This window comes from Xyrauchen texanus, chromosome 18 (genome assembly GCF_025860055.1).
Source record: "Xyrauchen texanus isolate HMW12.3.18 chromosome 18, RBS_HiC_50CHRs, whole genome shotgun sequence".
Lineage (NCBI taxonomy): Eukaryota > Metazoa > Chordata > Actinopteri > Cypriniformes > Catostomidae > Xyrauchen > Xyrauchen texanus.
In genome coordinates, this window is record NC_068293.1 from 34,275,476 (window position 1) to 34,563,833 (window position 288,358).

Below are 288,358 nucleotides of genomic sequence, written 5' to 3' on the forward strand. Positions count from 1 at the left end.
TTGCTGGTCCCATGCAAAATGTAAATATATCAAAAGCTCAATTTTTTAAAGGCATTTTAATTATGGGTCATGCTACTAATATCCGAGGTACTGCCATACCACTTTTACATGCAGTAAGTGTTATACAAAGTATACTTCAGCCTTTCACAAGCATCCCATGCTTATCTTTTCTTAAATAGGCTTACCACTTTGTTTGCAAAGATGCTCTAACTTCGCAATAATGTGGCTCGCACTTAGGGAGAGAAGTTCATTTGCAAGCTTTTCAATGCGAGGCTGGAGTTTGCTTGTTTTGATGCTGTTGGCAATTAGGCAGACGGGCAATGAAGCGTTACGTCAGTCTTGACTTCGAGCCTCCTCTGCACATTATTAGATTTGACTCATTGGAAAAGCATGACTGGAGGCACTCAAATCCAATTGGCCCTGGAGTTGAGGCCTGTGCTCACTTCCGCTCAGCGTGTGCTGCTGTAGCCCTCGCGCAGCAAAACACTTCCACATCAACAGCATGAAAGCTCCAGTTGTGTCGGCAGTAATCTCCTTCTATGATAAAAATGCACATCCAGTACATTAGTAGCACTGACTGTTGGGTCTGACCCTGCAACTCAGCCAATCATTTTGGGTAATACCTCTTTTCTGAACAAACAGCAACAAACCAGCAATACATATCCAATACTGAACAAAACAACCAACAAACAATGGTTCAAAGAATTAGCATCGATCTTTATCGACCATTTAAGAAACACAGCTCAAAACAAAAATTAAAGAAAATACTAACGGTAATCATGATCAATGGGGGGTGCTATATAGTTTGAGTTATGAATTACCAAAAGTGCTCTAGGCAAAACAAATCCACATACTAAAATATAAGGAAAGGAATGAACTGTGTGCAACAAAGATATTTAAATCAGCACATTAAAACTTTAGTGTACAAAGCACAGTACACAGGAAAAATATAGGATATTTCCCTTCTGGTTGAAGACACCAGTTGCAGCTATGTGAATTTCTTGAGATTTTCTCTGGATGTCTATGTCAGTGCTATCTGCTACAATGTTTGGTCAGTAATTCTCTATTATAATTGAAAAAGAACAAAATCCTCACACAGTAGCTGATGTATTATTGTAGTATAGTAATGATATTTCCCTCTAAACTGAGGAAAAGCCATTGGGGTGGTTACAGGATCCCTAAAATTACCAACTGCATCAGTTCTTCAACAAAGTAGTATCATTAGCAATCATCTTCATGTCTGCCCTGTTAATCAACAAGAAAGCTTTTTCTTCCGTTTATAACATCTGTGAAGTGTGGCTTTTAAAGGTTATCCACGTTTTTCCCTTCCCCATGCGATCAGTCTGCTGTGTGTGGAGCTTTGCAGGGCGAGTTATTCCACTTTGCTGTACTCTTCCATGTGACCCAGAACTTTCTTCCTCTGGCGCATCATGTGGAAGTAAAGCTGAGGGAATACTGAGAAACATGGACAAAGACACTTATTTACAAGAACAGAGCTGCTCATTCATTGGACAAGAATGAGCTTCAAGAACTTTTGCAGCTATACAATTTCAACTGAGGAACCTGATTATTTACCAATGCAATATATTTAAAGCATTTTAAGAAAATGTGAAACTTTTGAAGGAAAGCTTTGATAGTTTAGGAACGTACAGGGGATGTAGGAGATCATGATGAGGATGAGGAAGCTGTAGTAGTCAAAGGAGAAGTTGTACTTGTTAGGCAAGGTGATGGAGTAGAGCCCTGTTTTCTGCACATATGGCAGTGCAGCATAGATCGTCAGAAGTTCCCCCGTCACGCCCATGGGGTACAGCACAATAAAAAATGTGTACCTGTGAAGGTTTGCAAGATTGTAAGTGCTTATTTCATCTTTACAATTAGGAGTGGGGTGCATGAGTGGAAATGTTCCATACAGGGTTCTAAACAGTGTTGTTATAGTTAACGAAAACTACAATAAAAACTAACTAAAGCCATTTTCGTTAACTAAAAAAAAAAAAAAACTGAAATTATAAAAAAATAAAAAATTAAATGACATTAAAATACTTTTTCTTAACTCCAAAAAGTAACTAAAATAAAAATGATCTCTGATTCATTTCAGTCTTGGGCAACGTAGGACACTTTTGGAAATTTTACATTTCTCTGCACTTTTAATTATGATCCAAACACACATAACCTGTCATTAGACCTTTGAAGAAAGCTTAGGATGTCTTCTACCTTTGTCAAATGCAAAAATGAAGAAATTCTTAATACTGAGAAGTAGAACCTTTGAAGACAATCTTTTGACCAAATCCCAGAGGAACAATTATTCTCTAGAAAATATCTACAAAGTATTTATAATTATGTTTTTATATTTTGTAACACTTTTACATCATAAATTATTATCTAACATTTACAAACATTACACCTCAAATTTCTGTTATTTTCTTTACCATTGCTTTTTCCCACCGGTGGTCATGAAATGAGCTCTGCCACACACAAAAAAAAAGGTTTGCTCAATTTTAATTCTCTTATTATTTACTCACCTTCATGCCATCCCAGATGTGTTTAACTTTCTTCTGCTAAACACAAGCAAAGATATTATAGAAATATCTCAGCTCTGTAGGTCCATACAACACAAGTCAAAAGCGCTAAAAAGCACATAAATGTAAAGTAATCCTTAAGTGGTTTAATTCATGTCTTATGAAGAAAACTAATTAGTTTTGGGTGAGAACAGACCAAAATGTAACTCCTTTTTCACTATAAATCCTGCAAATGCAGTCGACTGGAAAGATCGCCAATGAGACTGCTAATGTCAAGATTTACAGTAAAAAAGGATGCAACCTTTATATGCTTCTTGGAGCTTCAAAGTTTTGTACCGCGATGACTTTCATTGTATGGAACTACAGAGCTGAGGTATTCTTCAAAAAATCTTACTTTGTGTTCAGCAGAAGAAAGAAAGTAAGTCAAGCACATCTGGGATGGCATGTGGGTGAGTAAATTATAAGATAATTTTCATTTTTGGGTGAACTATCCATCTAATTGTTTACTTCCCAAAGATTAGTTAAGAAAGGATTTATAATCATCTAAGGAAATTCATATGGATACAATGGGGATCAAGTTTAAATGTCCTTTGTCACTTCACCCATATTCCCCCTATGCTATAAAAGTTGCAACATTTACAATCCAAATTAAACACGATAATACAAATAGATAGAGGTAACAAGACTGCCCTGAGAAATTTAATGTTAGACATTTTTAAATGAGTAAAGCAGTAAATCCTTCTGCTTTGGCAGCCATGAAAAATATTAAAACTAAAATTGAAACTGAGAAAACAAAAACTAAACCTAATTTAAATAGACTGGTATAGAATAGAAATAAAAACTAAATTAAAAATCCAAAACTACAATAACACTGCCTTGAACATGTGTAGGTCAAATTATAAATGGATAAATAAATATTTTTGCATGATGAAATTTATATTTTTTTGGACCTGTGTCAATTAACGGAGTTCTCTATATATACATATACACACGCACGCACTCACTCACAGGTGGCTAAAAGCTTGGAATAATGTACAGATTTTGCACTTATGGAAAGATATCGGTACTTTTATTCACCAAAGTGGCATTCAACTGATCACAATGTATAGTCAGGACATTAATAATGTGAAAAATTACAATTATAATTTGAAAAATGTTCAGAACTTCTTAAACTACTTCAAAGAGTTCTCATCAAAAAACATCCAGTGGTTAAAACCATATTTTCAGAAGTGATATGATAGGTGTGGGTGAGAAACAGATCAATATTTAAAGTATGTAAGATTCAGAAACCCTTGTTAATGACACCTGTGGCCATTAAGTGAACTGCAGCCAACTACCTGTTGCTCCAATGCTGGAACAGGGCTAAAACAAAGTGTGGATATCGGTCTGACTGTGTGAGACTGTAGTTTGATGTAATCACTTTTCTTTGCATGATACATTGACTGCATTTATACGATAGCTTATGCAGGCATTAGCTAGCTAGCCAGCTGTTAGCTAAATTTGGTTGATGACAGTATCCGTTTATAAAATAGACTGTACATTATAAATATGTTGACACAATTCAGTATTGAAGTGATTCCATCACAACTATCATTTTAATATATCGATGAGCTATTGTTTTATAATAATAGAATGTATATTTTTTTGTATTTCCAAGTTACATTACACTAATGAATGGAGCTTTTTGCATTATCTTGAACATTGTCTAGCATTAATTTAATGTGTTATTGTAGTTAACCTTGCTGAATAAATACAGATTAATATTGATATTAACCTGACTTTTAGTATAAAGAGAAGATCTTTGAAATTATTTGAAAGTTACAAAGCAAGGTAGCTTGCAATTTGGCATCGTTAGCAGACAAGATCAGGTTAGCTAAAATTACACAGATCAATCCTTATGGCACTATATTTCACATGCTTTGCAGTTATGAAAGCTTACCTGTCCAATAAGAAGAATGCCAATTCAGGGTCAGTTTTGATCCCCAAAACCAAACGAAGGACCCTCCAGGAATCAAATACCCTGCCGATGTTTACTCTAGTTTTCGCTCGACCACGATCATGTTGCCGCTGAGCCAGACGGAATTCAGTAGATAAATGTTTTTTTGGCTTACTCGGGAGTTTGTTGTGTAGGAGTCTGTGTTTTGCTGGATTCCATCTCTAAGATAACATTGAATAGCTGTTGAATAGCGGAAGCGAAGCTACTGTCTGAGTCAAGGCTCTCGGGAGCGCGCATAAACATCACATCCTTTGGATTTTCCTGGCAAAAGCGGCCCGCTACCGTCGCATGAAAATAAGTCTACAGGTTTTAATATGCAAACTAGAAAGTCCAGGAAGGGCTTATTTTTTAAGTTGTGTTACAAGCCGTTCACACATTGGCAAAAAAAATTGCAAATATTACATATTGCACCATTAAGTCCTTTTTCCCCACAAGAAATTCTTCTCCTTACCCAGTAGGGGGTGATATGTGAATCACCAAAATCACAAGATGAAAGTTAAAGTGGAGATTGACTGAGCACCTATCATTTCACTTCTGAAGATATTGATTTAACCACTAGAGTCTTATAGATTACTTGTATGCTCACTTATATGATTTTTGTTTGGCACCCATTCTCTTGCATTGTATGGACCAACAGAGTGGAGTAATTCTTCTAAAAATCTTAATTTGAGTTCAACAGATGAAAGAAAGTCACACACATCTGGGATGGCATGAGGGTGAGTAAATGATGTGAGAATTCTCATTTTTGGGTGAACAAAATCTTTAAGGACATTTTGGTTACTCATTTAAAATAAACAATCTTGGAACAATGTTGGGTCACCATTTGATGTCCAATAAAAAAATCTGGTTAAAATCCGGGTCTTCAAAACTAGTTGTGAACCACTGACCTAAATCATGTTCAGCACATTTTTATACCAAAACAAGACAGTGGACAGACAATGAGACACTTTACCTTGCCCATTTGATGAGGTAAGGCAGATGGTTGAGCAGGCTGAATGTGTAAAAAGAGTAACGGATGATCTCTGTGATAGTCCAGGCCACCACGAATAGCAGGACACTGTCTTCACTTTGGACCTAAGACAAGAGGAACAATAAGTAATTTGGAAAATGTAAATAGAACTCCACACCATGCCGGTTTTGTAGAGGAAAATTTAGTTGAGAACCATGCAGTTATTTCTGCAACTCTTCCATAGCAATTCACTTAAGAAACACATCACACAAAGCTGGATTTCTGAGAATATCAGAAAAATTTCAAACCACATTCAGATCTGTCAAAGACTTCAACAATGTCTCTACACACATACACAGGCTTGAGAGGTTATATTAGCCATAGAAACATTCATTCAGGCATAAATGGACATTATACATATTAGTATTACTGTCCAGTTTTATTTCAAGCAGGTTTCTCATAGGATTAACTTACAGACTGACACTTTCAGCACAGACGTCTTTCTCTGGGATAGACGATGAAAACCTGATTCTTAGTTTCAAAGAACAGGTGAATGAAATGCATAGCATTGTTTCCGTCACACTAAAATTGTAATAATGTATGGGTTTTGCTCTTGTTGAGCATTTAGATACAATATTCAAAGTTTTGAATTAGCCACTAGATGGCGGTAGTTTGTACAAAGAGGTTGCCTGGTTGACTTTGCCTTCTGAGCCAATAACACAAACATGGAAATACTGATCAATATGGGGACAGAACACATAAATGATGAAAAAAAAAAAATTCATTATACATTTTATATTATACTCTGTTGTATTTAACCTTTCAGAGGACACCGGAGCAACTTACTTCTCTAACGCTGTGTGTGATTGCCCAGGTAAGGAACACCCGTGACATCACTTGGAACCCAGTTAAGACCACCGAGGAGGGAACAATTCCTTCACAAAATACAGAAAATTTTTTGCAATGCGGTCTCCACAAAGTAATGAGCTATAATAAGATTTCAAGTTATATTTATCATAATTAAGCCTTGAAGTCTTTGCATATGTATTAATGGGGCACAACAGATTTTCAGAGCCACAGTGAGTGTTATTATACATCATATTATAAAATAGCACACAGAGACGTAAAAAGGCTAACAGAAATGTATCATAATAATAATGTAATTTATATTATTATAACAAATTTAGCATTTATTCATTATAATAATTTCATTAAAACTGCAAGTTTACAACAACAATTACTTTAAGGCCAGGTATGATAGAGAGACTACTGTAGGAGCATGGTTTGTTTGCTCTGGGAAAGGTCACATAAGCTTTAATTCCCAGATAATGAGAAGTGGACTGTGAACTTTATCACATTATCACTGTCAGACTGGATGAGAAAGCAGAACCCTCACTGGCAACTGCACTGATTAGATAAAAGCCTCACTTGTAGACAATCTGATCTATGTCTATACTATATATTTATTGTATAGCTTTATGTTAGAGACTGTATTAGCAGCAGGGTGTACTTACCCACAGCACAATGCAATATCTGTCAAGAGAGCAAAGAAAAAAAATGATGGAGTTCACTCAGCCTCAGGGAATAATGTTTTGTTAATATACAAGGATTACACACAAAAACTCTGTAGGGAAAGTGTATTGCACATTTCAAATGAGTAGGGATGGGACGATATGTGTATCTCATGATTCAGTTCGATATATGATATGGGGTTTACGATTCGATATCTCAATTCGATATGATAATACTTAAATGACAAAGTATGACAAAAATATACAAAGTTTATTTAAACTTTCTTTTTAATGAGTTTCTCATATACCTTTCACTATAAGAAAAGATCACAAAGAAATAATCTTTAAAAAATTATGGGCTACATTCACCCACATTCAGGTGGTAGAGCGGGTTGTCCACTAATCGCAGGGTTGGCGGTTTGATTCCCAGCCCATAAGACTTCACATGCCAAAGTGTCCTTGGGCAAGACACTGAACCCCAAGTTCCTCCCAATGGCAGGCTAGCATCTTGCATGGCAGCTCTGCCGGCATTGGTGTGTGAATGAGACGCTGTGTAAAGCACTTTGAATACCGCTAATGTTAAAAAGGCATTATGTAATTGCAGACCATTTATCATTTAACATTCAGGATGATCAGGTGCAGAACAAGCAATATAACTGAACCTGTCTGGAAAAAGTAGTGAATGATATATATATGTGTATATATATATATATATATATATTTCTATATAATTTGATAATTATAAATCACATTTTATCTTTTTAAAAAGATAAAAATTCTACTTTCTATTTATTCTACTTTCTATTAATTCATATTATTTCTTGAAATTATACACACTACTCGGTCAAAAGTTTTGAAACACTCGTTGATTGATTTTTTTTTTTATTCACATTTTAGATTAATAGTAAAGTCATCAAAACTATGGAATAACATAAATGGAACTATGGAAATTAAGTTGTGACTATAATTCCAAAATAAATCAAAACGGTGTAATATTTTAGCATCTTCAAAGTCACCCTTTGCCTAGAATTTGCAGACATACTCAACCAACTTCTTGAGGATACTTTTTAAACAGTATCTTCAATACTATTCCCATCTATGTTATTGGCTGCTTTTCTTTATTATATGGTCCAAATCATCAATTAAATTTTTTTTTATTACATTTAAGTTTTATAATGAAATAAATGTATATGGTGGCACAATTATATTTTTGTCTACAAAACTAATTTCAAACATCTAAGCATACACCTTCAGATCAAAAGATTTTTAAGATCATGAGAAACATTTCAGTCAAGTGCTTCAAAACTTTTGACTGGTAGTGTATACAAAACTGGTATGAGCGTTCAATGTTTGAAATAATGTGTACAATTTACAAGTAATAACATTAAGTTTACATTCATTTGTATAACAAGCGATATAACGATACTGACACTTTAAGAGTTTAACACGCATCTCACAGAACTCGCGCAGCTGTTGCTGTTCATTCATTCATTAACGAGAGAGAAGTCACTGTGTTTCCTCGCATCTATGCTACTTGTGATTAAAATATCAACTTTTTTATCTGACTGTAAAGAACAGAAAAGATATTAAAAGACAAATAATTCAATGAAAGTGGAGTGCGGGATCTCATCTTTGTTGGACACACATTACACGAAATTTTATTCTCAAGCACATTTCAACAAAACAAGGTGATTTTCCATGTATTCCAGTACTTCCATTACAAAAAGCTAAATTTAAGCACTTTAATGACCTTGTGTGAACTCTGTAAAGTGTAGAAAAAAGCGCAGTAGGGATAAATCAAGTGGTAGAGAGATTATTCAGTTTGACAGGTCATTTCATTTATGATCACATAGACAAGAAACAATGTTTCAAATTTCTAAATATCGAGTGTTTCCTCAATATTGTTAATAATTTTTTTATATATCAATATTCAATTTATCGTCCCATCCCTTCAAATGAGTATTTCAAATCTCATTCATATTCTATATAGGGAAATGTATTTTTAGCAATAACATAAACCTGCTAACACAGACCAACCGGAAACAATTTTATGATGCACATTGCCATCAACCAAAACTTTTTATAATGCCACTTCAGAACTGTTAGGAAGAGGTCAGTAGTGACTTCAAAATCACACAGGCTTGTGTCCATGCATTATGAGTCTAAATAGATGGTATGGTTGCAAACTTCAGAATGTAATTAATTGAACAGTCTTTTATACTTAAGCAAAATACATTTAAAAAAGCTAAATTATTAATTATCAATGCATTCAAATTAATATAGCTCACCTCCAGGAGTGCACCAGTTTGAAAGAACTTCAGGGGCTTCTCTATCGAGTAATAAAGACCATGGTAACTACCTCTGGCAAGGTATGCTCGAACGAGACCAACAGCAATGACCAGCCATCTAAGAAAAGGTTAGAGTTAACCTGTAGTGCCACATTCCCTTGCTTTGAAGGAGGAAGGCATTTCAGCATTGCACACAAATGTGGAACTGCATGCAAATGTTTTACTACACAGTGGTTAACGGGGAGGATTGGCATGTAACAGTCTCATTCAAATACGGCATCCAGCACATTTATTGGTATATCCGTAGACTCAAGATCAAAACAATTAGCATTTAGTTCAAATTTTCACTCTAAATATTTATGACACTTCTTTATGGATTACGTTTCCTTGCTTGTAGTATTCTCTTAAATTTGCTTTAATAAATGTGAATGATACAAAATAAAATGCAGGACTGGTTGACAATTGGTTTGCCATTTAAAGCAATAATGCATACAGAACATTTTATCAATTTTTTAATATTGATCACATATTTTAAAGGATAGTTGACAAATCTGTCATCATTTACTCACTCTCATGTTGTTCCAAACACATATGACATTATTTCTGAAATGGAACACAAAAGCAGATGCTAGACAGAATGTTAGGGACTGGCAGCCTCAGTCAACATTCACTTAAACTGTATGGAACAAGACGAAATTACAGTAAATGGTGACTGATGTTTATATTCAGCCTAATATCTCCTTTTGTTTTCCATCCAGCCCTAGATATTTGAGGAATGACATTGGACAATATCCATCACACATTAAGACATGGAGCTTTTGATCCCTACAGTAAAAGCAAGAAGGGGTTTAACAATGTGAATTTTAAATTATCGACCACATTCAGAGTGAATATTCACAAGCCACAGACCAGCACTGGCTTAGCAAGGTCTCTGTCCCTGTTACTGACTGTATTACACATGTAATTATTTTGATTCATTTTGCTAGATAAAGTATAGTCCTCTGTGATATTATACGTTAATATGACAATTGATGATTTTCCAGCTTCACAGCAAATGCTGGAGTGAACGATCATATATTTCTTAACAGTTTCTTTAACCATACAATTTGTCTAATTGAGGTCAATATTAATTTATTGTATTCTATTTAGGCAGTATAATATAATTTTCACTTTCAGTATAATTAACGTTAATACATAATTATAAAAAGTTCAGTTTCAGGGAGATTTGTCATGTGCAGAGGTCTGCCGAACTGAAGAGAGCCCCGATTATAGACGAATGCTTATGAGAAGTGAACATTTTATGCTCCTTTTTTCTTTTATTTGACAAAAAATTAAATAAAAAGACAGTTAACAATAACATAGTAATTTGACACAATAGCCTAAATATAGATTAAATTGTATGTTAACACTACAATAAGGTTCCATTTGTTAACATGCATTATGTATTTTTATATAAACAATTAACAATATATATTTTTTATAGTATTTATTTATCTTTGTCAATATTAGTTAATAAAAATTGAATTGTTCATTGTTAGTTCATAGTTAACATATACAACTTTAGATTTTTAAAATCTATTAGTATGCTGAAATTAACATTAATTTAGATTAATAAATGCTGTAAAAGGATTGTTCATTCATGTCAACTAATGTTGTTAACTAATTTTAAACAAATAACCTTATTATAAAGTGTTACCAATTGTGCTATTGTATCATTACTTTTATTTATGAATATTGTGGAGTATTGTATAACAGATTATGAAAAAAACGAATACTGTAAAGAACTGTCTCAGTAGTGCTTTACTCGTGTAATCCAACGTTATTATCATAAACTAAAATGTAAACAACAACTAAAATGTAAAAAAACAAAATTTTCATAAACTGAAATAAAAAAAATAAATAATAAAAAAATACACCTAATTAGAAAAACAGAAACTAAACAAAATTATTGTGGCTCTGAAAACACTAAAATAAAATTTATAGTTTTTGATGCGATAGTGGGGTTAAAGATTTAAAAACGTATAACGTTAACATGAAGATGCCACTAGGCGGCGATAGCACTGGCAGATGGTCTATTGCCCTCATAACATCAGCAAAGACAGAACGGGAGGGAATCACTACATCATGTGCTGCGTTCCACTTGACTTCCCTAACTTCCACTCGCTAACTTCCCTAAGCACTTCCCCTTGGGGGAATCCCCGCCGCCATTTTGGAAGTCCGTTCCACTTCATTAATTGAGCGAGAGAAGTTTGTTGACAGACCCTCAACCCCTCGATTTTGACCAAGGGAACAAGTCAACTCTGATGTATGCTTCAGGCAGCTACATATCCCACAGTGCAGCTCGACTGTGATGTGACAACAGATTGCACTTCATAAACCCTGATTGGATGCATTTACACTTTAGGAGCACATTTTTTTCACAATTCTGATGGTTGATGTGGACATTAACTGAAGCTCCTGACCCGTATCTGCATGATTTTATGCACTGCAGCCACGCAATTGGCTGATTTGATAATCGAATGTATGATTGTTGGTGCCAGATGGGCTGGTTTGAGTATTTCTGTAACTGCTGATCTCCTGGGATTTTCACACACAACAGTCTCTAGAATTTACTCATAATGGTGCCAAAAACAAAAAACGAGTGAGCAGCAGTTCTGTGGATGGAAAAGCCTTGTTGATGAGAGAGGTCAACAGAGAATGGCCAGACTGGTTCGAACTGACAAAGTATATGGTAACTCAGATAACCGCTCCGTACAACGGAGGACCTGTCCCACATCATCGACATCAGGTGATATTTTCTGCTCTTGAATCGCGAGTGTTTGCTGTATTTCTCACTTGTAAATCACTGTACAATCGCTGGATATAAATACTTTGCACACAGAGGAAGCCTTACACAGTGCTCGTCTATTCTGCAAGCTTCAAATTGTATGCATTTACACTTTAGGAGCTCATTACTGAGACAATTTTTATACTTTTACTAAATAAAATTAGGGTCATAATCACTGTAGGTCAAATGCTGTTTAGAAAACTAATGCAGTCTGAAAATGACTATAAAATAATGGCAAACAGGTTTGGAACAACACAAATGTGATTAAATGATAGCAGATTTATAAATTATGGGTGAACTTTGGGTGCTTCTTGTAAAATATCATACACTCACAATTATTTTAGCCAACTTTTAAGATATCAGCATTTCAATTTTGTAAAAAAATTCCATCAAATTGTGCAATTTTATACAAAATTTAATTAATAAAACTTTTTTTTTTTTTTTTTGGTTGCTTAGTAAACGTTTACACAATTACATTTTATGAGACTGAAATGCGTAAATCTTAAAAGTAGGCTAAATTGTTTTTATGTCTGGGCTGTTTTCTGACTGCCAGAATTGCGTCATCAGAATGTTCCTGACTTGTGGAAAAAAGTTCAAAGTACTCCAGTAGACAATGCAAACGTTGGTTGGGTTAATGTTTTATTTTATTTTTTTAAAAGGTTAATGCCGATTTATTTTAGTGAATACGTTTGTTCAGGGAACCGGTTACAAATCAGTTCACCGTTTCATTTGTGGTGTTCCTTTTTAACGTTGCAAATATTTGTAGTAAAATACATTTTAGTAAAATACTTCCGTTACAATGTTTTTAAAAGTTAGATAAAGATTGCATCAGAATTTGTGATGTTTATGATTCCAACATCTCGAGCGTTTTACTCCCAAAATACTAATTTACAGACAAGTGATTTACAACCTAACCGTTTCGACCGAATCACTCAAAAGAACCGGTACAGAAAAACGATTTGCTTACGAATCAGATCTCAATCGTGCAAGTTATGGAGGTTGTGATATGAATGAGCGAGCTAGGGGAACTTAAAATAATTTGACCCATATTAAAGGTCTAATTTTAACACTGCTGCTTCCATATATAGGCTACAATCCATCTACAACTAACCTCTTATTATATAGACTAGCTATAAAATAAGATTGATTTGCAATGTAAAACCAAGGTTCGCTGTCACCCACCGCCCTGTAGTCAATGGCGTGTTTCTCGCTGACAGATTAACAAGCAAAGGAGTTAATAGGCTTTTGTTGTATTGCATCGTTGTGTACAATAATTTCAAAATTCAACAAGCAGTGTTAAACCATGTCGCGAGAAACTTAAAAGAAATGTGACAAGGATTCTGTCAAGCACTATGAACATGCTGTCTGAAATGCAACCATTCATTCCTGCTGTCACACGATTTGAACAGAGAGCACGGAAGCACGTTTCATTTTCATCATACCCTGCTGTCATAACCACGTTGTAGATGACCATATATGCGGTGGCCAGCGTTCCGGGTCCCTTTTTCTTCTTGTTACTCGAATCACCGTGCGTTGTTTTGCTGGTCCCCATGGCAGGTGCCGACATGTCCCAGCTATCATTAGAAAGACGGGATCATCCAAATGGTTCCACCTAACTAAAGGCGTGTGGCCTTGCTGACATGTATACTGGGTGCTTGTGGTTTGGGCGCCCCCTGGCAATGAAAAGATTCTAATTTAACATTTGTTTATTTTACATGTACAGTTTAGTCTCGCCTCGTTCACTGTCTTTACAACATGGAAATACTGTCTAGTGTGTAGCTGCTGATATAAAACAACAGGCATATAAATAATAACACAATACCAAAAACTGAACTGAAAATATTTGCGAAAACATTTGGGTTAAGGTTCGACATATATCAGACACAGATCTCCCGTCCGCTAGAAGGCAGTGCAGGACTAGACACGCACTTGACTTTGAGAGGTCTCAACACACATGCCTGTCTGAAAAAAAGCTTCTTCTTTTTTTACAAGCTAAAACAATTTTTTGTTTGAATTGTATTTTTAGTTTATAATTCGTTTATATATATGTAATTGATTCCCCTGGCATTCCGCCTTTTTGTTTATATTGTTTTCGTTAAGAAACGTTTATAGCAGAGCCCCTCTAGCTATAGAGCTTGCAAGGGAAGCAACAAAATTCGTAACGCGGTAGTCCCGACGTGCCGTGTGCCACTGGAAAAGAGACAGAGGCTGTTTTTAAATGGATGTCTATGCTTGAGGGTATGCTTAAGTGTGCTGAATAAATATATTTTCTGAGAAAACAGATCATCACTAAATGAATTGACAGCCTGTCTGCTAATCTTCAACATGTTTTACACTAAACAATACTTTTGTTATGAACTATGTGTGGAGTTTACAACGATAAGTGTTTTAAAAGAAAAGACAAGGGTAATTTTCGACAGGCAGGTGTCAGTTTACGGCTCTCCACTTACTTTCGTAACACGCTAGTTGGCGGTCATGTCTAGAAATTATCCCTCTTTCGCACATGCGCAGTCTGTTATGTATAGTCTAATTATGTGTAACTGCGTTCATCAGTTAACTATGTTTATCAGAAGAATGACATATAAAGTTAAATGGCTAGCAAAATAACAACAGCATGCTGATAAGCAACATACGCATTAAGTATTAAGATAGCAACATATGTGCCGCAGTAGGGCATAGATTTATCTTGAACTTTGAAGGGGTTGCAACGTGAAGCATTTACATGTTTACATTGATCATGGTATAAATATTGCTTGTTTTGCTTATTGGGGGGTTACCTCCCCCCATCCCCCCTGGAATCTATGCCCTGCCTGAGGAATCGAGAATGCGCGGTGAGCGCTCCGCAGTTTGCGCTCTTTACCAGTTGAATCCCATAGAACAATTTAAACAAATGTGTCCCCACTCAAGATATACATCCACTGAGGTGCGGATGCATTCTTTGTTAATAAAAATATAAAATGACTTATGGGCGGATTAGAATTCTAAACACGGGGCAGATTAGTTACCACTAGACCACCCAGTCAGATGTACTTTTCCATGTACTTACAATTTCTCATGACAGACAGCACAAATAGAGCTGAAGTTATCAAATATATTATGTGAAATATTTATTTTAGTGCTTGAACTGATCATCAAGAATTACTATTTATCAAAACAGGCCATACAAAAATATATTTTACTAGCGCTCATTGTTGCTGTGCGACTTCAAACGCTGTGTATAATCTGTAGAATTGTACAATCTCGCGAGGGATCCCTTCTAGACACGACCCTATTTGACCGTTGCACTCTCTGCTGTGGTGGTAAAAACACGGAGGTTCTTATCGGTGTAGAAGGTCTCTGTTTATAGCAATACAAATTGTATAATATTGATTTTTATAAAAATAAAACAAATGTTTTATTTTAAAAAATAAAATAGATTTTATTCATTAAACGTCAATATTATACATGCAATCAAGATATGTTCGTGAACTATACTAAGAATTTATTGAAATTATTTATATGTGTATGTCGTTTCCTGGTAAATCACATGTTTATATTACATTATGACGTGTGTTGTTCGGTTATCCCCCTGGCGGTTTTCTCAAAATAATGTCCTTGTTCGTTGAACAAAAAACAATTTATTAAATTCCGCATTAATTCAACTATTTATTTATTTATGGTTTAAACATGTATATATTATATATTTATATTTCTATAAATAACAGTTTCGACCAAGGAGTTTCGTCATAGAAAAAATATGCGACTTCCAGCAGGCATCGCGTTGGCGTACTAAGTTTACGGAAGAGAGCAACTGGTGGAACTGGTGTACGCAGTTTCATGGATAAGAGTGGGATAATTTATCGATCTACGTAGATAACACGCTTGATTAATAGATAGGGAAAGGTCACAAAATGCCTTTATTTGGCCAAAACCCATTCGACCAGGATGTGGGTAAGTTTAACAGTGTTGTTTTGATCGAAGTGATGTGTTGTTGACGGGGCCGATCTAGCACACATATTCACATGATCTTTAGGCATATTTCCTTATTCTCTGACTGATACTTATCTTTTAGTAGTAGGAAGTCTCTTATAGCACAGGATATAAATACTAAAGGTATTGTCAGATACAGGATGCTAACACTGTTTTGTTTGATTTTGTGTCCAAAACTCTCTCTGGGAACCTTTCGGATGAACACTGAATAAACCAGTACATTTTCCATGCCATCAGTCAAGAAGCTTTGAGCTGTTTGGGGGATAAAGGGCAAAGTTTAGTTTAAGTCTCAAAAAGTACAATTGTATTTCATTAAATAAAGTTCCAAGTTAATGTTACATTTGTTCAAGAACTTCCCAAGATATCATATGGATCAGATAACGCAATACAATTTAAGAGTTAGTCAGTGAAATGTCTGCCCAGTTGATCCTGTTGTGTCTTTAAAGGAGGGGACAAAATAACCTGTTTTAATGTTTGTTGTGCCTGTTTATATTCTCAGCAGAGACTTTGACTCTTGTCTTCCAGTCTTGCCCTTTGAAATGACTCTTTAATGACACCTTGTTTAGGGGTCTCATTTGAATACTCATTTCCACTTTCAGAGAAAGCAACCAATGAAACCAACACGACAGAGGACTGGGGCCTTATTATGGAAATCTGTGACCGGATCGGGACAACCCCAAATGGGTGAGCTGGAATTCTACATATTTCTGTTATATTTGTTAGAGCGTTTCATTTACATTTGAGTAGTACATTATTTTTAACATGTTTTCAGTGTGTTTATTTTAGGAACATTCTGTAAATGGTGCTTGCATGCATTATATTGTTACATTTTGCCTTATACACTCAATCATTTTTGCCATAACTGTTTTTTTATTTTAATCTCAAATAATAATATCATGGTTTTTTTCAGTAGGTTCTTCATTGGAAATTGTGCTTGCCAATATAAGTATCATGATTTCCCTCATGTGTTTCTTTCATACTTTTCTAACAGGGCAAAGGATTGTCTCAGGTCAATCATGAAGCGAGTCAACCACAAAGTCCCTCATGTTGCTATGCAAGCGTTAACGGTGAGCTATTCGATGCCCTAGTTTAGTAAAAAATTAAGATGCATCGATAAGTCTATTGATTTCAGATTGCATTCTGAAAGATCTCAGCGATCTCATACAGGATTTTTTTCAGCAGTATTTGTGTATAGCTAAAGTTATAGTTGGATATTTCTCCAGCACCAGCACCATACATTCAAAATAATGATAGCTTCCAATTAAGTTTTCCAGAACCTTCCCCCATTTATTATTGGTTGGACAAACAGGCGACCACACCCTCAAACTCACTCTATTATTTGTTAAACCAATTGCTATTTCAGGCCACTTAAACAAACGTCAAGGATCTCATAACTTTACAATGTTTATACTCTTGTGTAAGTCAAAATACAAGTGGATTGGCATTGGCGAAAGTATTTTAAAGTCAATGTAATTATATATTTCACCTGTAAACACAACTAATATTATCTTTTCTGATGAAGGTTTAATTCTTTGATGCTGATAGTTCTGAACAGCACATCAGCACACAGTGATAATGGAGTAGGATGGTTAAGCTTGTGCCTTTTAGTTTTCTCAAGTTTTTGGATTTTCATACCAAAAAAATTTAAAAGTACGTCATTGAAATGTCCTAAAAAAAAAACGATTGCACAATCCCTGTTCCTAAAGAACAGGATTTCCACAGTCACAGAAACGTTTTTGTTTTCCAGGCCTAGAAAAGTCATAGCAATAGGGATACATTTCTATAGGGATTATACAGTACATGTTTTTAGTTATGCACTGCTCTAAAATATTTAATCTGCTAGATATTGGTATTTTGTTTAATAAAACCATATTGACCGAAGTTACAGTATATTATGTTGAATTTGTTAGTAGGGCTGACACGATTATGAAATTTGGCTGACGATTAATTTTCAAACAAATAATTGCGATTATGATGATAACATGTCTTCCAAAATGAATGGTCATATAAATTGTCCTATTTTTTAAGATTTGCTTTTTTCTGCATGTGATCTTCATATACCTTAAGAAGTCATTTTTATTTAACTTGGGGGTGGGGGTGGGGTGGGGGATTTTTTTTTAAATATATATATACACACACACATACATACATGCATACATTAATAAATTAGGGATATATGATTTCCTTTTAAGGCTTTAGAAACTTATGAATGACAAACATTTCTAAATACTTAAAATATGTGTCTTTTTGGTCAATTTTGCATGTTGTTTTTTGAACTTGTATAGCATTTTCTATTATAATTTATTTTAAATAAAATATAATTGAGATATATATATCTCAATTATATTATGCAATAGTATAACATTTCTGTGCTAATTTCAGAATTTGCACATATTATTTTAATGCTCTGATTAAAACCTTATTCATTTCATCACCCCACAGAAATAGAGTAAGCGTGCACCTTCTCTTGTGTCACTTAGTGTTATTAATGCTGCGTTTATGAACCAGAAAGTGCTTGGAAGTGAATCCGGAGAGCTTTGTATTCACTATCACAGTTCATGCAGTTCAAAAGAAGATAATTCTTTTGAATCAGTTCTTTTTAACAAACCATCAAGCAGGTTCACAAATCGAACTGAATAATTAATTAGCAAAATATCTGAATCATAAGTGAATCAAATAGATTTTTAAAAAAACCCTTATCCAGTTTACACAAATACATTGATCAAAAAGTGTTGCAGCCTTGATAGAAAAGATTTGCTTAATGACTGCTGAAATATTACTATAATGTTCCCATTTAGTTACTAGGTGCCTGCGTCTCAAACAGTGGAAAAATCTTTCATCTAGAAATCTGTTCGCGAGAGTTTGCCAGTGAAGTTCAGGGTGTGTTGAACAAGGTAAGAAACTTTAACCCTCAATATGTATTGAGTCAAATCCTTTTTCCAGAATGCAAAGAACAAGCTTGTCTGTTGCCCTTTTTCCTCAGGCTCACCCAAAGGTTAGTGAGAAACTGAAGGCATTGATGGTGGATTGGGGCGAACACTTCCAGAAAGACCCACAACTTAGCCTTATCAGTGCCACCATCAAATCCTTCAAAGATGATGGAATGACCTTTCCTGCTCCAAACACCCAGGTATTGTAATAACATACTGTATAATGTTTGGAATTCACTGCAGGAGAATGTGCTGTTCTGTTGCTGTCCTAAAACACTGATGCAGATGAACAAATAGCAGACTGTGGTTTTTGGCCTAGATAAATGACCCTGTCACTTGGTTGAATTTTTGTATAATTCATCAGTTATTCAGCTCATATTTTCTGTGATGGAATGTCACAAATATGATGACAGATGTGTTGGTGCCTGTTTGTTGCATGTAGGTCATTGCAATCCAGGGCTGTTTATAATATAATACCATAATATACGACCTTAAGTACAGGTATATAATCATGTACATATTGCATGTTTTTACATATATATTGCCTAGTATACACCATCATTAATAATATATTTTGTATTGCATATTGCATCTGATGAGATCTGACCACATTTATAGTTTATCACTGTTGTTTACAGTTGGCCACTGTTTATCACATGAAATCTACTTATTTAGGTTAGAGGCCTATAAAGCAGTCAAGTGTGTCTGGAAGGCTGAAGCATGTGGTCAAACTTGAGAGCCTAGAAAGGAATGTCCTGTCACATATTTGCTGTATCACCCTCTTGGCCCCATAAGAAATCGATTCTTCTTTGGCTGGGTATTGATACAGATTTCACGATTGAATTCAATTCCGATTCACAAGCTCTAGGATCCTATTTTGATTAGATTCAATATCGATTCATATGGGTATATTTCAGTTATATGTCCCTTTTGCTTTCATATAAAATAAATGATCTCCCAGCTAATGTTGCTAATTATAAAGAGGACCTTTTAATTTGCTACATTAGGTTAATATTAATTTTAATATAAAAAATAAAGTATATTTTATTGCTTTTTCATAATTTTGGTCACATTTTGGCTTTTTAAAAAATTTACAAATACATTTATAATTTTTGTTACATATTTATTGTTAAATTGGGAATTGATACAGGTTTCCTGATTCAATTCGATTCCGAGCTCTCAATTAGATTTATTTGGGTTTATTTCAGTTATAAGTCACTTTTGCTTACATATAAAATCTAATGTTGTTAATTATACAGGGGACCTTTTAACTAGGTACATTAGGAAAATATACATTTTACTAATTATATTTTATTTATTTTTCATCATTTTGATCACATTTTGGCTTTTTTTTAATGAAAAATAAATGTATTCAAATAATAAATAAGATATTATATTTCATATATTATTTTTGTTACATATTTATTGTTAAATTGCATAATTTGTACTATTTGCAAGTATTTACATTGATTTGTTGAACACGTGCTAAAACCAGTACTGTCTCTTTAACAAAAAAAAACAGCATTTCTGTAAACGGCTCCTTTAAACGAGTGTATGTGAACTAAAGAGGAGTCGAATGGTCTTGGACACACATTATATGGAACAACTTTTTCTCTTAACTCGCTGTGAAACGATCTCTCTGTTTAACACTTCACGACTAAACTACACAATACTGGTGGGTGAAATGTAAACATTTACCAGCCAGTTGCCAAATTTATTCACTTTAGGCACATAGCGCAAAATGTGGTTGCAAATGCGAGTGATTTCCTCTCATTATAGTAGAGGGTTGCGCATTAAGGGAAAGATTGTCCTTAGGATTTAAGAATCGATATCGTTCAAATGAAGATCATGATTAATCAGAAAATATGTACCGTTTGACTACATGACAAGTGAATTTTAACTTGTAGCTGTAAACGAGTCCTACCTTAAACCAACTGTGTAAATTAGGTCAGAAAACATTGCTCCGTAACTCTAAGGTTGTCATAAATGGACTGTCATGTCTAAAACTCACTTATGTAAATGGTTCACCGAAAGTGAGTCAGTGGTTCACCTTATCTAATCTTGTGAATGTTTTTACTGCTGTTTCTCCTTTGACATTGCCATTCACACTGGTACAGAAGGCATTTTAGTCCTGTAGTTACATAGCTTTTGCTGTGCAATAAAAAGAAAAACATGTTTTTTTTTTAAGGTGGCAATTAATAAATTGCATTGAAGATATCGAGCCTAGGGCTGATCTTGTGTTCCCATTGATCTGTTTTGCTTTCAGAGCTCCACCACAAAGCCCAACGGCACTCCTGCCACTAGCAGACCAGCTGATGATGATGATCTGGCCAAAGGTAAGGAAGGATATTCACATTAAAATGCTTTTATAGTTTTGAATTCCATATGTTTTGGCTTCCGCACTACCTCTCCCATACAGCAATTCATCACTCTCTGCAGACTTAGGGATGCACCGATACCAATTTTTCTGAACCAATCCGATTCCAATACCTGATCTCTCGATACAGGATATCAGTCCACTTTTCAATCACACAGTACATTTTTGGAACCTAACTAATGTAAATATTATTGTAAATGATGATAATTATTATTATTTCAATTAATTATTAAATAATCAATTCAAATAAGTAAATAATAATTATTGTTTATTAAACAATAATAATACATTTCAGTTGTGATTTCTGAACTTTAAAACCCTTGGGCTTTTATTTTGACAGAGCACTACAGAAAGACTTTTAAGTGTTTGATTATAGGCTAGTTCACAGTGGTTTAATTCTCTGCTCTTTAAACATCTGGTGACACGCTCAGCTGGTACCATTATCAATGCATGTTATAAGCCACGGGTGTAAAGTAATTGAGTAAAATTCTTAAGTATTATTTTTGGGATTTGTACTTTACTCGAGTGCAGTTTCAACAGAAAACTTGTACTTTTACTTAATTTCATTTCCAACGAATTTCTTTTACTTTTTACTCGAAACTTGAAAAGTACTCATTTTTGCTAAACATTTTTGCTAAACATTTTCTTTCATCATACTGAACTGAAGCCACCTTTTCACTGCAACCGAAAAATGACAGATGATAGACTAGAGGTCAGTCAATACAAATTAAAAAATTATCATTCTTGTTGCAAATATATATATAAAAACAAAAGGCTTTTGTTATTAAATGTGTACATGTCATTTATTTCTCCCCATGCCTTCATATTTAAGTCATATCTGAATTTATACTCCCTATTTGCTGAATTATTATTGTTGCTTTGTTGCTAGGCAACTATATATTATAACAATAACTATAAAACCAGCAATGACAATGATGATAATAATAATAATAATTTTACTGAATTCATCCATCTGCTCAACAGAAAGGTTTAGTAGCAAACTTCCAAAAACAATTCACAAAATCAACAACATTAGACTAACAACTTTCTTCAAAGCTTATTTAGATTTATTATTATAATTTTTTTAATCTTTCTCTATGTCTTAAGGGGCTGGGGGTTCATGAGTTCCTTCTCCCATGCAATGAATATTGATAGACTGTGGCAATATTTTTGCAAAATAAAATGACGTGATTCATTACACATCTCAGGGCTGTTCCGAAAACAAATGAGGTTTTTAAGGTTAATGATATATCGAGATTTAAATGAACAAAACCTACCTCCCTACCCTTAACTTTAAACCTATGCCTAATCGATAGTGTCTTAAAAAGCAAATCTGAGATGAAAAACAATTTCTGAAGCAACCATGTTGCAACCATTTTGTGGTGCTTCTATGACACTTTTGGCAACTCACATGCTCTTCAGGATTCGTACCCTGGTCCTTTACATCACAACTGCAATGCTCTATCAGTTGAGCTACTGCACAATTTAAAATCTTAACAAGCTTTTAAATGTAGTTGGTTATTTAATGCAAATGTTAAAATGAGTCATGTCCTATAGTAAAATTGTTTATATGTCAAAAGATTGCATTGTGTGAAGAACAGAGCGAAAAGTAAGTGTTTATGATCTGACCAGTTTTACTTGTGATTTGAGTGAAAGGGGATAAATGTCATTGTTGTTTTAATTGCTGGTAAAATGACTCATGTCATGCACAAAGTAGATGTCCTAAACAACTTGCCTAAACTATATTTTGCTAATATGAAAGCTGTGGAGTGATTTAATGACTTAAACCTGTTTATGTAAACTTTTGACAAAAAAAAAACCATTTGCACAAGTAGTACACGTCCAAATACATATGGACTCACGGTAAGTGAATAAGACCCAGTGATATTTCTGTCTTGCTCTGTGCAGCCATTCAGCTGTCCTTACAGGAGCAGAAGCAACAGGTGGAGACACAACCCCTCACAATGATCGCTGATCCACCCTACAACACCAATGAAGTGAAAGAGTCCCGCAAGGTACGCGCCCTCTACGATTTTGAGGCGGCTGAAGATAATGAGCTCACCTTTAAGGCTGGAGAGCTTGTGCTGGTCCTGGATGACAGGTAAACTCCCCATTTAATATTATTATATTATAATTAGATTGTTTGGGGAAATGAATGTCAATTAATGAAATGTTTATTTTCAAAGGCAAAATTAGTTGTTAAACAAAATGGGTTTTTCTTTGGCCAAAGCAATACCTAGAGAGTAGGTATGTGCATGAATAGTCGGCATCGACATTCAGCTAACCGCTCAACACACCGCAATTTGAATACCAATATCCCTGTTCAGTTATCCTACACATGCAATAGAGGTCTTCAACCCCACCCGAACTTGATGAATTCTGACAAACTGTCTGGTTTGGGCCAGTTTTTCAAGTGTAGGGTGACTTAGGGGCTGTTCAAACATGCTTTTGTGCCTCTGCGCTGTTTTCTCTTTCAGCATCTCTCACAGGATCGCCACATTTTTAGACACCAATTAAAGTTAAAAAGAACTTTATTTTTTATAAATGTATCATGAAACACCTGTGTTGTTTCATTTGTTGTGCTGTGTTGTTTTCTGAAAAAGTAAGTGTTGCAAAGAGGACTTTATGTGACTGTTAAACATGATTCCATGTTGTTCTTTATCAAGGAAAGTTTCAGCATTTTGTAAACTGTAAGACAAGTGTTTTTCCTTTTGCTCTAATGTGCATATTTATGTACAATAAATAGATAAGTTCAATGCCATTGATTTTAAACCATTTATAAAATCAAAGCACCCCAAAGAGGCTATTTAACCACAGCAGTGGGACCCCACGCACATGACAATACTTGCGTTCACTGCCTCACGGAAATGTCAGCCCACCCAGGCAGGGCACATATACTACATGCAGTGACAATTTGATTATTATTAGTTTAATGTGAGATTTAATGTTGGGTTAACCTCCTCGTGGTTGCTGTAATGTGGTTCTCGCACTTGGTGAGGCACGTGGTGAGTTGTGAGTGGATGCCGTGGAGAATAGCATGAGTCTCCACACGCACTAGGTCTCCACGGTAATGCGCTCAACAAGCCACTTGATAAGATTCACCAATTTTCATCAATACTGCACGTATTGACTGTCTCAGATGTGGAGGCAACTGAGATCTGCCCTCCACCTTGATCGAGGCGAGTCACTCCGCCACCACGAGAGCTTAGAGCGCATTAGGAAATGGGCATGCCAAATTGGGGAGAAAAAAACAGTAATCGTGCACAAAACAAATAACAATATCTAGAATGCAGGGTGGCGATGTAAAAAAAGAAAACGCATATACATAAAATGTTTAGTCTAAATATTTGAAAATCTAAAAATGTCTGATGCAGAAAATCTGTCCATTGTTGTCATAGATTTAAAGGAATGTTTCAATGTCAATCGACAGCATTCGTAGCATAATGTTGATTACCACAAAAAATTATTTTATTATTTTTAATAATTATTGTGAGGCTCTTACAATGGAAGTGAATGGGGCCAGTTTTTGTCAGGTTTAAAGGCAGAAATATTAAGTTTATAATTTTATAAATTTGTTAAAACTTTTTTAGAATCTATAGCGTTTGGCTACGACTTTTTAAAATTGGATAAAACTTTACACAGAAAAGGTTTTTAAGCAATTTTATTACACTAAATCATGTTGACACATTGTTTAAGGTTATACGTTTGAAACTGTGAGTATTTTAAAATATACGGATTGGCCCCATTCACTTCCATTGGAAATGCCTCTCTGTAACTCAGATATTTGCTTTTTTTTTTTTATTATTATTTTTTTGTAATTATTATTAAAGGAGAGACAAGTCTAAATATTTTATTTTTTTGTAATCAACATTATGCTACAAATGCTGTCGACTGAGCTTCATTTGTATTAAACGTGGAATATTCCTTTAAGAAATTGCACTAGGTGAAATGACCACTTCTTTTAATTGGTCAGTTGAGTACATCGGGTGATGCTGATAATGTCAAATTATTTAACTGTTGTCTGATTAATCAGCTTGGCCAATGTACCAGGTCTGTTACTAATATATACACAAAAAATATTTGAAACTGATCATTTGCATATCTCATTGACAAATCTGGAATTTTGGAACTGACAAAAGTGTAAACCAACTCTTACATTTAATCGAACAACCGGTCAATGTTACCATATCAGCTGGTTGGTTGGACTGGCCATTATATTTATGTGTCACTGCTATATATAGTAGGCGATGTGTGAGACTAGTCTACTAAACAGTATCAGTTTTACAAAAGATGCACTTAATTTGCTATGTTTTGTTAATGTTATATTTTAATATAATTTATATTAAAAAAGAGGATATCTGGAGTAGATGAATACAAAGTTTAATTTCACCTCAGTCTGCCCATGCTTCCCTCTCTCATTTGCAGTGCATGCAGGAAAATGTCCTCTTTTTTTTTTAAATCTGTGCATGCTTGCAAGTTATTTTCCTTTTTTTAAGTGCAGGATAGTCGCCTCCACCTCCGAAAGTCCGTCTTTCACCGTACCATGTTGACGTTAATTTTGCTCATCAAAAATGTACTGTATGCTCCAAGTATCCAAAAAAATTTAGGCTAGGTATGCCAATTATTATTTATTTATTTTTTACCCTGCTGATCAAGATGGCTATTTTCAACGATGTTCCGACTGCTTAACTGGTTAAAATGTCTTTTATTCTGTGTGCATGTCACATTAAGAAATTACATTCGTTTTATTGTACATTTCTCACAGGCCTATTTTTTCTGTCCTAGCTTTTATGTTTTTACATCGTAAAAGTGGTGGTGGCGTAGTGGGCTAAAGCACATAACTGTTAATCAGAAGGTCACTGGTTCGATCCCCACAGCCAACACCATTGTGTCCTTGAGCAAGGCACTTAAATCCAGGTTGCTGTCTGGTTTGGGCCAGTTTTTCAAGTGTACTTAAGTGTACTTATACAGTGCACTTATTACAGGATTGTCCCTGTAATAAGTGCACTGTAAGTCGCTTTGGATAAAAGCGTCTGCCAAATTCAGGGTTTCTGCGGGTCTTAAAAATCTTAATTTGCACTTTTGCAAAATAAGGCCTTAAAAAGGTCTTAAATCAGAGCAACAAGTCTTTAATTCATAAGGTAATGGCATTAAATGTTGTATGAGAGAAGTCCTGTTTTGAAGAGGTGTGTCCCAGTGTCCCGACAATTCTCTAAACATTGTAATTATGTCCTGGTTTTAGCTGGTAGGCTCACTGAATTCTTTTCTGCTTTTGATGTACTCATTTTACTTTTCGCGATTGTCTTTGGTATCGTTTTTGAAGAGAAGAGAAGCTATTTCAAAGCGTTGCACGTTTATTTGATGCAAATTCTGCAAATCTGCTGAAATTTATCTGGATAGCATGGCAATGACGTCATACGCTTGGTGCACACTCTTTGCCATCCTGTCAGTCAGCACAAGTAGAAATACACCAATTTAAAAAAAAATTGTTTTCAACAACGAGCTGAAAGTAGCCGATCTATTTCTTCGTGCAGCACGTGAATATGTATTGCACTTATTACATAGTACAAGCACTTATATGTTCAGGAGGTTGTATTTTGAAATTTTGGTTACAGTGTAGTGAATTTTGTGTTAACTTGTCATGTCAGGTACACATTTTATTTCATAATTACACTTGAAATATGACATCATATGGATAGGATTGGCTAGTGGGATTTGTACTTTTTGTTTTTATAAGTTTCCACACCCCTTTCAGAATGTATACAAATAGTCTATAAGAGAATATTATTTTTATGTTGTACTGCCCTTCAAAAGCTACAATAACACAAAATGTACTCTTATTTACACAAATCATCCTGCTCAGAAGTTTGCACCCCTTAGTTCTTCTTATGTTGGCTTCTTGAGCATCAATAATTGTTTGCACCTTTTGTAATAGTTGTGTATTAGTCCCTCAATTGTCAACCTTTGCATCTCATATAGCCATTGTTGGGAAGAACTCAAATATGCAGAAGATGCTGCAAAACCAAATAGTTTTACAGTAGTTGGGATTTTTGTCTTAAGAAAAGTGGACATCTTTACTGCTCAGGACAAAGCAAGGATTCATGAACAATTATTGCACAAACAGTCATTGATCATCTAGAAAGCTGTACACCATATTAGAAACCAAGGGAATGTAAACTTCTTAACAGGATCATGTGTGCAAATTCAGTTACTATTTTGTCGTGTAGAATATATGTGAGGATGTGTTATGTCAAATAGCTTCGGGGCAGAACTAAATAAAATTAAAAAGCAGTTTTTATTGCATTTTGTTTTTATTTCACATTCTTTAAATGTTCTTTAGTTGGTCTTAAAAAGGTCTTAAGTTTTAAATTTAGCTTCATAAAACCTGCAGAAATCCTGTTTACTATTTAGGCTAATGCTCGTCATGTCAGCACATTTTAATTAGTTTTAATGTTAAGTAACTTCCATTAAGAACAGGCTATTAGGGTTGCTCTGTTGGTCCTGCACTGTTCATACAATTGTTTTCAATAAATATGCCTGTGTTCTCTAACGCTGATTTTTTGAATGCATTTCATATTCTGTATTTAATGTAAAATGATCGTAAAACCAGGTAAGCACGTCACAGATAAATGCCCCTTTTCAGTGGAATTTAGTGTTGTTGGAATAGATTAAGTATTTTAAATGGGTCACATAAACACAATATTTGTGTGTGTTTTCTGAGGGTTTCTTAGACTATTCAACTACTTGAACCAAAATGTACGTTTATCAGTGAAATTATTCATTCCGCACATTCCTAATATATAGAAGTATTATATAAATAAAATCCCCTGGTTTTAAATATTACTCATCGACGTTATTAAATCACATGTTTTCTCTGACTAAGTGATGTTGCTGTTATCCAACAGTGATCCAAACTGGTGGAAAGGAGAGAACCATCGAGGAGTTGGGCTTTTCCCATCAAACTTTGTCACCACCAACCTCAATGCTGAACCGGAGCCTGGTAATACACTTTCTAGCATGGCCTCTTCTACAGGAACAAAAAAAAATTCTACTGAAATTGCACATGCAGATCTCCTGAATTCTCTTTCTTGTAGAAATGTATGTGGAGAAGACAACAGTTCCTGAGGAACCCAGCGTTGAAGTCAAAGCTGAACCTGAGCCCGTCTATATAGATGAAGTGAGTGTCTGAAAGTAGTGTGGCAAACGGGCTCATAGAAAACATAAAACAAAGGCTTTTTTCTTTGTATCTCATGTGGATTGTTGTCTTGAATCTCTACAGGAGAAGATGGACAGAGCTCTGTACCTGCTTCAGAACACAGACCCTGCAGATGCTTCACCTGATGGCCCAGAATTGGTCACATTAGAAGGTACTGGGAAGACCCTTCTTTAGCTCAGGGTGCCATGTCTTCTCAGAACCGTGCGATTGCATTTATTTGACATGCAATCAGAAGGTTGTAGGTGCAAACCCTATAAGGAACAAGCCATCCCTCTTGGGTCCTTCATCAAGAAACTTAATGAAAATTAAAAGCTGTCATTTGCTCATACTCATGTTGTTCCAAACTTCCTGTGGAACACAAAAGGAGATGTTGGTCAGTGTTTTAGTCTCATTCACCATTCACTGCATACAATGAAAGTGAATGATGACTGAAAGAGTCATTCTGATTAACATCTCCATTTGTACTCTATGAAAGAAAGTCATACCGGTTTGGAACAACACAAGGGTGTGTAAATGACAGAATTTTCATTTTTTTTTTTTTGATAGAGCTATCCCTTAAACCCAGGATACTTAAGAGAAATTGTCTTTGAATAAGCCTAAAATTTTATAATTTTTTTTCCAGATGCTTGTGAAAAGATGAACCCAATGATTGACGAGAAACTGCAAGAGATTGACAGGTTTGTTGAAATCCTGTTGTGAAACATCACACTTACACAAAATCAAACTCCCTGCATTCTCAGTCTTTGTATTTCCTCCCACACTCTTGCAGGAAGCATTCAGAGTTATCAGAGTTGAATGTGAAGTTGTTGGAAGCTCTGGAGCTGTATAACCAGTTAATGAATGAGGCTCCAATGTACGCGCCATACTCTAAAATGCAGTCCCTCCAAGGCACTTACCCAGCAGCCCCTCCACCTCTCAATATGCAGGTTAGCCATTTACGTTCAATAAAGAACAAAGTGAAAGTACCATAAAAATGTCATAAGAAAATTTGCTTCTATGTGTTTTGCCTTGCAATGTTCTTGGCTGACTCATGCTCTGACAGGTGGGCCAGCATGGCAGCACTTAAGCACAATGCTTTCCATAATTATTTTTAGATGAGTTAATTTACTGTTTTTCTTACTTGCTCTCTCAGGGTTATCAGCAACCTGGAGCCTACATGTCCTCTGGTCTTCCACAGGGATATAGTCTAAGTGTGGACCAAGCTGGATCTCTCTCTTCCATGCCTCCTACAGTCAATTCAGCAGCCACCAGCCAGCAGCCTCCCTACATCAGGTAATCAAACACTCAAAGGTGTTAGTAACTCCCTAAGAAACTTTTACCAAACATCCCTTTTTGTTGATCGCTAATTTTGTGAAAGCTTGATCATTCTGAGAGTGGTTTTGTAAAACTAGAGCTCATGTATCTTGTAGAGCATGGAACCAAGGCTAAAGTCATGGGTTCAATTCCTAGACAACACGCATACTAAAAAACATTAATGCATTGAATGCACTATAAGTTGCTTTGAAAGGGTCTATTGCTTTTGCACTAGAGCTTTTGTTGCTGATTCGAGTCGCTTTGATGTTAGAGTTTGGCTTGTTTCTTTAGTATGAAAGCGGTTATGGTGTAATGCATTTCTCTTACAGTACCTGTCTGTCTCTGAATTAATGTTCTTCATAGAGCAGCCCACATTTCTCGCATCTCTTGCGATGTACCAGGATATAATGCCGTTCTTTGCGTAGGATATTTTTTGTTAAATCTAAAGGGACAAATACTTGAATAACACATGAAATTAGTGTCCTCTTTTGCTCCAGTGTTCATTATCTAGCTACAATTGTATACCGCTGCTGCTAGTACTAAAGATTTAGGTTGGGAACTGAGAACCGGTTCTTATTCAGAACTGGTTACATTTTTTTTTATTATTGGAACCGATTGATTTTCATTACTTTTGGTTCCGTTTACAGTTCTTTAACTCCCATTCTTTCGCTGATGTGGACGGAGCATGTACTGAAATACTCTGCTTAACACCGCTGCTAAATCAGCAGTACGAAACATACGTGCAACCAATGTAGTCCGATTCCCTAACGAATGATCTTATGAACAGATTCTTTGGAATCTACAGCATAAAACATCCTACGTGACCAGTGCAGTCCGATTCCTTATCGACTGACTCTTATGAATCAGTTCTTTTGCATCCAGACCTCTAAATGAACGAAGAATTGTTACTGTGTTACGAGGCTTGTGAGATTAAATCTGAATTATTACTGGATGGTTGTTGTCCTTAAAAAGTCCTCTATAAACACACATTTTGCAAGAATCTGTTCTGTTGAAACATGAAATGGTCATTTTGTAACAGGCTTCTAAGGGCAGTAAAACCAGTGAGAACTGTCTTTTTATTTACTAATATTTCTTATTCAAAAGTACTACAAGAATCATAATGGAACCTTTAAGGGCCGAAATTGTTACATTTCTTAAGATTCACATTCTTGCTCACTGTGGTACTCATACACATAATATAATACAGTAATATACACAATGAACATTATATCAAATATTATAAAAAAAGATCTGATGAAAATGTTTTGAACGCATCCACTAAAAACCTTTGAGTAAAAGGGGCGGCTGTGGCTCAGGTGGTAGAGCGGGTTGGCCACTAATCGCAGGGTTGGCGGTTCGATTCCTGGCCCACATGATTCCACATGCCGAAGTGTCCTTGGGCAAGACACTGAACTCCAAGTTGCTCCCAATTGCAGGCTAGCGTCTTGCGTGGTAGCTCTGCCATCATTGGTGTATGAGTGTGTGTGAATGGGTGAATGAGTCACAGTGTAAAGCGATTTGAATACCACTAAGGTTAAAAAAAGCACTATATACTGTAAGTGCAGACCATTTACCATTTTAAAATGTTGCCTAGTGGCATTAAAAGTAGGACATTCCAGTAAAATGTATTTTATATTCACTGGTGTCTTAAAAATATCACATGTTGGTGGCACTTCCCCTTTCAGAGTAATTCTGGAATGACCAATATGGCATCTTGTGTAAACAGTCTGTCATGTCTACACTCAAATAGAAAACTTGTGAAAGATCTTTCATTGGTCCAGTTCAGACTTAAAAGTACAATGTAAAAAGAGACCTGCATGAGGAAGGAGTAGATTCAAAGTCTTGTTTGCACCAAACAATCGAACCAAATGTAAAATCGAACTTAAAGGTGCATTTTCTATTTAGCTGAAAACTAGTTGAGTCGATGCATCATTTTAAATAATTTCCAAAAGTACTATGAATAACTGTTTAAAAGTGTAGCAATTAGCAAAAAAATCACTGAGTGCACCTTTTATGTAACTCTGGTTTGTTTTATCTGGCAGTGGCCATATGAATGCACAGTACATGAACCAAGCACCTGGAGGCACCGCCACTTATCCACCACAGATGGGTGTGGCTATGGACATGTCTGCCTATCAAAACACAAATCCTGGTCTGCCTCCAAACTCATATCAAATGACAACCCCAGCCCAACCTGTCCCTCAACAGCAACAAGCAGCCTTCTACCAGCAACCCCTTCTGTAAGGATGTGTGAAAGATCCAACTCTACAGATTCCAAATTCCAAACAGTGAAATGACATGGAGAGTGTTTTCCTCTCTCCTCTATATTGATGACAAGTAGTATGCAGAGGTTTTACATTTGCCGTCAATTGTTTTTGCAGGACAGAGATGTAATCCACTTGAAAGGAAGCAAGCACTTCTCTCCCAGTTATTAACCTGATGAAGTAGTTTTGAGGAATGTTTTGGATGCATCACACTAACCCATTACATAATTTTTGTCATCTAATAATCACCAGCATATTCTTTATATTTCTGATTCTGAAACTGATACAGATGGTAAAATGCAAAAAGAGAGAATTAATTTGTAATGGAACCTGGCATTACAGAGAGGAAATTATAATTCCATGGATCACCATATCTGCAATGAATTTATGTGCCAAGACTCGGAGCACTTGTAGAAATTCCTGCAATCAGAATGGCAGAACTATGGGACCGATTTAGGGGGGCAGCATTAAACTGCAGTTGAAGCCATTGCCATTGGCTAGAGACTCAAGTAATGTTCTTAAATTCCTTCACCGGCTTTGCTTTTGATTTCTATGAATCAAAAGTCATCACAGATGCAATTAATTTATGGTCCATCCATTTGTTTCACTGTATAATGATATTTGTAATATGCAAGTGCCGCTTGTGTGTGCATTGTTGGGAGTTTGCAGTTGTTCGACTTAATGTAAGCTACAATATCATTTTGATCTGGTCTATGATTGATTTCCTCAGCTGGAAATGATGAATTTGTAGTTGTTTACTTCTTATGTATGTGGGGAAAAAAGTAGTTTTATGACAACCTCTAACTAAAATTGATAATCCCTTTAAAATATAGACAAAATTTAACATTCTTGTAAAGGTGGAATTATGTAGTAAAGTATAGGCGAGAATTGTCTTTGTTATTTTCTTAAACTGCTTGATAAAAGATGTAGTAAATTTAGATGTTAAATATCTGGCTTTGTCTGTATTGCACCTTAACTTTATAAACATTTATTTACCACCAGATGCCTTGTTCTTTTGAGAGATGGAATAAAAGTAGAGACCAATTCTAAAGACTTAATTTCAGAAGATGCTATATGTTTGTAAACCTATATGTTATAAGAGATTTAGAGGGAAATCTGTACTGTACTGTCAAATTCCTTTTGTATTCCTTTTCACAGTGAACTCTTATAGTCTTCAGATAATAAAAACTACCTGTGTTTTAAGGTTGCTTTTCTGTATTGAAGACTGTCCAACATATTCGCAAAGAATGATCTCTTTGAAACTGGCATGAGCGGTGCATTCGCTAAAACTGATGTAATTGTTCTTGTAAAGATGCAGGTTATTATTAAGATATTATTAAAATCTTGTGCACTGAAATTGTACACTGGATCAACTTATTCTAGTTGTTCAGGGCATGGTTTGACACAATTTTTATTCAGTTACGCATAGCCTCACATGTGCATCCTCTCAGAATCTGATAAACAGGCAGCCACTGCTGTGAATGATACAGATTTTAATTGAGAGGTGTCCTTGGATGCAGCTAAATATGTCCTTTGCTAATTCTCCAGACTTTATCCTAAATTCTTATTAAATTGACTAAACATCATAGTATTATCATTAGAATTATAACTTAATTATATGGGTCACTTTGCATTATTGTTCATTTTACAGTGTAATTAGAAAGTATTGAGTGACAGAAAAGAGTTACTACAGATGCAAGTCATGGATTGGATAGTATAAAACTATTTTAACTTCCACTGTCAAACTCTAAACATCCAATTGAATTTCCAGAGGAATTTATAAACATGATATTTTTGTTGCTGTTGCTTTGATATCACATTTGCCTATTACATTTGCACAGATTTTGTAATAAAAGTGGCATTTAATAAAGATCATATAGAAACATAATATATTTCAAAAGTGTTGCCAACTAATAGGAGATATTGTATTTTTCCTTTGCATTTTATGGGTCAATATACAGTAAAAAGTGTAAATATAGTCTAGTGTATATATTTTTGTAGATGTTCTGTTCCCTCTTGCCACTTTGTAGTTGGGCTTATTTAAAGGAAAATAAAGGTTTTGATATTTTCAGTGGGCTTACTTTTGAAATATCATGCAAATGTGTGCACGTTCAACAAAACTGTGTCTGATTTGGTATACTTTAAAAGTTTGATGGTGAAGTCAAAAAACAGTTTCATGTTGCATATAACTTGTGATTAAGTTTCATTTTGATTAAATGGGGATAATCCATTTTTAGAGTGTCTCCCATTTATGTTGAGCTGTTTGTAAATACACTTTGCCTTTATTGTATAATGATTAATTTATTAAATAAATTTTCTATGTAAGTAACATGAACACATTGTGTGTTATATCGTACCGGTAATATCTGATGATGACCTCTGATCAGCGGTTTACGATGTTACACTAGTGGTGAGCACGCTCCACTGCATCCGCACGCGACAGCTGCACACACTGCATCATTACCAGCGCAGCTCAGCGCGAGCGCACACAACAGTACTCGCGTCTTCGGACAGTGGACTTCACCGCGAAGCTGGAGCAACCCGCTCAATATCTTCCGTCGAGCCAGTGGACCGGGACCGAAAGGCAACCACCACCCTGGACAGATGAACTTGCGGAAATGTCCCGGCACATCTACACCCGACACGGGATAGGCGAAGGTGTGCAGAAACAGATGTTTCAGGTAGGAATTCGATCGAACAGGTTTTATCGACGTTATTTTTTTTTTATTATTAGGCCTATTATGTAGTTATAAAATAGTTTATAAAAAACTTTAGTGGTTCTAACTCTTAAAAAGAAGGGGGCTTAGGTTGTGACTTTCTTTGCTTGATGCAGGGCAATAATTTGCCTCTTCTGAAACACAGTATTAATAACAAATAACAAGTATTTTACTATATTGTATCTGATGGCAATATGGTACTTTGATTCATAATATAGTGCTGAAAGATAATATATTCATACACCATGGTATTTATAAGCTGCTCACTTATGGTATTCCCATGGTACTTTTTGTTAGTGAAGTATAATGTAGGTTTTGCTCTCTGGATGTGTGTGTGTTGTTGTTTTTTTTTTAATGCTGTGCAGAATGTTCCCTTGTCCCTTTTTAGCATTTGTTTTTATTATTTCACACTAAGCAAGACTTATCATGGCTTATATGTGCTAATGTACTAATGATGCTAATGATCAATGGTTGTCAGTTTGATCCATTGGTCTTTAATTAGGCTGCTAAATAATTAATGTTCTCATTGATTTCCCTGTAAAGAATGCATGACCTGACCCAGTTTCTAAGAGTCAGTGCAGATGCCGATTTTTTTACTGTCCACTTTGTCGTTTTTTTATGGAGCAGATGTGATCTGCCAGCTTCCACTATATATTTTAAGTGCATGCTTTTCCCTTAAGGGTTTCTATGCAGTAAGACTGCATTGCGGTCAGCCAAACTGAAGGGCAGTTTTGCCTGCTCAACACATGGCCTTGTTTTCAATGTAGAGACGATGCAGAGTTCAACTTTTTTGTGATGATGTACAAAACAGTGAAGATTAATGTAAGTTCACATTGATGAATTGCTGAAGTGCTTTGACAGTGGGTTTGCCTCAATGTTTATCAAATATTACATTATAATAGCTTCTGTATCTGTTTGAACACCCATGCCAGAACTTTGTAAGGGTATCCGCTGAGACCTCTCTGACAGTGTTGTGGTGGCATACGTATGTGGGTGTATGCATGTATTTGAAGGTGCCCCTGTTCTGCTTAGAGGAGAGAAAGTGATTAATGTCTTGTTCACTTGCTGCAGGTGAACAGAGGCACCTACTCTCGGCGCAGTCGACTGAAGAGGTCTGATGGCAGCACAACATCGACAAGTTTCATCCTTCGCCAGGTAAGAGGGGAAAGCAAGAAGTGATCATTGTAAAGTTCCAAAATCTACAAACGGCATTGTCAATGGGTACTACGGCATATTTTCATTTTTCAAATGTTTATTAGTATTGTGAGTAAATATGGCAAACAAGTGCAAAATAAGTGTTTGTTTAAATTCAGCAATTTTGTGTACATCTAATTTAATGTCAGTAAATTGTATTTTTATATAGTATCTGCATTGTATTGACCAATCCTGAACTCTAGATATACTGCAGGTATCGGCCATAACACATTTCACATTGATCAATCAACCACCAGAAATGATTGTACTGTACTCTATTTCATATTTCATAGTTTTGCTATGAATTGTTTACTCTTTTGTTCGAGCTTTAGTTTCAGAGGGTATCTGTGAAGGACATCTTGAAGCATTTTTATCAGTAAATCAAATTCTTTGTGGATAATACAGTTTCCATTTCTCATATGCCTAATAATTATGTAAAGGTCTTACATGTATGTTACGGTTAACAAATACTTTTTATAGGGGCTAACAAGTTCTCATTTATCAATAATGCACACATTTCTAAATGCCAACGATGTGTTTTTGACAACAATGACTGAATGTTTTTGAACCTTGGAAGATTTTAAAGGAGACCTATTATGCCCCTTTTTACAAGATGTAATATAAGTCTCAGGTGTCAACCAGAATGTGTCTATGAAGTTTCAGCTCAAGATACCCCATGGATAATTTATTATACTATGTTATAAATGCCTCTTTTTGGGTGGAACCAAAAACATGTTGATTTCATGTGTGTTTCTTTAAATGCAAATGAGCTGCTGCTCCCTGCCCCTTTCTGGAAGAGGGCTGTGCCTTTACAGCTCCTGCTTTGGATACTACAGCAACAACAAATCAGAACCAATATGACTGACAGCATAAATACCAGAGTTCAGCCATATATGTATGAATATATATACAATGGTAACTTTAGCTGCATTAGCCGTGGAATCAGCTAACAAGCACATTCGGAAAGGCGATTTGCAAAACATTCACAAAATATAAAGTGCGATACTTACATCTTCAGGATATAAAGCTGGAACACGAACAGTTGGTACTGATCCAAGCTTGAGAATAAAATTTCTGGAAAATCCTGCTTTATATTGACACTCATTCACAAAGCAATCCGGTGTCAAATGATTTGCACAAACTTATACACATTTTTGTATGTTTTGGGGCACATTTCCTTCAAAAACAAAACTTGTCCACTGCGTCTTCAGTGGCTCTGATGCCGGGAGTGCATGAAGACACTTATGTTCACTTTTCCAGCCAACAATAGAACACTTATGAAGCTTATGAATCTGAGACATTTCACACACAGTTCTTCTCCCTGTATCTGCTCCAGCGTGGAAAACAATGGCGGACTGTGTGGCAATCACACAGGGGAGAATCTATGATAATAGGGTGGAGTCAGTCACCAGTCGTGGGCGAGGCCTGCTCAAACTTGACGTCACTTTAGAGCAGAAACGAAAACCATTAATTTTGAGACACTGATTTTGATTAATAGAAATATAAGAAAGAGGAGTGGGTGGACTTTTAACATTGTATGGTGGATGTGTACACACACTGCTGACTCACATTTATGTAAAAAAAAACATGTAAAAGTGAATTTTGCATATACAGTGCATCTAGAAAGTATTCACAGTGCTTCGCTTTTTCCACATTTTGTTATGTTACAGCCTAATTCCAAAATAGATTAAATTCATTATGTGAATAATTTCTGAATGCACTATAGGTCCCATTCAAACTCATAAGTTGTTAAATCTTTGCATAAATAATCATTTGAGTGGAAGCTGTTCATATGTTGAATCAAAGGTCATTGCTTGTGCAACATGTTTCAATTTGGCATCTTCATGCCTAATTCCTGCACTAGGCTTAACTTATTCAGTTCTCAGTAAATAGTTCAACATGAATTTTCAAAGAATTATACTACTGCACAGCTTTTGAATGGGTCATTTGGTTTCCAAGCAACAGATGAGTCCTCACTGTCATCAGATGAATATGAATTGCCTTAACAACTGTACATGTTCAGCATTTAGCTGAGGTGATATTAATTATTCATAAAATAAAAAAGGGTTTTAAATCTTTAAGCTCAAAATATTCTTTCAGTACATGATATCTGAAATGTCATCAAAAGTGCTGAATGTTCCCTATAATAGAAATATGGACTATGTAATCCTTGTTGTCAGATCTAATAGGCTTTTTAAGTTTGCAATGAAGAAGGACGTTTTTCAGAGGAAACCAATTACCTTAATGCCTTACAATGTGACATTATAGCTGTATTGCTGAGCATTGAATGCCATTCTCTACCGAGCTTCTATATTGCTAAACACTATGCCAATAGCCTTGTATATTAAACAGGGACTGTAAACGGTTCACGGAACAAAAACTGAAAATGAGCACATTTTTTGTAGAGCTTAAAAACAAAAACAAGCTAGTTTCTTTGCAGAACAGAACCAAAAAAACAGGATCGAAATCCCTTTCAATTGTTCCGGAGTGAAAACATTATTTTTAAATGCTGGTAACTAGTTAATAACTGGTTAATTTTGTTCTTTTCATGAAACCAAAGACCAAAGGGTTTATCACTGTAAATCTTCAGAACTACACCAGTTCCTTTTGTCCAAATAAATGTAGGCTTCTCTCTTTATTGTAGAATATAAGCAAGCGGTTTGATTCTGAAGGAAACGGCTAGTTAAAAAAACAATGAAATCAAATATTATAATAATAATTCAGACCGCAAAAAGTGATATTTATTCTGAACGTCCCCACATGCTGTGCAGGAGACTTGAGGTGGCCAAATGAATATTTGAAATATTTTTGAGAATATATTTTATATAAATAATACATTTATTGAAAAGTCATTACAGTACTAAGCTTGATATGCTTTCTGTCCAGAAAATTCTCCCACATGGGAAATAATATAATCGCTTATTTTTGTTTATTTTGGGTGAGGCAAGTCACTTATTTTGAGCTTGATTTTCCAAAACAGGTGCCTTGTTTCTATTGTCAGATCTTAAAACACTGCAACTAGTATATTACCCAACCTTAGCCCAGAGTACTGCCATTTTAAAAGAGCATTATTATCCAAAATTTTAATTAAGTTACCAGATGAGTTGCCATACAGCAACAGAGGCTAATGAGGAAATCAACATGATCAGTGTTCTTACCTCAATCCTTTGCACCATTATGTGACATGCTTCTTCAAAACATCAACTACTGGCCATGATGCTAAAGAAGCACTCATACATTATTTATCATTGTTATTTAATCTATTCTATCATTTGTAGTAAAAAGCGTTGGGAGTAATTTGATTACAAAGCAAGTAGTTTGTGTAATTTAATTACTTTTTAAGTACAAAAAGTAGTTTAACACATTGTATTTTAAATTATTGTAACCAGATTACAGTTTCTTACTTTTATTTAAGTTCATTACTTTTAGGTACATAATAGTATTAATTTTGAATACATTTAAAACATTAATTTTGACAATACGTACATCTGTTGTGTTTTCTGAAGGACGTGCGTCTTGCAATGAGTCATTGAAAGGGAGAAACGCGTAGTGTTGTGTGTATTACTTGTGTGCGACTTGTGTTGCTTGTGTACTTCAGCTCATTGGTAAATCCAGTCACCTAATGTTCGCAGTCCATATGCAGCAGTCTATCTCCAAATGGATTTAGAATCTAGGTCTCCCCTGAGTCTTGGGAATTCAGTATTTTGACTGACTTCCAGGACTCTATTTCTGGCTATAGAGGTGATTTCACAGACAAGACCTTCATTCAGGACACACTTCTGGGTCTGCTTATATAGATATGAATTGAAATGTGATCATAAGTAGAAGTTGGTTGTGTTCAATTTTCTCTCACTGCATAGCACACTCAAGCACCCTCTAAATCTCAGCTTTAGATAGTACATTTTGTTTTGCATAGCACATTTAGTGTTTTTTATGGTGTGAGGCTATAAATACTAATTCTGGAAAACAAAACTGCACATTTCCAAGACTGATTTGTATAGAGAGGCATTGAGAGGACATGTCTTGCTAAACCTCTAAGTGTCAGAGAATATGTCTTAGCACTCTGCTCAAATGAAGTGAGAAAATCCACGGGTGCTGAAAACCTGCTGAGATCAAGGTTAAAGACAAGACTTCAGGTATTAATCTTGTATATAAAAACGATGAACTGGCTTTGAATTTACAACTGTTTGAATCTGAGACTGAAATGTTTAAAAAGATGGAAAATAATTTGACCTAGCCATTAGAAGTATATTTATTATTCCATCATAACACATTTATAATTCCTGAGTGTCTGGAGCATATATAAATTATTAATCCCTCTGGTATAGGTCACATGGCTAAACTGTTTAGTTATTAATTTATTCCATTGCTTCCCCGCTGTATTTATTGACCATAGGTCCCAAAAATGCTCAGAAGAAATGCGCAATTTTAAAATGTCTCTTAATTCGATGAACAAATGTTAACATACATTTTTAAAGATTTCCCTTACTAAATGTTTGAGAAGGAAATAATGGGCTTGATGATCACCCTTGCAACAAAGAGGGTTCTTTGTAAAATTATTGCAACAGTTCAAATATCAAGTAATATCATTTATATCTATAATTGTAAGATTCTATCATGATGGGGTTTTCTTTTCATAGATGCAGATTTTATATTTTTAAGAAAATGTGTTCATTACCACAGTATATTTATTTTGAATAGTTTCGAATATTCACATTATTGTGGGTTGGGGTTGGCTCTTCTGACTTTGTTATGGGTTATGTGTTTTGGTTTGTTTGGGTTTGCCTTATAGACAATTGTATAATTTTATGTATAAGATTTGGTTAAATTATGAATTTATCTTGTCATTGAATCTAAAATACAAAACAATATTGCATATAATGATTTTAAAAAGGATATATTTTCATTTATTTTCTAAAGATGAACTCAGTATAGTATTTGATATCTTAGTGGGGCACGTTGCAGATGTGCATTCTAAACTGCAGGGGGCGGTGTTTGCCGGAGTTTTGATACTCAAGAGAGATGTGAATAATTAACTGCTACACTGTCAGTTCATTCCATGTAATTAAATGAAAAGATCTGATTAATCCTGGTTGTCATATTCTTTCAGTAGCTGGAATGAAGGGAAATATAAATCAATTACAGAATTAGGAATGCGTCACAGAGATACATGTCTCCATGGAAATATGTCTTATATAGTGTGTTATTTTATTTTGTTTGTCCAGACATGTACTTTATGGATGCAATTATGAATATGCTTTAAAGTCTTAAGGTTTTCTATTTATATATTAAGATGTTGTTGGGAAATATCTATGCATTTGGTAAAATACAAATAAATGATAATTTATTAAATAAGTTATTTATAAAATTTAGCCAAGTGATATATACCAGTGGGATAAATAATTGATATAATATCCCAATGCTATGAGGTTATGTCTGGTTATAGCTATGAATTTATATGCTTTTGTCCCATTGACCCCAAGATGGTGAAGGTATTTTATAGCCTGTCTGTGCTCATTGGGGCTGTAATGACACAAAGCAGTGGTACTGATACTCATGTCTGGTTCAATACCCTTATGCCAAGCTTCTGTTTTATGAATGGTGTTCATGTTTCATCATTCACATCTCCCATAAACTGATGGTTTGAGTGATTTAATGAGGGGATGAAGATTTAGAGCCCTGTATGTGTTGTTGTTGGTAGTTGTGCTTTGATGATAACAAAGGTGAAAAAAAAAAGCTTGTAGACTTACATTGATGCAAGGACCCCAGTCATATCAAAATACCAGGATGTCATAGAGACTTAAATGTTGGCTCTTTTGACTTTGGGTTTACCAGTGAGTAAGTACTTAGAACCATCCAGAACCAGGTTTGGGGGGTGTTACTTTTAAAAAGTATTCAATTACAGGTTACTGAGTACATTGTCAGGTTCCTGTCACTTTTGTCAGTTTTGTGGCTGGATCCTGACACCCATGTCTGTTCCTTTTTTTTATGTGAGCACATGATTTCTGTTTGTATTGCCGTCAGTTCTGTATTCAGTGCTAACCCTTTCAGATTGCCTGATTATTAGTTCCAGGGCCGTTTCTAGCTATAAGTTGTATAAGTGGCCGCTTAGGGCCCCCAAGCCACCAGGGGCCCCTGCAAAGCAAGGTAATTTTTTTATTTCTTTTTTATTTAATTATTATATATATATTTTTAAATATACCAAAAGCTGTGAGTAAGACTAAGACAGCTGTTATGGCTCGATTAGACAGCTTTAGAGAGCCCCCTTGTGGCCGAGAGGGAAAGGAGAATGTAACTGCAAGGAGAGAGTTGTAGCTTGATGTGACTTAAAGTGTTTGTTCGTCATCATGAAGCACACCTACAAGTCGGGAGCAGAAAAAAGTAACAGGAAGAGGAAAAGAAACACAGCCGGACCACTGGTAAAAATGTATGTAATGGAGTCACCTGGCTAGATGGTGTTTGCTCGTCATCATGGGTTAAATTGCATCAATTAGTTGTTTTGCAGTGTGTCCTGTTTTTCAAAGATTTTCAGACATTTCTACTAGCTATATAACTAAGGTGTAGACATTGGACATAGTGTAGTTAGCCAAGATTAGCTCACAGACTCGATGCTATCTTCTTTACACTTAGTTAGCTAGCTAGCTGATGGTAGTTGCTGCAGATGGTACAATAAATTATTCATTCAACCAAATTTGTCTTGTCTGAATCATTTTCTGGTGCCATATTAAAATATTTAGGGACATGAAAGGCAGCTGGTAATTCAGGTACACACAAATTCTTGAAACTAGCCATTTTGTATGTAATCATTATAAAAATCTGGTTTCTGTGTGTTGTGCCAATGTGGTATACATTGTTGCCACATCGCCTTGCTGACAAATGAGCACTGTAATAGTAATTAATTACTAATCTGTTTGTGAATAATTGTGCTAAAGAGAGGTGGGAAGTGGTTTGGAGGTGGGGGGTCGGAGTGAACAAAAATAGAAATGGTAAAGTAAAAGCACAGGGAAACCAGTGGTCAAGGAGTGGAATGCTGTCAGCGCCCTGCAGACCCCTTCTCCTCCTCCTCCTTTAACAGTCAACAGTAGAGAGCACTTGTCCTTTCTGACTGGAACTCCTCTTAGCCAATCAGAGCACAGCCTTGCTGCTTTGTCATCAGCATCTGATTGAGGAAGGCTCTGCTCTCATGCATTGTTTGTGGAAGCTGATAAAATACCAGGTGTCTGCAGCCTCTGGGGAGAGCCCCACTTCTTTATGATGTGATCAATCACGTTCCATTTTCATTCATACAATACGCTGGCTTCACGAGTCGAGAGGGCGGCTTCTGTCTGCTTTTCATTCCTGGTTTGGTGCTCTTTCTGTCGGCAAGGGGATTGTAAGAGAGCCTATCCCTGGAGCTTCCTTATCCCTCATTTGCATTTGATCATTAAGGAGATCTTTTGGGAATATCAAACCTCCATGTACGACAATTTGTACCAGCATGGATTCGAAGACTCGGAGGCGGTGAGTGGAGCTACGGTCTATATGTGTCGAGCCATTGTTGACTGGCTGCATCTTCATGGTCTTGTATATGGTGGTTAAATCCATGAATGCATGCACACTTAAATGCTCTGAGGAAGGCAGGGGGAATTCAGCTCGCAGATTGAATCTTTGTTCCACTGAGTGTTTTGGGGGAGGGGGAAGATCAGTGTGTGTATATGTGTGTGTACGTGTGTGTATGGTTCTGATTTCAGTGTCACCTCCACTCTTCCTCAAAACCACACTCTGTTCCAGTGATGCTTCCGGAAGAGGTGACCTGGGGAGAGCATCAGTCAGCAACCTGTTATTCTGTATCATTGAGCAGTCACTAATAATGCCACACTGCTCATTGTTCAGTCCCTTTTTGCTTGCTCACTATGTTGTTGTTTCTATTGGATATTGGATTTATTTACATACTGTATACCACATATTATCCCCATTCTGTGTTGTTTCATTACAGTGTTTATGGATGTTTTCCACTAATTGTTACCATAATTGTAAATTAAAAGCTGAATCTATTTTAATACACAATTTTGTCCTTTTTTTCCCAGTAAAAATATCTTGTCATTCTTAGATATATTTACTGAGGAAGCAAAATTGCATTAAATACTATGGCATTTTTTCAGGGAATATCTTGAATTACATTTATTTTCTTATCCCTTACTTTTTTAAGTATTTATCTTCAGTGAGGTTTATACTTTAAAAGGAAAACAATCATCTACCTGTGTGCCACCGTACACAAGCATCTTGGCAAAACCAAAGTTGTGAATTACTGCACAAGTTTTAAGTTGCAAAAAGTTTATGCTATTTAAAAAAAAATACACATAAAGACATAATTTTTTTTTAGAAATATATAAAAAATTATCAATATTGTATACACTCACATGAGATGAAGTCATTTCAGAAACCCAATAAAAGCTGTTTAACGTTATAAGGAAGGTCGCCCCCTCATGGACGCTGACATGTTGACAGCATATGACACTGTGTCATGCAACTGGCTCAGTTACCACTTCTAATAATGGCAATAATAATAATTAGACCATGCTTAAACATAAACGTACTTGGAAACAAAACAAGCCAAAGCAAACAATAAAACAACAAACACAATATACTTACTACAAACAATAATGGATCCCAAGTCAACAGTTTAGTCCAGAGTAATCCACCAGACAGTCTGAACAGAAAGGGTGCAAGTGGAAAGATAAAATGTCCAAACAAGAGGTTCATGCTGGAATCATAAAACAAACCGCTACTACCTGCTGCTCTCAGCGTGGATCATGGATAAACGTGTGAAATCAAGCAGCAAGCATGAGCACAAGGCAATGTTCAGCTGGCAGATAGCTCGAGAATCACTGCTGTATGGTCACACTCCAGCATTCAACAATGTTCGAAATTTGTTTGGTCTGAATACAATAATGTCCATTATAGGGATGTGTATTGTAAGACTAAAAAAAAATCACTAACTAAAACAAACAAAAAAGAAAAACAACGAATTAAAGCAGTATAAAACGGCAACACTTAGTAATTAAACTTCAAGTATCCAGGATCACAGGTGTCAGTATAGAGTCCAAAACCAGAGGTACTACTGGGACCGATGGGATGAGTAAGAGCCAGCTAAAATCCACAATATTGTTAGGATTAGGGTGGGGGCAGGGTTAGGGCATCTGCTGCCTGCAAGGAACAAAGAGAGGCTCCTTTGTACAGCGGGTGCTAAAATCTTACTGAATGCACCTTTAAAGCAGTATAAACCTTATGGTGTCATATGAATTGATGAGAACCTCAGATATTCTGAGAAAAGATCCAAAACCATTACATATCATAATGGAACATAAACATTCGATTGAGACAGTGGCCAGTTAATTTTTATTTCTCCATAAACCTTATGACAATAAATCTTAATGTTTTGGATGTATTGACCAACACCTCTTATGTCTATACATGTATTATTGTGTCTGTGGTTACATTCACACCACAGTTGATGCAAATCTGATTTGGATGTCAGTGATGCATATCTGAATTTATGCGATGTGACTAGTGTGAACTGCAAGTTTGATTTTTGGGGATTTTTATGCAAATCTACCTTGACATTTGTCATTTAATTTGATTTACTGGGACTCAGTGTAAATCATAAAATTATTAATGAATTGTTTTACAGAGAAAGGTGCAAATATATATTTGTATAAGATACACTGACGGCCAAGATTTGGAATAATGTACAGATTTTTATGTTTTGGAGGAAATTGGTACTTTAATTCACCAAAGTGGCATTCAGTTGATCACAAAGTATAGTCAGGACATTACTGATATAAAAAAAACAGCTCTGTCACTATTTGAAAAAAAGTCATTTTTATTGACGAAAAATATATTGTTCATAGTTATTTCTTGATATTTAATGCATTATCTAATTTGAATGAATGAAACCTTATTGTAAAAAGTGTAATGAAAATGTTTTCATCATGACAGGGTTGTTTTACTCATTCAGATTAGTTGAAGGGATAGTTCACCCAAAATTTCACTCACCCTTATGCCATCCCAGATGTGTATGACTGACTGTCTTCTGCAGAACACAGTCGAAGATTTCTAGAATAATAATTCAGCTCTGTTGGTCCATATGATGCAAGTGAATGGTGACCAGAACTCATAAGGTCCAAAAAGCACATTTACATTTATGCATTTGGCAGATGCTTTTATCCAAATCGACTTACAGTGCACTTATTACAGGGACAAACCCCCCAGAGCAACCTGGAGTTGAGTGCCTTGCTCAAGGACACAATGGTGGTGGCTGTGGGGATCGAACCAGCAACATTCTGATTAACAGTTAACAGTTATGTGCTTTAGCCCACTACACCACCACCACTCCATATAAAGGCAAAATAAAAAATAATCCATATGGTTCCAGTAGTGAAATCCATGACTCCAGAAGTGATTTTATAGGTGTGGTGAGAAACAAATCAATACTTAAGTTATTTTTTACAATATATCTTCAACTTTGACCAGCCCCGACCAGTAGGTGGCTGAATGTGAAAGTCACTTCCACACCAGAATGTGGAAGTAGAAGCATAGATTTGCAGTAAATAGGACTTAAATATTTATCTGTTTCTCTCCCACACTTATCATATTGCATTAGAAGATTAGATTCAACCAATTTAGTCGAATGGACTACTTTTATTTTGCCTTTGTCCATTTTGGACCTTCTGAGGTCTGGTCACCATTCACTTGCGTTGCGAGGACCTACAGTGTCACGGCTCTGATGAGTTTGTCGGTTTGTTTTGAATGTTTTGTCATTTTATCTCCCTCATGTCTCACAGGCACGGCCGGCATGCATGATCAGCATTTCCATGGGAAAACTGATTGTTCCCAGGGGAAAGCTGATCATGCCACTTATTGGCGTGCCGAGTAACACCTGTTCCCCCCAATTCACTCCATTCTAAAGCCTGCCGTGTTCTCAGTATCTTTTGCTAGATTGTTTTTTGATGTTGAGAACTAACTTCACTCTCTCTGCCTATTTGGTCCTGTCTTGTGTATCTGTTGGTTGCCTGCATGTTGGGTGTGTGGTTGCCTTCCAGTATTGCTGCGTGTCAGCTGGTCTTCCACGGAGGATACCTCATATCTGCCTGTATGTCGGGAGTAAAGTTCACTCATCTCTGCTGGGCATTGTTCTGCATCTCACTAAGCTTCAATGGAGGATTCAACTAATCTGTTCCTGACATCCTCAAAGCACACACTCTTCACAGATTGCCCCTTGCACGACTATGATGCGCACGCCATTGGAGATCGCTTCTCGCTGCTTCAGCCGGTGTCAGGATTTTCTACATTCCTCAACCCAGCGACTGCTCATTATTACTGTTAATAATTCCTTTGAACTTTTCCGCTGCTCTTGGTTCTTTTTGGCGCACTAGACACGTATGGACCCAGCGGAGGAATCCACTCTTCACTCCATCCTTTCTCAGCAGGGAATCTTGCTGGGATGTCAATAGGATCAAATCACTGCCTTGACCCGGGCTTTGGAGATGAAGGCTTTGCAGCTCACCGAGCTCACCTCCTTTGTTCAGCAGCTCCGCTTATCTCTTGATGCTGGCCCATCTCAGGAAGCGTCCTTACCAGCTCCGGCAGTCCCTCTGGCTCCTGGACGCTTTGAAGCCCAGCATTCCCCCTCCAGCCCCGTATTCAGGTGAGGCTGAATCCTGCAGCACATTCCCTGTGTTCCCTGTTCTTTACATTACAGCCTTCCACTTTCGCTTTGGATACAATGAAAGTGGCCTGTGTTTTTACGCTCTTAACAGAAGGGCTGGTGAATGGGGCACTGTCATGTGGGACAACAGACATCCCTGATGCGCTTCCTATCATACCTTTACCACGGAGGTCCGCTGAGTGTTTTGATCGCTCAGCTCAAAGTCGGGAGGTGGCAAGGTTTTTATCTGGACTGTCTCAAGGAGATCGACGAGTATCTGATTATGCAATTGAATTTCGTACCCTTGCTGCTTTTTGTGAGTGAAATGATCACACTATGTGGGATCGATTTCTGCATGGTCTTTCCAACTACATTCTGGATGATATTTATTCTTTGGATTTGCCTCCGTGCTTCAATGGTCCAGTTGGAAAGACCCATCACCACCCACACCCCAAGTGGTATGTCGCTGTCCATCATCACTCAAGCCACAAAGCTGGTCACCTTTGTCTCTGGGAATCGTACAGAGCAGTCACGGCTCTGGTGACTTTGTCGGTTTGTTTTGTATGTTTTGTAATTTTCTCTCCCTCATGTCTCACAGGCGCGGCTGGCAGGCATGATCGGCTTTTCCATGGAAACACTGATTGTTCCCGGTGGGAATGCTGATCATGCCACTGATTAGTGTCCTGAGCAACACATGTTCTCCCCTAATTCACTCCCTTCTTAAGCCCATCGTGTTCTCAGTAACTTTTGCTAGATTGTTGTTTGATGTTGAGAACTAACCTCACTCTCTCTGCCTATTTGGTCCTGTCTTGTGTATCTGTTGGTTGCCCACGTTCGGGTGTGTGGTTGCCTTCCAGTATTGCTGCGTGTCAGCTGGTCTTCCACGGAGGATACCTCATATCTGCCTGTGTGTCGGGAGTAAAGTTCACTCATCTCTGCTGGGTGTTGTTCTGAATCTCACTAAGCTTCAATGGAGGATTCAACGAATCTGTTCCTGACTTCCACAATGCACACACTCATCCTACGAACACACTCTTCACAGATTGCCCCTTGCGCGACTACGCCATTGGAGATCGCTTCCCTCTGCTACAGCTGGTGTCGGGATTTTCTACATTCCTCAACTCAGTGACTGCTCATTATTACTGTTAATATATACTTTGAACTGTTCCTCTGCTCTTGGGTCTGTTTGTCTCACTATCGTTCGTTACATACTGAGCTGAAAAATTCTTCTAAAAATCTTCATTTGTGTTCTGCAGAAGAAAGAAGGTCATTCACATCTATCTATCTATCTATCTATCTATCTATCTATCTATCTATCTATCTATCTATCTATCTATCTATCTATCTATCTATCTCATGTATATATATATATATATATATATATATATATATATATATATATATATATATATATATATACACACACTCACCTAAAGGATTATTAGGAACACCTGTTCAATTTCTCATTAATGCAATTATTTAATCAACCAATCACATGGCAGTTGCTTCAATGCATTTAGGGGTGTGGTCCTGGTCAAGACAATCTCCTGAACTCCAAACTGAATGTCAGAATGGGAAAGAAAGGTGATTTAAGCAATTTTGAGCGTGGCATGGTTGTTGGTGCCATACGGGCCGGTCTGAGTATTTCACAATCTGCTCAGTTACTGGGATTTTCACGCACAACCATTTCTAGGGTTTACGAAGAATGGTGTGAAAAGGGAAAAACATCCAGTATGCGGCAGTCCTGTGGGCGAAAATACCTTGTTGATGCTAGAGGTCAGAGGAGAATGGGTCGACTGATTCAAACTGATAGAAGAGCAACTTTGCCTGAAATAACCACTCGTTACAACCGAGGTATGCAGCAAAGCATTTGTGAAGCCACAACACGCACAACCTTGAGGCGGATGGGCTACAACAGCAGAAGACCCCACCGGGTACCACTCATCTCCACTACAAATAGGAAAAAGAGGCTACAATTTGCAAGAGCTCACCAAAATTGGACAGCTGAAGACTGGAAAAATGTTGCCTGGTCTAATGAGTCTCGATTTCTGTTGAGACATTCAGATGGTAGAGTCAGAATTTGGCATAAACAGAATGAGAACATGGATCCATCATGCCTTGTTACCACTGTGCAGGCTGGTGGTGGTAGTGTAATGGTGTGGGGTATGTTTTCTTGGCACACTTTAGGCCCCTTAGTGCCAATTGGGCATGGTTTAAATGCCACGGCCTACCTGAGCATTGTTTCTGACCATGTCCATCCCTTTATGGCCACCATGTACCCATCCTCTGATGGCTACTTCCAGCAGGATAATGCACCATGTCACAAAGCTCGAATCATTTCAAATTTTTTTCTTGAACATGACAATGAGTTCACTGTACTAAAATGGCCCCCACAGTCACCAGATCTCAACCCAATAGAGCATCATTGGGATGTGGTGGAACGGGAGCTTCGTGCCCTGGATGTGCATCCCATAAATCTCCATCAACTGCAAGATGCTATCCTATCAATATGGGCCAACATTTCTAAAGAATGCTTTCAGCACCTTGTTGAATCAATGCCACGTAGAATTAAGGCAGTTCTGAAGGCGAAAGGGGGGTCAAACACAGTATTAGTATGGTGTTCCTAATAATCCTTTAGGTGAGTGTATATATATATATACTATATGTCTTCTCTAAAGTGCCGAGAGGCTGTTTAATTCTTCATGTTTTGTGTGCAGGATAATTTAATACCCCTCAGCTAGTGTTTCCTCTGGAATTATATGGTGCAGCAGACAAATCATGGAAATGATGTCGTAAAAATGAAATAATGACAAAGCAGCTTAGATCTGGTTGCCTGTGATGATCTTAATATAGCCTTGTGGTCTAATTGTGTCGGCCTCTCTTTTCTCCTCTTCCCTTACAGCCTATGAATATTAAAGCTAATTGAGGGTTCAAATGTCTACTCTTCATTTCAGTGTGACATCCTGTTTCTCATATTTATAGACTTAATAATGTTCCACTGTTTTTAGCATAATTGTTCTTACAAACTATTTGCTCTTTCATATTTGGAACAACTTTCTAATAAATGTAACAGCACAAGTTCCAACTTGATCCAATGGTCATACTGCATCTAAGCTTTTTTATTATAGTTTTTACAGTAAATGTTCTAGAGAAGCAAACAGAAATGGATTTGTATGAATATGTACAAGAGTGTCAACCGCATCTAATATTGTTTTTGTTTTAGATGTTTTTGTTTTGTGCTAAAATACCATTTGATTGGATGCATGACCTTTGATATCAACTAAAAATAAACAGTATGGGAAGCATTTTCTCCTCCTTTTTTAAAAGTTGATTAGCCTTTTAATTTTACTATCTAAACTATGCACGATTATATGGTTAGTTCCATTTTGCTATTTAGCATTGTTTTTGCCCTGCTTTCCACAAATCAGACCTGCAATCCATTTTTGGGTTGCGACCCACCATTTGAGAACCACTGATTTAAAGATCAATTTAGCCAATAGCTTAACAGATATGAAAAGTACCTTTCAAGGCTTACAGAATGTGATGCAAAGCTTTCATCAACATCTCTTTTTATGGTTAAGTATTTGCTTTCATCAGATGTGACCCTAAATGGTATTGTCCTCATGCAGTGTTGTGGAGAGATTTATCAGCAATTACCACTAGCAAGCATTGGTCCTCAGCCCTCGTGATTTATCTGCGTGTTTTCGCACTGGAGGATACATTTTCACTGACCGATTAATCTGCTTTTGTTTTCAAAAATACACAGGACAAAGATTCACAAATGCTCTCAGACCCACTGGCATCACATAAAAATTTGCATGATGTGTAAAATCTCTAGAGATAAGCAGAACGTGTGGCTTGACAAACCCAAGCCCACAAACTTGACATGGTTACATAATGGTGTACGTTCTGAAGCAGAGTACATGAACATTGGCCTTTAGTTCTTGTTTGTTTGTTTGTGTTTGTGTGTGTGTTTGTTTGTTTGTTACAGTAGGTGAGCATTCAGTTAAAAATATAGGTAATATTTTAACCTTTAGACAAAACTTGTTGAACATTTAATTTAAAAATCAAAGGCATTAGTTCCTCCGTTTGCTGCTATAACAGCTTCCATTCTTCTGATAAAACTGTCCACTATGTTGGAACATGGCTGTGGAAATTTGCTCCCATTCAGACACAAGAGCCTCATTTAGGTCTGGCACTGATGTTGGGAAGTGGGACATGGCCCACAGCCAGTGTTCCAGTTAATCACAAAGGTGTTTGGTTGGGTTCAGGTCTGGGCTTTGTGCAGGCCAGTCAACATCTTCCACACCAGACTTAATAAATCATGTCTTTTTGGACCTCGCTTTGTTCATGGTGGCATTTTCATGTTAGAATAGAAATGGGTCCAGAACTGTTGCAACAAAGTTTTAAGAACACAATTTTCAAGGATGACATTGTGTGCAGAGGCATTACGCTTTGTTCTCACAGAAACTACTGGAACAGCCAAATGCTTTAATTAGAGAGTGGTATATACATACTTTTGGCCATAATGCGTACTTGATGCGCATTCTTGTGTTTCTGTGGCGGTAAAAACCCTTAGTACTTAAGGGTGATAGAGTTACCTTTAAAATTTTGTTTCATAAAACCGGATGTGTTACTTACTTGTTCAGCAATAATTTCTAAAAATTGTTGCTCCAACATGACAAAAGTTGACTGGAAAGAAAAAAAAGTCACAGTAGAAGTGGATGATTCACAATAATGTCCACTATAATGCTAAGAATGCAACACATACACTCACCTAAAGGATTATTAGGAACACCTGTTCAATTTCTCATTAATGCAATTTTCTAATCAACCAATCACATGGCAGTTGCTTCAATGCATTTAGGGGTGTGGTCCTGGTCAAGACAATCTCCTGAACTCCAAACTGAATGTCAGAATGGGAAAGAAAGGTAATTTAAGCAATTTTGAGCGTGGCATGGTTGTTGGTGCCAGACGGGCAGGTCTGAGTATTTCACAATCTGCTCAGTTACTGGGATTTTCACGCACAACCATTTCTAGGGTTTACAAAGAATGGTGTGAAAAGGGAAAAACATCCAGTATGCAGCAGTCCTGTGGGCGAAAATGCCTTGTTGATGCTAGAGGTCAGAGGAGAATGGGCCGACTGATTCAAGCTGATAGAAGAGCAACTTTGCCTGAAATAACCACTCGTTACAACCGAGGTATGCAGCAAAGCATTTGTGAAGCCACAACACGCACAACCTTGAGGCGGATGGGCTACAACAGCAGAAGACCCCACCGGGTACCACTCATCTCCACTACAAATAGGAAAAAGAGGCTACAATTTGCAAGAGCTCACCAAAATTGGACAGTTGCCTGTCCAGTGTTGCCTGGTCTGATGAGTCTCGATTTCTGTTGAGACATTCAGATGGTAGAGTCAGAATTTGGCATAAACAGAATGAGAACATGGATCCATCATGCCTTGTTACCACTGTGCAGGCTGGTGGTGGTGGTGTAATGGTGTGGGGGATGTTTTCTTGGCACACTTTAGGCCCCTTAGTGCCAATTGGGCATCGTTTAAATGCCACGGCCTACCTGAGCATTGTTTCTGACCATGTCCATCCCTTAATGGCCACCATGTACCCATCCTCTGATGGCTACTTCCAGCAGGATAATGCACCATGTCACAAAGCTCGAATCATTTCAAATTGGTTTCTTGAACATGACAATGAGTTCACTGTACTAAAATGGCCCCCACAGTCACCAGATCTCATCCCAATAGAGCATCTTTGGGATGTGGTGGAACGGGAGCTTCGTGCCCTGGATGTGCATCCCACAAATCTCCATCAACTGCAAGATGCTATCCTATCAATATGGGCCAACATTTCTAAAGAATGCTTTCAGCACCTTGTTGAATCAATGCCACGTAGAATTAAGGCAGTTCTGAAGGCGAAAGGGGGTCAAACACAGTATTAGTATGGTGTTCCTAATAATCCTTTAGGTGAGTGTACATCTGTTGTGTTATGAATTGTGGTCTGACACATTTCGGATCACAATGATGCACAAAATCGAGCTTGCGTAGCTAGAAGAATCTGTGTTCATGAACTTGCTTAGGCCCTAACTCTATCAAGATCCTAAATATATAAACATTATATAGGGGTAGTGAGGGAATACAATTACATTTCTGGATGTGTTTTTCTTATGAAAAATGCCATAATTTGTTTTATGGTTAATGCTAATCATAGTTTTACTTTTACCTTTGTTTACAATTATCTTATTGCAAATACAGTTAAAACTGTGGATAAAATGGAACGTTTCATCTGTGTCAAATCTTTTCAAATGCTCTCTGATTGTAAGGCTTTGCCTGTCTTCAAATGACTGTATTTTAATCAACAAGATCCTGATTAAAAGAAATCCATTTGGAAATACATTTTTAGTTGACGCACTAAAGTAGAAGATGTAAAATAACCATCACGATACAAATGTTTTTGTGAAACATCTAATGTGCATAAGAGTTTTGCACCTTGACTAGGGGAAAAATATTACATGATCTTGAAAAAATTTATTTTATGCAATACTTTTCAATAATTTGTACATAACTGGTTAAGTTAGGCTCATTCTGCAGGTTAATAGATTTCATCATGTGGTAATAAATAAACATCAACAAGATAATTTGAGTAAATGTAAATGTCTTGCCGCTAAGGCTGTGATGGCAGAGGTGCAGAAATAATTTCTGTGGGCATCCATGCTAAACCATGTGTTTGTGTGAGAAATTCGAATGTGCTCTGCACACTCTCTTGTGAAGGGGTTTTTCATCTCTTTCTCAAGTGTGCATTAGAAATTGCATTAAAAATGTCTCTCTTTTTTTATTTTAATCTTCAGCATTATTTGCAGTGACAGTAGGATAACAGTCAGAAAATGGCCAGGCCTGTGATTGATTAAATATGATAATTCACACAGTAAAAGTAAAACTTCATTTGATTGTCCAAGTCATTTTAGGTAGCTCTCATCTGTGGGATAGACTAGTGAAAATGTTATGTTGGTTTGATAATGTAAAAAGATTATGGGCCCTATTTCAAGAATGCTACAGTTCCTGGCAAATTTGCAGCAAATTGTCCATTGTTGACAAAGGTTTGTTGCAGGTTCACAACGAAAATAGAGCTTAGAGTGTGCACTCTTATAAAAATTTGATAAGACGTTGCCTAAAGTCTTTGTGTGTTGCACTGCACAAAGTGTGGAAACAAAAATAGAGGCTTAAATGGATAGTTTACCCAAAAATACAAATTCTGTAATTTACTCATCCTCATGTTATTTCAAACCCATATGACTTTCTATCTGCCATGGAATACAAAAGGATATGTTTGGCAGAATGTTAGCCTCATCATTCACTTTCAATTAATCTATTTTTGAGTAAAGAAAGAAATTCAGTAAATAAGTAAATGATAACAGAATTTGGAGTTGAAGTTGATACTTGAATATATGATTGAAATGTGCTGGCAGCCTGTAAAAGAGAAAATGTGCTATCATCTGTTGGGGAAATTTTCAAGTCCTGCACTCCACCATTTATCTCCATCCAACAGTTGGTATTGCTGAGTCGGCAGCATAGAGGAAGCAAACCAGCTGGCCACAGGATGTAATGTGTTCCTTATTGGAGTGATTGCCTGACTGCAAATTCTGTAAACACTTGTGTGTTAACTTGGCTTGCTCATCATACTATATTTGCAGTTCTATCCAATCTTAGAGGCTCACTAAAACTGATACCCATGGTGTCTGTAACAACATGAGAGTGATTAAATGACAACATTTTCATTTTTGGGCAAACTATCGATTCAAAGAAGAGATAACTTGTTCAGAGCATATATCTGATTTGATTGTGGAGTGCTATATGGATGCAGATGGTTACATCATTCAAAGAGAGGGACATTTTGTATTTCAAATGTATAGTAGAAGACAACCCAAGTAGGAACAAGACTGGTATATTGGATAATGAGAAGATGCAGTGAGGTTTGGTGAGGATGAATCACTGTGTCTTTGATGTCATCAGGAGCAGATGCAGAGCCTGTCACTTGACTCGCCTCATTGAACATCGCCTTATGTAACTCTGGTCACATGACCGTCCTAGGCATGGAGGTCTGTGATCTTTTGTGATGACCAAGAGTGAGGGCTTTATGAGGGAGTTATGATAGTCAAAGATTCAAGTCATAACACAAAACAATCAGTGTGATTTGAAAGCAGCAAAGCCTATAATTGGATAATTTTAGTCATCAAGTGGTCAGGTCTCTAGAGATGCTATGACTAAATTCGTCATTGATCTTGAATAAATTATCTTTCCTGCTGCAAAAGCCAGCATAGTTGGTCACCAGCATGCAGTTGGTTTTGGATGCTGGTATGCCAGTGTCCCATGCCTGGACCAACATGGAAATTCATCGGCTGATCTTCCCACAACAGTTGTTCTATCCTCATTTGCTAAGCAAGCCTACTTTAGACTTTGTTTACTTTACATTATTTTGCTATTTTTGGACCTTGCGCTCATTTTTATCTATTTTTGGATGTGCGTGCCTTTCTCAAATGTTTGGTATGTCTGTTTGTCTGACACCATTGCATGTCCATTAGTCAAATTCCTTTCTTCTGCCAATTGTTTTGCAATACAAGGGCCATCTCTTTGCAGCTTGGTGGTCATTGGTTTATAAGTGAGGGGGAGTTACTTTTCAGCTTTTGTGATAGTAATAACATCGGACTAGTTTAGCCAAGAGCAGGGCAACTAAGTAGTCCACCCCCACAAACACAAAGACAGAGAGGGAGTGCCAGAAAGTGAGACTGGCATCACCACTCAAACATTCTCAAGAGATGCTTTGTTTATTTTTCTTGATATCTGTAGGTTAAGCTCAGTTGGCAGCATATGTGGCTTGCAGTCGCTAACCTTCAGAAGTGTATTTTTACTTAATATATACAGTAGGAAATATCCATGTAAAATTAATATTTCCTACGGTAAATTCTTATTGGATGTGCAGCGTTCTAAACTGTCATAAAATGCTGATAACCTGCAACTATAAACAACCTAGGCGTATGCACTATATTACTTTGTGGAAGAATTTTTTTTCTCCCCGTTTTGTAACCAATTTGGAATGCCCAATTCCCAATGCGCTCTAGGTCCTCGTGGTGGCGTAGGGACTCGCCTAAATCTGGGTGGTAGAGGACGAATCTCAGTTGCCTCTGCGTCTGAGATGTCAATTCGCCCATCTTATCACATGGCTTGTTGAGCGTGAGACACAGTGCATGTGAAGGCTTCACGCTATTCTCTGCAGCATCCATGCACATCTCACCACGTGCCCCACCGAGAGCGAACCACATTATAGTGACCATGAGGAGGTTACCCTATGTGACTCTACCCACATGACCTGTCTGGAGTCATTCAGCACACCCTGGATTCGAGCTTGTGACTTCAGGGGTTGTAGTCAGCATCTTTATTCGCTGAGCTACCCAGGCCCCTTGCGGATTAATTAAATTTGAATATGAATAAGTGTAACTATTTATTGAACATGTTTTCAATTTTCAAATTGAAATTTTTCAGTTTTTTATCGTATTGCTAGTTTACTGTGGTGCAAAGCTTTGCCCCATTGACTTCAAAGAGATTGTTCACCCAAAAAAATTTATTCTGTCGTGTATTTTCCCTAATGTTGTTCCAATTCTGCATGACTTTTTCTCTTCAATGGAACACAAAAGTAGATGCTATGTAACATGGGGGCCTCGGTCACCATTTACTTTCAATGAATCTTTTTTTCCATGCAATGAATGTGAATGGTGACTATCTGTCAGCTGTCATTCTGCTTTGGTGTTCCATAAAAGAAAGAAAGTCATACAGGTTTGGAACAATATGAGGGTGAGTAAATAATAATCCTTGCCTAACCTCTTCGCTGGTGTTCGTGTTTCATGGCGTTGTAACACTCGATGGTGATCTTGCTGAGTTTTGATGACTATTAAATTCCACCATAAAAAGATGGCAAATTAGATTTTAAAAGTTCTGTCATAGCACATGTGCGTATGTGTGTGAGCGAGCAAGCGAGAGAGAGAGAGAGAGAGAGAGAGAGAGAGAGAGAGAGAGAGAGAGAGGGAGAGAGAGGCTGTGATGATGCACCGATCTGATCAACTCTGATTCAGGTTTTAGAAAATTACCATAAACATAATGAAATATTTTGATGTGCATTAAACTAAAGAGTCATATGTTGTATTTAATTAATCGCATGATTTCTGAGACCCCCTTAGACCCCCCCGTATTAAGTACTGTGACTATCCCGTTAAGTGCATTACTGGAAACACAATTTTTGTTTGTATTTACAAATGAATGAGGAATGAGTCAAAATGATTTGTAGTAATCGACAGCATGTTACATATGCTGTTGATGCAGCTTAACTTGTATTGAAAGGAACATTTCTTTAATTATTTGACTGTACAGTGCTTGCTGGTGTTGGAGTGGAGAAGGGATGTACAGGATCAGATGCTATCTGAATGTATTTCAGTGGTAAAGAGAATGCTAGGAAAGAGGATTATAGTGAATGTGTTCTTATGAGACAGAACTGCTGGGTTAATGAACTTTAAAGGAATTTGTTGGCTTTTAGCACAATTTTTTGATTAGGAGATCAAAGCACATGTTTACTCTTGCATTCAGCGTGTCTCTAACTCTGAATGAAGTGCCATTCTATTTTAGACAGACACCCCCATATCTCATCTCACATACATGGAGCTAATATCTAAGGTGTTTAACATCCATGATACATCGTAACAATTTGTCAGTATTTTCCTACCATTCAAGCAATTCTAAACAAAACTATAATATACTCTTTTATAGATTTTCTTTGTAATCATAACAATACTATATTTTTTATTTTCTAAAGGTCTGTTTTTTATGTGATGAAAAAAATATGTTGAGGTGATATGTAGTTAATAGGCTTTTATCTTTGCCTTCAGTTAAACAGCATAGCCAATAAAATAATTCATGCTTACCACATTCTCCTAGATAATGTGCACATGTGTCTATTTTAAGGCTTTTAGTGCTGTCAGGCTTTACACAAGAACATTGTTATTTTTTCAGGCCTTGAACATGAACTCGAACTTGAACTTGTGCTTGATGCATAACAGTGAACAATTAAATTCTGACTGTGTCAGTATTTAAGCAAGAGCATTTTTGTTTGGTGTAGCACACATCCACTATACATCACAGACCACACACATGCACTGATCCTGCATTTTTAATGTTGGGTAAAAACAAAAGTGGAATTTCTGGGATTGCATGTCTAATAACATTTGATAAAATCATTTTGGAAGTCTCTAAAAGTGAAGATGAAATCCAAATTCACACTATTTGCTTTTTTAATGAAAGATCCTTGTTATGTATGATTTATTGGTGCTATTAAAAATGTGAATGTTATTCCAAATTGGAAAAAGATGTTTGTCTCTGTAATATAATATCAAAATGCTTAAAATTATATTCGTCTTTGGCTGACATCAAGAAGTCCTCATATTTTTAACCCCTCCCATTAAACCACATGACTGATGGCTCCATTCTGGAATGTGATCTGCTCATGTGTCCTGATTCAATAAATTGCCGATAAAAGTCCCGCCCTACAATTTTTATGGTTGAATGTCCTGTTTTACTCTTAAACTCTTACTTTTTAAAGGCTGTTCTAATTCTCTGAAGTATGAATGGATCTCATGAATATTTTACCCCAAAATGTATATTTGTATTGTTAGCCGACCATTGTTTTTTTCTTCTTCACCATGCTGCTATGCAGATCAAATAGTTGTAGTCGATTTAAGACTTCACAAAATTTAATTAGTGCATTCCTTCTTTCCCATACTGCTCTCAGCCATTCCTCTCTTCGATCTTTTAACTTTAGCTGGGTGAAAATCCCAGTGAAATATAAATTAATATTGTCGTCATCGTAAGGGAAATGTGGTAAGCAGGGCATAAACAATGTACCAACATCTGATTATGGTATGAATTATTGGCAAACATTTTATATAATAAGACTTTTTAGGCATGCCATAATTCACTTACTTTAGGTTGTCTTTATAGAAATGACAGTATATAAACAAGAATTCCCGTTGTGTGTGCAGGGTTCGGCTGACTCCTACACTAGCAGGCCCTCTGACTCAGATGTCTCTCTTGATGAGGAGCAAGGAGGTCAGCAAGAGAAAGAGCAGCAGGCCACCATCCAGCTGGAAAGGGCAAAGGTCAGACAATCTTAACTAAATGTACCTATACTTAACTGACCAGTACCCAACTAAATTAAGTCTGTCTGTCTATCTATCTAAAGTAAATTCAATCCTTTTTAAATCTAATACACATTTTTGCCTCTTCTGTGTCATACAACTTTGTCCAAACCATTTCTAAATGATTTAGTTTCTAGAAAGGTTCACATTGATGTATCTCGTTACCCTCAAAGGTTCATATCTGTAGTAATTGTATACAGCACTGCTATATGGTTCATTCATGTGTATTTTCAATCAGTTTTAAATCTGTTTCAGGCCAAAGCGGTGGCTTTTGCCGTGAGGACAAATGTCACCTACTGTGGTGCTCTAGATGAGGATGTCCCTGTCGCTGGCACTGCCATTTCCTTTGATGCTAAAGACTTCCTTCACATAAAGGAGGTGAGGATGGTATAAGAATGCATTCATTTAATAACAGTCAATTTAGCCATCTTTATATATCAGAAGAGTTACTGACTTTAAACACAATCCTGTGTCTTCTGTGTTCTTTCACAGAAGTATAACAATGACTGGTGGATTGGACGACTGGTGAAGGAAGGTAGTGATATCGGCTTCATTCCCAGTCCTGTGAAACTGGAGAACATTCGCTTACAACAGGAGCAAAAAAGGAGCCGCTTCCATGGGTAAGTCTAAGAATAATCTAATATATAACCTTGCTGAAAATTAACCATCCTAAGATAGTTTGTTGGTCTTTGTTCAATTCAGCTTGACTAGCTGGTTTCCCAGTCTGGCCATGTTGGTCTTTAGTTGATCTATCTGGTTCCCCAACTATTTCCTGAGCAGTGGCAGCGATCAATGCATCAAGATAATCCAGCAATAAGTAATTTGTCCTTACTGAAAGCTAAAATGCTGCTTGGTGTGACAATCACAGCCAATCAAGACATGTTTGGACCTGTGTTGTGTCAGTGTGGCTGGAGCCCCCTAGTGCAAAACCCAATACATGCCGTGTCTCTCGTCGATTGTTGTGGTCATGCCTGGTTATGATGAAAAGATTCAAATGGACCTGTAATCGCTGGTGAAGATGTATAGAGTAAAGATTTATGAAGTAACTATTTGGCCAAATATATAAAATCTTTTCACTCTTTGAAACATATCCAATAGATGTATTCTGATATGTCTAAAGAAAAATAGTATTGAAAAATGAAATTGAGGTAGAAATCTGACATATCACTGCCATTACTGACAAGAAATTAGTGTCAAAAAGTAAATGAATAAAAACAGAGCTTCACATTCTCATGGTGGTTTCACATTTTTACCAACAAAATGAGTACTTCCTTTGGATTTTGGATTGTTCTTTTATTTTGAAAGACATTTGTATAACTTAAAATCAACATTATTTATCAAACAATAAATCAGAAGCTCAATGGTTCATGTAGTCATGTAGTTCTGGCACATTAGGTTAAATGGATTTGCCTTACTGTCCATAATGAAGCCCCCCCACACACACACACAGACACACAGACACTCACACACACACTCCCACTCCTGTACTATCTGACTAAGAAATAGAATGACAATTCTGAAATAATAATTGATGAAGCCTTTTTAAAATATAAAGGTGGAGGTGGAGGGATGCTGGTGAAGTCATCACCGGTGCGAGGGAAGCAGCCACCAATATATCCTTGGCATATGATTGTCAGGCCTAGATGAACAAGCTCCTCCCTTCCAAAACTTGCATTGGGAACTTTATTATATTGAAAGCCTTATAGTGCAATACATTTCCATAGTTTATTTTCAAATGCTACGTTTCAAAAGGTTTACAATTTTCTATACATCTATCATTGTTTGTATAAGCACCACCTTTCCATTTTGACACCATATTTATGTATGAGATGACATTTTGAAATTGGTGACATGTCCTTTCATACACTGAGCATTTGAATTGAATGTAGTTGTAGCGTTTTAGTCAATGAAATGACGCAAAATGATTTTGAAAGAGACATGCGGCATTCTCTCTTCACAACAGTGATCAGTAGTGTTGAGTCATGTAGTAGTCATACCTCACCACTTCAGCTGTTACTCTTAACTTGTCTAAAATAAATTGTTTAGGAACATTTTGTGTGTCCTTCCTTGAACAGAGAGAACAAATTTAGATTTGAAATTCTAATTTTATTTTGTAATCAAGCATGTCCTGTGAACCCATTAAAAACAACATATTTATACAGTGAGGAAAATAAGTATTTGAACACCCTGCTATTTTGCAAGTTCTCCCACTTTGAAATCATGGAGGGGTCTGAAATTGTCATCGTAGGTGCATGTCCACTGTGAGAGACATAATCTAAAAAAAAATCCAGAAATCACAATGTATGATTTTTTAACTATTTATTTGTATGATACAGCTGCAAATAAGTATTTGAACACCTGTCTATCAGCTAGAATTCTGACCCTCAAAGACCTGTTAGTCTGCCTTTAAAATGTCCACCTCCACTCCATTTATTATCCTAAATTAGATGCACCTATTTGAGGTTGTTAGCTGCATAAAGACACCTGTCCACCCCATACAATCAGTAAGAATCCAACTACTAACATGGCCAAGACCAAAGAGCTGTCCAAAGACACTAGAGACAAAATTGTACACCTCCACAAGGCTGGAAAGGGCTACAGGGAAATCGCCAAGCAGCTTTGTGAAAAAAGTTCCACTGTTGGAGCAATCATTAGAAAATGGAAGAAGCTAAACATGACTGTCAATCTCCCTTGGACTGGGGCTCCATGCAAGATCTCACCTCGTGGGGTCTCAATGATCCTAAGAAAGGTGAGAAATCAGCCCAGAACTACACGGGAGGAGCTGGTCAATGACCTAAAAAGAGCTGGGACCACCGTTTCCAAGGTTACTGTTGGTAATACACTAAGACGTCATGGTTTGAAATCATGCATGGCACGGAAGTTTCCCCTGCTTAAACCAGCACATGTCAAGGCCCGTCTTAAGTTTGCCAATGACCATTTGGATGATCCAGAGGAGTCATGGGAGAAAGTCATGTGGTCAGATGAGACCAAAATAGAACTTTTTGGTCATAATTCCACTAACCGTGTTTGGAGGAAGAAGAATGATGAGTACCATCCCAAGAACACCATCCCTACTGTGAAGCATGGGGGTGGTAGCATCATGCTTTGGGGGTGTTTTTCTGCACATGGGACAGGGCTGACTGCACTGTATTAAGGAGAGGATGACCGGGGCCATGTATTGCGAGATTTTGGGGAACAACCTCCTTCCCTCAGTTAGAGCATTGAAGATGGGTCGAGGCTGGGTCTTCCAACATGACAATGACCCGAAGCACACAGCCAGGATAACCAAGGAGTGGCTCTGTAAGAAGCATATCAAGGTTCTGGCGTGGCCTAGCCAGTCTCCAGACCTAAACCCAATAGAGAATCTTTGGAGGGAGCTCAAACTCCGTGTTTCTCAGCGACAGCCCAGAAACCTGACTGATCTAGAGAAGATCTGTGTGGAGGAGTGGGCCAAAATCCCTCCTGCAGTGTGTGCAAACCTGGTGAAAAACTACAGGCAACGTTTGACCTCTGTAATTGCAAACAAAGGTGACTGTACCAAATATTAACATTGATTTTCTCAGGTGTTCAAATACTTATTTGCAGCTGTATCATACCAATAAATATTTAAAAAATCATACATTGTGATTTCTGGATTTTCTTTTTTAGATTATGTCTCTCACAGTGGACATGCACCTACGATGACAATTTCAGACCCCTCCATGATTTCTAAGTGGGAGAACTTGCAAAATAGCAGGGTGTTCAAATACTTATTTTCCTCACTGTATATGCTACTAAAGTGCAATTACACTACTATTCCATGCTGAACTTAGCCCTTAATTAATGCTATGTTCTGTTCTTTGCTTGGCCCTTCACAGGAAGTCCAGTGGGAACTCCTCCTCCAGTCTAGGTGATGTGGTGTCAGGCACCTTTAAGCCCAACCCTCCTTCTGCAGGTCAGCATTAGCCTTCACCTTTCACAGAAGGATTCCAGTCTTTTTTTCTATAAATTTTCCAGAAAAAACACTAAGCTACGTCCACACTAATACATTTTCACACATTAACACATTATATTATATTACAATGTATGTGTGTGTGTGTGTGTGTGTGTTAGTTCTATAAAGAGTATTCATTATATTAAATTATTTTTGATATATTTGTTATTGTGGCTGAATAGTGCTTTAAAAATCTGCTTATATAATTCCTCTTTTCCATCACAGGAAAACAGAAACAGAAAGTGGTGAGTGCATTGTAATTCATTTGTAAATTCTATAAATTCTATTATATAACTGCAGTATATATGGGACTTCCCTAGAGGCCAGTAAGGTTATGATGGACTTTTGTTTTGAAATAAAGTTTTAGGGTTTTTACATGTCTCTGTTCCTGATTCTCTGCCTGATTGTTCTCAAGCTGTGTCTGTATCTGTACTCTATTATTTGAGTTTTGCAATAAAGGCTACATTTATGTCCTACAATCTCCACATCACCAGACTGCCTTCATTAAAGAGCCCTTACTCTTTCAGGCCACTGCATTGTTCATGTGGTGATCAGTGTGTGGCTATTGTAGTGCGTATAAACGGCATTCTTTTTTACAACTAAATCTCTATTATATTTTAGGCTGAGCACATTCCTCCATATGACGTGGTCCCCTCCATGAGGCCGGTGGTCTTAGTTGGCCCATCACTTAAGGGCTATGAGGTAGGCCTCCCCCAATTCCTATGGTGTGTGTGTGTGTGTGTGTGTGTGTGTCTGTGTGTGTGCGTGTGTGTGCGTGCATGCGTGTGTGTGTGTGTGTGTGTGTGTGTGTGTGTGATGGTAACCAGGGAATCACTTCTTCAGAAGCAAGTGAGAGGGTATGTCGGTTTGTCACTGAATAGCAGTCATCATCTCCACGCAGAGTTGCCAAGGCAACAACCTTCTGGGTACAACATGCCAGTCTGAAAAATGGAGCATGGTTTGAAATTAGAAACAGAGAGAGAAAAAATAAAAACATAAGCATAGTCCCAGAAATCAGTGTGACAAGTATAGATTAGCTACTAAGATGAGATCTCACGGCATGCAAACACTGAAGCATATACAGAATATCACAGCTAAACAGCTACAGTTACCATGATTGATCATTTAAGCTCATTATGTAACCATATATATTCTGTTGTTTTGCAAATATTATTTAAGAAATGTCTGCATTTTTTTTTTTATTGTCACAGTTATAGTGGAAAACTGGGATATTTACATGAGTTTACGACAGTTATTAGACTAAGCATTATGCAAAGGTTAATAAGACAGCTTTGAAAAGATATTAATGCTTCCATACTGGACTTCTGTAATTATTTTTGAAGTTGACTTAGTTGATAATATTTAAATTCTTGTGTGATTTTAAATAGTTTTATGAGAACCTATTACTGAGGTCTGGATCTTATGAGCTGAACTGTAATTAAAAAAAGGTCAAACAAGTCATTAAAGGAATAGTTCACCCAAAAATAATATATATAAAAAATTATCTGTCATCATTTACTTACCCTCATTTGCTTCAAACCCAGTTCTTCTGCTGGAGAGCACAAATGTAGATGTTAGGCAAAATGTCCTTGCTGCTATTTTCCATACAATGAAGGTGGACGATGAACCACTCTGCCAAGATCAAAAATGTATCATAAAAATTAGAATGACCGTGAATGAGATATTAGCAAAGGGAAAAGAGCTAACAACAACATATCTATCTTTAGAAGACTTGTAATGTAGAGCACTAAATTTATAGTGCTTCTTTGGCCTTTTTGAAGCTTAATGGTGTAAATCACCATGTATTTTCATTGTATGAAATAAGAGCAGCTCAGCTGCAAAATGTCTCCATTTGTGTTCCACGGAAGAAAGAAAGTCATGCAGGTTTGGAACAACAAGAGGTGAGTAAATTATGACATAATAATTTTCATTTTTGTCACTACTAAAGTAAAATAGATATTTCTCACTTTTTCTCAATAATTCTTTCTCTACTTTTTGCTCATAATTGTGTTTTTACTCTCCTGTCCTCCTGGTTTTGAACACAGGTTACAGATATGATGCAGAAAGCGCTTTTTGACTTCCTGAAACACAGGTTTGAAGGCAGGTGAGATCATTAGCTTTACCATAGATGTCTACTAGATAGAACTACTGTTGTTGATCAGGCAAACCTTTCCTGTCCATGTGGTAGAGGGTGATGTCACAACATTTATCTCACAATTTCAGGATATCAATCACAAGAGTAACTGCAGACATCTCTTTAGCCAAGAGATCTGTGCTGAATAACCCCAGTAAGAGAGCCATCATCGACAGATCCAACACCAGATCCAACTTAGGTGTGTCTTGTGGCTAAAAATTGTTTAATGGTTATTGAGTATTTTCTAACTAGTTTAATTAATGTTACTCATTTACTACATCTGATTCAGCATACTTCAAAGGTCGACACTTAATCTCTGTAATTATTTCTCTTTGTAACAGCTGAGGTTCAGAGCGAGATAGAGCGGATCTTTGAATTGGCCAGATCACTTCAGCTGGTTGTACTGGATGCAGATACAATCAACCATCCGGCACAGCTCATCAAGACCTCTTTAGCACCCATTATCATACATGTCAAAGTGTCTTCTCCAAAGGTAACAAAGTCATTGATAAAAACTCCTTTAAAATGTTCTTCTTGTCTTACCAGTGTCTTTGCAAATCACTTACAGTACCTTTATTGCCTTATCTATTTTATTTGAAAGACATATTAAAGGAATCTAACAATACCTCTATCAGGCAAATTATGTTATTGTCTCTTTTCTTAATAGTGTTTATTTAATTGTGTGTGTGTGTGTGTGTGTGTGTGTGTGTGTGTGTGTGTGGTGTGTGCCCGCTGACAGGTATTGCAGCGGCTAATCAAATCACGAGGGAAGTCTCAGAGCAAGCATTTAAATGTACAACTGGTCGCAGCAGACAAATTAGCTCAGTGTCCTCCAGTGAGTATCCAGAATAAACAAACACCATCAAGATTTCGAGTCAACATGAAACACCATTCACAACCAATTTTACAGTGACACTTTGTTAACATGACAACATTAGTTAATGTAAACCAACAATGAACACTACTTGTTCGGCATTCATTAAACAACATATAATCAACATAAAACAACATAACTTCAACATATAATAATACATTTTTTCATTAAAAGTTGTATTTGTTAACATTAGTTAATGCACTATGAACTAACTATTTTATTTTGTATTATTATTTTATTATTTTTTTATACCCAATTTTGGAATGCCCAATTCCCACTACTTACTATGTCCTCGTGGTGGCGTGGTTACTCACCTCAATCCGGGTGATGGAGGACAAGTCTCAATTGCCTCCACTTCTGAGACAGTCAATCCGCGCATCTTATCACATGGCTCGCTGTGCATGACACTGAAAAGACTCACAGCATGTGAAAGCTCACGCTACTCTCCGCGATCCACGCATAACTTACCACGCGCCCCATTGAGAGCGAGAACCACTTAATTGCAACCACGAGGAGATTACCCCATGTTACTCTACCCTCCCTAGCAACCGGGCCAAATTGGTTGCTTAGGAGTCTTGGCTGGAGTCACTCAGCACACCCTGGTGGTGGTGGTCAGCGTCAATACTTGCTGAGCTACCCAGGCCTACTATTAATAGGAAAGTGAATGGGGTGCCTTTTTTATTCATTTTGACTTTAACCTTTCTATAAACATTTGCTACTACTGTCTGCCTCACTCCAGGAAATGTTTGATGTTATTTTGGATGAGAACCAGCTTGAGGATGCATGTGAACACCTGGCTGAGTACCTAGAGGCCTACTGGCGTGCAACTCACATGTCCCTCAGCACTCCTCTCAACCCTCTGCTGGGCCACAACCTGGGCTCCACTGTACTGTCTTCATATCCCACAGCCATCTCTGGACTACAGGTGAGCAAGGGCTTTGAGCTCAGTCAGAGCATCTGATTTCAGTATGCCATTGGCTTAAAATATGAGTTTGCTCTGCAGAAAAGACCAGCTAGACAAGCTTGAATTTCCATTAGTTGTTATAGCTGATTTGATGCTGGTCTAGTTGGTAGACCGTGCAGTTCATCAGCAAACCTTAGCTGATAAAGCTGGTCAACCAGTATGATCTTTGTGATGATACTGGTTGTCCAAGTAATTCTTGCTTGTTAAAGATCCCATGAAATCAAAATTTGAGAATTGAGGCTTTTAGTCCATGTCTTTTGGCTTTAGATGCATCTAAATGCTAGTATACCCCTAAAAGTTGATAAAATTATCTTTTAGCAGATATACGCATTTAAAATATTGATGGCTCAATATTGGGCGTTTCCAGATTTTTGTCTTATAAAATGCTCTCTAGAATGAGTTGTCCCACTAATACCACCTTCTTTTGAAAATCAATGGCATGTAGCAAATCATGGTTCACATTTGTAAGCTAAATAATACTTGTTAAATACTTGTTTAGCTTAATATGCTAATACAATGATAGATAGATATGTGATGCTACTTTTGTGAAGAGTTCAACACAAACATGTTTTCTTTCCAAGAACTTTTGTCTCTTTAATTCCTTACGTTTAGTCATTTAATGCACTGCTGCTACAGCCACCAAAGCGCCACTTGGGTACAAGTTCACTCCATTCAATACATTTCAAGACTGTCGAACGTCAAATCCTCTGCTCTGGGAAATGTTCCAGTTATTATGCATAATCCATAGGTTTAATTTGGAACACCAGCGTACTAGTATCTAAAACACAACATACTGTGTCCTGTCACCAACAATGCAGGCCTTTTTGTTTAACATGATTGTTTTTCAGGAAACATATTAAAATGTCATATTTGGATTGCACTATACTGGCTTTTCTGCTAATACTGGTGTAATACTGGTGTACTTTCAACAGAGCCAAAGAAATAAAAACAGCAATCACATCACTGACCATTCTCCAGTGGAAAGGCACAGCTTGATGACCTCTGATGAAAACTACCACAACAAAGAACGGCAAAACAAGAGTCACAACCGCCTGTCCTCCTGCTCCCAGCAAAGTCGTGACCACTACCCTCTGGTAGAGGAGGATTACCAAGATCCCTATCAGGATGCATACAAACCTCACCGCAACAGAGAATCCCCTGAGGGCTACATTAACGACTCACGGCATAGACTCTGAATTAATATCCGAGAGCTGTGTGGTAACACATGTAATTGTGTAAGCCCTTTCCCAAAAATGCAGTTCAATCCAGGTCCCTTCCCATGGACTGTCTCAACTAAAAGCTAAATCTGAGCAACCTGGTCCGTCTAGGTAAGGCTGCTATTTGCAGCCCTTGCATATCTTTTATGTAAGGCAGTTGGAGAATTGAGGTGCAGATATTTATCTGCAGTGGTTAAGAATAGATGTTATCTTGAAGGAGTGAAAACTATAGTACAGGGTGACCATTTCTGGTCTATAATTTCTCGTATTTCAGGCTTAGGCCCAAGGTCTAATTCTTCACAGAGTTTGCAGCATTCTCTATATTTGCAGGACTTGATGTGGTGGCATGCTGATTTTCACTTTGAACTAGTGCTGGGATGCAGAAATGCTCAACAGTGGCAGCAGCCAATCAGCATAGAGCCTTTTTGCACGATCGCAGTAGCCAATGGAAGCAGAGTGTTGTGTATTCACTGTTTGTTTATTTCTGTTTTGGTCTTTATTTTGGATGTTCTTGTCCTTTGCCCAGAGGTACAGAGCAGGAAAACATCATACGTGCCATAATATCCAAAATATTTCTTTGACCTCTCTCTATTTCCCTATCTATGAAGAAAATTAAGCCTTTTTAGAACTAATAGAATTTTATTTTATTAATTTTTTTGCACTTGCATTTGCATTTGCGTATTTGTATTTCCAATTACATTTATATAAAAGGAGATGTTAGGTAGAATGATGGCCTAACAGTGAATGGTAACTGAGACTAACATGTAAGGATTCCATTAACTAAGAACACATAACATAGTAAAGATTCTTGGTTCACTCCCGGAATTCATTCGGGAGTCAGACTACACTGGTCACCCTCTATATTTTGAGCTGTAGATTCAATAGAACCAACTCATAAGAGGCATTTGTTCAGGAATCTGGTAACACTGGTCACGCTGTAGAATTTGAGATGTAGATTCAAACAAACCGACTCATAAGAGTAATTTGTTCAGGAATCTGGCTACACTGGTTGCATTGCATGTTTTGCACTGTAGATTCAAAAGGACTGGCTCATACGAGTTATTTTGTTTGATTGTCAGACTGCAATGGTCACGCTGTATATTTAGAGCTGTAGATTCAAAAGAACCAACTCATAAGAGTCATATGTTCGGGAATCTGGCTACTCTGCTTGCACTGTATGTTTTGCAATGTAGTTTCAAAAGAACCAGCAAAAAAGAGTAATTTGTTCAGGGGTCAGACTACAGTGGCCACGCTGTATATTTTGAGATGTAGCTTTAAAGAACCATCTCATACGAATAATTTGTTATGGAATCTGGCTACACTAGTTGTGTTGCGTGTTTTGCTCTGTAGATTCAAAAGAACTGGCTCATAAGAGTCATTCGTTCAGGAGTCGGAGTACACTTGTCGAGCTGTAGATACAAAAGAACAGACTCATGAGCCATTTTTTTGGGGAATCTGGCTATAATGGTCGCTCTGTAAAAAATGTAAATTGAATGGTGACTAAGGGAGTTTTCAGACCTGTAGACCGTTTGCTTTGTTCCGAAACAGGGACTAAATTGTTACAATGTTGCATTTTCTTCTTGGTGCTGTTCGCTTTCACAAGGCAACATTTCCAAACAGGCCAAAACTGTCAATAAATGTCACATGTGAGCAAGCTGTCCCCTTATTGGTCCCTATGTTTGTTTGCTGTTCCAGTATTAAGCTCATCCATTCATGGTAAAATTATATGCCTGTAAAAAATTTGTCCTAGAGAATTATACAAATTAAATCTGGCGTTGCCAGTTAGAGGTTGTGTTCTAAATACAAATTATCTGTCACGCTGATAGATAGGTTTGTTGTAAAGATTCCATAATGGTTATTTGTATCTGTCATTAGTTGCTTTTGCATTATTTCTCCATTGAAACATGCCTGTTCTCAAAGATCTCTCTCTCTCTCTCCCTCTCTCACACATGCACACACGCAAACACACACAAACAGCATAGTAAAGCCACGTAAAAAAAAAAAAACATTTATTTATTCATTTATAGAGTTAATTTGCAATCGCTCCAAGACCACCTCATTCATGCGGTCTCGGACCAGTTGTTTTGGTGCGGATCCGAGTGCGATTACCGTGTTCATATATGCCTAAACAAACCGAACCAAGGGAGAAAGCATGCAAGGTCCCGAAACAAACGCTCCAAAAAAGACAGGTGTGAAAACGCACTAAGACCAGCATACTGCTAATTATCTCCTTTTTTTGTCCCACTGAAGAAAGCTTTGGAACAATATTAGACAGATTATTTGTCTAAACTATACCTTTAATCTTCTTTAAAATAGTGTTAAAATGAAAAAAATAAATAAAATAAAATCTTGATCCAAAAACAGGCTTAATTTTCTTCATTCATTAATTCATTTTATTTATTTATTTATTTTCCCCCGGTTTTCAGGGTGTTCTGTAGTTTTATAATAATGAGTAGTCTTACTCCCAGATGTTTGGTTTGATGCTCTTATCACATTTTATTTTTTGTGCTATATATCCTATTGCTGTGGTTTGTTTTTAGGTATAGACCTTATTCACGCTAGCTCCATTTATTTACTCCAGTTTAAAGTGTTTTTGGATCATTCCGTTGAAAAAACATTGATCAAATATCTATCCAAGAACATTCAGTACAAAGAACTCCAGACAACAAGAGTTGTGGAAAATCAGATGTGATCTAGGAGCTTTATACAGCTTTATAAGTTTATCCCTCACAGCCTCGTTGTCATTCCCATTTAAAATCAAAGATGGCACTAGCGATAAAATGGTCTATTAGGTTCTGGTTGTGGTCTTAAAGGAATAGTTCTCCCAAAAATGAAAAATCATCATTTACTCACCGTCATGCCATCCCAGATATGTATGACTTTCTTTCTTCAGCAAAACACAAATTAAGCTATTTAGAAGAATCTCTCAGCTCTTTTGGTCCAAATAATGCAAGTGAATGGGTGCCAACATTTTTTAGCTCTTATAATATATAATATAATAATACAATACAATTTTTAATATATGTGTTAATATATAGAGTAAACACATTTTATCAAATGTACATTATTGTATTTATTTGTTTTACTTTAGTATCTTAAAACTCCAATTCAAGCTGAGTAGCGTTTCTGAGCTCTCTCATCCGATCATAACCTACATGTTATAACCGAATATTTAAATCATCCACAGAATTATAATTTCCACTGTGTGCAGTCTCCTTAGTTAAAATAATATCACCTCAGTGAATTATTTAGTAAATAAAGAATTCTTCATCTTAGTGGCAAAATTCTGTATAAATATAAATAAAGAGTACATTTTAAAATATATCTGTATGTTTTGCCTCTTTATATGTTATTATGTTATTTTAATCAAGTAATGATTTGTAAACAATTAATGTTTCAATGTAATGTCATTCAGCATGAAATAAAGCATTGCAGGATTGAAGGAAGCAGTAAACTCCCAGCTCGAACGTCTTCCCCGCGGTGGATTAACCATCGTCAAGTGTACATTGACTTATTATGGTGCGTTCACATACAACGCGAAGTGAGTGTTTCGCGTGGCCCGATTATATACAAATTCGATGCAAATAGATGCGAACGAAGCGAACTCTAACTCTAACATTTTACTTGCGTGGAAAATTAATGTTGCGAATGCCTATCAGCAATGAGATTGTCCAGATGTCACTGACATACTGACGTAATAGCAGAAGAAATCTGGAAAAACGGATGAAAACATTTTGTAGCGTGTGTGTGGGCACCCGGAATTTTATGATACAACATCATACATGTACAGAGACCGGACAAAAAAAGACATCGCTTGGAGGAAAGTAAGTGAGGAAGTTGGACTACCTGTTAAATTCTGAAAATATGCAAGTCTACTTAATTCCAGCTATTGGTTGTTCTTTACTATGAACCTAGAAGCCCCTCCTCCTGTCCTTTTCCGGAAGAGAAGGGGGAATACTCATGGGTCCGCGTTACTTGCGCGAACGCAAGTTTTAACACAAATTTATAATCCAGCGGTCAAACTAACGCGAGAAATGCAAGGCGAAAATTTTCTTTGAAAACCATTTCCTGAAACCATTGTTTTACTACATAAATATTGTAGTAGTAACCATGGTTAATTGTGTGGTAACTATGTTTTAACTAATTACCATGGTTAAACTATAGTTACTGTAGTGAAAACATGGTTAATTTTAATTGTAAGGGTAAACAAAACAGAAGTCTAATAATATTTTGTTTAGTCTCGCAAATGTAAAATGACCAATTATGACTAAAAATAATTTTTTAATTACCCATTTTATCCCAAGAAATCGCAAAAAATCAGTTTAATATAATTAGTGGTATCGATCGATATTGGACTTCAAATTATTGGTATCAGATCGAAAAGAAAATAAGTCCTTATAGGTCAGGCTGCACTTTATCTTTCATTTTCACATTCTTCTTCTTGTGTTTTTGATGATTCACATTCTTCATGCATACGCCCCCTACTGGGCAGTAAGAACAATTTCAAGCAAAAATATACTTAAATATCGATCTGTTTCTCACCCACAACTATAATATCACTTCATAAGATATGGATTACTTTTATGCTGTCAAAGCATAACATGTTGTCACCCATTCACTTGCTTTGTATGGACCTACAGAGCTGAAATAGTCTTCTACAAATCTTAATTTGTGTTCTGCTGAAGACATCTGGGATGGCATGAGGATGAGTAAATGATGACAGAATTAAACTATCTGTCATCGTATCTGTCAGGTAAACTATCCCTTTAATACCACAAAAATGTGCGGCAGCTAAATGGAGATTCATTCTTTCATTAAACCTCCTTTCCACAGTCAGGTCTGTGGATCAATATGTCTTGAGAAAATGTCTCTGTCCAGTTAAGGTTTATGAGACTATTTAGTGTGTGCCTGAGCAATAGTAAAGTTTCTGTGTGTCGTAGCAGGTACACTGAAGGTTTTCAAAATATTTGAAAATAAATTTAGATAATTAGACTTCAGACAACATGGCAAGCTATAAAATATTTTTGTATAATTTAATTGTATTAATATTAGATATTATATTGATCATTATAAGAAAATTAGTTATACATTTTTCTGTGAAGGCTTTATCTGAAATCATGCAAGATGACCTGACATCAAATGAGACAGAATACAACGTCCAGAACAACATTTCTGTTTCATGAGCACGGTTATTTGCATGTTTTCAGGATGTTGACAGTTGTTTTACTTGACTCATTTCTTGCTACTACATAATATCAGAGTTTTGCAAATCGACTAAATGGCCTGAATTGTTTTTTACTCTGGTCTTGTTTTTATCCTTCAGTGATTTCATAGTTGAGATTTAAGCATTTTATGTTTTATGTGCGCCTGGTGTAGAAACAACTGGACTTGATCAGTTTCCACTCTGACTTCAGTTGTCAATAAACCTGTATTGATGAGGTAGCTTTGATAGTAGTGTAAACTGTAAAGTTGCCCTGTGCCAAACCAATAATTCTGCATTCCATTTGTCTCAGAAGTCGGAGCTTGGGACTCGGATCGACGTTATATCCGTAAAAAAAAAAAGAAAAATCTGATTTGGATTCGTTCCATTTACACACAACACAAGTCGGACAAAAAGATGGACGCCTCCAGGAAAGTAATTGTTGCATGTGTCCGTTTCGGTCTTGCAACACAGAAAAATAACTTGGAGCTCCTACTTACGAGACAAATGGAACGCATGATAATTGTCCATAGGTTGTTTTCAGTATTTACGTAGCATTTGAAAGCATTCTGTAAATTTTTCTTGCTGGAGGTGTGGGGTCAGTAGAAGTCAATGTAGTTTGCGTAAAGTGCCCTTACTGTATTTCTTATCACTGCCACCCCCTTTTCCCCCAACCACCTGCATTATACATGAGGAATATTTCTGAAGATATAAAATAAGTAACATATTATTCCATTGTCTTGTTTAACACATGTTCATTACCTCTCTTTGAATAAGATAGAATTTGAGGATCCCCTGAACTAGCTAAAACACAAAAACATTTTGGTGTATGGCTCCAAACATCAAATGACCTGTTTTATGGTTCTTTGATATGCAGCTGAATCCATATTTTTGTGACACTAGTGTATATTGTAGCCAATGCTCAGGACCCACCATTACATTTATAACATGCATTCTGTTTTTACCCATTTGTGTATCTATTATTTTCTTATAATTCTTTTTCAATTTCAGTCAATACATTCCCTGCCATTTACTTTAGGATTATGCCTTAACTGTATAATAAGGTATATATGTTTGATTTCCTCAAACTTTAGCAGAGAGTTCTGCAAATTTGTTTTACTTTTGAATGTGTGTTAACCATTTACTGTACAATACATCCTATACATAATGTGCATGTTAAATTGGTCAACTGATCAGACTTAATTCATATCATAGAAGAAGAAAAAAGTGCGTACTTCCTGGTTCTTACCACTGCCCCAGTAAAATCATGACCAGATTTTTACTGAAATGTCCCATTCCCAGGATAGATGTTTTTTTTCCTTTAGTGAAAGTTCTGTATCATGCAATGGCATGTTGGTAAAAGATGACAAGAAATGTATCTAAAATAATTGACAGCCTTTTACTATGCAAAAGTGTACAGTGCTGCATGCTAATGCTTTACCTCTGTCTGCAACTTAATGGGTTCAAATGTTCAGTTCAAGTTGAATTGTGAGTATTATTTGTGCAGGATGGTATTTGAGAGAAATGCAAACCTGCATGCATAATATTCCATTTTGCATTATCAGATTAAAGAAACACGTTTTGGGGGAAATAGATGCGTAAGAAGAAGTAATTTAGGTGCATTTAGTTTTCTTTTGTAAAATAAAATTTAATGTAAAGGACACGGTGTTGACTTCCTTGTGTTGTTTTTATTATTATTTATATTCTTGATATTCTTTCATATTCTACACTGGCGGCCAAAAGTTTGGAATAATGAACAGATTTTGCTCTTATGGAAAGAAATTGGTACGTTTATTCACCAAAGCGGCATTCAACTGATCACAATATACACTCACCTAAAGGATTATTAGGAACACCATACTAATACTGTGTTTGACCCCCTTTCGCCTTCAGAACTGCCTTAATTCTACGTGGCATTGATTCAACAAGGTGCTGAAAGCATTCTTTAGAAATGTTGGCCCATATTGATAGGATAGCATCTTGCAGTTGATGGAGATTTGTGGGATGCACATCCAGGGCACGAAGCTCCCGTTCCACCACATCCCAAAGATGCTCTACTGGGTTGAGATCTGGTGACTGTGGGGGCCATTTTAATACAGTGAACTCATTGTCATGTTCAAGAAACCAATTTGAAATGATTCGAGTGCATTATCCTGCTGGAAGTAGCCATCAGAGGATGGGTACATGGTGGCCATAAAGGGATGGACATGGTCAGAAACAATGCTCAGGTAGGCCGTGGCATTTAAACGATGCCCAATTGGCACTAAGGGGCCTAAAGTGTGCCAAGAAAACATCCCCCACACCATTACACCACCACCACCAGCCTGCACAGTGGTAACAAGGCATGATGGATCCATGTTCTCATTCTGTTTATGCCAAATTCTGACTCTACCATCTGAATGCCTCAACAGAAATTGAGACTCATCAGACCAGGCAACATTTTTCCAGTCTTCAACTGTCCAATTTTGGTGAGCTTTTGCAAATTGTAGCCTCTTTTTCCTATTTGTAGTGGAGATGAGTGGTACCCGGTGGGGTCTTCTGCGGTTGTAGCCCATCCGCCTCAAGGTTGTGCGTGTTGTGGCTTCACAAATGCTTTGCTGCATACCTCGGTTGTAACGAGTGGTTATTTCAGGCAAAGTTGCTCTTCTATCAGCTTGAATCAGTCGGCCCATTCTCCTTTGACCTCTAGCATCAACAAGGCATTTTCGCCCACAGGACTGCCGCATACTGGATGTTTTTCCCTTTTCACACCATTTTTTGTAAACCCTAGAAATGGTTGTGCGTGAAAATCCCAGTAACTGAGCAGATTGTGAAATACTCAGACCGGCCCGTATGGCACCAACAACCATGCCACGCTCAAAATTGCTTAAATCACCTTTCTTTCCCATTCTGACATTCAGTTTGGAGTTCAGGAGATTGTCTTGACCAGGACCACACCCCTAAATGCATTGAAGCATCTGCCATGTGATTGGTTGATTAGATAATTGCATTAATGAGAAATTGAACAGGTGTTCCTAATAATCCTTTAGGTGAGTGTATAGTCAGGACATTAATTATGTGAAAAATTTATATTACAATTTTCAAATCTTCTTAAACTACTTCAAAGAGTTCTCATCAAAAATCCTCCACGTGCAGCAATGACAGCTTTGCAGATCCTTGACATTCTAGCCGTCAGTTTGTCCAGATACTCAGGTGACATTTCACCCCACACTTCCTGTAGCACTTGACATAGAAGTGGCTGTCTTGTCGGGCACTTCTCACACACCTTACAGTCTAACTGATCCCACAAAATCTCAATGGGGTTAAGATCCATAACACTCTTTTCCAATTATCTGTTGTCCAATGTCTGTTTCTTTGCCAACTCTAACCTTTTCTTTTTCTGTTTCTGTTTCAAAAGTGGCTTTTTCTTTGCAATTCTTCCCATAACGCCTGCACCCCTGAGTCTTCTCTTTACTGTTGTACATATAACTGGTGTTGAGTCAATGAAAGTCTCAGCTGAGGACATGTGAGGTGTCTATTTCTCAAACTAGAGACTCTGATGTACTTATCCTCTTGTTTAGTTGTACATCTGGCCTTACACATCTCTTTCTGTCCTTGTTAGAGCCAGTTGTACTTTGTGTTTGAAGACTGTAGTATACATCTTTGTATGAAATCATCAGCTTTTTGGCAATTTCAAGCATTGTATAGCCTTCATTCCTCAAAACATGATTTACTGATGAGTTTCTAGAGAAAGCTGTTTCTTTTGTTTTGCCATTTTTGACCTAATATTGACCTTAAGACATGCCAGTCTATTGCATACTGTGGCAACTCAAAACAAACACAAAGAAAATAGCTTGAATAGCTTTCAACTGTTTTTTATATAATGGTAAGTGATTTTCTAGTACCAAATTAGCAATCTAGCATGATTACTCAAGGATAAGGTGTTGGAGTGATGGCTGCTGGAAATGGTGCCTGTATAGATTTGATAAAAAATTCCATTTTTGTTTTCAAATAGTGATGGTGCTGTTTTTTAGTAATGTCCTGACTATACATTGTGATCAGTTGAATGCCACTTTGGTGAATTAAATTACCAATTTCCTTCCGAAACATTAAAATCTATACATTATTCTAAATTTTTGGCTGCCAGTGCATATATTATATACACTTTATATTCTGTATCTAATTGTATTTGATCTGCTTTCAGTCAATAATTATTTATAAAATAATTTTGCAATGTAATTGTTATAAGCCTGCTCTCCCACTGCAGAGATATTGGAGATTCTTGTAGCGCCATCTTCTGGGTGGGCTGTGCATCTCTCTTCATTGTTGCCTGTAACTGTAGGATCTTGAACGTGTAAAATCAGCAAATGTTTTGAAGTGTCTCTGAGAATGCTGAGAATTTTTACAATAGAAAACAAAATTCTTTGAAGAAATTGTGATTTTAGTCATTTTGGTTTACTCCTAAACACAAATTACAACCTAAACAAATGTTTAAGTCCCTCTGTCTTATATATAATATACACAGTATACATTAAGATTCAAAAATGTGGAAACACCTACTCATTATTTATTTTTCTTTTTTTTTTTACTTTTCACAATTTTGAAAAATTGTAGTCATCAAAACTTTTGATTAGAAATGGAAGTATGGTACCAAAATTTAAAAATTATCTTGTACTATCTTGTATTTTATATCCAGTATATCCATTACATATCCAGCCAAGTCTCCCAAGCAACCAAATTGGCCCAGTTGCTAGGGAGGGTAGAGTCACATGGGGTAACGAGTGGTGGTGGTGTAGTGGGCTAAAGCACATAACTGTTGATCAGAAGGTCACTGGTTCATCCCACCACCATTGTGTCTTTGAGCAAGGCACTTAACTCCAGATTGCTCTGGGGGGATTGTCCCTGTAATAAGTGCACTGAAAGTTGCTTTGGATAAAAGCATCTGCCAAATGCATAAATGTAAATGTAGGCCCTAACCTCCATGTGGTCACGATTAGTGGTTCTCGCTCTCACGTGGTAAGTTGTGCGTGGATCGCGGAGAGTAGCATGAGACTCCACACTCGGAGTCAGTGTCATGAACAACGAACCACGTGGATAGACTATATCAGAAGTGGAGGCAACTGAGACTTGTCCTCTGCCACCCCGAATGAGGGGAGTAACCATTCCACCATGAGGACCTGCTAAGTAGCGTGAATTGGTCATTCCAAATTGTGAGAAAACGGGATAAAAATAACTAAAAAGAACATATGTGTCAAGAGTTTCAGAACACATCTCAACAATGTTTCAAACTGAACTGAGATTGACCAAGATGCCAAATTCTTCGATCAAAAGTCAGAGATTTCAATTTGAATTCATTCAATTATTCCAAAACCAAATTACCTATACTATACTATCCACAACTCCAATAAAATCTAAATCACATAATCCCATAATATGTGAAAATTAGAATCTTTGTTTTGATATTATCTCCTGCACAGATGTGTTCCTTGATGAAACACAGTGTTTCCTTTCCTGTTAACCCCCAAGAGGAATCATGTCTTGTTGTGTTAATTTGAAAAGCCTGGCTTCAACAACTCCACTTGGAAGACTATTTCATTAATGAACATGGAGCTCCAGCCCTTTACTTGCAAGAATTGCTTTTGATTTGAAAACCTCAGACGGGACCATTTATATTGATATGAGGCCCTTGGGCAGATGAAAGGACTGATGTCCTCTGTGTTCTTTATGCTTAGTTTAGAAGTGCTGTTCTGTGCTCTGTTTCCTATTTTTAAAAATGTCCTATTTGCATATGGCAGGTGCAGGACTTGTGGTTGCAATGAATGTGAAGACACCATGTTTTCATTGATTTCCAAAAACAAGTCTTATCTGCGTTAAATATCAAGATCAGTATTAGACAAATTAATAATTAAATGAAAGTAAAGAAGTATATTAAATTATATCAATGTGTAACAATTAACAGGGGTAAAAAATGGTCTTCACTAGTTAATTTAAATGGTCCTTAATATATAGATAATACTACCAACATGGTATGTAGTATCTATATATTAATCTTTTTCTTTTTATAAAATTAGTCTTTATAAAATTCTATATAAATTTAGCAAAATGCTCTTTTGAAATGGTGTTTTGCAATAGACATATCAACTTTCCAAATGCATTTTTCATGCCAATACCAAATTTACATGAAATTGTTGTTTACATTAATAATTGTCATGTAGCCACTGTCAAGGATATAAGAAGAGGACAGTAAGAACATGTTTTGTATCTGTAATAATGTATATACCTTTGTGTGATTTCATGTTTTAATTTTGCTTTTAAAAAAAATGATTAAAATTGCATCCCTGCCGAAAAGACCAGCTTTGACCCGCACTGATGTACATGTTCGTCCAGACCGGTTTAGTGCTTGTCCAGCTGGTGAACCAGCATAGCATGCAAACTTAGTTGTTGAGACCAGTTGATAAATTACTGTAACAAAGTTATTAGTTTTAATGGAAAAGGAGGAAGTGGGAGATGGCGAGATCCAACTCAAAAGGGGATTTATTTCCCATAGACACAAAAATCACTTTTCAGTTTACACACACACACACACACTCTCAATAACACTTTTCAGCACAACAGAAATATTGCATGCTAGAACACTCTGCTGATAACCAGCAATGCAGGTCTTTTCAGCAAGGATATTGTACGCCTCTATGTAAGGGACAGGAATGTCACCTCATTTGGATGAACTTTTACCTGACATGCTCACTCTCCTCTTGGGTCTTTAGGGTGCTTTTATGGTAGAAAAGGGAGGGCTTGTGGGTGCCTTCAGACATACAGTATCCTTAAACAGTCCCAGCCAGCTCAGATGCTCAAGGCTCTACCAAGAAAGATGTGATGCTATACCCTGGAATTTTACATGCACACTTGGAAATCCTTCCTTTGCTTTAAGTTTATACAAACATTATGGGAAGACTTAATTTAAATGAAGTCTTTAATACAACACTGGTGGAAAATATAAAAAATTCCTCTGCAACTCCAAATGAAAATATTGTAACTGTTACATCTGTAGCTCTGTTGGGTTTTTCCTTGCTGAAAATGCAGGTTAGGCTGCTACCCCTTCCTGCCCCAGTTACCATCTTTCCGAGCTGTTGACTCTCTCTCCAGTTGTCACCAATTTGTTCTCGGTGGACACCCAGTCTGTTCCTGGGCATCACTGGCTGAGCCAGTTTGTAATTTTTAACAATTTATTATATATATATTTTCTCACAATCAAGCAATTGTGGGTGAAAAGGAAATGACAATTGAATTTACTTTGTTTCATTTATAGTTATAATACTTTGAAATCTGCAATTTTACAATGGGAATCAATCAGTCATCTATTCAAAAATGGGTCTCTTACATGTTGGTCACTTACATGTTTACTTGTCCTGCAAGTATGATTTATACGAGTCTGAGCAATCTTATTAATAAATCAGTAATAGACGCTTTAAACATGATATGTACAAAATATGGTAATTGTATGTGAATCATGGACAGGTTTAATTTGCTTCCTTTTAAGGAGTTTTGACAGACATCATCTTTACAGGAGCACAGTGGAATTAAATGGCTCTGGTCATGTGACTATTTGCACCACTCATATAAAACATTTCACATGAACTCAAGACAGTCTGTACTGTCTTTTAAAATGTACAACTCTTTTAAGACCCTTCAAATTTCAAACTAAATTTCAGTCACAACTGTAACCAGTGGGATTTAATTGGTTAATAAACAAATAAATAAACAATCCTCTAAGTAGCATCCTTCATGGTGTAATAGCTATCCAGGCTCTTTATATGGGCTGGCGGTAATTGAGTGGACCTGATTAAAGAAGCCCGGCTGTTGACACTATCCTCCAGAATGAGAACGGTCCTACAGCTTGTTTTCAGCAAAATGAAGGCTAATGAGTCCTAACAAAAACTCCTTTTCATTGAAGGTTTTCAAACACATCTAATAGATAAGAAAAATAATTAGCTAATAAAATTATTAACTGAGAAACCTTAATCTAATTTTATGACATTATACAGTATTTTTGCTTGACATATGAGCATTATATTTCAGTGTATGCCATGAACACACCAAAGCTGTGAGGAAAAAACAAAAAAAAAAATATATATATATATATATTTGTACTTTTTACGTTCTATTTGATGATTAGTTATCAAAGAATAGAAAATTTGAGGCGAGAATATTTCAACAAATTCTTACCTTTAACAACTTTTGCAGGACTTTCAGTGTGAAACTCTGACAAATGCTTGTTCTGGTCTTCCATTTACAGTGAAACGAATGATAAGTAGTTGCCATGCCAAGAAGTGCTCTGTTGCACTCTCACCTTGTGATTAGTATTATGTATTATGTATGCACTGCATGTGCACAACATAATACAGCCTACCAATAAAAAACTCTGCCCCTTTTTACAAACCATCAATATTTGGTCCACCCCCTTCATGCTCAACTCTTCATTGCTTTTTATCTGAATGCAACAAGCAGTTATATGCTGAATTAGATATGTATTCTCTGCTATAATCATCTTTTTTAAATAATCTCAGTAATGAATAGTTATAGCCTATTTAAAATACAGTTATGTAATAACAAATTAGCTTTTCTTTTACATTCTAAATAAAACAATTGATTGCAATGACATTATTAAAAAATATATAATGCACCATTTTTATTTTTAAATTAACTGAATGTGAAATTGAAATATTGGTTATTGTCCCCAAAGGGAAATTTGGCCATAAAGAGACTCTGTGGTGGACTCCATTTCAAATCATTATACAACTCTGATCAACAAAAAAATTATAATAATTAAAACTTTAAAAAAATATTGAACTGTGAAAATTATAATATAAACATCATAATGAAAATCAGCAACTTATAAATACATTGTAAACATCATAAAACATCAAATAGATACAACAATAGATAATGTTCCCAAAATGTACCAGTTTTACATCTGCACTTAAATATTTTAGTATTTTTTTTATCTACTTTGTATGTTTTATTTGCTTGTAATAACCATTTTACAACTAAACATTGTTTTTAAATGTGCTTTATAAATAAATATTGATTGATTGATATTGATTAATATATAAAGGGTAGGAAGGGTTACTTTTGAAATGTATTCCACTACAGATTACAGAATATTTGCTGTAAAATGTCATTTGTAACGTATTCCATTAGATTACTCAAGGTCATTAATGTATTCTAAATACTAGATAGATAGATCTCCTCCAATACATGTGACTGGTCATGTTTAAAGACAACGATGCAGTCATGACTTTTAAACTATAATTTGGACTTCTATTTTGAATTGAACTGAACCATCGTAGTTTCCTGAACGGAACACAACGTTGTTTCAGGAGAGGTAGTGCGACACAGTGTCTACAACGTAGAAATATATTCATACATTTAAACATGACAGAAGGTAAACCATCAAAGAAATCAGCGAAAAGCCTTCTTGCTCTTAATCCAAAAGAAGATGCAGAGTTTCAGAAGAAGGTGCAGCAAGTGAAGAAACGTCCTAACACGGTATGAAGCCCGAACATGTGGCGAATGGAGTTAGAAACATGGTCACAGTGGAATTTGTCGGATCATGATTTAATCATTCAGATTTAATAACCAGAATTTGGTAGTTGGGAGAGAAAAAAAATATGCTCCTTATAATGTTAACAGTAAAGTCTACAATTGACACTTTGTTCGTTTTTTCTGACAAAGTTCTTTCTAGTTAATCTGCACCCTTTGATCCACGTGTCTAGTCATAAATTTATTTTCAGTCAATATATTAATTCTGATGTGTTTTTAGGCTCAGTCTCTTACTCCTGGAGTGATCTATGTTGGTCATCTTCCTCGAGGATTGTTGGAGCCTCAGTTGAAAGGTTACTTTCAGCAGTTTGGGAAAGTCTTACGACTGAGAATTTCCAGGAGTAAAAAGGTATTATGTGCTCCGTTTATAATTGTCTGTGTCTTGTTTGGAAGGATGCGTCCTTTGAAGGCTGCAGTATACCGAGTGTCCTCCATTTAACAAGCCTCGTTTAAACGAGACGGCCTTCGTTGGGGAAACGGAACGTAACATGGTTGCTATGACAGCATGCCACACTTTAACAAGCGCGAGCATTTTGAGTGTGAAGGGAATGCATGAGGTACATTTTAGGAGAGTTATATTGATGTAAAGAGATAAGAAAATAGATTTGACAGGTGTACTTTTAGTCTAATAATTATTTTTAACTATATATTAATATAAGTATGCATATTATACTCTGCACCCAGCTACCTAGGTTCTTCAACATGTGAATTATCATTACTTGCGTTTGAACATACACGATTTTCTGACACGAGACAGCCTCGATGACGTTTGCGGCCGACAAATGCGACCTCCGGAGGACGCCGCATACCAAACGAGACACAGCCATTGTAGTGCATGTGTCTTACCATCCATTGAATGAGATATTGTATTCGTTTAAGTTGACATAGTATCCAATTTAGAAATTATAAATTAAAACGGTAAATTATTGCAACGGGGGTTATCTTTATATAATTCCTCTTGTCAAAAGTCTTTTTTGATTGCTAATGGAATTTCTATCATAATTTCAGAACGATTTTAAAGGGCTCTAATAAAAACCCTCCAAAAAAATCAAAAGATCTTCCTGAATTTTTTTTTTATTCTACGAGAATGAAAACCAGAGGAATCTTGTTTTTGCCCATTACTGTTGTTTTTATATGGACACTTTTCACAGACTTTCACATGCATTACTATTCCACCATATATTTTTTTATTTTGTATTTAGTGTAAATTTGAGACATTACACTTTGCATTATTTTAACCTGGAATTAGTTTTAAAAGCCGAGTTACAACTAATGCCATAAGGTTTGTAATCTCTTCTGGATGTTGTGATTCATCGCTCTTTATTTTTTTTCTTAATTTGGAAAGTTGTAGAAATTTAATGGTGGTGTTTGTCTTTTAATGTTGGTCCAAATGCTTAAGCAAAAATATATATTTTTTTCCATTCACCTCTATCGAAGTTTACTCTACAATCATTCCAAAACCTTTATTATCTATTGGATTTTGATAAGGGTTGTTTCTTGTCCCCTCAATTCATTTATCTGTTTGACGTGACTGTTGAATAATGGCACAACCTGAAAATTACCGTTGGCATTTGTTGCCTTGGGTAAGATAATTGTGCCGACAGTAAATGGGTACATTTAGCTTATTGCCAACTTTATCTAGTTGTGCAATGAAACCCTTGTGCCTACACTGTAAATTTACACACACCATATTAGACAGGTGTGGATGGGCAGTAGTCTTGACGAAGATGAAGAAATAATTTTTTGAAGATTCTACTTTGGATATTGTGTAATTGCTAGACACTCTTGTTTATGTTTTAATTGTGATATTTTTTACAGACTGGAGGGAGCAAAGGCTATGGTTTCGTGGAGTTTGAGTGTGATGAGGTGGCAAAGATTGTGGCTGAGACCATGGACAACTACCTTATGGGAGAAAGGCTCATAAAGTGTGAGTTGAGAGTGGGCAAGATGTTGCATAATCTATTGTATGACAAAAATTTGATTTTTATATTTTGTCTGGTTCAGGTCATGTGATGCCACCAGAGAAAGTCCATGAAAAGCTCTTTGATGGTTCCCAGAGGGGCTTTAAAAGGCCAAGGCAGCCCGCCGTGGCTCGGTATAACAAGGAACATGCACCAAAGGATGTGGAAAAAATGACAGCAAAACTTTTAAGCAAAGAGGCTAAGCTGCGCAAAAGACTGGCAGAAAAGGGCATCGACTATGATTTTCCTGGATTTGTAAGCATTTTCTTTAAATTTTAATCAGCAAGTTGCTTAATCCTGCTATGATTCAGTGTGACCATCTAATTTTTTTAACTACAATTTCAGTCAGCGCAAGTTCCTGCCAAGAAGGTCCAATCACAAGCAGATGTTTCATTATGCAGAGAGGTAAGCTTAAGTATTGAGAGGATCCTTTGACCAAAGTAAAAATTGATACAGAGACACACACTCTTGAAGGGATAGTTCACCCAAAAATGAAAATTCTCTCATCATTTATTCACCCTCATACCATCCCAGATGTGTATGACTTTTTCATGTGCAGAACACAAAGATTTTTTTGAAGAATGTCTTTGCTTTGTAGGTCCACCTAATGCAAATCAATGTTGATCAGACATTTGTAGCTCCAAAAATCATACAATGGAAACAAATAAATAATCCATATGACACCAGTGTTTAAATTCATATCTTCAGAAGCGATATAATAGGTTTAGTAGTTTACTATAGTAGTGTATATTTAACTGAATTATGAATGTTTATTTTAAGTGTCTTAAAAGGCTTGAAATAGTTTCGTTTCAGGCACAGAATGAAAATCACCCCAGTTATTCCCATTGACTTGAGTGTGATAACTGTGCCAACAGAAAAATGGTGCATTTTAAGCTTATTGTCAGTCATTGTGACTTGCAATGAAACCCATGTCCCAACAAAACTTACTGTAGTGAGTGAGAAGTATATACTTTTACACATCCAGAGCTTTAAAGACATGTTTTTTGGCATGTAGGATGTTACTCCAGTGTGCACCCCATCAATGTTGGAGAGGAGGAAATCCATCAGAGCTGATGATGATGATGTTGATGAAGAGATCATCATTAAGGTCAAATCAGTCCCAGAAAACAGCGGGGATGTTGAAGAAAGTGAGGAAGACACAGAAGAAGAGGGTGATGTTGTTGATGATGATGATGATGATGAAGAGGAGGAGGAGGAGGAGGGTGAAGAACATGCAGCTTAAAAGGCAAATCTAATGAAAATTAAGACTTCAATCCCTGTTTTAAGAGGGACAATGGACTCACTGTTTTCAGAGCCATTTATATGTGACTAGTCCTCCATTATGGCCAGAGAAGAGATGAACACAGTATCCTGATTGTCATTTTTGTATGATTGGTGGAACTGCACGTTCATGTAATGTGGTGATTTGAGGTGCGTTTATACAGACCATGGATTGGTGGCCTTTAATGGATACATTTTGGTCTCCCAGAGGTTACTACAAAATATTATTGACTGTAATACACATATTTGGTGTGTCTCTTATTTGAAAGTAGAATTTTACTATAAATATGTTGTATTTGCAATATTTGAAATGTTGGTATGTGATTAAGTCAAGCTTTTCAGAACTTATTAAATATTGGTGAACTGTGCTTAAACCATAATCGGAAAATGCATCAAATAAAGTTTTCTGCTTTCTAAAGTCTGTTACTTAATTATGGGTTGTAATTGATAAACTGACACTTTTGTATATGCTCAGTGATTTGTGTGCATTCGAAAGAAAATATTGATCAAAGAAAACCTGCATTTCTCACAATGACCACTAGATGGAGATGCTTTCCACTGTTATGAAGGGATCGATGGCTATTGTTTTAGCCACACAAGGAAAGATGACCATGTGGCAGCTGTTTGTGAATGGATTTCAAGTATTTTAATGTTAAATCATATCGTTTGGCAACTGTGTAGAAGAAGCATTCACTTAAAGACCAGAAACTATAAATGAAATAGGTGAACCTGCTTAGGTTGTTTGTATTATAATAAAGGAAATGCATTAACTGCTTTGCTTACCAACATAACAATGGCGTAAACACTCTTGGACGTGATAACACTTTATTTGGCGTTTGAATCAAAACTGTTCGGAGATCTTACAGTAGATCTTTTAAAGAGATGAGGTGTGTGGCGCATGCGCAGAGCGGCTCCATCATTGTGTCTACAGGACAGGAGCAACAGCAGACACAGACCTCGCTCACCTTTCATAAACCAACTCGTGTCATTTCACATTGAAACTACCACGAAATTCGACAGGGTAAGTGTATTGTTTATTATTTCAACCAACCCCGTTGCTCTCATGAATTGATTTTGGGAAATCAACGGTGTTTGACAGTTTATTCGGCAGGCTAGTAAGAGTTAGCATAGCCGGACAGATTGTCAATGAAAAAGAGTCAAATGCATTCAGATATGCTCTGAACACTTGGTATTTAAACACTAATCGGATTTTAACAAAACAGTATTTTTCTTTGCATTGTTAAAGTGTACTGGCAACAAAAGAGCGAGATCTGTATTGCCAGAGGTTTGGAGTAAAGCATCTAATTTAAGATGACTGTCAGATACCACAGGAGCTTCAATGCAAATATACCTGTTTTAACCCTTGTGTTCAATAAAAAAAGTTACTCAGACGTCAAAAACTGCCATAATTATATTATATATTAATATTATTTTTCAGTAATTTTTTTAACCAACATCAGTCCTGATCATAACTACCAAATATGCATTAATTTTCTGGATTATAACCCTTTAAATGCCAGTTTGTTACATAATGCCACTGTTGTTTTTATGGAAGAAAAAACAACAACAGCAACAACACAAACAATAATTTATTTTCCATATACTAAATTCCATATACTAAATGCTTTTTTTTTTTAGATTATCACAGTCTGCAATATGTCAACGATTATCATCAACATTTATTTTGATGCATTATTATTTTTGTGCTGTGTCAGATAAAAAAAAATAAATAAAAACAAATCGGTAAAAAAATAGGTAAAAAAAAAAAAACTGCCATAAAATATAATATATTAATATTATTTTCCACTTTCACTGACTTACATTTTTTAACCAACATCAGTCCAGATCATAACTACCAAATATTCATTAATTTTCTGGATTTTACCAGTTTGTGTACATAATGCAACACACACACACACACACATCTCTCAAAACACACTCTGACATCCATACCAACACACCCACACAATTTTAGCTGCATCATTTAGTAAATTGCCCAGTAGTGCTCTATAATGCAGCAAACAGAAAATAGGAAAAAAAAACATGTATTTGCTCCATAGGCTAAACATGAGAAAAATGGAGCCATCTGGTGGAAAATAAAAATTTGAAGCCAGGGCTCAAGAATGAAAGCATAATATCATAGAATTCATGATTTTATGCTTTAATGGCACTGGGATTAAATATTGCCATTTCAATGGGGACATTTTTGTCCTTAAGGTCCTGAGTGGAACTATTTTGTGTACTCAGTGTATTATAGATGTATTTTAGGAATTGAGGTTGAAATATCAAAATTCTCCCACAAATACAAACATTTGGCAAAGTTTATGCCATTGGCATTAACACGAAAACATGAAAAAGACAAAAATGTCCCAGAAGTCACACAAGGGTTAATATATTTTATTTTTAGTAATATGTATTTGTTTATTGATTTTGTATGTATATGTGTGTATTTTGATGAGTTGTAAGCATATTTTCACATGATAAAACAGCATTTTGCTGTTATTACATGATGATGTAGACTTGTGTTCTTTAGGGTTGGATAGTTTTCTTACCGTCAGTTTTAAACATGTGATTTAAGATATGTTATTGCCTAATTAAACACAAATTTAGAATGAATATAAATGGTTGTCAGAGGTCTCTGCTATGTTTTTTTGGGGGAAGTAAAAGTAAATCTTGACTGACATCAGGACGTGTTAAGCATGTCGTGTGTGTGTGTGTGTGTATTAAATTAGTGTGAGATCAGTAAATGCTTGAACCCCTTTTGTGGTGCTTCTGTTCTTTGGAGAGTTAGGAGGCATATTAGGCACTCCTTTCTCCATTGTGTAGCATAGATACCTGGTACAGCCACAGACTTTAAGTGTAAACAAAACAAACTGTTTTTGACAATTCAAGTTGAACGCAAATATACATTAGGGTTTAAAGGTGTAAGACCATTTGTGAAAATGGCACTATTTTGCGTGTCATTTAATGTATTTTTCCCAGTATGAATTATACTATACAAGCATAACAAATTAAGTGAAAACTTGAATTTCTTAATATTTAGTATGTCCCCCTTTTGTATTCACATTCAGTCGAGCTGGGATGGACAATCCCTGCTATCTCAGCATGATTTGGGAATGTTCCAATGAGCATCTTGTGTGCTTCAAGGAAATTTGATGGTCAATTTTTGGAAATAGTGCAGAAACATAAAATCTCATTTACAGCATAACTTTTTTTTAATGTTTAAATTCCTAAAACTTTGCTTAGTTCTTGGTGGAATTGGGATATAATGTCCCAGATTTGCAATGTGGTCTCAGACGTTTGCACATAACTGTACACACACACTGATGAAATTGCCTTGTATGACCAGCACATTCATCACTTTCAATTTTCTGCCTGGATCAATGGACATTACAGCTTTGATCATTTAATGCAGACTTTTAAAAAGATTGCAGCCCAATGAGCATCAAGTAATCTGCTTATCAGAGTAATACACTTTCTGTTTGCAGCCAGGTTATTCCCATGATGCCTTAGCAGATCTTGCCATTATTTAATCACCCTTATGTTGTTCCAAACCCATATAGCTTTCTTTCTTCCATGGAACACAAAAAGAGATGTTTAGCAGAAAGTTAGTCTCAGTCACCATTCATTTTCTTTGTACTGAAAAATTAGGCATGAAAGTGAATGGTGACTGTCAGTCCATAAAATTCTACCCAACTGCTTTTCCTTCTCCTTTTGTGTTCCACTTAAGAAAGAAAGTCATAAAGGTTTAAAACAACATTAGGGTGACAGAGTTTTAATTTTAGGGTGAGCTATCACTTTAACACATGTGGAATTCCTTTTGCTGTATGCCACAAAGCCTTGCAGCTGATGTGGGGTCAGTGAGTCAAGAGCAAGTGAGGAGGACTTTGAGTTATGTCACAATCAAAAGGTCTTTCTGCTTTTCTCCAAAGTGGCTTCTGATCTGAGTTGACAAAATTGCAAATCTGGCCACATTGGCGTTAGATGTCTAGAGGTGGTATTTAGCTAACAGCTCTGTTTTCTCATCCTAAGCAGGGAGGACTGCTGAATTATGATGCAATACTGTGCCGGACCCTCTCTTTCCTGCTCTAGTTACCACCGATTCTAATGCCACTGCTAGTGGTTTGGCTGCCTCACTACTAAAAGGAAAAAAAGAAGCATTCGCAATCCTCATCAGCTGTTGTCTAGTCACATATGGTGCATCGTTTGCATTCCAGAGCCTACATCCCCTCCACTAGGCCTGTGGCACTCATTAGATTCATTACCACAGGATATTAAAAGTGTGTGTTCTTGATTTCCCTGGAACGGACGCACTAAAGGCAATTTTTTAAGTTTTTCCTTCCCACTGCCACACGGGTGGTGGCGGGACATCGTAGACCATGGAGCCCAATATGGAGTACTGTCTGACCCAGGTGCTACAGAAAGATGTGTCCCGCAGGTTGCAGATGGGTCCGGAGCTCATTGACTACATCACAGATTCGGACAAGTGTCAAGACCTGGAAAGTGACCAGACTGCGCTGGATAAAATGGTGGATGGTATCGCCACCTCCTGGGTGAACTCAAGTAACTTCAAGGTAAGAATGGGTTATATGGCATTATATCATCTAGATGTGCATCTCTTTTGGTTTGCAGGTTTGATGGTGGCTTTTTGAGGCAATAAAGTCCAAGGGGCCAGGGTGCGGTTTCAACCTGCCTGAGTTATATCGGTTAAAAAGAAAGCGCTTTTCTTTTGGATTTCTTCCTGAGGCAGTTGTCTGGCTTAGAATTTAGGCCTTGAAATGACCTCTTGAGTGTGCTCATCGCAAACAGAATGGACATTTGAGGTCACTGGAACATTCACAGGCATTCACGCTGACACACTGCAAGATCAAACAGAAGGCGAGACATCACTTTGCAGACACGTCCTTAGAAGATGATTAAAGAGATAGTTTTCCTAAAAAAACGAAAGCCTTTGAAGCATCCGCACTATGACTTCTTTGTGAGATACTTGTAGTACAGTCAGCAGTGAGGATGCACACAGACGAGGACTGTTTGCGTGTCGAGTAAAATCTGGACTGCACATGGATAGCAACGTCTGCGCGGACTGATGATGAAATTTGCGTTACTCTTACTGGGGCCGGCCCAAGCCTTTATGGGGCCCTAAGCAGAATTTGATTTGGAGGCCCCTCGGTGCCGCCAATATAAATGAATATTGTCAATGCTTGATTATTCGCACACTATAAATCTAATACACCCCTTATCAATTTTATTAGTTGTAGATGTGTTGCATACAACATTCCAATGTCTGCCTGGCATGATTTTACCCTTCTACAGTTTGTAATTGTAACAGTAGCACACCTATATTTACCCAATCTTGTTGTCCCTCTGTTACCAGTTTTGTGGACTTCCTAGAGAACAATTTGGAGCATTTTGAATAAGTCAGCCAGCTACACTTGAATATTTTCCCCATTAATTCATTTTCTGTAGGTGTAGTGATAGTGGAAGTTTCGGCCATCAGGTTTTTCAGGGAATTTGAAGTTTTCCTTTATAGGCAGTGGCCCTCTGCTTACCAGATCAGTCCATTCTGAGTCGGACAGGATAGATACTGGAGGAGAACTGGAGGAGCTGCTGATCTATGGTGTAGGCTGGAAGTTGCTAAGGGAGTAGATGTGACATCAATCCCAATGACCACAGAAGTAGAAGGACCTTATTAATTACATTAATAATTCTGCTGAGGTTGAAACAGACATGGAAGGAACAGTAGGATCAGTGGATGCAGGTGCTGGGAAGTGCTCCTCACCTGCAGAGGATGGACCTGATGAAAGATGAAAATAATAATAAAAGCTAGCCATGTTAGATGTCATTTTAGAAGGTAATGCAACTGTCTGTCAAAAACAAAAAATGGTCTCACAAAAGGCATTGTTTATCCATATAGATATATTGATCTGATATTGTTGAAAACTCACCTGCTGTATCATCATCAGCTGTAGCACTGGCACTTGGGGCAGGTGGCGTTGGTTGTGCCCCACCTCCAAAATATTTCACCAGTGCTCCTAGGGAACTTTCATAAGAGTACATAGTTGACAGAACAGAATGTTATTTTAACAACATAAATTATTATACACAGCAGCAAGCCATCTGTACACCTAAACAACAACTCTTAATCTACAACTAGCTAATTGAGGCATAATGATGTTGGAATATAATGGCAAAGACCCCAAAATGGTAGACTAATGTAAATAATGTTAAGTTGATATCAGTACCAAGTTTATGGAACAGAAGCAAATTTTTATTACAAAAATATATACCCAGGAAAGTTATTTTTACACAGAAGACAAACTTTAATCTAAAACTAGCCAAGTAATATGTTGGATTTTATTAAGATGTCAGTGCTATTTACAGATGTTTAATCAAACATGTACTTTCCTCAAACAAGAAGATATGCTACCTAGGCTATTTTAACTAACTAGCCATCTAACGTTAGCTCGCAACATAGCCTAGCTACTTAAGATATCTTTATCTTGCTGTTTTTTCTTTTCCTCTGTTTTCTTCTTTTTCCTTTTTTCTGGACCAGAGGGATATGTCCTTTTTTGTGACATTGCTGCAATGCTGCTGCCTTTACAACTGTCTGACTGCACTTGCATCCTGCAGACCGTTAACATAATATTGCGTTTAATATTACGTTTTTGTATAATTACAATCCATTGACATAATATATATTAAAAAAAAATGTAAAAATATCTGTCATTTCATGTGCTCTTGGGGGCCCCCTGGTGGTTACGTGGGCCTTAAGCAGCCGCTTAGTTCGCTTGTGCCTTGGGCCGGCTCTGCATGCATGTATGTGCATAGACTTGATGTCAGTGACACTAAGCTGCATTGTTTCTTTTTTACCAGAGTGAAAGTTTGAATATGTTTAAGTGCAAATGAGATTTAAGAGCTATGGCGGATGGAAAGATTTTCAGTACATGCCAGCTTAAATTTTGGAAGTAAGTAAGTTATATCAGTCTGGAATGACATCAGGGCGAGTTTATGATAACAGAATTTCCATTTTTGGGTAAACTGTTCCTTCCTTTAAAAGCATTCAGATAGCAGCAGGCTAATTGGTGATATTCATCTTCATTCCAGTCCTTTTTAAAAAAAAGTTCAGGCTATTGTTGTATTAAAGGATTTACCTTAATGTTATGTGATAAATTGCACTTCAATTGTGAACTGTCTGCATGGAACATTTAAGGTGACTGGCTTAGACCGTATTATAGTCTATTCAATTACGCATTTCATTTCCAAGAATGTCCATGGCAAATAATGGACACTGGGAGTCATGCCAAAAATAATTTTAAGGAACAACCATGAGACAGTTTGTCTTTGAAATATTCAGCATTGACCATATAGCATTATGATGCTGCTGAGTCGGTAATGCCCATCTGTTTATTTGTTTTATTTATGTAGGCCTAAACATATTGGGTGAGTTTTCCCTATGATTAGCACAGTGCCAGTGCTCTCGGGTCAGCTGAGGCTCTGGGTTTGGCAGGCACATGTGATCATTAGACCGAAAGATGATGGGATCACATTTTTTCATAAACTACCTACTCTCATTTAGGAAAAAGCTTCTTTCATTAAAATAGTAATTCACCCAAAAATAAATTCTGTCATTTGCTTACTAGGGCTCCACGATATGCAAAAAATACTTTCACGCTATTTTTATAAAAATAATATTGCGTTATCCGATTGCATCATCAACCCCACTGCCGAGGGTGTATTTAATAATGTTACTTTATTGATTTTACTTTCAAAATTGATTTCATTTATTGAAACATGAAAAACTTAAACCAAAGATATTTCATAATTCCAGTTGCAATTCAAACAAATCAAAAAAGCCATTAAAATAAAGAAGTGGACAAAACAAACTGTGTATGTATGTATATATATATATATATATATATATAATGTAAAACACCTCCCATTTGCTGTCAAATAAGTGCTAATTTCAAAACCTGGGCTACTATTTAATATATTTGGTGACTTCCCAACTCCATAGTTTTGTCATTTCGCTGATATTGTCGAACATTGTCTGTCAATGAGCGTTGATATCAGCATTGGGATATTTGAAAGATATTGTCGATACCTGAAAACCTGAAAAAATATGGGTTATATGGGTTTCTTTTGAAACAAGAGCTTGAGTAAATGATGATAGAATTGTAATTTATTGCTGAGCTATACATTTAACCATCATGTTTCAGCCAGTGTTCATCCTATGAACTGTGATATCATGAATTGACAGTATTTCAGGGTAGAGCTGGGGGGATTATTTTAGGAAAGTGATTTTCAACTTCAGGTTTGGCTCGTTGTCAGGAAGCAGTAACGTGAATGAACCTGCTTGAGAACAAATAATTTCACTTATGCCTCATTTTAATAACAAACACCAGCCTTGACAAAAAACAATTGGTGATGAGAGTAATGTGGAAGGTATTCGGGCAGGGCTTGGGTGAGGTTGGCCTTTCAATTGAGATGTGTCCATATCAGAAGATAGTTTGGCTTTAACTTGGAGGCATTTAAGTGCCTGATAGCTTTAGGCTGATCATAGTGTGGTGGTTGTGGCAAAACAGAATCAATTATTTGGCTTCTTGTGGGTAATACTTTTAGTCTATCTCTTTGGTATTTGTCCATTATTAGAGTCTAAATAAAGTTTTTGTCTTGTTGGTTATGATAATTTCTTATATTAATTCTTTAAAGGTGCACACAATTTGGAATGGCCCATTTTTAAAGTCCTCGTGGTTGCGTAGTGATTCGCCTCAATCCGGATGGCGGAGAGTGAATCCCAGCTGCCTCTGTGTCTGAGACCGTCAACCCGCGCATCTTATTACGTGGCTTATTGAGCGCATTGCCATGGAGACATAGCACGTGTGGAGTTGAGAAAGTTCACATCAGCCAGATTTGCCGTCGCTCTTCTCATAAATTTCCCACTCGCTCTGCCCTCCACCCCCCATCCTGTGCACGTGCAAGAACCATCCCCTGTTGCTGATCAAGTGTTGTGTGGATCGGTCTGATCCACTTTGTTTTTGTGCAATTTACAGAGAGAGCCAGGGCTGTGTACAAATAATAGATTTTCTTTTCAGTTCACCCACGGTACGGACAGCTAGTAGACTGTGCGGAAATATTTTCAGAATTTGGATTAGAATTACTGAGTGCACCTTTAAGTGATGGTTTACCTGATTTAAAAGCTTTTGTGGTTGTTATTGTGAAGTTTATAGCTATTATCTCTATTGTAATAGTGGTATCCAAATTCTGTTTAGCAATGACTTTTGAATAACATCAAAGTTAAAGCACAAATCATGTGCTGACATGTTGTTTGACATGCTTTCACCACTTATGACTGATGTTTATCTGATTGTGAATGTAGTCTAGACTTTCATTCCAAAGGACCTGTTTGACCACACAGGATGGTGCATGAATTTGTTTTTGCACCTACATGACAAGCACTAAGCCTTAAATGTTGCCTATAAATCTGTTGTCCATCCATCTTAACCCTAGCATCCTGCCTCAGCCCAGTTTGTAAAACTATTGAGTCAGTTATGTACTGAGGTGCATTCTGCACACCCTTCTTAATGTGTTTTCCAGAATTTAAGAATCATCTCTCTCTTAATTCAGTTATTGGTCTTTGAATTGAAGTGGCCACTGGATGTTGAATTGGAATTTCAACAGAATGAAATTCTGTTTAGAATGAGAATTTAAGCTCATAAAATAATTTATATTTGAATATTCTATTATTTAAAGAAAATAATTAAGGTTGCATCACCATTACAAATATTCTATTATTTAAAGAAGATATTTAAGGTTGCATCACCATTAAAAAAAAAAACAAGCTTATATAATGTCCTGTGTTTATTTTTTTGTTTTTATATTTAACAAGCAATGCATGAAAACAAAAAAGAATAGAATGAAAGCATTTAAGCTCAAGCAAAGTGAAGAAAAATGAAGTAGACTGATGCAGTTAATGGACAGGACGAGTATAAACACTCAGCATATAATAGTTATCGTGTTTATATTGTATCTCATGTCATGTTTTTGTTGAGAACAATAAGCATATCCACCTGCTAAATAAACTATATTAATTTATACACACCAGTTTAAATGATGGAATGTCCCTTACCTCCACTAGCATAGTCTTTCTTGGATGCCATGTTTGTTGTTTACAGAAGCATCGCAGGGATTACGTTGCTATGGGGATGCTGCTTTCTGACGAGCTGCACATATATGAGAGTAAAGTGTACACCTCATATCCATTACATTTAAACAGGAACCCAGCTTTCTCACAGTAATCCACATTCACACAATAACCCGCTTTTTTGGTGTTCATCTGAACGTATTTATTGAACTTTGTGCTCATTAACTCTTTCCCCGCCAAACATGGAATTTTCCGGGTAATCCGTGTTTTAGGTGGTATACGGTAAGGAAGACCCGCGCGCATGTTTTGAAAGAGTACGCAACTCTTTGATCAAAGAAACAGACTGCGATCGTCTCAAACGTGAAGTGGAACACCATACTAATACTAAATCACTTGTTTGATAAAAATGCCTTTTTCTCAGCTTTTTGTCCGAAATTTTGTTTTTGACAAAACCTACCTCTGTTCAAGTGGCCATAAAAAAAGAACAAATGAAGATAAAATAAAATCGGTTTTTTTTTGCCTAAAAGCAGAGGCTCAGATCTTTATTTTGATATATAGCATCTTCATATATTCATGGAAGAAAATATTCTGCAGGGCAATTAAAGTTTAGCGAAAATCGTCAAAAACCCTGGCAGTGGCTGGCAACTTTTTTTAAAAACGCTGGCGGGGAAAGAGTTAAATGTGATCAATTTGTGTCCACACTCAACAGTGCCACCCAGTGCATTCTGTTATATCTGCGAGTTTTAGTTTGTGTATTCAGGATTTAAGATGCATCTCACTGTATATATGGCCAGCAAAGCAAAACTTTGCGAAATTCGAATAGTATTTTTACTATTCTAATAATTATTGCAGAACGAATATTCGTCTACTCATGCACATCCCTAATAATTACAGTATCTCACAAAAGTGAGTACACCCCTCACATTTTTGTAAATATTTGATTATATCTTTTCATGTGACAACACTGAAGAAATGACACTTTGCTACAATTTAAAGTGGTGAGTGTACAGCTTGTATAACAGTGTAAATTTGCTGTTCCCTCAAAATAACTCAACACACAGCCATTAATGTCTAAACTGCTGGCAACAAAAGTGAGTACACCCCTAAGGTTACTGATATGACTGAACTTTTCAAATGCATATTTTGTGATAAAATATGAAATTAGGTCACAACAAGCCATCAGACTACACAGTAGGTGGTTACAGCCATCTACTGGCTGTTACTGGCATGATGATTTTCAAGTCATGTTATTCATACACGCATACTACGCAGTCTTCGTAGGGCACCAACTCCCTAGAGGGGCACCATCTTACCCTTAATTATACACATTATTCAAGGACCCGAAAGCAGTTGCGGAACACAGAGGATCGCTTCACGCTCATATCACGCGAACACGACAATCCTCTTGACTACTGGTACATGAACAAAGATCGCTTTATATTGCTTGCGTGGACTTCACGCAGGTATATATCTGCCCTAAGCACCAGAACAGAGAGAGAGACTATTCAGTGCGGAACAGTCTCTCCTGCCAGAAAGCTGAGCAACTTTTGTTCTTGAAGAGAAACCTGCCACTTTTACTTAAATAGAAAGTAGTGCAATTTGCTATGTGTATAGCAATTACATTAAAATTAGTTTAGCCCTGCAAAACTTTGTTCTTCACTTGAGGCTACATCTGTCGTTTACAGTCTGAGTTTAAACTGACTGTGTAGCATATTTAAACTTTTTTTATTTTCAAGATGCTAGCCTAGAGCTGCTAAGTTAATTACTTGACTGCTGTTTTGTATATCATTATAGTTTTCTAGAACGTGACATTATTTGGATAATTGGTAAAAATCTGTTAAATTTGATTGTTAAAAACTGAATAAAGAATAATATATTTTTAAAAAAAAGTTGTTTTCGGCCAAGTGCATCCCAGAATTTTCATTTCGGTGCATCACTACTAGTTGTATTCAAATAAATAAACATGTTGGTTAGACAAACATCAGCATTAACATGTCATGTTTTGAACTGCTAAAATGGAGAATGATGTTCTTGTAATTTGAGTAAGGCTCAAAGTTTAAAAAGGCTGGGTAACTCATTTGTTTAGTCAGTGTACTGGAATGTTGAGTGAACTCATCCTATATTTGGTTGGTTGTGCACGTGAACCCTGATATGTTGTCATGCTTTAGCTTGTGCAAAAGTGCATCCAGTAAAAATTCTGACATTGGAGAACAATTGAATGTGTGAAATTCATTTTTCCTGTAATTTATGAAATGTGATTATGTACTTTTATCTTCATCTTTGGCATCTGTTGCAGCCAACATTTTTTTTTTTTTATCATTTTCAAATCAATCGATAACCATGTCTGCTTGATCAATTAAAAGAAGGGCTGCTTACCTGTGTGTCAGTTCCAAAATCTACCAACAGCTTTGCCAATGCTAATAAAAAAAAACTTTTTTTTATTAATTATCATAAATTTGATCTGTGAATTTTGAGTGAGTGTTTCCCAACCTTTTTTCTGCCACGGCACACTTTTACAAATAACAAAATACCTCGGCGTGCTACTATCAATTCATGTAGGTATGCTGTATATAATGAGGTCAGAGCTGGCAAGAGCGCTAATTGAGTAATGAAAAAACAACAGATTTGTTACTTTTCTAATTTGTATATTTGTTCTTGCAAATTAGTTCTTGAAATGCCACAGCAAATTACAGGAATGCAAACTCACAAAGGGCAAAAAAGGTGAGAGAATCACTGGTCCACGATATATATATATATATATATATATATGTATATACACACAGGCCAAAACACAAACCATTCTGTCCCAGAACGGTCCTTTCAATGTAGAACATACTGGCTGTAGCATTGTTTTTTTAGAAGCCAGTATTTCAACTCGGCATGTTTCCTAAATCTCTGATAATATTATGATAGTTTTATGCTTTAGTACAGTAAACATATAACATATTTCTCCTTTAATTAGTAACATGTTTTGAGCAAATTTAGATACACATGCAATAAGATACAATCAGTAGTTCAAATTGACAACATCTGTTACAACAGTCATTATATGTGAGCAATATGCAGTGAATAAAACAATTTACTTAACATAAATGAGTGGCAATGGCATATAATCACTCTTATATCAAATGTTTTATCTGTTATTATGATTTTATTTTTACACTCGATTCTTTCTAATCACCCCTCAGACTGTGTACACATGATAATACTGTCAGTCAACTCGTCCAGAAGGTGTTGAAGTGTCTCGAATGTTTTCTTTCTCGTTGAGCAACTCAACAACAAACTCTTCATAATTTATGCAGCAATGTAGAGAAATAGGTTTCCTCTTTTCAATCTGCTTGTCAAGTTCCTCCTCTTCTCATAGACCAACATGGGCAGAGGGCAGACAATCTCAAAGGTGCACTGAGCCACCTACCTTACTGGAGTAAAATTGCTTGTCGATTAGCGCCACCTATTGTAAAGGCGTGAATGTGCTAACACCGGTCATTTGCTTCGCTTTCTATGGGAAATTATCATTATCCAGCTATTCCCACTTGTTATCGCTTCGCGTTTGGTCAATAAAGGCCTTTAATCGTACCTTTTCTGCCATTTTCTCTTTGATGAACAACATGTTGAAATGAACTAATAACATGCCCCTCTCATTCAGCTAGATCGAGAAAATCGATCTTCTACTCTGTTTGCAACCCTGCACTTCAGTGGAAGGAAATCACACGCTTTGCGAGCAACTTTCTCACTATGCGACTAAAACTGATATATTTGGCAACTTGCTAGTAAATGTTCATATTTCACTTAGCAATAATTGAGTAGTATAGCAATGGCGTATTCATGAGTTGTTGATCAAAACCAACAAAAGATAAACATTTAATTGTAATTATGCATAGCAGCGATGATGTATATCTCTCTCGTTAACATTCACTAATCTACAGATGCACTTTACAGAAATAACGGTTTTAGCATGTGTTCAGCAAATCAATGTAAATACTTGTAAATATTAAAAATTTTGCAATGAAACAGATGTAACAGAATGATATATGTATATCTTATTTATTGAATACATGGATTTGTAAAAAAAATATTAAATACAAAAAATTATGAAAAACTAATAAAATCTAATTAGTGAAATTTAAATATTCGTAATGTACCCAGTTAGAAGGTCCCCTGTATAATTAACAGCATTAGCTGGGAGAGAATTTCTTTCATATGTAAGAAAAATGGACATTATAACTGAAATATACTCATATGTATTGATATAAAATCGCAATCGAATCGAGAGCTTAAATCAGAATCGAATCAGGAAATTTATATCAATATCCAGCCCCAGCATCAGCGTTTGAAAACCCATATTGGTCAAGCACTTATCTGAATGATAAGAATATATAGCTACTTTTAGATTATTGTCAGTTGTGAAGAGCAGCAATACTCTGCCTATGCATGTACTTGCATGCAATTAAAATAAAATGTATCAGAGCATCTGTTCTCTTACCTGTTCTCTGATGTTTTTATCTCTTTTTTTTCTTGCCCCCTGTGGTTCTGTCAGTTTGCATTATTCAAGCTCCCATAGTTTTGCAACTTTCCCCAATCCCTCAGTCTTTCCCTCTGTCTCTCCTCACCTAGCTCTCTCCATCTTTCCAGCCCTCCTTCCCATTTTGCAATGTGTGGTAAGGAGCATGTGCAGGTTTCTTGCCCATTGCTGATCAGTGTGTAATGTACACAGAGCCAGGCTGTTGGTAGGAGACCGCCATGATGTTGGCGCAGGGGTACATGGGATATCAGAGTAAAGGCGGGAGGGATGGGATGTTTGGATGCAGTGAGAGGCTGCTGTAGTCTGCCTCTCAAGCTACTAAAGCTGCTGAAGGAGGAGACTATAGTTTATTTGGCAATGTTCTACCTCTTTCTCTCTGTCCAGCTGTTGCCCTCCCCATCTCCTCTCTTCTCATACTCTCGCTGCTTTTAACCTCTCAAATATTCATTTCTGAAGTCACCTGAGTGTTTAGTACAGTTTTGACTGACCTTCTAACTTCTCCCATATGCACTGGTGGTTTCTCAATTTTTCTGGCTATTTCATGCATGATGGAGCAGAGAGTGTCTAATGCCAGAATCATACTTTACGTCAGTTCACAAATGTAGACAAGAATGCTTGGCAAACACAATGCATGCATACAGCCCCGTTGTACATACTTAACATGGGCTCTTGAGCTCCTATACAGGTAAAAAGCATACATACTCGAGGGGGCATTAGAGTTGCATTAAAATGTCTGCGCTATTAAATCAAAAGTTTTGTTATTTAGGTTACTAGCTATAAAAATGTTGCCTTTATTGCCTGCAAGATTTTCTTCACTGTTGCTCTGACATTACAGTATTTGACCTGAGAAAAAACTAGCCATATAGGAAGACCATTTACTGCAATGTCCCTCAAAGCAACATTTTCCTGACACCTTCCAGAACGTAGCGTGCATGCATTGTGTTTACAAACATTCTTGTCTACATTTGTGCACTTACGTAAAGTATGATTCTGGCATTAGACACTCTCTGCTTCATCATGCAAGAAATAGCCAATTGAGAAACCACCAGTGCATATGCTCATTGAAGGCATTTGCATTTGATTTACTTGCATGTTTCGGGCCTTAGGTGCTGATTCATGTTCATTAAATATTCCAATTCATTCTCAAATGCTGTATTGAATAAGTGATAATAGATGGAGGTGCAAAGAACTACGTTACTACTTCCTGTTTTGTCTGCAGCTTCCCTGTAGCACTGCTGGTCATCTTATCTCTGCATTTTACTCTGTGTTTTATTTCACACTGTGCATGAACAAATAAACATCTAACAAAAGACTTTTGAATTCACCCATTTTCCCATGCGTGATTCTTTTCAATTGCATTACATTAGAAGTGCTGTTCCACTGCTTGAGCATGAACAGAGCAGTCTGTGATATTGTGTACAGATATATAGCCTGGAAACTGAATTGTGTGGGAAACAGATTCTTTTTATGTAACCCATGTCTCCGGCCTTGAGCTTTTGAGTCTTAGTGAATGAGTGGTTTCTGTACTCTGAATAAGCATTTCTATGACATAATAATAGCTCATTGTGTCCCTTTGTTTATGTGTAGAAATCTAGAAAAATATAGTCGGGAACTGTAGATCATGTTTAGAAATCAAGAATTATTCATCACTGTTCATGATCTGTAATTATGAACCTGGATTTGAACTAAGTTAAGGGAGTAGTCATTAAAAAATTAACTTTTAGTTCTTCGGGCCAGTAGTGTAAATCCTCACATTTGCCTGTTATTAAAGCTGGATTTGGTCTTCTCTTATGTCATGTGAAAACACACTATTGCTCAGTGTATGGGAGCAGCTTACTAATCAAAGGTTTTGAACCCACTCCTTCCTGATGTTGTTCATACCACACTTAAGAATAGCTTTTAAGGCCTTTGCACACCAAACACAAGTTGATTTCTCACAGTAATCAACATTTTGAATAGAAACAATTGATTCATAATGAGCCATTCACACTTGGAGTGAACATTTGCACCAACAAAGCAAAACTTTTTCTTTTTTTTATGGTGAGTGTATCCCATTTTTTCTCTACACCTGGTGCTGAATTGCCCTAACCAATATAACATAAGCCTTGAATCATGTGTCAGGAGCGGTTGCAGTTAGCATCGCAACAGGCGGCACTAAAGCCAATCTGGTCTCTGGAAAACGTGACTATATAAATTTTTGCAAAACTTGTTTCCAAGTTAAATGAACTACAACAACTGTGTGTTTATTCACTTTCACTCAAGTCGGCTGATTATGAGTTTATAAATACTCATTGTTCTGCTATTTAATGATATCGACACACTTTTACTCTTAATGCAACTTTTGTAATATAATACATATTAATGCTTGTATTACTGACAACACTGTGGTGGAATTTTGGCCCACTCTTCTTTGCAGAACTGCTTTAGTTCAGCCACATTCGAGGGTTTTCGAGCATAAACTGCCCATTTGAGGTACAGCCACAGCATCTCAATAGGGTTCAAGTCAGGCCAATCCAAAACTATAATTTTGCTTCCAAACAGTTCCACTTTTGACTCATCAGTCCACAGAACCTTCTTCCAAAAGGTTTGGGGTTCATCAAGGTGTGTTTTGGCAAAATTTAGATGAGCCTTTGTTCTTCTGGGTTAGCAGTGATTTTGACCTCTTCACTCTTCCATGATATTGTCCTTGGCTTTTTTGTGGCTTCCTGGATGAGTCGTTGCTGTGCTCAATTTTAGAAGATCGGCCATTTCTGGGAAGGTTTCCTCTTAATTTCTGGAATTTATTTTGACCTTGGCATAGTGTGCTAGTGGTTGAGACCTTTTAGTCAACTTCATGATACTGAAAAACTTCTATTTAGGTGTTGATTTGATTTGGTTTGTTTAGTCCTGCTGAACCCTATTATGAATGCAGTTTCATAGATTTGAGGATTTGGTTACTGGGGGGTAAATACTTTCTCACACAGGTCCAGTTGGTATTGGAACATTTTTGCTTCAATAAATAACATTATCTTTTATAAACTCTATTTTGTGTTTACTCAGATTGCTGGTTATGTTACATTTTGTTTGAATTAAAATAATAATAATAATTTTGTATGACATACACAAAAACAGGATTCCAGAGTTCTCTTGTTATGACTCCATAAGACATAAGACTGTGGGCTATTTTGGCCCATTTTATTGTCCATCAGTTGAAAAATAATAGTGTACCATATTCTGCTGCTGTGTGAACATACTGTAACCATAGTGAGTAAATGAAACATTGAGGCTTACTGTTGTATCACTAATGTAACATATTTATATGATACATTTTCATTAGATCTAAAAACAAATCTGAAATCAGCCGAGCTGCATGGTTGCTCTTATCAAACACACACTATTCACTCTCTTTTTCTGTATCTCTGTGTGTCTCTTTGTCTCTTTTCTGCCATTGTGTTCTATCAATGCTTCCCTTTATGAAGAGGCATATGAAGTCTATTAGTACTGAATAGCCACACTAAACCTACTCGCAGGCTTCCAATGATCTGCTTTCAGGATCCCAAAACTGATGTTAAACCATCAGAGCCCACTTGGAACAGCATGAAAGAATGCCTTTTATCTGTGCAACAATGGCTCATACTATACTACAATTGGAAAATGAACTTCATCAATAGCAGTTAATTTCCACAACTTAGACTACATTGCTTTCACACCAGTGTTGAACCATTTTGGAGTGCATGGTTTGTGCTGGTTTGGTGTAGGTTTACTAATTTTGTTGTTTTATGTGTCAAATTTTTACAATGGAAACCGCACATTCTCACACCTGTGGTGAGAATGGTGTATTGAAATCAACCCACATCACACAAGACTACCAGTGTGTTATCTGCATATCCATGATTGTGATGGAAATTAAGCTGAAAGTCACAACCATATAGAGAGTTCAAACCTCAGTACAGCTTCTTGGATCTGACAATATGGAGACATCTCTCTGTCTTTAGTGATGAAAATGAAAAAAGGTGGCAGAGGTGCTCATGTACTCTAGATGTGAACGGGGTGGTTAGATTTGTCAACGGCTGTTATGTCACCTGCCCTTCATGAGTATGAATGTCCAAAACACTTATCCATCACTGACGCATACGTGACAGACACAGTTGCCCAAGCTCTCTGGGATATTGTTATGTAGTAACTCTTACTCTTTCATAACTGATGTCATACAGGAACTTGGAGCTTGTGCCAGGATCACCTGCCTATGCCAGGCTCTCTGTTATTTTTTTGTAAGTGCCTTTGTTTAAAGTATGGGTTCACACATTAGTGTTTTGATGCTGTTAGAAGCCAATCAGCTTTGTGTTGTACAGAGGGCTCTGTTTTCTCACAGTTGCCCCAGACAGTATAATCCAGGATAAGGATCTGCCTTGAAATGCATAACCATCAACTCACTATAGGAATCGCATTGCAGACAATATAATCATGCAGAAAAACTTTATATAAAAAGAATAGTGCTTTGTGACTAGAATTTTAAAGAGACAGTTCCACCCATCACCCATCATTCTGACATAATTTACTCGTATAGCTTTTTTTTTTTTGTTGAACACAAAAGATAGGATGTTAGCCACAGTCACCATTAACTTACATTGTATGGAAGATTTTTTTTGTTATTTACAAATTTTGCGATCCCTCCTTGTCTTATAACTTGCGAATGTAAGGCCATTAAGACAGACAGTGTCACTGTTTTAACATCAGTTGGAAAAATGGAGATGAACTGATATTTTAATCTGCTATATTGTCCGGTCTTAAATGGAAAGTATAAAATTTTTAATCAAATTTTGTAGGGATGTTCCGATACCGGTATTGGAACAAAAACAAAATGCTCAGATACCAAAAACAGATACCATCTGAACTATGAATGACTAACATTCCACATAAATTGAAATCATGTTGTGTCTTAATTTAATTATTGTACTGTAAAAACTGCAATTTAATGAAATAAATATACAGTCTGCTTGTTACAATGTGAAAGAGTGAAGCCTGATGTTCATACACTAACAACATCACATCATGAGCATCATACATGCTCTGTGTGTGTGTGTGTGTGTGTGTGTGTGTGTGGTAGATGACCGCAAGCATAGCATAGAGTGCACATTCACACAACAGCACGCTGCACATACAGACTACATATAAATGTAATTAAATCGCAGCATTTTGTGGTTTAATAATCACACTTGGTTATGTACTTACCTGCTTTTTGATAGGTGTGAAACTATCATTTAAAACAAACTGAAAGTGCTTCTTTTTGTTTTTTTTTCCTTCAAAATGAAAGCTCTATTTAAAGAAATAAAAAATGTGACAGAAATGTTACAACATGTAGTAATATAAAATTAATGAATACTACTACTACAAATAATAATAATAATAATAATAATAATAAAACAATAACAATTTCTATATATATAAGCTATATCTCACATCTGTGATGCTCTGTTGTGCAGCACTTTATTTGACAAAAATAACTCCAATGCTCTTTTTGGATTGTGCTCAAAGGATCTGTATATAAAAAAAGTACTTCTTATAATGAAACAATGCCATGTTATGCTGAAAGTTAATTGTTCTATTTTCATTTGATTAAAGTTTTTATTTATTTAGAAACCTTGTTGATGACAAAATTGAATTAAACGTTCAAATACGGAATTCGGGAAAAATAAAAAGGAAAACAAAGAATTTGTGAAAAAAATTAAAAGAATTTGGAAAAAATAAGGTCAGCTCTCTTGGGTTTGTTTACCATGTACATTTTTTAATGCAGTATTTTCTATTAAATTTGTTTTTGATTTTTTTTTTATCATTTTTGAGACTACTAAAAATTAAAACTGCAATAATTCAAAAAATAAAACTAACGCAACAGTATCGTTGAGTACATAATTATCGGAACTCGTACTCCATCCCCAAAATTTTTTATTAGAACATCCCTATAGTTTTCCACTGTATCCCTATAGTCTATTACATAGACTCCTAATCTCCTCTTACAATAACACTTTCAGAGTCTCTCTCTCACTCACTCACTCACTCACACACTCAATCACTCACTCACTCACTCACTCACTCACTCTCTTTTTATATCTAAACCAACTGCTAGAGTCTCAAAGTTGTGTTATTTAGTGAGTGAATCTAAAAAAAGCAATCTCAGGCTAGATGCTTACTTACACTTCTTGCCTTTTTTAACAATACTGTGACCTGTTTGGACCACACACTAGCTTTGGACACACTGACAATTTTAGGGATTAGAGAAAGTTTACCCGTACACACTCATACATGTTCAGCTGACTTAGGTTTCCTGCACTTGTCAGCATCTGCTGTTGTGAAAGCCGTGCGCACGTGTGTGTGTAGGCTATGTGTTTGATAAGAGGAAATGCTCTTTATATGCTGAATATCAGCTGTGCACTGTCTCTCTGTCTCTGTCAGGTTTCTGTTTGGCTGGCAAAATGTCCACATTCCTCTGTCACTATGTCAAGATGGCCCACACATTGCCCCAAGGACATTCTTGAGTGTATAATCATAAAGTTTCCACTGGCCACAAAAGTGTGAACTTGGATGGCATGTTACTGTGAGAAAAAGTAAATGCCCTGATTGGTTGTTTTGGATTGACACACCATTCCCAGTTACTCCGATTGATCTCTTTTCATCCCATACAAATCTTTCCTGTCTAAGTTGGCAGTTCGTGGCCAGAAAAGGCTGCAAGCTTGACCAGACATTATGCTGAAGGTCAAAAGTCTAGTTAAAAGAAAATATTCATTCACTAACAAAAATGTACCTTGGTGTTACCTTGATTTTTTTTTAGACATAACTTAGTAGAACATGACACTTTCTAACTTGGTACATCATGAAAATATTTAAGGAATATTGCTGGTTAGATACAAGTTAAACTCAATTGACATCATTTGTGCCATAATGTTGATTAACACTAAAAGTTATTCTGACTTGTCCCCAAAAGAGCTAAAAAATTAGGTTGCAGTGAGGCACTTACAGTGACAGTTTAATTACATAATTACATTATGCCACACATGCTGTCGATTGTGCTTAACTTGTATTGAACCTGGAATATTCCTTGAATTAAAAAATTACCAACAGGATGCGAACTATTCAGTTCATTTGCTATTTAATGAACATAATAATCAAAACAACATAAACTAAAGTAAACTTTAAAATAAATGATTGATCTTGGAATTTTACAAATTTATCAGGATCTTTCAATTGAAGATTACGATTAAACTGAAAATTGATAATTTTACACAGCCTTTTAGGTTTAATGTTTAGAATATTTCGTTCATTTATTTCTTTCTTTCTCCCTCGAGCTCCCCAATTTGGAATGCCCAATTCCCAATGCACTCTTAAGTCCTCGTGGTTGCGTAGCGACTCGCCTCAAACAGGGTGGCGGAGGACAAATCTGAGTTGCCTCAATCTGAGACCATCAATCGGGGCATCTTATCACGTGGCTTCTCTGCAGCATCCATGCACAACTGGCCACGTGCCCCACCGAGAGCGAGAATCATACATTATTGTGACCACAAGTAGGTTACCCCATGTGACTCTACCCTCCCTAGCAACTGGGCATATTTGGTTTCTTAGGAGAACTGGCTGGAGTCACTCAGCACACCCCTTATTTCGAACTGACGTCTTCAGGGGTGGTAGTGCCCATTTAGGAGTGTTTATGGTACAGTAATCTTTATGAATCGCTAACAGAGAGAGAATAACAAACTTCTAACAGCTGTAATAATGCATTAAACCAAAACGAGGCGATAAATAAATTGCATGTAACGAACATAAAACAACAAAACACACAATGCCAACATTTCTGTGTAGTGTTATATTTATGCTGGCAGCCAGACTGTGAGTGCAGTCTCAACTCGTAAAGTACAGCAAGCACATTTGTTTCACACAAACGAATGTTTTTAGCCATCTCACACCATCTGTGAGAAAAAATCTATTCACCTGCTACTTTGTGTTTGGGCTTGTTTTAATCCTAATGCTGTAAGTAACAATGTGCTATTTTCCATACTTCATTAAACATATCATTCCTTAGAGTAAAGTTGATGATCCTGTTTAAAACCAGCACAGAAACAACATAAAAAGGTGCAGAGATATTGAAATTATATTCACAGAGCAATATAAGCTATCTTGCAACATTAGCCTGGTTCTCACTGTCGCTTGAGGCTAGGGGTGGGAGATATGTCCACAATCTTATATCACGATATGAATAATTTTATATCATGGTAATGATATAGTATAACATGATAAAGCAAAATCTCTGTTGATTGACACTCATCACCACGATATATATCGTCATATCGCCCAGCCTTACTTGAGGCTGTCCTATTCCTCTGTGGCCGGTGCTGGAGGATTCTACAGTTAGAATGGCCATAAACAAAGTAAAAACTAAACAAATGTTTTTAAAAAGTTTTTATTATTATTATTTTGGTTAGATAACCAAGTGTTTTAAATGCAAAGAAGGAAATAAAAATTTTATTATGTGGAAATATCCCCTGTCATCACATACATCGTGTCTCCAATTAAATTTCTTGTGAATAAAAATAAACCTTATTCCTCATTAAATCTCATCTGGTGAAATATACTGTATAAAAGATTAATTTGGTTAATACTTAACTATAGAACATTGTAAGGGAGCCATGTTTCTGTCATTTCAAACTAAGAGTCCTTGGTGTGTTCGGGCTTGTTTATAGTTAAGACCCGCATTATGCACTTAATCTTAATTTTTCTGGTTATTATTGAGATTTTGGTTGAACAATAAACTACATCTGGGATTTTATTCATTTTGGACTCCTCTAGCCTCAGCGTCTGTACCCGTCATAGAAAAGTGTTTCAATGTTTTTTTTATACATTCTATAATTACATTTTTAAAAAACTATTGGCCAGTATATCGGTTATCAGCCTTTTCCACCACCTTAGTTATCGGTATCAGCAAAATCCTCTATTGGTCGACTAATAGAGTTGTTGTTTTTTTTCTTATTGACACCATCAAGATACACAACCATACTGCAGTTCTGGTTAATTCATGAAATGCTTTAGAATGAACATCAGAAACTTTACTAACACGTGTACTGAGTTTCAGTTTGATGACATTTACATTACATTTACATTTATGCATTTGGCAGACGCTTTTATCCAAAGCGACTTACAGTGCACTTATTACAGGGACAATCCCCCCAGCAACCTGGAGATAAGTGCCTTTCTCAAGGACACAATGGTGGTGGCTGTGGGGATTGAACCAATGACCTTCTGATTAACAGTTGTGTGCATTAGCCCACTACGCCACCACCACTCCTATATGACAGATGACAAATGTGCTCAATGCTGCACTTATGAATGCTGTTGTCCCCAGAACACTTGCTGGAGGTTTTACACGAGATAGGTAGCTCAGCGAACCTTAATGATCTCTGTAAGGACATTGTGTGTTTGGACAGTACTGTATGTTGTTCCTATTACATAAAAACAGGGAGATGGGTTTGGGAGCAGGTCAGCGGTGATAAGCTCTCTTGAATCCATGCATGTTTAAATATGGATGTGGCTTAATAGTGATCGCAAAGGTTATACGAAGGACGTCCAATGTTTTCTGGTGCTACATCAATGGAGCTTTGAAAAAAGCTGTATTCTCATTGACATTTTAATTAGTTTGTTTTCGTACTATTATTGTTCTAAGGCCTGTCCCAGTATTTACATAATTGCCTGATCACAATTATTTGATCTAATTGAGATTATTATGATCATTATACACTTTAAAATTGCTTGTGAAAGTGAAAAATATAGGACTATATTTTGCCATTGCATAATATTTTCCAAAGCTAGATGGAACCATACATTTTACTGCACAACTCCAAGTTCAGTTTAAATAAATTACTACTTCAGCTGGGTAAAGCTTACTCTGTGACACAAACAAAATGGATGAACAGTAAACAAGTCTCATTAGGAATATGTTGAGCTGCATTGATTTTTGTTTTGATGTAGGCCAGCTTATGTTTTGCTCCTCGTGGTTTTTGCATGTTGTTTTGATAGCGATCATGCTTTCAGTAATCGGTCCCATGAGCTCGCTAGAGATCTTAACAGCTCACTTGATGTGCATTTAGAGTACAAGCCTTTAGAATACAACAGTGCACTTTCACCTAGCCATATTGTCAAGGCCGTCTATTAGAGATGCTTCCGTCAGTCCAACATAATGAGTTTTAAACCAGAACAACTCACATAGATCTATTTTCTGTTTTATTCTAGATCAGCACAAAGCTCTTTTAAAAGTCTCAGCAATGATTCAAAAGGCAAAGCGAGTTAAAAGAATATGTAGATTTTTAATAAGATAGCTTTTAGTGAGGAAGCAAGTGAATTAAAGTATTTTCACTCAATGTAACTTAATGTGATTTGCCAGTTCGATTATGCATATTTATGGTTCTTTATGGGATCTATATGGGTACGGTTGTCACTATGAACTATATGGAAAAAGAGCTTTAATTGTATTTATTTTTTTGGTGGGGTTGGAGGGGAGGGCGATGGGGTGGCAGAATATGACCATGACATGAGTAAATAATTACAGAATTCTTTTTAGGTGAACTATTCCTTTAAAGCCCTACAGTGTTTGTTCCCTCAGGGCTTCCTGGTTTATAACCTTCTCTCACCTTTGGGAACATGACAGTCCCGTTATAGCAGGGCCAGGGTCAACTAGTCATAAACGGAAATAACAAAAGGGCACTAACTGGTATTTATTTTGTGTAGGATGAGCAGACTTCTCATATCAGGCTTTGAATGGAGGGAATTCAAGCAGAATGAGTGGAAAGGTGTAAGTTCTGCTTCGCTGCTACAGTTTTTATTTATACTGCATTATTGTGGGCGTTCTCTTCAGACTCAACTTAGTGCTCCTGTTGTCCCAAAGGCCTTTCTTACCAGTGACTCAGTGAGCCACTTAACTGCTTGAGAACAGCTGTGCTGCAACATTAGTCTTATATTACAGCTGGCCCTGAATCTCTTCCCCCTCAAGCACTGACCTGTGGCCAGCTTATCTAATCAAATGCTTTTGAACTCACAAACTTGCCAAAATTCGAGGCTGTTCCAGGGTGGGTTGCCTTTACTTTATCTTGGTGATGGTGGCGTTGCTGGTATGTTGATGATAATAATGGCCTAGCATGTAGAGGGGATGCCTATGTTGATTTCTTGTATCCATGCCTGGGCCTGTTCACCTTTACTCATCCCAGCTGTTATCCTGACTCATGGTAAACCTCAGTGAATGCTCACAAATCTGGCCCCAACAGAGCAAAGCATGGAAGTAAAACCAGTTACAGGAGCACTTAGTTCACAAGAACCGGACATGTAGAGGAAAAATTAGGCACCATATTGTGGATTTATGAATTGCATAGTGTGCCAAATCAGGCCACTTGAAATAGTCAGACAAAGAAGGCATGCTTTCCTTAAATTTGATTGTGCCACTAGTGGCACCAAATGGAATTGCAAATATGGGTTTCCCATACACACCTACTTCCCTTTATAGAGGCCAATATATGTAGTTATTTTGTGGGGTGACTTCAAGGAAAAGTGTAAAAACTTTAGCTCTGTATACTACCTGTTTGTGCGAACAGTCGAAGATAGGGAAAATGTTTGAAACTTCTTTGGAAAAAAAAAATATTCTTTCAATTCACAAGTGCAACAAGTGTCTTTACAGCCTATGAACTGGGAACAAGTGGTGGGGATTTGTTCATTGACAATTTGCAAATTACACATAGTCATTCAGGACTGGAACAAGCCTTTATTAAAATTTGTGTGTCTACAATTCTACTAAGAGACTTCCGCACTGCAGAGTGTTTAAGCATCATAAGCGTTTCCCTACAAATGAAAACAAAGCAGATCTATCATATTTTGAACTGCTTAGCATTACTTTTTATCAAGCTATACAAAAAAATACAGCAATAATAGCCTAAAAGATAGTTTCATTAACTTTGTCCTTGTGCCATTGAGTGGTCATCACTCACTTTTATTCATTAGACATCTGGCCCCTTTTCTTTTTGAACAAGATTCTCAAACTGATTGAACGAACGCTGCCTCCTCTCGTTCAGCCAGTCAGCAGAGCCTTGTTCATGAACAAGATGTTTGATTCACTCATTTCTTGTTTACCAGTAAATTCAGTTAATTCCTGAACCGCATGTCTTTTCTTGTTCTGATATAAATGACTGACTTATAGTTCAGTGAAGGGGCGTATTCGTTCAGTGGGCCAAACCTCTTCACAGCCAGCTCTCTAATGCCATTGCCTCACGCTACAGTCAGCCTTCAAAAGCAAGACAAATGTACAAAGACCTTTACCATAACAGTTTTCACCACAAATGACAAGAAAGCAGGTCTTTTGCCTTACATTTTGTCTAATGCTGGGCTTCACTTCTATTAAGTTCAAGCCATCAGAGTTCAGAGAAAAGACATCAAAGCAGTATCGTGCTTTGAAACAAAGCATTTCCATCTGCAGAACTGCCACTCACTGGATGTTTTTTGTTTTTGGCACCATTCTGAGTAAATTCTAGAGATTATTTTGTGTGAAAATTCCAGGAGATCAGCAGTTACAGAAATACTCAAACCAGCCCATCTTGCACCAACAATCATTTGGATCACATTTTCCCCACATTTCTGATGGTTGATGTGAACATTAACTGAAGCTCCTGACCAGTATCTGCATGATTTTATGCACTGCACTGCTGCCACACGAGTGGCTGATTTGATAATCACATGGATGATTGTTGGTGCCAGACGGGCTGGTTTGAGTATTTCTGTAACTGCTGATCTCCTGGGATTTTCACACACAACAGTCTCTAGAATTTACTCAGAATTGTGCCCAAAACATATCCAGCGAGCAGCTGCTCTGTTGACGGAAATGCCTTGTTGATGATCGAGGTCAACAGAGAATGGCCAGACTGGTTCAAACTGACAGTCTACAGTTACTCAGATAACCGTTCTGTACATTTGTGGTGAGAAGAATAGCATCTCAGAATTATATTCTGAGATGCAGGTTGGTGCTGTTTTGGCAGCACGAATGGGACCTACACAATATTAGACATTAGTTTTAATGTTGTGGCTGATCGGTGTATGTAATAACGTTTTATTTTGGTATTGATTCCTGTTTGGAGCAGAAGCAGAAACAATCGATTGCTATCCTGTGAGGTTTTTTTTCTCTGCTGATGTTTCGGTAAGAAGGAAACCGAAGAAGGAATGAAGCGAAAGGAGGAACAGAGAGATGGAAAAAAAAGAAGCTCAGCAAGGAGAACAATAGTCCTTGGCTCTTTTCGTTGACTGCTGAGAGGAGAGATATAAATAACTGGAAAGGGTATGTGTAAATTTTGCAGCCTGAGACAGTCTGAAGAAGGTGGTTCTTCGTGAGAAGGTTGTTTGGACTGCATATTTGGTTGGAGAAGGGCTTGCCATCTGTCTGTGGGGAGGGGGAGGTCCTTTGGTAAATAGTGGGCATGGTCTGGTCTTTTTAACTGGTGGATGGATCAAAAACCAGTTGTTTGCTCTAAACCTTATCATCAGGCAGAAAGACATGCAGCCTCATCACTACAGCACATAAACTCCCCACCCCATCACCATACCTTCCTTTGAACCCTTGGTTTTGGCAGGGAAGTCTGCCATGTGAGATTATGTGTGTTTGTGGATATCTTTGATCACTGTCATGCAGAGTCCAAATTTAACACTCATCAGGACAATTTGGCTTTTGCAAGTAAATAAAGCTTACGCACCAGTTTTAGAAATTGCAACATAACACATGGAGAAATGTATTTCTTGTTAGTAGTCTGGCACCTCTGTTGTCCAGGTATCGCATTCAAAAAGATTGTGGTTAAATGTGTTTCCATCTGTGCGATTACAGTATGTGCTATACAAAAAAAAGGACTACAAAGAAATCGGCTGTGCTGTGCCCAGTGTCTCATGATATGACTTGCCAAAGAGTCCCTAATATGACATTAAAGGCATTTAATACTCCTCAGCTCAGATGTGGTTTATCTGTCCTAGTTCTATATTTCAGTATGGTGTCACTGGCTAAATTACAGTCATATTCTGGGTGAGAACAAAGGATCTTGATTTGGTTGTCCAGTCAAGCCCAGGTGCTTAAAAACATGGATGAATGTCTTGCTATGCTGGAGGGAAGGGCTAAGCAAATGTAAGGATATAAATTTTAACTTCAGTTATCATGTCCTAAACAGTGATGTAGTCTTGCAAGGATTGAAAATAGATTTAACATTTCTGTGCTACCAAACATGCTGTTTGCTGCCACTTAATTTGCACACTTTTACAACTTCACTGTTAACTTTTGAGTTAATAAAAGGTTTCTAAAAATTGCATCATTGTCTGACTTCAAGAAGTCAGGTGATGCGATTATGTTAGGTATGGTGTTAGCAGGCCTGTTCTCATTATATGTTCATTAAGCAGTTTTTCGACCCCATGACAAGGAAAGGTAAGTGGTTGAGTGGAGCTGTTACTGTCCTTTTGTTTTGTAGCGGTCTTCTGCATGATGGGTAGAATTAAAAATGAGACATGTCCATGTGATTTGTTGACCATTGCATGGAAATATGTTTGGTAGAGCTTGTTGTGATTATATTTGAGAGGAAATCTTTGACTGTAATGTCATAAAGTGATGAGAAATTAGAAAATAAATGAAAAGCTTTGGTTTTACCCATAATCCTTTGCACAACTCATTTAGACTAAGGCCATGGCTAAGTCAAAAATTGCATGCTTTCATACTGCACTTTCTGTTTGTCAGTGTCCGTTCTTTTTGCATTCTTTCATTCTTACTCTTACCAATTTTGCATTGTATAGTATGCAGTAGTGATCGACCGATAGGGTTTTTTTAATGGCCGATCCTGCTATCCAGAGATAATCGAATTTGCTTAAAAAATAAATAAACTCATCACTACATTTACACAATTTCACACCAAACTTTAACTTTGTAAAAAATTATCAAAAAAAATATTGTATTTTAAATGGTAGATAGCAGTTTCTTCAGTTGCTTAAAAACATATTAATGGCTAAAGTCTAATAACACTGTATTCAGCACAAACTGGGCTACAATAATATGTGAGCAACATGTGTGTACAGCTTTGTATTGCTTAGAAAATAACGCTTATGCATGGTTTCGGAAAAAACCGAAAATGTTAAGTCACTGAAATAAGGCCATATAACACATATTAAACATTTATCCACAAGACTTTTGAGAACTGGATCTTGTAGCCTAGAGTTTTTGCTACAAAATTATGTGAAAACAATCCTGATCACTCATTCATACAAAACAATATAGTAATTTAACTTTTGTAAGACAATTTTAGTGTTGAAAGGTAATATGCAAGGAGGCATGAATGATCATGAATATGGATTCTAATTCACACCTGAGAGACAAAGACCCCTCCCCTGGGCCTAACAATGAGGGATAGAGAATGAATGTGAGGAGACTTAATGATCAAAATCAAGTTTTAAGTTAAAAGAAGAAATCTGACTATGCATTTTCTTTACATAAGACTTTACTTAATTTTAGACCTACACTACCATTTAAAAGAAGTCTCTTCTGCTCACCAAGACTGGATTTATTTGAAACAACATTGATATTCGGAACTCTTTTTACAATTTAAAAGAACCGTTTTCTATTTGAATATATTGTAAAAGGCCATTTGTGATCAAAGCTGAATTTTAACATCATTACTGCAGTCTTCAGTGTCACAGGATCCTTCAAAAATCATAATAATATGCTGATTTTGTAATATGGGCATATTTAAAGTGCATTTTACTAATTTAACCTGAACACATATTTGCAAGCACAAGCTTTGTTGATGATAATGAGGCATTATAAACACTAGATAAAATATAATCTAAACATTCATATTATTTTTATATCATATTCCATACCATATTTATATTATACAGCATACAATTTAAATACCTGCTTTAGCCGAAACAACAGCATTTAAATGGAACTAAAACTTGCTTATTAGGACATATTTCAAATGACAATACTCTGAATCCTGGCTGGCAAGTCTGTAAACAGTCCCACTAGTAAAATATGTACACGTTTATAAAAAAATAGCATGTCAACTAATGAAAACTAAATGACTTACTCGTCCGAAATTGTATCCTCTGCTGGATCAAGTCTCTCTTCAAAATACAAACGTTCATTGGAGTCCCGCTCTTCTTCTGAGGAAAATGTTAACTCTTCCTTACTATCCAGGAGATTCCTCGAATGTGTATCATCACAAACGCGCAGAAAAATTTATGAAATATGTTTTAATCAAACCTCACACTCGGGGGCGTGTACATTTGCGTTGATCGTCTCAGCACATTAGCGTATGAATGGCGCGCTCTGCTGGTGGGTGGGATCATGTTACAGATAATTAGATGGACCGGTAAAAAACTGTACATCACTTTGTTTCAAACAGATTGCATTGCAGGACAATATTTGTTTTAAATTTGAATTGTTTTATTTAAAAGTAGACATTTGAAGCTTTCTTTAGACATATGTTTCATGTTTGTGTGATAAGTATTTGTGGAGTTTCAGTTCATTTTAGTAACGTGTTTCTGAAATATGCTCGTGAACACAGAGACTGCTGAAAGCTCACCCATTTTATTTTCTTTATTTTACAAAAGCACAAGATTTTGTTGTTATTGTGAATGTACACAAATAAAAGTGACCCTTTATAGTCTCTAATGATGTCTTACAATTATCTGTATACCCAAAAATGACGGAGTATTTTAAATTGTTTCCGCTGTAATGACGAAAATATCCAGCAGGACGCGCAGCACGTCCGTCGACCCCAGAGGGTTAAATGGCCTGGATCGCCTGCTTGGATTGTCACGGACAATGATTTGTGAATCAGAGGAACTTTTTATTCTGATTGATGTAATATGCGCTTCAGAGGAAGATATTAGATGAGTGCTGGATGGGAAGAAAATGCTGGATTTTGTGTAAATTACATCTTTTTAAACGATATCTACACATTTTCAGATGGTATTTGATGTTATTTTTACTGATATTTGCCTTTTTATCATTAGACAAGACAGTTATATGTTACTTGGAACTGTTGAGGAGAGAGAGAGAGAGAGAGAATGAAACAGGCGAGCACTTTAACATTATGAGCTCAAATGCATCTGCCGCGGCTCTGATATGTGGACCATTTAAATGACACTGTGTTGCACAGCGGTCTATTATTGTAGTAATAGGATAACATGCAACAACAAAACTAACCGTGACTGGTCATTTAAATTTACATGGTCATTCTTCCTCAAGAAACAAATCGGCCAAAGGGGAAAATGTGTCGATATTTAATCGGCTGATCTCTCGGACTTGGCGATATATATCGGTCAACCACCAGTAAATTGTGACATGTGCAAAGTTGCATAAAGTTAAAACTATTATGCATACTACACACTTATAGTTCTAATTTCAAAATTAGGACTAAACATTTTGAAGTATTGCAGAAATACACTGTTTTAATACTCTGGTTTTCTTTCTCAATTTCAGTTGGCTTTGTTGGGAATGGACCTTCTATCTGCCTTAGTAACAAGATTACAGGACCGATTTCGACCACAAGTTGGTACAGGTAGGATTTATTTAGCTAAACATTTAATAATATTTTCTGTCAGATTTTATTTCCCAAACAGTGAAATCATTCACAGAATATCCATTATACTCTGTTTATCTACTTCTTTATCTTCAGTTTTGCCCAGCTTGATAGATCGGTTAGGTGATGCCAAAGATCAAGTCCGAGACCAAGATCAAACCCTGCTGCTGAAGATCATGGAGCAGGCAGCTACGCCTCAGGTAGCTTTGTTTTGCAATCTGTCTTAATTTAGTCTTAGATGAATGCCAGGATGTTCCTCGATAACATGAATATAGTTCAGTTTATTATGGTTGCAAATCCTCATGTGGCATCTGTTTATGGTTTGTATTAACATTGTCATTCTGTCCTTTAACATCACATGAATTTATTTTGTGAAATGGACAGTACAGGAACATAGTAGTCTGTAACATTACTTGTAATGAGAGGTTTGAACAGCATCCTCCACTTAGAACAGAAGTTGCCTCATGAGATGTTTTAAATGTGGATTTCAATTATGGGGATTTTCCACTGCACAGTACAACTTGACTTGACTTTTGGGGGTTTTCCACTGTGGATAGTGCCTGGTACTTTTTTTAGTACCACCTCTGTCGAGGTTCCAAGTGAGCCGAGCCGATACTAAATGTGACGTCAAAACCCTGCAGATCACTGACTGGTCACAGAGAATCGTCACTACCAGCGTCACTGGATTTGCGACATGGGACATCAACCCGCTAGTTTTAAAGTTACAGCTATAGCAGTATCATTTGTTCACGCGACTTTGGAATTGTAATAAGAAATGCCGTGGTGCAGACATTCCTCCCGTTAGCGGCGAACGAAACGACATGAAACGGAAAAGTCTTTCAGGAAGTTTCTCAGCTGTTGGCCGCACCCGGCTACCACCGTATCTACCAACAGTGTAGGGAAAATATATATATATATATATATATATATATTTTTTTTTTTTTTTTTTTAAGTGACTACAGAATCATCAAGGAAAAGTGGAAGTGGTTCGACCAAATGGACGCTATCTAGACCGGAGAGCAATGGGAGAGTGCCCTGGACTCCATGATGGAGGATGGTACATTAATTCTATACTCTGCTTGAAGGCTTCACTTTATTTAGTTGACCACCTACTGTAAAGCTTGCTTTTAAAACAACCAGGCCAATTTAACTGTTACATTTGTGTAAAATCACCATGCAACAACTGCTTTATGCAGCACTAGTAGCTAACAGCTAGCGGTCGTGTTATTGTTTATCATAAGTTATGTTTGTGTCTGGTTTAAGATGATGTCACGGCAGTAGAGGCAGTGCAACTATGACGATCAGCCTATAATTCCACCCACGTTGAGGCAGCACTAAACTGCAGTGGAAAAGCAAGCTCAGAAAAGTAAAGCGAGTAGAGTTGAACCATAACGTGCAGTGGAAAAGTGCCATTAGTTAATGCACACAACCTTTTGTTCCCTGAAAAGACTGGTGTGAGATCTCTTAATACGATTAGATGTGATTAAATTGTACTGATGAAGTATTACATGGGGATTCTCATTGCAGTACATATGGGACAGAATGCTGGGAGGGTTCAAACACAAAAACAACAGGACTAGAGAAGGAGTCTGTCTTTGTCTCATTGCCACTCTAAACACGTAAGTCCCTTTGTCCTCTGTTCGGATATTGTAACTTCCATTCAGTGAACCCACAATTTATATGCAACTTTTTTTTAAATTTCCACTTGTAATTGGATTTTTCTGCAGACATTAGTGATTAAAATGGAGAAACACGTTCTTTTAGGATAAGCCAGTAAAGCTGGACTTGGCAAAAATACTGCAACCCCCCATGATGCACTAATGCTGCCTCTCTCCCCATGTTGGATCTGTCTTGTTTTTCAGATATGGTGCCCAAGGCTTAACCCTGAGCAAAATTGTACCACATATATGTAATTTACTCGGAGACCCCACAAGTCAGGTACTCAAAAACATTTGTTGTAATCTAAGATCATTTAAAATCCTGATCTGCATAGCATGGATTTTTAACAGAACAATGACCAATATAATGTAGCAACATTACATTACGCAAAGCTATAGTGACCTCTGCTGGTGGTTTCTCATCTAGAGTCACCAGAACTTTTATAATGTGCTTTTGTGTTTATTAAGTAAATAGAGACACATATTTTAAGACATTGCACTCTGTTTAAGAAAATTGAAGCAGAGGAAGGTCACAATAGTTTCAATAGTGCAACACTTTATTGCATTGTTTTCCCTGTTATAGGGTCTACATAATATGTCTCTTAGGATCTTAACAAAAAAGCTCTTATAGTTTATAATTTTTTTGTCCCAAAATAGTTTAATTGCACAGATGAAATACAAACTTTTTGAGTTACAAAGTACAATGCTCAACGAGACCCGCGTTAAAATCATTGTAATTATGAAGTTGTTTTATGATTGTCTTTTTAGGTTCGGGATGCGGCCATGAACTGCCTTGTGGAAATATACAGGCATGTTGGAGAGAAGGTTAGGGTTGACCTTAGCAAAAAAGGACTGCCGCAATCAAGGTAAGATCTCCCTTTGTTCTACTCTTTCTCTCTCATTTTTGCTCCCACTCAGTATAGGTCACAGACAATGATTAGACCTGGTTAACATCTACACTGAGTATTCGGGACACTCCTAGGGTCTTTTCAAATTCTGATGGACATTTCTGTGAAATTCTGGACTTATCTGTAATATTTTTCTAAATAGAGGCATATGCACATTATTTAGCATGCTATCTAGAGCAGCGGTTATTGACTGGTTTTGCTTCGGGACCCAGGTTTACAGTACATTGGACTAAATACTAAATTGTTTGTCGTACAAAGGTAAACAAAAATGTCCAGAAAATCATGAGCCATGAACTGAATAGGCCCAACAATATGGAAATGTATTAATATAATGTAGGCTGAATTATACATTTTTGACATTTTGTAAATGCATATACAACAGCATTACTGTGAATTACCAGCCTAGCACATGGATCAATCACTGTATAAATATTGTGTGAATATTATGTGAATATGTTTTGCACTAGTTTGACACACCTTTGTTGTCTACATCAAAAGATATAGGAAGCATTTTCTCTTTCCTTGTAATAGTTAATAGCATATTTATTTAGCTATTTTAACAATACAGAATTATATGTTTGGTTGCGTTTTATCATTTGCATTAAGCATTTATTTTCCCCCTGCTGTCTTCAACTTCACCTGAACAGATTTTTAACCAACCAGTTGAGAACCACTGATCTAAATTACTTGTTTGACTTTAGATGAGTGCCATAATCTGTGCATTTACAGTTGAAGTCAGAAGTTTACATACACCTTAGCCAAATTCATTTAAACTCAGTTTTTCACAATTCCTGGCATTTAATCATAGAAAACATTCCCTGTCTTAGGTCAGTTAGGATCACTACTTTATTGTGTGAATGTGAAATGTCAGAATAATAGTAGAGAGAATGATTTATTTCAGCTTTTCTTTCTTTCATCACATTCCCAGTGGGTCAGAGGTTTACATACACATTGTTATTATTCAGTAGCACTGCCTTTTAAATAGTTTAACTTGGGTCAAACATTTTGGGTAGCCTTCCACAAGCTTCTCACAATAAGTTGCTGGAATTTTGGCCCATTCTTCCAGACAGATATGGTGTAACTTTTGTCAGGTTCGTAGGCCGCCTTGTTCGCACACACTTTTTCAGTTCTGCCCACAAATTTTCTATCGGATTGAGGTCAAGGCTTTGTGGTGGCCACTCCAATACCTTGAATTTGTTGTCCTTAAGCCATTTTGCTACAACTGTGGAGGCATGCTTGGAGTCATTGTCCATTTGGAAGACCCATTTACGATGAGCTTTAACTTCCAGGCTGATGTCTTGAGATTTTGCTTCAATGTATCAACATAATTTTCCTTCCTCATGATGCCATCTATTTTGTGAAGTGCACTAGTTCCTCCTGCAGCAAAGCACCACAACAACATGATTCTGCCACCCTCATGCTTCACTGTTGGGATGGTGTTCTTCGGCTAGCAAGCCTCACCCTTTTTTCCTCCAAACATAACAATGATCATTATGGCCAAACAGTTCAATTTTTGTTTCATTACACCAGAGGAAATTTCTGAAAAAATTAAGATCTTTGTCCCTATGTGCACTTGCAAACTCTAGTCTGGCTTTTTTATGGTGATTTTGGAGCAGTGACTTCTTCCTTGCTGAGCCACCTTTTTAGGTTATGTCGATATAGGACTTGTTTTACTGTGGATATAGATACTTGTCTACCTGTTTTGTCCAGTATCTTCACAAGGTCCTAAGGTTGTTCTGGGATTGATTTGCACTTTTTGCGCCAAACTACATTCATCTCTAGGAGACAGAATGCATCTACTTCCTCAGCGGTATGATGGCTGTGTGGTCCCATGGTGTTTATAATTTTAATTTTATAATTTTAAATTTTCTCATGATGTCAAGCAAAGAGGCACTGAGTTTGAAGGTAGGCCTTAAAATACATCGACAGGTACTTGGTTAACTGGCACATTTTCTAAAGGCATGACATTATTTTCTGGAATGTTCCAAGTTGCTTAAAGGCACAGTTAAATAAGTGTATGTAAACTTCTGACCCACTGGAATTGTGATATAGTCAATTAAAAGTTAAACAATCTGTCTGTAAACTATTGTTGGAAAAATTACTTGTGTCATGCACAAAGTAGATAAAGACTTGCCAAAACTATTTTGCTAATATTAATTCTGTGGAGTGGTTAAAAAATCTGTTTTAATGACTTCAACCTAAGTGTATGTAAACTTCTGACTTCAACTGTACTTCTATCATTCATTGATTAATCTGTACAAACCTTTTTTCCCCCCCATCAGTAAGTGTTTCTAAACCTACTAAGTGGAGAGGTTTATGAATCAGCCTCTATTAGTACTTATAATCATTCTTATTCACTAAAGAGAGGAAACTGGCTGTTCAAACATGTCATTAGGTCTTAATTTCCCTCCAGACCCAAGGCTCTGCCCTCTAACTTGGAACAATTTGCTCCTATCAGCTAAAATGATGTGCTCATTTCACATTGACTATGTAGCCTAATTCAGCAAAATCCTCCTTTGGTTTGAACACTGAACAAGAACATTGGCAGTTTCAAACATTTCGCTCCACCCATACTACCCTACAGCAACCTTAGTGTGCCCTTGGGGTTGTGGCTGTAGTGTTTAAGTCTAAAGTTGAGCGTGCAGATAAAGAAGTAAAGCCTACCAGCATTTGCTTGTGGTCTGAATTTGGTTGTAACATCTGTTAGGTGTCCCTCCCCCTTAATGGAATCTTGGGATGCTCCAGGGATTATATAAGCATCTGTTTCTCTGATCCTCTCATTGGTTTTTGTTGTAAGTCTTTTAGGGCAGGCTCCATTGGAACATGCTGGGGAAAACAGTGTGAAATGACATCATTTTCACTCTGCTCAATAGAGCTGGCGATAGGACGATATTATCGGATATCGATGATGTTTTACAAAGATCCCAATGCTGATTGCGACACTCATTGACAGACGATGATCGACAGTATCAGGAAATGGCAAAACCATGGATCTGGGAAGTTGCCAAGTACATTAAACTGTAGCCCAGGGTTTGAAACTAGCACCCGCCACTCGCAAAATGCGATGAGGCTGAATCCATTTTGCATGCTCCTCCAAATCCAAATGTATTTCATGCGCGGGTAATTTTGCTTATCTACCCCGCAACAGGTGGGTGACCTGTAAGACGTCTCGGAGTGATACATGACAAGAAATGCTGTTAGTCACAAAGACACATGCTTAAAGAAACACAATTTATTATATTTTTAGGAACAGACAAAAGAAAAGGCTGATTCGTTTGTTCGGAGGCATAGGCTCAGTGCAAGCCTGTCTCGTAGAACAAGTGCATGTAAAGAGTTTTCACTTTTTTTTTTGTTTGTTTGTTTTTTTCCTGTTTCACTTGTCTGAAAACTGTTTGCAAGTATAATGTTGTCTATTAGAATGCTGCAAATTATCTCTGATCACTTAAGGAAGTGCTGCGAGTTTAGTTCGCTTCATTTCCACATGGTTAGCATGCATTGTGAATGCAACTCTGCAGGTTCAGTAATATATATATATATATATATATATATTTGTATTAAAGACAAATGTGAATAAATCATAAAGTAATACAAGACCCGTTCACCTTGAACCTAAAATTGATTTTATTTAATTTTTTTAGGCAGCATTAACTATTACCAAAATGCAATACAATCACAAATTCGATAAGAACACACATTTAGCAGCATTATTTTGGGAACACAAGGGAATTTATTAGGCTTATTTATTATGATTATTATTGTCTTTACATTTATAATTGTCTTTAGTTCTTAATCTGTAGGCTATTAGAAATTTTCCACCTGGTGTCTTTGACGGATACTTGCGTGATAGCAAGTAAAGATGTTAGAGATGGTAAATGTTTAAATAAGGTGGTTCAGTAAGATTTTTTTTATCACGTCATTATTTTATTGCTTTTTTCGCTTAGTTTAAAGTGCAAGTTGAATTTAGAAATGTCTTATGTTTATGTTTCTCATGTTTCAAAAAATGAATTCAATTTTTAAAGCAAAATCAAGAAAGCAAAAAAAAAAAAACACGAAACTCAGCTGGGGGGTTGACGATGTAATTGTATATTACATCTCTTTAGTTTCATCTCTCAGGATTTTGTTAAATGCCACCCAATAAGTGTTTATATTTGCACATATTTAATGGTTTTCTGCATTCATTCATTCAAGGTGATGCATCAAAGGCCAGATCAACAAATCTCATTAATACAATCATTTGTGTTTGTGTTTCACAGATCTCCCCCTCAGGGAGATCTGTGAAAGAATTGTTGCATCCACATTAGTCAGTCTTTTTTCACTGTAGGCAACAAACTGTAAATCTAGTGTGCACAACAAAGTTTACAATTTTCCTAAGTGTTCAAAATTCGTTTTTCAGTCTAAAACGCGTTCTACTGGGAGCCTGACATTTTAAAGTGCTGTTTTATTAGGGTTTAGCAACCAAAAACATGGACTAGGCATCCCATCTCATTAACAATTCAAAATTTTGTTGCAGGACTTTTGGAGGAGAAGGGATGTTTGCTTTTTCTGTGGCTGTCAGCAGGGATTGTTCTCATTTAATATCGAATGCTTTTTTTCAAACAGCATAATTATTGGAAACAACATTCCTCTTAAATATTAATATCACAAGGCTTAACTTGCTAGTTCTGATTGAAAATCTATTGACTTAGCCATAATGTCAGCAAAGGCAGGGTGTTGCAACAGCAAGTCAGAGATGTGTCAGCATGTCTATATTCAGCATGGCAGCATCCCCTCACAGGGAGCTCAGAACATGCAGAGAAATCGGCTTTGATGCTCAGGTCACTGGGTGTAAAGAATGAGGGATTCTCAGGGGGTTATACATGAACAAAGCATCCACAGCTCTGTGAATACAGAGTGGAAGGAGTTTAAGGCAGCTGAGCTTGTATGGTACTGTTTCACATGTGATCCATATGGGTTGCTATCATTTGAGGATACTGGTCTTTAATCAGTTTAGATATAATTTTTGGTCATTTTTTACCTCTGAGTTCCAATCTTATGTTAGTTAATGTCTCTTTAGGTACCAAAAAAAAAAAAAATCATGACCATTTTGCACCTTCTCTCAATAATTTAGAATTAAATGGGACATTTTTGACACTTGTAAGACTTTGAAAACACCCTCTTTGACTAACCTTTTTCCATTTAAAATAAGTAGCAAAGCTTACAGGCTGTGGGTTTGCTGTAGAGTCCTGTAATGTTGGTGCCGCCCCATCCCTGAATAACAGCCTACATTAAACTGGGACAGATTCACAAAACAATCCATCACAACCCTTTTAAATCACAACCCTGAAGGTTTCTAAACTGATTTTTGCTTCTTAGTGTCAATAAATCTTAAGTCTTGGTGTTGGGGTGGAAGGTTTGAGAGTTTGGGGTTCTAAACAAATTACATTATAATTGCATAGTAAATCAAACTTTTGAAAAACAAACACAGAAAAAGTTAATCTTAACTGTCTCTTGGTCTACATTTACATGACAAACCTGCCAGTAACCCTCAATCATATAAACATGCAGCTTAGTGAGTTGGTTCATAATGTCATTATGTCCATAGCTATGACACAAACCTTAACTTCCATGGAAATAGTAGTGAAGTCAGAATAGTTCAGCAAAATGTGAGTAATTGGATGAAAGGTATTTCAATTTTGTAGACATTTACCCTGTTCACTGAAAGCTCTCTGTTTTTTTACAACTCTTGTTTCGGAGGATTGTGTTGTATACAACGAAGGTCATGGTGGAAAAATGCCTCACCCGAGAGCATTTTCAAGAGTTGTTCTCAAGATCTGCTTACTGTTTAACTTTAACAAAGCAAGGTTTATCTAATATCACTTTCAGTAGGTGTAATTCATCCTGCTCTTTGAAGTTTTAATTTTTCCCCCCTGTCCTCTCATCTCAATACAGGTTGAATGTAATTTTCAGCAGATTTGATGAAGTCCAAAGATCTGGGAACATGATCCTCTCCTCGGGTTCAGGTAGGAGCTATATATTTGGAAATTCCATTAATTAAAATGTCCAAACAAAGATTCAATGAAATTGTGTATGATGTCAATGTTTGTGATTACTTGTTTGTGGTTACAGTATTCAAGTGTTGTTTATTTGTGAGTGTGTTAATCTGATCAGATGCAATAAGATAGCCTGATAGAGATTTTTAATCAGGCTTTACATATGATTACCCCTCTGGGTCTTTGATGGGTATGATTTGACACGACAGTTGCAGTTCTTTCAGCATCAGAGGCTGCTGAGAAACATATATTGATTGATTGATTGATTGATTGATTGATTGATTGATTGCTTTATTATCCCCCTAGGGAAATTTTTGTTGCTTGTGTTTTATCATGCGTACATATAAAACCAACAATATACATGTAACAAATATGCAGATTTATATATAAAATAAATAAAAACAAATTCTAATCTTCACTGAGACCCGCTCAGTGAACACCCACACTACCTATCGTTAATTTTACTGCCTGTGGCAAGAAGGAATTTTTCCCCCTGTTTTTAAAAATTGCTGGCATCCTGAATCTTCTACCTGAGGGTATATATATATATATATATATATATATAGTTTGTATTATTTTGCAGGCTGCAGAGTTGCGTTTACTATAAACTGTTCTGTGGAAATAAAGTGAACTGAACTCAAAACACCTCCTGAGCTGAAATGTCTGAGGTCATTTGCAGCACTAATAAAAAAAAGAAAATCAGAAGACAGAAACAAAGAGTGAGATCCTGAGATGCGCATGTTCCATGAGACTGCACGCCTTCATATCAGCACGTCATAAATTTTCTGTCATCTATATTTAATAATATAATAAAGCTGTGACGAGGCAGGTGAGGAAACCAAAACACAGCATAAACATAATACATGCAAAGACTGACAAACTAACCAGGGGAAACAAATGAAAACAAGGAACAACTGGGGAAACAATCAGGGAATGAGGACCACCTGAGGAAACAATCAGGGAGAACCAATCATCAAATAAATCTACAAAAGGACTACAAAACAAACAGGAAAGTGGGAACTAAACAAGAATTTCAACATAAAAGCACAAAAACTTTTAAGGAGCGGATTCCAGACACCCCAAAAATAAATAATTGTCTGTGGGGGGAAGGGGGAAACAGGTAATTATGGAGGGCACAATGAGCAAGGGGAGCAGAGGAACAAGGCAAGTTTAGGGAGGCTTGAGACCAAAGTGGAGCTGGAGGGATAGAGAGCCAGGGTGACGCTGCAGGCTTAGAGGACCAAGCTGGAACCTGTGGTTCAGAGTGCTGAGGTGGAGCTGGGGGCTTGGAAGACCGAGCAGATTGAGGCAGTGGGAGTGAGAACCAAGGAGACCAGAGCAGAGCAGGCAGGTGGCTAGGAGACCAGAGCAGATCAGGCGGGTGGCCAGGAGACCAAGGAAACCAGAGCAGATCAGGCTGGCAGCCAGGAGACCAAGGAAACCAGAACAGATCAGGCAGGCAGCCAGGAAACCAAGGAGACCAGAGCAGATCAGGTGGGTGGCCAGGCGACCAAGGAGACCAGAGCTGATCAGACGGATGGCCAGGAGACCAGAGCTGATCAGACGGGTGGCCAGGAGACCAAGGAGACCAGAGCAGATCAGGCAGACGGCCATGAAACCAAGGAGACCAGAGCAGATCAGGTGGATGGCCAGGAGACCAAGGAGACCAGAGCTGATCAGGTCGGATGGCCAAGGGACCAAGGAGACCAGAGCAGATCCAGGGGGACGGCTAGGAGACCAAGGAGATCAGGAGGAGGGCCAGGAGACCAAGGGGACCACCTCTGCCCGCTCCCCCAAAGACAGTTCCTCCCATGGCTCCACCCGCTCCCCCAGAGGCTGTTCCTCCCACGGCTCCGCCCGCTCCCCCAGAGAGAGTTCCTCCCGCGGCTCCGCCTGCTCCCCCAGAGATAGTTGTGAATGTTGTTTTTAGCTTGATTTACCATCTTTCCTTTTAAAAACCTTTTTCTATTTAAAAAGAAGTGCTGTCTCAAATATTAATTGCATTATATAACATGATATTTCTGTAATTTGCTCTACTAATATTTTGTGTAAATCTGTTGTCTGAGGGCCAGAGAGTCCAGAGTATCTTTCCTGTGTTGAGCATTTAGTTTATCAAGAAGATGTTGAACATGAAGAATTTGTGAAAAAGAAAAGATTTTCGAAAAAGTGCCAAATTAATGTCAAATAAACAGTCACAGATCCACTTTGTACATTACATTTTGCTCTATGGGTGGGGAAATGCTTTCTAAATCCTTTATTTGAAAGAGTTGGGTGGCTTTTGTCTTGGTTCCAGTCACAAGACTGAAGCAGCAGGAATGGAACGGGAGGGAGGGTGGAGACCAGAGAGCGAGAGAGGGACTGTAAAAAAAAAGCTAGAGCTTTGTTGTGTTTGCAGACTTTCCATGTGAATTGAAGAGACGCTTGCTCTGACAACTGGTGAAGGTAAGGAAAGGAATGAAATGGCAGCTTTAATCTCAGAGGCAAATAAAAGAAGTGCTGGTCTAATGCTAGAGGCCTTCATCCTTCAGTCGCTGTTCTGTTTAGGGGATGGCATGTTTATCTGTTTGTTTGTGTTTTGCAGATTATACTGTGTGAACTTTTTTGACATTTGAATATGATTTAACTGGGCTCATTGGGGAGGGGTCATCTTTAACAGTATGCATTGTGTCTAGCCACAAGCTATTAAAGATGTTAAGAGTGTTTAAAACTTGCTTGCAATTCTGTTCGGTACTGCTAGTGGCAAAGAAATTACACCCTTCGCCTTTAAATACAGTGGTCATGTTGTTTTGAAGCAGAAGTCACATATAGAACCTCCTTGCTTTCTATAATTCCAACTAAATGCTTTCTTCACCCTTTCTGAATCTATTGTGGGCTCATATTCCTTTTCAAACATTATCATCAATCATTCAGCTTCTGCTAATGTCCTAGTCTGGCCCTTTACCTCCAGTGCCACTTGTCCTGCTGATACTTATCAGTCACACTTTGTGTAAAAGTGCTTCCTAGAGCACCATGTGTATTAGGACACTGCATCCAGGAAGTGATCAGAGTGTTGGAGAGGAAATTTAAAACAGGGATTGAGATCTTAATATTCTTGGAGACATTTGAGTGTTTCAGTGACAGTATATTTTCTTTAAATACTTCATACACCTATATGATGTGCAAATCTAAATCATGCCTTTCACTTGATATTGGATTCAGCAGCGCAGTTTGAGTGTGAGATTAATGGATCAGGGTGTTGTGTGTGTGAGGACAAGAGCGAGTTCATGTCCTACAGCACTGTTATGTAAACATGTCGCTTGGTTTCTGAGCTTTTTGTGCTGACATGCTCAAAGTCACTCAGACATGTTATGCTGTGTCATCTCTGTTAGATCAGCAGCTAAAGGAAGCTGTCACTGGCACAGGTGCTGTGGCAATTAATTTGGAGAGGGATTTTTGTCAGGTGTCGGGTCAATCTTTTGAAAACATGTCAGGAAAATATAGAAATATGAATTTGTTTAAGGACCATTAAGATTGTTTTGCTGTGTGACAATAATTAAGCACCACCCCAATTCATATTACCATAATACAATCTACCTTGCATTTTCATTCTGATTTCAATAAAATAATTGTTTTACAGTAATTTTGATTATAGTGCAGCAGAAAATTGCTGTAGCAGTGTAATTACAAAAAAAATAATCAGATGATAACATGAATGATTGTTTTAATAATTAAAATTGTATTTCATGTTATTCAACCCAAAGCCTTTAAGGAAATCATATATCCCAATTTTATTATATGATTCCCATTAAAGAGATAGTTCACCCAGAAATGAAAACACTTGTTTTTTTTGCAGAATTCATCTGAAGTTGGTAGGTCATGCGTAAAAGATTAAATCCAAGCTGAAATCATCCCATTGAGAAGCCAATGCTTAATACTGAATGAGTGTGTGAAAGTAACTAGAATAAATATTATCACCATCTCATCACCACCCTGCTAAATAAATAAGCATGAATCGATCCAATCAGTCTTCTTATTGACATACCACACATCCTAGGCTCTGTTTTGACTCTACAAAGAATTAAAGTTGAGATGTACTCTCTTGGTTCCTTAGGGGGAATTTAGCAATGTCATATATAAATTACACAGATGCATGGCGATAACTACATACAGTATAGTGTCGTTGGTAGATGATGCCTATGGATACACATTGTGGCTCACATAAAGTCACATTGTACTGGAGCAGTTTGACATTAGCTTAAGGAATGCTGACATTTCTTCACTTAAAGGGAAAGTTTACCCAAGAATCATTTACTCACCTTCATATTGTTCCAAACATGTATGATTGACTTTAACCTTCAACAGGTGTGTTCATAAGCACAGAGTTGTTACAACCAAAAGCATTGAAGTATGACTAGTTCATTCATATCCATTCTTTTGACAGGCTGCTAGATCTTCATGTGCCTTCCACAATCTCCACTAAATATAAAATGCTATTTTTTGTTATGAAGTTGCACTGCCTCAAAAGTCTGATTTTAGAATAGCCATTTCCAGTCCAAGGGCGAGTTTTCTATTCAACTGATTATCTAAGAGCATGCTGGTTTTAACAGCAATATTATAATAGTGTGCCATTTCATTTTCCAGGCCAATTAAGAGAGTTTACGGAGCATATTGTTACAACAGCCGCTCTGTCTATACAAACCAGCGGAGGCCTGCTTCTGTTGGATCTCGAATCAAAGCTAACTCTTATCATTAAGCAAATTGAGAGATCAAACTCGCTGCTTGAGCTCCAGTTACAACTGATACATCAATATCAGAGGATTCTGAATGAGGCTTTTGTGCAGTTTTTTGTTTATGACTGAAGAAAGTGGATATTTTCAATAGCGATCTGCCCACATGCTGACTTATGAAAGGTGCCCTTTGTGGACATATCGAAGTGGTCATCAGCCATTTTTTCCCCCATAATCTCACCGTCATCTGTATACCAGGGTTTCCACAGTCATGGAATACCTGGAATTATCTGGTAATTTAAAAAGTGTTAATTTTTTTTTTTGGTTTTGGTTTTTTTGTGGAAGCGATTTTAATTAATAAAATCTTAAAGTTCATGGACATTTTATTGTGAATATACGGTATTCTAGTTATGTACAGTAGTTAACTAATGTTAATGAACTCAAACTTATTGTAAAGAGGTACAAATGATTCATGAGTAAATCATTGTGAATCTAAATTATTTAAAAATATCTTGATGCAGACATGGAAAATCATGGAAAATCAGTTTTTCTTCTGTTGTTCCTACTGCCCACCAATGATGGGGGACTGTATTTTTCAGCAGTCATCATACCTCTCATTCCAGTGTGTTTAATCAGAACAGACTGACTCTACGTTCTCCTGCCCACAGTGGTTCTCTTTCACTAATTGTCATGTCTCGGCTGAGTGCTGAGATCCAGCTGTGCCTGAAAGAGCCTTTTAGTTCCTTTTTCATGTAGATGTATTCGTTTTGCATACCTGTCGCTCACCTATAGCAGTTATGTAACCTTAGTCCTCAAAGAAATGCTTGAATTATGTAGGTGATGACAGTTAATTGGAGGGAATGATGCATTAATATTTAACAATAAAACCTGTACATTTTCTGTCTCTGAAAACTGTAAACGCTGTGGTGCTATCAAAGCATTTCTCTGTTTGTTCAAAATTTAAGTGTTCTCATCCAATGGTGCGAATTTGGGGACAATCTGCTTGTTCAACCAATGGCAGATTGGTTGGGAAACCTGTTTGAAAAAGTCATAATTTCTGCTGTTCTGTGATGGTGTTTGTGCAGATATTACACACTTCACTTTTAAAGCAAATTCTTATGCCGATTTCACATATACTCCGTCAATGTTGCGTGAGCAAGACGAGAGCAGCGCATTTTTGTTTCGGCACCCATATGAACAGATTACACCCTTCACATTGCTATTTTTCAGCAGTCAGCATGCCTCTCATTCCAGTGTGTTTAATCAGAACAGACTGACTCTACGTTCTCCTGCCCACAGTGGTTCTCTTTCAGTAATCATCATGTCTCGGCTGAGTGCTGAGATCAAGCTGTGCCTGAAAGAGGCATCTTAGTTTCTTTTTCATGTAGATGCATTACATTTATGACAAATTACCACAGTTACTTTTACTAATGAAAATGTTGATAAATTTGAGTAAGGGTGATGTGTCATTTGAAAAACCTTTTATTTTGAGGGACGCCTGGCAGGGTTGCCCTCTTTCCCCATTATTGTTCTGTCTTGCCCTGGAACCATTAGCAGTGGCAATAAGAAAGGAGGATGATTTTCCAGGGGTGGTGGCAGGTGGCGTGGCACATAAACTTTTGCTTTACCAGATTATATTTTATTACTCTTCTCCAATCCCACTAGGAGATGACCCCATTCTTAGGATACAGACTTAATTGATCTAAATTTGAAGCTTTGGCTCTGACAGCGGACTGCCCAGTAATGGCTTTTCAGCCGGGTGCCTTACAGGGCATTAAGTATTTGGGTATTTTATTCCCAGAAAATTTGTGTGATTTAGTTAGTTAATTTTGACCCCTTAATAAAAAAGGTTTTCAAGGGATGTGGGCAGGTGGGTTTCATTATATTTATCTATGATTGGTAAGGTTAATGTTATTAAAATTAATTGTATTCCAAAATTCAACTACCTGCTAAAATCTCTACTAATAGATGTCCCCCTCTCTTATTTCAAGCAATTTGATAGCATAGCAAAGTCCTTCATTTGGAATGGTAAATGTCCCAGATTACATTTCAGTAAATTGCTTAGGCCGATTGACAAAGGTGGGCTAGGCCCATTTTTTATTTTGTTTTATTATTATTTTGCATTCGGTCTCAGACATTTGGCTCATTGGTCGCTTACACCTGAGAGAGCCCTTCGCTGGTTTTGTATTGAACAGGAAGTTCTTGCCCCTATTTCGCCACTGCAAAGCCTTTCTATCAAACCAACCAGAAATTAATTTACACCCCCATTATCTCGCATTTGCACTCGGTATAGTGTCTAGAGTGTTTAAATAGGATATTTATTTAAATGTTTCTTCGAGCATATGGCTGAGCCCAAAGTTATGTATTAATACGTCCCCTTTCTGCTGGACAGAGTGGATTGTGAGGGAGGTTAATACACCCATTGACCTACATAAGAGTGGAGTGTTGAGATCCTTTGAAAATATGGTTCAACATTTTGGGATTCCCAGGTCTCAATTCTTTAGGCATTTACAGCTGTGCCACCTGCACTGTACTATTTTTAGTAGCAGCATACACCCCCCTAAAGTGGCTGGGAGTGGTGATTACTGCTTTTGGAAAAGGTTATGAGGCATCAGTGTATTACTCTGTGCTAATGCAGAGTCTGGGGGACAATTTTGTAATTTTGCCCCAGACTCTGTATTTTAGGTGATGGGGCGGTCATTAATATAGGGAATAAATGCATAAACACTATTCAGTGTTATGATTGGCAGACAGATTATTCTTAGGGGATGGAGTGCCCTCATTTCAAAAGTGGTGCACAGAGAGTAGCGGCATATGAGGAAATGTCATCTAGGCAACTTAGATTTATTTAATTAAAATGGGGCAGTTTTTGGCCTTTTTGGAGGGCTCTCGCGTAGGGGCAGTGGAGAGAGAAGTTTAGTTTTAAATGTGTGTGATTTAATATATATATATAAATAGGATCATAATATATATATATATATCTGTTACTGATCCCTGGTTGTCTGCCCCGTGTTTTTCGTGTCACCGTCACCACGTTTCCCGGTCTTCATCACGGTCATTGTTCGCATCTGTTTGTCATTTGTATAATCATGTGTCTGTGTATTTAAGCCCTGTTTGTTCCTCCAATACCCTGTCGATCGTTGTTCCCACTGTTTTGATGTCCCATGTTCAGATGTCTGCTCGTTTACCTGTCTTCCCGTGTTCTTTCCAGCCGTGTTAATCCAGTCCGTGTTCCTTCGTTGTTTTCCCATTTCAGTTTCAGTTTGCCCATCGTGGTTGTTTCATTTGTTCATGTCTGTTTATTTCCACCGTTGTTCAATAAACCGCACGTAGATCCAAACTCCTTGTCTGCCTCATCCTGCTTCCCGCAATCATAACAATATCTTTCTTTTTCTTTTCTTTCTTTTTTTGGTGTATACTCAAGTGTGACCACAGAGATATTTGTTGGGGGTCAGGGTGGGGTTGGGAATTGGAAAGGGAAAAGTGGGGTTTAAATGTTGATTCTGTGAATATATGTTTCGTTTTTTGGTGTCAATTGTGAATCATTAAAAAGTGTTAATTGAAATAAAACTCAAAACTTTATTTTTGCACATGAAACCGTGTTGTCTGTTTTCATACTCAAGTGCAGTTGAGAATGTTGGGGCTGTCTAGCTATTTGAGATGAGTGACTTCCTCCAGTGTTGTAGCTAGGAAATTCTCAGTAGAATTCAAATGGGCCTTATAAGTTTTGTGGTCTGAGCAATGATATCAAGGGAAGCTCGGTTGACTTGAGCAAATGATTCGCTCAGCACTACAATGCAAATCGAGGGATGCCCGGATGACCCATGCCTGCTCCAGAGATACAATAGGATTGAGCAGAGCTGATCACTTAATAGTTATTGACTCAGAGAGCGAGGTTGTAACAGTTTGAAAAAATTAATAATTAAATCAAATAAAACCTAGATGGAAAAAAACGTGAATGTTTCATAATTTCATACTTGTGACAGCCCTAACTGTCATAGTCACTGTTGTGCTGCGATTTTAGAACAGATTGATGATGTTCTTCATGACTGACCTGCCTTCTTGACTAAGAGTTCAACTTCTGTGGGACTGTTGATTTTTGATGAAACATTGAATGGTTTTGATGTTGCTTGTGTCCTCTGCAGATAAGCACTTTGACGACGAGGACTCTGTGGATGGGGGCAGGTCCTCCTCTTCCTCCTCTAAGGGCTTCTCGAACAACAGGAAAGGGGGTACCATGGGCTCAATGAGACGACCCAGTTCTGCTTCTGGATCCAGGGCTGCTGGTGAGACCATGGGTGTCACTTTGTAATAAAAATGAAAGGGACAGTGACATCAGAAACAAGTTTTGATGGGTGCAGAAATGCTGGTTGTGGCACTTAGTTCTTAGTAAATTAAAATTTGAGCATAACCTAATTAATATTCATTATTAATTAGGTTATGCTCAAATTTTCATTTGATATTTACTGTTTTGATAAATTAATAGTCTGCAATTAGAAATTAAATGTACAAAATAATTTACAGAGCTTTTAAAAGCACTTTGAGTGGTAATTGTTCCATATTTGAGGGCACAGTTATTCTTGTGGACCAAGTGCACAAATTAACTTGTAATATACTGTATAGATGGAGAGTCTGAGAAATGTTTGTGATTTTAGGTCCCTCAGGGAAGGACGGAGTCAGCGCTGGAGCTGTGGATGAGGAGGATTTCATTAAAGCTTTTGAAGATGCACCTGCAGTGCAGGTAATTCACACCTGCAAAGAGGTTCAATGCTGCATGTGATGTCCAATTTAAATGAACTTAAATGGAGTTTTGCTTATCCCACAAAAACACATGGCAAGAAATACATGTGACCTCCATTTTCAGATATATTCCAGTAAGGATTTGGAGGACTCCTTAAATAAGATCCGTGAAATACTATCAGATGACAAGCAAGATTGGGAGCACAGAGTAACCGCTGTAAGTTATTGCTGTTCAGTTTCTTTGCTGCTAGTTTTAACATTATCCAGACTTCAGCTTGAAAAATGTGTTTCAAAGGAGCATTGACGGACATCTTATATCATGTATTCAGCTGAAGAAAGTGCGGTCGCTGGTTCTGGCTGGTGCAACCGAACATGAGGGTTTCCTTCAACATCTCCGGTTATTAGAAGGTGCTTTCAAGCTCTCGGCTAAAGATCTTCGTTCCCAAGTAGTTCGAGAGGCCTGTATCACGTTTGGGTAAGAAGCCACTCTACTTCGTTGTTTTCTGAACAGTCTCTGTTTGGATGTTTATTAAAGGAATAGTTCACCCAAAAAAATAAAATTCTCTCATCATTAACTTTCTTTATTCTGCTGAACACAAACAACTTTTTTCAACGAATATTTTGGCTCTGTTGGTCCACACAATGCAAGTGAAGGAGTACCACAATTAAATATATATATTCAGAAGCAATGTGATGGGTGTGGATGAGAAACAGATCAATATTTATGTGTATTTTTAATATAAATTATCCCCCTTGCCCAGTAGGTGGCGATATTCACAAAAAATGTGTATCGTTAAAAAAAGAAGAATGTGAAAGTGAAAGTGGAGATTGATAGTAAAAAAAAAAAAAGGACTTGTATGTTATCTGTTTCTCACTCAGACTTATCATATATCTTCTGAAGGTATAGATTTAACCTCTCGTGTTTGTATGAAATACTGAGAACCGCTAAGGTTAAAAAAGCGCTATTTAAGTGCAGACCATTTACTTTTATGCTGCCTTTATGTACTTTTTGGAGAATCAAAATGTTGGTATCCAATCTATTGCATTGTGAGGACATACAGAGCTGAACTATTCTTAAAAAAAAAAAATTTGGGGGTGAACTATCCCTTTAAAACATGAATTGGTCATTCACTTGAAAAAAAGGACATTTATGTTACATGCTCAAGTAAAATGTCAAAGTTTATGTTGTATATTTTTCTAAAATAATGACCGATGCCCAACCTAATAGTGTACCTATGCAATCAACTTAATTCTCTGTGACATAAATGTAAACTGCACTGGGTAGGGGAGGAGGCTATTGTCATATGAAAATTATTTTTATGTCACGTACGGTAGTCAAATAAATCGCCATCATTTACAACAGGGGTGCTCATACTTCTATGAAATGAGATCTACTTTTTCATCATGTTATTGCAGAAAGATCTACCAAGTACAATAAAGGATATACATTATCAAAATATCAGGAGTCTGTAGTGAAATTTGGCGATTCTCAACACCAGCTTCAAAGCCACAACAAATAATTACACTAACTATGTTAATTATGGAAGTAAACAGTCAGTAATAAAAATAACAATAGAAAACAGTCATGAATAGAAAGAGATTGAAAATAATAGAACAAAATATACAAATTAAGAAAAAAAATTTAACAGCTTTAAAAGATTTTAACAGTAGTATCAAGTGTTCATGTCAACATTCAGAATGAAATGCAACATAAAACAACTACCGGTCTTTACTGTATGATTATAATACATTAATACTTTTTAAAGCTACTAAAGTTGTTCAGTCAAGAGCAGTGAGTGTTTTCTCTTTTTTGTTCCGGTTGTTTGTTTATTCTAATGACACACTGCACTAGACGGCAGCAGGTACTTTATATTAGCTTGCATTTATACTTACATGTCCGACATTTTAATACAAATCCGCTTTTTTCTCCACTGTTTACATTCACTTTAGACACCACTCTCTTGGTTTACATGAATTCCGTGCATTTTGGCGGAATGTATTTGACTGCTCAGATGCACAATAGCGCAATCATTTTTACACACACGTGCATGTTCAGCACACACATACGCACATGTCAATCAAAGAGGGAGCAGCTGTTTCTAGATAACTAGCGAATTATAAAATTATGTGCTCTGTATTACTTTCAACAGCAGAATATTAACTTCACAAATATAGCCATTTATTTTTTTGTAATAGACGTTTTAATAAGTCTGCTTGTCTGTTCGGACAAGTAAAATTCTCTTTCTCTTGCCCCTTCAATAATCCACTTGTCCTGCACAAGCAGACAAGCATTAATGTCGAACCCTGGTTTATATAGATATGAATGGTGATGACACGGCAAAAAAGTCACACTCACAAAGCATGGTAAACTAGATGGAGTCAAAACACAAAATCGACTAGAGCATACATTTGTGCCATCATAGAAATGAAGCAAAAATGGTTACCAGTGTTGAACTTGCTCCTCAGATGCTGAAAATAGTTACGTTGTCAGAACCGCTGGTAATTGCGTTAACGTTTGCTAAGGTTAGATCAATGTTCATTATCAATGATTGATTTTGCAGTAACATTATCTGTTTGCTGTCATACATTGATAATGATAAAATTTGGACTAGTGGTTAACTGCAGTGGATACTGTAACGTTATGTAATGTTACTTACCTCAAACAATGTTGTGTCCTCAAAATGTCGTGGGGTTTCGGATGCAGCAGGGTGGTTCCAATGTGCGTGTGCTTGCGAGCATGCGTGAGGGGGTGGACTGACTAACAAGGAGTGAGAGATGCTTTGCCGAAGCAATGTCACAAAACACAACATTAGAGATCTTTTATGTTATTATGAGACGTGTAAAAAAAAAATGTGTTCATTATGAAACTGTGCCGGGCCGCCACAGACTAGGTAATTCATGGGAAACACTGGGCCTGTGTCAACTAGTCGTGGATCACATAACTTCAGTTATTAGTTGTTCTGCATGGTGACAGCAGGAGGACAATTCTTCTATCCACAAACTCCCATCCTGGTGAAACTGCATGTAATTAGTTTTGTATAGTATTGTATAATATTGTAAACTGCAATGGCCAAATTCATTTGGAATTACAAGAATGTGAAAATAAAGTGAAACTGGAGCAATGACTCACCAACAACTTGTCTGCTTACAAAAATTAGTAGATGTCATGGCCCTTCACTTCAACAGCATGCCAGTATTTCACAAACTCAGTCTTCTAGGCACTCCATCATACTCTGCTACATTTTCTGTGTGGTATCTCATTGGCTTCCATCTTCAGTTCAGTTTTAAAGTGGTTACTGCAGCTGCTTTGCTTTGCTCTGTGATTGAGCATGGCTCAGTGCCAGTCTTTAATTATTCGGGGTCTTAATGTGTTTCTAATGAAGTGGAACCGAACTGACTGGAGCATGTAGGCAAGCTCTTCTGGTAAAGTGCAGCTACATGATGAAGTTCCATGCCTTAATGTCACATGAATGTGAAAAATTACATCTAGACCCGAAGTCTGTGTATCGTCCGTCATGTGTCTTGTTGATTGGTGAGTTTTGCTATCTTGCAGGCATCTGTCCTTAGTGTTGGGGAATAAATTTGACCACGGAGCTGAAAGCATCATGCCCACACTGCTCAACTTGGTGCCCAACAGCGCCAAAGTTATGGCAACATCCGGAGTGGCAGCCATCCGCATCATCCTGAGAGTGAGTCCTGATGAAAATGTTCACTCTGCTTTTGTTTATTTTTTCTTTCCTTTATTCTAGTTTTTTTTTTTTTTTGCAAGTAGTAAATTGATTTTTCCACTTTGTTAGAGACACTATGCCTCAACTTGTATCTTTTAAAAAAAGCTATTTTTTGACACAATAGCTCTTTTCCAAAACCTAGTGAGCCACTTTTTCTTTGCTGCCAACCTTCTAAAGGGCCTTTCAGACCAAACAGGTTTTTAGAAGCTAGACGTAGCATAACAAACACAACACACATTTAAGTATGTTAATTGAATACATTTCTTCGTCTACTATCGTGGATGAATGTTTTTCAACTGAGCTTGTCACAATTTTTTTCCGGATTGCATTTTCTGCGAAGGATACATACAATGCTGCCTTAGAATTTGCAAAAAAACTGGGAACTTTTGAAGCAGCCTTCGTGTTGTCAGTGCACTTATGACGCTTTAAAATGCTTTCTTCATAGGTAGCTTACTAGAGTTTTGAACAGCTAATTTGCGCATTCTTCTTGCTAGATTAACTTCAACAGTGTTTTTGAGGGACTTTTTCAGTGTTGAAGTAAATTTTTACAGGTGACAAAATATTGTGACATTCTGCCGCCAGGATTTGTAATAAAAGTTTATTTGATTTTTTTGTCTCTAAGCATACACACTTCCCACGCCTTCTCCCAATCATCACCAGCAACTGTACATCCAAATCTGTGGCTGTTCGAAGGTAACCTACACCTTCCTGAGAGATCTAGTTGAAAGTAAAGGAAAAATGTATCCAAAATTAGAAAACTTCTGTTATTATTTACACACCCGTTTGTTGTTTCAAAATCACATGACTTTCTTTCGTGGAACACAAAAGGAGCAATTCTGAAGACTTTAATAGCAGCTTAAATATCAAGCTTTCAATTGAAATCTTCAATCCGAATTCATTGTTACTGCATGGAAAAGAATGACAAGCACATTATTCATTATTTCTCTTTTTGTGTTCCACTGAAGAAAGAAAGTCATTCATGTTTGGAATTACATGATGGTGAGTAAATGATGACAGAATTTTCATTTTCGAGTGAACAATTCCTTTAAGAAAGTAAATCTAAAAAAGATTGTCTTCCATTACAAATACTTTATCTTTCTCACCCTCATCAGACGATGTTATGAGTTTTTAGACCTGTTATTGCAAGATTGGCAGACGCACACTCTAGAGAGGTGAGTACAGTGAGTGAGAAATGACTGATGCCATAGTGGGTGTGAAGATGCACTTATTTGTTTTTGTGAAATACTCTCTGCCCAGAATGTTTGTCATAGAACTTAATATGTGCATGAATTTGTGTTGTGTCCAAGTGATCACCCCCCCTCCCCTTCCTGTTTTTGTGACATTTAACTGGTAAAAACGTGTTACTTATCAAAGCTTGGCTGAATGGGCAACTGATGATTCTGTTCGCTTGGGGAATTGATGAGCCAAGGATGTGTGGCAACCGTGCATCCCTGCCGTTTCCATGGCAATAGTGCCAGGAGCTCTTTTATAAGGAGAGCCAGAATCCCCTTATCCTCTCTTTCCAACTGTGCCACCTATAGAGAACTGAGAGAAAGCTCTGGTTCCAGATCCAGAAAGTTTAAAAGGAGACTGACTACAAGAAACAGTTCTTAACATGTTTCCCTACTACCCCAGGCATGTGGCGGTGCTCACTGAGACCATTAAGAAGGGGATCCATGATGCTGATTCAGAAGCCAGATCTGTGGCAAGAAAGTAAGTCTGTTTTGCATTTTTTTTAAGTACTTGCTTAGAGTTTCAGGAGTAGTTTAATGAAATATTTGTTTGTAGATCTCACAAAAATAGATGTTAGGTCCTGACAGCTTCTGTTAAATTAACTGTCATTGTATTGAAAAAAATGTAATTAAAGTGAATGGTGACTATGGCGTTATGCCTAATATCATATTTTCTGTTTCATGGAAGAAAGTCATACAGATTTGGAAAAACATGAAGGTGAATTTCTATTTATATCTTCTACAGGTGTTACTGGGGATTCCATGGCCATTACAATCGTGAGGCGGAGCACCTGTTTCAGGCATTGGAGTCGACCTATCAGAAGGCCCTTCAGTCTCACCTGAAGAGTTCTGATAGTATAGTGTCTCTACCGCAGTCTGACCGCTCCTCATCAAGCTCGCAGGAGAGTCTCAAGTGAGACATGCACACATTTTACTAGTTATAGACCGTGATGTAAGGGTTAATGTACAGTCAGCTAGCTGACTGTATATTATCCAGCTCATTACACTGCTATTAACCAAATAAGTAAGTGGACATAGTACCGTCTTGATTTGCGTTGAAATTATATAATTATTTGAGAAGAAAGAAATCCCTGAACAGCTGAATTCCACCTCATTTTTGCTTCAGAGTTCTGTTGGTGTTTATTTTGTAAATAATGACTGTCTGACTGCTCATTATCCAGTTTATTAAAAGACTACTTGCCAAATAAATAAATGAACATGAAACATTGATTTGAAATTATTTAGAATTATTATATATTATGTATAATTAGTATAATTAATTAGTACATTATATATTATAAACATTGAGTTTAAATTATTTTATTAGCTTACTTGTAGAAATCGCACAGTGATCCGAGAAGTAGGAAAGAAAGATGAATCGCAATACCCGGATGACTGATCTGATATGATTTAATCCCTGGTTTAAGTGCAGTTGTTATTCCAAAATATCAGACCCCTAGATGGCACTATTGGCTAGAATAGAGTATTCCAGAGACCCGTGTAATAATGTTTTTTAATGACAGATATGATACTGATTATTTTTGTGTTTAATTGTCCGATAACGATATGCATAACCGATTTTTAATTGTTGTTTTTATTTCTGCCTTAAGGCACATTATCAACTCAATCATTTATCATTAAACTCTGGTGAACTGCTTTGCAAAACTAATTTAGCTAATATTACTAATATTGTCCAACTTTATCTGTAAACCCGATAATTAGTCGATTAAGTTAAAAAGTGTAAATATTGGTTAAAAATATTGGGCAAACCAATAATCGGGTGGTCTCTTCATTTTACTTGCCACCATTGATGAATATTTGTATGCCTTTTTAACTATAATGTGGAATCCAAAGGTCTCAGACCGTTAGTGAAAATGCTTTTATATTAAAATTATTATAATTTAATTACATTTTACTTGTAATTCAATAAAAATATTATTACATTCTTATTGTAGTTAAATATAATGTAATTACATGTTAATTAAACAACATTCTAATTTAACAACATAAATCGCAAATTATATTATCAGCGTGAGTGAATTTTTGAAAAGTTAAAAACAAATTATGAAAACATGAAATTCTGAATTTCTTAGTATTTCATGTGTCCCACTTTTACTCACAGCATGCACTCAAGCTGGCATGGACTTTGTCCAATATCTGTTAATCCATGTTATCCCAGCATGATTTGAGAATTTGAGGAGTTTACATGCCAATGTCACATTAGCTAGGATCATTGCAGAATATGAAAATATGTTTTTTTCTAAAATGCATTTTTCTTAACCTTTCTTTGTTTTAATTTATTCAGATTTTTAGTGGGCTCTGAGACGTTTGAACCCTACTATTTATACTATAAACATATTTTATAGTTTATAGTTAATGATTTTAAATCTGATGATGACAGAATTCCAGACTTATCTTGATGTTTTCTACCAAATGTAATCAGTCACTCAATAACTCATAACTAATAACTCTGTATTCCTTATTATGATGATTTAGGGAGCTAAATCATGCTATCAAAAACTGAGTTATTTCTAGTCATGTTAAATCTGGTCAAAGATTTGCCATTCCTGGCTGACGGAGCATGTATACAGATTGATTATTGTGTTTCCTAGCATGTTGAGTCTCCTTCGGATATGAAGCAATGATGTCATCTTAAATATGAGACAGCAACATCTGTTAAATTCACTCGCTGTTGTGCAAAAGAGTGAGATCATCTTGCATTAGCACTAGTGTGATGAGTGACAGCTCTAATAATGACAATCTGGTATCAGTTTCTGTACACAAATGCACCAAACAGTGCAGTACTGGTTGTAAAAATGGCAAGCAAATGTCTGGCTAAGGAGTTAAAAGCAAAATAACATTTGATTTTAAATGCTGAGAGTCTGGTGGCACTAAGCTATTGTGATTTGAAAGCAATTATGTGTATTATTATTTATCTGCATTATAATACGTATTATACTTATTAATGCAATTATTTTAGATTTATAGGTGTTAAAATGTGTTCATTTAAGGTTGTGCTTGGTGACATTTTGAATATACATAACATATTCATGATTATTTTGATGATGACTATACAACATTCTGCACTTTCTCTCTAACTTCCTGTAGTCGGCCGCTGTCAGTGAAGAGTGTCATTGGAGCCCCTGTTACAAGAAGTAAGTGTAAAGCAACACTGTTTTCCAGCAGCTTATCTGTAATATATAAGCACAAATATTACCAGTCAAAAGTTGGGATTCTGAAATTATGTTTATTATTACCTTAAAAACCTTACATGGGAAGAAAGCATAAATAGGAACTCTTTTAAAATGGTTGGTTGAGAGAATACCTAGAGTGTGCAAAGATGTAATTTAAGCGCAGCCTGCCTAGTTTAAAAAAAGCTAAAATGTAAGATAGTTTTGATTTGATTATCATTTTTAGGTTTGTCTTATTTCACAGTTTTGATGACTTTACTATTATTCTAAAATGTGAAAAGTGATAATAATATTAATAGAAAATACTGAGTTGGGGTTTCCAAACCTTTGACTGAAACTGACTTGAACTGTATGTAGCACATGGATACAAATTTGTAGATCATGTTTCTCATTAATTTCTTCTGTAATGTTTTTGCTGTTTCACTGTTGCTCACTTTCCCATCTCAGGTAAAGTGATGGGCTCTAGGGTGTCTTCCACACCTGGCACCCTCCAGCGTTCCCGCAGTGACGTAGACGTGAACGCTGCCGTCAGTGCCAAATCCCGCATTTCCACAGTAACATCCCCGTCTCCCTTCAGCTCCGCCGCAGCCCTGCCGCCAGGCTCCTACGCCTCTCTGGGTGAGAACCGCTCACACTCTATCAATCTTTTCTCCTCTCGAATCCCTAATTAGGAATTTTAATAAAATACCCATAAAAATCAGTGGCTTTTATGGCTGCAGCGCCCCATTAATAAAACTGATGGGCACCATCGATGCTATTAAGCTGCTCTCTGATGAGGAACAAACGACGAGTGTGTGTCACCGATGTTCTACTATTTATTAGCCTCAAGGGTTTTTTATTTTTTTAGTTTAGTTTGGTTATTTTAGTTGGGAGAGTAAAAATAATCATTCGTTTGGTTTTCCCATTTTTTGTTTTTCAGTAGGCAGAAAGTAGAAGAGCTTGTTGGAGCGCTTTGTAATGCATCAGTCCTTCAATATTCTTCCACTAAACATTCTGCTATGTTTACTGTAAAGGGATAGTTCACCCAAAAATTTTAAAATTCTCATCCTTTACTCAAGCCCATGTCATTCTGACCCTTATACTGTTTTCTTTCTTCCATTAAACAAAAAACAGTTGTTAAGCAGAATGTCCAGGCATCTGTTTTCCATACAAAAAAGTGGATTAATACTGCCAAGCTCCAAAACAGACAAAAAGTGCCATTACATTTTCATAAAAGTAGTCCAAACGATTGGTTTGGCTGCATTCCAAGTCTTCTGAAGCTGTGTTTGACACTACACTCCATTGGTTCTCGCATGTCACAGTGATTGTGATGCAACTCTTAAGACTTCAAAAGAGATTGTGAGCTGCTGCGGAGTGTAATATTATGTGTAAATAAGGGCTTACATTTTGGCTTTGAAGATGTAGGAATGGAGAGCACATGTTATATGTACAATACTACATGTATGATACCTAATTAGTACCTTTTTAAACTTTGAGCTCTGCAGTAAAAAAAAAGATTTTTACACTTTCATTGCATGGGAATTTCATATTATGGCTATTTGAGTCTACCTAATAATTTGTGTTTTACAGAAGAAAATGTTTCTTTGAATTCTCAGGGTTCGTACATAAGCTCAACTAAATCTTAAAATGTTCATTTTTGGGTGAACTATTCATGTATTGTCTTGATGCAGGAAGACAAACTCACCACTTGCCACTACCTTTTCTATTGCTCTTATCTGTGTAATGTTTTTCTGCACTGCTTTCTAATCCCATGATTTTGAATTATCCAAGAGATTTTAATGCCTTACCCTCAGTCACACTCATTAGCTCCTATGTGCTTCCATGCAAAGCCCGTTTGTGAGCAAAGCCCTGTCTTTCACGCTTCCATTGGCTTAACTAACTCTAACCTCTGCCTCTTGTGCCTCTCCTCTCCACCATGCACTCCACTGCTTTTTTTTTTTTGTGTTTTGCCGAAAAGACGGTGCACCTGGTAAACTAGATGGTAAGATGTATGTGTATATGTGTATGTGTGGACAAAAGTGTTTGTTTTTTTGTCCCCTTTGTCGCTTAACAATCGCACAACTGGTGATCTGAATATGCTAGGGGTCTGCATGGCTTGTTTGCATGATTTACTCTCTACCCACAACCTAGATGCAGGGCAACGAATGGAAAAGAACACGGTTGTCTTGAGATCCGTTTTTAAAAGTTCAGGTCTTAAAAAAGGTGGGGCTTCTTTAGACATTCCACAATGGTCACAGATGTCGGTCTAGCACATGTTTGCATAGAAAAACTATTACAAAAAAAAAAACAGCGCAGACAGTCACAAAAATGCGTTCTTACACTGCACCTAATGCCTCCAACACAGCACACGACTTTCAAAGAAGTCAGATTATGGTACCATTCATATTACACAACTGTCTGTTTTGTCATTGAAGTCGTAGAGTTTTCAAATTACACGAGGAATCGGCAACAGGGTGAACACATTACAAAACATTTCACTATTGACGAATCTCCGACGACTCTGCCTGGACTCCAAATTACATTTCACAACAGAGTAAACGCGAGAAGTGATACGAGATACGAAAACAAATGCTTTTACTAAGCAGTACAGATTTACTAAGATCTCAAATAATGGGTACTAATTTGCTTGTACAATCTATGAAATTGCGTGTGCGTGTTGTGGACGTTTTGCGGTTGATTTACTAAAAACAATCGTGCAAATAACTACACATGAAAATATGTTGGACACACCCTCCAAAAGGAGGCTTTTACATGTGGTACTTGCACCAAATGCAATTACTGTACAGCTCTCACTAAATAGCATTTCATTTTTATTCAATTTGGCCTTTATTTGTTTATTTATAGGATTGATTGATATCATCATAAAATCCCTGCTATTTAACAAGTGTAAGAGTAGTTAATGAGAGTGCACATGACATTCTTCACTTGAAATGTTCATAATTCACAAAGAAAATACAATATTATGGACACGTTAAACCATCGCACTACTGATGTATACATGGTACTGATGTGCATGGTGCAGAACTTGCACTCGGGATCAATATGAAACCTGTTCGGTGTAAAGGTACGCATCGGCCTGCTTCGAGTATTGGAAAGAACCTGCACTCAAATATTTCTGCAGTTAAAAAAAAACATTTAAAACAATAAATTACAACATAATTTGGGCGTTAATTGTTTGTAGGCTTACGATGTTAATAGTTTTGATAGAGTTTTAAAATAATCGAATAAACTGTTTTTTTTTTTCATAAATATTAATTTAATTTGACATTAATGTGTGCCAGTAAAGGGTGTTCTATGTATTATCTTTTCTCAAAGTCTAATTTTTGTCACATTGACAGCATGATGCACAGTGCAAATCAGAGTAATACCTGCCATTCTTTCATATTAATTTGCTCTCGTAGTTTCCGGATCTGAAATTACTTCCTGGCTTGATTAATCACTTTGTCTACACGCCCTTTATAATGCTCTTTTTAGAAAGCACGCCTCTGTGCATCTGAAAGTTTGCACATTTTTATATACGCAAACCTTAAGTAAATCAGGGCCATACTGTATTAAGTTGCATTAAAACATATTTCCATTGATTGGGTCGATTTAACAAGAAGACCAGACAGTACTCATGTGATTTGATGGATGTTATTTTAAAGCCATTGCTGCTTTTGCTGAAAAGCCAATAGTATTCTGGTGGTTTTGCGTTTATTTGAACACCATCTAGTCTAATGCAGCATGTCAAGGAAATCCTTCCAGTCAATGGAAGTGAATCTGTTTGTTTGTCCTCAGTATCCCTGTCCTTTTCTTGTTATTGTTAAATAACATTTCAGTCTGTCTCTCTCTGTGTCACTCTCTTTAAATCTCTGTCTTTCTCTCACATTCTGTACCACCTTTTACACTCACAGGTCGTGTGCGCACCCGGAGGCAGAGCAGTGGCAGTGCGGTCAGCACCAGCAGTACTGTGATAGACAGCCGTGGTCGAAGCAGAGCTAAAGTGGTGTCTCAATCCCAGCGTGAGTTTTCCATAGTACTTCACCTCCATTCCCTTATTACTACACCCAATAAAACATCTACTAGACTCACAATGGCCTAGCAAGTTGTATGGAAAGTTGCTTGTTCGTTGTAAATTAATTATATTTGTTTCAAATTCCATTGTTTGTTTCAAGTGATTGGTATTCAGGAACCAGAGTAGATGTCGGTAGAGATTCTTATATATTTTTTAAAATTTTTTACCAGAGTGGCTATTTGCTCCCCGGTGTAAATAGCATCTGCCACACAGTGCAGCTGTTTGCACCCCAATGGTCTTGTGGAACCACAAAATATACGACAAACTAAACAATAGTTGGGTTTAAAGACGGTGTGAATGTATAGTGTTTTCCTAGCGACCCTGGTTCGATTCTGCCTTCTGTCACACATTTGTTTTACCATCTGATTTCCTGTTTCCACTTTTTATAGTTCCTTTAATACTACTTACAATAATAAATAAACATGAATATAAAGGTTGATTTCATCACAGTGATTTGGTCACGGTGAATGTCGAGAAGTGCAGAGAACGGTTTGATCCGGAGTACCACTCATTCCCTTCCTCTTACTGCCGCTGCTCAGCATCACTTGAATATATTGCATCATTGTGTTAATATAGTAATATTATAGTAACCATGTTTTTTGGCAGAAACCATAGTTTTAATGCAATTAACTATGGTGTTATTACATTAATATGGTGGTAATTTAGTAAACATGGTTAATTTTGTTGTTACTTTAATTTGACAACAAAATACCATGGTTCCTGATGTAAAATCAAGGTTATTTTTTTCTTGGGTAAGGTTAAGGTTAGGTTTAGGGGTAGGGGTTGCTGTAGGGTGTCTGTGGGACTCTAAATAAACACAATAAACATGCTGAAGTGATGCCCATATACTGTATATTAATATTTAAATATGGGTGCAAATAGTATCTGACACTATTTGTACCGAGGTGTAAATAACATATACCATTTTTTACACCAGGGTGCAAATAGAAACTCCCTTTTTTCTTTTGCGTGACAGTGACTTTATTTTGACCCATCATCCTTTTGTGCTCAAATGCACTTATTTTTAAAAACGAATTAAAATGCTTAAACTTTCCCAAATCTAGAGACTTTTACTGATGCTTTTCATTCAAAGCGGTTTACCATGTCTCTTTGGAGCATTGTGCAGTTAAATGCCCTGCTTAATGGCACTATTGTGATCAGTTTGTGATATTTACAGTCCCTGGGTGATAGATAACTTCTAATTTCTAACTACTAATTTATGAACAGTTTAACTTTTAATTTCTTTCTTTCGATATTTGTCCCCAATACCAAAAGAATTTGGGGTGTAATATGACCTTGACATGTTTTAGGATTCACCCTCTTAAGGTAACATTAGACTGAACCTTAAACCTTTATGATAGTAGCTCAGACAGTTAACCACTGGCCTCCCACAACTCTCATCAGTTATATATCTGTTGGCTTTGTTTATAATGTTCTCACAATCCAGTTCGCCATCCTTCTGAACATGTTTATTGCACCATTTAAAAGTCAAAGCCACTCTCTAGGATTAAATGTGACTTTAAAGGGACAGTTCACCCAAAAATGGAAAATGTCATTTACTCACCCTCATGCGGTTCCAACCCCATATTACTTTCTTTCTTCCATGGAACTCTAAAAGAGTTGTTAGGCAGAATGACAGCCTCAGTCACCTTTCACTTTCAATATATGTAAAAAGATGACATAACAATGAATCATTACTGAGGCTAACATTCTTGGGTGAACTATATCTTTCAGTTGCTAGAGCGCCATCTTGCCTGGTGCATGCTGTGTAACCATGCCTCACATTAAGCATCTTTTGTAACTGGCTACTTTTCACCTGTCTGGTGTCTCGCCTTCATACACAAGGATCCAGATCAGCTAACCCCACTAGTGGTAAGCCCCTATTCATAAGAAGGATGCTCCTTTAATATCCTGCCACCACCCTTTCAAGATGAACCCTGCATGAATCACACGTCTACCATCATGTCGCATGTCCTGCTCTAACCCAAAAGTGAAATCATCTATCATCATTTACTCACCTTCAAATTGTTTCAGACCTATTTGACTTTCTTCTGTGGAATAAAATTGGAGATGTTAGGAGATGTCATTGCATCTTTGTCACATATATTGAAAGTGAATCTCCTTTTGTGTTCAATGCATAAAACAATGTCGTATTAATTTGTAACAACGTCAGGATGGGTAAATGGTGACAGAAATTTTATTTTTGGTTAACCATACATCTACTCTGAGAATGAGGTCTTCCATTATGATAATAGGTTATTTGATGTTGCTTTGATGCTTCTGCATATGCATATATTTTGCCAAATGTGTCTGTCACTTGAATTTTGTCTTGACCATGCCCCTGTACTGTAGATGACTGTTTCCCCTACAGCTCAAGTTGACTTGGATCCAAACTCACCATTTTTGTCTTACTCAGGTTTTTGTGTTTGTCTGTATTTCATTAAAGCCATACTCTCATCTCCATAGATTTGCATACACATATCTCAACCGACACTGAGATGATTTTATCAACATGAACTTGAGCTTATGCTCATCAAACCAGCCTAGTGATTAAGGGAAGGCTTAAGGTTCAACAATAGTATAAATGCACACATTAGTATACTGTATTTTCCTTGTGCTATTTTATGTTATTTCCTTTTGTTTTACAAGTTTTCGCAGTAACAATTTCATTGAATTTGTATGATCAAATTAGTCGCTGATCATTGAATCTGATCTTAAATCTCCTAGATGTCAAGCAGAGCGAAGCCAGTGGGCTTTGGTAGATATTCACTCTCTAATTCACAGCCATGGTCAACATACATCATTTTCCTTTGCAGCCGGCAGCCGATCTAGCTCTCCAGGGAAGCTCTTGGGGCACACATATGGCAGAATTGCTAGGGCCACAGCCCCAACAACACCCTCAGACAAGTATTCGAGGATCCCACGAAGTCAGGGCTGCAGCCGTGAGACTAGCCCAAGCAGACTGGGCCTTGGTAGGTGCAGCACACATCTCAACACACACTCTTAAGGACACTCACATATAGCAGACATGTAGTGGACTTCTTTATAAGTACATAAACAACGTGATTATGGAACTCAAGAGGACCTAGAGAGAGATGAGATGCCTTAACTGTGTGAAAAGGGACTCCGCATCAATTTAAATAGCTGACGCAAGTGTTTGTCAAAACTGACTTAGTGGCTGCTCATTGCTGTCTTTCCTAAATGAATGAATTTACTTGTTGTTGAAAGATGACAGGGCTGTCTTACAACTGCTTTCATTGCTCATCAGCTGTCTGACTCTGTTTTGAGATCTTTGCTTTGAGTTTATCAGCCTTTCATGAGAAAAGCTGCCCTTTTTATGATATGACCACTAAATATTGTCTGAGCTCAGTACATTTGACTAAGTTATTTGTCTATAAAACAAGAAGCATTGAACATTTGCATGAAAAACTGACTGGAAATATTTAGTTTTGAATCCCTAACAAATTTATATCAGTGCTTTTAAGACAATTGCTGTGTTTTTGTGTGTATTTTTCTTATATTTAAAGGTGCACCAATAAGTTTTTCCCACAAAAGATTTACACCTTAGAAAATGAATATTACTTTGCTCTGTAAACTTTATTTACATTTACTCCTTGGTCTAAAAAAGCTATTTGAAAGGAGTTCACACTGACAGCATTTTGCGGGGACAGAGCACCCAGAAAGTCATTTTCAGTGAGATTTGGCTATTTAAGGTGACATGAGTGCCAAGGACCATTGAAGATGTGATGTGGGCATGTCCAGAAACTTGATATGCAAGTTAAGACATTTTGTAACTTTTTCTATGCAAATGAGCTGCGATGCAGCAACAACCAGTGAAGTGAATGCAGTAGAGCACATGTGATCTATTTCCTGTCATACTTTAGTCAAGTTTTGGCAAGATGGCAAGATGTGGACATTAACAATTTCCCTGTTGTGTAAGATTTATCTCAGCCAACAATTTTTTTTCTAATGTAATTTTTCAAGAGAGATTCATCCATGAATAATCATGTATCATTTTCATTATATGATACATTATGCACTGCTGCAGTTTATCTTCAAGCACTTTTCTCTCCAGAACGTTAATTTGTCAAAATAGAATGACATATTTTACCAGAAATACATCCCACTTGTGATCAAGTTTTAAAAAGCTTTTTTGGGATTTTGTTACCCACTTATAACATGCAAAATACATCCAACAATACAAGCACTTGGTGTCCTCCAGCAATACAATCTTTGTCAATGTGAACTTCATTCAATAAAAGGGTGGTCCTCCCTCATTGTCGCCACCATGTTAAGATTGCAACAACCAGCCGATTACTACTCGCATTATCTTGAACACTTTTGGTTGTTTTACAAATTAAATGTGGGTGAAGAATACGCCTGTAAATAAAGCATTTCCAAAACAACGTTGGCAGCTGAAAACGTTAATTTCTTTTACAGCGATTCTGCATCGCCACACCAACAGGTGTCAGTATAAAGTCCAAGACCACTGTTGTATTGGCCAAAAAAATAAATAACTTTGTTCATCTTTAACAATGCACGTTCAGCTTAAATGATGTCTGATTGTACTTCAAAATGTTCAGCTAAGCCTTTTGCTTTTAATGTATAACCTTTCTTAAAACAGAGGGACCCCAGGAATGCCCCCCCCCCCCCTCCCCTTCTCTGGCCACACTGCCTCACTAATGTCCTAACATGTGTTCTAACAGCCAGGCTGTGTGGTAAAGCTCTTCTTCCTGCCACTTCTCCCTATCGCACGCTAGCCCGGAGCAGTCGCATCCCCCGACCCAGCATGAGTCAGGGGTGCAGCCGTGACACCAGTCGCGAGAGCAGCCGCGACACCAGTCCCGCTCGGGGCTTCATTTCTATTGGTGAGTACAGTCATTAGTGGCCGATTGGAGCTAAACAACAACGCCACCCCCAAACTGTTCCCTCCAAATCTATTGGGCCTCAATCAGTATGGATCTTCTGCCGTAGTATGCTTATATCATTTTCTTTCACTTGCACTTTGTTATACATGTTCTCAGGGTGCTTCAAAAAACTGTGCTTCTGCATCTTTTGGAATATACACTTGCTTAAAAAAGTATTTGGACACTATGCTACAATTAAAAATACATGAATATCATTACATAGATTAAAACCAGAAAAATCAAACCAACTGGCATCTGCAAATAAATGATGCTAGACCTTTTCTGAAAACTAACTTTTTATCAGCTGGGTCCCAAGGTAACTTTTAAGTGGATATTTGAAGTAAGTTCCCCTCAAGATGTCCTTGCGATTAAGTTCATAACATTCGTTATAGACACGTTCCACTTAGTTTGACAACCAAAAAGTGTCCAAATACTTTGTCCTCATTTTGAACAATGTATATTCTATCATTTAAAAACTAATACATTGACATCCATACATTTGAAAGTGTGGCTTAAAGGGATAGTTCTTCCAAAAATGAAAATTCTCTCATCATTTATGCACCCTCATGCCATCCCAGATGTGTGAATTAGTTTTTTCATATGCTGAACACAATTTAAGATTTTTAGAAGAATATCTCAGCTCTGTAGGTCCATACAATGCAAGTAAATGGATACCAACATTTTACAGCTCCAAAAAGCATAAAGTCAGCTTAAAAGTAATCCACAAGACTCAATTGATTAAATCTATATCTTCAAATGTGATAGGATAAGTGTGGGTGAGAAACAGATCAAGACTTAAGTCCTTTTTTTACAATAAATTCTCCTCTCAGCCCAATAAGTGGCGATATGCACGAAGAATGCGAATAGACAAAAACAAGAGGAAGAATGTGAAAGCAATGGTGGAATTTTATAGTTAAAAGGACTTAAATATTGATCTATCTCACCCACACATATTATATCTCTTCTGAAGACATGGGTTAAACCACTGCAGTTTTATGGATTGCTTTTTTGCTGATTTATGTGCATTTTGGAGCTTCAAAATGTTGGTGCCCATTCACTTGCATTTGAGCACCAACAGAGCTGAGATATTCTCCTAAAAATCTTCTTTTTTTTCAGCAGAAGAAAGTAAGTCATACGCATCTGGGATAACATGAGGGTGACTAAATGATGAGAGAATTTTCATTTTTGGGTGAAATATTCCTTTAATTTCAAAACTCAACGATAATTGCAGTTATTGTTATGCTATTGCTACCAAGATTGTGGCTTCACTGTATTATGTAAAAGCATCTAGTGGCCATTTTGTTGGTTTGTCCATGAAAATAAATTGTCTTTTTATTTTATTTGTGGATAGTCTGAAAACACCTTGTTTGATTATTTTCTTAAATAAAATTGAGAGGAAACAAGTGCAGCAATTGAATTGTGTAAGCTACCACCACTTTGAATGCTGTCTGTGCAATAGCAGGCAGCAAAGAGACTCAGTGCTTGGTTATTGGTATCAGCCGATGGCATATTTGACACTCGTTGCATGTGATACATATGATGTATGACTAATTAACTGTGGCTTGTAGGATGTTTTGTCATGGCGCTCAGTACGGCAACAGTGTTTGTTGTTTAGCACTAACCCTCCCTGGGGTGTCACCCCACTTACTGTTCCCTTCCAGCTTCCCGACGTCAATCTCGCTCTACCAGCGCTTTGTCCACGGCCGAACCCGTGGGCCAGTCAGGTGACCTGCATGACCCCTCCACCCTTCCCTTCAGACTGGACCAATCACAAGCATGCCTAGATAGTTTTTCTCTAAAAAATTTTAAAACAGATCAATCTAAAACCCCCATACTCCATGTCATTAACTGTAGATGCTCCTTTAGAAATGTCCTTGTCATTTTATGACATTTTATGATTTTCACACCATTTTTGTTCAAAAGTATCATTATTCATCTTGAATATTTTTATTTGCTGTATGTTTTATATACGGTGCTTGTTTACACTCAGTTGGTGGCATGTTTTCCCATGTTTACTTAAGTTCTCTGCTTCATATATTAGATTTTGTACACTTGGCATATCCATTTATTTTAAAGACATGTTTGCATCGCTGTCATTGCTGGTAATGAATTTAAAAGGATGGTTTTGTCTAATTTGCTTGGCATTTTGTGCTGTGAGCATCATAGAGATTCAGTTTGTTTTTGTATTGTTTGGAAGTCAATGTTTTGCATTCAGGACCCATAATTCAAATTCTTATTTCACTTACTCATGCAAGACACAATTTTCTTATCAGTTTAAGTAATATGGTTTAATTTTGGTTTAAAGGTGATGTGTGTAATGTATAGCCATTCTTAGGTTGACTTCCCAGAAAAGTCTAAACACTGACTGTAGCGATATTAAAATATTATTCTGTATGTTTAAGCATCCCCACTAGCCAGATATAACAACATTGTTTATAGCAAGAGATTCGCAAACAATGGAATACGGGGAGTTTTTGGGAAACCCATCTAAATACAGTCATTATTACACACTTCACCTTTAACTTCTTTACACATTTATTTCTTTTTTTTTTTCTTTAAAGCAACAGTAATTATTTGTGCTTATTGATTTAGTCTGTGCTGGTGTCCTTTCTGGGCTTCTGTCTCATATGATGTTGTTGTATTTTATCAGCATGTCATCCTCAAGTTTTCTCTATGACACATTTTCCTACTAGCCTGAATTGATACATTTATTACCAGAATTTAAAGTGATGTCCTAGAAGGTACATTTTTGCTAGCTCATCTTTGTCCATCCTCACTATCTTGTCCTGTGTTTTAACTCTACAGACCGCCTGGGTCTGATCCATCAGGCCCGCATTTCTGCGTCGGTCAATGCTATGAGGGTGCTGAACACAGGCACAGAAGTGGAAGCAGCAGTGGCTGATGCCTTGGTAAGAATCCTTGCTCACACTTGTAAACATTTTTGCTCATTATCTGATCTAAAATAACAGAAGTGATACTGCTGTATACTGTAATAGATTGTTTACAGGCCCGGGATTGCAAAAAGCCGTTACTTGGTTGTGCCCCAAAATTCCTTAGAGAAAATGAATTATATTTTTTTAGACTAGCTTTGTTTAAACCTTGTTTGACCTTTGGGACATTTTTGTCTTTTTCATTTTAGTTTTTTCGAGCACTTTGGCTATGTTAATGCCAACGGCATACTTTTTTGCCGAAGGTGTGTATTTTTGGGGGAATTTTGAATTTTGATATTTTAACCTCAGTTCCTATAATACATCTATAATACACTATGTACACAAAATAGTTACACTCAGGACCAAGGACAAAAATGTCCCCATTGAAACCCATTAAAAATGAAATATTTGAACCCAGTGCCATTAAAGAATAAAATACTGAATTCTATTATATTCTGCTTTCATTGGCTTCAAAATAAAACATTTTTTAATATATTTTCAACCAGATGGCTCCATTTTTCTCATGTTTAGCCTATGGAGCATATACATGCTTTTTTCCTATTTTCTGTTTGCTGTATTATAGAGTACTGCAGGCCAATTTAATAAATTATGCAGCTAAAATTGTGTGGGCGTGTTGGTATGGATGTCGGGAAGTGTTTGTGTGTGTGTGGGCAGGTTTAAGTGGTTTATGAGGACTTTTTCTTTTTAGGTTACACGCTGGTAATTACAAGGGTATTATGCTATAAATGTGGTTTATGAGGACATTTTTTAGTGTCCCCATATTTTAAATAGCTTAAAAACATACTAAACAATGTTTTATTGAAAATGTAAAAATGCAGAAAGTTTTTTGTGAGGATTAGGTTTAGGGGTAGGGGATAGAATCTATAGTTTGTATAGTATCAAAAAAAATTTTTGTGATGATGGATGATTTTGAATTTTGATAGTCTATGGAGAGTTCTCATAATTGTGTGTGTGTGTGTGTGTGTGTGTGTGTGTGTGTGTGTGTGTGTGTGTGAGAAAAACAATAGTGGCATAATATAAAGCAGATATTTTTGTTTTCTATGGTCCTGAGTGTGAGTGAAAATCAATGTTGTTGCTAATCATTGACATATTCCAGACTGTGATAATCACAAAAAAATATTTCCCCTTAAATATTTTTTTTCATAAAGAATTTCAGTGGCATTATATAAATAAACTGGCATTTAAAGGGTTAAAATTCTGAAAATGAATGAATATTTGGTAGTTATGACTGATGTTGTTTATAAAAATTAACTAATTCAAACTGGAAAATAATATTAATATATAATATTAATATGACACATTTTTGACACAGACATTTTTGTCCTCTAAGGACCTCTGAGTAACTTTTTTTTTTATTGACGCAGAAGGGTTAAGTCAACAGGAAATCTAAATTAACCCTATTTTGTGCAAGATTTCTCTGTCAAAGTAGTTCCAAATGAAAACACATTGTCTTTGTGACATTACATCAAAATTGTATAACTTGCTCCACCTCTGAAACGACTTTCCTTTTTGGTTAGCATCATAAATTATACTTTTTCAACCCCTCCTACCATAAAATAATAAGGAATATTTATATATTTTTTTACAGCACAAGATCATATAAGTGAACTGCAGAAAGATAGAAAAAGTTTGTCTCTAGTTGTATAATGAAGGTAGAATTTTCAGTTTGTGTCTTTTCTTCCACAACTATTCTCCCTTTAAAATGTCTGCATCTCTGTGCTCTTCCTTTCTTGGTTTTCTTCAGCTGTTAGGAGACTCCAGAAATAAGGTAGTGCTTCTGTTCCTATACTGTTTGTATTTTATTTATTTATTGACTAATCAGAATGACTTATACTATCATGAGCTGTCAAGCAAATTGCAAGAGCATTTTGAGCACCACATACATTTGCGCTTCTTTCATTAAATTGGTCTACGAGCATCTCATCTGCACAGTCTCATCATTTCCTGCACCAGCATCACAAGTGATTTAAGATCCATTTAATTCATTTTGCTATCTGTCAATTTAGTATTTATCTCTTTGTTTTATTATCTGTATACATTACCCAGTGCTGTTGACTTGTTGAAATGTATATTATCATTAATTCACATGTGCCAACAGCGCAGGATTAAGTTGTAAAGCAGGGCAGATGTTGTGCGTGACACATCCCCTTTTTGTGAATAAGTAGATGTAATTACCCCAGTGTGGCTCACTCTTCACTTGCGTCATCCACGCCTACTGTACTAATGACTGGAACACAAACTGTTCTAAAGGCATTGCCAACTGCTGGAAATTGTCTGTGACAGGGTTAAATTATTCATGACCGCCACACCAAATATCTGACTGTTATTCAGCCACACTCCTGTGCTTAGACTGGAGAAACATCTCAAAGTCCAAGGGTTATGTTGATGTTAAAGGAATAGTTCATTTAGTAACCAAAATTCTCTCACCATTTACTCACCTGCTGTCTTTTATTTCCATGGAACACAAAAGTTGAATCATTTGAAGAATCTTTACACCTCTCTTGCAATACAATATGAGTTCTTACTGACTAGAAGCTGTCAAGCTCCACAAATGACAAACAAATAGTAGTCAAAGTGACTCATTCTCTATATTCCAAGTCTTTTTTTTTAGCGGTACGATAGGTTTGTGTGGAACAGACAGATATTTATGACATTATTCACTGCTAATCTTGCCCTCCCCCAATTCTCACATCAAGTCTACAGTCGCGTCTAGAATTAAGAAATGCAATAGTCACGTGATGCTATGCGAGTGTTGATCACTTGGATGCAAGCTCCTCTTCACATTTCTACAATTTTTGATTTTAATCAATATTAACCTATGAGAACTGAAATCGTTTTGATTGTTATACTGTGCTGGGAGTCTAAGATGTTGAACATTTTTAAATTGTCAGCCTGTGGGGATATTAAAAGGAACTTGTGTTCGCAGGTGTCTGACGCCTTGCAGTATCACAAAACTTTCCACCCTGATTACAAGTATTGACGATGTTGAAAAGCGAGTCGAGTTTCTGGAGTCAGCCGGGAAAGAGCTGTAGGCTAACCCACATGCCACCAAGGCTGATATGGACCAGGTGTGGGGAAAAAATAGAGGGTGTGGAAAATCGGAGCAGATGTAATAATGTTTGTTTCACTGGAATCCCGAGGGAAAGGAGGGTCAAGATCAGTCTTGACAATGCGTTAAATAATCAGAATACTTTTTCGAGTTATGAGAAAAGTAGTGCAATATATTTTATTTTAGACCATAATATCTGAGTTACTTTTTAAAAAAAAGTAACACATTGCTTTTGTACACCTCTACTGTTCCTGTATAGCTCTACAGTACTTTCTAAATATCTCTGTGTTTACCATGTTGGTTTGACATGAGTGCTGTATGCAATGCATGGCTTATTTGTGTAGAATGCATAGCAAAGCAGAAGAGAAAGTGTCTTTGAGGGAAAAAAAAAGTAACACATAAGTAACACTTTACTTTCCATTAACATAACTTATTAATGAATTTAGTTACTTTTTTAAGACGTAATGCAATAATCGAATGAGTTGCTGTTAAAAGTAACTATGGAGTGGTGGTGGCGTAGTGGATTGAAGCACATAACTTGTAATCAGAAGGTCGCTGGTTCGATCCCCACTGCCACCACCATTGTGTTCTTGAGCAAGACACTTAATCCAGGTTGCTCCGGGGGGATTGTCCCTGTAATAAGTGCACTGCAAGTTGCTTTGGATAAAAGCGTCTGCCAAATACATAAATGTAAGTAACAACACCAAACACAGGTCAAGATATGATAACATTTTTGGAGTGGATCATTCCAAATTCGATGGACACAGTAGGCGGCCGGCTCAAAATAGAGAGCACACAGAGAATACTCTGTGGGTTGATCAGGTTTTTGTGGTTACATCAATGTTGGAAAATGGTCTATATAATTTGTCTTAGTTATACACTTTATCTTTGCATGTCAATATTTCACATTTTAATTTAGGTGAAATGTTTCTCTCCACATGGAATGATAATGGGCTAGAGCACCCTATAAAAAGAAGGAAGATTGTATCTTTCCTTAAGCTTAAAAAATACGATATAGTGTTCCTTCAAAAACCACACCTTTATTCACAGGAAACTGAAAAGCTTGGTATGGCATTGGGTGGGTATGCGTTTTGCAGTGCTGGTTCAATTAAGAGCAGGGGAGTCATCACATTGATAATCATTTACAATTTAAATGTCTCAAGCAGATCAAAGATAATTAAGGAAGAGTCATTCTTGTTTTGACTGAAATACAGGGGCAAAATCTTATATTGGCTAATATTTATGCACCCAACGCTGATGATCAGGACTTTTTTATAGCTCTTGAGGTAAAGTTTCAAGCACCATTTGGAGACTTCTGAATCCATGTGGGAGGGATTATACCTTTTTTCATCAGATCATAAGATTTATTCTGAAATATTAGATGGTTTTGCCGCAGAATTTTTTGGATCTTATGTCACAGAACTGGCTCCACTTATGATAGAAGTTTACACAGAGCCCTTAAAGAAAGGTGAACTACCCCTGATTCTGAGTCTCATTCTTAAAAAAGATAAAGACCCAAATTAATGTTAAAGTTATTGGCCAATTTCGCTGATTCAGTTAGATGTAAAAATATTGTCAAAAATTCTGTTATTACAGTTATTACATCTCTTATACATATAGATCATGTGGGGTTTATTTGTGGTCGTAATTCTTCAGATAATATTAGACATTTTATAAATGATCAGACCCGGATCGTTGAAATCACACTTGATGCCAAAAAGTATCAAGGAATGGGACCCTGGATTGGCGGAATCTAAAGGGTGGAATCTTTTTTAGATTTTGGAAATTTACGGGTTTGAAAACACTTTTATTGGATGGATTAAGTTACTTTATAAACAACTGCTAGCAGCAGTGAAAACTAATGGATTAATTATAGATTATTTATCTCTTGGTAGTGAAACCCGGCAAGGTTGTCCTCTCTCCCCTTTATTGTTCTGTCTTGCCCTGGAAGCGCTAGCAGCCGCAATAAGAGGATGATTTTCCTAGTGTTGTAGCAGGAGCTGTGGCACATAAACTTCTACTCTACGCAGATTATATATTAATATTTGTCTCTGACCCTAGAAGATCTATGCCTACCCTTCATAGAATTATTAATTCTTTCTCCAAATTTTCAGGATACAGGGTGAATTGGTCTAAATCAGAAGCTCTTGCTCTGACAGTATATTGCCCTACCACAGCTTTCCAGCCTGGTGCCTTTCAGTGGCCCATGCAAGGTAATGGGTATTTTGTTATTTTACTTAAAGCAAATTTGAGAGATTTAGTTAGTTCATTTGGACCCATTAATGAAAAGGTTCACGTGTGATGTTGATAGATGGGCTTCACTACATTTGTCTATGGCTGGGAAGGTCAATGTTATAAAAATGAGTTGTATCCCCAAATTCAATTATCTACTGCTGTCTCTCCCTCTAGATGATGCTCTTTCTTATTTTAAACAATTTGATAGAATATATAAGTCTTTTATTTGGAATTGTAAATGGCCTCGGTTGCATTTCAATAAGTTACATAGACCAATTGACAAAGGAGGTTTAGGCCTCCCCAAAATTGTTTTATTACTCTACTTTTAATCTTAGACACCTGGCCCATTGGACTCTTCCACCATAAAGAGTCCCTCCTTGGTGCAACATTGAACAAGCAATCCTTTCCCCAATCTCACCATTGCAAAGTCTTTCTATTAAATTGCCTAGAGAAGTAACAATGCTAATCCCGTTATTTCACAATTATATTCAGTATGGACAAAGGTTCCTCGTAGGTTCAATTCTGATACTTAAATCATTCTTACTTAAATGTTTCCTCACGTATATGGCTAAACCCCAAATTATGTATGAACAAGTTCCCATTTTACTGGAAAGAATAGCTCAAGAGGGATGTTATTACACTTGGTGCCCTTTATGAAAATGGAGCTTTGAGGTCATTTGAAAATCTAACACAGCAATTTTGGATTTTTAGGTCTCAATTTTTCAGGTATTTATAGCTGCGCCATTTACTTTGTGATATTTTTGGTGGTAGTACACATCCCCCTAAGGCTGCAGACACTTTGTTTGGTGCACACAGCCTTTGGAAAGGGTCATGAAGCATCAGTGTACTACTCATCGTTGATTCAGAATCTGGGAAATGGAGCCTTAACAGCTTTTATGGGAGGTTATGGGAAAGATATTTGAGATTTTGCATCGTTTCTACTGGACTCCCTCTAGAATGTATAGGTTTGGTTTAAAGGACACAATTACCTGCTGGCGATGTCAGTTGGAGGATGGAGAAATAGCCCATGCCATGTGGTTCTGCACTAAGATTCAAGAATACTGGATTAGAGTCCAGAATTTTATCTGCGACGCTCTAGACACTCAAATGTAATTCTGGCCCAGACTATGTATTTTGGGTGATGGGGCGGTTATTAAAGTGACAAATATAAAAAAAACTGGGTCCAAACTTGTGTAGTGATTGGCATACAGATAATTTTTAGAGGATGGAAGTTAAAAGGCACTCCTTCATTTCAAGAATGCTTCACCAAATGGAAAGAAATGTGACAAATACTTTACATTTCTGGAAGACTTTTAGTGAGAACCATGTGGAAAGAAACAGGATTGTGGTAAAATGTGTGACTTTGACCACATGGATATTTGTTGACGGGCCAGGGTGGGGTTGGATATTGGGAGGGGTAAGGGAATAAGGGAGTTAAAAGTTGATTCTGTGTATATATGTTTTGCGTTGTTCCGTTTCATTTGTTTGAATAAATAAAAAGTGTTAATCGGAAAAAGAATAAAAAAATTCTACATCGCGTTTGGTTCATTTAAGCACAAGAACCAATGGCGTTTTGGTGTCTATGACATTGAGCTGGTTTAAATGCCATACCAATATGCTGATAACTAAAAAGCAAACAAAGTAAGAACACCGCATTTACATGAGATTTGAAATAATCGAGTTTGTCTCTGCTTTTAATGTCAAACCTTGAAAAGGCATGCGCATAACACTTGCATACACTGTAAAAACGGGTAAGAATGCTGGTTAAGCATTAAGCATTTACATGCAACGCAAAATCGGTGTAATGGGCAAAAATCTACCAGTGTCGATTGGTTTCTTCCTAAAATGTTTATGACCTTACACTGATAAAGGTAAGCCGTTTAATGGGTTTACATGGCCACACACACTGTCGGCTTATTAAGTGTAATCAGTGTAAGTACATTTAAACGTGGTCGTTGACGGGCCACTTTTGAATCTGGACAAGCAGGTGAAGATTTTCAGTGAATTACAACTTCAATTTGAGTAAGGTCTGTTACACACACTAAGCCAGTGGTTCTCAATTTTCTTTGGTCATGTCCCCTTCTGAAACTTGAAAAATGTTTGCGCCTCTCCCCCACCCCCAAACAACAACAACCACCACCATAAAAAATTATCAAAAACATGACCGGGAAAAAAAATTTCAGCTTTGTCACAAAACAATTTATTTATGCATTCTATTAGTTTTCACTGTTTAGCTGAATTGTATAAAGCTACACTCCTCTTTGAAAAAAGTATATTTATATATTAATCTGAATATAATCTGAACTTTTTTGTCATTAGGCCTACATTGTTTTGTAATTTTCTGTATGTGATAAGTAAATAAAACGGTTTAAGTAGGCTTGTATACATCCGAAGTAGAATAAATGCAAAGGTTATAGTGCTTGCAGATTCAATGACAATATAAAGTATAACTGCTCACCATAAAATTAAATTTGTCATTATTTACTCACCCTCCTCTTTCCAAACATGTACAACATTTTTCATCTGTAAAACACAAGGATTGTGATTGTGACTGTCAAGGTCTAAAAGCACAGAAAAGCACCATCAAAGTTGTCCAAATCACTTGTGCAATACATTTCAAGTCTACTGAAGCCTTTCTTTAGCATTGTCAAGAACAGACTGAAATATTGCGTTATGTGTTAATTCACTGAAATCTTCCTCTTCACCCATGCAAACCTGCCGTGTACGGGAGCACGTCTTCATTTACATTAGCTTAGCACAGTGAGCGCACCTGGTAGACTAGTACACATAAGGAGAAAAAGGCAGAAGAAAATAAGTCACACACATTGGTTCTAACTAATGTATGGCTTCAGCAGACTTAATTTGTCATTTTTGAGCTTTACATCCCACAAAAAATTCTTAAAAAAAAAAAAATTGTAAATTAATAAATTGTATTCCCGGTTCTTCAACAGCCAACACAGATAGCTAGATACCATCTTACAAACTTCTTACTGCATAACGACTTTGAAAATTCTAATTTTGTGATCCACTGAAAAGGTATAAGCATTTGGGTTTGGAATAATATGAGAGTGAGTATGTAATGACAGAATTTTACATTTTGGGTGAACTATTCTTTGAGTGATAGTAGAACCTAAACCATTTTTTTTTTTTTAATGCTGCATGGCTTTCATATATCAGCATATATGTTTTAAATGAGTAAAGCATGCTGAATTGATCATTGAACTCCCCTTGCTGACAGCTTCCGTTTGCCACCAACTTCCCGTTGAACCTTCTAACTTGCTGCATGTTTTCCTCAGCGCAAGCCCGTGAGACGTAGGTACGAGTCAGATGATGATGCCAACAGTGATGCCTCCAGCGCCTGCTCAGAACGTTCCTATAGCTCCCGAAACGGAGGCATTCCTCACTATCTGCGGCAGATGGAAGACGTGGCAGAGGTGCTGAACCACTGCGCCAGCTCTAACTGGTCCGAGAGGAAGGAGGGCCTGCTGGGCTTGCAGAACCTGCTGAAGAGCCAGCGTATTCTCAGGTGGGGGCATTGAAAGTGCACTGCTCTGAGACGCAAATAACATTTTTTACTTATTGTATTCTTGTTCGTGTAGTGTAATTCTATTTTCATAGCCACTAAAAGTGAGTTTGCAGAATGTTTATTTTTTTTTACTATGCATTAAAGCATATGAATCTGTATTGTTAGATACATTGTATCTTGCATTAACATTTGTGAATAACTGGAGTGCTACTTCACTTTGCTCTTGGTGTGAAAAGATCTTTTGCCTGTGATTTGGTTTGATCAGATTTGTTCATTTCATTCTTGGTGCGAACCTTCCTTAAATCATATATTTAAGGAATCATGTTTGTACTCATGTTTGTGTGTTTCAGCCGAGTGGAGCTTAAACGGCTGTGTGAGATCTTCACCAGGATGTTTGCAGATCCTCACAGCAAGGTAACCTGTATTAGGACCTTCTTTTCCCCATTGCTGTTTTGAACACTTAATCTACTTAACAATGGCTGCATTAATGGAAGCATTCCAAATATAAGATTTTATAAAGGATTACTTGACAATGTGTTTTGTTTGAAATGGCTATAAATAAATAATCAATTTCACTATGGCTTTTGTTAAATCCAAAATGTTTGTCTAGAAAAAAGTATACCTTTTTAGAACTAGTGAATGGAATGAGTTTGTACTAATGGAATGTGTTTTTTCCTGTTGTTTGCATGGTGTACCTTGGTGTGGATTTTAACTATAGAGAGTAAGTGGATTTTAAATACCTGAATCATTATGTTGTATTCTTATATAAGTGGGTTAATTCTTCACACAAACCATTTATTGTCCTGACTAAGACAAGCATCACAAGTACTATTGCTTATACTTTGGTTTAGGGATTTGAACAAACCCCCAACCCTAAGTATTGAACTTGCCTCACAACTCAGTGGCTCTTTTTACATGACAAAAAATAGATGCATTTATATTCTAAGAAGTGGGTCCATGGCATCTAAAACTTTGAAAACCCCTATTCTAGCCAACTCATAGCAGGAGTTGGCTGATGGTTCGATGTTCTGCTTCCAGGTGTTTAGCATGTTCTTGGAGACTCTGGTGGACTTCATCACTGTTCACAGAGAAGATCTCCAGGACTGGCTCTTTCTTCTGCTCACTCAACTACTGAAGAAGATGGGCGCTGACCTCTTGGGCTCAGTCCAAGCTAAAGTCCAAAAGGCTCTTGACATCACACGGTTAGTCTCTAGTGATAGTTCAAGTCAAGATTTTTCTCTATTGCATTTTGTAGGTTTTAGTCTCTAGAAGCTTGATGCCTTTTTTCTCTTGTTTTCTTTTAGAGAGTCTTTCCCTTTTGACCAGCAGTTCAACATCCTAATGAGATTTATTGTTGATCAGACTCAAACCCCCAATCTTAAGGTATGCTGACTGCTTCCGAAACCCCTGTTGCAAATTCACCATGTGCTTAGTGCTGAGTAAGTTAATATAGATTGTCTTGATGTTACAATGTAGGTGAAGGTGGCCATCCTAAAATACATTGAGTCCCTGGCACGCCATATGGACCCTGCAGACTTTGTGAACTCAAGTGAGACCAGATTAGCTGTGTCCCGCATTATCACATGGACCACTGAACCCAAAAGCTCTGATGTTAGAAAGGTGAGTCTCCATGGAGATCGGGCTAAACATACAACATGGTTTAAAGGAATAGTTCACCCAGTATTTACTAATTAGTTTTTTACTTTTGTTTTTTTTAGAACACAAAAGGAGAAATTGTAAAGAATGTACACACTTCTAATGAGTCCTAATGAGCAAATAATGACAGACTGTTTATTTGGTGGCAATTTTCCTTTGAAGCTGTTTGTTGTTGCATTAAACGGATAGTTCACCCAAAAATGAAAGTTCTCTCATTAATAACTCACCCTCATGTCATCCCAGATGTTTATTACTTTCTTCATTACCCAAACAAAGATTTGTAGTAGAATATTTCAGCTCTGTCGGTCCATTCAACGCAAATTAATGGTGACCAGAACTTTGAATCTAAAAATCACATAATGGAAACATAAAAGTAATCCATAAGACTCCAGTGGTTAAATCCATGTCTTCAGAAGTGATATGAAAGGTGTGGGTGAGAGACAGATATTTAAGTCCTTTTTACAATAAATCTCCATCTTTGACCAGCCCTGACAAGTAGGTAGCGATATGCATGAAGAATGCTAATTGTCAAGTGGAGATTTAGTAAAAACGCACTTAAATATTGATCTGTTTCTCACCCACACCTATCATATCGCCTCTGAAAGACATGGATTTAACCACTGGAGTCATCTGGATTACTTTTATGCTGACTTAATGTGCTTTTTGCATATTCAAAGCTCTGGCCACCTTTCACTTGCATTGTATGGATCAACAGAGTGGAGATATTCTTCTAAAAATCTTTGTTTGGGTTCAGCAGAAGAAAAAAAGTCATACACATCTTTGATGCATGATGGTGAGTAAAAGATAAGAGAATTCTCTTTTTTGGGTGAACGTATGATTAGTAGAATTTAATGATGTAGTTGTGAAATTGTAGTGAAAATAACCTAACTTTTTTTCTCTACAGCCAGTGGCAAAGTTTTTATTTACAGGATCCATTTTCACAATTAACAGATGCAGCAAACCCAAATTTCAATAGCTGTCTAATGGCAACTAATGGTTACCAGCCTTTTTTTTATTATCTGTTGCCTTTTTTAATCCTGTTGCCCTGACATGTTGGCCCAGACCCTTCATAACTGGGCAGTTGAGGAGTTTTCAGGCAGGCCCAGCACTACAGCACTACTGCCAGGAGAGGGTCACCTGGAGGAGAGGTGCAAGCAGGTAGTGGCATACGGCCTAACCAACAAACAGCACGTAACCGCTGAACATAACCGTGTGCCCCTCACTCTAATCCGCCTCATTGCCTTGCGAAGTGACTGCTGAAAACAATCTGTTAACATGCAATTCTCACAGTTTCTCGAGAAGGCTAAGGAGAGCAGCGAAGATAATTTATTTTGCAGTTAATATGACTTGAATTGATGAGTCTGTTGTAATCATTTGTTAATGTTTTCCTTTTCATATCTCAATTCCTGTTAACTCTCTTCTGCTTAAAATATTATTTATTTTTTCACAGAATAACATTGAGTGAAGCAACATTCTTGCATGTGTTTTACATAAAGCAGAATTGAATTATGGGCAGCTGAGCTCTCTATGTAGATGCACTAATGAATTCTTCACAGTGTCCATTCTTTCTTAAATTATTTGAAGGGATAGTTCACCCCCAAAATTATTTTTCTTCATCATTTACTCACTCTCATGCCATCTCGGGTGTTTAAGACTCTCTTTCTTCTGCTGAACACAAACAAAGATTTTTAGAAGAATATTTCAGCTCAGTTGGTCCTCACAGTGCAACTGAATGGTCACCTGAACTTTGAAGCTCCAAAAGCACATAAAGCTAGCATAAAAGTAAAGCAGAAGACACCATGTCTTAAGCGATGTGATAGGTGTGGGTGAGCAACCGATCAATATTTAAGTCCTTTTTTACTATTAATCATTGAAATTAATGAATTTGGAAGGTGCTCTCTGTCACCGCATAAACTGTGTAAATTTTCTGTTCATAGGAGCCCAGCAGTCATCGTTTCTTATCTTTACGACAAAAGAGTTCTTTCCAGAGTTATTCTCGGCATGTTTAACATCTGCTCTTTTTCATTGCTGTATTTGTGGTATGACTTCCTCTCTCATGAGTTATGTGCTGTTTTGTGCAGGCTGCTCAGGTGGTGCTGATCTCACTCTTTGAGCTAAACACTCCTGAGTTCACTATGCTGCTGGGTGCTCTGCCCAAAACATTCCAGGATGGAGCAACCAAGCTCCTGCACAACCATCTAAAGAACTCAAGCAACACTGGCAGCATGGTAAGATCCAAGATATAACGCATGAATATACAGGTGAAACTCGAAAAATTTGAATATCGTGCAAAAGTTCATTAATTTCAGTAATTCAACTTAAAAAGTGAAACTAATATATTATATAGACTCATTAAAAGCAAAGTAAGATATTTCAAGACTTTATTTGATATAATTTTGATGATTATGGCTTACAGCTTATGAAAACCCCAAATTCAAAATCTCAGAAAATTAGAATATTGTGAAAAGGTTCAGTATAGTAGGCTCAAAGTGTCACACTCTAATCAGCTAAACACCTGCAAAGGGTTCCTGAGCCTTTAAATGGTCTCTCAGTCTGGTTCAGTTGAATTCACAATCATGGGGAAGACTACTGACCTGACAGTTGTGCAAAAAAACATCATTGACACCCTCCACAAGGAGGGAAAGCCTCAAAAGGTAATTGCAAAAGAAGTTGGATGTTCTCAAAGTGCTGTATCAAAGCACATTAATAGAAAGTTAAGTGGAAGGGAAAAGTGTGGAAGAAAAAGGTGCACAAGCAGCAGGGATGACCGTAGCCTGGAGAGGATTGTCAGGAAAAGGCCATTCAAATGTGTGGGGGAGCTTCACAAGGAGTGGACTGAGGCTGGAGTTACTGCATCAAGAGCCACCACACACAGACGGGTCCTGGACATGGGCTTCAAATGTCAAACGTCTTACCTGGGCTAAAGAAAAAAAGAACTGGTCTGTTGCTCAGTGGTCCAAAGTCCTCTTTTCTGATGAGAGCAAATTTTGCATCTCATTTGGAAACCAAGGTCCCAGAGTCTGGAGGAAGAATGGAGAGGCACACAATCCAAGATGCTTGAAGTCCAGTGTGAAGTTTCCACAGTTTGTGTTGTTTGGGGAGCCATGTCATCGGCTGGTGTTGGTCCACTGTGCTTTATTAAGTCCAGAGTCAACGCAGCCGTCTACCGGGACATTTTAGAGCACTTCATGCTTCCTTCAGCAGACAAGCTTTATGGAGATGCTGACTTCATTTTCCAGCAGGACTTGGCACCTGCCCACACTGCCAAAAGTACCAAAACCTGGTTCAATGACCATGGTATTACTGTGCTTGATTGGCCAGCAAACTCGCCTGACCTGAACCCCATAGAGAATCTATGGGGCATTGCCAAGAGAAAGATGAGAGACATGAGACCAAACAATGCAGAAGAGCTGAAGGCCACTATTGAAGCATCTTGGTCTTCCATAACACCTCAGCAGTGCCACAGGCTGATAGCATCCATGCCACGCCGCATTGAGGCAGTAATTAATGCAAAAGGGGCCCAAACCAAGTACTGAGTACATATGCATGATTATACTTTTCAGAGGGCCGACATTTCTGTATTTAAAATCCTTTTTTTTATTGATTTCATGTAATATTCTAATTTTCTGAGATTCTGAATTTGGGGTTTTCATAAGCTGTAAGCCATAATCATCAAAATTATATCAAATAAAGGCTTGAAATATCTTACTTTGCTTGTAATGAGTCTATATAATATATTAGTTTCACCTTTTAAGTTGAATTACTGAAATTAATGAACTTTTGCACGATATTCTAATTTTTCGAGTTTCACCTGTACATCAAGTATCGGACAAACAAACAAAACGTTAGTGTTTAACATAAAAAAAAAAAAAAAAACAATAACACCCTTCACCTTTAAAGACTAGGATGTCTACTAATATTTTTGTACAGTTGTCTGTTGTTTAGGTATGCACAGTTTAACCATTTAATCTTTATCTCCTTTACAGAGTTCTCCGAGCAATACAATGGGCCGCACGCAACCCCGGCATCCCACCAGCAGGACCAGCCCCCTCACCTCTCCCATAAACTGCTCCCACGGTGGGCTGTCACCCAGGTAAACATCCCCTTCTCTGCTTTCATATGCCTTCCTCACTAATGCATGATCTCAATCTGGGCATGGAGACTGGGCCTGTATGAACACACTGACATTGTTGCTTTTTTAACATTTACTCGACTTCAAAGTAGTTCTTGCTATATTGTTTTCTTCAGAATAAATTTTTTCCCTAATAAACCTGAAACCCTTCAAATTAATTTCTGCATTGGTAGGCTTGGGCTGATTGAACAAATTGTATATCACTGTACGAGTATATTTGATATAGTAATTTTAATTGTATATATTTAAATATGTTTACAGTATTTATGTCAGTTTTTTTTGTTGGAAATTACAAAAAATATATATATTATTTGAATCATGTGGCAATGCCTACTCTTAGTTAAATACTTTATAAATGAAAGATACTCCCATCTCATTTGATTATTTTCTCTTTTTATTTGGAATTTGGTCGCAAGCCAAAAGATATTATTCATAACAAATGTATAAGTCTGACATAAGTGCAAAAATAGCACACATGATTTTTTTTTTTTAAAAAGAAGAAAAAACTGTGAAACTAATATAGCTTATATAGTATAGCAAAATCTTTATCGCTTTACACATTTCTACCATACTGCCCACCCCCTTGCATAGGAATTGGTCGTAATCTGTGGTGGGAGACATATCACCTAGATGTGGCATTTTTTTATGTTTTAAAGTCTTTAAAGGGATATTTCATGTAACAATGAAAATTCTCTTAATATTTACACACCCTCATTCCATCCCAGATGTGTATGTCTTTCTTGAGTACACAAAGATTTTCAGTAGAGTATCTCAGGTCTGTAGGTCCTTACAATATAAGTGAATGGTGGCCAGAACTTTGAAGGTCCAAAAAGCACAACATTAATCCCTACCACTCCAGTGGTTAAATCCATGTCTTCATAAGCAATATTCCAGGTGTGAGAATAAAACCGATCAATATTTTATGACAAACGTCTGTGTCAGATGGAGTATACATTGATAGACTCACATTTGACTATGCAGACGTTGAGCATTCGAGTCAAAATCGGAAGTATACTTCAGGCTTAAATCTCCACTTTCATTTTCACATTTTTTTCTTTTTTTTCTATTCTTTGTGCATATTGTCACCTACTGGGCAGAGAGGAGAATTCTTTTTGTAAAGAATATTAAATATTGATCTTTTTCTCACCCACACCTATCATTTCACTTCAGAAGACATGCATTAAACCACTTGAGTCAAATGGATTATTTTATGCTGCCTTTATGTCCTTTTTGGAGCTTTAAAGTTCTGGCCACCATTCACTTGGTTTGAATGGACCAATAGAGCTGAGATATTTTTTCTAAAAATCTTTGTTTGTGGGGGCCTGGGTAGCTCAGCGAGTAAAGACGCTGACTACCACCCATGGAGTTCGAATCCCAGGGCGTGCTGAGTGACTCCATCTCTGTCTCCTAAGCAACGAAATTGGCCCGGTTGCTAGAGAATATAGAGTCACATGGGGTTACCTCCTCATGGTCACTATAATGTGGTTCGCTCTCGGTGGGGCGTGTGGTGAGTTGTGCGGGGATGCCGCCGTGGTTGGCATGAGGCCTCCTCACGTGCTATCTAACTGAGATCCATCCTCCACCTCCCAGATTGAGGCGTCACTACGCACCACGAGGACTTAGATTGCATTGGGTATTGGGCATTCCAAATTGGGGAGAATTTTTTTTTATTTGTGTTCAGCAGAAGAAAGTAAGTCATATATATATATATATATATATATATATATATATATATATATATATATATATATATATATGGAATGATATGAGGGTGAGTAAATGATGAGAGAATTTTCATTTTTAGGTGAACTATCTCTTTAAGGAAGGTCTTCAAAACACCACCATGAGCACGGATAACGCTTTAGGGTTTTCTGGTCCATAACTTATTAACACATGCTGCTAACCACAACACTCGGACTGGACTGTTCTTTCTTTTCTGTCTTCCTCTTCTGCACTGTTCTCTCCCTCTCTGGCCATTCTGTGGGCACAGTCGGTTATGGGGTTGGAGTATCGATGGGCTCTTAAAGCACCCCCCTCCTCCTCCTCCTCCGTCTCACTCCTCTATTCCTGCTGGGCCCTCCCTCAGGGCCTTCCACTGTACACTGTCACCAAGGTAACAGCTGCTAGCCTATCACGGCGAGGAGGGGTGGGATGGGTGCTTAGATTCCCACCTACTCTCAGGGATGTATGCTTGGGGCTTGTATCAGATCATGTCATTCCAAATTGCAAAACTTCCCATGCTTCTAAACTTTATGGTGGTTGATAAAAAATTTAAATGAAGGAATGGTACTATGTAGATGAATACTGCATTTCATGCATGTAACATAACTTATTTCCAAGAATGGGCTGATTGACCATGTTTTCAGCAGCCATTTATTTACACCGTAGGTGCATGCTGCAGTTTCTGAGCTTACACTCAAATTTAAAGGAGTAGTTCACTCAAAAATAAAAATGGTCATTATTAAATCACAGTCATGTCATTCCAAACCTGTTTGAATTTCTTTTTCTTTCATGGAACACAGAGTTATGCTTTTGCATAAAATTAAACAAACACTGTGGAGCTCCAAATATGACAAAAGAAGTCTATGCAAGTTGTCCATATGATTCGTGCACTATATACCAAGTCTTCTGAAGCTATACAATAGCTTTGTATGAGAAACAGACCTGAATTGAAATTGTTATTTGCTGCAAAATTCTTCCTTTTCATGGTATCAAAAAGAGGAACATTGAAAGGAATAAAAAAATGAAAATTCTCTCATTTACTCACCCTCAAGAAATTCCAGATGTTTATGACATTCTTTCTTCTGAATAATCTTTGTTTGAACACAAACAAGGAATATTTTTGCTCTGTTGGTCCATACAATGCAAGTCAACAGGGTCCAAAACTTTGAAGCTCAAAAAGCACATCAAGGCAGCAGAAAGTAACCCATACAGACTCCAGTGTTTAAATTCATATCTTCAAAAGTCAACAAGACAAATGTATTGTATCTGTAAGCTTACTTGGCAATAAAGCTCATTCTGATTCTCTCTGATTCTTATAAATCTCCACTTTCAAACAGCCCTCTTAAGCGCTCGCCTCTCCTAAGAGGAGTTCTTCTTTTGTTTTTGGTGATTCTCATTCTTTTTACATATCGTCACCTACTGGGCAGGGAGGAGAATTTATAGTAAAAAGGAATTCAATATTGATCTGTTTTTCACCCTATCATATCGCTTCAGAAGACATGGATTTAACCACTGGAGTCGTATGGATTCCTTTTATGCTGCCTTTGTGCTTTTTTGAGCTTCAAAATTTTGGACCATGTTGACTTGCATTGTATGGACCTGCAGAGCTAAATGATGAGAATTTTGGGGGAACTATCCCTTTAACCACATTTCTCCTTTAGTTTGATTTTATTTATTTTTATTATTTTTATTGTGAACAAAAATGATGACCGAATTTTTTATTAGTTTTAACTATTCCTTTAACCCTCAAAAACTTTTTTTAATTGACCTAAATTATATTAAGGCAAACTTTAAGAAAAGTGTGTAGCTCAGAAATTTTGGAAATAGATGCATTGGCAATTTTTGGGAATTAGCAATACACTATTCATTTGTTGTAAATGTTAGAGCTGTGGGTATGTCAGATGCATTAGAAACAGGACTTTAATTACAGAGCTCATTTTTGGGTTTGTATGTTTTGCTTTTGGTGTACCATAAGTGTTGCAGTCGACTCAACTTCAGTGTTTAATCTCTCTCTTTCTCTTCTCAGTATGCTGGAGTATGACACGGAAAACATGAACTCTGATGAGATCTTTAGCTCACTGCGTGGTGTCACAGAGGCCATCCAGAGCTTCAGTTACCGCAGCCAAGAGGACCTGAATGAGCCAATCAGACACGATGGCAAGAAGGATGATGCTGTAAGTCTTTGCTTTAACAGTGGGAAACAGGAACAAGGACACAGATGGGGAATTTTGTGACCCATATATATTGCAATTTTAAACAGAGATTAATCATCATAATTATCTGATAATTAATTAATCATTAATTATCTTTTTTATGATAGACCTTAAAGTTAATTAGCATTTTGAGCCATGGAATGTTTTTTTAGAATAGCTGTTTTTTATTTATTAGTAGCATAAGGTTTGTGGTTTACTAATGGAAGAAACCTTCATATTTTGTTTTACAACATAAATTACACACAGTCATACTTAAAAGTGAAGTTTGAATACATTGTGTGCTTTAAAAAATGTTGCTAACAAGTTTGTTACATAACATTCGTCAAGCACGTAAGCTCAAATACTGTGCTTGTTCTGCATACAGAAAGTGGGCCGTAGTGTTGATGCTACTTTCAAACATTCATTTTAGCCAATGTTTAAAAGAATTGAAAGAAATAAGCCGCCTGGGTTGGCCGAAAAATTTATGTCATGATTGAATGGCTCTATTTGTATCGGGATGTAAATAAACACTCTTTCTATTGTCCTCTCTCAGGCTGGAAAGGAAGGGGCATCTCCTGGGTCTGATGCTAGACTGGGAATGGATGTAGTGGAAGGGGGTCGAACTGCTTTGGATAACAAGACGTCTTTGCTCAACACACCGTCCCCGCGATGTTTTGCTGGGCCACGGTCACGTGAGTTCGCCCCCTATGGCTACGGAGACACGATCACGGCCTATGACAAAAGCGCACTGAAAGAGGCCGTCTTTGATGATGACGTGGAGCAGTTTCGTGACTGTGAGTCAATGCTCTTCTCAAAGTCCATACATCCACTTTCACTGTGTTCATCATCAGTACTCCATACTGCTCCCATTTTGTGTGATTTTTATTTATTTATTTTTTTTTTTTTTTTTTATTATTGTTTTTTTTTATTCAATTGTGAAAACTAGTGAACAGGTTAAAAAATATCACTTAAATCTGACGAAAGCAAAACATACAATGTAGCCCAAGTTTAATAAACAAACAAAAATAATCATATTAAAAAAGGCATAGATTACATTTTATTAACATTTTATATGTAATTTACTAGTCAGATATCTTTCAGTGGATGCATCAGACATGTTCACTGAAAATATGTAACTATTATCATAATATAAATATTAAATTATAGTAAATATAAAATCGGTATATGGCACAGACTTTGACCTTTTTGGTATATTTGTAGTAAACTCAAACTTCACCTTTAAAGGTGTGCGACTGTGTCAACAAATTGATGCTCGGAGACAAAAACAAAACATAAACAAGTCATTAACCCCATAACGATAAGTATTAGGGACACAGGTGTAGCATTGTGTAGTATCTGTGTCATCACATCCCCTGCTGTCCCCCCTCTCTTGTCCCAACCCCTTTACAGGCCGTCGTCAAGACTGTGGTGAGAACAAGATGGTGCTGCCCAAGGGTTTTAATCCTGGTAAAGACCTGCACAGTTCACCCCACCACCACCTCATCTTCAGTGCCATTCATCTCAGTGTCTCCCGTGTGATGTCAACCTATCTTAAATGCACAGCTGCTTTGCTAACATGGCCATGTGATAACATTGCTACATGCTACCTTCCCTAATTCAAGGCAATAATGTCATACAATAGGAGTTTTTGAATGTTGACTGTACATTCAAGTGTACCAACCCAAACCTGGTGATGGTTCTTACAGCTTACTTCTGCTTTGCTTTAAAACTAACAGAGCTGTATTGTTTGCAACTGCATTGGCGTAACATATAAAAGCTGTGCAACAAGTAGGGCTGGGTGATATTAGGGAATATTCACAATTTGCAATGGTTTTTGTCAAGGATGTCAAATTAAGCAACATTGTGAAATACATTCTTACTCGCTGAGCTACCCATTTTGCATGTGTTAAAATATTTCAGCAAAAATATTTATGCAGTTAAAAGTCGCTGTTGACCCTTTTAAGCCATGACCGAGCATATATATGGAAAGATATATTAGATATAGTCAAAAAAGGCTAGGTCAAATATTGTTGTTTTTTTGTTGTTGTATTGCTATATTGCCCAGCCCTTAAAAAAAATAAAATAATGAATAACCTGAGTCTAAGAGAACGCTACAAGCAAATGCACCTAACGACTAACTAAGGCCACGTTTATACTAATATGTTTTCACTTGAAAATGTATTTATTTCACTATATTTAGGCTTCACATCCACACTAGAGCCACCAAAAACATTCTCTACATTCTCACATACTTTAGAAAACAATGACGTAAGGAAACTAAAACTGAGTTTTCACACGAAACAGATTAGTGTGGATGTGGCCTAAAACTAATGATGGAACACTTACTTGCTGTCTCAATGACATTACTGTACCTCCAAATGTATCTGATATGATGTACTGGCCAACAAAGACAATATGAAATATTTTTTAAACTTCTGAGGTCCTGTATAATTAAAGCAGGATGATAGCTTGTTTATGCCATCTGGCCTTTCCTCTGACTTGAGTCGCTCTGGATCTCTCAGACCTGGTGGCAGATCTACTAAAAGAGCTGTCCAATCACAACGAGCGAGTGGAGGAAAGGAAGGGGGCTCTGATCGAGCTGCTGAAGATAGCACGTGAGGACAGCTTGGCTGTGTGGGACGAACACTTCAAAACCATCCTATTGCTGCTATTGGAGACACTCGGAGACAAAGATGTGAGTTAATACTGTCCAAATGCGTCACATAATTCCCATTTTAAATTGACACATTATCTGTAATACTAAAGTCTTTCATATATCAAGAATTATAGGCTAAATTTAGTGACTTTGTCTAAGTCACACTGTGCTGTACCATGCATGTCCCAGTATTATGTGCAGAAGCTTTTTCTCTTGTCTGTGTGTATTTGTACTGGGTAGTAACGCAAGTATGCAATATCTCTCATTCAGCACACCATCCGAGCACTAGCCTTACGGGTTCTGAAGGAGATACTGAGGAACCAACCAGCACGCTTCAAGAACTATGCAGAACTCACCATTATGAAAACATTAGAAGCCCACAAAGACTCTCATAAGGAGGTTAGGATAAGCCCTCTCTCAGAATTCTGTCATGCAAATACATAATTACATCATACATACGACACTAGCTACATAAGATTTCCTAAGAGTCCCTGCCATGTGGTATTGTACCAAAATGCCATTAATTTTAAAGATCATTTGAAATTAGTCATTAGTGGCATCCGTTTATTTATTAAAGTTCTTTTCTACACCATTCAAAATAATTGACGGCAGTCACGGAAGTAGCCCACAATACAAAAAACATATAATTTCTGTGCACAAAGATGTTTTAAATAAAAAATAAATACACACAATACTAGGAGAAAAGCATCAGTATGCTTTTTTGGAACACTATCAGCCCAATTCTATTAAATTATTGTTTAGCTTACTTTTGAAAAAATGCCAGCAAAATTCCTTGAATAAATTCAATAAATTACCAAATGAAAAAAGCATTAAATAAAAAGAAATTACCAACCGAAAAAATATATATTTTTAGACCTATATATGCCTTTTCTTTACACAAACTTAAATTAGCCGTACCCTGTTCTGTAGATAGTTCTTAAGTCTATAAACTGTCGTAACTATTTGTCAATTGCTGAGTTCACTTTCAGAAAATTAGCATTTGAACATTTGAAAATGTTTAAATATTTTAAATCTAACTCTCTTTACCTTGGATTACATTTGCTGAGCTTCTTCAGAAAATGTAAATTGCATTATGACATTAAATTAGATATATTCATCTGAATATCAGGAATGTGTCATATGTAGGTTAATCCCTGATATTACACAGCATCAACATTTCTTTAATAGCTGTGCACAATCATATACACATCGATGGATGATCCTTATACTAAGACCGAAAGTTTACCCCACTATTGGTGCAAGTTGCCAGCTTGAACAGGGCCATGACGATTCACTTTCGGGTCGGAAACTGGTGGCAACTTGCGATAGGCACAACATCAGGACCAATATTACAGTCCTATCAGAAGGGTGACTGCTCCCTTTTGATTGCAATTCCTCATGTACTGATTGCATTTGTTTGTGAAATTAAAATGACAGTAAGCTGATAAATTTCAATAAATTTTCTCAATACTCTCCCCATTTTACCAAAACAAATTAGGGATATCTGGGAGGCGAATTAGCGATATACACACATTTCTGTATGGAAACGCATTTTTTAGGCATGACATCACGCACACAATTTTTATCAATAAAAGGCCATTTGAATGGGAACAGGCAGAAGACACCAAATTTGACAAAAAATTTTTACACATTTTTTTATCTTTTTCGATTAGCAAAATAGTGCAAAAAGTGGATGGAAACTAGGCTATTGTTGCTCTGGTATCAAGCTGGCCAGGTGACTTTTCTTTGGACTGTGGTCTTAGTAAGAGCGAAACAAGCTGATTGGTCTCTTTGATCCCTTTGTAAATCCAACACCTGCACCTGTGGAAACAGAGCACCTTGGTTAAATCTACAGCAAGATGACCCAACCCAACAAACCCAACACCTAGATAAATAAATGAATGAAGCACAGGGGCTCTAAAGAAGGTCTGTGATTATAATGAGAGATACCATTTGTCGTCCTCTGCCAATTCATTTAATCACTTAATCACGTCCCAAATGCACTTGTTGCCTGGACTTGCAGATTAAAGAGTGATGTGCTAAACAAAGCAATCTGTATTACTATGGCCTGACTCAAATGGAACCTTTTTCCATCCAATTTTAGAGTTAAGAATCAATAAACTGTTCTTATTACATCTTGTGTAGAAAACATTGTGTTTTTATGCAATTTAAGAAAACAGAAATGCGCAAGTGAGAAGAGTAAAGGGAGTCAGTGCTTAAATCTGCATGTTATGTGTTGTATGCACCGAAATCAATGATCCTTATACTTAAACATAGGCCTATTTTTTTTAGTTTTCTTGGAACTGAGTGCGTTAACGTGTTAGCTACTCAGGTAATCGAGGTAATCGTAATTAAATGCTTAAAATGATTGACAGTGTTAGGAATATGGGAAGCAGGAGAAGGCAGACGGGTGGTTTGGATCCACATGCGGTTTTATTTACAAAATAACAAGTAAGCAAACACAAAGAAAAGTCCACGATGGGAAAAACTAACTCTAACACAAAAGAACACACAGCTGGTAGAAACTCCACGAAGGGCTGGAAACATGGGCATAGGCACGACATGAAATGATACAACGAACGACAAAGGAAAAGGAAAACAACAGGGTTTAAATACACAGACACAATGAAGACTAAACGAGACACAGGTGAGAACAATGATGAGTGCAGGCAGTGAGGGAGGCCGGGAATTGTGGGAATTGTAGTTCTTTAGACAAAGACAAGTGAAACACGGAGCGTACAACAAGAAAAACATGACATGGAACGGGGTAAGTGACATGTGAAACAGAAAACACGGGGCAGACAACACGGGAACGTAACAGACAGACTTAATTATTACTGTTCTGTTGTCAGCAATGTGAAATTATCTAATAATTTAACTACTGACTGCTGAGTGAATGTTACACTAATTTGTTTTTCAAAAATTGTCATTCAAAATTACTAAAAGAATCATTCATGGAATCAAGTGAAATCGAAATTGAATCGATCCCAGAGGCATATCATTCCTTGAGATTAACATTCGTAAATTGTATGTAGGACAGGAATATGCTGAAATTGTTAAACTTCACAAATGCCCTCAAGTGCCATCCTGACATTCTATGTGCAGGTGGTAAGGGCAGCTGAAGAGGCTGCTGCTACGCTGGCCTGCTCCATTTACCCAGAGCAATGCATCAAGGTGCTGTGTCCTATCATACAGACTGCAGACTACCCCATCAACCTGGCTGCTATTAAGATGCAGACTAAAGTGGTTGAACGCATTGCCAAGGAGTCTCTGCATCAGTTGCTGCCAGACATCATCCCTGGCCTCTTACAAGTAAGTCCTTCAAGCTGTTGGCAGCATGATATAAGAACCTTGTAAAGGTCCAAACATAAATTTACATCTTCTAATATCAGGCCTGCTTTTAAAATATAAAAATAATATTCCAGATTCCATACAATATAAAGGGATAGTTCACCCAAAAATGAAAATTCTCTAATCATTTACTCACACTCATGACATCCAAGCTGTGCATGACTTCTGCTGTACACAAACATAGATTTTTAGAAGAATATTCCAGCTCTCTATTTCCTCACAATGCAAGTGAATGGTACCAAAGTTTTGAAGCTCCAAAAGCACATAAGCTCCAAAAGCACAGGCTTGTGATAGATTTACATCAACTTATCCCTAGAAATAAAATAATCAGGAACATGAATTTATTATTATTTTCATCCCTGATGAACACGTTTAACCACAGGAGACATATGGATTACTTTTATGCTGCCTTTATGTGCTTTTGGAGCTTCAAATATGTGGAACCCATTCACTTGCATTGTATGGACCTGCAGAGCTGAAATATTCTTCTAAAAAATCTTAATTTGTTGTCAGCAGAAGAAAGAAATTCATACACATCTGGGATGGCATGAGGGTGAGTAAATGATGATAAATATATCGGGGCAGTGGTGGCTCAGTGGTTGAGGCTCAGGGTTACTGACCAGAAGGTCAGGGGTTCAAGCCCCAGCACCACCAAGATGCCACTGTTGGGCCCTTGAGCAAGGCCCTTAACTCCAGGTTGCTCTAGGGGATTGTCCCTGTAATAAGTGCACTGTAAGTCGCTTTGGATAAAAGCGTCTGCCAAATGCATAAATGTAATGTAATGTAAATGTAAATATTTGGGTGAACTATCCCTTTAAATATTAGTGATTCTTTGGCTCTTTCAGTAATTTGATCTTTGATCGCCCTAGCAGATATAAATGGATATAATCCATTGCATCAGTCAGCAAATTTTGCATTCAGAACATTGTGTCTCATTTGTACCAGAAAGAGTTCTTCGCCCCCACCTCACACAACTTTCACTCTTGCACTCTTCCTGATAGTGTGTGCATCTGTCTGTGTCTGTCTGTCTGTCTGCAGGGCTATGACAACACAGAGAGTAGTGTTCGCAAGGCCAGTGTGTTCTGCCTAGTGGCCATCTACTCTGTGATCGGTGATGAGCTGAAGCCCTATTTGGCGCAGCTCACAGGAAGCAAGGTATGATCACGTGCACACCATCTCAAAATTCTCTGTACTGTTTCACCCCTGTTCAATCTCTTTATCACAGTATCCTCTATTTATTTGTTTCCTCCTGGTTTTAACTGGTGCAAGTGTTTAAATTGAGCCACATTCACTGCTCTCTCTCTCTCTCTCTCTCTCTCTCTCTGTCTGTCATTGACAAAATAAATTATTCTAACTAAACTAAAAGGGTCAACTCTCTAAAACACACACAGGTCACATGTCTCCCCAAAATCAGAAGACGGAAAAAATTGCTATAGAAAAAATTAAGATGTTTTGCATTGTGATTTTCTTTTTCCCCTGATAAGCACATTTCCCTGCAAAAATTTGTATTACTGTAATACGTCTTGGCATTTAGAGTTTGTTTGTAATTCACATTTTTCTCAACGGTGATTCACATTAGATTCTTAGTACTGTAATACCACTGTACAGTGCACTGTGAGGATTTTTTATTACATTTTTTGCATTGCGGTTATAAGAATTAAGGGAGGAAATGTGCATAATTTTCATGAAGATAACGTTACAATGCAAAAAATATTTTAAAGTCCTGAAAATAGGGCTTCATTTTCTTGAGGCAAAATATAGCTTCTCATGACATGAGAGTGAGTAAATGATGACAGAAATGAATTTTCATTTTGGGGTAATTTTTCCCTATTACAGCTTACTACATGAAATAATTTTCACTTTTTTTTCTATATTCTCAATCTTTTTATCTACATTGCCTTTAACATATGATTAGACATTGCAGAAGTAAACATTAAGCAATACCTTCTTAAATAACACAACTAGAAAGTGCAAACAGCTTGCTTTTCTCTGAGAGAGCAGTCAGTCTGTGTTCATCAGTATTAAAATGAGCTATTTTGAAATTCTCTTTCTGGCTTTTCATTCCACAGATTAAGTTGCTGAACCTGTACATTAAAAGAGCCCAGACAACCAACAGCAACAGCAGCAGTTCTTCAGACGTGTCCTCTCACAGCTAGCCGGATAGACTCTAATCCGTGGCCTATACCTGCGTTTGGGAACATAGTTGTGCCTCCTACAAACATCCTTTTTATTGCTTCATCACAAATTTTCTGGATTTTTCCAGGAGAGACGTGTTGCTCACCACAATCAAACTTTCTTTTCATTGAACTCCAGGAAACCTCTTTGTTAATCTCCAATACGTTTTTCCATCGGTGGAACATTGAATGTAAAGGGGTTGGGATGGAGAGAAAAAATGCATGCCAGAGTTTTGTTAGGGAACATACAGTATCTTCCATGATTGGCATTGCTTCCTTAGCAAAAAGCAAAAAGGCTTTCTTCAACTTTTGAAGAGGTGATTTGTAAACTACATTTAATTGTTATAACTTATTGATGTAAGCAAGTGGTGCTACATGTTTAAGTGACTTGTTTGGATCCATTTTAAATGGGCATGGTTGGGTTAGCTAATGCATCATTTGAATCTTAGTTAACGCTAGTGGATCATTTGGCTGGCCGAGTGATAAAAGTAAAGAGAAAAATTTAATTTGTAGGTTTGGCTACAATGACATCCAAAAAAAATTAGAATTAAAAGAATAACGTTCTTGTATCCATTTTTATTTCTTGGATGAGCAAGCTGACATGGGACCACAATATCACATCCCACAATGTTGAAAATGTAGGACATTTTTTTTTAAAGTCTTTAAAAATGCCTTTGCATAGATTTTATTCGCAGGATTGATGACGTGTTAAAAATTTGGCACAAAATGGCCTCACTACGAAACACAAGGACAAACCTCTGAATGTTGAGTATTCTTTCTTGGTCTATTGAAAAAGGTTTTGTGAGTAAATTATAAATAGCCACTAAATACAAGGTCATTTTAAAAAGTTCTCACATGCTTGTCACTTGAGTTTAAAACATGACCAGGATCATCCTCAAACAATGAAAGAAACACATTTACCATTATGTTCTAGGAGCAAGAAGATTGTGATGGAAAATTCAAAACTGCTCTGCCTTACTTACATTTTTTTCTGTTTTCAAAACTCAAGACTGTTAGGATATAAATATCCACAGTCATTCTCACTACAGTGTTAAAGGATGACGCTGCGAGTTCAACACATGTCTTTGAGGTGATCCGTCCAAGAGGTTCCTTTTTCATCTGCAGAATTTTCCATCTGATATCAAATGCTGGGATATTAGTGTTTTGTACATACCTTTCAATCAGTGCTTCTCACTCCCCCATGGAAAGAAATAAAAGGTAAAAATGCTGTTGCACTCTTTTGCACGTTAACCAATAGCCTGCATGTTTCGACGACGTAACCATCCTGTGCTGACCTAGGTTTGACTCTTTGAGAAAACATGCCACCTCAGCAGACTGGTTGGTCTGTAAATACAGTATTATCGTTGATATTATGAATATTTTGCCCATCGGGGGAAGTAAGGAATTGCAAAACTGAAATAAGAGCTGACCAAATTGCCTATTTGTCATCAGACTGTGAACCAGACCATATTTGACATTAAGGACAGACAATGAAAGCACCTACTCTCATGTAGTATTATATACTGGGGCATGTGGCTTTTGTTGGTATGCAAAGTGTGCAAAGCCTTGTTTGATGCAGCATTTCTTTCTAATAATTTGTAACCGATTCAAACCAATGGACCATGATTTTGGTTTAAACTGAGGCTACACTCAAGGAAAAACCCAACCGTGAGGTTCAACGGTCCAAGTATTAATTTAAAAGCAGCTCTTGGTGTTTCCTAAAATGTTGACCTCAAATGGTATTGTTCACTAAGCATGTTAGATTTTAAGTTTTGTCTTTGGACACTGATACACTTGTATTTATACATTTATGCAATTTCCTTCACTGTCCTAATGTACAGATGTTTTTTTTTTTTTTTCAAAGGCTTGTGATAGATTTACATCAACTTATCCCTAGAAATAAAATAATCAGGAACATGAATTTATTATTATTTTCATCCCTGATGAAATTCATTTGAGTTTAGTGTCTTTTTTGTGTGTGTGGCTGTTTAATGTGCTATCAAGCAATTCTGGTATGCATCACAATTCATGCACAAATACATTTATAAATGTGTGATGACGTGTAATCAGTCCCGTGCTGTCAGTATTAACAAATTGGGGCTTTTGTATGTCCGGGTGACAGAGACAACAAGGCTTTCTGTCAATACAGATGTAAATACATAGTAGGGTATATACTATCAGTCAAACGTTCAGAAATACATTCTGAAATTACACAAATGGACGTATGGGAATTATGTAGTGACCAAAAATATATGAACTCAAGGTTAAATCGCAACTCTTATATTTAAGCGTCTTGAAAGTATTTCAAAGTACTGGTTAAAGCATTCTATCAACCAACTCTTGCCTTAACGGTATTCAAAGCGCTTTACACTACGTCTCATTCACCCATTCACACACCCATTCATACACCAATGGCAGCAGAGCTGCTATGCAAGGGGCTAGCCTGCCATTGGGAGCAACTTGGGGTTTAGTGTCTTGCCCAAGGACACTTTGGTATGTGGAGTTGTGAACCCTGCGATTAGTGGCCGACCCGCTCTACCAACTGAGCCACATCTGTTGTCCAACACAGCTATTGGACAACAGATAATTGGAAAAGAGTGTTATGGATCTTAACCCCATTGAGCTTTTGTGGGATCAGCTAGACTGTAAGGTGTGTGAGAAGTGCCCGACAAGACATCCACATCTATGTCAAGTGCTACAGGAAGTGTGGGGTGAAATGTCACCTGAGTATCTGGACAAACTGGCATATAGAATGTCAAGGATCTGCAAAGCTGTCATTGCTGCATATGGAGGATTTTTTGATGAGGACTCTTTGAAGTAGTTTAAGAAGTTTCTGAACATTTTTTTCACTTTTTTAATGTCCTGACTATACATTGTGAACAGTTGAATGCCACTTTGGTGAATAAAAGTATATATATATATATAATGTTGATGAGCAACAATGTGTGGAAAAAAAATATTAATGATTGGTTTGGTTAAAATTCCTTCTTTTTTTTTTTTTTTTTTTTAAAGTGGAGAGGCTGCCTTTTTCCACACAATTTGGGTATGTAAATATAGTAGAATGGGGCAATATGGGGCAAGATTAGTCAGTTTAGGCAAATATTTCTTAGACAGCAAGATGCTTTATTGAGTTTTAGTTTGTTTTTATTTTAAGATAATGTTTCTTTTTTTTTTTCACCAATCATGTTTGGCATTTAAAACATCTCAAGTATTTTATCAACAAATTAGCCTAATCTTCATTTCTATTGAATGAGTGTGAGCCCACTTTGAACATTCTTCAGAACACATATATTCACCCCAATAACGATCTTTTCACTTAATGGATATAAAATGGATACATTTGTAACATTTTAAAAATAATAATATTAGATCAAATTAGCTCAAAATCAAACTTTAGACATGGCACGCGATGATCTCATGGATCCGGAATATGTTGCTGTCCGTAGTGACAAACAGGTGATAGTTTCTGTTGCTGTTCAGTGTTTTGAGAGAAAATCAAATCAAATGTGCCTTTTAACCCCGTAAGTGTCTCGTGGTGTACAAATACAAAACATCACATACAGACATTGCATAATCTATTTTTTAAAGTCAAAGTCAAAGTTCTGCATGCTAAAAATTACTTATCAGTCGCGCAGTCCTGACCTTTGATGTCGCAGAATTGCTGTCAAAACAACACGGTTAACAGAAGTAACCGTTTTACAGGGTGTCAGAGTCTGAAGTGCGTTTTGAGTTTGAGCGTCGGTTCTGATGACGGAGTGACTGACACTCGCGGGACAGCAGAGGGCGTCGCGCGGTGGATAAAAGACAGCGGAAACAAGGTGTTCAGAAAAGCTTTTGTGGCCCTCACGGTGCCCTGACCGGCCAACAACTCTTATTTTGTGGATACGAACTGGTCCGAACTGGAAAACATGCTGTTTTGGCACACTCATCCCGAAAATTATCAACAGCACGCGCAAAAGAATTATATAAGGTAAGTGTAGTCGCTGCGTGAGAGACTTTGAATCGATCCATTTACAATTCGATGCCATTAGATAATCCTCAATTCATCCTCAAATAGCCTATTTCTTTATAATAAATAATCTTTATATGTATTCAGCTAAATTTATTTTTATCCTTTCACATTCAGTATTTGGCATGAATTTGTTCAAGTTTAGACTATTGGACAAATTTATTACAAAGTGATAATTTATGAAGATGTATATCAGATAATAATCAGATGTAGGCCTATATTTATGCCAGATAATAACTTCATTATATAGCCCGCAGTTTTCACTCAACACAATTAAATATTTATTTATTTATTTATTCATTTATATCATCAATGTAAATCAGATTAATTGATTTTATAGGTGTTTGACAGTAAAGTGTACTGCTTGACACTGCTTTAATAATATCGATTAAAAACATTACATTAGTACATTTAATGGTAACACTATACAATAATACTTAAACAATAAGGTTCAATTTGTTAACATTAGTTAAAATGAACTAAAAATGAACAATACTATAAAGCATTTATCGTAATTAATGTTAATTTTAACAACTACTAATATTTTTTTGAAATCAAAGGTTGCATTTCTTAACATTAGTTAATGCACTATGAACTAACAATAACAAATTCAGAATTGTATTTTTATTTACTAACATTAACAAAGATTAATAAATGCTGTCAAAAATATATTGTTAATTGTTTGTTCATGATTACTAATGTTAACAAATTAAACCTTATTTTAAAGTATTACCAAATTTTTATTATTTGTGATATAATAATGATAAAATCCTAGCATTTATTAGCCCAGAGGAAGTCCATCCACACTCCAAATAAAAATAAAAAAGCCTATTTTATATATATATATATATATATATATATATATATATATATATATATATATACATATATTAGAGATATTCAAGTTTAATTCATCTCCTTTTTTTAAAGATTACTCAATTCAATTTGATGGAATTTTGTAAAAATCGGCTAAAATACTTTTTGAGTCCACACTGTGCTGTGCTCTTGTATAGAAAGTGCTGTGGTCAGGGGCGAAAATTTCATCAAAATGTTGGGGGGGACAATCAACATAACAATTCTCAAGATCAATTTTTGAAGGGGACACCAAGGTTTTTTTTGTTGTTGCTCCGTTTGCATTTGTATTATTTTATTTCTTAAACAATTATTTTAAGAATATATCATTATATTATTTACAATACACATATTTTAATGATATTTTAGGGGGGGACAACCCTCAGCACCTTCCGCCTATGGCTGTGGTGGTGGTGGTATCTGAATGATTATGGTTCTCCAATGTTCTGTAATGGTATAAAAAACAAACAAAACAAAAAAAAACATGTTAGTATCATGGTACTTTTTCGTTACCGTGATGTCTTGGCCATGGTAAGTTTTGAACTACTACATTATGTATCTCTTATTTTCTGTCAGAGATGATCTTGCTCCATTTCTAAAGCACAAGGAAGAGCAGCAGTCAGTTGAGAATAGAGTGGCTCCTTTTCATTATGTGCTGTGTGCAGCTACATCCCCAGCTCTCAAACTCCAGGACGAAACGCTTACCTACCTGAATCAAGGTACTGTTCAATATCCAACCTAAGCATATTACAGACTATGGATCTCCTAAAACTGTTAGTATTTGAAAAGAGTGCTTGGGTAATGAAGCTCCCAAAAAAGTGCACATACTATGAACTTTGAAATGGTTGCAAAATTACTTTGCTCCTTTACATTTAATAAATTCATTTCTGTCTGGTTCAGTTAACATTGGTAATACTTTGAATCATATGAGCATTGGCAGATGTGGTTTATGCTTATCCATGGTGTTAGCCACACTGCCCTTTAATCTATAAAATATGCACTTTTTTCTGTTTTAATCAGGTTTGTTTCAATGCACTCTAGGTCACTCCTATGAAATCTGTATGCTAAACAGACAACTAGTGGACTATACAGATATAAGCAGCAAATATGTCAAGGTAGGTTAAAGGTATTGTTTATGTATTTCCTGACTGTGCAATACATTTCTTTCTGTATGCATCTCCTGTCTATACACATGCGTCTGCTCAGTCTTGCCCTCCACATTAGAGGTTGAGTGCCATCACCACACCACACATTTTCAGCCTCCTTAGTGTGGCTTGGCAAAATTCTAACATTACTTCTAACAAAATAATGCCATGTTTTGTATTTATGAGTTACATAATTATATAAACTTAATAAAACAACAGATAAGGGATTGTGTAGTGAAAGTGTATTACAAACAATGTTCATATAAATCTTTGTAAAGTTTATTAATATTATTACGATTATTTTAGTTTAAGATGCCAATGGTTTGTATATGCCCTTTGCATTAATTTACTTGAAAATTCTTAATGCTTCTTCTGACTCTCAGTCAAATATTGATTTACTCCCAATAATATATTAAATATGCTGTATATTTGGCTCAAGACAAAGGATGCCATTGGTATATTAAATTGGAAATTAAAAATCACTTGGTGGGGGAAAAAAATAGTGGCATGGATGTATAGACAGCCACTCTGGCAATAGGTGGCTTATTTCAGGTCTTGAATATAAACATCTGAATGTAAATGTCTGCAGTCTTATATGTTGTTCATTTTATTATTCGTGTTCATAGTTAAATTAAGATAATTATAAACATTTGAGGCTCTACTCTTAAGTTATGCAGTCATAACTGACTGACTTGAACCATTAATACATGTGGGGTGCTCTATTGACAGTGTTGAACTATCCTAATACTGTTTGTTTGTAGAGCATTGTGCGTGTGGTGTTCCATGACAGACGGCTGCAGTACACAGAGCAGCAACAGCTGGAGGGATGGAGATGGAACCGACCAGGAGACAGAATCCTGGATATAGGTGACTCAAAACCTTACAAGTTACTTCAAGGCTCTGCTTCCCCTAATTAGTGTCATTTGTATGTCATTTCTTAAACTCTGGAGGTATATGAATGATTCTTCGATTATGATTACCTTTTCTATCTCTTTTGCTGATTTTGAAGAAATAATTTAATGTTAAAAGTATAGATCATGCTAGCTTTAAACTTTTTTTTATTAGGCCTTGTTAGCATTTCTTCTCATTTTGAAGAGTGTTGAAAGATGACATTTGAAAAGTAAAAAAAATTAACAAAAAAAAAGTTAATTGTCACCATTACACATAATTACCATCACACAAAATTCCAAAAATCCATGCCATCACAAATTTACACCAAAATTCACTTGAAGCTTGATCAAGGCCACAATAAGATCTTTATTCCAGCACATGTTATAAATGGTTTGATGTTATAGATGAAATATAGTTTGAAGATGTTTTTCAAGATTTCAAGGACTGGTAGTCAAAGTGCTCCTTATTGAAGAATCTCTCATAAGTTTTGCTTAATCCGTTCTGTTATGTTCAGATGTTCCCCTGTCAGTGGGCATAATTGAACCTCAAGCACATCCACTCCAGCTCAACACCATTGAATTCCTATGGGATCCTGACAAAAATGCATCTGTGTTCATTCAGGTATATGTTTCTGAAATTCAATCTCTCTCTGACCTTCCTAATAATTTTCTAAAAAGAGTATCACCAACAATAACTCTTTTTCTTTATATTCAGGTCAACTGCATTAGCACTGAGTTCACTCCTAGAAAGCATGGTGGAGAAAAAGGAGTTTCTTTCCGCATTCAAATAGACACCTTCGCAGCCAATGAGCATGGAGAATACATAGAATATATGCACTCTGCCAGCTGCCAGGTCAAAGTGTTCAAGGTAGAGCTGCCAGTTCCTAGAGACTCAGACTCAGACAGAAATACACTCACTGAGCACTTTATAAGGAACACCTGTACACCTATACATATTCATCCGATTATCTAAACAGCCAATCATATGGCAGAAGTGCAGTGCATAAAATCATGCAGATATGGGTCAGGAGCTTCAGTTAATGTTCACATCTTACCATCAGAATGGGGGAAAAAAATGGAATCTCAGTGATTTCGACCATGGCATGATTGTTGTTCCAGATGGGCTGCTTTGAGTATTTTTGTAACTGCTGATCTCCTGGGATTTTCACACACAACAATCTCTAGAGTATATTCAGAATGCTGCCAAAAACAAAAAACATCCAGTGAGAGGCAGTTCTGCGGATGGCAATGCCTTGTTGATGAGAAAGGTCAATGGAGAATGGCCAGACTGGTTCGAGCTGAGAGAAAAGCTACGGTAACTCAGATAACCCCTCTGTACACTTTTAGTGAGCAGAATAGCATCTCAGAATGCACAACACATCAAACGTTTAGACAGATGGGCTACTACAGCAGAAGACCAGGGTTCCACTTCTGTCAGCCAAGAACAGAAAGCTGAAGCTGCAGTGGGCCTACCATCTGTGTACCTCAGCAGAAATCGAGATTCATCAGATCAGACTTATGTTTTTCCAGTATTCAACTGTCCAGTTTTGGTGAGCCTGTGCCCACAGCAGCCTCAGCTTTCTGTCTGGAGCTTCATTAACTGAAGCTCCTGACCAGGGACGGATTACCGATCAGGCCAATGGGGCCAGTGGCCCTTGACTGCCCGGGGGTGCCCTGGGCTTTAAGGCTGCTCAATCTAGTTGGGTGACCCCCCTGCTTGAAAAACCTTTTGGGGATTCTTTTTTTTTTGCATTGTACTGCTGCCACACGATTGGCTGATAAGATAATCTAATTAATACGGTGTACAGGTGTAAAGTGCTTGGTTACTGTAGATATTTGAAATAACTTTAAAGGTTTAGTGCATAAGGGGCCGGTCACACTTGTTTTTCAATTGTCTTTCTACATAAACATGCGCTACACTCACATCTACCACCATTGCACCATGTCTCGCTGTTTTTTCAGAATCTTGTTTTTTAGCTGCCTTGTTAATGTTAAGAACATCTTACATTTTTAAAAACATGTCTCAAGACACGTGTTCTACTCTATTCGCGGTGTTGTGTCCAGCATTTTTCAGCACAAGCACACATTTGTTGTGAATGGCTTCTAATTTATTTGTAAAAATACTTATATTTGCAGTTGTTTCTCTTTTAGTTTAATGTGAAGACAGGAGAGACAACTAAAATAAATAAATTAAAACTTTAAAAAAAAATGCACATTTGACACACTTGAAAATGTGAGGAAGTGCTTATTTTTAATTGATTTCAGCTTTATTCTCAAGCCAAAAGGTGCAGATCGCAAACTCAAGACTGACAGAGAGAAGATTGAGAAAAAGAGTGTTCTTGATAGAGAAAAATATCAACCATCTTATAAAACTACTGTGCTCACTGAGGTACGACATCTCTCTTAACTTAATTGTACTCGGTTGAAGACCTAGTGGAATCTATGGCCACATAGCTCCACAGAAAGCTCAGCAGATCTCAGTTGAATTAGAATACTTGTCATTCACCACAATTTACACATTCTCCAGCCTATAGGTGTTTGTTTATTAAATATTTTGGCTAATTTAATAATGCTTTCAACTACCATTAAGAGTACTCTCAGCTCCATTTAATACATTTTGATCCATTCCACAGCATTCCATGGGTTTTCCCCCCAAGTTATGGCAAAAAGAATTTAAATAGTCCATATATTTCATCTGAGTCTGGACATGAGGCGTCATAATGAATGCATGTTTAACTAGAACTTTCTGTGCATATGTTAATGACTGATATCTTTCTAGCTGGTGATCCACATTAGGACTAAACTTTCCATGCCTCCCTTTAACTGGCCATAGTGAAATATTAAGCTCTCTTGCACAAGCAAGATGTGACTGAAACCCACATGATTGCCTGTTGGACCAAAGCAATCCATGTTGAGAATGAGTGCAAGAGGTGGGGCTGAAACAGCCACCTAACCTAGGTAGATGATTTCCTGTTCTTTATTTCAGTGCTCATCTTGGCCTGAAACCCCTTGGCCTGAAGCCCCTTCTGTCAACAGTACAAGGAACACTCCATCTCCTGGTTATCACAGCTCTCACACTTCATACAGCTTCCCAGAGGGGTGAGTCCTGGAATTGGATGTGCTCTTGTCTCCTCCTAATAAGTATAAATCATGACACATCATGAATCTTTTTCAAAACCAAGTAACTACCTAAATAGGCTGCTGCCTTCTAAAGCATTCTAAACTGAAGTGCAACCTCATAAATGATGCATTTGGAATGCTCTAGTGCATCATACATTGGTGCTAGTATTGGCATTAGCCTGTTGCTAAGCTGACAACAAACACAATACTCTAATAAGCATACAAATATACAGCACTCACAAATATTGCATAAAGCAGTACAATGTTAATTGTAGCAAACTTTTTTACATACTTTTCTGTGTTATGTTTCAGAATGAATTATATTTTAATTGACATTTGTCTCGTGTCGCTGAGCTATTCACAATGCAATGCAGCCAGTGAATATGTGAACACATCAAGGGCCAAGAACTGTACATATACGTAACTGGCAACTGCTCTCATATCTTATCGTGTTACAGAAACAGTTCTCCAAACCAGCAGGGGAAGCTATTCCCACCCAGCTGCTCTGATGTAAGTAAAGTGGGCTGGTTAACGCAAGGGGTTATTTTTTTACATGAATTTTTACTTGAGGTTTACTTATAACATTAGTAAAGTTTTTGGTACACAAAAAATAGCCACACGTGGAACTGTTTTATGCATTCAGGAACTTTGTTTAAATAAATTTAAGACAATCATTCCTAATGTATGGATCCTTCGGAAGGCTATGCAGATATTCCACAACCAGGAACACCACAACATCTGTGGTCCTTACTCGTCATTTATTGACTGGAGAGGAAGTTTTGAGTTCTGAAACTTGCAGTGTGTTTTTATAGTACAATGACCTTTTATATTTAAAAATATCAAGGAAAATGTAATTTCTCATGACATGACACATTTAATGCCGTGCTCTCTTATTTTTATAGGTGTGTGTGTGTGAGGACATGGATGATGCTATATTTATTACATGGATTCTTCTTCTTTTTGCCATGTAGCACCTGTTGCCATCGTCCTCCACTCACGACACGCAGCAGTGGCTCCATCGAAACAGGTTCTCCTCTTTCTGCAGGCTCTTCTTGGGCTTCTCAGGTGAGCTGAAATATTTCACAGGGCTTGAGTTATAGGGTCTGTTCCAAAGCCTTAATTCGCCTACAAATGATGACAAAATGCAATTACCTGAATAACAATAAATCCTTGCAAAACTCTGATTAAGACTTTTTGGTATTAAATTAAATATATTTGTTATCAACATTTCTATTGCTTTGTCTGCCATCTTGGAAGTATTTTTACACTGAGCTCGTCGCAGTGCATTATGGAATTGCCTTCTCCGGGAAGGGTACATGCAGTCTTAGGAGCAGCCTTCATGTCTGGATTTTGTCTGTGCTGCCTATGTAGACAGCTCACTAGGTTTTGGCACAGAGCCAGAGTAATCAATTGACAACCCTTTTAATCCTTGTTAATGTTATAGGTTCTGATTTGCTAAAAATTAGTAGAGATGACTTCATTCAGATCTGTGGTCCAGCTGACGGGATCCGTCTTTTCAATGCAATCAAAGGGAGGTGAGCTGTCTTAGTGTTGCTATCACACACTTTTCATCATCCAAAGATGGGTCCAAAACATGTATTTGACACTGGTCATATACATGTTTGCTGTTTGACCTGTCTGCTTCAATATCCTTCAGGTGTATACAACCACGTCTTACTGTCTATGTATCTCAGCCACAACACAGGAACCAAGCACACACCAAAGCAGAGGGTGATGATGGTAGGAGACCTCAAAATGTCCTTTATCTTATTTGTGACATGCAAAAGTACTGTTTTGAGGCATTCAGGATTGCTTATAACACTCTGGCTATAATTGTTTTTGTCTGTAGTGTACCATGCCCTCTACCTAGAGGACCTTACTGTCCTTGAGCTCACTGAGAAGATAGCCAATCTATATAATGTTCCCTCACAACAAATTAATTATGTATACAGAGAGGGCCCAACGGGGATCCACATCCTGGTGTCAGATGAGGTAAGAGGTCAGAGAGTGCTTGGAGTTAGATTAAGACATTCTAGAGACTAGAGATCATCCAGGCACCTTTGGTTATATAACCTGTGAAAGCGGTAGTACTTCAAAAGCACAAATAGTAGCAGATTTTTTATTTGGACATCAAGAGGTTTTGACCACAATGCTCCTTAGCTACTATCTTTAAAAGCCACAGGCTTGAGATCTTTGAAGCTGAAATAATTTCTGACTAGATCTATCAGGTAAAACAAATAACATGTTCTCCTAAAAGTTAAAAATAAATAAACAATTAAATACATTACCTCAAAACAATCATTACAAATATTTATATTTTATTATAAATAATAATTTATAATTGTGCTAAAATAGGCACTATAATAGAAAATGAGATTGCATATGGTGATGGAAGAAAGGTGCCTGAAGTTGTTCCTGGCAGGCTCTGTATTTCTAGCAAGACTTTCTATTTCCAGTCATGCCAGTGCAGCTCCTATCTACTTGAATGGGAAAAGACTGAAATTTCCTAATCTTTCATTTTATATAACTAATGCACATGCGCGTTGTTGAGTTGATTGACAAGCGGTGTCTGTATCTAAAAGGTGATAGGCTCTTTCACCTATTAGGCGGGACTTCCATTCTACATCCGTCGACTGCTGGCTGCTGTTGGGCATTCCAGTTTCTTCCATTCATTTTAATAGAAGTGGCCCATCTCTGCTAAATAATCTCTGTTTATTCTTGACTCAGCCACTAGTTCACGAGCTTGCGCATGGCAATAAATTAAGTTATCAGAACATTGACGGAACTCGTTTCGTGCAGCAGTGCACTATGGAAAGAAAGTATGGCAAGCCACGAGTCTCAGAATAGCGTGATAGTTTTAACGCATGTACGTCTAAAACAGTGTATTTTGCGGCATTCTAAACAACCATAAAGCCATAAAATACGCCATAGTAATTTCAAATGTTGTAAAAAACATGCAAAAATAGTTGTTTATTTTATGTGCACTGCTTTTTACGCTCTCTGGCTTGGCATATGATGCCGTAAAAAACGCCATTGCCTATCGATTCAGTTCACTTGAATGAACACTATGGGGAAATTCTTTTTCCATGACCTAGTTGAAGCCCTTGCATCATAACAACAATCTTATGATTGGCAATGATGTTTGAGCCCCGGCCCTTTAGGCGCCCACTTATATAAAGTGCAAACATAATTTCTTCAGAATTTTCTTCCTTCAAGACCAACATCATCCGCAAGGTAGAGTTGGAAGAATCCGAGGAGGATCTCGTGCCGCACAAGCCCCATGAGCACCTCGATCTTCCCACGCAGCATTTTTACCAGTGCAGTACGCACGTGACGACCTCCGACCTTCTATAAATGAGCATGGTGTTGTCATATTCGACGGGTCTGATGATAATAATGATGGCGTGTCCCTCACAGCATTGGAGAATGGTCCATAGAGGATGTTACAGCCCTTCCCCCCACGAGGGTGAGGAGCGTGCACTGGTCATTGATACGAGTTACTCCGCGTCAGTGCGTGGGTGGTCGGGGAGCTCGCCTTGAGTGGTCCCCTCCTGTGGAGCCAGAAAAAAAGAATGAATAATTCCTGAACACCATCCGCCGTCAAAAGACCTTGGTTTGGAAGCAGTATCGTTCTTCCCTGAGGTTCACACAGAGCTTACTGAGACCTGGCATGCACCCTACACTGTGCATGCCCAGATTGGAGTGGCTGCCGTCCTCAGGCATATTTTAGCATCTTTGTACTGTGACACAAATAGCGCTGTCAGTCCCCATTGGGAAGAATCCCCCTGGAAGTATAGTGTTTATAGGAATCTAGAGCTCCTGACGGTGCACAGAGCTGTTATTTTCGCATCAAAACGCAGAAAGACTGTGTCCTCCGGCCTATCTGCATCTGTGACATTTCAATTGAGCCCTCTTTGGGTTCAGTTCATAATGATCACATACAAACAATTCTCTCTCTTATGTTTGCATGCTCATAAACCATACCTTAGTGTACTTATTAACTTTGGCTCAGGCCATTTTTGAGAATTTGCCTTGCTTCCCTATTTCACACACTATGCATAACCCATGTCATCCACAATTAGTGTCAAATATAAAATGCTAACATCCCATTCCGTGAACGCCTGGCGGGCGCTTCGTCAGAGCTTTCTCTAAAAACTCGATCAGTCAAACATTGTTTTGAGGAATGAAGGCCATACAATGCTTGAGAAGATTTCATACAAAGGTGTACATTACAGTCATCAAAGACAGGACAACTGGTTCTAACAAGGACAGAAAGAGATGTGGAAGGCCCAGATGTACAAATAAACAAGAGGATAAGTACATCAGAGTCTCTAGTTTGAGAAATAGATGCCTCACATGTCCTCAGCTGACAGCTTAATTTAAGTCTACAAGCTGAACACCAGTTTCATGTATAACAGGCCTTATGGGAAGAATTGCAAAGAAAAAGCCACTTTTGAAACAGAAAAATAAAAATAAAAGGTTAGAGTAGGAAAGAAACACAGACATCGGACAACATATAATTGGAAAAGAGTGTTATGGATCAGTTAGACTGTAAGGTGTGTAAGAAATGCCTGACAAGACAGCCACATCTATGTCAAGGGCTACAGGAAGTGTGGGGTGAAATGTCACCTGAGAATCTGGACAAACTGACAGCTAGAATGCCAAAGATCTGCAAAGCTGTCATTGCTGCATGTGGAAGATTTTTTGATGAGAACTCTTTGATAAGAAGATCTGAATAAAAAATAAAAAAAAATCACATTTTTATAGTAATTTTTCACTTAATTAATGTCCTGACTATACATTGTGATCAGTTGAATGCCACGTTGGTGAGTAAAAGTACCAATTTCTTTCCATAAGAGCAAAATCTGTACATTATTCCAAACTTTTGGCCACCTGTAAAATCACTAGCACACTTTTGCAGAAATAACCTGCTGCAGTGAACTTGTCTGGCCTAACTCATCATTGATGGGTGAGAACACCTCAAACTTTACTAGCTGTGAAAACCAGCAGGCAGAGCTCATATACTACATAGAAAACGCGAGTTTTAAATTATTTTCACGGGTTTTACGGTGTTTTAAATACCGCAAAATACACCATTTTAGATGTACACGCGTTTAAAATATGGCATTATTCTGAGACTCGTGGCTTGCCATAGTGCACACTCCAATTTTTGTGGCTCGGGTTAACAGTGCACGCAGTGACGAATTCAAAATGAATGCATTTCTATGTAAATGTATTACAATGTCCGTTTTATAAGCATAAACTATAGGAATAGTGCATTCAATCGCTTGAATGTTGCAGTGACAGACTGTAGCATTGTTCTTTACATTTAAATTATTTTGTAAATTTTGTGTGGAAAAATGTTAGTTGAGTATAATGTCAAGAAATATTCAATAAGGATTTTTATGTGTTTTAAGGCATACATTAATTTGTCTGGAGCCTTTTGTGTTCTGAGTAAAAACTTCTAGACTAGTTTAAAACCTTTTATTATAAAAAAAAAAAAACATGCAGGTTAATGAAAATTTTGTCGATTGGCCTTATTCATGACATGAGCAGAACACACTTTTTTTGTTTAAATCGTTATTTAAAACCATGCTTGCATAAACTGCCCTGTTCAGTTTAATGGGACAATTTACATAAGAGTGTATTTACACAAATTTTACATATGTTTCATGAATAAGTTGTCAGTCCCTGCACTGCATGTTTTAGTTTGCATTTCTATAAAATTATATATGGGTGCAAGCATTTTAATGCATATTTTATAAGCAGATTGAGGTTTTATAGTAGCGGTGCATTACATTGAATGTTGCATTGCTCATTAGTTTTAAATTGTTTTGTATAGTTTATGAAAATATTTTATATTGTAGCATATCTACATGTATAATTTTATAGAAGTATAAGGTAAAGAAATGTATTATAAGCATTTTATGTTTTATATTCCACCATATCTATATGCTTGTATAATTTTATAGGAGAATAATATCAAGAAATATACAATAAGCATTTTATATTTTTTATATTGCACCATATCTATAAAATCCAGTGCCTTTTATTGGACATTGAATAAAAACAAAACCAGACAAAGTTGTATGCTTTAATAAAAAATTTTGTCAAGGTTTTTACAAAGGTAAATAAATACTAAATGCTTAAAAGCACAAAAAATTATACATAGATCAATGAAAATAATTATCCACCATCCAGATCTGGCAAACCACTTCTCACTGTTCTTGCTGCTGATTCAGAATACGTTTTCTCTCAACCGCCCCCTGTCCTTTCATAGAATAGTACAATGGAGGGCCTCTAGAATTTGGAGAGATGTGTGCACAGTCAGCGGAGACAGGAGAAAGTATAAACAAGGGCTGAGATCGGAATGGCATACTATTCTTACTACTACCATATGTGTCTATGGCAGAAACTGTATGAGTAGAATGCAATTCCAAACTCAAGCAAGGCTTACAGGCTTTATTTGGTTATAATAAGGGATGGGGTTAAGGCATCTGCTGCCTGCTTATTCTACTTCCAGAAGAGCATGGGAACTTTCGCCAGGTGGCATTAGAAAATTAAAAAGAGGCTCAACATTTTTTATTAGAAACAGGAAGACAAAAAGATCCTATAAGATGGCTGGGGGCCATCATAGGTACAGGGCCCTGTTGAGGGTGCCTTGTATAAGCTGTGGGGCCCAAATATTTAAGCATATACAAGCATTTGTTTTCAAATGGCCCTCCTATAACATACACGCAGTTTTGTCAACTGACCCGATTTAATGTTTAAGGCATGATTTTTGGTAAAGCTGTTTCTAAACTAAGTGTATTGTGAAAAACACTATACAAATAAAAATGACATGAGTTGACCTAAAACTCTCACTCTAGCCCTAAAAAAAAAAAAAAAAAAAACATGCAATGTAGTCACAAATGACTCTTATGAACCGGTTCTTTAAATAAATCATTCAAAAAGACTCAAAAACTGACAGACTAATTTTTTTTTTATAAATATAATTTTATAAAAAAGCATTAAAACATCACATTTCTCAGTATTGGCAAGTTGCACGAAGGTTGCCCAAATCACGTAAACCTCTTATTCCTTATACTCAGATTATTGCATTAATCAGAGTATTGGTGTACATGTAAGCATAGCCAATTGTTTCTGCTTATAGGCTCAGTTCTTAAGTCATTAGACTTGGTGTGTGGCAGTACACTTTCCATTAAATTCATAAACAAATTCAGTTACTGATTGTTAAAACCAGAAAATACAGTAATCAATCATATACAGTTATACAAAAAAGAGGAACAGTGCAATGCATTTAGGTCACTCTAAATGTACTTTGCTCTTTTAGATGGTGCAGAATTTTACAGAGGAGACTAGCTTCATTATCAGCACTTTAAAAGGTAACTATACTGATTAGGCCTGTTTATCAAGCTACAGTTTTGGATTGAAAATAAGTTCCTTGCCATTGCACAAATGAGTTGTGTTTTAAAGGCTGAACTTTGGCTGACTTAACATTAAATGCAAACATTTTGATAAGCAGGAATTTTCTACAGTGGGGTTCAAATGTGAGTCCACTTGTGAAAATGATTCTATTTTGCACTTAATTTAATTAAATATCATTATCAGCACAACAATTTAAGTGAAAATTTCAATTGAAAAAATTAAGATTTCAGAATTATTGAAATGTTCGCTTCATGCTTTAATTACAGCATGCACTTGAGCTGGCATGAACTCCACACGTTTGTGCAAAACCTGATAATCTGAGAATGTTCCAAAGCACATCTTGTTTTAAGAAAATCTGAGTTTTTGTACAAAGGAGTTAAAATGGTCAAGTCAAAAATTTTAAGTATCTGTTTTAAATTTTTGGGTTTAAGTGGAATTTTAACCCCAGATTTTCAATGTGGACTCAAACCTTTGGACCCCACTGCATGATATACTATACAAATCACTCATGGATTTTTAAGATATAATTTCTGGTGGTGTCATAATTTTGACCTTCATGGCTCATTTAACAGGCTACTGTTAAAATGTCCACAGACTTCTAGGGATGACTTGGTAAATGACAAGTTACAATTTAAAGGTGCACTCAGTATTTTTTTTCCTAATTTATAAAAAGGTTTACTCAGTAAGAAATTAATATATGTATAAAATCACATCCACTCACATGAGATGAAGACTCCAGTCATACCAGCAACCTTATAAAAGCTGTGTTTTTTTCTACATGGAAAGGGTCCCCTCATGTTAGGATGACATGACCAGGTTATGGTTGCACCAGCTGTGTCTAAGGCCTCACTTAAGTTGAGACGTGAATTTCACACTAAATGCTTAGTGTCTGCTAGATAGTTTGTAACCAAGTCAGTGCTTAACCTGGTGGCACCGCCTGTTCTTAAGGCAAGACTTATAGCAGGTTGTAAGTTCTCCGTAATGTGATGCGTAATCGCATAATATGGCGTTTACTTAATAAGCAGCCTTCAAATTTGTACACAAAAGTGTTAAAAAGCTGTGAAATTCAGCTTGATCGTGTTATGGTTAATGTTCAAAACTTGTTTGCTCACGTAACTGTCAGCTGTAATAAATTAAATCCCTATAAAATACGATACATAATAAAACAAGATTTCATTAATGGTAAATGTAGCAAGTAAATAACAATTTTAAATAACTGTATCTAAAGTGAATAAGGGACAATAAATAAATACTAATACAACAGTTTGGAAAAATAGACATTTATTCATTTTAATATCTTATGTATGATGAAACTTGACACCGGACAGCGTACATGCTCTGTTAGATCGGTTTCATGTGGAAGAAGTATGTTTTTTACATAATGTTTTCTCCCGTAAATGTAAACACGTGTAAATGCAAACATAATATATGTCGAAAGTACTGAAGCCTGTCAACCAAAACATGAGCTCATTGATGTCATCTGCTTTTTTGTTCCGTAAATATTTAGTTTATACGTAAGGTTACGTTCTTCTAGTTTAATGGTGTAATGCTCTCATATTTAGTAGTGCATAAATAGTAACTTTGTGCCCATTTACGCCACAACTAGGCTAAGTTGTAATATACGTACAGCTGGTGTAACCGGCCCCATTCGCTTAATGTTAGTAATGGCATGGTTTCTAACTCAGCAGCTGTATTATAACATCATTGCATCTGTGGTAACTCACTTTTTTTAAACTATTTCTAGGTTAATTTAACACAAAGTGCAATGTTATAAATTTACACTAAATAGTTTTAAAATAGCAAATTAGTTCGCTATTTACGCTGCTAAATAAGGCAAAATGCGTCATCACAGACTGTGAAAAGGATCCATTCCGTTTGAATGATGCAGCATCCAGGCTCCTAGGTGTCAGTGTAAATCTAAGAGGACATGCATAAAAAATGACTGAGTGCACCTTTAAAACAAGAAACATAACTAAGATATTCAGAGTTTCTCCACAGAATCTCCTTTGGATTCACACTTAATTCAAAATGACCTCATGCTTTGTCTTTTTGTCAAATGTGGTTAATGTTGGCTGCATTTTTTTTTCCTGTGTGATGGCAGATGAAAGTAATGATGGCTACCGTGTTGTACTGAAGTGACCTGAGTATGCACTGCTGGAGCATAACAGAGCATAACAGCATAACTTATTTGTACCTGATTGTACTGTATCAAAGTTAAATTATCACCTGTTGGAATGTGAAATTAATGTAGTACACTGTAAAACAAAATCCTGTTGTTTTTACCAAAAAAAAAAAAAAACTGGCTGCTGTGGGTGCCAGAATAATTATGTAAAAAATACAGTTAAAATGTAAATCACTTTACAGAAAACCTGTACATTTTACAGTTTAAAATGGTTATAATTTACTTGCTAGCACTTAAAAAAAATAAAAAATCTTACATTTACAGTAAGAAAAAATATAATAATTTTGATATTAGCCTTCTGAGACTGTTTAAATCTGTTGTTTACTTTATAAGGTATTTAATAATCATCGCAGTTACTACAGAAGGGTGCTTGATGACATGAAATTCATCAATAGTGTCTCTTCGAGGAGCAATGACCAATGAACATTTAGAGACGGTGCTCAACATAACTCACACAAACACCATCAGAGTAACACATGTGAGATTTAAATAATGCAGTAAACATTAAATAAATTACATAAAATTTAACACAGAACACCCCAGTGTATGTAACTGATATTAAAAATAAGATTAAACATAACTATTCCCATAAAATATAATGAAATGTAATGGGTCACGCAGGGAATTCTGGGAACGCCCTATTACTGGTTTTTTTACTATAATTTTAACAATAATTTACTGTACAAAGTACATGTACTCTCTTGTTAAACATAATGTCATTTTTTACCATTAATATACAGGAAAATCTTACATTTTATATCTAAAATGTTTTTATTTTTACATAATTTTATTGTAAAAACTACTTTATTGTCTTTTAAAATATATTAAAAAAATGTTACTGTCTATTTTTGCAGTAAATATTTGTTAATCAATTAACATTTTATTTCTGTAGCATTTTTACAGTATTTTACTGTTAAAATTACAGACATTTTTTACAGTGTATGAATGAACTGAATAAATTCATGAATGTTGATGACTTTTGTATGAATGTAGATATCTTTTAGACATTTTTAAGAGGGAATGTTGGAAAACTCTATGGTGCAAATATGGAAGTCAGCAGCAGTGGTATTTAGTTGTACATTTTGTTTTATAGTAAATGTTCTTATTATTATAAATTGGCATTGTGGTGGATCATAAAACCATGTGACAGATTTTTTTATTATTATTAAAAACATGCTTTACTGTGCAGAAGGCCTTACACATGTTTCATGTTTACAAAAAACGTAACTAAATCAAACTTAATATATTTATGTATTAATATATTTACTGTGCAGCAGAAACGTTGATTGGTCCATTTGCTGAACTCCATGAGTAGTTGAAATATGAAATCATAAAGGCCTCCTTGTTCATCTCTGCTGGGGAAGTCTAAATTAAGGCATTAAATGAAAAGAAATATTTGTGTGCTTTTCTATTATGGTGCCTTTGAGATTTGGATTTTGTGACTGATTAATGAATAGGTATTTTTATGCATAGCAATAAAAAATGGCTAGAAAATGGCTAACCGATGTTTCCCACTTTACCTAAAAATCAGTTGCTTTTGAATATTTTACAACATTTGTCTTTTAACAAATATCTGAATGTATGTGTAATTTTTCATATGTTAGATTTGGAGCAATTTCATATACACGTATTTCAGAAATATACTATGCATGTTTCGGTGTGTTACAAAGACAGATATATGCATTTCAATTACATAAAATTCGATCAAATTGAATTGAGATCTCAAACCAACTAATATTAAAGTACTTATTATTTTAAGTTTTATTCATCTAATTTTGTTTAAAAACTAGTCTACACAAGTCCATTTAATGGAATTTTGTTTTGAATTTGAAATGTGTCAATCTTAAAAATAGGTTAAAATATGTGTTTTAAGTATATGGCATGTATATGCAGATGAATAGTACACTAACAGAAGTGATATGTTGTTGAAACTTTCTTGTCAATTTGTAAAATCGTTCACTTTATTTTACACAGCAAATTTGCAATTTGAAATAATTATTAGATTTGTCTTGGTGTGAAACATATTGGCTGTCAACTTGATGTAATTTCTAATGTGTATGGGTGGGCTGTCTAGGTTCAGGGCTTGTGTAACAAATTAGTTGTGAAACACAGTTTATTTACAAAAGACATTGGTCTCTAACCAGATTCTCCTACAATTCCTTTGTAGTCATGAAGTCATTTTATTTAAGGGAGTCTTCTGTAGGGGTGATATTGTGTGCTACTCCGTGGAACTACACTCCAGTGAGCAGTACTTGGTTCTACTGATTTTAAGTGTGCTTTGCCCAAAATAGAAAATATTCCTTAGCAACACATGCAATTAACCACTTAATGCAGTTATTTCAACGGAACCGCATTTTACATCTCAGCATACAGGCTACCCATGTCTTTTATCAAGGTCACTTACTGATATTTTGTGAACAAGGTGGCCGATTGTTGATATAATGCCGAAATACAGTAGCTACACATACCTGATACAATTTCATGAGCGCACATAAGATATACAAAATTTAAATCAAGTTACGTTCATTGAAAACGCTGTCGGTTAAGCCATAAACTGATTAGGCATCAAGGGAGCTGTGTGTGTTTTCGGATGCAGCCGCAGCATTTGCTCCGCTCGAACACTAGAGAGTGCCAGTGCTTTATACTGAGATCAAAGTGTTTTCTTTAACTGCTGTACAAATGAATCCTCAGCAGCTGCTAAGAAAGCCCTGGCATCAAAGATAGATTTAAGAAATATCGAAAATATAATTAGACAGTTGTCTTTAGCGTAAATCGACTCCGTAAAGCCAGAGACAGTTTGACAGAGACGGACCACTGGCAATGGGAGAAATTGCAGTAGGGGTTCAATCTTCAGCTGGCTGGCAGGAGCCGCCACTGGCAGGTCACATGACCTGCCAGTGGCTGGCTGGCAGCTGCCAGTCTGAGCCTGGCATGTCGCGTGACCGCTCTGGCGGGTCACGTGACCTGTCAGTGGCTGGCTGGCAGCTGCCAGCCAGCCACTGGCAGGTCATGTGACCTGCCAGTGGCGGCTCCTGCCAGCCAGCTGAAGATTGAACCCCTACTGTGTTGAGTGTGCAGCATGCGCTTTTTATGATTAAATTGAAATATGAAAAAGTGGGTTTGTGATCTAGTAGAGTCGAAGTGACCAGTGATTCTGCTCAGAAAGGCACCGAAGAGAACGAAACGTCACAGAACATCAAGAAGAAGATAAAGAAAAGAAAATTGGATGGAACCGGAAACACGACATCAGGTGAGTGTTTGTATGCTGATTATTAGAGTGAATGTTTTAAGAAGATAAGGTAGTTTAATTGGATATATACTAATCGTTTTGTAAAGTGCTCCAAGATAGTTGTTACAAATACACAGATTTGTATTGGCCATGCCAGTTCATTAGAATATATTGGCTATTAGAATATAATCAGCTATATAGAATATATGAGATTATCACTATTGGACGTTTAACAGAAATTATCATTCTCCCAAGTGTCAGTTCCAAGATCTACCAATAGATAACCCAGTCAATAATTAAATTTACATTTCAATTTGCAAATGTTATTATTTGTGATTTTTAGCAAATATTGTGTCAAATGCAAATTTTACACAATTTCCTGTACATTTAATTTGCAGTCATGAAGTTATATTATACATTCACACACACACACATATATATACCGTAATGTGAGTGTTGGACCTGCTCTGTTAGGTGTGAAAAAGGTCAAGAAGCCGAAGGAATTTGAAGATGCAACAGAAACATCAGAGGGAGAAGAGGAGCAACAAAATGATGAAGAACAGGAGGAGGAGGATTTGGAATCCGCCAAACCTGTGAAGTTACTGCAGAATGGAAATCAAGAAAAAGAGGGATCTGCTGATGAAGAAGAGGATGATGGACCAGAACGTCCTTCTGGACTGACAGGTAAACATTGCACAATCTGTATTGTGTTTCAGGATGTCCTACAATAGTATATATGTGAGCTTATTTGTTACTTGTATTTTGATGTCATCTTGCTGGTGCCTCAGGTGCATTTGAGGACAGGTCATTTGCATCTTTGGCGGAGGTGGTGAGCGAGAATACACTTAAGGGAGTGAAGGAAATAGGCTTTGACACCATGACCGAGATCCAGCACAAGACCATACGCCCACTGCTGGAAGGGAGGTGAGTCTGAAGAGCAAGAGAGAGAGCAAGGCTTTACATTCACTGTGATATACTACTGATGTTTGAGGTATGTGTTTGACCAACAGGGATGTTTTGGCTGCAGCTAAAACAGGAAGTGGTATAACTCTGGCTTTCCTGATTCCCTCCATTGAGCTCATCTACAAACTCAAATTCATGCCCAGGAATGGTGAGTCGCCACACTGAACACATTTGCGTATCCTTGAGATTCTCTGTGCAACGTACTGTCCGATTCAAGAATGAATTGCTCCATTGGTGTTGTTTTCTTTTTATTTACGTTGTCATTTAGCTGACACTTTTATCCTAATTGTCTTTCAACTGAGGAAAATTTTTTGTCATATAAAAGTCAACAGTATTTGCAGTATCACACTTATGACACCTACACACTACACAACTTTGGATTGTGGTACCATTCATATTACACAACTGTCTGTTTTGTCATGGAAGTCGTAGCATTTTCAAATTACACGACAGATCGGCGATGGGTGAACACATTACAAGACATTTCACTATTGATGAATTCCCGACGACTCTGCCTGGACTCAAAATTATGTTTCACAACAGAGTACACGCGAGAAGTGATACGAGATACGAATAACAAATGCATGATCGTATGTTATGCATTTCAGAATATGGTGTGTATGTTTGTAATCGCCCAAAGGCATCATATATTTTATTGGTTACAATATGAAAAAGTACCTAATACTGAAAAATCTACCCATTTGCTTAACTGACGGTCCAAGAGAATTGTCACACAACGTGCTTTGATGTGCTTTTCTAATCTTTTGGTGAATCACATTCTTGAAGGAGAGAACAGCATCCATATGAGATGTGCCAGTATGCAAAGTTGACAATTAGAATGTATTCCGTCAGGTCATTGGACTTGACGCTTTTATAACTGTTGAGTCGTCTTCTTGAAGAAGTGAACATCATCCAGGTCAGTATAACACTAGTAATTTGGATATATTTGAAGGCTGATTAGTGTTCCATCTGCATATATTATAGGTTATTGCGGCATTTGTGTCATCTTTATCAGAGTAGCCTATTGAATTTTCTGAACATAATATGTGTTGATACAATGCTATGCGCATGTGCAATGCAGATACGGTGAATGCGTAAGATTGTTTGTTGATAGTATGATGCTTTGCATTGTGTTGTTGAGCAGAGCGACATAGTAAACAAACACCAGTTCGAAAGTGCATTCTGTGTGTGCATCTTTTAATGTGAGTTTGACAGAACACCACAGCCTATATTTGAGCCACTGTGCCTTTTCAGTGCAGAGCCAATGGGTTTCACACCCGCTGTATTTCATACAGACCCATTTTGTAAATCATGTGGTGAGCAACTAGCCGACTTAAGGTTGACAGTGGTGACTATGTTAGTTGTAGGTGACTAGTCTGTGCAACCCCTACTTCAGACACAATCGTTATTTAAGCTGCTTACTGACTGTGTCACATGGGGGTAGAGAGAAACCCATGAACACAATGCATATAAATGAATGCTTTTTTCCAGTCTTAAGCAGCTTTCTCGCAATAAATGGCTTTCTGGTGTCCATGTAAACAACCTCACTAACCTTTCTCTTCCCCCAGAACACACCCGGATTCATGTTTAAGAACCTTCAGTGTCTGATCATTGATGAGGCTGACAGGATTCTGGAGGTGGGCTTTGAGGAGGAGCTAAAGCAGATTATCAAACTACTGCCAAGTAAGAACCAATTACATCACTGCCTTAAAACAAAACCTACAAGTTTAGCCTCAAGTAGCATAATAAGACATTCTATGGGCAGTACACTGGCGAGGAGACAAGAGGCCGTTCTTTTTGAATTGATGTCTATGGAGGAGATGCATCAGTGTGCTGAATAAAGTGCTTTTGTGAGGAAACAGCTCATCACTTAATTAATTGACTGCCTTTCTGCTAACCTTCAACATGTTTTACACTAAACAATGCTTTTTGATTGAACTACGTGTTGAGTTTACCACGATAAATTGATGTTTTATAAGAGAAGTCACGGCCGATTTTGCAACAGGTAGGTGTCAGTTTATGGCTCTCCATATTCATTTGTATGGTATCCGCAAACGGTAACTTACTGTCGTAACACGCTAGTTGACCGTCTGGTAGAGCCACTGAGGTGGTTATCTACATGTGTGTATATATGTATATATATATATATATATATATATATATATATATATATATATAAGAATCTCTGCTTAAACATTAATGCTACTGTGAAATGAAGGAAAACAAGTTTACTTGAAGTGACGATTATGCTGGGAGATGTTTATTCATGATACATTTGCAACGATTTTGCTGGTAATCTAAAATTTTAAATTATTGTGAATATCTCAAATGTCTTGTGCTTTTTATGTGACCATTAAGTTTTCTCAAATGACTTGTAAGCATGAGACCATAAAAACTTCTTCATAAGATCTTTTAATATTGATTCTCATTTAAACTTAAGTAGAAAAAAATGCTGATTGAGCTGGTATGTTCATTTCATAAAATCAGTTCAAATTGCCCATTTCAATGCTTTGATTAGATCATTTGTTTGCGTTGTGATTTTAAGTCATTGTGGTCCCATAGTGATTCGCCTCAATCCGGATGGCAGAGGATGAATCCCAGTTGCCTCTGTGTCTGAGACCGTCAACCCGCGCATCTTATCTTGTGGCTTGTTGAGCGCGTTGCCACGGAGACATAGTACGTGTGGAGGCTTCACACCATCCACCGCGGCATCCACACTAAACTCACCACGTGCCCCACTGAGAACAAACAACATTATAGCCACCACTATGAGGTTACCCAATAAAACTCTACCCTCCCTAGCAACTGGGCCATTTTGTTTGCTTAGGAGACCTGGCTGGAGTCACTCAGCACGCCCTGGCATTCGAACTATCGAACTCCAGGGGTGGTAGCCATGCATCATAAATACTTAAAGTAATATTAAATATTTACTAGCCTTATCTTCTCCTTGTTAATTTTCAGAAAAAAGGCAAACAATGTTGTTTTCAGCAACGCAGACACGTAAAGTGGAAGATCTTGCGAGAATCTCCCTCAAGAAGGAGCCCCTGTATGTGGGGGTGGACGACCACAAAGACACAGCCACTGTGGAAGGACTTGAGCAGGTAAACCACTCACCCGTCCCAAACCTCTCTCTGAATGTAATGTTCTTGTCATGTCTTGTAATGCGATTTGACTTTCACATATTGATCTAAGCATAAACGTGTTTTGTTTTGTGCTATTTTTAGGGTTATGTTGTATGCTCGTCTGAGAAGCGGTTCCTGCTTCTCTTTACTTTTCTGAAGAAAAACCGTAAGAAGAAGCTGATGGTGTTTTTCTCGTCCTGCATGTCTGTTAAGTATCACTATGAGCTGCTCAATTACATCGACCTGCCCGTCATGGCCATTCACGTGAGTGACCTAGTAAACACAAAGTCTGAGAGTTGTGGTGAAAGTTGCCAACTGTGCAGTTTTGTGATAATGTTTTATTTTGATGATCTTTCAGGGGAAACAGAAACAGACGAAGAGAACTACCACATTTTTCCAGTTCTGTAACGCAGACTCTGGGATTCTGCTCTGTACTGACGTGGCTGCCAGAGGCCTTGATATCCCAGAGGTGGACAGATTTTTCAGTATGATCCTCCTGATGATCCAAAGGTACTGTAGCTCATTCATTACTAAATCAACAGTGATGTATATGTTTCAGAACGTTATTCCTACTTACTCTTGTCCAACATGTCGATTAGATTAATTCTAGGTTCATGTGTGTGAATTTTCTGATGATATAGGAGTACATCCACCGTGTTGGGCGAACGGCTCGTGGTATTAATGGTAGAGGACATGCCCTCCTGATCCTGAGGCCAGAGGAGCTCGGCTTCTTACGATTCCTCAAACAGGCCAAAGTATGACAGTATTACAGCTACTGATGTATACTGGCCTTAGCATGTGTATTAATACCATAATAGAGGCATTCAAATATGGTGTTTGACTAAACAAATTAAGCTCGATTGATACTTGATTACCCAGGAAAATACAATTTTTAAGTATACGTTTGCAATTATGAATTTTTATAATAAATTCACAATTTGCCCCATATACTTCTATTGTAAGTGCATTACTCACTGTATTGCATAAATGATTGAAAATTATTTTCTGTGGTAATTGACAGCATGTCAGGTACCGTCCATAGAGCTTAACTTGTAGACCCAGAGCATTACTATAAGGGTGTTAGAATGTGTGCACAATTGGAGATTGTCTCACTGATTTAAAGGGATAGTTCACCCAACAATTAACATTCTCTCATAATTTACTCAACATCATGCCATCCCAGATGTGTATGAATTTCTTTCTTCTGCAGAACACAAACAAAATTTTTAAGAAGAATATCTCTGCTCTGGTGTTCCTCACAATGCAAGTGAATGGTGACCAGACCTCGAGGTACAAAAAAAGATATAACGGGTGCATAAAAGTAATCCATATGACTCCAGTGGTTAAGTCCATGTCTTCAGAAGTAATATGATAAGTACAGGTGAGAAACTAAGATAGATAGATAGAGATAGATACTATAAATCTCCACCTTTGACCAACCCCAACCAATAGGTGGCTGAATGTGAAAGTCACTTCCTAACCAGAATGTGGAAGTGAAAGTGTAGATTTACAGTAAAAAAAAAAAAAAAAAGGTGGGGGGGGGGCTTAAATATTGATCTGTTTCTCACCCACACCTACCATATTGCTTCAGGAGATATGAATTTAACCACTGGAGTCCTATGGATTACTTTTATGCTGCCTTTATGTGCTGTTTGGACCTTCTGAGGTCTGGTCACCATTCACTTGCATTGTAAGGAACTACGGAACTGAAATATTCTTCTACAAATCTTCATTTGTGTTCTGCAGAAGAAAGAAAGTGGGATGGCATGAGGGTGAGTAAATAATGAGAGAATAACATTTTTTGGCTGAATCATCCCTTTAAGGATTTATTTTTCTCTTGCTTCCCACATAAAGGTTCCCTTGAGTGAGTTTGAGTTCTCCTGGAGTAAAATCTCTGATATTCAATCTCAGGTGAGACTTCAGATGCTCAGTTCTAACAATGGAAGTATATTAAATCTCTAACCCCAGCAATTGAATGAATTATATTCAGAAGATCAGTTGGTTGTCATGGCTGTGGGGGGGACTGATATTGGCTTTCCTCTTTTGCAGTTGGATAGAGAAACTACCTTCACAAATCAGCTCAGGAGGCCTACAAATCCTATGTCAGAGCCTACGACTCTCATTCCCTCAAACAGATCTATAATGTAGAGACACTGAACCTCCCCAAGGTGGCCATGTCCTTCGGCTTTAAAGTGCCGCCCTTTGTGGACCTCAGTATCCTTTCAGTGCTGTATTGTTACAGTGAATCATCTTGGATGTGCCCCAAGTTATGAAACCATTTATTGTTCTCCTATTCCAATGAATTTTTCCAAGAAAATTTGAAGTTACAGTTTTTCACATTACTAATTAAGGCTGGATGGCATAGCTGCAATAACGTCAATATACAGTGCCTCTGGAAATTATTCACAACGCTTCACTTTTTCCACATTTTGTTATGTTACAGCCTTATTCCAAAATTGATTAAATTCATTATTTTCCTCAAAATTCTACAAACAATACCCCATAATAACAACGTGAAAGAAGTTTATTTTAAATCTTTGTGAATTTATAAAAACAAAAATCACATGTACTTAAGTATTCACAGCCTTTGCCAAGACACTCAAAATTGAGCTCAGGTGCATCCTGTTTCCACTGATCATCCTTGAGATGTTTCTACAACTTGATTGGAGACCACCTGTGGTAAATTCAGTTGATTGGACATGATTTGGAAAGGCACACACCTGTCTATATAAGGTCCTACAGTTAACAGTGCATGTCAGAGCACAAACCAAGCCATGAAGTCCAAGGAATTGTCTGTAGACCTCCGAGACAGGATTGTATCGAGGCACAGATCTGAGGAAGGGTACAGAAAGATTTCTGCAGCATTGAAGGTCCCAATGAGCACAGTGGCCTCCATCATCCGTAAATGGAAGTTTGGAACCACCAGGACTCTTCCTAGAGCTTGCCACCTGGTGAAACTGAGTGATCAGGGGAGAAGGGCCTTAGTCAGGGAGTTGACCAAGAACCAGAAGAACAACCGTCTCTGCAGCACTCCACCAATCAGGCCTGTATGGTAGAGTGGCCAGACTGAAGCCACTCCTCAGTAAAAGGCATATGACAGCCCACCTGGAGTTTGCCAAAAGGCACCTGAAGGACTCCATGAGAAACCAAATTCTCTGATCTAATGAAACAAAGATGGCAAGCGTCAGGTCTGGAGGAGACCAAGCACCGCTCATCACCAGGCCAATACCATCCCTACAGTGAAGCATGGTGGTGGCAGCATCATGCTGTGGGGATGTTTTTCAGTGGCAGGAACTGGGAGACTAGTCAGGATCGAGGGAAAGATGAATGCAGCAATGTACAGAGACATCCTTGATGAAAACCTGCTCCAGAGCACACTGGACCTCAGACTGGGGTGAAGGTTTATCTTCCAACAGGACAACGACCCTAAGCACACAGCCAAGATTACAAAGGAGTGGCTACGTGACAACTCTGTGAATGTCCTTGAGTGGCCCAGCGAGAGCCCAGACTTGAAACCGATTGAACATCTTTGGAGAGATTTGAAAATGGCTGTGCACCGACGCTCCCCATCCAACCTGATGGAGCTTGAGAGGTCCTGCAAAGAAGAATGGGAGAAACTGCCCAAAAAGTGGCAAGCTTGTAGCATCATCCTCAAATACTTGAGGCTGTAATTGGTGACAAAGGTGCTTCAACAAAGTATTGAGCAAAGGCTGTGATTTTTACATGTGTACATGTGATTTATTTTTTTTTTTTTCAGTTTATTTTTTATAAATTTGCAAAGATTTCAAACAAACTTCTTTCACGTTATCATTATGGGGTATTGTTTGTAGAGTTTTTAGGAAAATAATGAATTTAATCCATTTTGGAATAAGGCTGTAACATAACACAATGTGGAAAAAGTGAATGCTATGAATACTTTCCGGATGCACTGTATCTGAATATATTTCAGGTTTTAAAACATATTCCATATATATCTGAGGTATGTTATTGGTCCAAAATGGCTTAAGAGTGTTTTCTTTTTTAAACGGTACACCGTAATAAAATGCAATATTAACCTAGTACATATGTTTTTACTAAAATGTATGATTATATTAAAAACACTGTGTTGAATCATTAATTGTCACATACCGCTTGAACTGATTCACAGAAATTAATCCTTGACAATAGTTTCAACTGATGCATTAAAATAATTATACTTGGCAATGTCATTTTTGCTTTTCAAGTATAAATTATTGACAAAATATTTTTTTAATGTTTGGCAGGTCTTACTCATTATGGCCAAATAAAACCTATTAAAATATCAATAATAATCCCAGACCTTACTATTTATATTTTGTATTGTCAAGCATGGAATTGTAGTTGTGTTGTGTGTAGGTGCATTTGCAGTACAAAGCCTTTTTTTCTTGTTGTTTTGTGAATTCCTTAATTTGCACTCTCAGATGTTCACAGCAGTAAAGGGGTGAAGATGCAGAAGAGAGGTGGCGGTGGAGGCTTCGGCTACCAGAAATCTAAGAACGTCTACAAGGCCAAGATCTTCAAACATGTCAACAAAGGGAAGGGAGACGGCCGACAGTTCTCACGCTGAGAATAAGATTGATTGTTCTTGATGCAACTTTTCTGATCTATGTGGAGTATCTATCAGACAACACAAATGTAATATTGTTCAAAGTTGTGCTGTCCACATTCCATGTCTGTACAGAATCTGTTTTCATAGGCCATAATATCGGCATATAATTTATTGATGTTTTACTGAATTTTGAAAAGAACTGAGTTATGGAAATAAATCAAACTTCTCATTCTCTCTATAAGCATTGTGATGAGGGTTAAATCAATAGGAAGATATGTTACAACAATACCTCTGTCTTGGGGTTTTTATGCTCACAAATTGAGTAAAAACTGGCCAACTGCCACAGGAAACTTAATGGTCAAATACAAATCACATATAAATGTAATATTCATGGTGTTAATTTATCATCCAGTCCAAGTTGCAACCCAGCTATTTGTACATTATGCCAGAATCACCATCAGTGTTAAGTAAACTGACCACTAAATATGTACATAAACTAAGATTTCATTGCCATCTCTGTTCTTTGGGCAATTTATGAACCAGAGAATTAGAAAGACCCAAGAGCAGGACATTGTTTTATAATATGCAACTTTTATAATGCAAACAAATACTTAAGTAAATATATCTGTCAGAGTGCTTAATTGCCTCTTTGTTGTGTTTTAGGCTTATGGCAGCAGATCATTATGGTCATTATACAAAAAAAATTTGATTGGGTAATTATTAAGTACCCATAAGTGAATAAATCATGTAAAATACATCCGCTAGCAACCCAGGTGGATTTGGAACGCATCTGGGAAACATTTGAGAATTTGGAGAATCGTAATTGAAGAAACAATGTCCGAATTGTTGGAATTCCTGAGCACAAAGAAGGCCAAGATCAGGTGAAATTCCTAGACGAGCTCTTTCTGAATCTACTCGACATAACGGCCAATAAGCTGGAAATCGAGCAAGCTCAGAGGGTTCTGGCATGGAGGGCCGCCGAGAGAGACAGACCCCGATCAATTCTGGTGAAATTTCAGAAATCATCTGATAAAGAACTTGTGTTACGTGAGGCAAGGAGAAAAGGAAGGCTTTCTTGAAAGAATCGCAGCATTTTCTTGTTCCCAGGCTTTGCGAATTTGGCAAGAGAGAAACGTGATTGATTCAAGGAATGCAAGAAACTTACATCAACGGAAGGTCACTTTTGCTCTGATGTGTCTGGCCAAATTGAGAATAGATACTAAGGATGGCTGCAAAATATTTACATGTCCCCAGCAAGCGATGTCCTTCCTAAAGACAAACAAGGGAGTAAGCCATTTGATGATTTTCATGTTGCAGCAAGGGAGTACAAGTACACGAGTCCAGGAAAAAGTACACATACACTTGACTTTCTGAGGAAAGGCACCTGAAAGACACTTTTCGTTTGTGTTGGTTCTGTCTAGAGGCTGTAGATATTTTTGTGGAATAACACTCATTCGGGACAGTGTTGTGGATGAAACTGCACGTTCTTGGTGCTTATGCCTCCTATTGGTTGGAGTTTTTTGCAGGACATTGGAGTGATTAGAGCATGTGTTGCACTCGTGTTTTTGTGCCGTTTATTGGCTGGAGTTTACAGAATATTTTTTGTTGTGTAATTCTGTCTTACAAAATTTTTATAGAAACACTGGACTTTTATAGAAACACTGGACTGTAATCTGATGGCAAAGTTGTTGCGGGGGCTCTCGTAGGCGTACATTGACTGTTTGTTGGTGCTGTCGTGCGCACGTTTTACTTTTTACTGTTTGTTTGGGGCGAAGTTTGGGATTTGATTGATGCTCTAATGTTGGAATGTGGTCATTATAATTTTTTTTGTTATACAATCTATTTTTCTAATGTGTCAAATGTTAAAATGAGTGTATTGTCTCTCTCCTATTGGAATGTGAATGAGTTGGGGCACCCATAAAAAGAAGGAAGGATATTTATTTTCTTAAACATAAGAAATATGATGTAGTGTTTCTTCAAGAAATGCATCTTTCTCCACAGGAAGCTGAACATTTTGGGAAGATATGGGGTGGACATGTTTTCTTTAGTGCTAGCACAAGTAAGAGCAGGGGAGTCATTACACTGGTAAGTAAGCATCTACAATTCAAATACCTCAAACAGATTAAAGATAAATTAGGAAGAGTCATTACTGTTTTAGCAGAAATTCAGGGGCAAAGTCTTATTTTGGCTAATATTTACGCACCTACATTAATGATCAGGGCTTTTTTTATAGCTCTTGAAGGGATGTTGCAAGCCGCTGGCACCCCTTATGATATAATATTGGGATGAGACTTTATCTTTTGATGGACTCGGTCCTTGATTGTGGTGAAGCAGGAGGTTCCATACTCCGATACACACTGTAATCCACTCGCTTCGGCTCAGTTGGTGTTTTGAAGTATTAGAAGCTAGCAGGCTGTTAGAATGAGCACTTCTGATATATATATATATATATATATATATATATATATATATATATATATATATATATATATATATTCTGTATTTGCAAGTTTGTGAGGTTCAAGGCATCATGTCTTTACAGGTTTTCCTTGACTATGGTAACCCTGTAACAGTTATACAAATTTATTCTGCAAAGTAAAAAAAAAAAACAATCCAGGCTTAATTAAAAACATTTGATACTTAACCTCTGGACGCCCATCCCTAGCACACACCTCCCTCACTTCTCTGAGGCATGAGTCATTTATGAACCAAATTATTTGAGCACACAGCTTGGATTTATTTTTTCAACCTTCTGTGAGATGTCAGCTCCTATATTGTGAATGAAAATGTGATGTTTTGTAGTAAACATGAGTGTATTTGATACTCATTGTGACTGCTTGGACGTCGGATAGACGTGCAGATCATGTCTATATTGGGTCCGTCGGTCCATGACCAATTCTGGACCTCTATTCGACGTCAAAACTAGGTCCACTATTTGGAAGTCCAACCATGACCCAACTTGGACATCATCTTGACGTTCAACATTTGACCTGAACTGGGTAATTTTTTTTGGACGTTTATGACAGGTGCAGTAAATTTACATGATTAATATATATATATATATATATATATATATATATATATATATATATATATATATATATATATTATATATATATATATATATTTTTTTACAAATATCAACATTGTTGTTATCAACATGATTAATACATATGAATACAGATATAAACACATCAGATATTATTTATCAACAAACACGATTTATTATGTGTAGTAGTTCATGTTTTTTTATTTATTTATTTTTTCCCTGTTTTTCTTTAACTGGTTTATTTTTATTTTATTTATTTGGAAATGCATTTTATGGGAAATTATAGTTCAGAAAATAATTTCATGGTAGCTTATATTAGGCCTATCCACCGTATTCCTAACTTAAAAAGAACCAACAGCAGCAGAAAAGTCAAGGACAGACTCTAGACAGCTCTATCAAGGGCAAAATATGTCTTATTGGTTGGAATTCATTCACTGCCCACTTTTGCTAGGAAACAAATGTTTGGAATGCTGTTGGACGAGAAAAGAAATTAATTTCTTATTAATGTTCATTCTGGGCAATTTTTTCATTCATAAATGCAAATGTATGAAGACGAAACCTTATTTTTCTGTATTTAAAAGAGACTTGATTTGTAATTTCTTTCCAGCGGTGGAATGTATGAAAAGTAAAAAGGCCCAGAAATTGGATGGAATAATAAGAGACCTTGATATCTTAAAAGAGGAATAAAGAGACCCCTTTGTAGTTTTTTTTTAAAGTTTTTTATTTAATTTAACTGATACATGTCTTGCTTAATACTCATTTACCTGTATTTACCAATGCCATTGTAGATGGCACCATAGCAACCACCCAGAACACCATAGCAACTGCCTAGAAATCACCCAGAATACCTTAGCAACCACCTACCAACACCATAGCAACAACCCAGAATACGAAAGCAACCAACTAGAAACATCCTAGCAACCACCCAGAATACCTTAGCATCCACCCAGAACACCATAGCTACCTCCTAGAAATCACCCAGAATACCTTAGCAACCACCTACCAATACCATAGCAATCACCCAGAACACCTTAGCAACCAACTAGAAACATTCTAGCAACCACCCAGAATACCTTAGCAACCGCCTAGCAACACCATAGCAATCACCCAGAACACCATAGCAACTGCCTAGAAATCACCCAGAATACCTTAGCAACAGCCCAGAACACCATAGCAACTGCCTAGTAACACCTTGCAACACCATAGGAAAAACCCAGAATACCCTAGCAACCGCCTAGCAACATCATAGCAACCACCCAGAACACCCTAGCAATCACCTAGTAACCAACTATTAATGATTATGTAATGATTATACACAAGCATGATAAACCAATTCAATCGATGAAACTACAAAGCTGGCACGGAGGTATATATAATTACACAAAAAGGCATTATGATTGTTATTAATATTATTTTATGAAGTAAGTAACATGTAAGATAAAAGTAGTTATATCATTATGTGTGACGAAGACGTTTCTGCGAGCAGGTATTCCCGAGCCATAATAAAGATTTGTTTACAAAGTGATGACCGATTCATCACTACAAGGTGTGGTTGTACAATCAAAGCTCACTGCTGATTGGCTGCGAGATCGACTTCACGGGAGCAGAACCGATGTACCTCCCGCATTATTCTCTTGAGGTGAGTGGACATGGTTGTTTTCAAATATGCTGTTTTATAAAGCCTTGTATTGTCAAATGCAGCTCTTTATTTTAATTAAATGTAGGTAATATTATTCGTATTATAATATGAGTTGTAGTTAATACCTCGTTTTTGTATACATTGAAGCTGCCTTTTTCTCTATAAAGAGGGTAATGTATGATAAGTTATGTCTACAGCTAGCTACACTTCTATCTTTGTGTGAAACCGTAACATGATATTTTGTGTGTGTCTGATGGATATTACGTCCTTTGGTTTTTGCTGTTTGTGTAGCTTACAATAGCTTGATGAGTGTATTCATTTTGGCGCTTATTTTAAGCTAAAGCATCCTCAATGGTAACTTATGTGGTGATGTACAAATTAGTAGTATACTTATGGTCGCCGTTTGTTGTGTTTTACATTAGTGCATATGGATGCAGATATATTAGAATAAAAATTGTCGATTGATGCAGGTCGCTTCATGTCAATAAAAGGCAGCGTCGACGTTTCTAATCAAAGGCGGTTAGATTAGTCTCCGCTGAACAAATCCGGTGAGAACCGTTTCCAGTGCTCTCTGACAAAATTATCTAATCATAAACCACAAAGTACATATATAATGTATGTAAGAAATTAATTTTGCTCTGTAGTTAGCTTTATTTAATATAACAAGAGTTCCATGAGTGTTTTTTTTACTGGTATTACTCAAAGAGTGAGTTGAGAGAAACTTGCTTTCGCGCCTTGCGGTCCCGTGATGGCAGCAATTTTTGGTAAATATTAACGTATGATGTGACGCATATATTACTACGTTGACGACATTCACAGTATTTTGAGGAGTGCTGGAGACACAACTTTAATATGTTTTTCTTGTGTTTAACCCTCAGATATTCCTTATAGATTATGCGTCAGACTCAAACCTGACCAAACACCTTAAGTGTAACTTTTATCAATTAAAAATAGATTCACTGTATTTTAGTTAAGTAATATTTAGAATATATTTTATGGTACTAAAGAATTATGATCCAATAATGTCGATTGATGCGTTACATAATTGTTCATGTCAATCAAAGTTCATGTTGAGCAGTACATCCAATCACACGCGTTTCTGCTGAGTTTAAAAAATGCAACGACCAATCGAAGGCGGTTAGATTAGTCTCCGGTGAAGAAATCCGTTGAGAACTGATTTCAGTGCTCACTGACAGAATTCTCTAATCATAAACCAAAAAGTGCAAATATAATGTATGTAAGAAATTAATTTTACACCGTAGACACCTTTGTTTCAGGGTTTTTCCTCCATTTAAAACTTCTCCTTTCCAGGTCATGTACACGTGGGCTGTTTGGAGGGAGGGTACCCGAGAGGAGAAGGGTATAGTCAGTTGGATCAACAGAGAAATGAAAACCGTCAGATGGCCACGTAAAATGAGCGTCACAAAAACAGAAAAAGCTATAAAGGATAAAATTAACCCCCAGGATGACTGGATGACATTCTCATTAATCAAAATAAAAATTACTTCAGGCAAGTTTTACGTAGTTTAATAGAAAATTAAATACATTACCATGTCAAAATATCGTTGATTTGTTTTGTTTTTTAAGGTGAATTGTCTAATTTAAATGTTACTAGGTCCAGCAGTGGATCAGGTCCTGGCACAGTGATTGTTCAAGGCGCACCTTCAGGTCCAGACATGATTGGTCCAGGCACAGTGATGGTGCGAGTCACACAGTCTTCATATCACTGCTATATTACTTTGTATAACCGAATGTGACTAATTAATCGATCTTGTACAGTCAGGTCCAGACATGACGGGTCACGGCACAGGTCCAGACATGATGACCGATCCCATAGTGATGCCCCCAGTCCCCTGGCCAGGTCCAGACATGTTGAAAGAGCACAGCGATGTGATGACCGATACCGTAGTGATGCCCCCAGTCCCCCGGCCAAATCCAGACATGATGAAAGAGCACAGCGCAGTGATCTCAGCAGCCATGACAGGCATGGTGAGTTGTCGGCTGCGTTCACACTGAGCTCAATTAGGATTATTATTCTATTCAGGTGGTGATCCTATCACCCTGGCTGCCTGTTACAGTGCACACATTGCTTTGAACAAGAAATCAAGTAATTTAATTTACAGTTCAGCAAGTTTTATAGATTTCAGATGTATTATTTCTCTTCTAATAAACTGTTAGGTTTCATCATTTGATAACTTCTAAAATACATTTTTTCTGGTGCAGATGCAGTGATTGGGAGATGGGCCTTCCCATTGCCTCGGGGTGGTAAGTATCTATTGGCAGTGGAGAAGACACTTTTAATAGTACCACCTTCTCTCTTCCTGCACTGTTCTCTCTGTCCACAGAAATTGCTTTTCAATTATAGGCGTGGCTTGGTTTCTATCATGTCAGATGATTACATTTCTTTGGACTTTTGTTTCTTTCTCCCAACAGATCTGTACTTATAACAAACACTGAAGCTGATTACAAAAACAATTGTGAGAAAGCTAACCTTGGTATTCTAATTGGAGCATTGTAATCATCAACAAATGTGTGTTCAGTGTTCCAGAAAAAGGTCCTGAGCCTACCGGTCGACATCCGCCATCGCCTGAAGGAAACTCAGCCTGCCTCTTCAGCTGTCCATATAGAGAGGATTGACACCATGGAGGACTTTGAGTTGCAGGAGCAACACCTCTCTGATGCACAGGCCTTTGATACCCTGGTAGGTTTTACAAGTCTGGAAGTAATGGATAGCCTAGAATAAATTAATACAGTGCACTCGAACACTGTTAGATTCCTCTGGGGAGTATCAGTCAACTTTATTATGGACTTATTCCAACAGGTGCTGCAAATTTCAAGAATTGGTGGGCGGAACACCAAGGACTGTGTTCACAAAGTGTTGGACAGGTATCTACAACATTTTTTGCATGTTCTCATTTGCCTTCTTTCTGAGCATGTCAGAATGGAGAAAAGGAGGACCACCCTAAATTTAATTTAATTTGAAGGGCAAGGGGGAAACGCCCTTTAGAGGGAACAAAGCTTTATAGAGCAATACAAGGTAAGCCCAAGTTTCATGTTGACCAGTCTATAAATAATAACTTTGGACAAAACATTTCCTTCCCTTCTGACTTTATAAAAAAAAGCAATGCCAATTCTCTATCTTGATAGATAGATTATTCATCCACAAGAGGTGTTACAGTATTAAGAAAGAAACGAAAGACAGCAAAGTTAAAAGTAAAAGATGGTAAATAATAGTCACAATTCTCTCAAAATATTATTCTCCTCTCACGGCACAAAGGTGAGTCATTACAAACTGTTATACAAGTGGGTATGAATGACTTCCTGTGGGGGTCCTTATTACATTGAAGCTGAAGCAGCCTCCAACTGAACAGTCTGATCTCTGACAATTAGAACATGTAGTGGATGTGTTATATTATCCAGAATATCTATTTTATTTTTTTTTTTTGTGCAAATCTCTTCTCAATAGTAATTTCTATGGAGTCCAATGTGTTTGCAAGCACAGAACCAGCTTTTGTAAATTGCACTAAGCACAACAGGCTTAAAACACTGTTAACATTTTAATGCACACATTAAACGATCTAAGCTTTCGCAAAAAGTACAGTCTGCTAAGTCCCTTCTTGTAGACAGTCTAATTGTTACAGTTAACAGTTGCGGAGATGGCTTTGCATTAATCCAGTATTGGTAGTGGATGCACAGGAAACATATTTTTGCTTACACATGTGGGGACTTGGGTGTATGACTGAAGATTGCCTTTGCATATATCTAAATCATTTGTCTATTTCTGCTTGGCAGAAGGGATCATGAAATTCGATTCCTCAGCCACTGTGGAGTACATCAAAGTGAACCTGTCTGAGCACCTCAAGCATGCCCCACAAAGACTTGGAGGTGGAGGATTCACTACGCCCTGATGAGCCAAGACGACAGGACTTGAATTAAAATAGTTCAATTAAAAGAGTTAAATTACAATCTAATTATTTGTTAATAATTCTGCCTCCACTGTACATTGTGCTTGATACTTTTGGTGCCCTTCTGATGCCATTCAGGGCATTTTATTTTTGAATAAAGATAGAAATGGCGATATTGAATTGTGATTTTATTTGTATGTGTATAACTAGTGTATGTATGTAGTCTCATGTGTCTAGAGGGTGGAGGACATGTTTTCTGTGCCAGTTAATTTTCCTGTAGCTTTGTTTAGCTCAGCAGCTAATTTTGAACTGGAAATGCATTACACCTTTGTATGTCTCCAGTTATCACCTGCTGCTGATAAAATCAAATGGAGTTTTTGCAATATGATCTAGTCCCATTTCAGAAGGTGGCATACTGTTCTAGATCATTTTCCAAAAACTCCATTTGATTGTCTCAGCAGTAGGTGATAAGGTGTAATGCATTTCCTGTTGAAACTAATATTTTAGCCAAACCGAACTACAGGAAAATTAATACATGGTACAGAAAACATGTCCTCCACCCTGTTGAAACATAGGACTATAGTTATAGAAGTTTTATAGAAATTACATGTAAAATAAGTCTAAATTTGACTTTGAAAAGACGTCCACAAACGACCACTTTTTTACTATAAATAGCCCTTACACGGAGGTCCCAACGACGTCAACATTACACGTGCGGTAGACGTCGAAAAAAGACGTCGCCTGGCGTTACAAAACAACCCCATCAATGGACTGAATTTGGACGTCCAAAAATGACATGGAAAAGACGTCACTCTGACGTCACATTGCCCAGTGGGTGAAATTGTAAATTCTTCATGTTCACATTACAAACAGCATGATGCTCAAAATAAGAGCTGGTTTTAAAATCAAAATGATATCGAACTACAGGCATGACACACGACATGACAAAAAAAATCTACATGATAGAAAAGCATTTACATGCAGGGTCTGAAAAACAATTTATTTTGCACAGACTAAAATATTTGTCAAAGGCGTTCACACTGCAGCTGAATGTTGCCCAAATCATATTTTTTCACTCACATGTTACACAGATCTGTTAATTGGATGATGTGTGAACTGCCACAACCACTTTAAATATGGCTTTCTCAAATCAAAATATCTTAATAGATAGTCAAAAAGTAAATTGGGGTTAAAAAATGCTAATTAGAAGTTAATTCATTGCACATATTAAAATAATCAACATGTCTGGGAGTGTTACACATGCGGGTCAGTTAGCAAGCGTCGGAAGTTCAGGCCTGATATGGGCTACATTTAAAATGGTGTGTGTGAACACCCTTTCAGAAATTCAGTGTTGCAACCACTGATATATATATATCAGTGGTCGCAACACCGAATTTCTGAAAGGGTGTTCACACACACCATCTTAAATGTAGCCCATATCAGGCCTGAATATATATATGATATTTCTATATATATATAAAGATAAAGATCAGTGGTTGCGACTCATTCAGCTGCGGTTTGAACGAAGCAGTCGATCGGTCTCTCTTTGGCAGAATACTGAACCTAGCACGCAGCCTTCGAAACGAGACGCACTAAATTTAATCTTAGGTAGAATGTAGCTACGTTTGTTTTCAGGATGCGTCACCTGGTGTCAAGATTCAACACATTCAAAATATATATAATATTAAAATGAATAAATGTCTATTTTTCCAGCCTGTTGTATTAGTATTCATTTATCACTTCTTATTTATTTTAGATACCAGTTCCAATATATTGTTATTTACACAGAGAAAATATACTACTTATCAAATCTACTTTTATGACGTATCGTATTTTAATGGGGATATAATTTATTACAGCTGACAGTTAAGTGAGTAAACAAGATTTGAACATCAACCGTAACTAGATCAAATTGAAGCTGTTTATTGGATCAATACAGGTCAACGTTATATCATAGGACTACGCATTACTTTTCGGAGAGCTTACAACCTACTAGTTAAGTCTTGGAGTGGTGGTAGTGTAGTGGTCTAAAGCACATAACTGGTAATCTGGTAATCAGAAGGTTGCTGGTTCGATCCCCACAGCCACCACCATTGTGTCCTTGAGCAAGGCACTTAACTCCAGGTTGCTCCGGGGGGATCCCTGAATAATAAGGGCTCTGTAAGTCGCTTTGGATAAAAGCGTCTGCCAAATGCATACATGTAAATGTCTTGCCTTAAGAACAGGTGGTCTATAGACAGAACAAGTTTAAAACTCCTGTCATATGTGGTCTGAAAATAATTGTTATTTTTTTTCAGGAGAAAGAGATCAGAGATATGCAACCAGCGGATATACTACTGAAACAATAAGCAAGATGAAGTCATGTGATTTAGGTAGGTTTGACTGTTGATGTTTCCAGACATAATGGCTCCATTACCTCCCTGGGATTTTCAATGGTAAGATTCTGTTGTGCATAAACAACTTGTCTGAAGCGGATCAATTAGAACTCATTCCTGCTTATGTACATTATTTATTCATTATGCATTCATGTGCAGTTTACTGCATATTGTCTCTGTAGCCAGTTGTATATTTTTCTGCTTTTTTTTAAGTTACAACCATTTTCCTGGCTGCAAGACTGCCATCGGGATAAATGCAGAGAACTCCGTACTTTTGATCTGAAGTGAATGGGCTACAGACGCTGGTTTGGTCAATATACTGGAGTTACTGTGATGTTTAGAGGAAACATGGAAAAATATTAGTTCACTTCTTTGGCCTGAACAGTTCATTAGGCCCCCTGAGGACCAAATCCCTGAGGAATTTGTCCTGCCCTGCACATTATTAAATTACACATTGCAAAGAATTCAACCTTTTCTGGAAGTAAAAGGGATGTCCAATACTAAATAAAGTACTGTTAGTCTAGAAGTTCTGTATAGATGTAGGTATTATACATACTAAAGAAGCCACATAGTGTACTAAAATATTAAAAAGTAATGTATGTTGTTTATTGCTGCATTTATTGAAGCACAGTTAAAGCAAACACACATTCTATTCAAGCAACTTCAACAGAAAAGGAAAAAAAAAATATGTATGTATAAAGTATCTACATCTCTCTCTCTCTCTCTCTTCTCTCTCTCTCTCTCTCTCTCTCTATATATATATATTTGTTTGTGTGTCTCTTGAGTGTTTATGTTTGTTGCATGTGAACACAGAAAAACAAGAATGGTTGCATTGTGGTTGGTGCTTTTAGAAGTGCTTTGCAAATACATTGAAGAAAAATGTTTTATAGCAAGTATTTTTGGGCTGTGTCAGCATGTGTGCATTTGTTTGTATCTGTCCTCATTTGTAAGTTGCTTTTGCCAAAAGAATACATGTAAATTTAAATGGAAATTTAGGTTGTGCTCAGGAAAGTGCCCTTCTAGGCAGTGTTTAAAACAGAAATGTGTTCTTTAACCACAAAGACCACAAAGAGGTTTTCACAGAATTGAATCAATTGCTTCACCCTTCTATATATCGTGCTGATTTGTAATGCTTTTGCATCTGAAAACAGTCACCATTTTATTATACATGCATAAGCATTTTTAACAATAAAAGTTGCATGCATGTTAACTTAACATTAGCCGATGCATTATGTCAACAATAATTTATTAAAAAAATGTACATTGACCAAGATATATAAATGATGTACAAATTAGGCTATTCGTTGTAGTTCATAATACCTAATACATTAACTAATATTAATATACAGAACCTTACTACAGTGTTACCAAGATTATTTATGATAATTAATAACTGGAATTTAGAGTTTTTAAATTGACAAGGACAGAAAACAAAACTATTTAGCTAAATAACGCATGGAGAAAAAAAAAGTGAAAGTGGGTATGTCTAGGAAGGAATGAGTCAGAGGAAGCTGGTGTAGAAAGGAGGCAGGCAATGCATCACTTTCTGTAAGCAGCACTGACTGCAGCTCTGTTTACCAGTCCTTCAGCAGAGCCATCCTCTCTGTTTCATGAGATCTGTGTATCTCTTTTGGTCCCGTTAGATGCTTGTATTTATTAGACATTCTTCAGTCTGGTGAGTTCTGTTTATTGCCTTTTCCTGTGTCTTTCCTGTCCTTACAGATTTTCTGTTTGCTGTATAGATCATTATTTTGCCAGCATTTACATTAGTGGCTCACATTACAGCATGATCTTAGTGCTGTTAGTATTTTTAGAATCTCTGTTACTGCAAATATCTGAGGATTGTATGAGAGCACATTTTACATTTATCTTTATATTTTATACATCTTTGTAAATCATCATTTGCATTTGTTTCTTATTGTTCAAATTCAGAATAAAGACTTAAAGGTATACAACCAGCATTTCTTCACTAATACAGAAAAATAGCTGGAAACTTTTTACCAGCAGAATTTGATTTTGTCTAATCCACTTGGGAGTAGAACATAACAAGAAGTGCCTGCAGTGGATTGTGTGGATATCATAGACGCATTTAGCCATGACTCATGAGTCTGAATGTCATGCCTGTCTGCACTACTACTTGTGCCTGGATGAGCATGTTTTTTCCCTATAGAGCAATTTACTACTAGAAAATGAACACATACACATGGCTTATGCATGCAATCTACATGTTGATGTAACCCAATCCTTCCTCGTGATCACGCAGCGTGTTTTCATCAGCTGAATGGGAGGCTAAAGAGTATTAAAATGTGACGAGACTCGCGCTCGTGCATCATAAGCCGAACAACTATTTGCCCTTTCAGTTAACCGCACCTGCAAAATCCGGTAGTTCGGGTAGTTCGATATAAAAGTCACCAAAATTAAGTATTTGAACTTCATAATTAAATTCAAAATGAGGGAGTCCACTTTTTGAAAAAATAACCCCTTCCACTAGGCTGCCTACGGGCCTGACAAAGCAAATATACAAAGAATTCAATGGGAGAAAATTTCAGACATTGTCAGGCCAGTCCTTTACAGCCACAGGTGTGGATCCTGGCATAACACCTTTAAGAGATAATTGTTTTTATTGTTAAATATAATTGTGCTGCCTTTTCCGTATAAAAATATGATTTAGTGTAAATCATTTTCTAAGTAAAAATCATAGGCTGTCATCCCTGGCAAGACTCCTTCTCCAAAGGATGCACTACACCAATGCTATCTCAGCATTGAGCTGTCAGGGGTCAAAGGGACTACATACACAATATATCTGTCAAGTGTATGTGCACAGTGATAGACAGACATTTAGAGTGAGCTATTTGAATCACATTACAATGTAATGTTGTGTTAAGATATTTTCTACTCTTGCAAAAATGCATTTAAATTTAAGTTCAGGCGAGAGGGTGACATATTATTGATTATTTGTGTCTACAGAAAAGGTGCACTGTAGAAAATGGAATCACCTCAAACAGGTTGTAAGTCCTACTATTATAATCACAAGAAAAAGCATGTGAACCCTTGAATTTCCTGGATTTCTGCATTAATTGGTCATAAAATGTTAATCTGATTTTCAACTCAAACAACCTCAGGTCACAACAATAGAAAAATACAGTCTGGTTAAATAACACACAGACGCACAATGATACTTTCTCATGTCTTTATATAACATACCATCTGCACTGTCAATATTTGCACAGAGTGGTCAATAAAGACATGAATGCTTTATTGTTTGTGTGTTAGTTGTTTAAGCATACTGTGCAATTGTCTTTTGTTGTGACTAAAAAAAATCCAAGTGTTCACATACATTCAACTGTAACTTTCAACTACTTTCTACTGCAACTGTAAATGTTTCTTTCTTTCTTTATGGAGAAAACGTCTGTAAACAAATTAATGATAATTTCTCTCTTTCTCTCGAGGTGACCAATGTGATAAAAACCTTGAGGTCATGAAGGTGGGAACGTTTCTACGCAAAGTGAAGTCTCGCATGTGGAAGCGTCAACGTCACTACAAACTTCAGGAGGACTGCAAGACTATAGCATATAAGTCCAGCTGGGCAATAAACTCGTATTCTACCTGTAAGCCCTCGTGGAGCACCTCAACCACTTAGTGAAAACCTATGTTTTTAGTTCTTATCATTTATTAACGTGATTAAGTGATGTAATGATCTGGATACTGGTTATTGGATTTAACAGAGTGGATGCTTTTAAGATTAAAGTAGACCAGATGAGTGCTGTAATAATTTAGTGGAACAGGTCTAATTTTAAAGTTTGTGGAAAGTTGATCCAAGAAGGGATTCATTAACTAGATTTTGACTCTTTAAATGTTTTTTAAAAAAGCTAATGGCTCTAAATATAAAGACCAAAGAAAATTGGGTTTGAGCCAGGAAGGGGGGAAAATAATGCTCAGTTCAAATAATAAAATTCAACTAACCATATCATTTTGCGTAGTTAGGATTGCAAAATAAATAGACTTAGCAACTTTCAAAAGGGACAAATCTCTTCCCATATCTTTTGATGATGTTGTCAAAGGCTGTGCGTACAATGACCAAAACCACGAAGGGTTCAAACTAGAGAATACAACCCAGACAACATTACGTCACCTCGTATTCAATGTAAAATCTGGGTCCTGACTCCTGAAGCAAAACCAGTTGAGAACTGCTGTCTCATTTTGTTTATTTTACCAAAACAGTACAGAAGCTTTGTCTTTATGATTTCAGTCTCCATCAGTGATGTAGAGGCTATTCGTGAGGGGCATCAGTCAGAGACTCTCCAAGGTGTGGCAGATGAGTTTCCTGCTGACCGCTGCTTCACTCTGGTGTTCCACGGTCGCCAAGGAAACCTGGACCTGGTGGCTGACTCAGCGGAGGAAGCTCAGGCTTGGATTCAGGGCCTCAGAGCCCTCATGGATAACATGGAAAACATGGATGAGAGCACCAAACTTAACCAGTATCCTTGATCCTTTCAGAAAGCATCTTTTTAACCCTTAAAAACTTAAAGTCAGAATAGTATTTAATTTTTCTTGAGGCTGATTTTAAAGGAATAGTTCACACAAATGAAACTTTCTGTGATTTTGTACTCACCCCGTCATGTGTCATTGCAAGCCCATGTATTGCTATTGTCTGTGGTACAAAAAAGACAAATTTTGAAAAATCTGCATTGAGCTTTTTCCCATACTATGACAGTTTGTAGTGACTACAGGCTATCAAGCTTCAAAAAGGACCATAAAGGCACCATATAAGTAGTTCATATAACATATGTACTATATCAAGTTTTTTGATGCTTTGTGTGATGAACAAACTGAAATATTTGATTTGAGAGCTGCATACTGAGTTACATGAATGATTTGATCTGGGAATGAGTATTGACTATGTTCACATAAAGCTATGTGACCTTGGGGGACTGGGAATATAGCACACAAGACATACTTTAATTATACTTTTATGGTGCTTTCATAACCATTTCTGGAGCTTGACAGACTGGCCACTTTGTGCTTGCATTGTAAAAAAGGGACTTGGTCATTGTGTGTTCCACCAAAAAATATATATAAATAAATAACAGCATACAGGTTTGGAACAAAATGGCAATGAGTTAACAATGGCAAAATGTTCATTTTTGGGTGAACAATTTTTTTATATTTTGTCTTGAGGTTCACAATTTCAGAAAATGTATGCAGTCGTTCACAAGCAACAAGGCCATAATCATGTCTTGAACATTGGGGGAGTACAAACCATTTTGGGGGTGGGGGGTGGGGGTCATGGGTGTTGAGGTTACAAATATAATGGTCCTCTTTGGTCCTTTAATATAGTAAAGGCACTGAATGCAAAAAAAAATCTGAATAAAGGCTTGAAATGCATGTATATATGTGTATAATATTTGGTTTTAAAAGATACACGTATTTTTAAAGTTCATTATGTTATTCCTGCAACAACTTTTAGACAGCAGTGCATAATGGTCTGCAGCAGAACAGCAACAAGGATATCAATTATTGGGGGGACAATCTGGCCATATCTGATTATTGGGGGAACTTGTCCCCCTCAAAGTATATTGTAGTTACGGCAATGACTAGCAATTAAGTCCATGTCCACACACATCCATTTTCGGTTGAAAACTCTTGTTTTCAGTTTCCTAACATTATTATTTTCCAAAGTAAGCCTTTTCGAAAGTCTCTGTTTTCAGTGGAGGAAAATGCCACTCTTAGTTTGGATGAGTGATGTAAACATAGCAAAATCAATGCATTTTTAAGTTAAAATGGATTGTTGTGGACATAAGAAAATAAAACTGTATTTTCCTAAACGACTCTGCTCAGATGGATCTCAGACTGGTTTTTGAAAGCAGACAAAAACAAAGATGGCAGATTAAATTTTAAGGAAGCAAAAACACTCCTGAAAATGATGAACGTGGACATGAATGACGAACATGCAAGCTGTCTTTTCAAGGTAATGACTTGTAGTCCGCACTTGTCTATGCCACTATCCATTTTCAACATGCTGAAACACAATTTGTTTACATTTTCTCGCAGAAGGCAGACAAATCTCAGTCGGGAACCCTGGAGGATGAGGAGTTTGTGGAATTCTACAAGATGCTCACCCAGAGAATGGAGGTGCTGGAGTTGTTCCAGGATTATTCCAGTAATGGACAGAGCCTCTCTCAGTGTGATCTGGAGGAGTTCCTGAGAGAGGAGCAGCTGGAGGGGGAGGGCAGTTGTGAACATGCTCTGCAGCTCATTGAACATTATGAACCTTCAGACATGGGTAATGACCCACAATCCACTATACCTGCATCCTTGTATTGATACTTTTTGAAATAGATATGCACTTTATACTACCAAACTCACTCATTTAATTACTTAATTTTTATGCATAACGCAGAACATATAACTCTAAAGATGCCCAAAATACACAGTGGACTCTTATTTTGAAATGACGGGGAGTTGGCTTTGTTACAATGCTCTGCATGTAAGGGCACGTTTTCTGATACTTGCATTTTTCTTTGCATGCCCTTGCTTTACTTTAGAACATTTAATTATCTTATTAAAATAACAAAAATGCATACATGCAATATAACATTATGGGTAAATATTGTCAATTATGAAATAGTTTGATTCTGCAAACAACAACAAAAGTGTCAGTGATTGTTTTTATTTCACCTCTAGATTTTATACTGTAGAACCAAGATGTTCTAACTGTAGAATCCTCCAGTGCTGGCCACAGAGGAACAGGGAGGAAAAATAAAAAGGGAAAAAACAATTTTAAAAGAAATCATAGATTTTTTATTTATTTTTATAACTGATCGCACCGATCAGTCTCAGAACTGGTTGGTTTGGTTCATGGCTTTGAACTTTTAACTGAAGATTTTTTTTAAATGCCTATGAAGAAAGTGATTGGAAAACAACAATCTGAACTAAGGCAGCTTAGAAAGTTGGCATTTACTGTGAGTAGTGGGGCACTTTATCTAGATCGCTGAACAACAGTTTAGTGGTTTACTCATGATAACTTGGGACTGTTTCATGATGGGAGCATATGGTTCCTTTTATCTTCCTGTACAGCCAGAATGAATCACTCCATGTTAATTGATGGATTCCTAATGTACCTGACATCTCCTGAAGGCTCTATCTTCAGTCCAGAGCGACAGGGCTTCTTTCAGAACATGAACCAACCTCTTGCCCACTATTACATCTCTTCCTCCCACAACACTTACCTGATGGAGGATCAGCTTAAAGGGCCAAGTAGTGTTGAGGCCTACATCCAGTGAGTTATGCTTGTTTTTGGTAAAACATTACTTGCCTTTTTAAAACTCTTTGATGCTATATAATTTGTGAATTAGAATTGTATTGCTGTATTAGCTGTAATATCTCTAATTCAGATCTAATAATACATTTTACATGTTCACTTTTACTTATGAGAAAACTTAGGTCTACTTACTTGAATGTGCTAGTGTTGTGGAGTGCTAACTAAAGTAGCAACACCACTAACTTAACTCCATTTTCCATTAGCATGACAGCAGTTTAGCTATTTAATAATCTTTCAAAGCATCTTACCCAAAACTGCACGATGCTTCGTTCTATGAGATAATGACTGTTTATTTGTGCTGAAACTGTGAAGGGCATTGAAACGAGGCTGCAGGTGTGTAGAGGTGGACTGCTGGAATGGAGCCAATGGAGAGCCGGTAGTTTACCATGGACACACTTTAACATCAAAGATACTCCTCAAAGATGTAATTTCTACTGTTGCACAGTACGCCTTTAAGGTAATCTTTATGGCCTCATAAATTCACAAACATATACTGAAAATTATAGGCTAAATATTTTCAAAATCAATGCTTTATCCTCTCGCTCCTACTTTCAGGTGTCTGAATATCCTCTCATCGTGTCTATTGAAAACCACTGTAGTGTAGAGCAACAGGAAGTCATGGCACGGCATTTCAGAGAAATTCTGGGCGATATGCTGCTGACTAGCACAGCGAATGGCAGAACCTTCAGTGAACTGCCATCCCCAGAGGTGAGATCAAGTTAGCTGTTTAGCGCTTTATTCCATGCAGATCAGATTTAACAGTGCAATTAATATGCTATAACACAACCACTTTTGAAAACTGACATGGATCTTAAAATAATAATGGTCTTCTGATGTCTTTGACTGTAATGGGCACTTTCATTATCAACTGATGGTCACAGATTAAAAACTGAGATTCATATAACATTATATTCTATTATTAGACCTTGATTAGATGTTAAGATCTAATGTAAAAATACATTTTATTTATTTTAATTTTTTACGGTCAGGAGACTTACAGTAAATAATATGTTTAAAGGATGATGTAATGGTTTTAGAGAGCAATATTTTTTTATCTTTCAAAACATTCAAAATATCTGAGACCATACTGCAATTTTTATTTTCTATATAAAAAAAAATTGAAACAAAGAAAATGTTTGGAAACATTACATTATACCTTTTGTATTATACCATTATAAACGATATAAACAACTGGCTCTAACAAGGACAGAAAGAGATGTGGAAGGCCAGATGTACAACTAAACAAGAGGACAAGTACATCAGAGTCTCTTGTTTGAGATATAGACACCTCACATTTCCTCAGCTGACAGCTTCATTGAATTCTACCCGCTCAACATCAGTTTCATGTACAACAGTAAAGAGAAGACACAGGGGTGCAGGCCTTATGGGAAGAATTGCAAAGGAAAAGCCACTTTTGAAACAGAAAAGCAAAAAGAAAAGGTTACAGTAGGCACTGAAATGAGTGAAAAGAGTGTTACCCCATTGAGCTTTTGTGGTATCAGACTGTAGACTCACAGTAGACTGTGATGTAAGTGAGAAGTGCCCGACAAGAGAGCCACATCTATGGCAAGTGCTACAGGAAGTGTGGGGTGAAATGTCACCTGAGAATCTGGACAAACTGAGGGCTAGAATGCCAAAGATCTGCAAAGCTGTCATTGCTGCACGTGATGAGAACTCTTTGAAGTAGTTTAAGAAGTTCTGAAGAAAAAAAAATCAAATTGTAAAAGTAATTTTTAACATTATTAATGTACTGACTACTGTATAGTGATCAGTTGAATGCCACTTTGGTGAATAAAAGAACCAATTTCTTTCCATAAGAGCAAAATCTGTACATTATTCCAAACTTTTGGCTGCCAGTTTCAAGGTCGGTAATCAAATGCAAGCATTGGGTAAAAAGCATATTGACAATGAGATTGACCATGTTAACTCTTCTGTACAAATAGTCCGATTTCCTTGCTTCCATTAAAGCACAAAAGATGCTCTTTGGAACATTCTCAAATCATGCTGAGATAACATGGTTCATCAGGTTTTGCACAAACTTGTGGAGTCCATGCAGCTCGAGTGCATGCTGTAATGTATGATAATATAATCTGTAATGAAAAAGTAATTTTGTATACATTTTAAAAAAATTAAGTTTTTTCACTGGTCTTGTACTTTCAGACTCCGCTGTTTCTATATCAGTTTTGATATTTCAAACGTTTTTTCACATATATAAAAAAAAAGAATAAAAAATTGATCTTAAGCAGATGTACTAATTGTGGCCTCATTTAAAGGCACTGAAGAGGAAAATCCTGCTGAAAGGGAAGACGATTGGAAATGAGTCAGAGAGCCTCACAGGTGAAGTCAGCGATGAGGACGAGGCAGCAGAAATGAACAAGGACAGTTCAGCTTCAGAGAGCGCACCAACAGATAGCAAGGTACCAGTGGATATGCTAAGGAACTGAGAGAAGGGTCAGTCTGTGTTTTTTTTTCCTTATGTTTATTGACCAATGCATGTTCCTCTTTAGATATTGAAGCAGAAACTATGCAAGGAGCTCTCAGACATTGTGTTCTGTAAGAGCGTACATTTCCACAGCTTTGAGCATTCTCGCACTTCTTCTAAGCCTTATGAGATGTCATCTTTTTCTGAGACTAAAACAAGGAAATATTCAAAGGAAGCAGGTCAGAAATACTTTTTTTTATTCTTTCTGTAATAAACTCATATATTAATGAGTTACTACATATACTACATAATAAAAATCTGAATGATAAAAACGGTTTATATATGAATAATTTTGATCAATATGAATAATTGAAATCAATAGTTTTTATTTATGCATATTTTTATGTGCAGTAGGGTTGCTTCGATACCACAATTTGGGCTTCGGTACGATACCAGCCCTGGTTCCTCAGTATCGATACTAAATCAAAACTATAATCAACAAATAAAAAGCTTCAGATTTTTTATGAAATTACACAGAAAAATTACTTAATTAAAAGAACAGCACAAAGTTTTACAGATACAAATTATGCATTTTCCATTCAAATGTTTCTGGATTCCATGTTAAATGTTTTAATTAAATGTTATGATCAATTGGTGTTTAATTAAATTGATACATAAAGTTTTAATCAAATAAAATAAAAATAAAATATATATATATATATATATATATATATATATATATATATATATATATATATATATATATATATATATCAATCATATTGTGTAAATGTCTTTAATTACTTCATAATTTTACAGATCTGCTTGTACTGTGTAAATCATGTTTTTTAAGTCTTCTTGATTTCATGCTGAACTATTGAGCAGTTTAAATGCATTTTATTTCTTATATATTTTTTAAAAACAATGTCTTGTGCACAGTTTAAATGAAATTAAATTCTTATTTTCATAGTCTTCAGCTTTCAGCAATGAGGTAAATCCCGCTGAGTCTCTCGCGTGAAGTGAATGACATTCTCTCACACGATTGGTTGTGCGCTGCAAACGTCACTCATTCATGTGCACGAGCACGTAATCTAATCTTAAAGGAATAGTTCACCCAAAAATTAAGCAGATAATTTACAAAACATAATTTAACATTTCAGTCCTCCTCCTTTAAACAATGCAAGTGAATGTACTTTTTTGACGGTCCAAAATGCATATTTAGGGTTCATCAAAATAATCCACATGACTCCAGTCGACAAATAAAGTTCTTCTGAACTCAAACGATTGATTATATTTAGAAACAAAACAATACTTATATACTTTTTAACTAAAAATGTTTGCTTCTGTACATTTCTGTGATGTGCGCTCATGAGAGGAATGACGTAAGCTTGTTGGTAAGGTCATGCGTGGAAGAGGCAGGAAGCAATAAGTCAGAACTTCAATCGCTCATGATCATGTATAGGCAATCAATTAAATTTTCATATTTTTCCTGATGTGCATTTTCTTTAGGGTTTCTGAAGATTGAAGCATCCAGGATACACACACCAAACGACCATTTTGAACAATACAAATACAAATCTACAGCAAAGACCATTAAACTTTTGTACAGCGCTCCTTCTCACGTAAACAATGACGCAACAAGCTTACGTCGTCCCTCTCATGAGCGCACATCACAGAGGTGTACAGAAGCGAACAGTTGTAGTTAAAAATATATAAGTATTGTTTCGTTTCTAAGTCATGTGGATTATTATATATAATATCCTAAATATGATTTTGGACATTCACTTGCATTGTTTAAAGGAGGAGGCCTGAAATAAATTCCTAAAAATATTACATTATTTTTTGATGAAGAAAGAAATTCAGATACATCTTGGATGGGCTGAGGGTGAGTAAATTATCAGCTAATTTTCATTTTTGGATGAACTATTCCTTTAAAGTCAGGATCGAAGCCTGAGTTGACAGAGAGAGTTGATGAGCTGCATCATGGTACCAATTAAACTTGATTGAATTGGTTTGAATCTGTCAACCTGAAACCAGTCCTGAAACCCTGAGTTTGTTCAGTGAACTTCATGGTACATGTACCAGCTCATGTGGATGTTTTATAATTCTGTCAATGTTAATTAGATGTATTGCTGGCTTCCATGGCTGCAGCGTGTTGTGTTTGCCTGCTAACGTGTTTCATATCTGGCAACCCGGGGTGTCAAAATACTATTGGTAAATGGGCAGTTGGCGGGATCACACAGGCCAAAACACAAACAGAAATTTCGTCTTGGAACGGACATTTCAAAGTAGAACATACTGGCTGTAACATTGTTTTCGGAGAAGCCAGTATTTCAACTTAGCATGTTTCCTAAATCTCTGATAATATATTATGGTAATTATATGCTTTTCTACAGCAAAAATATAACATATTGCACCTGTTTATACTCGAAACATACTGCATAAAATTGAAGTACCATCAGTGTGTTGAGTTTGTGTGAGTGTGTGTGCATGCATGCACCTGTGTGTGTGTATGTGTGTACATGTTTATGCTACATTGTGTGGACCAAATTCCCCCGTAATGATAGTAAAACCTGAGATCACCTACATTTTGAGGACCAGCCAGCGGTCCCCACGAGGGAAATGGCTTAGTTAACATAAACAAGGTTTCGGTGAGGATTAGGTTTAGGAGTTGGGTTTGGGGATATAAATTATCATTATTTGTATAAAATCCATAAAATGCATGGACGTCTATGGAGAGTCTCCACAATGATATAAAAACAAGTTGGAGTGTGTGTGTGTGTGGGAATCATAGGACAAAGCAAAGCAGCACCTCTTGTTCAATCTGTAGCATGCAGCGTATGTGATTGTATATTATTTAAATAAATTACATGCTTGCTGTTTAATGCTCACACTTGGCCATATCCAAAGGTTTTTTATTTTATTTTCAATTGTCATTTGTTACATCTCATATCATTTTGCTAATGACAGTATACTGTAATAACTGAAATTAGCAACAATATGATATCATCCTCTCCGGGAACCAGCACCTTATCGTGGTGGAGAGGTTTGTGTGCCCTTATGATCCTGAGGGTTGTGTTGTCTGGAGCCATGTGCTCCTGGTAGGGTCTCCCAAGGCAAAGTGGTCTCAGGTGAGGGGCCAGACTAAGAATGGTTCAAAAATGACTCATGGATAAAACGGCAAGAGGAGGAGTTACCCTGCCCGGAGGAAGCCCGGGGCCCCTGTCTGGAGCCAGGCCCAGATGGAGGGCTCGTCGGCGAGCGCCTGGTGGCCGGGCTTGTCACGGAGCCCGGCCGGGCACAGCCCGAAGAAGCAACGTGGAACCCCCTCTACATCCCTTGGGCCCACCACCCATTGGAGGAACCGCAGGAGTCGGGTGCGCTGCCATATGGGCGGCAGTGAAGGCCGTGGGCCTCGACGGACCAGACCCGGGCAGCAAAGGCTTGCTCTGGGGACGTGGAATGTCACCTCACTGGGGGAAGGAGCCGGAACTAGTGAGGGAGGTGGAGCGTTACCAGTTGGATCTGGTGGGGCTTACATCGACGCTACAGTTTTGGCTCTGGATCCGTACTCCTGGATAGGGGATGGACTCTATTCTTCTCTGGAGTTTCCCAGGGTGTGAGGCGACGGGCGGGTGTGGGGATACTCACGAGTCCCCGGCTGACGCCACTACGTTGGAGTTTACCCGGTGGACCGAGAGGGTCAGCCTCCCTACGACTACGGGTTGTGGGGGAAAACTCTGACTGTTGTCTGTGCATATGCACCGAACAGCAGTTCAGAGTATTCGGCCTTCTTGGAGACCCTGAATGGAGTCCTGAATAGGGCCCCAGTAGGGGACTCCATAGTGATGCTGGGTGACTTCAATGCACACGTGGGAAATGACAGGGACACCTGGAAAGGCGTGATTGGGAGGAACGGCCTCCCTGATCTGAACTCAAGTGGATGTTTGTTATTAGATTTCTGTGCTAGTCATGGATTATCTATAACAAACACCATGTTTGAACATAAGGATGCTCATAAGTGTACGTGGTACCAGAGCACCCTAGGCCGAAGGTCGATGATCGATTTTGTAATCGTGGTCGTCGGATCTGAGGCCATATGTTTTGGACACTCGGGTAAAGAGAGGGGCAGAGCTGTCAACCGATCACCATCTGGTGGTGAGTTGGGTCAGGGGTGGGGAAAGACTCTGGACAGACCTGGGAAGCCCAAGCGAGTAGTGCGGGTGAACTGGGAACGTTTGGAGGAGGTCCCTGTCCGCGAGGTCTTCAACTCACACCTCCGGCGGAGCTTTTCAGGCATCCCTGCGGAGGTTGGGGACATTGAACCGGAGTGGGCAATGTTCAAAGCTTCCATTGCCGAGCCGCGGTGGAGAGCTGCGGCCTCAAGGTTTTAGGTGCCGCAAGGGGTGGTAACCCTCGAACACCGTGGTGGACACGGGTGGTCAGGGAAGCCGTCCGACTGAAGAAAGAGGCCTTCCGGATTTGTTGTCCCGGAGGTCTCCGGAGGCAGTTGCAAGGTACCGACAGGCCCGAAGGGCTGCGGCCTCGGCCGTGTGGGAGGCAAAGCAGTGGGTGTGGGAAAGGTTCGGAGAAGCCATGGAGAAGGACTTTCGGTCCGCACCAAAGTGCTTCTGGAAAACCGTCCGCCACCTTAGGAGGGGGAAACGGGAACCATTCAAGCTGTATACAGCAAAGATGGGACGCTGTTGACCTCAACCGAGGAGGTTATTGGGCGGTGGAAGGAACACTTTGAAGAACTCCTAAATCCCAACACGCCCTCTATGGTAGAGGCAGAGCCGGAGGATGATGGGGATCAGATTCTATTTCCCTGGGGAGGTCACTGAGGTAGTCAAACAACTCCGCAGTGGCAAAGCCCCGGGATTGATGAGATCCGACCAGAAATGCTGAAAGCTCTGGATGTGGAGGGGTGTCATGGATGACACGCCTCTTCAACATTGGCGTGGAAATCTGGGACAGTGCCTAAGGAGTGGCAGAACGGGGTGGTGGTTCCCTCTTCAAAAAGGGGATCAGAGAGTGTGTGCCAACTACAGGGGTATCACACTTCTCAGCCTCCCTGGTAAAGTTTACTCCAAGGTGCTGGAGAGGAGGGTTCGGCCGATTGTCGAACCTCAGATTGAAGAGGAACAATGCGGTTTTCGGTCCTGGCCGTGGAACGACGGACCAGATCTTTACTCGCAAGGATCCTGGAGGGGGCCTGGGAGTATGCCCATCCGGTCTACATGTGTTTTGTGGATCTGGAGAAGGCGTATGACCGGGTCCCCGGAGAGACTGTGGGAGGTGCTGTGGAGTACGGGGTGGGGGGTCCCTTCTTAGGGCTGATCCAATCCCTGTACGTCCAAAGCGAGGGCTGTGTCCGGTCCTCGGCACAAAGTCGAGTTCATTCCATGTGGGGTTGGTCTCCGCCAAGGCTGCGCTTTGTCACCAATCCTGTTTGTGATATTCATGGACAGGATATCGAGGCGTAGTCGGGTGGGGAAGGTGTGCGGTTCGGTGGGCTGGGGATCTCATCGCTGCTTTTTGCAGATGATGTTGTCTTCATGTCATCATCGGTCCGTGACCTTCAGCTCTCACTGGATCGCTTGGCAGTCGAGTGTGAAGCAGCTGGGATGAGGATTAGCACCTCTAAATCTGAGGCCATGGTTCTCAGCAGGAAACCGATGGAGTGCGTACTCCAGGTAGGGAATGAGGTTTTGCCCCAAGTGAAGGAGTTCAAGTACCTCGGGGTCTTGTTCACGAGTGAGGGACAATGGAGTGGGAGGTTGGCCGGAGAATCAGGGCAGCAGGGGCGGTATTGCACTCGCTCTATCGCACCGTTGTCCACGAAAAGAGAGCTGAGCCGAAAGGCAAAGCTCTCGATCTACCGGTCAATTTTTGTTCCTACCCTCACCTATGGTCATGAAGGTTGGGTCATGACCGAAAGAACTAGGTCAGCGAGTACAAGCGGCCGAAATGGGCTTCCTCAGAAGGGTGGCGGGCTTCTCCCTTAGAGATAGGGTGAGGAGCTCAGTCATCCGTGAGGAGCTCGGAGTAGAGCCGCTGCTCCTTTGCGTTGAAAGGAGTCAGTTGAGGTGGTTTGGGCATCTGGTAAGGTTGCCCCTGGCCGCCTCCCTAGGGAGGTGTTTCAGGCACGTCCAGCTGGGAGGAGGCCTCGGGAAGACCCAGGACTAGGTGGAGAGATTACATCTCCACACTGGCCTGGGAACGCCTCGGGTCGCCCAGTCAGAGCTGGTTAATGTGGCTCGGGATAGGGAAGTTTGGGGCCCCCTGCTGGAGCAGCTGCCCCCGCGACCCGACTTCGGATAAGCGGTTGAAGATGGATGGATGATATCATACCATTTTCATTTTTTTTTTTTTTTTTTGCTATACTTCGTTAGTACTGGTAAACTGTGCAACCCTAACAGGCATTTATAGTAGATATTATATAATACTCATATAAAATGGGCCCAAAAAATATTTTTACAGTTTTACACAATTATGTCATATTTAAACATATATACATTTTATTGCATAGAAAAAATATCAAACCAAGCGGCATCAGCAAACTAATTATGCAAGAGCTTTTCTCAGTACTAACTTTACCTTTCTGAGCCATTTCCAATTTGTAGTTAATGATGAATTCAATTCTTATTTCATCTGATTAACTATGGGTTTGTTTTCCCCTACATGTCTAACAGGCCCGGATTTTGTGCTGCATAACACCAGACAGTTGACCAGAATATATCCAAGTGGAATGAGAACAGATTCATCAAATTACTGTCCACAGGATATGTGGAACATCGGATGCCAGATTGGTGAGTATTCTAGATCTTATTATGCCATGTGTTCCTGTGGGTGGAATAACCTTTGGAAATGCTTTTAACACTCTAAGCCATGTAAAGAGGTGTGGGACAACATGGCTAATGTGTTGTAAAGTGGAAAGTTGATCTGCATTACATAGTTATGTTTCTGATCCATAGTGGCACTGAACTTTCAGACAGCAGGGACGGAAATGGATCTTAATGATGGGCTATTTAGTCAGAATGGCCGTTGTGGCTATGTCCTAAAACCTGATATCTTACTCAACAGAGAGAGACTCTTTGATCCTGATAAACCCCAAGAATCAGAGAACTATCATCCTCTACTCTTCTCTGTTAAGGTATTTTAAGAATAATTCATCCAAAAATGAAAATTCTGTCATTATTTACTCACCCTCATGCTGTTCCAACTCCGCGTTACTTTCTTTCGTGGAACACAAAAGGAGATGTCTTGGCGAATGATTGACTCAGTCACCATTCACGTTCATTGCATCTTTATTTCATACAGTGAAATGTGAATAGTGACTGATACCAAACATTCTGCCTATCATCTCCTTTTTTGTTTGGCAGAAGAAAGAATGTCATACAGGTACATGAGGGTTAGTGAATGATGACAGATTCCATTCTTGGGGATCCCTGTAAACCTAATTCATGTTCATTCTGACAGTTTATTTTGAGATTTAAATTGTTGATGTTCTTATGCTTTCATTTTTTAAGGTTATTAGTGGCCAACAGCTCCCTAAATTAAATCAAAAAGGATGGTCCATTGTAGACCCCTTAGTAAGGGTGGAAATTTATGGTGTTCCCCTGGATCAAGCCAAACAGGAGACCAGATACATTGAGAACAATGGTGAGGAAGTGATGAATAAATGCTTTGGTGCCATGTCATCGCAAGAGAGACTATTAGAGTGCAATACATTGATGTAACTTTAAAAAGGGTTCCCAGACCTTTTGACCAATGAATTTCACTGCCTTTTACAGTTGATTGTGATTACTGGATAAGGATAAAAAAAATTATAGTTTTATATACATTTTGTTCAAACGAGCAATTTCTAGACAATAAATTATTTTTATAGCAAACACAAACTAAAAACATTAATTGTAAGAGAGTCCATGACTTTTTAAGATTTTATTTATTTCTGAGATCATTTTCCTTTTCAGAAAAATACCTGGAAATCACAGCTTTACAAAGGGAACCCTGTTTATATCATTCTGCACGCAATGATTTTCTATTATTTTTCATATTGACAGGATTCAACCCTTGTTGGAATGAAACCTTACAGTTTACAATCCACACCCCTGAGCTGGCACTGGTGCGTTTTGTTGTTGAAGACTATGATTTAGCATCTAGAAATGACTTTATAGGACAGTACACTCTTCCTTTTACCTGTATTCAACCAGGTAAGTTTTTGTTGACACGTTTGGATCTATTTCCTGACGTTATTTTCTATTAATCATTTTAATCAGGGTTTCTTGTAAATAACAAAAATCTTGTTTTCCAGGTTATCGTCATGTGCATCTGATGTCCAAAGATGGAACAAGTATTTGTCCAGCCTCCCTCTATGTTCAGATCAAAATCACAGATCTGTGATTACAGGAGATCACAATTACAGGTGTTTTCCTTACAAACCTGTACAATGTGAAAACAGTCCAAAAAAGAACACATTTCTCAAAAAGCTGTTGTTCGACAGAGGAAACATTTTCTCTTGTGCTTGGCTTATAAAAGTGACTTGAAAAAAGAGCTGTAAATAATTTAAACGATACAAAAACATTATTTAAACTTTGCTCCTTTAAAGGAAATTCTGAAACATAATGTATGTATATCAAGACCACTCACATGAGATGAAGACTCCAGTCCTATCAGTAACTTGTAAGCAGATAATATGTTATCAAATTAAAAACATTGAGCATGGTAGAAGTGTCTTTTAATAAATGACCCAAGAGCAAATGTTCAAATGAAATGATTGTTATATATATATATATGTACTCTCATTACGTATGTAAATATCAAAGTATATCATGAATTAATAATTTTTCCTTGTATATCATATATTCATCTTTTTTTCTTCTATGAGTTTTGTCTTTTTAAATGAATAAACATTAATGAATACACTGGAAACTGTTTATTGGTTTCCATGAGTGTTATGATCAAGATGGCATGTAATACTTCTAGATGTTCTCAAAGAAAACTGTTGAATCTACATACATACATACATACATAAAGACAGACAAAGTACAAGGCTACATATCTGCTGCTTTTTACATATCTTCTAAAGCAGTTTATCCGTTCTCTTGACTCTCGTCTTTTTCTCAAGTCCAGGCCATCTGTGTTACTAAGCTAGAGGACTCTTGGTACTTACCCACACCATTTTGCATGGGCAAGTCAGGGTGGTGCCTTTGAAGGTGTTTCACAACCTGAAATTTCTGTTTGGCCTTGCACAGTGGAGGCAGTGAAATGGCAGCTGATTAGTGTGGGACAGGTAATGATGGCGAAGACCTGCAGGCCAGTGAAATCCCCTTTGGCATACTGAGAACACGTAAGGCCGCTCCTCGCTGTGCTTTCTCTGATGAGTCTTGAGCAGGAAGCGTGTCTTGAAAGCATTGCCACACATCCCGCTGATTAAGGAACGCACGTCTTTGTGGCATGTCTCCCGGTGGATGGGCTTGGTGTTGGCACGGTTGTTGCGGTACTCGCATGAATACAGTTTGGCCCCTGTTGGAGCACAGGGGATAAACACATCAGTGCAGGAAGGTTACTGTCAGAGTAATGAACATTCACTGTTATTCTACAGAGTATGATCCATACCTGTATGTTTTGTCATGTGATATTTCATCTGCTTGACACATTTGCATTTATAGCCACACTCTGGGCAGAGATTTTTGCGTTCAGCAATGAGAATCCTCAAATGATACTAAAATAAGAGAAGCTGTTTTAAATTGGGAACATCAACATGTTTTGTATGTATAAAACAAAATCAAAACAATATTAATTTCTGCTGAAGTTATCTAAACACACCAATCTTCCATCACTATGTTTGAATTACAATTGTGCCTACTGGTGGTTCATACCTTCAGTCTTGAGGGATCAGCACAGGCATAGCTGCCCTTTTCACAGCAGTAAGGTTTCTCTCCTGTATGTATTTGAATGTGCCAGCCGATCTTCTGCTTATTCCGATTGGAAAACTCACATTCAGTGCACTTAAAGTGTCAGGTTCCTCCACGTGATTGCTCATGCTGGTCAAACATCACTTGGTGGGTGCAAGAGAAACCAAAGACATCACACTTCAGAGTTTTATCTGAGGCTGGCCCATCTTCATGCTCATTTAACGTGCTGGACCAGAATACGCTTTTTATAGGTGCTGAAGGAGCAAATCAAACACTGGTGGGAGATCTTGATTTGTTTTTCTGGACCATCTTGAGTTTCAGAGTAGCACCACTCCTGATTTCAGAGTGTTCACATTGCAGATGAGCTTTGAGAGCAGCTTGACAGTTGCAGGTGAAGCTGCCGTGACCGCAGGACAGGCTGTTGGCATCTGAAAGTACTTGGTTGCAGTGTTGCTTGAGGGCACTATAAGTGCTAAAACGTTTCACTACATTGGCAGCAATGGTGGTTTAGCTCACAAGTGTGGCAGCTCAAGTTGTGGTGGCTGATGTCATTGAGATTATATGCCCTGTAATCACAAAGACAAAAAAAGTGAGTTGCCTGTTTGTTATGGATGCATTGATGATAGTAGTGTGGATGTGGTGCCAAAAGTTTGGCCACAGAGCTCACAGCTGAGTAAATGTTAGCAGAATTTTCATTTTTGGGTGAATTTATACACTTATTTGGAAAAAACTAAATATTGTATCTCACCCATATGCATTAGCATTTGTCTTTTTAAGACTCTTTTGTGAGTGGTCACAAAGCTGCACTGCAGACAGTAGTGTGTTTTCTTATTGGCATGAAAGTGGCCGACATTTGAGGGGTTGAGGGTGGTGAAAGGACAGAAGCTACAGTTCAGCTCTTGTTTGCCTGGATGCCCTATGTCTTTTGTGTTGCTGGAAACGGCTCTTATTTGAGCAGGAGAAGGCACAGTGTGGGCAATGATAAGCCTGATGCGTGCTGAAATGTTTCTCCATCTCTTCTCGACTCCCAAAGAAGATGCTGCTGGCATGAAGACGGCACTCAATGGCCTGAATTTGATGCTCATCTAACATCTGCTTTTGAAGCTTCTTCTTTTCTGTATACTGATATGAGCAGCCCTTATGGAAGCAGGGCAATAGCTGCCCATCTTGTGTCTTATTGTGTGACTTCATATGGATCTTTAAAGCCTGACTCTGACTGAATGTCTTTTGACATGTAAACAGCTCAGCATTGTGGACAAGCATGGTGGCGAGGTGTTGTCGAAAAGAGTTGCGTTCCATAGCTCCGTTCTCACACAGATGACATTGATTGAGTTTCTGTCCAGTTACTCTCAGCATGTGGATGTGTACTGTAGCTTACTCTTGCTGGTAGTGTTTGCATGTGGGGCACTGCAAACTGTGGTCAGGAAAATGAAGGCGCATGTGCTCCACCAGATGGGAGTGAGTTTTAAAGCAGCATCTACATTCTGAGCAGATATGCCTGCGGACATTGTGTTCGGTGCATTCTGCAACGTATTCCACTTAATGGAAACAGACAGAATAAATCAGATTACATTAGGGATTACAATTATTCAAATCATAACACTACTCTTCAAATCAAAGGGTATTCACATACACACATCCATGGTTTGTATCTACCTTTTGCTGTACACCTTTTTTTGGCTAATGGTGGTTGATTTTTTCCCCTTTTTTACTGATGCTTTCAATCTTTTGGCTACTTTTTTCTTACTTCTAGGTAACATTTGCATATCTAACCACTTCTGAGACAAAGCTTTAATAGGAAGCAAACAATCCAGTTTTTATAATCTGCAAACTGACAAAGCTGTAAGAAAAATGAATTCAGAAAATAAAATGTACTGTTAGCAGGTCATTATCGCAAAATATACATTGAATTAAAGTACCAATTAACTTCCGAAACTGCAAAATCTGTACATTATTCCAAACTTTTGGCTGCCAGTGTAGATTCTTAAAATTCCAAGATTGATCTTTTACTTTAAAGTTTACTTCAGCTTTGGTTAAAAATATAGCAAATTAACTGCATCATTTGGTCTCTTTTTTTTTATTATTTTTTTTTATCAATGTTTTCGTAATGTACCAAATGAGATTTTTTTTCCATATCAGCAAAATAAACATTATAACTGAAATGAATTCGAATAGATTCACAAAATATGAATCTAATTAAATCGGGATTAAATTGATGTTGTTTTTACTCTGATACACAAAAAACAATGCGAGGTTCCAGGAGAAAATTCATGTTAGATCATAATTTCTTTTTTTCTAGTATGACCTTTGATCTTAGGGCAAAAATCGTATTCTTGATAATAATTGTTTTATTGTTTTCCTGTAAAAATATCTTAAAATCCTTAAAACAAGATCAATTTTGATTAATCTTGTTATAGAAACAACACTGCATAAGATATTTAGGTTTTTAAGATAATACATTTTTAACATTTGCATTTTGTCTTACTGTACTGGCAGAGTTATTATAGTCAAAACAAGTGAAAAAAGTCTACCAGTGCTAAAGAAGTAATCCAATGTATTTATAATAGGCTACGTTATAGACCTTGTGTAATCTAACGGAATACGTTACAAATTACATTTTACAGCATGTTATCTGTAGTGGAATACATTTTAAAAGTAACCCTCCCAACCCTGTGCACGACTGCGTCATTTCAATCACAGCGGAACTATTAAAGTGAAACACATTTCAGACGGGAACATTTCCCGGAACACCGGAAGCAACACAGAGGTCGCCATGTGATTTGTCCAATGAGAGCGAGAGAGCGCTCTTCGGTGCTGTCTAAGCAGAACTAATCCTTTTCTTTTTAGTTTCTTTTAAATTAACAGAGTCAAAGATGTATGAAAAGTACCGTGTAATGATCTTTGCACAACCGTAAGTATAGTTACTTTTGAATTGATTTCATAAAGAATAAATGTGGAGTAACTGACCAGTGATTGTTTGCGCATACATATGGTGTATTTCATGTCTCAAGGTTCTTCTTACAGTATTATAGTACCACATTAAAATGTTTTCCTCCCATTTGCTGTAAAGGAGGGGACAGCAAAATTCTCTCTGATTGCTTAGGAGAACCTGAAAAGACCTTCATCATGACCCTGTCAGATTTCATTGGCGCCTTGAAAGACAACCCTTACTTTGGGGCAGGCTTTGGGCTTGTTGGCATTGGCACAGCAATTGCAGTTGCCCGAAAGGGGGCACAGGTTGGCATGATCTTCTTCAGAAGAAATTACATGATCACACTGGAGGTCCCTAGCAGAGATAAAAGTTACCACTGGCTTTTAAACTGGATTACTAAACACGCCAAACACACACAGCATCTGAGTGTTCAGACCTCCTATATGCAGCATGAAAGTGGGCGAGTCCATACACAGTTCGACTTCCATCCCAGTCCGGGCAACCACATAATTTGGTAAGAAGACATGTTATGTAGAGAGAGCATCAGTTTCACAATGTTATCAAGTAAAGTGGGGTCAAAAAGTCTGAGACTACATTGAAAATCTGAGGTTCATAATCTAATTTAAACCTGGAAATTAGATTTCTGCAAACTTTATAATAAAGAATTGTTATTGCATGAAATGAAGAAGAGATATTTAAGATTTTGGTCTATTCCTATGTCAAATGCAAGCAAATTTGTGATATTGACCATGTTTACATCTTTTGCTAAATATTTCCTTGCTTCCATTGAAGAACATAAAATGCTTTGGTACATTCTCATATCATGCTTTGAGAACATGTATAATAAAATTTTGCACACAATTGTGGAGTCAATGCCAGCTCGAATGCTTGCTGTCATAGAAGGAATAGTTCACCCAAAAATGAAATTTCTCTCATTTACTCAACCTCATGCCATCCCAGATTCTTCTGCACAGCACAAACAAAGATTTTTAGTCTTAGCTCTGTAGTTGAATGCAATGTAAAAGAATGAAACTTTCAAAAGTTTCAAAAAGCCATTAAAGGGAGCATAAAAGTAATCTATAAGACTTCATTGGTTTAATCCATGTATTATGAAGCGATCTAAGCAGTTTTGGGCGAGAAGAGACCAAAATAGAACTCCTTTTTCTCTATAAACCTTGACATCAGGAGTCTCTTTGCCAATCATGATTTCTCTTCCTAGCACCATGTAGCGTTCTGTGCATGCATCAAGCACTAAGTGTAATTGAGTTTGAAATCTTTTTAGCCTAGAGACTGCAGTGGCAAAATGTACAGAACATACATTTTTTTTAGCACTTTTTCTGACACTACATTCAAAGCACTTTACACAGTGAACAGGGACTCTCCTCAACTACCACCAGTGTGCACATCCACCTAGATGATTCACCAGCTATTGGTGGAGTGGAGTGATGGGGCTAATTAATGGCTGGGGATTATTTTGAATCCATGATTGATTGAGAAGGGCCAATGGGAATTTGGCCAGGACAAGAAGACCTCTTTTCAAGAAGTTTCCTGGGATTTATTGACTACAGAGAGTCAGGACCTCAGTTTAACATCTCATCCAAAGGACAGCACCTTTTGTACAGTACAGTACAGTACAGTGTTCCCATCATTATACTGGGGCATTAGGATCTATACAGTCCACAGGGTGAGCACCCCCTGCTGGACTCCCTAATACCTATTCCAGCAGCAACCTTAGTTTTCCCAGGAGGTCTCCCATCCAGGTACTGACCAGGCTCAGCACTGCTTAGTTTCAATAGGCAACCAGTCTTGAGCTACAGGGTGATATGGCTGCTGGTACAGTGAAAAAGGAGTTGCGATTTTGGTCTGTTTTCACCAAAACCGATTGGATTACTTCAGAAGACCTGGATTAAACCACTGGAATAGTACAGAATACCGTCATGCTGCCTGTGTGTGCTTTTTAGAGCTTCACATTTTTGGTCACCATTCACTAGCAGTCTATGGACCTACAGAGTTGAAATAGTCTTCTAAAAATCTTTGTTTTTGTTTTGCAGAAGAAAGAAAGTCATGCACATCTGGGATGGCATGAGGGTGAGTAAATGATGAGAGAGTTTTAATTTTTGGGTGAACTATTCTTTTAAACAAAGTAAAAGAGGTGCATACCAAATACTGAAAATTATTTTAATTTTGCAGTTCATTCAAATTGTTATGTTGGTAATGAAAATGGTGATAGAAACAAATGTGTATTTAATTAGAAAAATGCTAAATAGAAGCATATACAATGTGTTATCTCTGTGATCTCAATGTATGTTACAGTATTTATAGCTGTTGTATATGGTATTGATTCAAAATGTAATAATTTACCTTCATGTTACCTTCTGGCTGTGGTCCTAATCCGCAATCTCCATTTATTATATTATAAATTATTGAGTTAAACTTTAGGTGTGTGTATAGTAATGTTGCTTTCAACAGTTTACATTTAATGTGCTGCTGATTTGAGCTTCCCATTATCAGGGATCAATAAAGTACATCCACTTATCTGTATCTCTAATTGAGGCTGTGTGTTTTCAGGTATGGAAGGAAGTGGATCAGAGTGGAGAGAACAAGAGAGAAGCAGATGGTGGACCTGAACACTGGAACTCCATGGGAGTCTGTCACCTTCACTGCTCTGGGTAGAGACAGGCAGATATTCTTCAACATACTCCAAGAAGGTATGAGGAAGTAAATGGACTGGTGCCAAACATAGCTAGGTTTCTGGGTGATTCTTCAACTACGGGCACTTGAAGGCATTTGAAAAGCAGCAAAAATAAATGATGAGGGCATGATGCAAAAGTTTCCATTTTAATGTGTCCTGCATACAACATAAAGAAAAAAGGATGGAATCTTTATTATTAGTTTTAAAGTAATAGTTCACCCAAAAATGAAAATTCTCTCAACATTTTCTCCCCCATATACCATCCCAGATGTGTGTGACTTTAAATCTTCTGCAGAACACAAAGGTCCATTCAATGCAAAGTTCCAAAAAACCCATAAAGGCAGCATAAACGTAACCTAAACAAATCCAGTGGTTAAATCCATGTCTTTAGAAGCGATATAATAAGTGTGGGTGACAAACAGATCAATATTTATGTCCTTTTACTATAAATTCTCCTCCCTGCCCAGTAGGAGGCAATATGCATGAAGAAAGCGAATTGCCAAAAAGAAAGTTAAAGTGATGATTTATAGAGAGAAAAAAAGGACTTGAATATCGATCTGTTTCTCACCCACGCTCTTTGTTTCTCTATCATATCGCTGATGAAGATATGGATAATTTGTGTTCTGCTGAAGAAAGTCATACACTTCTGGGGTGGTGTGAGGGTGAATAAATGATGAGAGAATTTGTCATTTTTGGGTGAACATTCATTTAATTGAAAAACATCGAAACATTGTATTCATTTAAAATAAAATTTTCGATAAATTAATTTAAAATGCAATCTATACTGCTATAGATTGCAGTATAAACATTGTGTAAAAATTTGTTGCAGCCAGTAAAGGAGTTATTCTTTGTTTGTGCAGCTCGTGAACTTGCTTTAAAACAGGAAGAGGGTCGGACTGTGATGTACACTGCCCTTGGAGCAGAGTGGAGGCCTTTTGGGTTTCCTAGGCGACGACGGCCCCTGTCATCAGTAGTTCTGGAGAATGGAGTGGCAGAGAGGATTGTTGATGATGTGAAGGAGTTTATCGGCAATCCCAAGTGGTACACTGACAGAGGTGAATTATTACAGGATAACTTAACAGTCAAAAGATAATCTCCAGTTTAGATTTTCTAACAGAAATCCTTTTTATTATTATGTTTCAAACACATATGACTTACTTGCTTCCATGGAACATAAAAGGAAGATTTTTGGTAGAATGTTTACCTGGACTATCAGTGAGTTCATTGTAAGTCATAGGCTTGTTTTATGGATTTTTGACTTTTTAAAAGGTAGGCAGCAAGGGGTAAAGGCAAATGCAGTACTATTGGATACATTATATGCTTGTAACGGATCAACTTAAAAATTTGTATTTTCTGCAATTTTTATTCTCCATACAATAACAGCCAAAATTCTCATGCCAACTGTGTTATAAAATACTGTATGCTGATGATTCAGTTCTCCTCTACCTGCTTTCAAACTCAGAGCAGAACGATAGCCCTGCATTACAAGTTTATCACCTGGTGTGACAGAGTGAAGCTGGAACTGAATGTGTGAAAGGCAAAGTACATGCTGGTTGACTTTAGAAAAAAGGCTCCCGAGCTACAACCAGTGAATATTCACAGTGTATGGGTGGAGGAGTATAAGTATCTTGGGAAAATTTTTGATAATAAGTTAAAATTTTAGCAGAATACTGAGTCTCTTTAACAAGGCACATCATAGAACATTATGTTCTAAGGCAATTAACTTCATTTAGTGCTCAAAGGTCTATCTCTATCCCACCACTACGAGGACTTAAATAAAAGTAAAATAAAAGCCATAGTTAAGACCTCTTAAAAAATGACTGGTGTGCCTCTGTGTAGTCTAACTCAATTCTATGAGCAGCAAGTGATAAGGAAGGCTTGCGGTATTATGAGAACATTCATGCATTCATTCACCAAAGTCATGCCACGGTCCAAATCACTGAGATCACATTTTTCTCCATTCTGATGGTTGATGTGAACATTAACTGAAGCATCTGACCAGTATCTGCATGATGTTATGCACTGCTGCCACACGACTGGCTGATTAGATAATTGTTGGTGCCAGACAGGCTGGTTTGAGTATTTCTGTTACTGCTGATCTCCTGGGATTTTCACACATAACAGTCTAGAAGTTACTCAGAATGGTGCCAAAAGCATCCAGAGAGTGACCGTTCTGCAGACAGAATCACATTGTTCATGAGTGAGGTCAACAGAGAATCGCCAAACTGGTTAGAACTGACAAAGTCTATGGTTACTCCGTTCTGTACAATTGTGGTGAGAAGAATATCATCTCAGAATTATATTCTGAGATGCAGGTTGGTGCTGTTTTGGCGGCACGAGGGGGACCTACACAATATTAGGCATGTGGTTTTAATGTTGTGGCTGATCAGTGTGTGTATATATATATATATATTTGAAATAATTACTAATTAAGTTTTATTGTTTCATATATTTTTTATCAGGAATTCCATATAGGAGGGGTTATCTGCTGTATGGACCCCCAGGCTGTGGGAAGAGCAGCTTTATGTAAGCACAGTTACTTTGTTTACAGTTCAATGTATTACAGATACAGTGATATGAATGTATAGTTCAGTCATATAGAGTCATATACAGTAGTTTCAAAGTCAGGGTTACCAGGGTAATGGAAAACCTGGAAATATCAAGTAATTTCCAGGCCTGGAAGAGTATTTCATATAGTATACTATATTAAAATACATATATTTCTATTTACACTCTGCACTAAAATAATTTAGTGGCTTGAAAAATTCACCCTGTGAGCCAAATTAAAAAATTTGGATATTATTTGATAGAATTGTCTTAATCGATGAATTGCTTGACACACCAATGGCAATCCAATACAGCAATATCTAAAAATATCTTTATCAAGTAATCACAAATGACTAGTAAAGTATTGGAATTACTGGTACAGTATGGTTGCAATAAAGTGATGAGCTAAACACTAAACACAATGAGTTGCTTACTTTTCACAGAACTGCGCTGGCAGGCGAGCTGGGCTACAGCATCTGTCTGATGAGTCTCAGTGACCGCAGTCTGTCTGATGATCGTCTCAACCACCTGCTGAGCGTCGCTCCACAGCAAAGCATCATCCTGCTGGAGGACGTGGATGCAGCCTTTGTCAGCCGTGAGCTGATGCCCACAGAGAGTATGTTCCTGCTACAGATAAATAACACACACAGTTGTGTTTTTGAAACTCTTTCACTATGTAAACTCATTATACGTGAATTAATTCATGAATTGTTGAAGCCGAATGTCTCATAGATGGACGAATCTCATGAAACCTGTAAAGACCAAATTGTGGTCATATTTCACCTCTAAATTAAAAGATAATGAAGCCTATTTTTACGACCATTAAGATTTATTTGCATTTCGTCATTGATATGCATCTAGAAGAAGTGCTCTCATCATATACAACAATGCTCTAACTTAACGTGTTTTCTCACAGATATGCTGGCCTATCAGGGCATGGGAAGACTGACCTTCAGTGGTCTTCTGAATGCACTGGATGGAGTGGCATCTTCAGAGGCCCGAATTGTTTTTATGACTACTAATTACATTGAAAGGTACAGCTCAGTTACATTTGTTCCAAATTTCAAATTTCGTCTGCTCATTCACCTCTTTAACCACAATGGGAACAACAAAAAATATCAAGATTAATAGCATTAAAGTGTATTTCACGGCAGTCGGTGTTCTTACGGTCAAGAAAAAAAACCTGTGATATGTCGCCCAATTGGCTTATATTTGGCCATTTTGAGATATTTAAAATCGTCCGATAACTGCTTGGCTGTCTGAAGCTCCCCCTTGCTTCAGAGCTAACTCTTCCAATAGTCTTGGTAATCCTTAAATGCATTTTTTTGTGTTTTGCCAAACATTATGCCATACCTCGGGCCTTAAGCAACCTGGCACATATCACAAATGGATCTACAAAATACCCAGATATTGTTAGATGTAAAAAAAATAATATAACAAAATAAGACAGTTAGAGAATAATAGAGTATATTCTGTTATATTTTAATGTTTTGTTTTTCATATATCAAAGAGATGATGTAACAAATATAGCAAAGTATTCATTACTTGAAGTAATCCTAAGTGAGACACAACTGTCTATCAAACACATATTGAGCTACACATAACACATAAGCTACACAAAAGCTACACATATTGAAAATAAGTTAAAAGCTACACCGAAGATACACAGATGTATTTTCTCAAGCACCTTTTGAGTCAAAATTAGCACACAACATATACTGTATAATTTCAGCCCAAATGACTGTAGCCAAATCCTACTGTTCAAGTGTTACACTTGCTAGAGTTTACATCCACATTGCTGCTTCATCAAATAGCAATGTCAAAAATAAATCAATCACTGAAACAACAGCGCCACCTTGAGTAAAAAATAGCTTGCATGATATGTACGTGTACATGCTAATTAAATCTAAAATATATATTGAAAATCAATGTGTTATACAGCAGTAGTCATTTCTATTGTCTTGTAAAAAACAAGAGAAAGGTTGAGAAATACACAAGCCGTCAAACAAAGACGAGCTGCTTGAATTTTTGCGCCAGGAGAGGTATAAAGTCACCCAACAGCGATGTGAAAGACTGGTAGAGAGCATTGCAAGATGCAAGAAAGCTGTGATTTGAAAATCAGGGTTATTCCACCAAATATTGTTTTCTGAACACTTCCTAAGTTAAAACATTAGTATTGTGTTGTTTTAAAAATAATAACAACAAAATAAATCTCCTTCTGAATAACTCTGTATCGTTTTCTCCTTTTGTTTTTTTACCTTTTTTCTCCTCTTTGTGCTGAAGACTGGACCCCGCTCTTGTCAGGCCTGGTCGTGTTGATCTGAAGCAGTACGTGGGCCACTGCTCTCATTGGCAGCTGTATCAAATGTTCCAGAGGTTTTATCCTCAGGAGACCGTGGCTGAAGCCGAGCTATTCGCCGAGCGAGCACTGGCAGCACACCCAGAGCTCAGCGCCGCTCAGGTTCAAGGGCACTTCATGATCTTCAAAACAGACCCGGTTGGCTCTATCAAACATATCGATAAGATTAAGGATTGAAGACCTGCAGAAAGAACACTTTTTCTTTTTTTTTTTATATGATGCAAACAGAACCACAAAAGATTGAAAAACAGCTGAGGTGATTGAATCATTCTTTGATGTTTACACATTCTGGATAGACTTCTTATACATTTGAGAAATAAAATCCAGCCCGTGGAAAACTTTTCTCAGAACCAACTGTACTTTTTACACTTGAGCTATATTTAAATGCTATCTATAAATGCCACTGGTTGCATATTTTGTTGTCTTATGCAATAATATTCACTTAATTGTGTTGCTTAAGTTTCTAAATATGTTTCTTTCTGTACATGAAACCTTTTTTTATTTATTATTATATTTAGTTTTTGAGAGTATTAAAAACTTTCAGATTTCTCTTAGGGATGACGGCCATAGAAAACACAGGTATGTGCCGTTCAAGTGTTATTATTTGTTCAGCATGCTCCATTTGAACTGGAAGAGTGGTGCATGTAATACATGGTGTGCTGCAAGATTTAGCCAAAAGTGACAGCGTTTGTCTTAGAAGTTGAAAGCATGCAGGAAATTCTGCCACTCCTGTTAACACAAATCATTACCGTACCTATGGGCATCATAACAGTGTGTTCCTTTAATAAAACATCCACACACAAGATTAAATTGCTCCACGTCCCTCTCCCTCCCATATGAAACAGGATCGGGTTCTCACATTATTCTGCCTGCCTCCATGTTGGCTGTTCGTCTTGCAGTGAGCTCTGCAGAATGAGTTGTAGTTGATTTCCTACGGCCCACTGCAGCAGCTGTGGACCTCAGGAGAGGGACAGTGGGTAATTCTGCTGCTACTGCAGCAACTGCTGTCACTGTCCAGGACAGTGACTGTCAAGACTGGCTGACCTTCCAGAGATCTCAAACTTTAGGATGTTGTGTAGACTGATCTTTAAAGGTTACATGAATCGCATGAATGAGCTACAGGTATAGAGGGCAAATGCTATGAGATACCACATCTAAAAGAGTTCTGTGTTGTTTAATTATTAGGTGTTGTACAATTTTTTTCCACTTGCTTTTTGAAACATGTAATTACAGGACTCACATTTAAAATGCTTTGTTTACCCATCAGTGGACTCAAGACAGTCACTATCTTATTTATTAAGGGCATAGAAAGTATTAAGTAACTGTCTTCTATAATTTACCACTTTTAAATACGTATACTTGCTGTGATCTTCATCTGACATTTATTTATCAGGGTTCCCATGGAAATGGTCTTTAAAATATGTAAAGGTATATATATATATATATATATATATATATATATATATATATATATATATTAAGTTCAGTTCCTTTTCCATGCCTGACTTATATTAACACATTCATAAGGTGTGGTTGCACTGACATATTAATCCAAAATAAGATGCAGGTTTTGGTAATGTTTGCCCATTAATGTATAGAGACAGTCTCTATCTTAATAATCAAGGACATACAATAGAAAGTAAACAACTGTCTTTCCTAATATTTCCCTATATATTCCCTGAATCCCCTATATTAATGACCACCCCATCATCTAAAATATAGTATAGCTTTGTCATGAAATTGTTCTTTGTGCATTGTATTTCATTACGCTGATATACATGTATTTTATGAAATTGGATAAAAATGACACTTTTTATGGAATTCAGAACCACTATGTTTTGTTTTTCAACATTGTTGGAAGTAGAATGGAGAATATTCAGAATCGTGATATAACCTAATGTGATTATCAAACTTCAAAAGAATAAGATTTAATTAAATAAATACATGTGCTGCATCTCTCAGAGGGAAAACTTGGCACTGTTGTAGCGGGGGCTTGTGAGCAGGGGTGTAGATTCCAGGGGGGATGGGGGAGGTAATCCCCCCAGTAATCAAAACAAGCAAGTACAGCCCCCCTAATATTTATACCATGATCAATGGAAACATGTAAATGCTTCACGTTGCATGCCCCTCAAAGTTAAAGCCAAATCTACGTCCTTGCTTGTGAGAGTTTTCAGCTGTTGCAGAGCAATTTACAACCATTAAGCTATATTGAAAATGTATGACAAGCGATCACTAAGTGTTAATGAATTATGACAATGTTTACTTTTAATTGTTTATATTGTAATACATAGTAGATTACTGTAGGAGTGCATATTTTATATCCCTTATTTGTTTGAATGAGCAGCTGGAAGCAGTAAAGCCATAGGTAGAGCTTGTGCAAGGCGTTCCCCCACCTCATTTACAAACTTTAATTACTAGCGGGAAGCCAAAGCTGACTCTAGATGTGGCCGTGGCCAAATTCATCTTAAAATGTAAATCACTTGAATCACTATGTGTGTTGACTTTATTTCTGAAAGAATTTAACATTTGAAATCAAACATAAAATAACGTAGTGCAATTCTTACATTAATACATATTTATTAGATTATAGTTGCATTTGCAACATTCCATTCCTTGCATCCATTCACATTTAAAACAATAGGCTAAGCATCCAATCAAACTCAAAACGATCCAGCATAGAGATGACTGAAAATATTTTCATCATTGTTCCTTGAGCTTGTGAAGAAGACTCTCCACTGGATTTAATTTTAATGCGTCTGCAGGTCCAAACGGTTCCATTTTATTAATTTTTTATTTTGCTGCATTAGCTTACTACATATTTAATTTGCTGTTATGCAAATAAAATTTGTTAAAATGTTATGCATATTTGCTTGCTGTAGCCTAATATATATTTTTAATGTATATTGGGGGGGTACAGTTCTGCATAACACTGCAAATAATTGTAGCTTATCACGGCCCATTTGGCACATTTTGCGGCCGACCCACCACCCAGCTCGGTTCTCCCGATGGCCAGTCCATTTTGACATGCGCTAAGCAATCCTCTTTGTTCTAAATAGTATGACAATCTACAAGGAATTACCTTTCCATCCATTTACACAAGTGAGATGTTAACACCATAGGCCTGTAGTTTCCTGCATTATCTGGTCATTGCCAGGCTTACTAAAAGGTAGTATCAGAGCACTTTTCCAACTGCCAGGCAATACACTTTCTCTCCATATGTTATTGAACAAGCTAAATACAATTTTCAAGACTTCATCTGGTATTTGTCTGAGCATAGCATAGTTGGTCTTGCCCTGGAGCCGTAACCACTTTTCTCTTAAGGCCATTTTCAACATGTGAAGTCCATGTCAAATGATGATCCATCACTATCCTTTTTCTTTAATACATCAGTAAATGTTCTTATAATGTAATATATTCATTGTTTATGTATTTAATCTAAATTACTTCCACTATGTACAGTACACTTGCAAACTTCTTGCCCAGAAGATCAGCTTTCTCCTTATTTCCTTATCCTTAAATGCCAGATATTCTCCATCAATCAGAATTTTAACAGATTTTCATTTCACACTCATCTTTTTAATCATTGACCAAATGTCATTCAATTATATTTCTCTGCCAATGGAGTAGAACTGTCTCCATATTTTCCCTGCCATAGCTCTCTTCCCTTTATAGTCAATCACATTATCTTGCCTCAAATGATTTCTTTGAATTCTAAATGCACAATTTTTTTCTTTTATAGCATTTTTACATTCATTATTCCACCATGGAACAATTTTCCTTTTCCCATTCACTGTGCTCTTAGGAATACATGTTAATGAAGCACTAATAATCATGTATGTCTCTGCTTCTGCACAGCTATCTAAATCACCCTCCATCGATATTCTTTCAATGGACTCAATATAACATCCTCTAAATTTTTCCCAGTCAGCTTTAGGAAAACACCATCTCTCTATTATGTAACCTTCCTGCACATGCAATTCAAAATGTATAGAAAATACTATCACAAAATGATCACTCCCTATGTTAGTATCATTCATTATTGTCCATTCACAAAACTTACTAATATTTCCAGAGACTAAAGTAAGATCTAGGCATGAAACTGAATTTCTTGTAACAGCCACCCTGATACCTCTACCATCATTAAGAAAAGCAAGTGATCTCTCCTCCATCAGTTCTTCAACTACCTCTCCATTTGTATCTGTGTGATCGCTTCCCCATAGATGGTTGTGGGCATTGAAGTCTCCACTCCATATTTCTCTTCTATCAACACTTTCTGCGATCTCATGAAATATTTGCATTGATAACTTCTTGCAACGATTGTAAAAAAACTACTAATTGTATGTCTCTTCTGGGACTACACATTTCTATCACAATACATTCATACACATTTGGGACATTTACTATTCCATATGCTAAAGTATCCTTAAGAAATGTTACACATTCTCCACCTTGTGTTCCAATTCTGTCACATCTAACAGAGCTGTAAGCTGGCATGACCAATTCCAAGTGAGGTCTTAACCACATTTCTTGTATACAAATAACTTGAGGTACATCATCCAGATCTCCTACAGCCTTCTTGAATTCTTGCCCAATAGCCATTACATTTCTGGCATTCCATTGGAGGATATGAACTACCATGAGGTAGCTAATCACCTTTAGAATGTCCATCATAATTGGAAAGGTTCAACATCTCATAAATCAGTTCAGCCTTGACTGCATCATCATAATAAACTTGATTTGTTACTTTATATTTCTGTATTTATCTAGCTTGCTTTTGAACAGGGCATCTTCCAAAAGCAGCATTGTGTTTACCATCTTAGTTGCGGCATCTGATTTTTGCATCTTTACCACATTTACCATCCACATCTAGCACATCTTAGCTTTCCTTTACATTGACCTGCAGTGTGTCCCATTCTTTGATACTTGAAACATCGCAGTGGGGCTGGGATATACTCACTAACATCATACCTCAAATATCCCATTCTTTCTTTCTTGGGCATAACATTTTCAAACTCAAGGACTACTGACAGGCTATCAGTTTTCACCCCCTTTCTTTGTGTTTTTAGTCTTGTAACTTTCATCACCTTTCCTCCTTTCACTTCCTGAATTATCTCATCCATCGTCATTGTCAAAGGTACATCATAAATAATGCCTCTAAGCTTAGCTGCATTCCTTGGGATATGAAGATTGATCCTCTCTCTGTTCAGTGTTTCCGCATTCAGAAACGTATCTCTTTGCAGTTGATCTTCAGCAAAAATCAATAGCCTCCTGTTGCTTAAATATTTTGCAAACTTAATTTTACCCATTTCTTTTTCAATAGCTTTCATCCGTTTTAGTGGGTGAAAATGCGGCCCTTCTTTTTTGAACGTTACCATCAATTTCTATTCAGTTTGTTAATCCTCCTCCTTCACACTTGTCTTTGTAACCTATGTTTTTTTTTGACCATGTCGCCCACCTTCAAACCAATAGTTTCTTTCCTCTTTCTAGTTACATCCTGCCATGACATACTATCACTATTTCCATCCGTACTATCCCCCATGGTAGTTACATTCATGGTACAGTTGTTGCTAATCCCGCTTCTCAGTTCAAAACACCAGAGATTTCCTTCCTCGTGGTCTACAAAGAGCAATGCTGCTTCCGGTTACCCAGCACCTCGCAACGTGATCTTCTTCATGGTGTGTTAGAGAAATACTCCATTATTATAACTCATAAAGTTTAAGTTTAACATCCGCCTATGAGTAAATTGCAAACATTTCAAAGTAAGTGTCCCTGGAGTATTTCAAAGTTAAACTGCCTTTAAAGTTAAAAGTTCCACACTGTGAATCAAATCTGCCATTTGTCCTCCTTGGAGTTTAGAAAGTTTGCATCAGCCAGATATGCCATTGCTCTTCTAATGAATTTCTCTCTTACTCTGCCCCACCCCCCCATCCTGTGAACACGCAAGAACCACCCCTGTTGCTGATTGGCTGGAGTTGTGTTGTGTGAATCGATCTGATCCACTTTGTTTTTGTCCTATTTGCAGAGCCAGGGCTGTGTACAAATACTAGATTTTTTTTCCAGCTCACCCACAGAATGGACAGCTAGCAGACTGTGAGGAGATATTTGCAGAATTTTACAAAAAAGTGTTTTGATTAGAATTACTGAGTGCACCTTTAATATAGGCTACCAATTAAAAAAAAAAAAAAAAAAAAAACGATTGGCAGATTAACTTCTTTCAACAAATTATCGAATCAGCACAATCCAATATTGGTCAACCTCTGATTTGTATATATATAATGGTACCAATTATTTATGTGGAAAACATGTCCTGATTATTTTAAACTTGCATATTGTATAGCCTACTGTGTTTTACTGATAAGCAATGTTAAGGCCATGTTGAATGTGTGCCCCTGCCTGTTTAAATAAGAGTCTGTGATACAAGATTTATTTTGAGATTGTGTTGGTTTGTTTTGGTATGGGGATCTGGTATTGATTTGATCTGTTGATTTAAATAAGACTGTCTCCATTGCATATTTTAGAAGCTTACATGGTTACTTTAGTTTTTGTGTATCTTCATAAGAAAAATTTAAATTTAAATAACAGCAAAAGTAAAAAAAAAAAATACTTTTGGCCTATTTTGCTTGTACTGCAGTAGCCTGCCTCAATAATGATCGTCTGATTGTGTCATGTTGTCATCTGCCGGTAGAGGATGCAGTTGCATAAGCCTTCCGTCGAATCAACGCGCGAAGAAGAGAAATTAACATCCGTTTGGAGGACGAAGAAGCCGAAGTATTTCAGTTTTTTTTCAATTATTGTTTACAATTTTGATTGCGCTTGACTGTTTTTATAGATTAATCAGAGAGATGAAATACAGCAAAAATAATGATGGTTTGTTCAGGAAAATCGTTGTATTTTACATGTCGGTACGTAGTGACAGGAGCAGCAGCGTGATATTTGTTATTATCTTAGATGTTAATGATTTGATTTGTACGGTTTACACAGAGATTTTTGTTACATAACTTCCAAATTTGAGTAGATTCTTACATGTCTGAGACGTTAAAACCATGTTTTGTTTGTTGTGTACAGATTATGCAGAGGAATATCTATATATTTTATGAACGTCTAAATTATGTTTTCGTTAAATTGACAAACTATGAGAAACTGTTCACTTAGTGCTTGTTTCTATGTCTGGCTTTGTTTTACAGGATTTAGAGGATTCTGTGATTATGAACAGCATAGGACTTACACAGGATCCCGCTAGTAATTCTTAACTGTTGTATTTGTTGTCTTCCATCCACGATGGATCCTTCTAATATCTTTGGTAGACCACAAACTGCCTTTCAGGCACAGAGCAACACAGCTCAGACTGGAAACCCATTTCAATCCTTTGCCCAGCAGAACACGATGCAGGGCGTTGGCTTTGGACAGCAGTCTGCTTTTAGTCAGCCTGCTTTTGGCCAGCTAACTGGACAGTCTTCTGTTTTTGGCCAGACTCCCGCTTTTGGCCAGACGCCTGCCTTCGGTCAGAGCAGTGGGTTATCCCAAGGAATGGGGCAGTCACCATCTTTCTCCTCTTTGGGATCCACCCTGGCCTTTGGACAGTCAAGTTTGGGTCAAGGGTCACTGGATTTTGGAGCACCGCCGCCTTCATATGCTCAATCTACAGGGCAAACTGCGATGCCAGCATTTGGTCAGGGCTCTGCTTTCAGTCAACCATCTGAATTTGGTCTTGCCTCCGGTGTTTCACAGTCTTCGAGCAGCTTCAGCAACACTGCTACCATCCAGCACAGTTTTGGTCAGCTTTCTGCCCTCACCGCAACATCAGGCTCCTTGGTTGGGAGCAGAACTGAAAATCCCACTGGTGGCAGTGGTAGCCAGTTTAGTTTCAAGCCACCTAATGAAGCTGTTTTCAAACCTATTTTCAGTGTAAGCCCAGAACCTCCTAGCTCAAAACGGTCTTCTGCTCCAGAACCTTTTGTGACATCCAAAGCTGTCACTAGCAGCATGGACAGCAATCCCTCTGGTGGGTCACTCTTCTCATGCGTAAACACAAGCACTCTGGGTTTCAGCTTCTCTCAGCCAGCAGCAGCTCCCTCTGTGTCACTTTCCAGTGGTAATTTTTCACAGAATGAGACAGTTGGTGGTGGCACCAGCATTCAGTTCACCTTCTCTCAACCTGCCAACCCCTCCAGCAGCAGTACACCCGTTTCTCAGCCCACCACTCCCTCCTCCTTCAGCTTTACCACAAAGACCCTTCAGCCTCAACCAGAGACCAAAGTGTCTGCATTTGGTGGGACTGCCATTGGATCTTTTGGATTTGGGGCCTCAAAATCCGAAGCCACACAAAGATCAGAGGAGAGGGAGGGTGATGGTCAGAACAGTGGAGGAGAAACCATTTTTGGGAGTTTTGGTGTAAAGCGTAAGGAGGAGCTGATAGATCCAGATGCTACACAAGGAAAAACTGCAAAAAGTGAGAGTGCTGAGATTGAAGCAGACAGCACAAGGCAACAAGCCAAACGTCCGCTGCCGAGAAGCAGGGGCCCTGCTGGAGGGCTCTTCCGTAATGCATTGTCAGATCTAATGAAATCCAAAGTCAGCCCAGTCAGGAGAGAAGATCATCCACCAGACAGACCAGACCCTCCTGCTCCAGTTGGCAAAGTACCCCTTGTAACTTCTAGAATCCATGTTCCTTCAGTTTTGAAAAAAGCAGAGGAAATTTGTAAGTTTCTATTAATTTATGATTTTTGAGGTTCTTTCATGCAAAGGTGTTCTGAAAATCTTTTCTTGCTTATGTTTAGAGAGTGATGATATATCAGCTAGGCCAGTGAATTATTTTGGCAATTCTGAGATTATTGTATCAGCCAGTTTCCATGCCCCGAATAAATAGAAGTGTTAGTTCCCCTTTTCAAAATCTACCTACCATATTTATTGGATGATGCACGTTTTCTGTTTCTGTTGTAAATATAGCGTGAAGTAAATGTTAGACAAAATTGTAGATGTCTTGTCTGCTGTCTTTAAATTATTATCTGTATATCAAGGTCTAACATAGGCCATTGGCCAGCCTTATCTCTAAATATTGGTATCAGCCATTTAAAAACCCATATCTGTCGACCACTACTTTGTAGTCTTCCCTTGTTTTTATAGCACCTGAGGCTAAATCTCAGACACACTCACCAAGCAGACGTGCCTGTTGCAAGGAGAGCACAGACAGTTTGGGTGGTCTATCTCCCACTGATGCCACTGTCATCCAGTGTAAGGGGATACCGCCTAACCTCAACAGGAAGGACCTCATAACAAAGCATTTTGGCCACTTTGGAAAAGTGCTGAATGTGTTTTGCCGACCTAAGAAAAACCTTGCCATTGTCCATTTCCAAGATCATGTGAGCAAGACTAGTTAAATACTGTATATAATACTCATTCCTAGAGAAGTAATTATATTAAATTAATGTGCTCCTCTTTGTCTTCGTCTTTCAGGCATCTGCAGCCAAAGCCAAAAAGAAAGGAAAGATGTTCCAGAGGAATGAAATTCAAATATTTTGGCAAAGAAAAAAACAAAGTGAGTAACTCCACTGTTTTGAAAGCCACTAATGTAAGTGATATGACCTTGTGCGATTATGTAAATGCAAAAGGCTGCATTATGTTTGAATGAATCTATAGTCTGCATGAGCTGTGCATCAAAGTGAAGGGGTGGCACTTATCTAATACGCATTAGGGCTGCACCGGTACAAAACATTCACAGTTCGGTATGTACCTCGGTACAGCAGGGAAATTATTATATTTATATATAATAATTATTTTTGTGAAGGCTCATTTATACATGACTGTGCTATTTCTTCAACAAAATTACAATGCAAAACTTAAGAGCCTCTTGTATGCACATTGTATAAAACAAATAATAATAAAAGTAAATGAAATTATAATAATTTGTTACAAAATTAAGACATTATCAGTGCAGATTTCTGTCTTTTGCCTTTCAGCTCACCAGTTGTACTTATCACAAAATTTTCAAGTTTATAATGTGGCTCAAGCACATTAAGTAGATGCTTAAATCCTGTGTTCTTGACGACTGAATATGGTCACATATCTACAGTAGTAAATACTCCTATGGCATTCGTTATAGCTTTAGCTCTGTCTGAGCTTGCAACGAGAGGCTGCTTGAATGCCGTGGCAAGATTAACTTGCACAGGCTGTTTATGCTTTGCTCCCGTAAACCCTTAGACACATGTGGATCATGTCGCCGCAAATGGGTCTTCACGTTAGATATGCTTATCGACACATACCCAACATCAGTTAAACAGAGCCGACACACAGCCTTCGTGCTTTTCATTACTCGTTGCCCAGTATTACTGTAGTTTACTGCAAAATCATAATGCTCACAAACAATAGATATGAGGGAGATGGCAGTGGATCTTCTATACCTGGGTTATTTAAGTCCCGCTGTTGGGAGAAATAGCGAGCTAGCTTGTATAAACTTCATATGCATTTATGTGATCCGCAGTTTCTAGTGTCCCGTGTGGCGCTCTGTTCTATTAAGTTTTGGTTCTGTGCGGCCACATGTTGCTCCGCAATCTTTTTTCATTTTAGTTCCATGCGGTTTGTGTTGTTCGTTATGTTGTTTTAATATTGGTTTAACGCATGCTCAAATATGTAATCGTGTGATTGCGTGTATCGTACCGAAGGCCCTGTATCGGTTCGGTGCAGATACATGTACCGTTGCACCCCTAATACAAATACTCCAACCAAATTTGCTTGTAATGTGTATTGTGGATTCCTTCAGGTTCACTTTCGCATAATTTGTGTAAAAAAATGTTGGTCTCTACAAGTTGCTATACAAATATAATGTAACGCATCACTGGATGACAGATAAGGAGGAGATGACAGGAACTTTCGAAAAGAAGAGCATATTAAAAAATATTTTTACTTAGTCTGGAGACACAAGTCATGTTTTTTTTGTCAGTTTCTGTTCTTTTAACCTCAATATCTAAGCAGCAATGGTTTCTCATTTACAGGTCCAGGTGAAAAGGCCACAAGACCTACAGAAGTCAAAGATGTGAGTGGGGAGACAGAGTCTGGAGCTGGATTTTTGCAGTCCTCCCCTAATCGCAAGGCTCTACCCAAATTAGTAGCCATCAGCAACACTAGCTCCCTCGTTAAAGGGTAACTTAGACATATAATATTAAAGAATCTTTATGTAACTGTGTGCAAAGTGCTGACAGTTTCATAATGAATATATAAAATGCTTATCTTGTTTCTCATATCAGCAATGCAGTCATTTGTATTATAGTTTTTACTATAGCATTTTGGGCTAATTATTTATTGCTGTTTGTTGTTTTTCTGTTCCAGCTCTCCAGTTAAGAAATCCACTGTTGCTAAAACTCTTCAGTTTGACATTGAGTCACAACTAGATTTGATTTCAGAAGATCAGAGTGTAGACTGTCCCGTTAGCAACCTGCCCTCAGTACTGCAGCCCCTGATTGGTCAGGTGGCTGAAACAGCTGAGGAGAGGTACCGCCTCCTAGAGCAGAGAGACAAGCTCTTACGGCAAGGTAAATCTATATGTGGTTATTAGCTTTTATATGGCTTGTACTGTGTTTTTACAGCTTCTATAAGAACTATTAGTGATTTTGAAATCATTTTATTTTTGTCTCTGAAGCTCGGCCCAAAAGAACAGACCTTGACCTGTCTAAAGTTTTTGTGGGAACGTGCCCTGATATGTGCCCGGAGAAAGAACGGTACATGAGAGAAACACGTAACCAGCTGAGCGTCTTTGAGATCGTTCCCGATACAGAGAAGGTTTGTGGCAATAGAGATCAGTAATACAAATCCACATTTTTGTTATGGGTATTAGGACAAGGTTCTTGTGTGAGTCATATTACAAGAATAATTCACTTGATTTAATAAGCCATGCTAATAAAAGGTGAAGTGTATAATTTCTGCATCGCTTGTGTCAATAGGTGTAATTATAAAAATAATAATAGATAAAAATGTAGGTTTCCTCAACACTCCCCCATCTGCCATTGGTCCACATCTAACACATTCCTGGCGAAAACAGTACGCCATGGATTATTCCTTGTAGGAAATGCCTTAACCATGGTTAACTTTGAGTTAATCCTTTTTAATAATTCTTCACATTCTGTTCAGGTGGACCATTTTGCTGCCATTAAAGAGTATAGCAGGTCATCGGCTGATCAGGAAGAACCTCTTCCACATGAACTCAGACCACTTCCTGTGCTTAGCATGACTATGGACTACCTGGTGACTCAGATTATGGACCAGGGTGAGGGCAATTACCGTGACTGGTATGACTTTGTCTGGAACAGAACCAGAGGAATTCGGAAGGTGAGCATAAAAGCTTTCATTGCTTTGATCTAAGGCCTCATTTCTAAGGTGTTATCCAATTGATTAAAATATTAAAATACTGCTTCTCTTTAATGTTTCAAAGTTGCCATTGTTCTTAATAGATATGTGTCTGATCCCCTCTTACAGGACATTACCCAGCAGCATTTATGTGATCCAATAACGGTATCACTCATCGAGAAATGTACCCGTTTCCACATTCACTGTGCCCATCACCTGTGTCAGGAACCCATGATGTCTTTCGATACCAAGATCAACAATGAGAATATGACAAAATGCCTGCAGAGTCTGAAGGAGATGTATCAAGACCTAGCCAGCAAAGAGGTGTACTGCCCAAATGAGGCGGAGTTTCGACAGTACAACGTTTTGGTTAAGCTTAATGATGGAGATATTCTTCGGTAAAACCTTGAAATTTATGCTGCCTCTTTTTTTCTGGCTATATCTCTTACCAACTAAAAGAGTAATAACACTAATTTCAATTGTACTTTGTTTGGTTACATGGTAGGGTTTGACTTGGGTGAACTTTAGAGGCCATTCCCACAGAACAAATATTTGCATCCTTCTGTGCTGTTTTTTTTATTTTTTATTTAAACATGCACAAGATGGATGTCTTCTTGCTGTTTATTTCAGCGTCTTGCACATGAGCTCAACTTTTTTACACACTGCATCAAATATAAACTTTTTCAAATGTGTCTTGAGATACTTTTTTTTGTGACAAGCACGTTCTGTCTGAACTGCCCCTTAAAGAGTGAGCATAGGTCTGTGTAATAATGAGCTCCTTCAGGTAGGGAGGATCCATGCCACTTAACGTCATTTGCACTAGCAGGAGCCCTTTAAACTCCTGTTCAGTTGTTGATATGTGAGCTGTACATTTTGCTGTGGTTAGGACTCCAGTGGTGCTGTTTTTAAAGGAATAATTCACCCAAAAATGAAAATTCATCATTTACTCACTCAAGCATTCCAAGATGGGTATGACTTTCTTCTGCAGAACACACATTTTTTTTTTTTTTATCTCCGCTCTGTAGGTCCATACAATGGAAGTGAATGGTCACCAAAGCTTTTACGTTTTAAAAAGCACAATAAGGCAGCATAAAAGTAATTCATAAGACTCCAGTGGTTTAATCCATGTCTTCTGAAGCAGCCCTATCAGTTTTTTGCGAGAACAGACCAAAATATAACTAGTTTATCACAATAAATCTTGACCTCAGCAGTCTCCTTGGGGATCATGAATTCAAGCTCGATTACTCTTCCTAGTGCCATCTAGCACTCTGCACATGCGTCAAGTGCTAAGAAGTGTAATCAAGCTTGAAATCATGATCATGCCTAGAGACTGCAATGGCAAGATGTACAGTGAAGGAGTTACATTTTGGTCTTCTCACCCAAAACCAATTAAAAGCTGCTTCAGAAGACTGATTAGACCACTGCAGTATTGATGACCTTTTATGCTGCGTTTATGTGCTTTTTGGAGCTTCAAAGTTTTGGTCACAATTCACTTACATTGTATGGACCTGCAGAGCTAAAAAATTCTTATGAAAAATCTCCATTGGCATGAGGGTGAGTAAATGATGAGGGAATTTTAATTTTTGGGTGCTTTGTTCTGATGGTTTATAGGCAGTTCACTAAGGATTGCATTGCAATAGTCAAGGAGAGTGGGTACAAATTTATGAATGAGTTGTTGGTATCAGAAGTGATGCTTTAAGGTGGATAATCTATTAATCGGACTGCCTACTTTGTTTGTCGATGCAGTGAGGTGCAGCAGTTTCGTAAAGAGGTACGAGAGTCTCCAGAGGTGGACTTTGCTGTCCAGGCCTTTGCAGCACTCAACAGTAATAACTTTGTTCGGTTCTTCAAATTGGTGAATGCAGCTTCCTATTTGAACAGCTGCATACTTCACAGATATTTCAATCAGGTCAGTGCATCTTGGCATATGATTGGGTCATTTTGTGCCCAGAATTGAATTAATTTAGCACTCAGTCTTTACACCTCTTTGTTTCTTCAATTGCAGTATGTGTGTGTGTCTTTTTGTCATTATGTTTAGGTGAGAAGCAAGGCTCTGAAAATCCTCAATGTGGCTTTTACTGTTGGGTCACTGAGATCCACCATTTTCCCAGTTGAGGATTTTGTAAGAATGCTCATGTTCCGGAGTGCCACTGAAGCCACAGACTTCATTCAGCAATACGGCCTTAGTATCAGTGATGGGTAGGTCCTACTTTGCTGAATCCTTTTTAAATGCAGTAGTGTCCAATGTCACTTTAAAGATGCTGAATTCTTAAAGGCATTTTAAACTAATAATGTATTGTGTCCATCACCCAGCATGGTAGAACTAAGTCGGACAGCCTATCAGGAGCCAGATTTCTCCCTGCCGCAGAAGAAGTCAGTGGCCATTGAGAGGAAGAGAACCGTGCTGATTGGAGAGGTGGTGAACGGTGGACCGCTGCCCAACCCACCCCATCACACCCCCGTTTGCAGCTTTGACTCCAACAACAAGTACACTGGAGACGGTCTCTCCCTAGATCCTCCACCAGCTGCCCCAAAGGGTGTGGATGCATTTTCTTATTATATCAGTGAAATTTTGAATCAAGTATATTCTTGTTTTAAAGACCCTGTGAATTTGCTTGATGATGACAATGTTTCTTTCCAATGTTTTTTCAAAAGGTTTTAATTGCATAACCATAATTTGTGAATTGTGAGTAGCTTGCTGTTGAAGGTGTTATTAAGGAGAGGGTTTTTCTCATTTTTTTTTTTATTTAATTATAGTCTGTACAATGCTGGTTGAGTCGTTAAGATTTTTGAACCGTTTTCCCGGAAGATTGAGACTGTACATTTTAAATGCATATATCTGTGATTATAGTGAGTTTTGTCATAATTTAGGAGTCATAGATTCCCTCAAAAATAACACACATGCACTAAAATTTTTTTTTTTAGGGGTCATTAAGGTTGTATTTAAAACAACATTAATCAGTGGATGAACAGGTGTGTCTTTTTCTTTGCAGTTTATTCACAGAGGCAAGAGTTGAAGCCTGTGATGGAGACTGACTCCAAGCCTTTGATGAAAACAAGGCTGCTGGCTGAACCACGGTTGTTTGTTGTGCCCACTTCCATGGCAGAGCCTGTGAAATCCACAGACACTGAGGAAATGGGAGAGAAGTCAGATACAGCAGAATCCACTCTGCCTGTGGTGCCTCAGATGCTCTTCCAACCCATAGCACCTCCACAGCCAGCTCGACCAAAGTCACCTCCGCCCAAACCAGAACCAGTCTACACAGATCAGGTGAGACACCCATTTCAGGGCTATCAGTGGTTCAAAGTTGATTTATCCCACAGCTTTCCTAGCGTTCTACAGTAAAGATTTGTCTGACTGACTGAGCCAGCAGTACAGTTTTGTACTTGCCCTGCCTGTTGATTTATCACTTGCCCTTTTTTTTATATATATATATATTTTTCAGAAAGTAATGTTTAATTTTTCAAGTTTCTGATCAACAAAAAATTAAAAAAGGGTATTTATATTTGCGTGTATATATATATGTATGTGTGTGTGTGTGTGTGTGTGTGTGTGTGTGTGTGTGTGTGTGTGTGTGTGTGTGTGTGTGTGTGTGTGTGTGTGTGCGCGCACTGTTCATTATTCCAAAACTTATTCCAAATGTTTGGAATAATGAACAGATTTTGTTCTTATGGAAAGAGATTGGTACTTTTGTTCACCAAAGAGGCATTCAACTGTTCACAATGTATAGTCAGGACAATAATAACATAAAAAATTACTATTACAATTTGAAAAAAAATTTCAGAGCTTCTTAAACTAATTAAAATAATTCTCACCACGTGCAGCAATGACAGCTTCAGAAATCTTTGGCATTCTAGCTGTCAGTTTGTCCAGATACTGAGGTGACATTTCACCCCTCACTTCCTGTAGCACTTACAACACTCTTTTCCAATTATCTGTTGTCCAATGTCTGTGATTCTTTGCCCACTCTAACCTTTTATTTTTGTTTAAAAAGTGGCTTTTTCTTTGCAATTATTCCCATAAGGCCTGCACCCCTGAGCCTTCTCTTTACTGTTGTACATGAAACTGTTGTTTGAGCAGGTAGAATTCAATGAAGCTGTCAGCTGAGGATATGTGAGGCATCTATATCTCAACTAGAGACTCTGATGTACTTATCTTCTTCTGGCCTTCTACATCTCTTTCTGTCCTTGTTAGAGCCAGTTGTCCTTTGTCTTTGAAGACTATAATATACACCTTTTGAATTAAATCTTCAGTTTTTTGGCAATTTCAAGCAATGTATAGCCTTTGTTCCTCAAAATAATGATTGACTGAGTTTCTAGAGAAAGCTGTTTTTGACCTAATATTGTCCTTAAGACATGCCAGTCTATCGCATACTGTGGCAACTCAAAAACAAATACAAAGACAATGTTAAGCTTCATTTAACAAACCAAATAGCTTTCAACTGTGTCAATTGGTACCAAATTAGCAATTTAGCATGATTACTCAAGGTTAAGGTGTTGGAGTGTTGGCTGCTGGAAATGGGGCCTGTCTAGATTTGATCAAAAATGACTTTTTCAAATAGCGATGGTGCTGTTTTTTTATATCAGTAATGTCCTGACTATACATTGTGATCAGTTGAATCCCACTTTGGTGAATTAAAGTACCAATTTCCTTCTGAAACAGCAAAATCTGTAAATTATTCCAAATGTTTGGCCGTTAGTGTTTATATAAATGTATTTTTCCTTTGCAGCTAGATAGACAGTTAAGACCATCAGATAAACCATTAGAAAGATACAGTAGTTAAAATATTTTTTTAATAGTTTAGACAAGATACAGCTGGGGCCCCCTATGGAACCTCAAGCCAAAGTAGCCCACCACCGTGTCTTTAGTCACTTTCCCACCATCGGGCTTAATGGTTCTGAGCACAGTACGGAACTATTACAACTGTTAAGCACGGTTTGGCACGGCATGTTTATACACCATTTTTAGCCTGGAATACTCAACCGTGCTGGTGGAATGGCTATAATACATGCCGACTTACTAGTATAAATTTGCCAAGGTAACTTGTAGTGCTTTTAGTTGTTTCTAACTTGCCATGTTCATTAATATTTGGCTTAAGTTAATAAAAAAAATTTATGCTTACCTCTCACTAATCACCAATAGATGGATCTGTTACATACCACAGTGGTACAAGTGTGGCTTTGCTATGAGAACTGTTTGGTCCGATAGTGGAAAAGGGACTTACGATATTCTGGGGCCTAGATATGAATGAGACATAGTGCTGGATGGCTGCTAGGGGAGTTCTGGGTGGATTAATATGGCAAAGATAGATGACAGAGAAAAAGAGAGAGCGAGATCAAGAAAACCGAACCAAATGCACTTAGCATTTTTTGTGATATTTGATCATTTTCATATTCAACCCATTTTGATGCTTTCAAGACTATAACAAATCATGCTAACTAGACAACTTAGTGACATTTAAGTCAGCTGAAGCTTGTCTACACTGTGGTACATGCACAACCTCACTGATGATACTGTTGATCTCTGACAGGAGATGATGGCAGAGGTAGAGACAGTAATGAATGAGGTAGTTGAGGCTGAAGTCTCTGATGTTACCCGTGCAGCTGCTGAATACGTGTCTGCAGCCCTCAGGTAGGAACTCCAGATCTTTAATTGTTTCATGATTTAGATTTGCAGTCAATCAGTTTTATGGTATGCAATTAAATTGGCACCTATTTTGCACAATATTTACTCAGTATGTGAGAACAGAAAATTATTATTTATAGACAAGACTGATGGTAGATTTTGAAACTGGCACATGGTGTAAGTAGCACAGTTAATTGGTGAAGCAGGAACTGTTATAAGCTGATGTTGATAATCTTAAAGTGACCAAATATTGTACAATAATTCAGACTAGCTGATGTCAATCTCACTAGTCAGTACTGACATAAAGAATTTACCTTACATGCTTCAGTTTTCCTAACACAAAATCTAACAATGCTTTTTGCACCTAAATGCATCCTATGTGCTCCTGCAGTGTGAGTGACAGCGAGCTGAAAACAGTTGTGAGTGAAGTCTTACAGCAGATGTTGTGGGAAGTTTCCACCTCAGAGATCAAAGTTGAGAAGGAGAGAATCGCTGAGGAGAAACGCAAGATTGAAGAAGCCAGGTATGTGTAAGACCCTCGCTCTTCATCTTTGTTTTTCTGTAGAGTTTTGTTGTATTTAAGTTTTTCGACCTTTCTTCCCTTATTGTGTTTGATGTCAGGTGGAGAGAAGCCTTCCTTGAGCAGTTCAGTGGTGAGCTGTGTGCAAAAATCACTGAAGAGGTGCTAACAGAGAGCATCAGAGAAACCGCAGAGGACGGTATCAGGTATTTTATCCTACCGTAACATATTCACTTCAAGTCATTGTCTGTCACCCTTGTCTTTTTAACTGAGGCTTGTAAGGGATTATTTTTGTGAAGCTTCCAGGAACAGCAAGCGTTTTCAAAAATGCTGTGCACTTAAAAAAAAATGGAAACAATTGGAATAAACTGTGAACAGGCACACAACTATTAGATAGGGTCCTCACATAACTTAAATAAAAGTTTGGCAGTAAATCTCACAAAACTTGTCAAGTAATTTGACCAGGTCATATTTCACCATCACCATAAAATGTTTATATGGGTCATTCAGGGGATTCAGCAATATTTAAACTTGGAATTATAATATATCATATTTCCTACTGCCCATGTGTCACATGTTCACAAATTTAATGACCACACATATAACATTTATAATTTATTTTTCTCAATTTTACAGTGCATCTGAAAAGTATTCACAGCGCTTCACTTTTTCCACATTTTGTTATGTTACAGCCTTATTCCAAAATGGATTCAATTCATTATTTTCCTCAAAATGTGAAAGAAGTTTGTTTGAAATCTTTGCAAATGTATTAAAAATGTAAAAAAATCGCATGTACATAAGTATACAGAGCCTTTGCTCAATACTTTGTTGAAGCACCTTTGGCACTAATTACAGCCTCAAGTCTTTTTGTGTATGATGCTACAAGCTTGGCACTTATTTTTGGGCAGTTTCTCCAATTCTTCTTTGCAGGACCTCTCAAGCTCCATCAGGTTGGATGGGGAGCATCGGTGCACAGGCATTTTCAGATCTATGCTGGTTTATGTGCTTTTTGGAGCTTCAAAATGTTGGCACCCATTCATTTGCATTGTATAGACCAAAAGAGATGAGAGATTCTTCTAAAATCTTAAATGTGTTGATAAACGCATTTCCCCCTAAATTCTCAGTATTATAACATGTCTGCAAATTTTACATCATAAACTTAAAGCACTACAACAAATACTACCAAGTATTTATACCATGATGTATAAATACTTTAAATGATAAATAAGTATTACAGAAATTAGATTTTTTTTTTTTGCGTTGCAGTATTTAGAAATTTGGGCAAAAATATCCTTGATTGCCATGAAATTGTTTCGATGCAAATAACATCTTTTGAGGTTTTTAAAAATTGACAATTTTCTTTTAAACAAAATACCTTTTCTTAGCTTTTGATTTTGTGGTGTAATATGATCTGGACATGTTCTTGAAGGGTTTTGTTAAGTTCACACATGAAGGTGTTCAAAGGCCAAAAACTGGATGATGCTGTTCTTTTCTTCCAGGCTTGCATTAGAGGAGAAGGCTGCTTTTATTGCACGATGCTCAGAGGAGGAGTGTACCAGTATAGCAGAGGAGACTCTAGCTGAGGAAGTGGCTATGATGGCACAAGAAATCCTGGACAATGAGTTGAGATGCATCCACAAATTCATCAAGAGGTTTGAGGAGCTTACTTAATTATCTTTGTGTGTGTTTCTTTGTCAGTTCCAGACTGTGACAAATCCTAATCCCATTCCACTCTCTTTCCCTGAGTAATGTATTGCATTCTCTTCACTGTACTTTCAAATCAAAGAAAACAAATCCAAAAAATAGAAGCTCTTAAATTGTTTTTCAAACTGTTTGTTTTTAAATGTCTTAAAAATTGAGTTAGAGTTATTGGACTGTTTAAAGTCAGTATCTGGTAATGATTTTGAATGCTGCTGCAGCATTCCCTCAATAGATATTCAGATGTGTAACATAAGACACTGATGTCTTAAGGACAGATCTATAAAGAAGATTACCTCTTCATTAGAACCCTTTAAAGAACGAATGTATGTGTTTACTCTAGGTGGCGTGACGTGGTAGCCGTGCGTCGTCAGCTGAAGAGACAGATGCGAGGTTTCCCCGCTGCTCCAGGCTGTGTGGATCCACTGTTCAAATTGAAGGCCCTTGTCCCCAGTGCCCCCTCCACCCCCTCTCTGGACCTCCTGGCTCAGGGGATGGTTAATCTGGGCAACTCGGGGAACATGGCAGTTTCCTGCACAAGGTCTGCATAACGTTCTGGAACTTAATGATATACAGATTAGGATTTGGTTATTTATGTGCTTAATTTAAATTCTTATTGTAATACATTTTTTATTGACACTAACAATTAACTATAATTTATTTTATAGTTTGCTGCAACTGAGACAGGAAACGGTTCATCAAATGAGAGTGTCCTACTACTTCAATTTCTTACTGAGGTAAGAAGAATGGAGATCACACAGTTTTGTGAATGAACAACTAATTGTCTTTATGCTTGAAGGGGTAGTTCACTCAAGAATGAAAAGTCTGTCATTTGCTCACCATCATGTTGTTCCAAACCCATATGTCTTGATTCTTTTTTCCATACAATGAAAGGGAATGGTAACTGAAATGTGGACATTCTGCCTAACATCTTCTTTTGTCTTTCAAGGAAGGAAGAAAAAGTGATATGGTTTGGAACAAAATTAGGGTGTGGAAATGATGACATAATTTGATTTAGGTGATCTAACCCTTTATTTGTCATTTTTTTTGTCAGTGAACGTGTATGGAGACCTCTTGATCTGCCTGCACTTGTGGCAGAAAGCACTCCTAATGCACCTGACAGAATGTTCTGGAAAGCCACTCTTTTATTGCCAAGCAACTACGACAGTGAAACAAGCTTTGCCAGCAGGTACTGGAAGAAACTATGGGAAATCTGTGAGCTTCAAAGACCATGTGAAATTGTGACTCACTTCTATTTGCTTTCATGTAGCATTCTGACAGAGTGGCTTGAGGTGAAATTTGGTGGAGGAAATACAACTGATGAGTGTGCGAAAGAACCGGAAGGACAACTGCAAACACTGTGCATCAGTCACAGCCTGACAGATGTTAGGGGAAAGACTCACAAAGTGCACATCGCTATAAAGGTGAGCCTCAGATGTTAAGCACTGTCTGTCTTTTTTTTTTTTTTTGGTTTTAAGATGTGAAATTTGCTGAACGTTGTATGTTATATTGATGTAATCTGTTCCATTTACATTTTATTATTAAGCAGACACTTATCCAACAATGTGCTAACCAATCAGACTACCATTTCCCATAATGGCATTGTAACCAATTACAATAATGAAACAAGTTTTTCAACCAGTTGTTGAAAGTCATGAAAATCACATGTTTTTGTGATCAACTGACGCTATCAATTCTGAGTACTGTATTACTTGTGCCCATACCTAACCTGAATGTCTTTGCTATTGCAAGTGATTAACCCGTGTGTGTGTGTGTGTGTGCGCACGCGCAGGCAAGTCATGGGCCCCTGAGCACAGAAGATCAGTGTCTGCTGGAGGAACAGAAGGAACTCCATGGTACCAATGCTCTGCTGATGCTACTGCCCCCTATAGCAAGTGCTGGAGAGGGGCAAAATGAGGATGTGACCCTTCTATCTGCCCTCCTCCAGCTGAGGCAGGTGCAGCAGGCCAGCTGCTGGCACTCTCCTGTACCCCTGGTTGTGGTGGTACCTGGCAAAGATGAGGGTGGTACCAGTGATCGGGGTTTGGAGGAAGGCAAGTGCAATGAAAGCAATGAGATACAGTACTTTAATAGCCTATATTTGCAATGAATAGCGTGGTTAAAAAGCACTTGAAACCTATTAATGAACAATCTTTTGGAATATAGACCTTTATTAAGCCACATAAAATATTGGAGCAAACCTCTCACACATTGTTTAAAAAAACTCATACTTCCAGGCACATAAACAACACTTTCTGTTCCATAAATTTGATTGATTCCAGACAGTTAATCAGTTTGGAACTGCCCTTTAGGGTTTGGCTTCCATTCAATGTAGGTTAAATACCACGTAGATTTAAATGCCATCCCCCTCCTCATGTAAATTAGATTTTCACCACAATCAAGTTTGTAATATTTCTTCACTTTCTAATGAATGGCTATAAAAAAAAACTCAATGTGATGACCTAGAAATAACTTTATTTTCTACATGGAGCCACAAAAAGTTCTCTTATCATTTACGCACCCTAATGCCATCCCAGATTTGTATGACTTTCTATCTCCATTACACAAATTAAGATTTTTAGAAGAATATCTCAGCTCCATAGGTCCATGCAATGCAAGTTATTGGTGGCCTGGTCTTTGAAGCTCCAAAAAGCACATAAAGGTAATACTTCAGAATCCAGTGGTTTAATCCATGTCTTCTGAAGTAGTCTAATCAGTTTTGGGTGAGAACAGACCAAAATGTAACTCCTTTTTCATATGTATATCTTGTCATTTGCAGTCTCTGGGCACGATCATGATTTCAAGCTCGATTACACTTTCTAGTGCTTGACTCATGCGCTGAGCGCTAGAAGGGTAATCAAGCTTGAAATCGTATTTGCCAAGGAGACTGTTGATGTAAAGATTTATAGTGACAGAGGAGATAGAATTTGGTTTGTTCTCATATAAATCCAATTGGGTCACTGAAGCGGAAATTGATTAAACCAATGGATTACTTTGTTCTACCTTTATGTGCTTGTTGGAGCTTTAAAGTTTTGGCCTCCATTTACTTGAATTGTATGGACCTACAGAGCTGAGATACTCTTCTAAAAATCTTAATTTGTGTTCAGCAGAAGAAAGTAAATCATCCACATCTGGGAAGGCATGAGGGTGAGTAAATGTTGGGAGAATTTTAGTTTTTGAGTGAAATATGCCTTTAAGCAGTAAAAGCGCTGCTAGTGTGAAAGCTCTACGCATGCCACCTTTCAGTGTGAAACAGGCCTTGGACTGTAATCTGATTGTTTATCTAATTATTTTGTTGTCTCACTTTCACAGCACTCATGTTGAATACATTGGTCAAAGATGGTCTCATCTCTGAATACATCTTTATTCATATACCAGCAACCCTCACTGACCTGCAGGGCTCAGAGCAGGTCAGTCTGAACACGTTACTCAAATACTCAGCTAGTTAAAATATTAGGCATCTTTAAACTGAAAAGGAACATTTTAGAATACAAAATGTAAAGTTATATTCTCTTTATTGTTCTGCTTCAGATGAGTCATGTGGTGAGGTGGCTTGCTGCCCACTCTCCCGTCTGCCCAGACCTCACCTCTCAGACCCTGCTGCAGGTTGTTGAGTTAGGCCTGTGCCGTGAGTTCCACTCGAGACTCCAGCGAGACAAGCAGGAGAGGAAATATGCCGATCTTCCTTCTCAGCCCCCAGAGCCTATCTTGCAGCTCTGCAACAGTGTGCTGAGTTTCCTGGCAGGTGTGGTCTCATCTGAGCACCTGTCCGGTCTCTGCTGGCCACCACCAGAATTCTCTCTCCCTGAAAACATGGAGCTGATTCCTCATCAGGAATGGAACTCTCCAGAACACCTGCACTGGTTGAGGAGGGCCGTTCTCAGCCGGCAGCTTCCTGAGTGGGATCTGCCTCCCATTAGTGGTGAGTTCATCAATGGCAAAGCAGAATTTGCATACAGACAGTTTAGATAAAGAGTATTCAGGTTTCAAGAGCTTCAGTCTCCAAATATCTTTTTTCAGAATATAGGGAAAAACATAATTTTTTTCATAACTAGTTTCTCATTTCATGTGATTAACAATCACACTCAGTGAAACGAAATCTATCTCGTCCCTTTTCCATAGCCACATGGCCACATTTATGTGCCTCTATATTCAAGTATGTATCCCAGATCCCCAACTCTCCCTTAAGCCAACCCATTCTAATGTCCCGCCTGGAGAACCTGCTTCGAAGAGTCAACTTCCAATATTGGCTTGAGAACAATGCAGATGAGGATGACTTTGAGAAGAGTGGACCATCCTTTGATGATATTCCTTGGGATGAGGTCATATGTCTATGTGTGGAGCATCGTATGAAGGACTGGATTTTAGATCCTCTTGTGGCAGAAGGTGAGAGCTGCAGACTTTGGGATAGACTAGTAGCAAAAAAGCAATGGCTATTCTTCTCAGTATCTTATTCCATCTTAACTTAATACATTTTCTGTTGTTATTAAAATGTCTGTTTTAACTGCTGCTGTCACAGATGCCCTCACAGATGATGGTGAGATTCTTGTGTACTTCAACAAAGACAGCCTGAAGGGTTTCCAGCCTCCTGATATTTGGATAGAGGCTGTGAAACAGACATACCAGGAGAAACAACTGGCAACAGAAGTGTAACTATGATGTTTAATTCATTTGTATTATTTACTTAAAATGTTTACATTTCTCAGAGAAAAACTAAAACAGAATTTCAATGTTCACATATATGTAGGTCTAATGTCAGGCCGCCCCCCATTGCACCCAGACTTCTCCCGAAGCAGAAGCTGTTCCAGAGCCAGTTGGAGGAGCAGCCTTCTGTTCCAGACACTGAACACATTCCCATAGAGCAGAGATTTGATCATATTCTCTCTTCCATTCGTGAGATGAACACTGAGGGCCAGAGGTTAGCTTTAACATTTTTATAATTAAGGGTTAGCTGTATTTTTTTTTAATACACATCAGTTGCTTTGTGGTTGTTGAATGTGTGCAGAAACAGTTATTTTGCATGTATCTGTAGGATTAGAGACCAAATGCAGCATCGGATTGAAGCTGATCCTTTGGACTCTCTTCCATTTGCTCTGCCCTCCACTGTCCTCCCTACATCTCCTCTGGTCACGACATCCTCCCGCAAACGCTGTGCTGCTGGCACTGTCCACATACAGGTACTGCTTAACCAGATTCATCAGTCATTTTAAAAAGGTAGTTAATTTTATAAATGCTTTAAATCTCTATTTTGTGTGTTATTACAAGGAAATGGAAACAACTGACCCTTTTGGGAAGATATCATCACCTTGCAAAAAGAACAAACCCTTTGGTCCAGACAGCACACGCACTCCCTTAATGGAGCGACTGCAGCGTACACTCTCTACTGTACACGAGATGAATGCTGAGGGCCAGAGGTTAGTTCTAAATTTTGTGTGGGGGGTTAGTGCTTGTGCTTGTACATTTGCCGAAACTTCTTTCGCATGTATTTAGTTGCAGTTTCAGAAACATTCTTTTCCATTAAAGGGTAGTAATTGCCCCCTGGATTTGATTTTCAGATTGTTGTACTTTTATGAGTGCATATTTCATTCTAAATATAAAAAATATGCACAGTCAACCTTATTTTTCAAATACTTACATTTAAATATTTACATAGTTCTTCATCTGAATAAATAGACTGATTATATATGACCTCTTAGCCATAACGTAAAATCAACATCATATTATTGCATAAAACATGGGCCTAGAATTAAGTATTTAGGACTACATCAAATGTTGCAAATAGAAAAACAAAGAAATGCTTTATGGGAGTATCTTTTGCTCCCCACATTTTGAATTTTGAGGGCATTTTTGTCACTTTTAGTGTCACTTTTGCCCCCAGCCTCCCTTAATTTCTGACCCTGATCTTTAGGATTGGTGAGCAGATTCAGCGTCGGATTGAAGCAGACCCTCTGTACTCTGCCTCTTTTCCTCTTTTCCTACCCTCTACCCTCCTCTCTACACCTCTGGCGATGACCCCGTCTTACAAGCACCTTGCTGTTGCTTCCTTCCACAGACAGGTACAGTTATACCGGAAGACTAAAAAGGAGTCTTTAAGGATTTTAAAAGGAGTCTTCATCATAAATGCTTTTTTTGTGTTGTTTGAAGGAAATGGAATCAGATGACCCAGTTGAGAAGATGGCATCTCCTTCCACAAAAAGTAGACCAGTATCTTTAATTCAGCGTCTGCAGGACTTGAAAAGAGAGCTGTCAAGTCAACAAGAGGAGGAGCGTGTGTGTGATCTCAAACTGAAGTGTCTTGTAGACATTGTGGAGGACTGAAGGGTGGTGTCTCTGTTTTTCAGCAAATGCTGAATGCCACACTACCACACTAAATTGGAGAAAAAAAAGTTTTTTATTGGCCTATTGCTCGTTATTGATATGCAGTTTTATTTTGCTTTGGAATATTTTTGACTATTAAAAGAGTTTGCTAAATAAGTCATGTGCCGCCTCCATTCTGTTCATTTTAATTTCAATAGAATAAGAATGTACAAGTTAGAATTTGTGCATTTTTCTTTAGACACCTGAAAAACACCTAAATAACAATTGAGTTGTATGTATTCATTAAAATATATCTCTGCTGTGTTTAATGTTCAGTTTTTGGTCAACCATAAAACAAGTTTTTATGAAACTTCTGTATGGCCTTTTTATTGGAAAATCGTTTCAAATTTTGCGAAAAGCATACTGTAAAACGTGTTTTACATAACACAAGTTTAATATTTCATGTTTGTGTTTTGTTGTAATAACGCGTTAGATCACGAAATAACATGCGGGTTAAGTATTCATGACGTTCTTAAAGTGATTGGTGCAAATTGTAATGCCACGCCTATTTTACACATGTCTGAATTGTGATTGGACAGCCCGTCCTCTGGTCATATCTCTCCATGCGATAGCTCACTCGGAAGGCAGCGCTATGTGTTATGGGAAATATAGTTTAAGCGATTAGCACTGTTTTACTTATTTTAACGTTTTGAGCGCGATCAAGGGGGAATAAAAACTACATTTCCCGTGCTCATTTAATAAGGCGTTCAGGGTCCCCATCAGTTGAAATATGACAGCTTTTCTCCAGTTTGCGGAGTGTTTTGCATATGAACTTCAAAGATGACAGAGGGAACGTAAGTATTACTTTGTCATAAATTCGTGCAGACATTAAATAAATACATTTGCCCAAACATGTTAGGAATGGAGCGTATTGTATTAATTTGAATTAGTGTTATACAGACAAGATGCATATCAGTAGATGTAGACGTTATTATAATACAACATGGGTTGTAAAAGTTTTAAATGGCATTTACTTAACAGCTCCAATGTTAGATTATATTTAATATTTAACTAGCATTATTACTTAAACATTGTATACATTAGCAGATAATTTGTTATTGTACATTTAAATGGCAGTTTTATTAATATATTTTAATAAATATAAATTCACATTTTAGTGCAATTTGAACTGCATTGATATGTGAACAACTGATCTGCATTATCTACGTTTGTTAATGACTTGAAAGGTAAACTGTTATTATATTTTAAAAATGCCTTCAAAGTGTACCATCTAAATGTTTTATTCAGGTGTTTGAGGAGAAGGGGAGGGCCTTATAAGACTGAGCCTGTGACAGATCTCATGCGCTGGAGGTTAAATAATGTGGAGGGTAGACAGACCTGGAGGTACATCGATGACGGAGACAGCATGGACAGACAGCAGAGCATGCTGGAATCTCACTCACTGGGACTGGACACGGTGCATGACATACCTCCATTCTGTTTTATCCTGGTTTGGTTCTGGACTAGCCATGTTCTTCACCAGCAAAAATGTTTTTTTTTTAAGCAGCATTCTTTCTAATAAAGTTGTTTGTCCAAGGAATGCTTGCATACCAGCATCCAAAATACAATATGCAGAATGCTGGTGACCAACAATGCTGGTCTTTTAAATGGGCACGTGTACATTGCAACACATGGCATAAGTTCAATTTTTACATTTATATTACAGGCAAATGGTTTCTTACCAAAGCAAGTTACAATACAAAATAAATGATAGAGAAAACATCTAAAACAGAGGCATTTGTAGATTTTTTTATTTTTTTATGTAAATGCTATAATCATTTTGTCTTTGACCTTAGAGTGAGTTTATCTCAGCATCTCCTGCTGCCCACTCTGCAGTAGATGCTGCACTGAAGGGAATGGATTTCTACAGTCGACTCCAAGCAGAAGATGGACATTGGGCTGGAGATTATGGAGGACCCCTTTTCTTACTTCCAGGTATTGAGAGATTCATGTATTAAAGGGATCGTTCACCCAAAAATGAAAATGAGTATCAAAATGTTGGGACCCATTCACTTGCATTGTATGGACCAAAAGACCTGAGATATTCTTCTAAAAATCTTAATTTGAGATTAGCAAAAGAAAGAAAGTCATACACTTCTGGGATGTCATAATGGTAAGTAATAATGAGACAATTTTCATTTTTTAATGTCCTATTCTGTTTAGTTGATTGGAATGTATTTATGCATTCATTTATTAGATGAGATGGGTAATATAAATTAATATACAGGAAGTTAGTACTACCATACTGTAATATCATCATATTTAGTGGTCAATCAATATGGAGATTTCAATGACTGATATCTAAAGAATTGGCAGATGACCAATATAATCCCAATATACTGTGCCTTTCAAAAGATGAAAATGTTTCACATTAAAAATTTTGGATTCAAAATCTAATTTATATCTGAAAATAAAAAAGTGAAATGAAGATGATGTGTAATATTTCCTGGTCACTAATCAAATGAGCAAATTTGTCTTTTGTACAAAAAGTGTGGGACACCATTTTGTGCTTATCAGTTTGCAGTAGACAAGATTTAGCAATTGTTCAAATGCATAACACTTGTCTGATGTTTTTCAGGTTTGCTCATAACCTGCCATGTTGCTAAGATCTCTCTCCCAGAAGCATGGAAGCAGGAGATGGTTCGATACCTGCGATCTGTGCAGCTGTCTGATGGAGGCTGGGGACTGTGAGTATTATTAACAACAACATAACTTTTATTAAATGTGAGTGAATCTCATGAAACCTGTTAAGAAAATGTCCAGATCATATGTCATCCCAAAGGTAAAAGAATGGAATTATAAATTAAATTTAGCTTAAAGAAAATTAAGTTTAGGACAATTTAAATAGTTAACGTTGTGACTGTTTTCATTACAATCAGGCATACCCCCTCCCTAATTCTGTTTGTTGTGATGCAAGAAAAATGTAATTCTCATTACTGTAATGCAAAGGAATTATGATATACAGTATATTGTATAGTATTTTTACATCGCGGTAGTTAATTTTTTTTTTTTTATGTTTACTGATTAAAAAAAATGCAATGAAATTACAATGTAATACAATAAAAATAATTGTAGTACAGACAGTATTTTTTGCAGTTCAATAAAAAATACTGTATTACAGTAATGAAAGTCTAATGAGAGTCACTGTTAAGAACAATGGGAATTGCAAACAACAACAAAATACTATTTTATTTACTAATTTAATTACTGTTATGATAGTGTGGGGGTTAAATGTGCTTCATAGGCAAACTGTTTGTCCCACCATTAAGATTTTTTTCTTCATGCAAAAATGTTCTTTTGATTTTGGGGTGATATTTGACCTGGGCATGTTTTCATGAGGTTCACTCATGCCATAATAGGCTAGTATTAATCATTGTTTGTCAAGTGCATGAGGTACAATTTTAAGGGAATTATTTCTATGTTCATTTTCCAGGCATATTGAGGATAAGTCTACTGTTTTTGGAACGGCTTTGAGTTATACCACATTGAGAATTCTGGGAGTTGGGGCTGATGACCCAGATATGGTTCGGGCAAGAAATAATTTACACAGCAAAGGTCTGGGATTGCTGATATAGTCACTGAGATATATGTTTGTCTTTAATGCAGCCAACTGAATAAGATTAAATGCTCTTCTGCTTCAGTATTTTCCTGCTCATTTACAGGGGGTGCTGTTGGCATACCTTCTTGGGGTAAATTCTGGTTGGCCATCCTCAACGTGTACAGCTGGGAAGGAATGAATACACTTTTTCCAGAGATGTGGTACTCAGAAAATTCCTTAGTTCACACATTTAGTGAGTTTTTACTTTGTCCATGTACTTAGTTGGCTTTGTTGCATTTATTCTATCAGGCTATTCCCTACCTGGGTGCCGGCACATCCCTCTACCTTGTGGTGCCATTGTCGGCAAGTCTACCTTCCCATGAGCTACTGCTATGCCGTCAGGCTGTCTGCTGATGAAGATCCTCTGGTGCTCAGCTTAAGACAGGTACAGTTTCACAATTTCACCACTAGAGGCCATGCCTGTTTATTTGGAGTAACATACAACCATACTACTTTTAAAGCAATAGTTCACCCAAAAATGAAAATGCTCTCATCATTGACTCTCCCTCATACCACTCCAGATGTGTATAACTTTCATTCTTCAGCAGAACACAAACAAAGATTTTTAGAAGAATATCTCATCTCTGCTGATCCATTCAATGCAAGTAAATGGTGGCCAGAACTTTGAAGGTCCAAAAAGCATATTAAGCAGCATAAAAGTAAGTCATACAACCCCAGTGGTTAAATCCATGTCTTCAAACGTGATATGATCAGTGTGGGTGACAAACAGATCAATATTTAAGACTATAAATCTCCACTTACTCATTCACTTTCACATTCTTCCTCTTTTGTTTTTGGCGATTCGCATTCTTCGGGCATATCGCCATCTACAGTACAGGGAGGAGAGTTTTTAGTAAAGAAGTCATGGCTTTACCAACTCGATTATGGATTACTTTTATGCTGCTTTTATGTCCTTTTTGGAGCTTCAAAGTTCTGGCCACCATTCACTTGTATTGATTGGACCAGCAGAGCTGAGAAAGCTATTCTAAAAATATTTGTTTGCGTTCAGTAGAAGAAAGTAAATCATACACATCTGGGATGGCATGAGGGTGAGTAAATTATGAGAATTTTCTTTCTTGGGTGAACTATCCCTTAACAATGTCTGCAGTATACAGTAAGTATAGTATGCACATTTTCATATGATAACATTGTTGCAAAATGTATAGTTACATAATGATAATGATAAATCATTTTATAAAAATAGTATGCAGTAAACATTATACTGTATTCCATTCCAAACATAGCTGTTGATTGTTTAGACTCCATTCTTTTTCTTTTTTAAACAGGAGCTTTATGTCCAGGATTACTCCACTATTAACTGGCCAGC

General features: G+C 37.3%; 11 protein-coding genes, 3 non-coding genes and 1 pseudogene across 26 annotated transcripts in view; 12 read left to right on the top strand and 3 right to left on the bottom strand.

The window, feature by feature from the left end:
* Positions 1-1,163: 1,163 nt before the first annotated feature.
* On the bottom strand, positions 1,164-13,756 carry LOC127658550 (very-long-chain (3R)-3-hydroxyacyl-CoA dehydratase 2-like). The gene is made up of 7 exons (XM_052147899.1): positions 13,530-13,756; positions 9,261-9,378; positions 6,976-6,994; positions 6,308-6,396; positions 5,465-5,586; positions 1,651-1,829; positions 1,164-1,455 (listed from the first exon to the last, which is right to left on the bottom strand). Exons 1-7 carry the CDS (start codon positions 13,652-13,654, stop codon positions 1,373-1,375), a joined length of 735 nt encoding a protein of 244 aa, XP_052003859.1. The 5' UTR covers positions 13,655-13,756; the 3' UTR covers positions 1,164-1,372.
* On the top strand, positions 11,713-34,345 carry LOC127658540 (signal transducing adapter molecule 2-like). Of its 2 annotated transcripts, none has more exons than XM_052147881.1 (15): positions 11,713-12,048; positions 16,656-16,740; positions 17,048-17,123; positions 18,855-18,950; positions 19,040-19,186; positions 21,253-21,322; positions 23,272-23,464; positions 28,269-28,363; positions 28,458-28,540; positions 28,643-28,730; positions 29,202-29,256; positions 29,349-29,505; positions 29,712-29,851; positions 31,915-32,112; positions 32,254-34,345. In XM_052147881.1, exons 1-15 carry the CDS (start codon positions 11,958-11,960, stop codon positions 32,264-32,266), a joined length of 1,587 nt encoding a protein of 528 aa, XP_052003841.1. In that variant the 5' UTR covers positions 11,713-11,957; the 3' UTR covers positions 32,267-34,345. The 2 variants fall into 2 exon arrangements, with proteins under 2 accessions (XP_052003841.1, XP_052003842.1); XM_052147882.1 differs by lacking the exon at positions 11,713-12,048 and adding an exon at positions 15,866-16,017 and having other exon boundaries at positions 32,254-34,343.
* A 409-nt stretch (positions 34,346-34,754) lies between these two features.
* On the top strand, positions 34,755-69,123 carry LOC127658544 (voltage-dependent L-type calcium channel subunit beta-4-like). Its single transcript, XM_052147891.1, has 14 exons — positions 34,755-34,817; positions 35,925-36,008; positions 59,827-59,943; positions 60,238-60,360; positions 60,475-60,602; positions 63,840-63,916; positions 64,181-64,200; positions 64,577-64,657; positions 66,001-66,059; positions 66,179-66,288; positions 66,431-66,582; positions 66,829-66,924; positions 67,703-67,888; positions 68,860-69,123. The coding sequence occupies exons 1-14, from the start codon at positions 34,755-34,757 to the stop codon at positions 69,121-69,123; spliced, it is 1,560 nt and encodes a 519-aa protein (XP_052003851.1).
* A 14,563-nt stretch (positions 69,124-83,686) lies between these two features.
* Positions 83,687-87,568, top strand: LOC127658549 (MKI67 FHA domain-interacting nucleolar phosphoprotein-like). The gene is made up of 6 exons (XM_052147898.1): positions 83,687-83,869; positions 84,144-84,272; positions 85,742-85,850; positions 85,928-86,139; positions 86,230-86,289; positions 86,900-87,568. The coding sequence occupies exons 1-6, from the start codon at positions 83,756-83,758 to the stop codon at positions 87,125-87,127; spliced, it is 852 nt and encodes a 283-aa protein (XP_052003858.1). The 5' UTR covers positions 83,687-83,755; the 3' UTR covers positions 87,128-87,568.
* Positions 85,470-85,595, top strand: LOC127659372 (small nucleolar RNA ACA64). Its single transcript, XR_007972529.1, has one exon. It is a non-coding gene; the product is annotated as a small nucleolar RNA ACA64 (small nucleolar RNA).
* On the top strand, positions 86,700-86,827 carry LOC127659373 (small nucleolar RNA ACA64). The gene has a single exon (XR_007972530.1). It is a non-coding gene; the product is annotated as a small nucleolar RNA ACA64 (small nucleolar RNA).
* Positions 87,569-88,085: 517 nt separating the features above from the next.
* Positions 88,086-186,165, top strand: LOC127658553 (CLIP-associating protein 1-like). Its single transcript, XM_052147902.1, has 42 exons — positions 88,086-88,186; positions 91,201-91,739; positions 119,332-119,410; positions 119,528-119,631; positions 120,959-121,050; positions 121,294-121,369; positions 121,858-121,955; positions 127,926-127,996; positions 136,878-137,018; positions 137,388-137,473; positions 137,597-137,689; positions 137,802-137,947; positions 141,026-141,161; positions 141,823-141,893; positions 142,313-142,372; positions 142,836-142,913; positions 143,178-143,345; positions 145,541-145,587; positions 146,071-146,241; positions 149,517-149,624; positions 151,523-151,549; positions 152,494-152,649; positions 154,438-154,545; positions 156,246-156,308; positions 157,390-157,493; positions 166,116-166,345; positions 166,696-166,759; positions 167,064-167,066; positions 167,384-167,547; positions 167,650-167,728; positions 167,822-167,965; positions 170,083-170,229; positions 171,988-172,094; positions 174,124-174,246; positions 175,882-176,029; positions 176,601-176,841; positions 177,458-177,514; positions 178,570-178,742; positions 178,974-179,102; positions 181,809-182,015; positions 183,093-183,209; positions 184,124-186,165. Exons 2-42 carry the CDS (start codon positions 91,545-91,547, stop codon positions 184,208-184,210), a joined length of 4,698 nt encoding a protein of 1,565 aa, XP_052003862.1. The 5' UTR covers positions 88,086-88,186; positions 91,201-91,544; the 3' UTR covers positions 184,211-186,165.
* Positions 116,152-116,281, bottom strand: LOC127659371 (U4atac minor spliceosomal RNA). Its single transcript, XR_007972528.1, has one exon. It is a non-coding gene; the product is annotated as a U4atac minor spliceosomal RNA (small nuclear RNA).
* Positions 186,166-187,945: 1,780 nt separating the features above from the next.
* On the top strand, positions 187,946-207,706 carry tfcp2l1 (transcription factor CP2-like 1). Of its 9 annotated transcripts, none has more exons than XR_007972402.1 (15): positions 187,946-188,198; positions 189,666-189,808; positions 190,131-190,204; positions 190,996-191,101; positions 191,640-191,746; positions 191,840-191,992; positions 193,403-193,513; positions 194,111-194,223; positions 194,703-194,754; positions 195,216-195,309; positions 195,689-195,779; positions 195,902-195,984; positions 196,094-196,236; positions 206,989-207,104; positions 207,558-207,706. XR_007972402.1 is itself a non-coding variant. In XM_052147884.1 (15 exons), the coding sequence occupies exons 1-15, from the start codon at positions 188,137-188,139 to the stop codon at positions 203,809-203,811; spliced, it is 1,422 nt and encodes a 473-aa protein (XP_052003844.1). In that variant the 5' UTR covers positions 187,946-188,136; the 3' UTR covers positions 203,812-204,993. The 9 variants fall into 9 exon arrangements, 5 of the variants coding, with proteins under 5 accessions (XP_052003844.1, XP_052003848.1, XP_052003847.1 ...); XR_007972403.1 differs by having other exon boundaries at positions 206,986-207,104; positions 207,558-207,570; XM_052147884.1 differs by lacking the exons at positions 206,989-207,104; positions 207,558-207,706 and adding exons at positions 201,578-201,629; positions 203,774-204,993.
* A 258-nt stretch (positions 207,707-207,964) lies between these two features.
* On the top strand, positions 207,965-213,130 carry LOC127658829 (ATP-dependent RNA helicase DDX18-like). The gene is given in 9 exon segments (XM_052148363.1): positions 207,965-208,007; positions 208,094-208,194; positions 209,615-209,729; positions 211,008-211,147; positions 211,271-211,432; positions 211,527-211,641; positions 211,644-211,678; positions 211,810-211,923; positions 213,023-213,130. Coding segments are annotated over 8 exon segments (792 nt in total). The 5' UTR covers positions 207,965-208,007; positions 208,094-208,191.
* A 14,652-nt stretch (positions 213,131-227,782) lies between these two features.
* Positions 227,783-245,367, top strand: LOC127658536 (1-phosphatidylinositol 4,5-bisphosphate phosphodiesterase delta-4-like). Of its 3 annotated transcripts, none has more exons than XM_052147874.1 (16): positions 227,783-228,378; positions 229,671-229,711; positions 230,153-230,311; positions 230,953-231,181; positions 232,542-232,671; positions 232,755-232,986; positions 233,781-233,982; positions 234,337-234,481; positions 234,580-234,732; positions 236,298-236,441; positions 236,532-236,685; positions 243,142-243,258; positions 243,424-243,602; positions 243,979-244,111; positions 244,513-244,662; positions 244,764-245,367. In XM_052147874.1, the coding sequence occupies exons 2-16, from the start codon at positions 229,690-229,692 to the stop codon at positions 244,850-244,852; spliced, it is 2,238 nt and encodes a 745-aa protein (XP_052003834.1). In that variant the 5' UTR covers positions 227,783-228,378; positions 229,671-229,689; the 3' UTR covers positions 244,853-245,367. The 3 variants fall into 3 exon arrangements, 2 of the variants coding, with proteins under 2 accessions (XP_052003834.1, XP_052003835.1); XM_052147875.1 differs by having other exon boundaries at positions 229,671-229,708; XR_007972401.1 differs by lacking the exon at positions 244,764-245,367 and having other exon boundaries at positions 243,533-243,602; positions 244,513-244,648.
* Positions 245,368-245,520: 153 nt separating this feature from the next.
* Positions 245,521-248,009, bottom strand: LOC127658830 (zinc finger protein 142-like; annotated as a pseudogene).
* Positions 248,010-249,122: 1,113 nt separating this feature from the next.
* LOC127658545 (mitochondrial chaperone BCS1-like) lies at positions 249,123-258,301 on the top strand. Its single transcript, XM_052147892.1, has 8 exons — positions 249,123-249,277; positions 249,437-249,812; positions 251,867-252,006; positions 252,851-253,045; positions 254,453-254,516; positions 254,981-255,153; positions 255,454-255,571; positions 256,821-258,301. The coding sequence occupies exons 2-8, from the start codon at positions 249,493-249,495 to the stop codon at positions 257,071-257,073; spliced, it is 1,263 nt and encodes a 420-aa protein (XP_052003852.1). The 5' UTR covers positions 249,123-249,277; positions 249,437-249,492; the 3' UTR covers positions 257,074-258,301.
* Positions 258,302-263,568: 5,267 nt separating this feature from the next.
* Positions 263,569-283,713, top strand: mcm3ap (minichromosome maintenance complex component 3 associated protein). Of its 2 annotated transcripts, none has more exons than XM_052147848.1 (31): positions 263,569-263,664; positions 264,081-265,594; positions 266,020-266,255; positions 266,350-266,431; positions 267,885-268,032; positions 268,219-268,421; positions 268,529-268,668; positions 269,017-269,214; positions 269,362-269,630; positions 270,979-271,141; positions 271,271-271,431; positions 271,546-271,769; positions 272,226-272,503; positions 274,764-274,864; positions 275,250-275,381; positions 275,480-275,584; positions 276,878-277,030; positions 277,420-277,617; positions 277,745-277,813; positions 278,131-278,265; positions 278,347-278,500; positions 278,869-279,130; positions 280,389-280,486; positions 280,608-280,998; positions 281,199-281,462; positions 281,596-281,725; positions 281,824-281,994; positions 282,109-282,253; positions 282,342-282,490; positions 282,985-283,132; positions 283,221-283,713. In XM_052147848.1, the coding sequence occupies exons 2-31, from the start codon at positions 264,175-264,177 to the stop codon at positions 283,392-283,394; spliced, it is 6,501 nt and encodes a 2,166-aa protein (XP_052003808.1). In that variant the 5' UTR covers positions 263,569-263,664; positions 264,081-264,174; the 3' UTR covers positions 283,395-283,713. The 2 variants fall into 2 exon arrangements, with proteins under 2 accessions (XP_052003808.1, XP_052003807.1); XM_052147847.1 differs by having other exon boundaries at positions 263,632-263,798.
* Positions 283,714-284,138: 425 nt separating this feature from the next.
* The window catches only part of lss (lanosterol synthase (2,3-oxidosqualene-lanosterol cyclase)), an 11,197-nt gene continuing 6,977 nt past the window's right edge, over positions 284,139-288,358 (top strand). The window contains exons 1-8 of the mRNA XM_052147876.1: positions 284,139-284,227; positions 284,682-284,850; positions 285,230-285,368; positions 286,012-286,120; positions 286,867-286,988; positions 287,096-287,192; positions 287,281-287,416; positions 288,318-288,358. The exon at positions 288,318-288,358 is cut by the window's right edge and continues 68 nt beyond it. Coding sequence (XP_052003836.1) covers positions 284,214-284,227; positions 284,682-284,850; positions 285,230-285,368; positions 286,012-286,120; positions 286,867-286,988; positions 287,096-287,192; positions 287,281-287,416; positions 288,318-288,358 — 827 coding nt within the window. The 5' untranslated portion in view covers positions 284,139-284,213. The remainder of the gene's footprint in view (positions 284,228-284,681; positions 284,851-285,229; positions 285,369-286,011; positions 286,121-286,866; positions 286,989-287,095; positions 287,193-287,280; positions 287,417-288,317) is intronic.

Excerpts from the sequence above, each read along its gene's own strand:
- LOC127658549 (XM_052147898.1), top strand. The coding sequence starts at position 83,756 with ATGACAGAAGGTAAACCATCAAAGAAATCAGCGAAAAGCCTTCTTGCT. Across the intron at positions 86,140-86,229 it reads ACTATGATTTTCCTGGATTT|TCAGCGCAAGTTCCTGCCAA; the intron begins GTAAGCATTTTC and ends CTACAATTTCAG. Across the intron at positions 86,290-86,899 it reads ATGTTTCATTATGCAGAGAG|GATGTTACTCCAGTGTGCAC; the intron begins GTAAGCTTAAGT and ends TTTGGCATGTAG.
- LOC127658545 (XM_052147892.1), top strand. The coding sequence starts at position 249,493 with ATGACCCTGTCAGATTTCATTGGCGCCTTGAAAGACAACCCTTACTTT. Across the intron at positions 249,813-251,866 it reads CCGGGCAACCACATAATTTG|GTATGGAAGGAAGTGGATCA; the intron begins GTAAGAAGACAT and ends GTGTGTTTTCAG. Across the intron at positions 255,154-255,453 it reads TGAGCTGATGCCCACAGAGA|ATATGCTGGCCTATCAGGGC; the intron begins GTATGTTCCTGC and ends GTTTTCTCACAG.
- LOC127658553 (XM_052147902.1), top strand. The coding sequence starts at position 91,545 with ATGGAGCCCAATATGGAGTACTGTCTGACCCAGGTGCTACAGAAAGAT. Across the intron at positions 141,894-142,312 it reads AAATCTGTGGCTGTTCGAAG|ACGATGTTATGAGTTTTTAG; the intron begins GTAACCTACACC and ends CACCCTCATCAG. Across the intron at positions 177,515-178,569 it reads GCCCAAGGGTTTTAATCCTG|ACCTGGTGGCAGATCTACTA; the intron begins GTAAAGACCTGC and ends TGGATCTCTCAG.
- LOC127658544 (XM_052147891.1), top strand. The coding sequence starts at position 34,755 with ATGTCCCGGCACATCTACACCCGACACGGGATAGGCGAAGGTGTGCAG. Across the intron at positions 36,009-59,826 it reads CAAGTTTCATCCTTCGCCAG|GGTTCGGCTGACTCCTACAC; the intron begins GTAAGAGGGGAA and ends TTGTGTGTGCAG. Across the intron at positions 67,889-68,859 it reads CAGCCATCTCTGGACTACAG|AGCCAAAGAAATAAAAACAG; the intron begins GTGAGCAAGGGC and ends TACTTTCAACAG.
- mcm3ap (XM_052147848.1), top strand. The coding sequence starts at position 264,175 with ATGGATCCTTCTAATATCTTTGGTAGACCACAAACTGCCTTTCAGGCA. Across the intron at positions 278,266-278,346 it reads GAAACAAGCTTTGCCAGCAG|CATTCTGACAGAGTGGCTTG; the intron begins GTACTGGAAGAA and ends GCTTTCATGTAG. Across the intron at positions 282,254-282,341 it reads CTGGCACTGTCCACATACAG|GAAATGGAAACAACTGACCC; the intron begins GTACTGCTTAAC and ends TGTTATTACAAG.
- LOC127658540 (XM_052147881.1), top strand. The coding sequence starts at position 11,958 with ATGGCCAGACTGGTTCGAACTGACAAAGTATATGGTAACTCAGATAAC. Across the intron at positions 18,951-19,039 it reads TTCAGGGTGTGTTGAACAAG|GCTCACCCAAAGGTTAGTGA; the intron begins GTAAGAAACTTT and ends CTTTTTCCTCAG. Across the intron at positions 19,187-21,252 it reads TTCCTGCTCCAAACACCCAG|AGCTCCACCACAAAGCCCAA; the intron begins GTATTGTAATAA and ends TTTTGCTTTCAG.
- tfcp2l1 (XM_052147884.1), top strand. The coding sequence starts at position 188,137 with ATGCTGTTTTGGCACACTCATCCCGAAAATTATCAACAGCACGCGCAA. Across the intron at positions 193,514-194,110 it reads AAACTACTGTGCTCACTGAG|TGCTCATCTTGGCCTGAAAC; the intron begins GTACGACATCTC and ends TCTTTATTTCAG. Across the intron at positions 195,780-195,901 it reads TTCAATGCAATCAAAGGGAG|GTGTATACAACCACGTCTTA; the intron begins GTGAGCTGTCTT and ends AATATCCTTCAG.
- LOC127658550 (XM_052147899.1), bottom strand. The coding sequence starts at position 13,654 with ATGTCGGCACCTGCCATGGGGACCAGCAAAACAACGCACGGTGATTCG. Across the intron at positions 1,830-5,464 it reads TACCTCATCAAATGGGCAAG|GTACACATTTTTTATTGTGC; the intron begins GTAAAGTGTCTC and ends AAACCTTCACAG. Across the intron at positions 1,456-1,650 it reads CATGATCTCCTACATCCCCT|TATTCCCTCAGCTTTACTTC; the intron begins GTACGTTCCTAA and ends CATGTTTCTCAG.
- LOC127658536 (XM_052147874.1), top strand. The coding sequence starts at position 229,690 with ATGGAATCACCTCAAACAGGTT. Across the intron at positions 232,987-233,780 it reads TTATGAACCTTCAGACATGG|CCAGAATGAATCACTCCATG; the intron begins GTAATGACCCAC and ends CTTCCTGTACAG. Across the intron at positions 236,686-243,141 it reads GAAATATTCAAAGGAAGCAG|GCCCGGATTTTGTGCTGCAT; the intron begins GTCAGAAATACT and ends CATGTCTAACAG.